Source organism: Diadema antillarum, unplaced genomic scaffold (assembly GCF_040938485.1).
Source record: "Diadema antillarum isolate AM-2024a unplaced genomic scaffold, OU_Dant_1.0 scf00000146, whole genome shotgun sequence".
NCBI classification, from domain to species: Eukaryota; Metazoa; Echinodermata; class Echinoidea; order Diadematoida; family Diadematidae; genus Diadema; species Diadema antillarum.
Window position 1 is genome coordinate 2,510,805 of NW_027271035.1, and position 286,861 is coordinate 2,797,665.

General features: G+C 39.1%; 9 protein-coding genes and 1 long non-coding RNA gene across 10 annotated transcripts; 5 read left to right on the plus strand and 5 right to left on the minus strand.

Annotated features, from left to right (window-relative positions):
• Positions 1–3,780: 3,780 nt before the first annotated feature.
• Positions 3,781–19,913, plus strand: LOC139721645 (monocarboxylate transporter 9-like). Its single transcript, XM_071632974.1, has 4 exons — positions 3,781–3,964; positions 13,078–13,218; positions 16,854–18,140; positions 19,768–19,913. Exons 1-4 carry the CDS (start codon positions 3,781–3,783, stop codon positions 19,911–19,913), a joined length of 1,758 nt encoding a protein of 585 aa, XP_071489075.1.
• Positions 19,914–27,868: 7,955 nt separating this feature from the next.
• LOC139721646 (uncharacterized) lies at positions 27,869–36,945 on the plus strand. The gene is made up of 10 exons (XM_071632976.1): positions 27,869–28,695; positions 30,509–30,649; positions 31,013–31,183; positions 31,471–31,589; positions 32,325–32,678; positions 33,411–33,601; positions 34,474–34,611; positions 35,216–35,375; positions 35,827–35,893; positions 36,657–36,945. Exons 1-10 carry the CDS (start codon positions 27,869–27,871, stop codon positions 36,943–36,945), a joined length of 2,457 nt encoding a protein of 818 aa, XP_071489077.1.
• A 4,788-nt stretch (positions 36,946–41,733) lies between these two features.
• Positions 41,734–52,810, minus strand: LOC139721647 (monocarboxylate transporter 2-like). Its single transcript, XM_071632977.1, has 4 exons — positions 52,627–52,810; positions 51,004–51,144; positions 45,546–46,586; positions 41,734–41,876 (listed from the first exon to the last, which is right to left on the minus strand). Exons 1-4 carry the CDS (start codon positions 52,808–52,810, stop codon positions 41,734–41,736), a joined length of 1,509 nt encoding a protein of 502 aa, XP_071489078.1.
• Positions 52,811–62,806: 9,996 nt separating this feature from the next.
• LOC139721648 (uncharacterized) lies at positions 62,807–71,598 on the plus strand. The gene is made up of 7 exons (XM_071632978.1): positions 62,807–62,834; positions 63,703–63,904; positions 65,359–65,501; positions 66,642–66,758; positions 68,633–68,896; positions 70,453–70,664; positions 71,263–71,598. Exons 1-7 carry the CDS (start codon positions 62,807–62,809, stop codon positions 71,596–71,598), a joined length of 1,302 nt encoding a protein of 433 aa, XP_071489079.1.
• A 5,754-nt stretch (positions 71,599–77,352) lies between these two features.
• LOC139721649 (phosphatidylinositol transfer protein alpha isoform-like) lies at positions 77,353–103,858 on the minus strand. The gene is made up of 9 exons (XM_071632979.1): positions 103,829–103,858; positions 89,100–89,248; positions 87,307–87,406; positions 82,184–82,264; positions 80,743–80,916; positions 79,974–80,051; positions 79,283–79,378; positions 78,324–78,446; positions 77,353–77,676 (listed from the first exon to the last, which is right to left on the minus strand). Exons 1-9 carry the CDS (start codon positions 103,856–103,858, stop codon positions 77,635–77,637), a joined length of 873 nt encoding a protein of 290 aa, XP_071489080.1. The 3' UTR covers positions 77,353–77,634.
• Positions 102,339–110,406, plus strand: LOC139721607 (uncharacterized). The gene is made up of 2 exons (XM_071632939.1): positions 102,339–102,454; positions 109,213–110,406. Exon 2 carries the CDS (start codon positions 109,266–109,268, stop codon positions 110,301–110,303), a length of 1,038 nt encoding a protein of 345 aa, XP_071489040.1. The 5' UTR covers positions 102,339–102,454; positions 109,213–109,265; the 3' UTR covers positions 110,304–110,406.
• An 8,140-nt stretch (positions 110,407–118,546) lies between these two features.
• LOC139721668 (uncharacterized) lies at positions 118,547–236,809 on the minus strand. The gene is made up of 45 exons (XM_071632999.1): positions 236,684–236,809; positions 205,451–205,542; positions 204,192–204,259; positions 191,823–191,927; positions 188,447–188,523; positions 185,792–185,915; positions 184,546–184,703; positions 171,940–172,099; positions 170,880–170,945; positions 169,923–170,018; positions 158,101–158,142; positions 157,222–157,341; positions 156,349–156,441; positions 153,525–153,617; positions 152,778–152,894; positions 151,583–151,657; positions 150,742–150,837; positions 147,438–147,476; positions 143,192–143,266; positions 142,337–142,474; positions 141,686–141,769; positions 140,896–141,099; positions 140,196–140,291; positions 139,316–139,411; positions 136,658–136,753; positions 136,063–136,216; positions 135,421–135,520; positions 134,782–134,842; positions 134,151–134,258; positions 133,461–133,532; positions 132,632–132,956; positions 131,758–132,216; positions 129,763–131,268; positions 129,354–129,414; positions 128,519–128,653; positions 127,024–127,158; positions 126,438–126,559; positions 125,820–125,961; positions 124,904–125,031; positions 124,117–124,509; positions 123,591–123,650; positions 122,889–123,109; positions 121,669–121,854; positions 119,693–119,804; positions 118,547–118,831 (listed from the first exon to the last, which is right to left on the minus strand). The coding sequence occupies exons 1-45, from the start codon at positions 236,734–236,736 to the stop codon at positions 118,770–118,772; spliced, it is 7,005 nt and encodes a 2,334-aa protein (XP_071489100.1). The 5' UTR covers positions 236,737–236,809; the 3' UTR covers positions 118,547–118,769.
• Positions 236,810–253,878: 17,069 nt separating this feature from the next.
• Positions 253,879–262,328, minus strand: LOC139721608 (uncharacterized). The gene is made up of 3 exons (XR_011710238.1): positions 262,151–262,328; positions 255,754–255,861; positions 253,879–253,991 (listed from the first exon to the last, which is right to left on the minus strand). It is a non-coding gene; the product is annotated as an uncharacterized lncRNA (long non-coding RNA).
• Positions 262,329–262,738: 410 nt separating this feature from the next.
• Positions 262,739–265,116, plus strand: LOC139721650 (cilia- and flagella-associated protein 77-like). The gene is made up of 4 exons (XM_071632980.1): positions 262,739–262,783; positions 263,613–263,953; positions 264,351–264,456; positions 264,883–265,116. Exons 1-4 carry the CDS (start codon positions 262,739–262,741, stop codon positions 265,114–265,116), a joined length of 726 nt encoding a protein of 241 aa, XP_071489081.1.
• A 3,987-nt stretch (positions 265,117–269,103) lies between these two features.
• LOC139721609 (mediator of RNA polymerase II transcription subunit 27-like) lies at positions 269,104–279,684 on the minus strand. The gene is made up of 8 exons (XM_071632940.1): positions 279,491–279,684; positions 276,188–276,332; positions 275,517–275,644; positions 273,665–273,743; positions 272,697–272,804; positions 271,821–271,862; positions 270,065–270,142; positions 269,104–269,421 (listed from the first exon to the last, which is right to left on the minus strand). The coding sequence occupies exons 1-8, from the start codon at positions 279,682–279,684 to the stop codon at positions 269,287–269,289; spliced, it is 909 nt and encodes a 302-aa protein (XP_071489041.1). The 3' UTR covers positions 269,104–269,286.
• Positions 279,685–286,861: the final 7,177 nt, after the last annotated feature.

Consider the following 286,861-nt stretch of genomic DNA (forward strand, 5'->3'; position numbering starts at 1 on the left):
GCTAAGCCATCATAACTTTACACTAACCCTACGAGAATTAGGGATGCACTGTCCTTGTTTGATTCAGCGAAACTCCGAGTGGCAGGCTCAACAGAAAATTACAGGGCGATGCCACAATCACTTCATCTATAAGTATCTATAAGTGAAAACACTAGTTTAAGAGGACGACGATTTTTTTTTTCCTGCGTTGGGGTGGGGTAGGGGGATTTGTAGTTCTCGTAGTGCTGTGTCAGGGTTCAATGCCCGTCGAGATCCCCCCTAACCTTTGGAAAGTCATGTGGTTTCTTGTGACCGTTTATTTGTTTATTTATCTATTTATTTGTTTATTTATTTATTTATTTATTTATTTATTTATTTATTTATTTATTTATTTATTTATTTATTTTATTTATTTATTTATTTATTCATGTATTCATTTATTTATTTATTTATTTATTTATTTATTTGATGACTGTTGCTTTTTTATAATTTGAGAGTCAAATATGTGGGTTAGGGGCTGAAGCCAGCCCACCCCGGCCCCTCCCTTGTTCCGTTACCCCTTCTTTTTTGAAAGCATGTGGATCCTTGTAATAACACAGCTTAAAGGGATGGTATAGCTTTGGTTGAGATGGGGCTTCAGGTTTCCAACTTTTTTTAATACATAATTAGAAACCTCTTATAAGATATGAAAGAGCATACAATTCTAAAAGGAATTCAAAGTTTATTCAATGAAAATTGTGAATCCAAAAACAAAGAGGTCCTAACAATAGGTGAGACCCATCTTTCACTGAGACCAATTTGTTGTACTTGGTTTTTGGATATCTCAGTCATTTCAAAACCAATTTTAATCAAATAGTAAACTTTGAATATTCCCCTTAGAATTGTATCAAATTGCGATTCCTGCCTACGTTCAAGTTGACCTTTACAGAATAGAGTAAAATCATGCGAAGATAAGAAAGTCATAGGATTTTCAATGTGTGCACAGTTTATTTTTTAACCGCTCACTCACTTTTGGAGAAATGGTGATGTCATCTCCTCATAGACCTCTCACCAACCTTTGCAGTGATCTTCGCACATTGAGATCCTATTTAGATGTGAAATCGAAAAGAACAAATCACGTCCTTCACTTTGAATTATTGTCATCCGGTGTTAACCTGCTACGATGGCATTTATTTCCATTGGGACTGTGTAGTTATAATTGATAAAAAACACTATTTCAGTGATATTTGTGTCCATGCGCGCGCACAAAACCAAACGAAGAGTTTTCAGGTGATGTAATATCACTTCTTCATTAATGTCAGTTTTGGCTAGCACATACAAAATTCTTACATGGCATAACTCTTTGATTTTATTTCCGTTGTTTGACAGCTCCTTCCTTCCTTAATGTACTCTATTTTTAAAGTAAATTTGCCCATGATGGAGTGGAGTATCTATGTTTTCTTGTTTTTTAGCTTAGCTATTGTTGCTGTTGCAAACCACAAGACAGTCTTAAAGGCGTCAGTGATAGACCCTAAAAGTCCGATAGTCGATCACATGCTCCTTGTTCCATCCTAATGAAATAGCTGCGGTCATACATAACTGGATGATGTTCTGATATGGCGGAGGATGTGGCCTAAGTAAAGTTAAAGTACATCACAGTGGTTACACAAAGGGGAAAGGGGGGGGGGCTGCAGCTCAAGCCACACCCCTCCCCCTCCTGCGCATTAAAAATATCTATGTTGGTTATTGCGAAAAAAAATAAAGATACAAGAGAAAAATATACTGCAAACCACTAAAAACACAGGGTTCAACAGAAGGTTCCATCACCAACTCGCCCGAGCCAGCCTGTATGCCACCTTTCCTTCACATACACAAACATTAAAAAATACATTCCGTGGCCCATGTATGAAATGCTCGCCTGCAGGCTGATGGCTCTTGTACGCCACTTGCGTACGACGTAAGGATACGATCGAGCATCGTGCATTAACCGCTGATCGGCTGAAAGGATTTCATCTTGGCCAATTCCCTCTCATCAAGGAAAATCAGAGGAGAATCCCGCCGGAATACAGGAACCAACCACACGGGGCTCGGCGAGAGAATAAATCAAGTCAAAAGACTGCATACCTTATACATGCAGATCTATTCTGGCATAGATGAGGCAGTAAAAATGACTATCGAGAGATCGTTTTGGCTCGAAATATCACAAAATATGAAATTAATCTCTTTGAAATCCCTCTGTGTTTCGTAATTCGAAGAAAGAAACGATGAGTTGCTTGGATTGTTTTTTTTTTTTCTTTCCATCAGTGAATGAACTTAATCGTATGTGATATAATGACATCAGGAGCAAAAGTACACTACGCCATCAATGCCGATTTTTTTTTTCAACGTATTCAGGTCCATTATGTGTGGGCGGAAGGGGGGGGGGTAGCATGCCTGATCTCTCTATGTCTATAAAGAGATCAGAGAGGGGCTGGGGATATAGACAGAAGCTCTTTCTGTATGTTGTCATTTGCAGGGGTTAATGACACTGGAAATCATGAACGTTGCTCGAGGATCAATGTTTCACATGAAGTGTAGGTGAAAGACCCTCCTCATGTATCATTTTGCTTCCATTCCCTGCCATATAAGTGTAGATCATATTATTCAACTTGCGTATATTGAATAAAAGTATAGCATACACAAGACTAAAAAGCATAAGGGGCCTGTTCATATGCCAGAAATCATGTATTTCTTGAATGTGCCACCGTAATATTACAATATCGGAATATCTCTCAAGTGTATACAGCCATCAAAAGATAGTTAAAAACGACTACCTGCAAAAATGATCTCCATACATCGAGATACATTACGAAAAAAACATCAGAATCGGAAAATGATGATTATGAAATATATCCCAACATCAAGCACGCACAGACACAAACATGCGCACACATTCGCACACAGACTCACACGCGTACACACACACACGTATACACGCTACTGGAATGTGTAAGCAGTGAAGCAATTTTGGCCCCTTGAAATCGGTGGCGCTCTCGACGATTTCCTTTGGTCTTTGTTTTTGTCGTTTGCATGTTTTTCATCATATCATTTTGCTCACATCCCTGATAGCCCTCCAAAAGAGCAGTGCTCAGTACACCATGGTCAAAGTGTCTGTTCGCACACTCAGCTTGCGATGTCATACGACTTTTCAACTGACTTTAAACGTCTTAAACGAAACGGTGTGTTAAATCCTACGTCATTCGATCTTTATCTCTCGGGTAGGTGGTAGGAATAACTGCAACAAATATCATATTGAAATCGTCTGTTACAGGTTGACTACTGGATTGATTTTTGACTTCGGATCTTTTCCGGCAGCCTTAAAGGCAAGATGACAGCTCAGATCGGCTAAAGAGGTTGAGTATACACCGTATCTTATTCATGATGTGAATGGAATGCTTGCTTGACATTTTTGAACTATCACTGCAGTTAAAGTGATTATGCCAATCTTTGGAAGATTCAACTTATGGGGAAGCGGTAGACGTCACGTTGCGTATTTTTGAAAAAAACAAACAAACACACACACACACTAATCCGAGCTATACTTGTAGACGGGTAGCCTTTAACACTTCAACGAACAGACCTCCTGTGAGCGCCGGGTTTAGGACGTGCGAGGCGCCGGAATGAGCCATCCGCATTGGCAGCGGATCAATGTATTCTCGCCTTTGTTATCACTTGGATGAACAAGAAGGAAGGTGCCTTGAACCAACAGTCTAGGAACTGACCAACAATATCTAATTGCAGTCACAGACTGTCACTGGACGTGTGTCGTGCGGGCTATGTAGGATGGCGTGCGGAGGTGCCAGGCGCTGGCTCGTCGTGGCCGGTGCGATGTTCGTGCTCTTCCTCGAAGCTGGAACGGCCAAGTCGTTCGGCGTGCTCCTCGTCGACGTGACCCGAAACCTCAACGTGTCGACAGGATTCGCTGGGCTCGTCTTTGGTTCTTCGCAGGGGCTCGTGTATCTCCTCTGTAAGTTCAGCATCACTATGTAGGCCTATATATACGTCTTTCATGACGTTAAAGCTATGCTGCTACCACACAGTATTATGTATTTGTTGTGCTATAAGACTCTCCTAGCATGGGACTAGCTCAGGGTTACTTTTTTTTTCGGGGGGGGGGGGGTGGAAGGTGGAGACGGGGCGAGGGTTTAAGTCATACCGTTAAAATCATGCCCCACCACGCTTACTTTCTTTCGAATATTATGATTCGATGACCATAGTGAACTATATAATTGGTTCAAACTGTTTGACATGTGAATTATCTTTGTAACCTCATTCAATAACGTCATAACCCTAACTGTGTCAAGGACATTGGAATGTGTGTTTAATGATATGGGTTTTTTACATTTGGTTTTTATATTTGGTTTTGGTTTTATTTCTGCACTTTTCATCATTCGATTAAAAATAACATCATGAATGATATTTTCTTAACATTTTCAAAACAAACTAACATAATCAATAATATGTTTCAACATTGCGGACGAAAGTAAATACAGTGCAAACATAACTTACAAATCTCCTATCAACGATCATAAACGACGCCAGCTAAAAGGGAATGCTTATAAGGTGAAAAATGCATCAGACCACATATCGTAAGCGTGTGCTTGAAATGATAGTGGCCCGAGGAAGTGGTAGTGGAAAGAAGAATCGAAAAAGAGAGGGAGTGTTAAGTCTGATATTGTGAAAGGTGCATCGTGATAAGTGCGGAAGTGAATGGACCTCAAAATAATGGATAACTACGAATAAAAAAGGATTCAAAAATAATTGCATCAAAACCATAATGCAAATGAGATATTTTCTGCGCCAATTACAATATAATATAATATAATATAATATAATATGATATAATATAATATAATGTAATATAATATAATATAATATTATATTATATTATATTACATAATATAATATAATATAATATAATATAATATAATATAATATAAAATAACATGATATTATAATATAATGTGTTCTGTGCCAATTGGCACTCCAAGCAGACAAAGGGTTAAGAATAACGCGTAAAGGTCATCCATAAGGTCACACCAGGAGAGGGGTAAAGGTGACAGTATGAAGTTATCAGAGTATGTATTAGTTCGATACCGTAATGCCGTGCACTTGTTTAAAACTGATAATGCGTATTTGAACAAGATATTTCAAACAGACAAAAGACATGAAATTGAGATAGTCTATACGGTATACCATAGAGCGGGACATGAGGGGGTACTAATAGAACCCATGCCCCCTGATACAGAAGTCTTCTGAGTGTGGCCTTGTATCCCTTCATTCATACCAGACTAAAGTAAAGTTGTGACAGGTGAACAAGAGGCGTGTTATCATGCATGGCATTAGGTCTGGCATCCTTGAAAATTGGTTGATCATTCTCCGAGAAGTCAACTATCAACTGATGTTTTATAAAGGTGTGGGTTTGTTACTGAGATATGTTAAGTATATATGGGCATTTCCGTATCAAGTCTACAATATTAATCGCATAATGCAATAATTACAATTATTATGACAACAGTATTAAACAAGGACCGAACAGCTGTGAACATAATGCGTCTTTTCCTATGGTGACCGCATTTATCGCGACTCGAGATTAGGTGTTGAAATAGCATTGTTGTGTTGAGCTAAGATCACAGATTTCACGTTATCAAGGATGGTACAATAATAACTAGAGAGGGGCCGTCAAAGGCGGCAGACCCACGCCTAAGTACAAAGTCGGGGTAAACATAATGTGCATTCGGTCATCTACCAGAATTCGGCCACTTAATTGCCAGTGTGCTTTATCACCAGCCAGTGAGTTCTACCAAAGATCGTACACTGAAGTGTACGATCTTTGGTTCTACAGTCACATCACACGCAAATCACATAATTACACATACGGTATTAACACTCATTCACGTACAGGAAAGTCCTTAAGTCTCCTCCAAAAATCCAACGAAAATCCCAAATTCCACCGTCAAAAGTGCAGAATCGGAACTTTTCCAAGCGCGCGCGAATTAAGTCCAGTTTTAAGAGTATTGTCTACGCGACGGGTCGCGGAAAAAGCGCTAAAAATCGAGAAATACGCCGTTTTCTTGCGGGATATTTTGATTATAGCAAGCCGAGAGTGTGATGATATCAAAGGTCGTATGAGTGTACGATCTTTGATGGTATCCACAAAAGCAAAAAAGAAAAACAAAATTTACGTACCCCCTAGGCAATTACCCCTATGATTAGTGTCTACGGGAATTATTCAATGCAAGGGTTGAATGCAAATGTCTACTGCACCAGTATTCGGCCACCAACGAGCGCCGCAACGTCCCCGGTGCAATTTTGCACCAACAGTGTAGAGCGCGATGCATTTTCAGCGGCCTTGCACACGCATTGACATTGAGCACGCATATCGTGCAGTGTGACTGCGACCGAGCAAAATGCTCCTCCAACGAAAAAAACAATCAATGTTAATTTGAAAAATCATCAAATATCAAAGGTCGTATGAGTGTACGATCTTTGATGGTATCCACAAAAGCAAAAAAGAAAAACAAAATTTACGTACCCCCTAGGCAATTACCCCTATGATTAGTGTCTACGGGAATTATTCAATGCAAGGGTTGAATGCAAATGTCTACTGCACCAGTATTCGGCCACCAACGAGCGCCGCAACGTCGCCGGTGCAATTTTGCACCAACAGTGTAGAGCGCGATGCATTTTCAGCGGCCTTGCACACGCATTGACATTGAGCACGCATATCGTGCAGTGTGACTGCGACCGAGCAAAATGCTCCTCCAACGAAAAAACAATCAATGTTAATTTGAAAAATCATCAAAATACGGGCCAGTTTGTGATGACGGAGAACGAACTTTCATAAATCTAGAAGGACATAGTCCCTCAAATAGGCCTAAACGTAAATTTCGGAATTCTTACGAACATTTGAGCAGCGAAGTCGGATCGTTGGGGAGTTTATGTCTTCGTATGGTAGCGGAAAATCGCAAAGTGAGAAACGGGAAATTTTCGGAATGGTCACTATACCATGGGGTCAAAACTTCAAGGTCACACAGAATTTGCAAGGGTCAACCGATTATCACCAAAATCTAATCGATTCTTTCCTGTCATTATCCAAACATTCCCTGAACATTTCGTGCAAATCCGTTTACCCGTTCTCTTGTTATCTTGTACACAAACAAACAAACAAACAAACAAACAAACAAACAAACAAACAAACAAACAAACAAACATACGGAACCCTTTACATAACCCCCTGCCGATTTTCATCGGCGTGGGTAAAAATGAGCAACAGAGAATCGCTCAAGCTCACAGATTATTTCATAGTACGTTAAGGACAATGGCAATGACAGATCGCTCTCCAGACCGACACAACATAATTTCTGAGCATTTCTTATTCAGTTTATAGCTATATGACAATACCTAAAGATGGTATCTCACTGAGCGGCGAACGTTTGCGAACACAGCGAATTTGAGATTCGCCAACTTTTCTGACGAATGTTTGCGAAAAATCAAGGTTCGCTTCTGCCATTAGCGACAGTTAGCGACTTTTAGCGATATTTAGCGACAATTAGCAACACTTCAGCGAATGTTTGCGAAAGTGTTTGCGAAACACAGGTGGCGACTATTAGCGACTGTTAGCAAATGTTAGCAACAGTTTTGCAAATGTTAGCGACAGTTTTGCAAATATTAGCAACTGTTTGCAAATCCCTTGCGACAATTTGCGAATGTTTTGGGACCTGGAAAAGTACCAGGCGATCATAGTGAGACCCTTAAAACGAACGTACAACCTTCCACTGCATTCAGATCTCCTCTGACTACCGTTCAAGATGGATTTCCAGAATAATGGAAATGAATTTCTGCCAAGAAGAGGCTCAACGTGCTGCTATCCTTGAAGAGCTGCTTTGCCTGGCTGCTGCTACAGCCATCGTGCAGCTTAAGAGAAAGAAGATGAAGAAAAACAAGAAAGGAAGAAGAAAAGAAAAACAAGAAAGGAAGAAGAAAAGAAAGACTGTTTGGGTCAGAGAGTGGTTGTTGCAGAGGACAGACTTTGGTCAATATGAAAAGCTTTTGCAGAAATTACATGATGGAGATGTCAAGAGCTTCAAGAACTTTCTTGGAGTGGAACCTTGCCTGTTTCAGGAGCTTTTATATATATATAGGAACCATATGGTTACTTGTTCGCTAGCAGTGGCGAATCAAATAAAAATGTTAGCGACACCGTATTACGACCGTTTGCGAATTCTTACGAGTGTTTTGCGAATGTTTGCAACTGTTAGCGAAAATACAAATTTGCAAAGAAATTTTGAACATGTTCAAAATTTCTTTGCGACAAGAAAAACTGCTTTGCGACAATAAAAACCGTTTGCGAACTTTCTTGCAACTGTTAACGAACCTTTTGCAACCCTTTACGAACCCTGGCGAAATCCCAAATTCGCTATTACGTTCGCAAACGTTCGCCGCTCAGTGAGATACCCCCTTTACCATTTCAGACCTCAGCTGGTAGACCTCAGCTGAAATCACCAACGCTTTGATAATTCAACTTGCAGCATTAGGAATTAAATATAACAGTGTAAAATAGTGTTCTATCTCGTTATCCCCCCCCATAAAAAGTATACATATTGAATACCTTTTCCTGGAATTCAGCATATTGCGAACTCACATTTAATTTTATTTTGTGACAGATGATTTGCCTGTGACAGGGCGAATCGATAAAATCGTTTGAATATTTTTCCCCTTTATCTGTGTGTTTTAAAATATTTGCAATGATGTTCACATCTGAATGTTTGGTTGCTTATATTTCAGTTCAATGTCTTCCAGAGTGAAAATGATACCATGAATTCTCTGCCTTGCAATGATTTGTGTGTGTGTGTGTGTGTGTGTGTGTGTGTGTGTGTGCGTGTGTGTGTGTGTGTGTGTGTGTATGTGTGTGTGTGAGATAATCCACTGAGAAGTTCATTTGTCACTTCTGTAAACGTGTAAACACTTGTCACTATGTCTATTTGCTGTTGTGTCCACTCGTATAGTCCTACAACACTCTAAAATATTGAAGGGGGTCTCTTGAACGACCTATAGACTTGATTGATTCTATCAATATTCTTCATGAATTTTGAATGCTGCTGCTCGTTTCGTGGAAAGAACGCGCGGTGACGAATCGGTTTGATTGAATTTAGAATTCATTGTGTACAAATTGAAATGGCATAGTTCTTTCTCAGAACTCGTGTTAAAGCTCAAACGGATTATGAATTGAGAAACAAAAGTCACCATAATGTTTCAGGACATGATGGTACGAAGCAATCCAATGTTTTTTGGACGATATATAGGATTATTAGAGCAGATAATTCTCCATAGAGAAAGTGGACGTTGTATGCTATCAGAAAGGTAAAATAACCACATTAAATTTCTTTATTTTCACCCCTTCTTTACTATTGTTTGGCAGGAGCGGGAAAACATATCCGTGGCAAAGCGAAATATAGATGATAGGCATCACAAATTAAGAGACATTATCAGAGGTAGTTGAGGTATATGACGTCACGATAGATCTGTAGTAATGGTTCAAACTATTGGAGAGAAAACGCGGTCTGATTAATATCGATTGCAATCATTTCCACCATATTAGCAACCCAGGCGATTTGGGTTGCTATCCGATTTCCTCTCCCGAAAGAAAGAAATGCAAGACACAAAAACACACACGCACACACACATGCACACACACACACACACACACACACACACACACACACACACATACACAAAATCCCTGTCCCTATTTTCCTCTCTTTGTCTTTTTCTACTTTAAATATATATACAATTTATTGTATAGATTTGTATTTTAATATGTAAACCAACAAGGAGTAAATTGTGTAATTTTGTCTGCATTTATCTTTTCAAAACACTATCAATTGTAATATAATATTTCAAAGGAGCCCTGATTCATAAGGAATACAATTCAACAAAATTTCCAAGTTGGCTTGAATAAAACGAGTAACCTCAGATGAACAAAATGATAAGGTTCATCGAAATGAGACCTAAAGTAAATATTATGTTACAGAAGTGTGACGTTTCGTATATTATGTCTCTATCGAATATAATAGTAATATTCGTTGCAAGCACGCACACGAACTTGAATAGGCGATGCTGTAATTTCCTCACAGCTCTCCCATTGTGCATTAAAAAAATATTACAAAATAATGCCCTGGTCAATAGCGTGGAAACTTCCACTCTTTTGAGTCTAAGTTCATCGTTTCAAGAATATTACAAGATCGTTTTACCTCAATGCGAAGAAACGTATTTTGTTCCATTTCATGTCAACAAAGAGGGTATTTATTGCAGATTTATGTACGATTTGATGGGAGACTATTGAAGCAATGACACTATCACAAACACAGAACAACAATAACATCAACAATATCGTACTTATATAGCGCTCTTACAACGAGTGAGGATGTATCACAGCACTTACAAAAGAATATCAAACTTACATCATGTACATTAAGGTGTATAAGGGGAAAGCAACAAATGGAAAATAATTATGAAATATACATAATTAATCAATCAATTTCACTGTTGAAAAGGAAAGTCTTAAAGGATTTTTGAAAAACTGCTAGAGATGGTGATTCCGAATACTCTGGAGGATCTGATTTCATATTAGGCGTGGGGAAGGATTTTGTCTCCTGTCCGAGTAAGAGTCCTGGGTTATATAACAAGGTTGTTTCATGAAAACATGTACAAGTTGTGAACTTGCGTAACTTTAGCTTTGAAGAAACGAGAACATGTAAAGTTGTAAATTTGCATAACTTTGAAGAAACAATTACTGTCATTCTTGAACACTAAGTGGAAATGCACAGTAAACACAAAAGGGCGAACGACACCCCTGCCTCGCATAAAATGGAGGCACGTGGAGAAATGGACGCGTTGATCGTATAATATAAACTAGCAGTAGAATCAAGATTGATGATGGAACGTTCACTGATCACCACCTCCGAGGCGAGTAGGTTGGCAAAGAAGCGATTAGATTTCTGTCGGCAGCCGGAATATCCGGGTTTGAGAATATAGTATATTGATATACTCCATACCTAGGAAGCATATGCCCCGGTATTGCCGCATAATAAACGCTTTATGGTTGTGATGTCAAGGGAGAGTGTCCCGAGTTATATTTCTTATTGCGTCTGCTCTTATAAATGTACCTCCTCGCAGAACATGATATTGTTGTGTTCAAATTGCCGAATTTGACCTTGTAAGTATGTGTATTCAAATTATTATTCTTTTTTAAGGAAAATGGTTCACCTTATGCAAATAATTGATATCCTGTATGATTATAAAACATGTTCGTGTAACAATATCTCTGATTGTCAATATGATCAAAATTCTTCTTTCCTTTTATCATCTGTTCGGTGCTTCTTTCTGTGTTAAGTATCTGTAATCAAGTATGATATATCTCACAGAATAAATTCCTTGAGTGGTTCACAATATACAAGAGTGCTTTTTAGTGGACCTCTCAGTTCTTCCCCCCTCTAAACATAACTTCGTACTTTGCCGGTATGCATGCATTATATCTATTTGTTAACTATCATTTATTTTTCAGACGGCCGAATGTATGCAAATAATACAATTCCTGATTTATTCTATGTAATTTTAATGTTTTGTTGGAAAAAAGGAACGAAAAATTAAATGAGTTGAATTGAATTCTGCGTGTCGCATCCGGTATCCAGGTTTTAAAAATCATGACTACATGTATTCGTAGGTAGTTTGTCAATACATAGACATGTGAAGAAATTGCATATAGTTGCAAACATTGGGCAAACTTGTCTATTACATTTAGATCAACCATATACAACTTCGCCTCTTAACTTCGCAGTGCCTAACGTGTAAAAGGTGTCAACAAAGACTGAATAATGCTACAAAAATTAAATGCCCGACTTCAAACACAAATAACGAAAAGAACACTCAAAGAGAAGTTTGATCTGGAGCTCGAATAGTCATTTATATATTCATATTTATAACGGCTTTATTATTGTTTAAACCAAGATACAGGTTTAGTCACGGCTATTCTCTCCCATTTTACTTACGAATCTTGAGTGTAAAAAGTATACGTGCTGCTACTGAGCACAGTCCATATACGAATCAAACTAGTCCAGTAGACGGTCCCATGCATAGACCATTAATAGTACACGACCCGGAAAATGTGTTACATATAATTTTTGTTGTTGTTGTTGTTGTCGTTGTTTTTGTAGTTGTTGATGATGATGATTCGTATGCCAGAAGGGTTTTGAAGTACATTTAGCTCTGTTGCCATCTTGGCAACCTTGGCCAACTTTTTATTAGCCAAATTAGCAAAACCATATAGCATGTGTATTATAATATGTAATATACCGCTGGTTTTAGTTAAGAAAGCCAGAAAATACGGACATAAGACGACTTTTCAAAGGGTTTCTATCACTAGGAACCAATTTGAAATAACAATTTCTATATTGAACTATATTTTAAGAGTTGTTGGTGTTTTAGATAGCATAATTAGCATAATTACTTAATTTGCATAGGTACAATAGTCTTGCAGATGATAGTATATACCATGTACATGACGTGGAAAAGTTGTTTAGTAAAAAGGTGTTTGTTTTTGGGTTTTTTTTTATTCGTGTTGTAGATGGGTTTGAAGTACATTAACGTTATTTACCTCCTTGACAGCCTTGGGCACTTATCTTTATTAGTCTAATCAGCACATCCAGCTAATAAGCAAAATATGTAATATGCTGTTACTTTCAATGCAGGTAACCTGAAAACACGGATGGGCCTAGTACAACTTTTTTAGGGTTTTCCATGTCAAAGGAAAATCCTTGATAAGTTTTATCGTCTATGTATTCAGTCTATCCAGGTAGGCTAATAAAATAGTTGATCAAGTTTGCCAAGCAGGCAGCCCATTTAAACTTAATTGATATCCGTATATAGAACACAAACCACAAAAGAAAACCTTGTAGGGCCTATTTAACTTTTCCGGTCCGACAAATTTCTACTCCACTAAATGAGTTTATGTCATTGTGCGGCAAGTGACCTCTAGGAACAAAACAAACCAAAAGATAATAATTATTGTGTTTTTTCCAGCTCTTTTCAGCACGCCCCTGCTAAAGCGGTTTTCCATGAGACAGCTCGCCATGGCTGGAGGCCTGATTGGCTCCGTGGGCCTCATGTTTTCCTCTCTGGCGGAGAATGGCTCCCAGTTCGCGGCGGCCATTTTGATTTACGGTGAGTAGCCCTGTACCGCCACCAACCCGTTTCATAGGTTACTACAAAACTCACGTTAGCAAATCCATACAGGTTAAAAACACAGAAACACTCTCAAACACACGCACACACGTCATGAGGAAGGGAATTTGCATCAAACCTTGATAGCGTTCATATACAACAGTCAGTTGTTTCCGTTGATTGCTTTCTCATTATGATTTCGTATGAAGTAATAAACCCCATCACTATCGCGGTTAACGTTGTCATGTACATGTAATATAGCAATGGAATATTTAGAATATTATCCCGACATGGTTAAACGAATTCAAATCATTTAGTTATAACGATAAAATGGTTGTTCCCTTTCTCTCCTCAACCCCTTGCAATCGGCAGATATTACGACTGTCATTAATCACACCGGATGATTGTATCCAAAGTAACCATTACAATATATCCTGGTGAGTGCGCACATATTTCTTGTGACATACTCCCCAACATTCCTGCTAGAATTACTTACGACATACACCATGTTCTGAACATTAGGAACCCTCCAGTGCCGTACGGAGGTTCAGGATTGATGGATGGCTCAAAATAGTCCTCCGTCTGAGCCTTTGTGGTACTCTTGCCACCAATATAACCTTGCTTTTGGCTATACGTATTGACATTGCAATATCACGGAATGATAGACTACCTTGGCAATAAAGGCTGGCAGGGCTTCTCCATATTATTATTGTTTTGGAGAAGAAGACGTTGCACAAGGAGCTGTTATTTCCTACAGCATTCCGAAGATGCCTTCATTGCTCGATCTAAGTGGTTTTCTATTCCGACGATTCTTTGAATTTCTTTGAATGACCATTAGGCAATGTTAGGAGGCTGAGTACGGGGACATGTTTTATTGAGAAGCTTATAAGAAATGTCATATCTAAAGATTGTTTGTGTTTTTTGTTTGTTCGTTCGTTTGTTTGTTTGTTTGCTCGTTTACTTGTTCGGTGGTCCAATTTCTTTGTTCATAAAAGATATAATTATGTCATTGTATGTAAGGGGATTTCACAATGTCTCTTTTGAGGCGGTTGTAGAAACGGGTACCATGCAACGGCGAAATGATATGTCTAAACTTATTGGATTGTATCATTAATCTTAAATACAATTAATGACAAGCAATTTTAACCGCCTCATCACATTGTTTACAGTCGATTACGATACTTTTTTGATGAAGTATCTATCTATCTGATAAATTTTCAAATGCGAGTGGAATTTGACCAATCCATGATGATTGGGTGACAGTCATCTTGACATCTTTAAAGGGGCATTCCGGACGATTTTCATAATTTCACATCATGTAGTACATAAATTAACAGCTCCATGTATAGATTCGTGGAATTTATTGCGGTCCTTGAGCAGAGAAACTAATAAATTGAAAATCTTGAACAAATTACACTGAACAGTGTTGATGACACCAGAGCCTCATTTATTTCAGAAATGTAGCAGTGTAATTCCATTACAATACCGCTTGCTCAACAAGTTCACCTGTGAAAAATCTATGCATGCTTTCTTCTTTTGTTCTGCTTCCTTGAGCCCCAACTCATACATTCTTATGGTGAGGCTGCCATGTCATTATCCTTGTTCATTGCAATTTGTTATAGATTTTGAAAACATTCTCATTCCTCATCCCAATCACTATAAATTCTGAAACTCTGTACTCAGTTTAACTAATTTATAGTTGTTCAAATGTAAAAATCTGAAAATCATCCGGAGGTCCCCTTTAAGATACAGGAACACGTGATCTTTTGACAAATTGTGGACAATCTTCTTGCAATCATACCTGAGGGCACATCATCATTTATTTTGTTTTCTTCTATCAAAGTCGTCTGATGTGAAATTCAGAGAGAATATTGGGTTTCATTTGAGAAGGTAAATGAGCTAGTGGTCGTTATCTGCACGGCCCTAGTTGAGTGAGACAATACATTTCTGAAAGACAAATAATGTTTATCTTCTGGTTTGTCTTATAATGCTTGGTTGCCGTCATAGTCATTCATCTATAAGGGCAATATAATCTCACTCCATGTTCAACTTGACCTCAATCAATAGAGTGAAATCAATTCTCAGAATAGTAGGCGTTTCGTGAAAAGGTGTCAATATTGAACGCAGCCGCAATCGCAGATTAGATGAAGTGATGATGTAGTCACATCACCATTCATCCATCGCTTTTTTCATTAAAAAACAAAAACAAAACAAAACAGGTATTACAAAAATCATGTGTTTGGTCGATGTTTCAGCAGCTACTAGATTCTTCTTATGAATGTCTGAATCACATGAGCTTGATTTGGGTTCATGGGTTCGAGGCCCACGAAGCCTGACACTTTGTCCACATTGCTGCTCTCCACCCACGAGTATAAATGAGTACCTAGTAGGATGAAGCTCCCCAGGGAGTACAGAGTGAGCAATGTCAGTGCTAGTTGGAATAGGCCTATCCAGTGACCGGGGTGATTATTATACAAATGATGCACAGGATAGAGTGCGTTAGTGGAGGCGTATAGCGCACTCGAGGGTATTTACAATTGTGAAACATGCACGAGGCGAAGCCGAGTGCATGTTTCACTACATTGTAAATACCCGAGAATGAGCTATACGCCTCCACTAACGCCACGAAATAATCCTGTGCATCATTTGTTTTATAAAATGGGTCGAAAATTCGAAAACTAACAGCATTTTCAGCGTTTTTCACGTACCTTTGTGGGTCAAGACGTCCGAAGATGTTCGTCCCAAACATTTACGCACGTCGCACTCGGAAATCCCGCACATATAAGTATGATGGGGGAGGGGGGGGGGGGTGGGTTTCCGGACACTTAAGTTCCCGCATGAAAACTTACTTATTTTACGTAGAATATGCACCCTTTACCTTAAATACTTGATATAGACTCCTCATATAGGCCTACTAGACAACATACTTTGAAAACGGCGTGAGAATTAACCTGCTAAATCGTTGGATTTGCCCTTCAAAGTGACTCCATGTACGCGTCCGGTCCCACAACGCTTGGTCTACTGTACTGTACGTAAGAGTATACGTACGCCACACATATTATGCATGTATGCACAAGGGAAGAAAGGCCGGCCGGCCGGCAGCCCGAACTAGAAGATGTTTACAGGATTGACAGCGCGTATGTATGCAATTCAAAGGAGCCGCCGCGCGCACAGACGATCGGCAATAGGATTTAACACGCAGTGCAATGGGACTAGAATAACCAAAGCACACGTGACTCATTTCAGCGCTTCCTATTGGCTACATTCTTGAACCCATTTTATAATATATAGTACGCATGGTCATGATGGTATATATGCGCCTACAGGCACTCAAGTATTATTATCATTATCAACATGATTTTTATCATTAATTATTAATCTTATTATCATCATCGTCATAATTGTTATTATTGTCTTCATCATCATCATCATCATCATTCTTACCTTTCGTGTAGTCACAGCTCGGTAATTATGGCACAGCAATAGTGTGATGCAGAAAGTAGAGGGTTTTTCTTCTAAGTTTCAATGCGAACAAAGAAAACTTAGTGAAAATCTGTGTGTTCATTCAAGTCGGTAGGAGACTTGGAAGACGAAGACACGTTTGAACGAATCTCATTTCTCCTTGTCGTCCACAGGGGTCGGCTACAGCGCTCTTGTGATTCTGGCGAACGCATGTCCTGCAGACTACTTCCCTGATTCCTTCCAAGTAGCCTCCAGCGTCCTCATTGCAGGAGGTGGCATAGGTAACATGATCCTACCGGTCGTCACCCAGTTAATCACTGACGCTTATGGCTGGAAGTCGGCTCTCTTGATGCTAGGGGCTCTGAATCTCCACTCCGTCGTGTACGGCGCCCTCATCAAGCCCTCGAAACCTCAAGGGCGAGTCGCTGGTAACAATCCCGAACACGCTTACAAGCCGGTGTTCCTCGAGGAAGCCAAGTGGAACGAGTCTTCTTTCGTGAGCGCGAACATAACATACTCCAGTACGATAGCAACCTCTCTGGAGGTCGAGGACTGCCTGTGTGACGAGGACAAAGAACAAACGCCCTCGATGGAAGCAAACGTATCTGCTTCGTCTTTGGAGTCGTCAGTGAATGAAGCCGATTGTACTTACTCGTCGAACTCGAAAGGGGATCGCGTAAACTTCACCATTGCTCCTGTTTCACCGAGAGATGACGAAAGTGAAGAGAGCTGTGCATCTGAAAGTCAAAGCTCACCAAAACGCGAAGACATGGCCTCAAGAGTTATATTCTTGGCGATGGATAGTTCAGAGCGAGGTAGGCCAATAATGTCTAAGTCGTCACTTGTAGAATTATCTACGCAAAATTCGACGGGGCATTCCCCTCGCACGAGGACGGTCGTATTACAATACGAAGGTCAGTGCAAACGACAATCGCAGACGTGTTGTTCACCGGTAGCAAGACGCGGCTTTACAACCTTCCTCAAGTCATTCGACTTTTATCTCTACAGAGATTTCCCTCTCGTATTCACCGTGCTCTCTATCAACGTCGTGCTCTATGCCGTCACCTACATCGCCTGGGTTGTTTTCCTCATCCCCAATGCCGAGGCCAAGGGCATCCCGTCGGATGAGGCTGTCTTCTTGGCGACGATCGGTGGCGTTGCCGACATCGCCGGCCGATTCGTCGCCGGATTCATTGCGGAGAAGGTCTGGATGGATAACGATGCTTTCTACGTCGTGATGAGCGTCGTGGCGGGAGTGGCATTCCTCATCAACTACCTCGCCTCGTCGTTCTGGTTCCTGGGAATCCTTGCTGCCCTCAACGGCTTCACTCTCGGAGTGAAGACGACCCTGATCAACATCCTAGTGAAAATCAAGATTCCCGACGACCGCTTCAAGGCGGCCCTGTCCATCATTTTCTTCGTCAGTGGTGTCGGTGCTCCTGTCAGTGGAATCGTTATGGGTGAGAAAGCAATTAATTGTTTGTCTAGACTTCAATTTACTCATCAGGTGCTGGGGGAATTTTGGTACAAAACTATCATCTTGCCATCTTTTAATCGGCACATTTGAATTTCACTGCAGATCTCTTAGACAAAGATTAACCTACTAAGATCAAATGATTAAATTCATATAATCTACACAAAATCAGAAATAAAAAAAAATGTTCCAATTTGAGAGAGAAACAGAAACATTAGTCCTCTTCAAGAATCTTGCTAACTTAAGAGACAGTTATAGATATAGCTTTTAAAAGTTTCTCTTAAAAATTCTGCAACTGACAAGAACAACCACTATCAAATTATAAAAGGTTTCATTGAATGAGGGTTCTTTCTAAACTTTATGAGCCACTAACTAGTGAAAACTTCAAATCATAGTAAAAAGAGACAACGCCAAACCACGGAAAAACGATTTCTGTGATATGATCGGTTACATGCAAAGAAGAAAGAAACAGAATGTTTTGCATTTTTAAATAAATTAATGTATGGAAGTGTTATTGAAGACAAATAAAGAATTTTGGCAAAACTTGATGAGAAATATGTGAAATTCAAATGGTTTTGTGATACTACAAAAGCATTTTTCTAATTTGAGACGTACCTGGGTCTTACTGATGAATGTATGGAAAGATCCAAGTTTAAATAGTTGATTCAGGCTTTTTAAAAAACATTTTCTACTATTTTGACATTAACTTTTATATTCAACTGAAAACAGTTAGACCACTTTATCTGAAATCAACCTATCAACTACTGCTCTATTTCTGTTTAGCTTCATCTTTGTGATTGATTTTTAAAATGACATTTCCTATCAATTTGTCGACGGTATGGAGTGCGTCCGACAAAAGGTCATAGTTTGATTGCCTAATTACGTTCGGCTCTGACTTATTGTGCATGCAGTGAAAGCAGGATTTTTTTTCTGTCAAACATTGGAAAAATAATCTGGAGTAATGGAGACCCAGACGTTTGATGGGTTGCTCTCTCCTTCTACTTTTTCTTCGAATTGCCTCCTTTCTCCATCCTTTCCTCGTCAGCTGTTTGGTCTTTCTTTTGTCTGCACAGACAGCTTGATGTAGTCTACGATAAGCAATTAAAACAATTTGGAGCGGATGGAATAAACGATCGACAGGTGGATTTCAAAATCAATTGACGGGCACATTTGACTTCCATGAGCATTCCTAGCCTTCCTATGTGAACATGTTGTACACACGTCAAGTATTTTTAATTAAAGGTTAATATCTATACCATGTCTAGTGCTTGTAGTTGAGTTGCGGCATAATCACAGATCTAGTAATTGTACGCCGAGGACAAAAGCCAGTCTGTTTCCAAACTTGGCTTTATTCCTGATATAAAACAACGTCCTCAATGTCATAAAAAAGGATGCATGTACCATTATATAAAAGCGGTAAGGTACTAGTATCATAATAGATTTTGGGCTTCATTAATTTCCTTGCACGAACAAAGAAACATACAAGAGAAACATACAAAGATACAACAATTGGGCAATGAGAGTGTGGTATGCGAAGGAAGAGTATGATGAAACGGATGGAAATGCTTTGTCACACCAAGGTACGCAATGTATCATTCTTCCCTCTCCTTCAGGCGCCATTTTCGACGTGACGGGGTCGTACAACATCTCATTCTGCATCGCTGGGGTGGTGGATTTCGCAGCTGCGGCCGTGATTCTTCTACCCCACGTGAGGTGCTGCCGCAGGGAAACCTTTGGACACCGCACTTTGCCCGACTGACGAATGAACACCTTTTGTTTTTGAATATCGAAAACTTTCAATCTTAGTTCCTGTTAGTGTATCACATGTACACATAACACACATGCACGCGCACACACAAACTGCATTTATCCTGTTCATTATATGCACCTATACTTGCCTGTACTCTCATATACAAAATCATGTGTTTGTGTGTGTGCGCGTGTGTGTTTATATAAGTCTATCATTAATATCTGCATTTGCATTATCCCATGTATTCAAATCGTTACTGTGCGTAGTCTGACCCTGATTAATTCTGAAACATAGTTGCTGTATTTCTCTTCGAGCCACATAGCTGCCACTGTGTTTTGTTTATCATGGCTGTCATGAAAGAGATTTCTTTTTTTTTTTTGGTGCATGTGTCAGCATGTCATCAAACTCTATGAACACGCATGGTGTTTATAACCTTGTCCTATGTGAAGAACTTGTTGGGGGAACGCAAAATATACCACTAGATTTTGATTTATAGGTGACGTAAAATGACTATTTCGATGGATGTCGACAATGGAAAGAGATACATGTAAATATGAATCGTATACCCGTGTACTAGGCGGAATGACATCAAACTGCATTGTTGCGTATACTTAGTCGCCGAAATGTACGGAGAAACCAGTGATAATTAATTGATACACAGATCATGCTCATACTAGCTCTCATTTGTCATTATCCACCATGTTGGGATGAGACCGATAGAGACAGGTGTAAGAACCATCAGTCTGAGTGGCCGATTACTTGTAATTACGAGCCGACGATTATATCAACATTTTCGTCTGTTGACTGGATACATGGTATATATAGGGGTGATTACCTTCCTAGCGAATCCTAGAATCATAGTTAACAGCACATATCCTCTCTCTCTCTTATGCGCTCGTCGATTACTGGCATTAAAAAAAAAACAGTGCAACAGAGGAACGACTGAAACACTTACTGTCCATTAAAATATTCTGCAACATGAGATAAATCATTTTCTGCATTAAGCTACTGTATAACTGTCCCCATCTCCTGAAAGTATAATACAGAGAGCAATACCATAGTAAACTTTGCAGGCAAGTGAGCAAGATGTCTTATGCTAATGATATTTTATGGCAACTATTATAACCACTGATGTCTCCATTTAAATTGGTGTGCAAAACTGTATATATATATATATATATATATATATATATATATATATATTACATATATACACATGTTGCCGGCGAAAAGAGAAAAATTGCACTATTTTCTCCACGAGTTGTATAAGTAACATTCAGCGAATATTTTTCCATTATATGTTTCGCAAACAAATATATCGAATACAAAAATACCATCCAACTGATGCTGAGTTTATGGTTATAAGGTTTGCGATACTAGTATATCACTTTGTACGTGTATACGTTTTAAGTTTCATATTCAGTAATCATTATTGTTGCAAAATCACATTTATTATCAGTTGTTTCTTTTGACATTTTCTCTGTGCTTGAAACCGAATGTCAGTACAATATATCAATGTGCAATATCATTACTTTATTTGCCAATTTATTCTGCTGTGATTGTCATAAGTTACATAAGTGGACCTATTCATCAATGCGCAAGTACATGTATGTTATTATATGTATCTGATTTATATAGGATGTTACCACGCAAGATGCAATCTCTTGAGTCACTAAAATCAGTTGCATTTCAAACTTCCTTGCGTTTATTTGGAAGGAGGCACCTAAAATATTGCGAATTTAGATGATTTTTTTTTTGATATTGTGTGCCTAGAATGTGTAATATCGAATTCGCATTAATTGTTTGTTTTCCCCTCAAATATTCTTGTCAGAACATAAAAATACAAATCAAATCTTACGGATGTCGCCCATTCATATTATTGAGGGCAGAAATAATGACGAGTAAGACTTCATGTGTTTGGTGTTTATACGTGGAGGGTGCTAAGATAGGCCTACATGGATGATGGTGTGTCGTGTGTGTGTGTGTGTGTGTGTGTGTGTGTGTGTGTGTGTGTGTGTGTGTATGCGTGTGTGTTTTCAGTTTGTGTTAGAGATTTTGTGCAAGAAATTCATTCATCCGGGTACGTTAAATGAATAAATAAAGCCACTTATTACTGATGTACCTTCACGGCAACATGCAAGACCTTAACCTGTTAAGGGTTACGTAAATTCCATTTATCTGGATAAACGTCTATGTTTATGCACATGATTGTGAACGCAGTTCAGAAGTGCTCCGTTAGAGTATCCTGATCAGTAATAGGCTCTGTTGACTTACCACAGCCGTATTCGAGTCGCTTCCGACATATTAATAGATGGCACAGGCTGCAGCTTTACTTGTGTGATGTTCGTTATTTTGAAGGTTCGTTAATCCAAAAGTAAAATAAAATAAGGTTTGCTATTTCAAAGGTTAGTTATTAAAAAAACATGCTCAAATTCCAAACAACTAGATGTTTGCTAATCCGAAAAAAAAAAATCGTTTAGCTAATCAATAATTTGTAGCGTTATTCCGAATGTTCGTTATTCCGTAGGTTCGTAATTAAAAAAAGAAGAAAATGAAATAAGGTTCGTTATTTCAAAGGTTCGTTAATCCTGAAATGACAAGAAGTTGCGTACAATTGAACCTTAGGAAGTACAAACCTTATTACGCGCCCGCATGATTTTGATTCACACAGTTACTATAACTTATACGTCATCGATTACCGTAACGGAGATAGCGGAAATCATCAGGCTAGAGTACCAATCCAACAGCGCCCTCTGAATCCGAAGTGCGTGGAACAAAAAATCATAACTCTGCTCCGTGGGCCTGCCCCTTGCACCGCAGATGACAAACGGAGGTAAGTGAACAATGCAAACCTTTGCGTTTATGATATCCCCTTTGTAAAGATACAAAAGAAGTCCCGTCTCATACGGGGATATTTCCTTGTCATCAGATATGACATTAGTAGAGTCGCCTCCATTACATCTCCAGTGCCCTACGGTCAGGCATTTGCAGGCTCCGATGTTACAGGTAAAGGATGAAATACCCCGAACCATTCTTAAGACTGAAAATGTCTTTGAACAGTACAATGGTGATGATAACAACGATGAACATTATGATGATAACCCAACGCCGCGTGAGGTAGCCGGGGGGAAAAAGAGAAGATAGTCTGGTATTTAGGCGTAAACTTGGCAATACTCGCCGTCTATTGCTATCAATTTAATATGGATATTGCTTCAAAGTACAAGTATTGTAGATTACATACATCCTAGTATTCGCCAAGTTAAAAAAGGGGGAGGGGGAAGGTGCATAGTCCTTTTGGATAGGAGGGAGGTCAATTTAATGCTGTCACACAAAGCTGGTCTGAAACTAAGACTTTTGAACCCCCTGCAAAACGAGAAGGAGCTGAAGTCGTGCTTTCAAAATACATGATGTATCTCATGGCGTGGTGCATGACATACATTTGTAAGTCATGGGTCACGGGGGAAGGGGTAAAGTATACACACCGCAGTAGATACGAATAGGGGAAGAGTATATTAGTCAAAAACACTGCTGTGAATTGTGTATAAACATAAATGACATGAGCTCGCTTAAAATAGTGTTCTGCTCATGGGAAATAACCGTATCTACGGATTACGTCATTGTCTGTTTACCGGCGCCCGTCCCTGAAAAAGGAGGAGCGACTAAAGGCTTATCGCAGTCTTTAATGTTGATGATATTGTCTGTTGTGCTGACGGCAATCAATGCAGATGGGACTATTCGGAATTAACCCTCTGTCTCCGGCACATGAAGATGGCTATAGGGACCGAGGTGTGTTGCTTGCGATGTCCAAAAGCAGACGGGTTAGCGCTATTGTGTTTGCCTGAATAGAGCACGACTTCTTGGCTGGTTTCTTCTCTTTCATCGATTCCGTGCAGATCGATAGCCCTTTCACTCACCTGGCCAATCTAAAGGGAGAAGCCGTAGAAGTTCTCTACACAAAACCGCATGGAGATCACGCCGTTAATGTTTGTTTATAGCGGTTAAACCGCTATGTTTTCAAACGAATGGTTGTCTCGTGAATATCCCTGCTGGTGAGGATAAATATGTATGACATTTCGACGCCCTGCTGATCATGCGCTGCTTTTTAGTTCCATGAGCGTGACCATCGTAAGTATCCCCATCGTCACTCTTTAGCGGTGAGCTGTCACATTTGTCACTTTCGTTTCACTTCAGAGAGTAGCACTGAAATAGAAAGCCATTAGTCTTAGCGCTATCTGTATACATTTCAAGTGCCTTAATCTGTCTTTCCCGTGTTTGCCTATACTTATTGAATCATGGTTTCATAACTGCTTTAGGATATGGAAGCTGAAATCATAACTCTTCGGAACGGAAAATACGAACTAATCATGCAGCTGAAACAATCTTAATAAATGCATGGGTTGGTTACTTGGCAGGATTTTTTAGCTTTGTGTAGTCATTATGAATGTGTGTCACATATCACGTACGGCAATAAATGGAATTGTAAATCATTTCTCCTCTGTGATGAAAGTCTAATAGTTTATATTGACAGATACATTAACAGTTCAATTTGCACAACAGTTATATGTTTTTCTTTGAGACGGGACACTTATGAAGGAGCGATTTACAATCGTGTTATGTTTGTTTAGCATGTAGGCCTAATCAAAGGCAAGTAAAGTAGCTTGATGATACGGCTATTGATGGATAGATTTAGTCGCCATTAGTATTTTGTTGCGGGCCTATTAATGCAGTAAATCAACATTTGCCTACATGATACATGTACCTTCTAAGCAATCGTTGGCGAAAATATTGTTCATCGATTCAATCAGGTCCAGGTAATTTCCACAATCTTCAATAAAGTACGTACAATGCTGTCTGGTTGTGCTGAACATTTAACTCACTAGCTGTTTTCAAGTCTGATAATAACTTTATCACATTAGTCTGTGGGGCCACGCAAATTTCTTGTTAGACATGGATTATCAATTAACATCGTAAGGAAGAAGGTATAGATAAGTTTATTTGATATGTGTAAATTCTTTTTTAGAATCAATGGATAATATTCTGCATGTTATTAATGCTGAAAATAAATCTGTGTATTTGTTAGGTGATTTTAATTTGAATTTATTGGAGATATCTGTTTGTCATCATGTAAATAATTTTTTAGATTTATGCATGTCAAATAGTTTATACCCTTTGATTCATATTCCAACACGTGTTACACCCCAGTCAGCAACATTACTTGACAACATCTTTACCAACGTTCTTGATCAAGAAGTTGCAGGTGTACTCTTAGCAGATGTAAGTGATCATTTTCCTGTTTTTTCTGTGAGCAACATCTTATTGAAAAATAATAGTGATTCAGATATTTTTTTTACACGTGATATTAATTCTATGAATTGTGAGAAATTTGTTCAAGTGGTTAGCAACACGTGTTGGAATATTACACATGATAACTCAAATGATGCTTATAATGATTTTATTGAAAAGTTGACCAAAATATATTATGATTGCTTTCCTGTCAAGCGTGTTACAAATAAGAAAAAGTATATGCATAAGCCGTGGTTTAACACATCATTACGTAAACTTTGTAACAAAAAATGTATATTGTACAGGAAGTATGTTAAAAATCCAACTGAGTACAGATGTTTTAGGTACAAGCAATACAGAAATATGGTATCAAAAGAAATAAAGAAGGCTAAGATTTTGTATTTTAGAAACAAATTTGAATCAGCTACAGGTAGTATGAAAAAAATGTGGAATATAGTTAGTGATATGCTTGGTACAAGAAAGAAGTCAAATGCCCTCCCTAATGTATTAAAGTGCAATAGTAAAACTGTAACTGGGCAAGATGATATATGTTTTGCTTTTAATCAGTTTTTTATTGATATTGGGCCCAAACTTGCCTCATCTTGTAAACGAGTTGGTAATTATATGAGTAATATTAAAAGAAATGCAAGTAGTATTTTCTTTGAGCCATGTTCTCCTGATGAAATAATCCGGATTGTTAGTAATATTCAAAATGGTAAAAGTCCTGGGCATGATGAAATTGGTGTTCTGCCTATTAAAAAAGTTATTCATATTCTTTGTATTCCTTTATGTGAAATTTGTAATTTATCTATGTCAACTGGTGAAGTTCCTAATAATTTAAAAATTGCAAAAGTTATACCCATTCATAAAAATGAATCTAAGGACGATATATCAAATTATCGCCCTATATCTATTCTTCCTTTATTTTCAAAAGTTCTCGAAAGATGTGTTTTTAATCGAGTAATAGATTTTTTAGAAAAGTGTAATATTATAACTGACAATCAATTTGGGTTTAGGCCAAAGTATTGTGTATCTTATGCATTAGTTGACTTTCTTTACAAAATATTGAATGCATTGGAAAAAAAAGAAATAACTATTGGATTATTTTTAGATCTTAGTAAGGCTTTTGATTCCCTTGATCATCATATTCTTTTAGATAAACTTTATTGTTATGGTATGAGAGGTATTGTATACAAATGGTTTCAAAGTTATTTGGATAATCGTAAACAATATGTATCAATTAATGGTTATACCTCTAATCAAAAGACAATTAAGTGTGGTGTTCCACAGGGGTCTATATTAGGCCCTTTGTTATTCATTCTGTATATTAATGATATATGTAATGTGTCTGATCGTTTAAAGTTTATTTTATATGCAGATGACACCAGTGTGTTCATGTCCAATTCTGATATACAAATATTACAGGAACAATTTGCAAGTGAATTAAAAAAGCTAGTTTATTGGTTAGATATAAATAAGCTTGTTCTTAATATAAATAAAACAAATTTTATGTTATTTTTAAACAAAAAAGTACATAATGATTTTGTTTATATTAAAATCAATGATGTTTTTATTAAACGTGTTCCATATGTTAAGTTTTTGGGTGTAATAATTGATGAAAAATTGTCTTGGAACCAGCACACTGATGTTGTCTGCAACAAACTTGCAAAAAATATTGGTTTATTGTATAGATTTTATTCATATCCAAAAGAAGTTTTATTATTATTGTATAATTCTCTAATTCTGCCTTATTTGAATTATTGTATACAAATCTGGGCAAACTGTAGTGAACAAAATATGTTGAGGCTTTTTAAATTACAAAAGAAAGCAATCAGAATTGTATCTCATAGCGATTACCGTGCTCATACAATGCCAATATTTGATCGTCTGAAAATTCTTAATATTTATAATATGTATATATATCAAAGTGCAATATTTATGTTTTCATGTTCTCATAATATGCTACCTGGAGTATTAACTAATTACTTTAAGCTCAATAGCCAGGTGCATACATGTATAACAAGAAACTTTTTTAATTATCACTTGCCATTTGTAAGATTAAGCTCGTATCAAAAGTCAATATTTTATAATGGACCGAAAATATGGAATGCGTTACCAGAGGAAATAAAGTCAAGTCAGACTTTTACGATTTTTAAAACCCATCTTAAGCAGTATTTAAGTGACAGACAATCTTTAGAATAAATGTATCATAAAAAATATTTTTGATAAGATTATACATATACTTTTTGTTTAATGTGTTTGTGTGTCTATGTTTTGTTTTGTTTTTGTTTTTGTTTTTGTTTTTGTTTTTGTTTTTTTTGTGCTGCTGTTTGTAACTTTGTAATATATATGATATTCGTTTGGTACATGTTAAAGGACTTGGCTTCATATAAGGCACCGCCTTCCTGTCAAGTTCCTAATGCTTCATGATTTCTTATGTTGACGTTTATATTTTGTATCCGTTGCAGTCATATCAGTTATTTTATACAAATTTGACGACATGAATTTAAATGTTATGTATTTGTACTTATATGTAGTGTATTTTCTCTGTTTGTTTGTATGGTTTTTATGGAGTATTGAATAAATACAGAATCTCAATCCACAAGTTCTTATTCTTATTCCTTCTTGTACAGGACGTTCCGTTTTGTGACGGCATGTTAGCTTGAGGCAAGATTGAGGAAATGGCCAAAAGTCCAGAGCTGTGGCTGAAGAAGGTTGAAGAAGTCTCGGACAAGGGTGACATCCTGTGTAGTTTGAATAAAAACACGGTGCTGACCCACAGTAGCAAAGATGATAGACATTTCTACAGCAGGCTTAATGTGGCCAAGGGTACGGACACCGACATCGCCGGCTTCTCCGGGGATACGGTGATCGACAACTGCACGCGGTTCGGGCCCGACAGAGTCATCAATGTCGAGTCGGGGAACCGATTGATTATGTACAACGTGAACGGCCACTTCGTCAGCAACTTCACGATCAACAAGAATGGCAAACCTGCCAACGTTGATCAGATCACCGCCGTTGCTGTCGCTGATGACGTCGTGTTCGTCGCCGAGTTCAAACGCTACAACGGAAACATCCTCGTGGTGAAATACGCCACCGGGGAAGCTGCCATGTCCCTGCCCGTCGACGAGAAGGTGAAAGCGATCATCCCTGTGAGTACGGGCTTGATCCTCGTGCGGTTCAAGGAACGTATTGTCGCGATGGATTTCTACAACTACCCTCGCGTCGACACCACTCCCGTAATGACAGTCGGGCGGACGCTCGTCAACACTTGCGTCAAAGGACCTCACGACGAAGTGTACGTACTTTTCGTCAAGGGCATCACGCCAAAGGTGCTCGAAGTCGTCGTGCTTGACGACAGCTACGAAGAGATCCGGCGAACAAAAATCACACACACCATGTCAATCCTAAGTCTGAGGGCGTTGTTCACGTCTTCAGCTGGTTATCTCATCATACAGATGGGCAACATCATACACATCTACAAATCCATGATGGAAGGACTCAAGTGAGTCATTTATTTCCACTTTGATGTGTTGCACTGCGAAGTCTGTGGTATTCTCCTTGAAATATGTATGTAATGATTATCCACACCTCAACACATCGTCTCTCTTGAAAATCAGATCAGATCATGGACAGCTCTTTGATGGTCTTTGAATACAAAGACTTTCATGGAGATATAATTTGTCAATCATAACCTCAGAAAGTGCCTGTTTGTTCCCACAGATGATGATTGATCTGGTTCCATGACATTTGCTCCTGCGACAATTACTCCCATGATATATCTGCATGCTAAGCCAAACGTAAATTCAACCCATAAACATAACCCTAACCCTAATCCTAATTCTCACATCAAACTAAACCTAAAACCCTATCACAACCCTAACCCTAACCCTAAGTCCTTAGAGAAAATAAGACCGGAGCAATTGTCGCAGGAGCAAATGTCGTGTCACCATTGATCTATATCTATGTGTCTTGTCAGACAGGATATGAACAAAGGCTCTTGTCACAGTAAACAGCTAGCATGTAAAGCGTTGCTTGGAAAATTGCCTTAATCCTGATTATTGGAGTGACTTTCAGAAATTGATTAAACTAACAATCTTAGGAAGGACGCCAGTTACCTGTTGCGTGAAGACGGTTTAACACACACGTATCAATTCTAATTTGGTGTCGTTGAAATGCACACAGTCAAGTCTAATGCACTCTACTGACTGGAAATGTAATAAGGATAACCATGAAATATACACGCCAGAAGGATTTACACGCCATAATGATAATCATGAAATATGTGTTTTGAGAGAATAATCCTCCCATTCTCATAAAGACTGCTTTCCTGTCCAGAAATTAATGTTGTCTATTCTTAAACAAAGTAATGATGTAACATTTTCAGGAAAAGCAAAACGCCCGGAAGAGAGGCAAGTGGTAAACGTCCGAGGAGGAAGTTGTTCGCCGATAACACCGTCCGCTCCGACCCTAAGAATCCTCAACGAGATACCAGTCAAGAACAAGTGTAAGTCGTTTGACTCACTGCGAATGAGAACAGACAGTGCATAGCAAAGGATGAATCTATATAGAAATGACCTTACAGGAGAGGCAGATGGTTAAACCGTTATTGTAGTGCTTATTTGCCATGGAGCTATGACATTTGGCTCATATGATTTGTAACAGTAAATGCGGAGACGTAGAGGATGCAACTCTGTGATTCCTATGAATGAATTTTCGATTAGATCTCAACTAAAAAAAAAAAAAAGCGTTTTCTACCCCCACCAAGGGAAAAATGCATAATGACTATCTTTATAATTCCCATTGTTGCAATCGTACACGTCACAATGATCATTCCGATGAAATTATGCGGTCAATCATGCTGTTTGGTCTTAAGACTGTCATGGTTAGGCATAATCTTTACACAGCAGAGTTAAAAGAATATACAAAAAAAATATGAAACATAACAATTTGTGTTATCATTGCAACTGATCGACAACCAGTTACAATGAAAACACCTCAACGGAAGAATTTCATGCATTTGAAAAATTTGTATTATGTTTCATTTGGCCGGCAATAAATTGCCGGCCTTGTATACTATATTACGGAGTTTCATGGCAAGTTTTCTTTTTTTTTCCCTGTACACGTGAATCTACCATGTTTGAGATAGACCACTTTGGTAAATAATGAAATTTGATCCAGGTAAATGATTGTGATAATCCTTTCCGAAATAACAAAACGATATGGGTGATTCTCCTTTACTGCAAACAAAAATGATAAACGAACAAAATTCTGCAACACTGAAAGGAGTTGTACATAATGCTTATCCCTCCACACAGTGAGAAGAAAACGCCAATTGAGTCAAAAGAAGACAAGGACCCTCCAGCTGAGACCTTGACAGCACAGAACATTGGACCTGTTCTTGTGGAGACCAACCATGAAGCAAAAGAACCCGACAGAACACAAACTTCCAGTGACATGTAAGTCTTCACACTATAAACTATAATGTCATCAAATTTAAAGAAAAATGGCTTTCCGTTCTGAGTATGTTCTGTATGTTTCATTTAATTGATGTCGCTTCACATCAGTCGCAGGAAATAAGGTAATGTGGGTATACTATTCTTTCTTTATTCTACAAGCTTCCTTTAACAAACATTCTACAGGCTTCATTTTTTTATGGTGCTCTATCTTTCCATTCTGATTTTACCAATACATAATTATTAGTGTTTCATAAGAAAGTGTAAGATATTTTGTGCTGTCTAGCCGACAATGTAGGTAGGTTGTCGAAGATAATGAAGTGGAAAACATCATGTTGTCTTTGTTTCGTTGTTTTTATTTACAAGAAATGGAAAAGAACAGGAGAAAAGGGAGAATGAGGGAGAAAAACAAAAGAAGGACAGTTCTAATAGGAGTGCTTCAAAACATTTTGGCCCCGGCCCCGGCCCCAGCACCGGCACCAGCAGTGACACAGGACCTGTGCTACTTGAGACGAAAGAAAAACCAGAAAAACGACGGTAATATAAATATGATATAATTTTATGTATATGTATATGAATGCACACACACACACACACACACACACACACACACACATATATATATATATATATATATATATATATATATATATAATATATTTCCAAACATCGATAAAGGTATAATGCAGATTGCCCAGGCTGCATTAGCACTTACGTTTGTCAGTAACCAATAGATTATTTTAAAGAAGAGAAAAATCTGGATTGGATAACACATTGTGGAGTTTTTGTAAGCATTACATTCAGCTTATCTCTCTGTTTTGTAGTCCTCAAGGAACTCCAGGGAGGGAAAAGGAGGATACCTTGTCGCAAGAAATGGGAGAGAAATTGACCATCGCAACCAAACAAACGATCCCACCTCTGGAGTTGGATAGGAATGAAGCAGGTAACCTTAAGTGAAGTCAAACATGTTAGGGGTTATCATGCACTCTGTCTTTGCGTGTGTTCATGTGCTTGCGGAAATGTCTGTGTGTGTGTGTGTTTGTATGTGCGTACATGTGTTTAACAGAGAGAGAGAGAGAGAGAGAAAGAAAGAGAGCAAAAGGAGGAGGAGGGAGAGAGAGAGAGGAAGAGAGAGAGAGGGAGAGAGAAAAAACCCAATATGATAATGCTGGAGACGAAAGCCGGTGGTCCCACTCCTATTCATGGGTTTCAGAATCATCAAACTCGATTGTGGAACAATTAGTGTAATAAGGAGCAATTGTGTTTGGAGTCCTGCTCCTATGACGTCAAACAACAACTTAAGTGTATTTTGCAACATGCATTATACATGGTCAAGATGTCATGGTGGAAGAAACAGCCATGTGTCGATGAGAAATGGTTTATGTGGCTTTTGCTGTCGGGGTTAAGGGCTTTTTGGACGCTACCAACCGTGCCTATGGCTTTAGGAATCCTTTTCTTCTCCATTTATATTGTGCACACTATTTAGTCTCAGACTTTTCACTACATTTTTGGACGAAAAGGTTAGTTTAAGTTTGAAGGTTAAAAACCTTTAGATCTTGAGCTACTTGCCATGATGTCACTTTCTGTCGTTGTGATAACCCTTGAAAACAAGTTGCAAACACTCAGTGTATTTGCTTCATATCTGATCTATGCCAAAAATATCTTAATTACAACACAGGGAGGGCTAGCCCCGTCTTCGTATCCAAGTACATAGGCACGGAAGGTGGAGAGATCTCGAGCAAGACGTACGGGTTCTCTCTCAAGGTACCACCAGGCGCCATCCCGCGAGGTCAGAGGAAGAAGATCGGCGTCGAGCTGTCGAGAGAATCTGGCGGCTCGGCGGCGGCGGGCAGCGGCTTCTGCATTTCGCCCGACGTCCACTTCACTCCAGCGGGAATGATGCTGGAGAAGCCCGCCACGCTGACCCTACCCCACAGCCTCAGCTCGTGGTCGCAGGACATGGAGGTCTTCGTCCACCATGAGGATGACGCCGTCAGGACCGGCGGAAATGGAGCACAGAGGCTTTCCCGGCGTAAGTTCGCGTCACATTATTTATAAGGGTTTCACCAATTTAACCTTTCGTGTCTGAATCCTACCCTCTTGCACTAGGAGTCATGAACCAAACGTTCTTCTCTTTTTCAAAAAAATTTTGAAAGAAAGTTCCTTTTTGTGTGAGTGTGCATTTGAAGAATCGTTTACATCTCCAGAGGGAAAGGTTTGCAGTGGAACCATGGTGTTCTAACTTGGTCATGTTTACAGACAGTTGGTGGCATGTGACCAAATTGTTCTCTTTGACGTCATAAAGTTCACTTGTATATCTCGGCGGGTAAATACCAAGTCAGAATGCTAGTGGGAACTTCGAGCAATTTAAAACACCTGGATTTGAAGAGACAGAGACTTCTATTACTTGGAAGCGAGCATTTGTTGTGGGTTCCAGTGGAAATTCGCTACAGTGTTTTCAAAGCATGAAACACAAGCAGTGTTTCTACAGAGAATAGTCATTTTGACTCCAGAGGTATCTTCTTCGGGGAAGAATGAACTATTGTATTCTTTAGTTGCAGTGCTGGTCGTTGTGCATACCTGTTGCTTGAGAGATAGAGAGAGAACTCGTGGGATGTTCTTGCATGAAACATTACTGAAAATGCAGCATAGTGTAGGCCAGTAAATGAAGCCACAGTGGTGATAATGGGAGTTCTCGGCATTCATAATAACTACCTGCATGTCTTCCCTCTTTCGTCCTCCCACCTCGATTCCATCCACCCAGCGAGATGTTCAATAGATGAAAACAAGCTAGAACTGGAGATGGAACGCTCGGGGAAGTACTCCGTGTCGGTCATGGGCAGCGAGGTGTACAAGAAGTTGTCTCTGCGTCCATTCATCCCAAAATGGATGCCGGCGACAAGGAAACCAATCATCAATGTCATGATATACGATCACACGGAAGGCATGGACAAGGTTATTTCATGAACAGTCTGTTTAATTTATTTGCACTGATAACTAAGTCTTTTGACTCATCAGGGCTTCTTCCTGAAAGAATGGCGCTGAGCACAGCGTGCATGTCGACATTGTTACGCATTATATCTTCTCATTATTGAAATTTTGTCCGTTTCCGTAATTTTATTGCAAAAAGAAAGTAAAGTTTGTTTCACTTGTGGCAACAGTGTGGCACATTTTGAAACACGCTGTGGAAATGTTTCTGCCCTTTCTAAGCTATACTGTGAAACACTTTATTCTACGTTTCCATGTAAGTAATATATCAACAAAAGACCTTGTCTGGAAACATGCAAGTTAAGCTGAGTTTACCGGAAGGTGCATACCAGTGTTTTTTGTTAATCGTAGTAATTTAGCAGCGACTGATAGTTGATGTCATTGACAGAATCATGGAATACTTTTTCGTGGGCGTATATCAGTGATCTGAAGAAAAATAGCCGAAAATCGTCATGAAATATATGTGACAGTTTTTTAGATATTCCTTTAATTTGGTCACATAATTGATGATCACGGTATTATAAATCAGCACAAGTGAACACGCGTTTGCATCACATTATTATGTCTTCTAAATCCGATAGGGATGAGGTGTCTAGGTGTGCCGATAAATTATATCACGTAAGCCTCAAAGAACTATCACGTCAAAATGCTAATTCAATACTTTAAGACATCCTGCCGTTAGTGATGACAACGGTTAAAAGGAATTACGTTTTCATTGTTATCATCATTCTTAATCAGTCTTTCTTCCAGTTAGTCTGGATCCAGTCCGTAATGATAAGGAACACAAAGCACGATTTTAATTCTTTGTTATATTTACTCGACTGTTCGATGTGGCATAGATGATGTTGGAGGACATGGCTGCCACCTCCCCTTATGCCGTGAAACCAGCGCACATCGGCAAGAACTTCGTCCTAAAGCTTCGCATGGATGACACTAATGACATCGTCGTGAAATGCCAAGATGGCGAAAGCGTGGAGGTAAGACGCGTCCAATGACAACCCGGCCTCGATGGCTATTTTATTTAAGTCATGCAGGCCTAACAATTTCCCGAAACATTGAGCAAAGATGGAAATACATGATAAAGGAAAATGCAAAATGTTGGCTCTGATTGTATATAAACATCGGGTCATTCGTGAGGCTACTTAAGTCATTGTATGACCGGAGATGGAACTTCCCAGGCTGTGGCAGAAACTTCTCGAGCCGTTGCAAAATCTTCGGCAAGCCCCAACCCCCACCCCACCCCCCCCCCAAAAAAAAAAAAACCCGAAGATCTTGCAAAGCTTCATATTCGTATTAGCATCCTGTGTCAAACTCAAGACAGTGTGACGCCAGCCTTACGATCTGATGGAACCTTTTTCTGTTCATTTGGTAGTCTTGTCATCATATAACACTCCTTTCTCCAACTGTTCATGCCATTCGTAATATTGTCGTCAAATAAGTTTCCTTTACAACTATCATTACCATTAGTATTGATATCAAACGATTTTGGCTATAACTTCAAGAAATGTTATGCGACCTCGACAAAGACGTTTTCTTACTCCATTGATCATAATCTAATATGCAACGATCTTCTGTACGTAGGAGAAGACTCTGTCAACGTGTGACGTCATTGAGTTCCACCGCAATTCCGTGGACTTTCAGGTGAACTGCACCAGACACCAGTCTAAGGACGTGAAAATCTTCGTGACCTTTGGCACCAAGACAGTCGACATGATCTGCCACGTGAACATTCCTTCTCACGGTAAGAAGCACCATTTTCGATCTATGACTGCTAGTTCCATGTTTTAGTAGAGCTGTTGCTGTTATGAATGAACTTCAAAGAGGGAGGGCGCCCTATGCATTACTTCCGAGATTCGGATAACCTTTAAGCGATGTTTCCCCCGTCATTAGACACCCCTTTCTGCAATCAGTTTTGCAATCATAAGAACAAGTGAAACATGCACATGGTATGTGCAAGGAACTCTGTGTTGGAATTAATGATGTCTGTAACTTATATGACAGTGGGTTTAATGCTATACATGAACATGATTCGCTATGGGGAACGAAGGATTGTCGGATCGTACCATTCTATTCACGATATCCTATTGTTTTTATTACGATATATCTCATAAAGTGGCATTACATAACATCATTACATAGCACAACGTCACATGATATTCAAGATGAAATGTCTTTTCATTATTTTGCTCCAGGTCGGAGGACATCTAGTCAAAGTAGTTTTTCTTTTCTGAGCCCAACGGTAGAGGGCGAAGGAGCACTGTGAGTACTGTAAACTCCGGTATCTTGTCATAATCTCTCGAGCGTGGCATATTATGAATGCATTCCTATCCTTTGCTATAACTTCCTTTTTCCCCACTTATTCTTTTCATAACGGGTATAGATGTATACTAATCTTAATCTATGCTCATATCAATTGTCATGCTGTGTGTTCGTACTAGGTACTGTTTATGACATTATGATTCTTGTGTATGTCAAAGATTAAACGCACGCTCGAGAAACCGACGAAAACGATTTGAAGTAAGCACATGGTAGCTTCTCCATGAATGCAAATGTCTCATATACATAACGGTTTACAAACAAAATGCATATGTTTTCGTGTGCGTATACTCATGACTCTTATACTGACCTTAACCACTCAGCGGTGGTCATTTATCAAGCAGCATTATGATAATGGTCTTCTTTTCCCTGGGCTGCCTTTGAGTCCAGGCACTGTTTGTCCACAGGGTCAGCTATCATAGCCCTGTGGTTGCCAGATCGTTGTCTATAATATTTGAGTCAAGATTTATATACCACCTACCAGCGAACAAACAAACAAACAAACAAACAAACAAACAAACAAACAAAGAAGCATTGTCCAAAGATGTACGCGCCTGCCTGAATTCGAACACAAGATCTTCCATTGATATGGATACGCCTACGTATCTGGCTAGTAGTCATCAGCCCTAGAAATGTTTATTCCCATATCTCATCTGCGCGTCATGTCCGGAGATGTATTTTTCCGCTTCTGTTGTTTTCACTGCAGCCCGTCTGGACAGGATGACGACCGACCGAACGACGTTCCCGCCCAGACTCTTCGGGAAATGGCGTGTGAGGTGCCGCACAATTACTACATCCCGCTGGGCTTGAAACTGGGACTCGAGAAGGCCAAGCTGGACTCGTTCCTGATGAGCTGCGCCAACGACTCCGAGGAGGCCACGTACCGGGCACTGGAGGCCTGGAAGAATCGCCAAGGACTCGACAACAGGGAGAAACTGAAGAAGATCTTAATCGAAGCAGATCTCAGAAGGATCGCAGAGAAATATCTCTCCTAAGTAGATATGACTTAAGGTTACCTTTTGAAATGTTCCCGGTAAGGCAAGGACTAGTGTGGCAGCTGAGGTGAGACCCCATAAATTGGGAAGCTACACATATCAAGAAAGAAATAGAAATGAAAAATAAAATGGATGACTAATGGATCTGAATGGGTGAATCGGGAAGGCCTCCAAAAGTGTCGCTAGAAGAAGAACTTGATTAATTCGTAATCAACATGGCGTCATCGATGTATTGGTTCAAGTTCGACAATCTCCGTGTGTGCAGCGTCTTCGTTGCAGTGAAGGACGGCGCTGCTTGTGATATTGGATCACCTATCATGCTTTTTTTATTTTTGGTCAGGGGCGGAATTTAAATTGAAGGGAGAGCCATAGGGCCTACTTTACTGAAACTCGGGACGCATGGTAAGCTCTAGAAAAAACAAGCCTAAACAATCGATGAACTTAAATGACAAAAGGAATCGAAACATGGTGAAGAATTGCAACGATAACATAAAACGTCACTACGGTGCAATACAGAGATCAGGGGCCCGTTGCATAAAACTTACCATTGAATTTCAATGGTAATTACCGTCAAAATTAGGCATCACAGCCAATCAGCATCAAGGATTATAAAATTTACCGCTAATTTGAAGACAGTACCGCTAGAAAGGAGCGGTAAGTCCAGCGGCAGGGGCGGCGCAGCCGTGGGGGCCGTGGGGGCCGTGGGGGCTCGGGCCCCCACACTTTTTGTGCACCATACAAAGGAATACATAAGGTGTCATCACTTTGGGCCCCCACACTTTTTTCAACCCGGAAGTACGTAAGAGGCACTACAATGGGAGGGGAGAGAATGAGCTGAGGACCTTTTTTTTTTTTTTTTTTTTTGCTTGTTAGCTCATGAAACCCGGAAGTGGGCCCCCACACTTTTGAAAACAGTGCGCCGGCCCTGAGCGGTAAGGGTTTTATGCAACAGGGCCCAGAATATGCATCTGCCCTTTTCCAACAAAGTTTCGACAGAATGTTTCAATGTAACTGCGGTCAGTACGACTGGCGTACGATATCATATCATATACAATACAATATTGTTTAGAAACAATACTGTGAATTGCTACTCAAGTGAGAATGCTGCTATAATTACTCAGTTTTGGAGACAGCTTTTGTTGTTGTTTGATTGGTCATCGTTATAGAGGCTCTTTTTAAAGTTTTAAATCTTCTTCCATTGCTCCTATAAACTTTCTTACTACCAATTGATCACACCCTGCAGTACATAATATTTCATATCAATCATTGTTACATACAATGTAGTGATCCCTTGATGACCTTACTTTAGATAGAAAGGACCAGAAAATACAAACAAACTGGTGTATATGAGATTTTCACAAATACCCAATAAATTATTTGGAAATTCCTTTCATCTTCCATACCCCTCTCACTGATTAAACACAACTTCAACTTTCAGGAGAGCAATAAAGATTGGTCATGTGGTGTCAGACCAGACAGGGAGATGTTGTACCGTTGGAGCTGTATGTTGACTACGCATTTCTGTTATTCGTTCCGTACAACACGTCGTACAATGAGTGTATTGTGAATAGAATAAGTTGAATCATCATGGCTTCCCGCCCGATATTGCCAAGGGGTTCCGTGCCGCTATGCTGCCGGTAATGATGGTAGATTTTTATGAAAATCACGCGATTCGGAACGCCTCGTCGTGTAAAGAAAGACGGTCTTGACAACAGTATATAAGATTAGATTATGTGGTGTTTTTTTTCTCTTACGAAGTGTGCTTCTTGTGATATGTGTCCAAGAAAAAAAGTCAAACGATAAAACAGGAACAAAAGTACACACTTCTTACAACCTTGTTTGTTTGTTGTTGCTTTTTGTAACAGTGCCTCAACCCAGTTCGGCATTAAAATACTTAACAATCATGACGAGTGTTTGCTGCCTCCTTTCCTACACACTTGTTACTGTGAAAAGAATGTTGGATACAGTGAATGAGAGAGGGGTACTGCTGGAACATTTGAATACGAGTTTTTGTGAAATGTCGTTCAAGCGTAATGATGAATACGTTGAATTCTTGCTCAAGTTCATTTCGATTTAAATGTCCTTGTTGTGCCTGACTGCAAAAATGGAACCATTGTGAACTAAGAAGAAGTATCTGAATACATTGTGTGCAGGTCTTTTTTTTTCTTTCACGTCAACAGATTCAGCAAAATTGCATCTGACGAAGCATGTTTACTTTTGGGAAGATCATTTGAAATGAAAAAAAATGAAGGCACCAGGTCATTTGGCAAGTGAACAAAAAATCAGTCGGTTGTATAGAGAATGAATAACAAGCTGTGATCGTTCCAGTGCGAGTCATCTGATGCAGTATAATCGCAAAATGTAATCAGAGCATCTTCTAATACTAAGTGGAGGAGGGATGTGGCGGATATTCAATTCTTCTGTCCCAACAAATTACAGCACATTTAGCCCTACACGCACGTTCGGACGCGCGCACACACACACACACACACACACACACACACACACTCACTCACACACACACACACACATTCAACTGTACCACTATGCACAAGCATTGTGAAACTACAGAGCTCACGCTGTATATTACTGCAATTTACTACCACATCGTGTTACCTTGTAGTCAAAGATAGACAGTTATTGAAGCTCCAGTTTCGACACGCAGTCGTGTTTCAGTGGCGTCATTTGGGTAGTAGGTATTGGAAAGAGAAGTATGAATTTGCCCTTTTTCAGTAGGACTACTGAGGTACCCACAATGTACACACACACACACACACACACACACACACACACACACTCACATATATATATATATATATATATATATATATATATATACATTGTAGTTGTTCCGCGTATTGGCAGTACTAGAAATAGCAATAATAAAGTCACAACAGAGGAATGCAGGGAATGCATTGATAGCCAATCTTGATTTAATGAATAATCCGAATTTTCGAGGAACCTTCCTCTTCTTCAGGGATGACAGTGCGAATATTCACAATGATTATTAATAATCATTGTGAATATTCATCTCTTAATAATCATCTCTTAATAATCATTGTGAATATTCGCACTGTCATCCCTGAAGAAGAGGAAGGTTCCTCGAAAATTCGGATTATTCATTAAATCAAGATTGGCTATCAATGCATTCCCTGCATTCCTCTGTTGTGACTTTATTATTGCTATATATATATATATATATATATATATATATATATACACACGCGTGCGCGCACATCTGTGTGTGTATATCTTTGGTGTATATACATATATATATATATATATATATATATATATATATATATATATATATATATATACATGTATATATATACAAGACAGCCACAAGACACCCAAGTAACTAACACGTCTGCTTAGCAGATAATAAAGCTGAGGAAGACCAAGGTCGAAAGCTTCGTAACAGCCGGCTTCATGCGACATCTTTTGTCATCTGCATTGTTTCGACTATAATGTATATATAGTTGTGACGGAGGAATAGCTGCTGGCAGACGTTGCAATATGTTCACTTTGCCTTTGATTCTCCCAAGCTTTCGACCTACTAATACAGGTCTTTTTCAAGGGCTTGTTTAAGGCGTTGGGAGGTGTACCTGATGCGTGAGGTGTCAATGGAGTGAGTGTGTGTATATAATAATACTAGTATATCATATATGTGTGTATGTGTGTCTGTACTAATGTTATTTGGCATTCCATGAATATAATTCATTTCCCTGTTTGTGATACGTTTTCATTTCGCATACACAGACATGACAGATGCACAGAATGTCATTGTATCATACAAATAGAGCCTTTACTATTGCTTTTTATGATGATAAACACGTTTTCAATTCTATTTTATTTTCAATGAAGAATATATCTAAGTATTAATGCCCAATGTCCATGTTAATGTTAAGACGGAAAATCCGGATTCGATAAATGCTCCCTTGAATGCAGTAATTGCTTGAAAACAAACTATCTTGCTATAGATTGTCATGAAATTCACAATTATACATTCAACCATGCACATGGATAGTTCGACATGCCTTAACGTATCCGTAGATCTCCTAATCCTATATCTGTTAAAATGATACGATTAGGAATGTGTGATAACTGTGGCAACACAAACCTGAACATTATTTGTATGAGTTGTTACATTTAAAAACAAATCCAGTTTCTTTGCAATGACGGGAGAGCAAGAGATACTCGGGTAAAATGCGGTGAGAAAGTGGGTTTCCATCAGATTTTCATGGAAATTGCTGGAACCCTCATATGCCTCACTTGAGCTCTATTCGTGTAATGAGCGATTCTAAGAGAAGGCTACACAGGAATTAAAATCGATCGATGGATTAAATGCCCGTATGTACATGCTTTATGAAAAATATTGTGGTATTCATTTGGAACCAACAAAAATAATGTAATCATACTATCTCTGGAATCTTGGTCTTTTCCAAATTTCAGATTTTATTGATGAAGGACTATCAATGTCTCTCATACTCAGCAAGTTAATGATCCGCAAGAGCATTCTCTCTTTCCTGACTTCATTTTCAGTAGATATTCATACAGTTGTTGATTTCTACAGAATGCAGCATAACTCATAATGTGATATCAGTTGTAAGATATTCTGATATAGACCTACAATAATTACAAGATGCATTCAAAACTTGAGGATTTCAAATTACATTCTCCATTTAGCACGAGCTGTGAGGATGGCGTGGCGACTCCTGAACTGATGAGCGATGCATCTGAAAGTGCAGGAGCGTCATTCAGAATGCGTGAGCGGTGGGGGCGCATTTACTCACTTGCCCCCATTGCTTGCCTGCAGCATCTCTTTCCAATTGCCAATGGAAGCAGAATGAACAGCCCCGACAGAACCTCAGCTGCCCCGAGAATACAGAAGGTGACATTATAAGACTCCGTAGCATCGTAGATGGCGCCTAGATAATTGTAAGAGAAGCAGGAGAGAGAGAGAGAGAGAGAGAGAGAGAGAGAGAGAGAGAGAGAGAGATAAAACCCAGCTTGTAACTTTTTAACACATTAACATATAGTAGAGGCTACTATGTAATCCCGTGAGATTTTTGTGCCAAAATTGATTTTTTTGGCTAACTTTGTCAATTTGGAGGTGCTGAATCCAAAAAAGTTTGGTTCCATTTTTTTCCACCACGTCTTCAGCCGCCATTTTGAATTCCAAAATGGCCGCCATAGTAAACTGTAATTTTATCCATATCTCATTAAGTGAGTATTATAGAAGCTTCAAATTTGGTGCAAAGTGCATGGTTGTGATGTCAGACACTCTGGTATATCTTTTTCTGATATTGCGGATTGTTTTGATACAATTTGTAGGCTGCCATCTTGAATTTCAAAATGGCCGCCATAGCAAACAGTATTTTGAACCATATCTCATGCAGTGAGCATTGTAGAAGCTTCAAATTTGGTGCAAAATGCATGGTTGTGATGTCAGCCACTCTGATATATCATTTTCTGTTATTGTGGCTTGTTTTGATACAATTTATAGGCTGCCATCTTGAAATTGAAAATGGCCGCCATAGCGTTTTTACCCATATCTCATGTTGCAATTATTGTAGGAGCATCAAATTCTCAGTAATAGACATGCTAGTGGTGTCCAACGTTCCAATACAGCTGTTTCCTATTGTCGATCATTAGATAGGCCACCATCTTGAAATTCAAGATGGTGGCCATAGAAAAACATATGATACTGTGGTAAGCGCCCTACATATTTGCCAAAATTGTCTTAGTTAGACCGAATTCACTTTCAGGTCACGCAGAACGACAGCCATCTCTTAATTCAAAATGGCCGCCATAAATTCAGACTGTAAGGACGAGGTTCTAATGACGTCATCAAGCCATCCTGAGGGGCAAAAACTGTGTGGGGGGGGGGGGGGGGAGAGGGGAGGGGTCCCATACCATTTCCCATAAGTGTGGGCAAGCGTGTAAGCGTTACATCCCACGTCCCATAATAGCACCAAGCGGGTATGTGATTCGCTTACACGTGATTTGTTTTTGCCTCTCAGGCCAAACATTATCTGGTTACGTGGAACCTCGTCAATAGTTACATTCAATCCCAGTTATTAAATATTTGTACAAAAGTAAGCATTGATACGATTAAAGGTGATCTTCAAAAACTTGATGCTGCCTTGAGAGAATGAAGACAAACACGGAAAAGTCTCGCAATGTCAAGAAATGCCATGGTCACCCTACCAGGCATCCCATTCACAAACTTGTTTGTTGACCACAAAATAAAACAACTCATCAGGGAGCTCATAATTGCTGGATGTATTTCTGGAATAACACAGAATGAATAAGGAATGCGAATGAGTAGGTTTTTCCAGAGCCTAGAAGACATTAACTAAAGTAAATTTCCAATAAATTTTCTAGTACACGGCTAATATTGTTTATTTAAACTCTACAACCAAATCGTCTAAATGGGGGCATTTAGTCACCCAGACACAGTTATTGAGGAACTTTTGAAAGTCATTTGCTTTGACACCAGAATCACATGATTTCCCATTCACAAGTTTTACCCAAATGCAATGCTCTTAAAGGAATGTTTCCCATGGCAGCCATTTTGAATTTCAACATGGCAGTGTACCTACAGGAAGCAGTCCCTCCTATGCAATGATAACACTATTTATTGAAGTGATTTACTTACACATAGGTCCTACATGAAAGTGCTCCAGCATGCTTGAGTTTGCAGGGTACAGATCTTACAGTACCAGATATGGGTCGAAATCATCTTGAATTTCATGAGTGGCAGCCAATGCGAATAATCCATTATTACAGAATGTATATGATTATGTGTGTGTGTCTGTGTTTATAAAATGATGTACAATGTACACCACCATAAACATTGATATGCCTAAAAGTTGCTTGTCGACCACAGATATTAGCTGAAAAGCAGCCATTTTGAATGATAAAATGGCAGCCTCAAAAATGATCTGCAATTTTAGAGAGGGGATCAAAGTACATCTGAATGTTCAACATCATGAGCCCGGTTTATGCCCGAAATGTGAACTTTCTGTATTGTTTACTGCATGAAATACGGGTCAAAATATACATTCTGGTATGGCGGCCATTTTGAATTTCAAGATGGCCACCTATGATATCAAAATGGACCATCATTTCAGATAAAGATGTTTCAGAAAGTATGATAGCAAACACATGCTCTTTGCCCCAAGTTAGAACCTTACACAATGCATACAATATGAGATATAGGCCCAATTACATTTGCTATGGTGGCCATTTTGAATTTCAAGATGGCCGCCAATCGAAATTATCCATCATTTAAAACAAATTTGTATATATTAGCATATCTGACATCATAAGCATGCTTTTTGGCCCAAATTTATACTTTCCATAATGCTTACAACCTGAGATACAGGTAAAAATGCATTTAGCTATGGCGGCCATTTTGAATTTCAAGATGGCAGCCCTCAAATTGTATCAAAACAATCTACAATATCAGGAAATGGTGTATCACAATGTCTGACGTTATAAACATGCTTTTTGCATCAAATTTGAACCTTCCATGACGCGCACATTATGAGATCTGGGTCAAAATACAGTTTGCTATGGCGGCCATTTTGAAATTCAAAATGGCGGCTGAAGACGTGGTCGAAAAAAATGGAACCAAAGTTTTTTGGATTCAACACCCCAAAATTGACCAAGTTAGCTAAAAAAATCAATTTTGGCACGAAAATCTCACGGGATCCAATATTTCGACAAAGCAGACCGTACTAATATCAACGATCAAGGTGACAAATGGTTTACTTTGAATGTTCTGCAACGTTGCAGCGTATAGATGGACGGAAACTATCACAGTATGACTGAGAATTGTAAAAAAAAATGCTGTAAAAACAAACTAATGAATCTTGAATTCATGTCTAACGGATTGATATTAAGAATACGGCTCTGATAGATATAGCGACTGACAGCATGAATGAACCCATTAAGATATGTTATTGGAATATCAGGACAAAATTTGATTTGTGATGCACTAATGATACACAGATTTTATGCGTGTTTGCGCGCATACACATAATTGATCTTCACACATAATTAATCTTCGTCATATCTGAATAAGGAGACCAACTACAATTTACAAAATAAAATCAGGTTAGTTTGTCTTTATTCCTCTAAACGAAATGAGTAATTGAGTAATACAAACTTTAACCAATTTCTTGAAGCTGTGAAATCAGCTACAATATTACACTTACAAATTTACTGAGTCAGCGATGTGATTGTCTCGTAAGTCTTAGACCGTCTTTGGGAAATGCAATACAAAATTGACAACCACTCTCTCGGATTCAAATTATCTAGCAATAATTGTTTTTTATTTACAAAGACAATATTTGTAGTAGTCAGAGTATCAACGAAACCGACACTTGCATCATTTATATGATTTCTATGAAAAAAAACCTACAGTGATATCAGTGTTTGCGAAAACATCAAAAAATCCATAATCCTTTTTTTCGGCTGTAGTGAATTTTCTGCTTTTATATTCTATCTTGTTAGACTTCTTTGATGACATATCATGAAAATGAGGTGGAAATGCCCAATAAAGACTGCAAATATTTCAAATTTCCTACCGCCAAGATAACCACTGATAGGCGAAGCACACCCGCCCACGAAGAATATGATGGACATGGCGGTCTGGAAACGATCTTTTGGTATCATGCCCTGCACTATGATGTTTATCATTGCCGTTTTCATGCCATCGGCGAGACCGTTGACACCAGCCAGTACTGCAAGAACCTCGTATTTAATTGTGACGTAGTTAAGGCCAAAAGCAAGACCTGATATGACGCACACGAGAAAAAAGAACACGTGATCTTTCATCCATTGTCTAGAAGAGATGATGCCAGATAAGAAGCGACCGACTGTGTTACATGCACCACCAATTGTTGCCAAGTACACTGCCGTGGCCGAGTCGAATCCTTTCGTCTCCGCGTTCGGAATGAGAAACAGTGCCCACGTGACATGGATGAAGCAATACAGCATTACCGTCATGGAGAAACATCCGAATTCGACCGGATAGTCGCGGTACAGATACAAATCGATGATGCCGAGGATACCACCGCAGCTGGAGGACCTCGTCGGACTACGGTGGGATGTTTCTTCTCGTTCTCCTAGCGGAGAGTTTGACAAATTAGAGACACTGGAGTTGGACTCTGCCCTGTGAGGATTTTCCGCATCACTCTCGGAACGACCTGACTCCGTAGATCCTTCGTTTATTACCTCGCCACCATTGTCATGGGCTGCGTTTATTACTCCTCCCAGCTGAGTTAACACTACGTTTTCGTGTTGAACAGAATCGCTGTCACACTCTTCTGTACTGTCATCAGCACGCCGAGCTCTGTCTTGACTCGCATTCAAGGATGTCGTTGCGCGCAATTTTCGTGGCTTCACCAGAGCGCCATACACCATAGAATGAAGATTCAAGCCTCCGAGAAGCAGAAAGGACGCCCGCCATCCGTACGCTCCACGGACTTCTTCCGTTATGATGGGTAGGACCATGGTGCCTACTCCAGACCCGGTAATCAGAATGCCAGAAGCGACCTTAAAGGAATCTGGGAAATACTCGGCGGGGCAGGTGTTAGCCGTCAGGATCACTGTAGTGTAGCCTATCCCTATATGACAAGGAAATAAAGAAAGGGACTCACTTAAACATGTTGATTAAGAATATAACACTATAATTATGTCAGACAAGATTCATAATATCATAAACGGTAAAAATCAGTTCAACCCTATAGGCAGTTTTAGGGACAAGCTGATTTTGCTGTAACACGCTTTTTCCATAGACATCCGCCACAGAATGATAGCCCCCTCCCTCCCTATCCAAGGGGATTACACTATGTTCAATGATATTCGGAGGGGGTGGGGATGTCCCCCCTCACACAAAGGAACTTCTTCTTCTTCTTCTTCTTCTTCTTCTTCTTCTTCTTCTTCTTCTTCTTTTTCTTCTTTCTAGAATTAAATTTCCACAAGCCGGTGGAGACTTGGTGGTACAGTACTGGTAAATTTTTCAGTCGAAAAGTAAGGGAACTAAATATTGATGGTAACAATGAGTACGTCATCTCTACATTGTGGAGTACTAAGTCAGTGGAAGACAGTACGAGCGGGGGAGGGGGGGGGGGTGTTGACGGGAAATCCTGCTCCCACCCACATGAAGGAACTTTTGCATGTTTCATAATACCTGAAATTAAATTCACTGCGATCTGATGCACACTTTTGCTGAAATATGAAAAAAAAGTTCAATCCAAAAAGCAAGACAAAGTAATATCCAGGAATGTTATAAACGACTAAGATCTCGTGCGGTATCTGTCACCTCTCGATCCACGTGTGTGTCTTCAGTAAGGGGAGATGGATAGCGCTCACCGGTAAATGACACAAGAAATGACCGTGGAAAGAATGGTTACAGATATTACTATAATGCCATGTGTATTGTCACACTTGGTAATAAACGAGAAAATCAAAATATCACAAGAAAAAGAAATAAAGAAATTAAATTGTGCGCGTGTTTTCTAATCTCATTCTCTGAGGGGATGGGCAATTCCCCCCCCCCCCAACACACGCACACACACACACACACACACACACACGCACACACACACACACAGGTGAAACGTTGAGGGTTCTTAAACACCCCGAACTTTTGTGTGCTCGTGTAGTATACTGTAGTTGACTAAATTTGATGTGTTTCTTTATCATGTAATATCCATTATAGTCTGGTAAAATATGTCCCTTCAGACACGCTCAGAGAAATTTGGCCTAGAGAATATATATATATATATATATATATATATATATATATATATATTTTAAAGGAGATGTACGAAAGGAGCTTCTATGTGCCTGTTATTGTTGTGAATACAGTACTGATACTGATACTGTTTAAAGTCTATCAACCTAACGGATTGCTTAAGGGTTCGACATCCCCGTGAAATAAAACAACAACAACAACAATGTTCCCACAGGGGCCTGTTTTGTGATGCAGCAATCAGCAAAATTGGCTAGTTTTACTTGAATTAGGTAATCGAGTAAGAAATGGAATAAGCAAATTGAAAAAAAGAGAGAAATGTTTCTACTTAATCCTACATTGTGATGCCTACATTGAAATATGCCAAATTTTGACTATTTTCTCACTGTGCCTTACACCTTTTGTATTGTATATATCTTTAATCAAGTTTCAAATTTCAAGTTTATTTAACCAATTCATTAAACATTTGACATTTTACAAAGGGATACAGCATTAAGAATAATGAATAGTTTGGGACCCCAAAAGAAGCAGTAAAAACAATATGTTGCATTTAAATCTAGTCACTCATTATACTCTAACGTGTCATGTGGTGTCCCGCAGGGATCTATCCTCGGGCCCCTACTTTTTTTGATTTACATTAATGACATCACCAATTGCTCCCCTCGTTTGAACTTCATCTTATTTGCAGACGACACTAACGTTTTTTACTCTCATGAGGATATTGCAACACTGATTGATACACTTAATATGGAATTAGATAATATTTCGAAATGGTTTAGAAGTAACAAGCTTTCATTGAATATTGATAAAACATGTTTTATACAATTCCATACTCTTCAATCCCAACCCACCCTTCCTAAAAGTATTTATATTGATGGTATACACATTGCTGAGAAACATTCAACCAAGTTTCTAGGAGTGACCCTAGATAGCAATTTAACTTGGAATACTCATGTGCAGAATATTACTACAGCAATATCTAAAACAACTGGTGTTTTAAGGAGAATAAAGTATTTGATTAATGATCAAACTTTAATGTTATATAACACTTTATTTTTACCATATGTAATGTATTGCAATATTGTATGGGGCAACTGTAGCAAAACTAAATTAAATACAACTTTTATTCTTCAGAAAAAGGCTCTTCGTATATGCACACACTCAAATTTCTTGGCTCACACCGATCCTATATTTCATCGCCTAAAAACTTTAAAAGCCCATGACATACATATATATCTAACTGTTATATTCATGTATAAACACACTCGAAATTTATTTCCATTTTTTATAATGCCTTAGTAACCAATAACCATAATCATTCATACCCAACCCGTCGTTCCCATGATTTTCATTAAGTAATCCAAAGCTTTTACTTCCTCAAAAATCGATTAGACATCACGGTCCGGATACATGGAACACTCTTCCTGAGGAGTTGAAACAGTGTGGCTCCTTGTTTTCATTTAAAGCAAACTTAAAGAAGCACATTTTATTACAGTATACTTCAAATACAGATTAAAAACAAATAATTCATATGATTAATGTTGGTCCCCCAAATAGCAGCATCGCATACTGTTCCCTCTTCCAGCAAACCAATTCGATTATTCTACATTCCAGCATATCTGCCCTTCTGCACTTTCTAGCACTTGCACGCACATCCACCACCATCACGTTTATTTTCCCCTGCTATCTTCGCAGCAGAACTTGTATTGTATTGTATTATTACGAAACTAGTATACGTCCCCACTTTTTCCTCTGGCCGGCCATCTTTTCAAGCTATGCTTACAATGGCGGCCCTCTGCATTATCGCTCCATAATTATAATTGTTGTAATCCCCGCTGCATAGACATGCATACTGTATATTCAGGGGCGGATCCAGGAATTCTGTAAAGGGGGGGGGGCGTGACTATTATTTTTGGTGCCACTTCCGGGTTTCATTTCATTTTTTTTCTTTTTATTTCTTTTGTTTTTAACGATAAATAAAGGGGGCGTGCGCCTCTTGCGCCCCCCTCTGGATCCGCCACTGATATTGTATCATTAATTACCTTTTATATCTTTGTTTACGCAAGTCAAACGACTCTGTTTTGAATTTATTTTGTATATTTCCCACATGTTCATGATCATGTGCCTTATGTATATTGATTTGCTGATTGATTTGTTGATTTGCAGAAAATAAAGTATCTATTAAACAAATAAATTAAACAAAGGGGTCCTGGATAAATATATAAAACAAAACATACTAAAGTTTTAAACATATTAACAAGAAGTATAATAGTAACATATTTACATAGGGCAGATGCAACACAAGCACACACACACACACACACACACACACGCACACACAGGGATACCAAGTTCAATTTTTTTTTTATGAGTGAGACTTTCATGACTCGGCATCTCGGCGCGCGAATGTGCGTGCGAGCGAGGGAGTGGGAGGGGTTTTTCCTCCCTGTGGCCTCCCACGGTAGGGAGCTTTTTCAATTTTTAGCTCTTAATGGTGCGACCAGGTGCATATTTGCGTGACTATTTTTTTCTTAGTTTGAAAGACAAAAGGGAAATATACCTTCAATTGCAACTATTACTTTAATCCTTTGAGCTATGCTCCTTATTATAGGCCAAAGTTGCAGACTTCGCCCGACGCGTGAGAAAAATGGGTGCCATACGTGAGATCGTGAGACGGCCCCTAAATGCTTGAGTCTCACTCAGAATGCGTGAGACTTAGTAGCTCTGTACACACACACATTCAATCACACAAACACGTGTCACAAAAACGCTCATGCACATACATGTAGTTCACATGAAATTGCAGAAAGATACTTTATATTTTACTATACTTTTAAATTCAGCTTCCCTGATCAATTCTTGTTGTACAAATTTCCCTCAAGATAAATGCGACATTTACGTTTAAAGTTGGATAGTGTTGAGGCTGACCTAATTCTCAATGGCAAATTATTCCATTCTCTAATACAAACATATACAAATGAATTTTGGGCAGTTTGAGTTCTTACAAAGGGTTGATGAATGAGATTACTTTTACGCGTATTATTTTATGTCGAAATAGACGAATGAAATATAATTTGGTGATGAGTCTTTCATTATATATTCTTAATATATAAATATTGCAATGTCTTCTGTGTGGCACTGGCGTAGCTGGACTTTGTAATATTGAGAATAGATAAATTTGGAAGAAAATGACCCTATTTACAAACAATGATATCAACTGTGTGACCCAAAATTCTCTGGCTAAATACGTTTTTATACATGCACGCACTTCTTCGAATGTCACATACCGAACGTAAGTAAGCCCCCGGCGAACTGAGAGACGTTGCTTGCGAAGGAAGCAAGGATGACCCCTGTACTCCCGAGAAGCGCCCCCGTCATGGCAAGCTGCCGTACTGAAAACAACCGCGACAGCGGCGAGTTGACCGGAGCTTGAATGCAAAAAGAATAACAAGGAATTAAGCCACAGCCGTAATGGGTGAATTTTCGTGATCAAACGTATACAAGTTTCATGTAGCAAAACAGACACAAAAGATCATTCTAATTAAGTCCGTTAATTTCGTTAATTTGAGTCGAACAACTCAAATGTAGTGTATCATAGCCAATCGTGACAAGCTTTTCATCGCAACTTACTCGCGATACTCTCGCGCTAACAATTATCAATGGTTATACGTACGTATGCATATATCATATCATGTATGGTGAGGATTTCGTCCACGTTGGTTATATTACACATAAGATGAAAAGAAGAGACCAGAAATGTACAGCTTACCGTTGACGTGATAAATCAAACCTCAATTATGACAGACCTACTGCGATTCGCCACACTATCATGCATAATCATTTACCCCCCCCCCCCAAAAAAAAAAAAAAAAAAACACCTTCAGCGAAAATATCTAAAAACTTTTTTTTTTTCAATCCTCAGCCCACGCTCCAACATTATGATATACTTTGTGACAAGGATTTCCTCTTCAAATATTACGTACTTTATTCATTTCAATTGATCAATTCACTCCAAATTTTAACAAAAACAAAACAACAGACTAAAAAAAAAGAGTTTTGATTATTTTGACAGATGAGTACTCTAGGCAATCTTTGCCAGGCGAAATAAGCCACCTCTATCTCACTCAATGCTCCATTGAGAAATGTTTTACCCTTGATGGTTATTTCCCTGAAAGTATTTCTGTGTTTTGTTCAAACCTTTCAATGGCATCGCTTGGCGTAGTCATTGTGCATTGTTTTGTTTTAGACGATATAGCATGGAATTTTGTAGGTAGGACTTCTTTCTGGTCAGTTGATATCAAAGCAAGCCAACAATTCTGTCGACAAATTGTTGATGATCAACGAACTTTTCGAAGATAGTCTCAAGAATAAAACGGAACGCCCGAAACCTACGACTGTCGTTTGTTATTAATTATTGTTTGATGGAAAGCGGACTGAGGTGTGGGCGCGGCTCTCATTCAAAATGGTTACAGTTCATTATTCCGAAGATTTGTTAATCCGAAAGTGAAAAAAAGGTACGTTATTCCGAGGGTTCGCTCATCAGAGAACGAAATGAGGTTCGTAATTCCGAAGGTTCTTAGTGTGCACCTTCTATTCATTTTCGAACGAACATTCGGAATAACGAACCTTTATATGCTATATTTTGGATTAACGAACTGTCAGAAACACGAACCCCTTTTCATTTATGAATAACGAACATCTAGGTATAGAAAATTTAAATTGTGTTTTAGAATAACGAATTAACGAACCTTCGGAATAACGAACATCACCGATTTGTGCACGGGACCTAAAATAACGGGATCTAAAAGACGCTGCTACAAGATACTGTTAGGTTTAGATTTTTGGGAATCATCATCGTGTGCTGCACGCGGAGGACTTCAGAAGCACTTTGATGATGACGTCACACTCACATAAGATGTAAGCTAGACCCTGAGACATTCCGAAGACAAACCCCACGAAGCTCGTGGACGCCTGGAAATTGCGGGTAACATCCTCCAGAAGGAGTCCGTATGATTTGTTGGTTCCTTCGTCTAGAAAAAGCACAAAGAAAGCCGCCACCACGATCAACCAACGCCTGGGAGACCGAATCAACATATCTTCTCCACAATGGCTTGATCAAGTAGGAACGCGATGTCCACGATGACATGAGGGGGAACAGCGCCGTTATCCTTAAAACGCAACTCGCGCGAAATTAAACAATGTCCGGTGGCAAATGAGGTTAGATGTCTCTTTGACGTGTCTTACTTTAACTATCCTACTAAATAATTCTGCCCTTAAATGTTGCTTATCATATAGCACAGAAAATTTAAGTCGAACCAACAACAACATAACGACAGCTACAACTCAGAGCGCACGTGCAGTTTGAATTGCCCGTAAAATGTGATTTATTGACTGCATCATTAATACTATTTGAACATACACAGCTTTAAGGACACGCCACTGGAGTCATAAAGATAACAAGTACACTTGCCTAGTCAACAACGTCCGCATGGTTTTGAGTCAACTGTGTACTGGAAAATATTTCAGATGACATCCTCTTTAACTTCCATAATTCCACGTGAAGCAAAGTGGCAACGTTAACCCTCTGACCGTCTCTGACTTAAGATGCCAATGACTTAATGTACAAACAGAATACCGATGGAACAAGAAAATCAACTTGTTAAAACTAATTAGTGGTTCAGTTGGTCCTTACAATTCACCAACCAACGACGTAATGTCTTAATGATCAAGGCTGAGAAATACAGTGCACTCACATTTTCAACGAACTCACGGTTACATCATAAGCTCTAAAATTATCAGCTCTATATCTATTATAGTTTTTTTCGGTTACAACGAAATTTTGATATAACGAAAGAAAACTGCTGGTCTCAAGGACTTCATTATAAAGGGAGTCGACTGTATCAACATGCCTGTGGTTGTACCTGGGGCCAGACAAGAGGGGAATAGAGGGAAGTTGAAAGTCGAAAGGTAACAAGACCTTGCGATAGAATTGTAAAAGCTTTGAGGATGTGGGGGTGCTGTGGCATAGTGGATAAGACTGTCGACTCCCAATCGGAAGACCCGAGTTCGATTTCCGTCCAGTGCTTAGGCCCTTGGACAAGATGTTTCTACCCACCATGTCCCTCTCGACCCAGGTGTATAAATGGGTTCCTGGCAACGCTAGGATTATAATAATAGCAGGGCCCTGTGGTAGAGCAGTGGCAACACTGAAAAGGCTACCCTGGGTAAATAAGACATTATTATCATTATTTCGACGGATACATTCGGCACTGTCTTGGAGGCAATTCGATGATGATTTTATTGACAAGAACTAGAGGAAAGGGCCGAAATACACACACACACACACACACACACACACACATACACACACACACACACACACACACACACACTCACACACACACACACACACACACACACACACACACACACACACACACAAATTGGGCACGATGAGCCGGTAGAATACTGACAACTGCGTAGAAATCTGAGATCAACTTAACGTGATAACTTTAATACAGATAGATGTGAGATGGAAAAAAGGTGATTAATGACTTTTTGTCGTCATCGAAGTTATTCAAATTAGCGTAAATGGTATACAAGCGTTATCCTTAACCCTTACTATGCTAATGAGCCAAACGTGCATAAATTTCATACACAAACCTATGGACAGGTAATCAGTGTGGCAGATCAAGGGTTAATGGAGCCCTGTCATTAACCTATCAAAGTATGGCTCATAATTAGAGGAAAGGCCTGAGGTTCAGGAGACAAGAGCGGTGGTACGTTTATTTTAGCAAAATATTCAGGACGAGGTTAATGAGAAATTATCTGTGTCATGTATGCCGTTTCTGGATGGCAAAATTTAACGACGATTTCTTTTAGTTTTCTAAGGTATATTTGACTCGTAAAGTTGGCTATGAAAAAACAGATTTCGCTCCCATTTATTACAGATTTAATGGCACGGCATGACTGCTTATAGATTGTTCATTCTATGACTGACAAAAGTGGCAAGGTGAACATCAATTACCAGAGCCATGAATCTTTCGAAATTGATGTCATTTATCACATGTATACTGGACTTTGGTTTCATAACTTTTAATTGTTGTCATAAAATCATGATGGTCATAGAGTGTCGTTTAATATGTATAATGCAAGACCATAATGTTATATATAGCGCAACCAAACATGGACCTTACCTTGGACACTACAATGATGCGCTCAGGTTGCAGGTATTAGGATGATGGTAGCGGGTCTGCACGGTGACAGCGCTGTGACTGTTCTACGGAAAGGCCATCCCTTTTTCAACGTCTGCTCTTCAACTTTCGTTTGAGCAAGGAGGTACTAGCTTTGCCTAGTACCTCCTTGGTTTGAGCGGCCTCTCTGTTGTTATCAGGTTATACAAATTTGATAGAACTCTGGAGGAACAGGGGAAAAAATACTTATAAGGGTAGGGTTAATACTGAGCTATACCAGAGGAGACAAGGAATGTGATGCGGCATTCATAACATGAAACATTCTTAAACACCCTCGGGACCTATATCTAAAAAACCGCTCAGAATGTATGCAAATCGATCGCCGTTGGTGCTGACTGGCTTAATGTAAAGGGGCGGGGCTGAAAACCCAATACAGGTGTATGATGCTTCCTACTCCTCCTCTTAGTGCACGGGGAGAGGGACAACGGCTTAACAACGGGTCCAAATAAATCCTTCTTGCTTTCAGTTCACGGAGTTCGGATATAGGCAAGGAATGAGATCATAACTAACATAATGTAGTAGGTCCCCCACATTTCATGTCTGTAAAATTGTCTTCTCTTGTATTCTTTGTAATCGTAATTACGACGCTATGTCCAGTCTTATGTTCAAATCGATTGTATCATGTTATTTGTGTTTGAGATGTGGAACAATCAAATCAAATCAAATCAAATCAAATCAAATCAAATCAAATCAAATGATAATAATTTAAAAAAGAATCCCGACTATAAGGTACCGATCACAGTCACTTTCGGCATAAAATGATAGCGAAGGACAATAACAATACCATCACCCCCACCACCACCACCACAAACAATACCAACAACAACAACAACAACAACAACAATTCGATATATGACATACCCCAAGAAATACAGCAGAGCACAAGAAATCACGACAAACCGGACCACGAGCTACACCTGCTGAGAAAGGAGCTGCTACATTTATGATACTATAATATGTACAATTTAAGTTATACTCAGACAAGCGTACATGCGCACTTGCATAGTTAATAATGACAATCCAGCCCCTCAGTGTCATTAAAGAACAGGTAAGGAAGGAGGAGCTAACACTTTTTTAGAGAGAACATCTCATCAGTATGTATACATTAGCATAAATATATTGACCGATATATATAACAGCAAAACAGATTTTTTTTTTTCAAGGTTGTATGAGGAATCGACCATGATGCAGAGAGATTAGACGAACATCCTTCACAAAGTTCTAGTTCTTGAAATGAGCCACCCTCTCAAATGGCACTAGGTCAGAATGGTAGAACGATGTTTAGAAATGAATCAATTATAAAGACTAAAGAACCCACGATTATAACTATTCTAATCTTTCAGGTTGTGTGACAAAAGTGCTTCATCTGTGGATAGTGTTTAAGAAGGGGCGAAATGAAATGCTTGGTACCCTTCGAGAAAAACAAAAGTGCGTTTCAAATCCAATGTGACGAATAAGGCAAAGAGGGCAGTGTAATGTGAGAAGGAGAATTTTGATCAAACTTATAAAGGAAGCGTGTGTGTGCGTGGGGGGGGGGGCAAATGAATTAGCTGTCATGGTCAAAAAGTTCAAGAACAAAACATTAACAAAACTCGTTTAATGGACTACTTTGAATTTCTGTTCAAGACTGACTGTCTCTTGCTGTGCTGATCCGTTATGTTGTTTTTTTAATCTGACTTTATTGAAATAAAATTCATTCGATATGGTTCGTGGGAACGTGCAAATATGTGGAAATCGGAGAATTGGTAAGCTATCAAACAAGGGGGGGGGGGACTTTAGGGATTTTTTGTTCGTTATTTGCACTCTTGTATTCTTCCATCCTTGTACTTCCATTCAGTATCATTCGGCATTGTTATTGTTCAGTTCTTCGATGGTACACATGGGCAGCCGTTTAGAAAACGTATTTGAGACTGATTCGAGCGAACCGAGGAGGTGGGTTGGCCTAGCATTTACTGCATATTTCCCGGCATTGGATCAACGGGTGAGTGCCTACTCGATTGAGAAATAACGTTTTTAAATTGTTGTCTTCTATAGCACTGCCCTAGACCGACACGTCTGAAGGCATTACATGTGAAAGCTGCAACTGTGGCACCTCTGAATCTTCGGAGAATCTAAACCGAATATATTTCCCAGGAGTCGACCAGTTCCTAATCTGTGTAGGGTCGTATATCGGGAAACAAGAGAATCTCGTGGAGGAGACGAAATAATGAGCTTAGTCTAACCTCGAAAATCTGCCAGTCTGTAGCTATTCAAGGACGGCTTATATTTTTTATTCATCTATTGATTTTTTATTTTATTTTGACGTGCTGAAACGCAACTCGAGGATTACATCAATAGTCAAATCATGCACATTATGAGCAATTACAAAGTCTGGTAAATTTTCGTCTTCTTCTTTTTGTAAAACGTGAAAGGATTGTAATCCTCTCAACAAAGTGACATGGCCATAGTGTAGGTGAAGAAGTGAATGGAATAGGAGGCAAAATTGGTCATCATCAAGGAGTTTGTCTGGAACAGACTGGATTGGTCTGATCACCGAATCGCGGGAGTAGAAATTGGATGAAGCAGTGGAATTATAGCTACGAAAGGTAAGATCTTCTTTTTGGACCTGATTCTTTTTCATTTTCATTACACCTATAATAGGCCTCTCCAGCTGCAGGAATCATGCGTATTATGCTGGAGTCCGAATTTAACACAAGATGGCCATGCGAATATGAAATTTTCACTTTGGCCAGAACGTGTTCAACAGCTAATCGACAGCCAAAGCATGTACCATGCCTTTGTAGGCCACACGAAGATGTGGATTTTTTAAAAAGATGTTTACCTGAAGGACATACAAAAGCCATACGATGACTACACGACGTCGTATTGAGTGAACGATGGCCTTTCGAATGGCGAAATGGACACACGAATTCAAAACGAAGATTTAATGAACCTTCGTAATGTCCTCGGGATTTTTTTGGTTTTTCATGCCGAATAGAATTTGGCACCGATCACGAAGTTGCTGCCGGAGCCTGAGAACTTCAACCGCTCATTCAACGGTGGCATGGTCATTCAATGGTTTAAGATGCTCTCACGAATGGCCTGATGTTTTTACGATCAGAGCCTAATTTGAACATCTCCTTCAGCGTGTGTCCATCTTTGATCATTTTCAGGAGAGCGTGACTCCTGTCCCGAATAAGATGGCATACGAATATGGGATTTTCAATTTCGCACCAAGTTAACCCCGAACTTGGTCAAAAGCCAATCAAGAGCCGAAGCAAATACGATGCCTGGAGAAGGTCACACGATGCCATCCGAGCTACACTAGAAGATTACACGAAAACGTGAATGTTTATTATTGAAATGAACCTTCGTTAGATCTTAGGGATATTTTGGGACTTGCCAAGATTTTGTCTCATGAAGTCGATGCCGGAATCCGAGAAGCTCCACCGGCGCTCATACAATGGCTTAAGGTTCCCTCACGAATGACCCGAAATTCATTCAATATCAGAACCGAATGTGAAGACTTTCTATAGTTCGTGTGTCCATCATTCTTTACTCAACTTCGGAACAGTGTGGCGCCTGCATGTACACTCTTAAAACATCCGAGTCAGAACTGACCCGGAACTGGGTCCGTTGGGGTCACACACCGTTCCTGGTCAGAAATGACAAGGAATGGGGTCAGATATGACCCATTCAGAGTCATGAATTGGGTCAGGGTGAACCCATTCGGGGTCTTCATGACCAAATTCCAAGTCATTTTTGACCCGGAACGGTGTGTGACCCCAACGGACCCAGTTCCGGGTCAGTTCTGACTCGGATGTTTTAAGAGTGTAGGGAAGCAAAAAGGTTGTACAGTACGTGTCGAAGGCTGATTCTTCGGGTATATCACTAACTTTTCTAATAGATCCAGTCGGGCCCTGTCAGGAGGCTTAGAAAAACAAAGCAAAACACCTGCAAATAATGATGATAAAAAAGGTCTTTAAAAAGAAGACAACAAAGATGAAGAATACCGATTTTTCAAGTGTTAGATGACGGTGAATTACATAACACGAATTTCATAGAGACCGTTCTTGTTTTACGATGCAGTTGTGCAACTACATCATGAGGTATACATACCAGTTTCTTATTGACTGTATTGCAAGCGCTTAGCATTAATTAAAATACCCCCAAAATTTAGGTTTTACAAAGTTTTTGTCGGTTTTGTTATAATATTAAAGTAATAGTTATTTTGACTGCTTTAGTTTCCAGTTTGCTTTGTCATCTGTCTCTTGTCTGTGGTGCGATCTGACCAAATAAGAAATATATTCAAATTCATGAAATTCTTCCGTCGAGGTGCTTTCATTGCAACTGATTGACAAATTGCCCAGCATCGACGTAAATAAGCACTGAATTGATCATGATATAAGGATTAGAACCAACACTTGCCGTCGGGCGAAAGCTCGGTGGTCTAGTGAAGATGACGCCTGTCCGGTGATCAGGAGGTCGTGGGTCCGTATCCCGCTCGAGTCTGTACGCCCATGATTTTTTATCATGGCTACTACTTAAACACTGATCAATTCATTGCTTATTTACGTCGATGCAGGGCAATTTGTCAATCAGTTGCAAAGAAATATATTGTTTTGTTTCCAGATAAAAATCCAGTCGTAAAGTCCTGCAACACACTGTAACACTCAAAGACCTTACAGTGGTTCTAGGACTACGCGGCAAATTTTCATATAAATCCAACCATGAAGTGAAATTTATCTATAGAGAATGAACAAATCTCGCGAAAATTGTCTTCAAACCTATGGGAGAAGAGTGTTCGACGATGACATCTTCACCACTTTATATTTGTTCGTATTTTGACCAAAATCATTTTCTACAGACATGATGGAACAGGACTCTCTCTCTCTCTCTCCTTCTCTCTCTCTCTCTCTCTCTCTGTTTGTCTCTCTTTGTTGATCTAAATGTAAATGCTTATTATTGTTGTTGTTTTTTGCCTTTAATCGTTTATTCTGCACGATACAGTTAACTTGAGTGTTGAGTAGATATTCCATTGAAATGGTGTTCAAATTATCGGGCATTCAATACCATTCCCCCTGGAGTCTCCAAGGTTCATTTTTGTCTTGCTTGTGCATGTTTGTGTGTGTGTATGTGTGTGTATGTGTGTGTGTGTGTGTGTGTGTGTGTGTGTGTGTGTGTGTGTACGTATGTGCGTTGTGTTTTGCGTTAGTTGCCATACTAATTACACAATACAATACAATACAATACAATACAATACAATACAATACAATACAATATAGGTACTGATATAGCGCTCTTACATCGAGTTATAGAAGACATATTAGAAATCAATCATCCATAAACCATTGAGGCTGAAATTAAACGAAAACATAACAGAAGACAGCCAGGTTGCCATAAACACATTCACACCATATCAATCCACATAGCCTTTCTACCCCGGATAGTGCTTCTATTACATACTTTTGCAGAAGACGCAAATGGACGCGGCCGGCGTTCATGTGCAGTCATTTTCTTTGCATGCACGTTCACCAGTTCACGGTCTACTAGGATCATATAAAAGTCTTTTCTGTTGACTTCAGATGGCAGCGTTTCAAAGTTGACAAACACGTCATGTTCTTATGAGCGTATATATTCTCAAATCAATCGCCCATGCATGTGACTGTATGCACCAGTGCGTTAGATTTTGTAAGCCATAGAAGTAAGAAAAAAAAAATCATAAAAACCACAAAACCCACACAAAAAAAAAGAAGAAGAAGAAGATAAAATCCCCAAACCTAAAAGCAGGGCTCTGGAAAACAATACGATGCGCTTATATTGAAGTATAGATTTTCTTGTCTCTGTCTATCACAGCATCGAGAGATGGCATAGAATACATTGACTTGTAAAAACAACAACAAATACCCCAGCAAAGTTGATTTCAGCAATGATTTTTTTTCTTTCTTTTTCTTTTTTTAGTCATGGATGATAGTTTCTGGCCACGCATTACCATATATGGAGAAAACATAAAAAAATAATGAAATGTTCAAAAACAAGTCATGGCTGTTTGGAAGCTATATTATAGACAAAAGGGATACCATATTATAATTATTGTTGTTATCATTTTATCCTACAGGGAATCCTGTCAAACCCGTGTAGAAACCCCATAGAATGTATAAGATCAAAAAACAATAAATGCACCACGTGGGGGGGGGGGGGGGTAATGGATTGTGGAGGGACATAATGACTTTGAATGATCAACAAACAAAAAAAAAACCCTAAGAGATCTTTTGCAAATCCCCAGGCTCTTTGTAGAGTTATTCACGCTCTATACCAAAGTGAACAAGTTGTAATCTTTGCATCATAATTTCGTATCGAGTTTTACCTTTACAGTGCTATCAGTACGGTCTATATCTAATTATGGCATGCTGGCACAGTATCTGCGGCAAGTTCAGTGTAATATCTAAACAAAAAGAACAAAATGGTACGTGACACCTGTCGATCCCGCTGTCCGTTTCCCTAGGAGCTGGTTAACAATCTGAGGACCACTGTCTCAGAATGACATAGAGGCAATACGCACTCATACTTTCGATGGTAGTGATGGAGTTAATGGAATCTAACTGACCTGTCAACATTAGACACAGTCGTGCGTGCAATTGGTTTCACGGTCTCTTTTCGATTCCAATTTTTCTCATGCTCTCTGCCTGTAAATTTCGCATTTTCTTATCTCTTTGTAATGATTAATCTTGGAGTGCTTGAAGTACCGCTGCTTTATATTGGGGAGGGGAGCGTTTTATTGGCAACCGATTGGTGTGATGTGATGATGGCATTGGAGTCTGTCATAACTTTCTATACCTGACCTTCTATATTGGAGTGTCGTGTTTCAGAACACTGAACATGACCTTCAACGTCATTCTAACGTCCTGAAGCTACCACTATAAGATGTCCTTTCCGTGATTTTTTTTTTCATATTTAATTATCTTGACTCCAACTGCCAACACGTAAATTGCACTGTCACAGACGTTCCAGAACACTAGTCATGGGCTTGTCGAAGAAGAAGATCGCGCTCAAGGCTGTATACTCGTTCCTTTGCTACGCAGTACGAAGGGGGATTCAATATGAAAAAAAAACCAAAATCATATATAGATTCTACTCATGCAAACACACACTTTTCCTTCACTCAACCGAAAATTGCAAGGTTCAGTAAATATTTCATACCCACTCCTGAAAGTGCGCGCACACGGAACGCCAGGCCACTCTTGCGTCTCGTTAAGGTGTATTAGCTTTCATCCTATTACTGTCAGCATTATCTGAACCCAGCGGTGGTATGTTATTCTCAAAAGCACAATAAAAGCGTCGGGTATTCCAGAATGTTCTCACTTGAATCTCTTTCCACGAGCATTCATTTATCTTTTCTTTTTTCCGTGCAGTCATAGATAAAGAAAATGAGTTTCATCCCTCGTGATTCCAGTCATGCATTGTAGGCCTATAAACCTTCAAGGTATCTCCGAGTCGCTCCATCAAACGTGATGTTACAGATCTGCATGGAGCTACGCTGGACCAGCTGGGGGAATCCATGAAATCACATGAACATTCCTCTTGAAAACAAGCTAAACTAATCAACCGATTCTAATTAGGAGTCAATCCGATGAGTCGCTGAGGGATGAGGAGGAAGCGATCAATGCGAACATCACGTGGACCGATCGTAGTCCATTGTTGAAAGAGAGAGAGAGAGAGAGAGAGAGAGAGAGAGAGAGAGAGAGAGAGAGAGAAAGTTGCTGCAGAATCTTGTGAGAGACAAGTGTACAAAAATAAATGCCATTATTTCGTTCGGTCATATTTCAGCCTCCTGAAACCGCGGTGGTGAATTTCGATCATGCCTCCAAGCAGCCTTACTGTGACCGGTGAGTATTAAAGTGATAACCTCTCTTATTCGGCAGTGTTCTCTATAATGTTCGGATTGTACGACGGTAAGAAATGATTTAAGTCTATGGTCGCTACTCACCTAAAAAAGCCCCAAATCCCCCTCAACAAAAAACAAAATAACCCCCTAAAAATCAACCAGTTACGCGGAAACCAATTCAGAAGTCGATGCCTAAATTTATATTAGGTTAGGTTATACAGAAACAACGACGACAAACCAAAAACGTAAGCGCGTATTGATGTATTTTTTATACCTATATCTCTCTTTCTTTCGGCCCTCCAGTATTTATCATATTTGTCTTGGTGGTCGCCTGTTTTAGCGGCCATTTTAGCAGCTGATTAGCGCACCTGATTTGCCTTCCGAGTGTAATATTTTAGTCCGCAAGGCTACCAAAGAATTTACCGCTCTCTCTGTCAGAATGTGTGTGTATCCTAAAACGGCTTTTTGTTCTGTATAGCAAAGAAAAAAAGGCAATCGAAGTTGAAAGAAGTTGCACGAAACACTTTTGTTTTTCTTCCCTTTTTTGCGATAATGTATTTCTGTAAGTGTCTGAGATGAGCAAAATGAGCAGACCCTTAATGCCATATAAAGTACAGATTGCAAGTATTGGTCAGACATTAACCATATAAAACGACCACATATCCATAAGTTATGAAACGCACTGCTCAGATACAGCCATATCCAATACAAATGTGTTTATTAATCCATGCTTAATCGGAAAAAGACGTGGAAAATGGTAACAATCCAAAATCATGGGCGAATTAATTCTTAACACTCTCGGCTATTCACTCGTCTCTATATATCATTAGCCCGAACCCTTAAGCGGTTCTTACCGCTGTGCCGTGCAGTGACACCGGCCCTCCATGGAGGACAAGCCGTACCTGTTGCCAGGAGCATGTCCGCACACTCGCTCACCAAGCCCCGTGAACCTCTGCCAGAATTCGGGAGAAGTCTTCGCGAGCGAGAGTTCTTTATCCCGCTCGACCTGGCCTATACGAACCACGGGTCTTATGGCAGTGTGCCGAAGAGTTTGATAAAAATTCAGCAGAGGTTAGTTTATTTTGCTTCCCTTCTTCCTTTTGTCTTTATCACCATCCTGCGAAATAGTAAGTCGTCAAATGAGTTTTAAAAAACGTGTAACTTTAAATAGTGTTTCTGATATACTTCTTCCGTTCAACATTTGTGTTTGCTTTGGTTTTAGACATTATATTGTACAACTATAATCTGACCAGAAATGCACATGTATGTCAATAGTGTGTACACATAGCTCAGATCGAATAATGTTAATGTTAAAAGACAAGTTCACCTTCATATACATGTGGATTGAGTAAATGCAACAATATTAGTAGAATACATCAGTGAAACTTTGTGGAAAATCTGACAATCCGTTCAAAAGTTATGAATGTTTACAGTATCTGCACAATCACAGTTGGATTAGAAGACTACTACAGTGCATGATGTCACATGCGTACAACGATATAAGGAAAATAAAAAGAGAAATTTACATAAATTTATTTATTTAATAAAGTGCATATTTTCTTCGGCTTGTTACTGATGTATATCAAGGTTAATATTCTTCCCCTTGCCTTCTGAAAGAGAGAAGTCGAGTTTTCTTTTGTTATGCGAGAAAAGTGAAAATATGTTGAATCTTCTTTATACTTTCTTTATTGCGTTGTACACATGTGACATCACAAGCTATAAGTAGTCTTCTCATCCAGCCGTGACTGAGCAGAAACTTCAAAAATTCATAAGTTTTTAACGGATTGTCCGATTTTCCTCAAAACTCTCACTGATATACGTTCTACTAATATTGCTGCATTCACTCAACCCACATGTCTATGAAGGTGAACTTGTCATTTAACTATTAGTGTTATGATCAAACTATGGATCCGTCGACAAGAGCCAAACTTGAATAAAGCGACTTCTGCCTACAGCACATATTCATTAGTTATATGATCATACAACATTGCAGCTGGCAAGGAGTTACAAACTTACAATGTACTTCTCTGTTGTATTTTATTGTAAATATTATACATTATGTAAAATTGTGAAAGCTTGATTATTCTGGAAGAAAATGAGTCGTAATTAATGATGCTGAAAGGATGAAAAGGAAAATATGTATTTCAGCTTAAATCTTGTGAATTAGTGCTATCAATTTAGAATAATTTATGAACAAAATCATTTATGTACAAAATAATAACCGTGCTGATATATCGAACTAGCTGTGAAATAGTTCAATCAGACGCTGCTGTCTATATGAGAAAATGAATATGGAAAATCAGGTCACTCGAGACATTAACTCCCTCAGACTCTATTTAGTGTTTTAGGTTTTTTCACATCTTGATTTTTACATAACAGCAGAAGCAACATAAGCATAGTGAACCATGCAGTTCTTTTTTAATGTACTTCTTGACCGCACTGAGTGGCTTCCAATATTGCTTTACGTTGTAGAACGTCGCTGGATAAATAAAATAAATTTCGCGCCCGTTATTCCCTGTCCACAGGATGCTTGAAGAAATGGAATCCAATCCAGAGCTGTGGTACAGATACAAAGTGCTGGATTTGTATAAGAACGCTGCAAAGCAAGTAGCCGACTATGCGGTGGCAAAGCCTGAAAACTTGCTGCTCATCGAAAACGCGACCACTGGTGGGTAACAGCGTGTCACGTGCTGCATGGTAATATGCACTCTAACTATAGTTCAGACACACCTTAGAGCAATAACAGATTTCACAAAAGATGATATATTATGCAGCAAAGCAGATATCTCTTTCTCCCCCCCCTCTCTCTCTCTCTTTTTACTAAGATGGGTATTGTCAAAGTAGAGATCTCTACCATTAAGAAGTTATCTGCAGTATTATAATTTTATAGAAGTGAGTTTGCAAAGCGGTGAACAAATTCTCACGCGCAGAGCATGATGCATGCATCAATGCCATTCACCGAACCCACTCACGCTGATTGTCCAGGAAAGTGTATCACAATGAGCCTGCCCAGGTGACATTGCTATCACGAGCGCTGCCCAGAACACTCCAAATTTTGCAAGACTACCCTTTCAATTTCCGCATCATTTCACGGAGGGGTGAGTTATAATGACCATCAAATGACGATCATGGGCAATGCCGAGCGCAAACTTGCTTGTCTTAAAAGAAGAAAAAAAAAACACGACCCCCAAACAACAACAAAACCTATTAATAAAACTATAGTACATAATAAACGTATAGTTTTGTTGTTTTGTTTTGTTTTTTCTTGTAGTTGTTTTTTTTTCGGGGGGGGGGGCACCTCTATGGTCTCGTGGTCATCGGGAGGGGGATATGAGGGCTAAACCTGATGTGGGGCATATTGGATTTTGCAAGGTTTCGTGGGAGTTTTACCTCATTCAACTTTTTACCAACTAGGCACCTACTTTCCTTCTTTTTTTTTAAGAAGAATTGAGTTGAAATTAAAAAAAAGCTATTCGCTTGTCACAGGATTTTTAAGAATTTGATCATAATCCTGACTGTATGAATTATGCAATATATTTCTCTCTTGAACTGGTTATATGACGGGTGTAGGTGGGTGTGTCTGCATGTCTGGGTGTGTGTATGTGTGTGTGTGTGTGTGTGTGTGTGTATGTGTGTGTGCGTGTGTGTATGTGTCTGTGTCTGTGTTTCTGTGGGCTATCTTATGCTTCCTCTCTCACACCCTGTCGCAGCTAACGTTTCAATTTCCCTTGGCAAATGTAGCATATCGTGGTTATTTCCACATTTCCTCATAGCATCACATCTTCACATTCTGTGTCTCAACCTGCAGCAACCAACAGTATCCTGAAATCTTTCCGTTTCAAGCCTGGCGATCAGATCTTGATGTCTAACCACACGTACAAATCGGTCAAGCAGACGGTACAGGTTCTCACGAGTCAGAGACCGGGTAAGACGATTCGTAAAGAACCAAATTAAATGAGTAGAAAAGGATTCCACAGATTTTGCCATGCATGGGATTAAATGAGCCGATCCGACGCACACCGCGGGAGTGCGCGCACAAATCAGGCACACACTGATATATTTCTCTCCCTGCCCGCCCTATCCATCGCAGAGCAGAAAACTAGTAATTGGAAATGGCAGATTGTGCATTGGGCGTTCGCTTGAAGTCATAGAATGACAACACTTGTTCTAGGTAGCCAGGTCTGCGCTCTTTCATCTCCAAAACTTAGCTCTTTTATCTTTTTTATTTAACTTTCCGCTGAGAAAGATTTTCTGTATTAGATCAATACGGCGCCGTTTCACAAAGACTTGATATTACATCAGGTCATGCGTAACATCTTTGTGAAACACCCCACCTCCGGTCACCTTGGACCCGGTAAGCCCTGCATGGGGTGTTGCCTGTTAACAGTATCACTCAAAATTTGAGAACGAATTTTGAAGAAAATGTCAGAATACGAACGAAGAGATGGTGGTGAATCAAATCATATGGATCCAGCATTTTTTTTTTTCAGAGGAGTATTTGTTTGTTCCTGCGGGATAGGACTATTATCTAAGATTTTTGCATATCAATGGACTAAAATGGGATAGCCGGTAAATGTGGAAACTAAAATTACTAAAACAGCATCTCTTCGATGTCTGTCAAAATCAAAATATCTCAATCTAATTTAGATGAAGGCATTCAAGGAACTGTCTAGCCAAAAGTATATAAGAAGGCATGTACAATATTCATTTGAGTGCAGTACGTCTGTATTAATAACCAGAGCCATTCCCCCAAGTTCCTCTCTAGTTCTCATTGTTGTTGGCCTTTCGTTTTTGTTCAAAAGCCTGCACCATGCTTCGCGTCGCATCGTGACGACGATAAGCATGGTGCTGCTACTGAGCATGTCATTTCCAAAGAATTTACGCCGTGGGATAATATTGTGTATAGATCAAGAATTGATGCGTGTGCAGTGTAATAGGAGAAACCTGGAGCAAATCCGAATAAAATCAAGACTAAAGCGTTATGAACTTTCGAGCATGTTTTTGTAAAAGTAATGAAGCGTGACGTTTCAGAGCACACCTCAAATATCCATCAATTGTCATTAATCACGTGATTTAGGCGCCTTTTGTGTGTCTTTCATCGCTCTTTGACACAAAGCAAACAAACAAGCAACCAAACAAAATTGATGTGCCTTTTTTTTTTGGTCAAAGTTCAACTGTTGAATGGATTTTATCTGTTTTGGGGATAAAAGAAAAGGAACAACACCATCAACAAGGTTGCATATCTTTAGCAGAATGATTGAGAATTCAATGTTAGTTTGGAGATGGCGTGGCAATTTGAATGATAAGTTATGCGATAGGTTTGGTTTAACCTCTTCCGTGCCAGAAACTTTGCACAGTGTGTACAACGCTATGGCGTGATATGTGCCAATCCGCACTCGAAACATACAACTGGTAAAAAGCATTCTACACATACGAGTTAAGTTACCGCCACTTTACCAGGACAATATCTTTCTCTGTGTGTGTCTTTCCTTTTTCATTAGACGTGCTGCATACAATAGATAGTTCATAAAGAAACTGGTATCCAAAATATGAAATGTCAGTAACTTTTTTTAAACATATTTGTTTGGTTTCTCCAAGGATTTCAGTCCTGGTCTCTTGCTACTCATAAATTCAATGTTAATTGCCCTTGGTGAGGGATCCATACGGGAGAATACAAAGAAATCTCAGAGGTAAAGATTAGAAATAAAGATAAAAGAGCTTTCATTGTGCTAAATTTTCATGAGTATGCCTGGGATTATTGTCCCAACTCCAATAATGTTTCATTTTATCTTCCACAAGATATCGACGTGGTCCAAATTCACATACCTTTCCAGACGACGGCGGAGGAAATACTCGAGCGTCACAGGACAGCTCTGAACGAAAACCCGCGAATCCGGCTTGCCCTGATTGACCACATTCCCTGCACATCCGCCATCTTGTTTCCGATCAGAGAGCTCGTGAGTATGTGCCGCGAACGGGGAGTCATCAGTCTGGTAGACGGGGCGCACGGGCCGGGCCAGCTGCAGCTCAGACTGGAGGAACTTGGCGCTGACTTTTATTACGGTATGCAAGAGCGCGATGTTTATAAGGCCTAAAGTATTGTAAGTGGTCGGAAAAATCTCGATATAATGAAAGACTCCACTGTCTTGTACACCGAACAAACAGATATGGCGCGCCATTTGCCCAATAATTCTGATAAACTGAGTTTTGATCGCCGATATTTGAACTTAGTTTATCAGACGATAAACTCAGTTTTTCGAGAGAACTGTGCTTATCGAGTGAAAAACAAAGTTTTTCGCGATAAACTAAGTTTTTCACTTGAGAAGCAGAGTTTCTCGATAAACGTAGATTTTCGCTTTATAAACTAATTTTCTCTCGAAAAACTATACATTGTATATATATAAGAGAAATGTGAAAAGACACTGACTAGGTAATAAGATAACAGAACTTCTAGAGCGACAAAAGAAAGTGGGTGGATTTGCAACTTAAAGAGCACCCATGGTACCGTCTATTCAAGCTAAAATCAAAATAGACTAAACTTTATTGTTATGACATCATGGGAGCATTCAAAAGTGATGAATAATGGTCTTACTTGTAACAGAGAAATGTTCCTCAAGATTCACAAACGTTGTTTGAGTCTAGTCCATGATATAAATCTAATCCACGAATCCAAACAAGAGAGTGTTAGATACTTTGTAAGCGTAACTTGCATATATGCGCGTATGCATTCATAATTGGACTACTTTGGCGTACACAATGCGTAACTATGCGTCACGTGCATATTACGTGGTCGAAGTAATGTGTTCATTTACCAGATTTGAACTATATTTTTGTGAATTCCTGCCAGTGTGCCCAATCGTGCCTGGTGCGTGCTTCTTTGCTCGAAATGTATATTCATTCTGTTCTTTCGAACACAGGTGTATACAAATGGGCATCAGGCAGTGGTGGAGCAATGGTAATGAAAGGTTCTGTTGGGGGAAAAATGGTGTTGATACTGTAGCTGTTAAAAAAAAATACTCTGAGTTAAAGGGATGGTACAGTATTGGTGGAGATGAGAATTGGCCTTTTAACTCTTTGCGAGATACCAAGAAAACACTTATGATATAGTACAAAGCATACCATTTTAAGAGGAATTCAAAGTTTATTTGATGAAAATCGGGTTTGGAATGACTGAAACATCAAAAAACAAACTAAAACAAAGCGATCGTAATAAAGTGTGGGTCCCACTCTTTATTAGAATCGGTCTTTTTCGGATATCTCAGCCATTTCAAATCCAATTTTCATCAAATAAACGTTGAAATCCTCATAGACTTACATGCTCTTTTATATTTCATAAGAGGTTTCTCATTATCTCACCAAAAAAAAATATGTTAGAAACCTGAAATTAGGTCTCAACCAGTACTCTACGATCCCTTTAATAAGAACATGTCATTGCACGCTGTTTGAATGACAACAAAGAACAACACACAAACAAACAATAGAATCGTTCAAGATCGTTCAAGATGTCAAACAGAAAAAGGTGTGACAGAAAGTATATCCTTTAAAACGACACTTTGTTTTGTCTTTGTTTGTCTGTGTGCCATGGCGTGTGTGTCTTCGAATCGATGTGGCTATACTAGGTAATCTTCACAAGTGGCTGTTCTGCCCCCGAGGTTGCTCGCTCTTCTACGCTCGTCCGGAGCACCACCACTGGCTGCGCGCCGCCGTGTCATCCCGATACACCTTCTCCGAGGACCTCCACGAGCGTTTCCACTACACGGGCACGAAAGACTACATCCCTTATTACATGGCCGGACATGCGATAGATTACCTCCACTACTTGGGCGGCTTGGTGAGTAATATTCGATCTTTATAACCACCACTATTTGTATAGTGTGTCTATTTACCATTTCATTCAGCGGCGGAGGGGGAGAAAGGAGGGTGCAGCATATTGCGAAAATCATCTGTGTTCATTTTGATTTTATAAATCTAACAAGCTGATTAGTTTCACACCCCGTTCGGTTCAGCCAAATCTTCAGTATTTTCTACTTTTGTCTCACCCACTGACATTTAAGGTGGGTCTAAGGATTTTGATTGCCGTACTTCCAGGCCTTGTGAATATCATTGTGACGACCATGATACGACGTAGGCCTTTTGTCTGTGACACTGATGTACACATTTACTCGGAATACTCTCGGAACAAATTGTCTGCAGCTAGGGATCGCTCTTGTCTCAAGATTATTTCAGGTCATATTATTATGTCGAGATGAGTTTGTCACGAATATATGTACCGCGTTGCCAAAAACTGGTGAGACACAAACTGACAATCCCATTCTTTGTTATAAATTTGATGTATCTGTTACATCTACATCAGCTATCCTATAGTTATAGTAAGTGGACAATAGTGACTTTTACTAACATGAGGGCATTGTTGGGTCTGGTCGACACAGGAACGAATCACGGCGTACAACTCGGAGCTGACGTTCTGGGCCGCCGAGATGCTTGCCGACGCCTGGCAGACGAAGTGTATCAAACTGGAGGAGAGGGTGAGGGCGCCCTTTATGTGCCTCGTCACTCTGCCGAAGACTCGGCGTCTTGCGCAGTTCTGGCATCCCGACGGACACAAGGACCTCTGCGAAGAGATAGCCAAAGAGGGCGTGGTCGTGGCCGTCACGGGCGACGAGAAGGAGAAATATTTGCGCGTCAACGCGCAAGTCTACAACTACAAAGAGGAATTTTACGCTCTTCGCGACGCGGTCATCAAGGTGCTCGGAGTAAAAGTATAGATTATCTGATGTCAATGTTCAGGTCACAGAGTGTTACAAAACAAAGACAAACAGGTCAGCATATCATTTGAGAAAAATTATTTTTATCAACAGACTGTAATTATCACAGAATATAAACGATCAGCAGACCTTGTATAGAATGGTTAATGAGTATGTAAATATAGATATAGAAAGAAAGATAGCTGGATCGCCACCAACTCCATCCCCCCCCCCCTCAAAAAAAGAGAGATGTATATCTGCAAAGGGATTTGGTGTGAAAGATATAGTTGTGTAGCTAAAAAGATGGATAAGCAGCAGAGTAGTACCTATACAGAGATTGGTGGATAGATAGTAAACTGAACGCTAGATGGCCCACAGCTATGATTTTTTTTTTAAACGAAGAGGAGCAAATGCTGTTTCTAAATAGATAAACAGATAGCTCTTCCAATACGGACAAACAACTTCCTTTGTTTAGCATATATTTGAAAGTTTTATCAAGGAGATATGTCTCCTTGTTTCTATTCGAGTATTTTTGTCATCGCGGCTGAAATCCTACTAAATATTGCATAGGCTGTATGATGGGTCTTTTTATTATCATTATTTTGACTGGCAGCAACCATACAATATAAAAATCAAGTACAAAGATGAAAATCATTGTACTAACGCAAAAATACTTTGACACCGGAAACACTTGGAAAGCCTGGGCTGTCAGGTATTTTGTCAAAGTTAATTGAATAACTATAGTCTTGGGCGAAGTGCATACTAGTACGTTGCAAAGACATTTACCATGGTCTCTGACCTCCTCGTAAAAAGAAAACTCTACTGGTTTAACCACGGAGATGGAGTAGCTCCAAGGTTTAGCCGATGTTCGTGCAATGACACTTTCATTTTTGAATTTTCTTACCAAGAGTAGGGATGACTGCGGCAGTATCAGACTATTTAAATAGATGGAGAGAGAAAAAAAACACACACACACACAAGATAAAAGAATATCTGGATATCATTTGCCGATGTATTTTGAGAACAATGTTTATGTTTAACTACCTCATCGTTCACCAACTCATGCTGAATTGCTGAATATTATAGACAACTGAACAGTTTCTTTAGTGCTTTTTCAAACTACACTGTACATGTATATTTGGATGTTTTCTACAGATTTTCTGTTGTTATTTTATTCTTTTTTAGTGTAGATCCTTTGAAATGAGTGAGAGGTACTAGGATCCTTGCTTATAGCAGGTGCATTTCACTTACTTTTATAATCTATGCTCAATGCTTTTTCTCGTATTAAGAATGAATTTGTTTTAAACTGTGTTTGAGTAGAATTATTGATCATGCTGATATCGGTACTCGTATCGGTACTCGTATCGACATCAATACAATTGTATCAGTACTCGTTTATTTACCGAGTCACCCGCATGCATTCCTTTTTCGCATTTAGACTTTATTTTCAACTGTGTTTGTTTGAATGACCTGTAGCAATACCGCAAAAGTGTTTTTTGTTTTAATGTGGTACAGTCTTGTGATTCTTTGTTATTACGTAATTTAATGTAGCATTTCTTCTTTGGCTCTCCTATAGCTACGCTATCTTGCCAACGCTTAATATTAATACGACGAAATGTAACTAATAGAAACCGAGATGTGATGTGAAAAAGCGTGCGTGTGCCTTCTACATCACGTTAACTCTTTCAGGACAGCCAGCCTAATATTCTCTTGACCAAGTAAGTATAATTAGACATGTCACCCATGGGACTTCTAGAATAAAACAGGTACAATTAAAACATGTCATTCTACATCATGCATGATACAAGAATACACGAGATGACTGACAGCAACAACCAGTCTATAGACATGAATTTGAATCCAGCTGGTATGGGATAGAAAACCTTTGTTTGTTTGTTTGTTTTTGGACAAGTTTTCATTTTTTCCCTTTTTTGTTTGCTGTACTAATTGACAACATTGGGAAAAATGTAATAATTTTTCCCTTACTGGCAGAAAATAGTAAATGGTTTGCATATTATACAGAAAAACAACAACATTGTAACATTTCATATTTTTCTTTAGAGCCGATGAATGAACATTATTTGAATCTTATATATTCTGCAACATTATTTCTTGTAACAGCTGTTTTGCGGGTCGCGACGCGCTATCAGAGGACACGTGTCTTAGCATCTACAACATTTCGACGCTGTTATGATAATATAAGGATTTAAACTATATTTAACGAGACCGTTTTGACTTTTTTTTACTAGTGCTTGACACTATATATCAGCAACTTATGTTCTGAGAATTTCCCAATCTAAATTCATATTTCACTTGGTGCAACGAACACCTGTACAAACAAGAAAAAAACAGCAATAAATGTTCAGTCAGAATTTGATTATTGCTATAGGAAAGCCATAATCTCATCGACTGCTCAAATGTCGTTACACAGGCCTCTGACGAGCTCAGCAAAATTTGATTTAGATCACTTTCGTACATAAAAGTATTTTTTTTAATTCTATATTCGAATTTCGTTCAATTTCATAAAACAAATTTTCTTTCACAGAAACGAAAACAAAACATTATGCAAAGACAAACTGCATCATACACATCATTGTACAAAATAATGTCAATCTTACACTATATAAAGACAAAATGCAGTGACACAAACATTGTGCAAAATAATGTCAAACTTACATTGTGACTCTTTTAACCAAAGAAACGAAAGGATGTTAAAATGTATATATCATTATGCACACACACACACACACACACACACTCACACACACAAACATATATCTATCTAAATATATATGTTTTTATATATACATATATATATATATATATATATATATATATATATATATATATATATACTATGTATTACGTTATAATGCATATATGTTGTGAGTGTGTGTGTATTTAATATTTTGAATGCATAGATGAACACATTTCCGTAAGAAACTAACATATCCATACCATGTATCTTTGCAAATTTCAATAGCATGATTCATGCGTGATTGAATGGCATCATGACGTAACTCGAGTCGAAGATCGTACATTATGTTATATATAGCAGAGCGAGTTCGAGGACTATATACAAATGTACTTTTATGTGTATGCACACAAACACACACACGTATACACACACACACACACACACACACACACTATATATATATATATATATATATATATATATATATATATATATATATATATATATATATATATATAATATTCAAAGAGAAGGAGAGAGGGGGAAGAGAAGAAGAGAGAGACAAAGGAAAGGATTTTACGATGTACTAACTGACTGTCATGCCTTCTTTCACCGTCAGGTTGCTCGATGTAGGGTCCCTACTGTTGGACGACTATTGTCTTGATCTACATGTACTTCTTTTTCTAACTCAACCACATGTCATATCTCACCATACGAACAATCATGCAGTCATAAGACAAAATATGCGTGCAGCTGTGCGAGTTAAGGTTTTATTTGAGACCTTTGTCTCACTTACATGAGTAATATAAATACATGAATGCATTTAAGGCATACAGATAAATAATAAAGGTGGCGATGAATCTAGATTCGTGTATCAGCTTAATGCAGCATACTCAGTACTTGACTTCGCCAGCGCATTCGTTCCTCTCTCATTACTTTTTCCTCACTCTTCGTTTATCATAATTACAGCCTCTTCGACATAATTATTCATAAGCATGATTTTAGAAAGACTTCTGACTTTCTGATGCTGTCTTACGGACGACTGCGTACGTCAAACAACAGCGCATAATCAGGTAGAGCTAAGGCAGCCGTATAGCTAGAACTCAAGCCACAAAGCAGGCAATCATAGTTCTATTAATACGCACTCAAGTCAGACAAGGAGGGCGCTAACCATAGAGGTTCTATAACAGTATGTGGCGCTAACCAATATAGGAAGCACTATACATTTGTACTAGCATCTTCCGACGTGATTGTTCTATATCATTGCACATTAATTTTGCACTCGGCATTACGTCGTCCGGCGCGTGTAGCAAATCTATCTATAGCATTAATGCATACACCACTGCCTTGACAACAATCATGTTTTGTCAAAAAAAAAAAAAAAAAATCAGAACATGACAAGATTCTCGGAGAGCAAGTGGCTGAACAACGAATTACACGCAAATGTCAAAATGCATAAAAAAGAGGAAAATACATCCTTCAAAAATACATCGATTCAATAACAATGCATGTCATCAGATTGTGTTATAGCTGCTTGGTTACAGGCGTAGGCCTCCTTTTGAGAGGCCCCGGTACACATATGAGAAACATTGCTTAAAACAACAGGATTAAAATTATGCGGAGAATAAATCTCATTCACATAGTCAAGATAACTATTGATCTCATACTCAATGGCTAAAAAGCTTCTTTTTTTTCAGTGCGGCAAGTACAAATGCGGCGAAAGTGAAATTCAATCCGATATTCTATAATTCATCAGAAAATCATTTTCCACTGATACATATGAAATGCAAGATATATAGTACCCATCCAATCACTGTGCGTATTCGACGTTTCTCCTCACACCGAACAATATCTACATTGTTGAATGTGAACATCACACACACTCATTGTCACCTCATAATGGAACAATAATACGATATCAGCGCAGAGGAAAATGGACGGTACAACTACCAATACTAGTAGCACAAAGATGCTACGGTCTAGTTGGGCGTACTAAGTTCGAGTAAAATGTAATATCTCCTTTACACAACGTGTAAGCCCGATGCTATCATCGGAGAATGCAGTGATAAAAATTGCTTTAACTCGTATATTTTTAGATCAAAAAACGTTTAAAAAGGAAAAACACCCATTATGGGAGCGCTACCACTCACGCAAAGTGATTTCAAGTGTCTTCCGTTTTCAATGGGAAAAGTTTATACTTGAAGTCACGTGCAATATCATGGCACTTGGACGCACATAGACGTTTGTGTGACCGGGTGTAAAAACATGCAGAATCTTCCATTTTCACAGAGCCATTATCAAATCAATTTGCTACACAGGTCTAAAAGAAATGCATCAAACAGACTTCGCAAGGGAGCGATGCAATATGCGTGAGCCGCAAACCCACTCACGATATGTTAGGATTAAAAAATGCGGAACCTGATCATTTAATTAATAATAATTAAACTTACTCATTATACAATAATCTCATTCTTCTATAATAGTTCAAATAGGTGTGTGCATCCATATTTGAGTGTATGTGACTCTGTGTGTGTGTGTCTTGTGAGCGGATTATAGAGCGTATCAATGAGATGAACCCCCCTGGTTCCACTCAAACCATAGAGCGAATACATCTCTTAAGTGACTGCCATGCGCTCTATTCATGTTAGCAGCCAAACTGCTGCAGTATATTGTCTACACACTTATTGGCACTTCGAATGAATGGCACAGCGTATCTTCCGTAATGTGTCATGTGCTACGTGATTTACAATATTATCACGGCTGCCAACATTCTCAAATCAAAATCAAGGAAAGTACTAAAGGTAAACAGAGAGATACTTGTGTGTTACATGCATTTGAGTAAGTGAAGACAAAAATGAATCCAACATTAGGGAGACTTTCATATTCTTTTGCCAGGATTTGAAGAAATAGTACAACTGTCATGGAGTCTATACAGCAGGACCACGTAAACTTGGCAGCTCTGGTTAAATACATGCTATTCTACACAGTACTCATCTCTGATACAGAGATACACGATATAAATATCTTAATATCTCTAAAATCATATCGTAACACTATATTATAATATAAACTTAAATTCGCATGTACAGTTATAACAACCGAGCGTCCCTTAAATACCTCTAATCCTTGGGGTTACATGGTTTGAATACTGACTTCATTTACGACTGAAAGCGTATCAATTCACCGACAACCATTTTTTTAATGATTATAATCAATAAACAAATTTATTCAATTCTACCCCGTCATATTGTAATCTAGCTGCAGACTGAGAGTTTGGGAAGGGGGAACGTCATTCGGTCAAGGCCATCAGATCCCCTGTCCCCTCCTCCTCTCTCCTCCAGGCCCTCAAAACATGTGATTTAATGTGCTTGCTGTGACGTCATCCCGTTACGTTCCCTCATCTGTAAGACAAAAACACAAGGAAAAGTGGTAAGAGACCATAAATGAAATTAAGGTGTTCTGTGGTATCAAAAAATGTTGTCCAAAACTTATATTTCAAATAGAGACTATCCAATCAAATGATCTAGAATTTCAATTCGTTCGTTAGCTAACTCTTGAATGGGCGTTTGATAGTTAGTTCTGCCTTAAGAGGACATCGATAACCTAAAAGATGAGGAGAGCAGGACATACTATCATGATGAATAAAAGTACTGTACTTCAAATATTTTAGGGTCACCTCTACACTGTAACACCGGACAGCATAGAATGTGATTACAAACACTATGACCCCTCCTCAGTTTCATTTTGGAATCTGTTATGTAGCATTAAAATTAAAATATAAACATTACAAGTACCAAAGCAAAGCAAAACAAACCAAAAAACAAAAACAAAATGAAACAAAAACAGAATCACTGAGAATAATTCCATTGAAAGTCTGAAGCAACATGACACTTAAATCAGACTTGGGTTTGGCCGTAACAGACGCAAGTAACGAAGAGACGATATGATTAGTGCAATATTAGCTCAACCTTTCGGGCAGTTATCGACGTTAAAATCACATTAAAAGCTACCCCTTTCAATCAGAAGATGTATTAAATAGTTCATTCACCTCGTCCAGCCGCTGTTGCGTCTCCGTCTCTAGCTGGCGTATGTCAGTAATGGTCATGCCATGACACTGGTCGAGGTAGCTGTAGAGCAGACGATGAAATCTCAAGTACCGCCTTCGCATGGACTGCAATGAAAGAGAAAGAGTGTGTGAGAGAGAGAGAGAGGATAAAAACGGAGCGGACGAAGAGAGTGGACGGACAGTCGGCCATTGACAAATTTAGATTTTTTTTTTTTGTTTCTGTTTTCTTTGAATGGTTCGGTTTCGCTTTCAACAAGAAATTATTTTATGATCTATTTCGAAGTCAATGATGTGAATTAACTGTTGACGCAGTTGTATTGTCCGGCTACTACGGATTTAGAATATTGTATATGCTTGTGACATGACAGACACTCATACCCTGTATCAATTAAATGACGACAAAACTTCACGTGTTGGTTTTGAATGCGTTGTGTGCCAAATGAATCTTACACACTATACACGTAACAATAAAGGCTGTTAAAAATAAACGATTGGAAACTAATTCTTGTTAAATTTTCAGTTGCGCTTGCTCTGAAAAGGGTAATCCCGGTAGACTCGAATTAATTTTCACTTCCGTATTTCAACATTCTTTTTATAGTTAAAAATTTTCGGCATAAATAGAAAATCCGTACATGCTACACAAACTATACTATTTACCAAACACACACACACAAACAGATACTGTAAATAAATTATATATACCCTATGTATGTATCTGTGTGTCTATTCATGTCGGTTTCATAGATATTAAGTACATAAGTCATAAATGTGAATTATTATTATTATTATTATCATCATAATTATGATTATTAATTACACACAGAACACAAAAGTTGATATGACAACTGATACTCTGATTACATACGGCAGCTTGTTATCATCGTTGTAAAAAATGTATTTTTTTTTCTCATACAATACACGTATCTATGGGCACTGGTTACCTTTTTGATTTGTGCTTGGATTTTCTCTTGGAGGCCGAACCATTTGAACTCAGTCTTGACGAGTTTGTAGCAGCACAAAACGGGCGTACACGTGTCCTGCAAGGTGGCACAAAGAGAATTTTTGTCAGCCGTGACTGGCAGTAATTAGAATAATTATAAATTTCTACCATATATATAAGTTCCAAGACAATGATAATAACAATAGTAAACAAACGAACAGTTCAAAAACGTCTGCAATAATAATAATAATGGAAATGATAATGATAACAAAAATAATACTTCTACTACTACTACTAATAATAATAATACTAACAATCAGAATTATTGTTATTATTATTATCATCATTATTATTATAATAATCATCATTATTATCATAATTATTATTATTATCATTATTATTATTATTATTATTATTATTATTATTATTATTATTATTATCGTTATCATTATCATCATCATCATTATCGCACCGTTAATATGAGGCTTCAAGGTAATCAAAGTGGATTGCTACCAACACGAACACGCGCATCGAAGGTTATCTAGTTGGTGTTTCGCTTGTTCTTTACAAAGTTGTGCTTTGATAGAAAACACTGTGGATGGTCGATGAGGGTTTTGAATGCTTTGCCAAAAGAGCAAGCTGGATTACACTGTATCTTCAGGAGGTAATACTGATGATAACGGACTATTTACCTGCCAGTGTGGTCCAAAGGGTCCCCGTTTCACCTTTTGGAACGTCACCTTGGACGGGTCGGTGTTAAACTGAGATTCCTACGTGGTACAAATAATAAGATATATCCACATCTCAATCAAGAATACTCAGCTTCGACATCACATCTATCGGCAGTATCACCTCGGGTACTAACATTCTCCTCCTCCTCCTCCTCGCCATCATCATCACCATCACCAAATGACCATCGTTAATTCAACCAAGTGCTTCATACATTAATGAATCTGCTTAAGATCTCTTTAGGAACTGTTTAAAGATCACCGCCATTTCGAAATTTATCTTTGTGTAGTCAGCGCGGACTGGAGGTGGAGTTCGGTAAATAGGTATCATTCAACTTGTGCATGTACTGTTCCCATGGGAACGAAATCATTTAGTGGCTAGACTGATGAAGAAAGGAGTTGATAGTTAAAGAAATATTAAGACGACATACAAAACAGATTTCAGTCTACTCTCAGTGAAGGAATCATTACAATTATTCATGTTCGCACTTACGAAAGTTATAACATCGCAATCGATTCTACACAGAGTCGCAACTTTTGACACATTGAATTACATTACCAAAGAACTACTTTACAGAGTAAAAGTGTCGTATGATAAAAAAGGTAATCAATAAATTAGATCTGTTTCGTGACGTAGACTGCAAAGATATACAGTAAATATTATTCAAGTACAGATGCTATAGACGCTAAACAAACAAACTTCGAGACATTTCTTAAACTGCGTGAAAACTACCATGAAGTCACCGGAATCTGAAATTCGAACTCTATAATAATTATATAGGTTCCTCGTTTTTAGCCCCCTTGTAGGGAGTGTTTGTTTATTTACCGAGTTCGGTATCCTGTCATTGATGATATCGATGTTGACTACCTCTCTTCTGGATAGCTCTTCTGGTCCGAGATCGAATACCTTGATGAGGAAAGAAGAAGTAGGGCAGAGGACAAGAAAGAGAAGATAGAAATAGAAAGAAGCGAGAAAGAGAGAGTGAGAGATTGAGAGGAAGAGATGTAAGCGCCAAAACGATCTTAATTTCCATTGTGCGATGACTAAGTCAATGAACTGAAACAATGTCAAACCAGACGATGATAATTGTGATAACAGTAAAAAATAAAAATGTAGGCCTATAATCAGTTCATTTTGGTGATAATACTACTAGTACTAAAAGTACTCTTTAAATATACAGTTATTGAGGGTGGCTATAATAAAGGAATTAATTTCAACAAGGGTTTCGACGGTAAGAACACTATAGCATCAGCACTGATACACACATATACAATTTGACTCTACACACGATCGAAATCCAAGTTATCCTGCATGCAGTAAACCGTAAATACGTTTGATGCGAATACATGCCCAAAAGACCGCTTAACTTCAAGACTCGACTCCATGTTGCCTTCAATAAACTGAGTGAAATTATGTCATCCTCTCCTTGCTCGTTAAACTTTTAAATCCAGTCACTTTTTATTTCTATTTTTTTTTCTGTCTAATCTTTAATAAAACATTTCATTTCTTGTTCTACCGCTTCCCATTACTCTTTGCTAAAGTCATTTTGAACATAAGGTGGAGTTTTCGTTATTGATATGTCTGCGTTGTTATGATGCACTGATGTAATGGGTATAGCACTCTTCATTAATAATGATAGGAAAAAATCATTAAAACATGCTATTCACAAAGACATAGCGCACAGCATAACACATTCTTTGAGCTACAAATTTCCCACACGATCTCACCGGATACAACCGTCCAGTATCATCGATTGAGGAAATGTGTAGTGAAATAACCGTGCATATCTCTAGAGGGGATATCCCGTTTCTCTTTCTCATTTGGCAATTTACTCTCACGCTGTGTTTGTTGTCTACAATCTAGAACTTCAATGCAAGTTTGAAAAATATACTGCTTCTTTTGGCAGTTATTCATAATTATGGATATCCGAAAATGGCTAACAAATAGAGAGGAATTAAAGTTACGACGATAATAATAATAATTATCATCATCATCATCATCGTTAAATCATGTTTATTATGATGGTTATTATTATCGTCAGTATTATTGTTAATCATCATAATTATTATCATCATCATCACTAACATTTTCATTACCACTTTATCATCGACATTTTATTCGGCAACGCAAAATGGCGGGAACACGGAAGGAAAATGACGTCTGAGTTGCTTACATTGTCTATCTCCCCTCTGTCGTCTGCTATGCTGATGGTCTCCACCACTGTAGAGTAGTTGTCCTTCATGTAACCTGGGTTCTGCGAATGGAATGTTATGATTATAATAATTTGTGTGAAGTGTTCTTTTTTCAGAAGTGAAAACAAGAGTGCATGTCCGGACAAGCGTCAGTACATGGTGGACAGTGTGTGCTTGAAAACAAACAAACAAACAAACAAACAAACAAACAAACAAACAAACAAGCATACATACATACATACATACATATATAAACATACAAACAAACAAAACCAAACATACACAAAACACGAAGAAATCAATAAAAGAAAAGAAAAACTTCCCTACACAGAAATATCGAAGCCTGTATTGTACAGGATGCATTACATATCAAGGTCATACAAGATTGCTCACATCTTTTATCGTATCGACATTATAGCCTTCTTTAATTCTATACAATAAACCGTTGGTAAGAAAACTACTAAGGCACTGGAATTACTTTCAATCGTTTTTGAATTTGTCTCCCCCTCTCTCTCCTCCTCCCTCTCCTCTTCTTTCCTTCTGCCTCACCTCCTTATTTTCCTTCTGATTTAAATTCTTCACTGCAGAAGGTATCACATCTTGACGACGACATACGCGAACTTATTCTGCACAACTCCAACCCTCCATAATTATACACACATTATATGAAGAGCTTGCTTCCAAAGGCGCTAAATCCATTGAAAAATGATGGATTTAGCGCTTTTTGGAAGCCTGCTCCTCATATAGATTCTGGTGTCAACTAAATCAGTCTGCATCAATGCTTAAAACAAAAGGCAGAGACATGTCCATTACTTTTTAGAATATTCGTACGTTTTTAAAATGTCAACAGGACAGTAAACTGCTACAGCGTCGACGTATTAGCATCTGTTATTCGCGATGTTACTCTTGAGTAACCCATAGCTCACTTTCAGGGTATCAACTTCATTTGAAAGCAGCCATAAAAATGCGGTTTCATCGTGCCTGGTGACAGCAGATGACCCACACTGCCTTCATTCACCCAAGTCAGCGAGCCGGAAAATATCTAGCATTCTCAAGGGCTTTTTACACTTGTGTTTCTTAACCCCGGACTTTCTCTGACCCAGGACTATCGTCAGTCCCGTACCAATTTTTTCAGCTTTTTACACTCGCCAATTAGTCCCGTACTATCTCTTGTCCGGGGCTAAGGAGAAAACTGACCTTTTTACACTCGTATTTCTTAGCCCCGGACTTTCCAAACCACATGAATATTCATAATTACGCTGTGTACTGTACACGTACACGCACGCACCGGCAGCACTTGATTACCTCGTTTCTGATTGGTCAGTGAGGGTCGGACTTCGTCTCCGTCGCTTAGCCCAGGATTATTTTTTCGTTCTGTTTACACTCACTTGCTTGGCACCGCAATTGCGGTGCTAACCCCTGCTATTTTGCAGGGCCAGATAGTACCGTACTATCGGTGGGGCTAGCCCACTTTGGCAAAAACGAGTGTAAACAGAAGGGCTTTTTACACTTGTGTTTCTTAACCCCGGACTTTCTCTGACCCAGGACTATCGTTAGTCCCGTACCAATTTTTTCAGCTTTTTACACTCGCCAATTAGTCCCGTACTATCTCTTGTCCGGGGCTAAGGAGAAAACTGACCTTTTTACACTCGTATTTCTTAGCCCCGGACTTTCCAAACCACATGAATATTCATAATTACGCTGTGTACTGTACACGTACACGCACGCACCGGCAGCACTTCATTGCCTCGTTTCTGATTGGTCAGTGAGGGTCGGACTTCGTCTCCGTCGCTTAGCCCAGGATTATTTTTTCGTTCTGTTTACACTCACTTGCTTGGCACCGCAATTGCGGTGCTAACCCCTGCTATTTTGCAGGGCCAGATAGTACCGTACTATCGGTGGGGCTAGCCCACTTTGGCAAAAACGAGTGTAAACAGAAGGGCTTTTTACACTTGTGTTTCTTAACCCCGGACTTTCTCTGACCCAGGACTATCGTTAGTCCCGTACCAATTTTTTCAGCTTTTTACACTCGCCAATTAGTCCCGTACTATCTCTTGTCCGGGGCTAAGGAGAAAACTGACCTTTTTACACTCGTATTTCTTAGCCCCGGACTTTCCAAACCACATGAATATTCATAATTACGCTGTGTACTGTACACGTACACGCACGCACCGGCAGCACTTCATTGCCTCGTTTCTGATTGGTCAGTGAGGGTCGGACTTCGTCTCCGTCGCTTAGCCCAGGATTATTTTTTCGTTCTGTTTACACTCACTTGCTTGGCACCGCAATTGCGGTGCTAACCCCTGCTATTTTGCAGGGCCAGATAGTACCGTACTATCGGTGGGGCTAGCCCACTTTGGCAAAAACGAGTGTAAACAGAAAGTGGGCTAAGGATAGTCCCGTATCAACGGTGGGGCTAAGGCCCCCCCCCCCCCCCCCCCCCCCCCTAGCCCCACCGTTGGTCCGGGGCTAAGCAAAATTTTACAAGTGTAAAAAGCCCTTCAGCCACTTTCTCTTCCAGTTTCGCCATTTTGTTTCTTTCTGTCATTTCATCTTTTTTTTTTTATTTCTGCTTTTCCTGCGTGAGGACACCACACGGTACAAGTTAAGAGCTTTTCAGTATAGGTTCCTCAACCTCTATCAACCTCAACAAACAAATAAACAAACAAAAAATCCAAGCATGAATTCCATTCAACAGCGGAAGCATCCCGCTAGTACTAATACTGCTTGACACAGGTTGACAGACATGTCGAATTGCATTCACAGTTTATGTCAGAACTTGTACATTCTCCCTCTACTTTGTTTCTCCGATTTAAACTATACATTCAACGCATTACTGCATTTGTAAACTAATTGCACGTCCTTCAGTTTATGTCATATACGATCTTATGTAAAACGTGTACATACATGTGACACAAAAGAGCACCCACGGGTGCAATTTTGAATGTGAAATGCTTGAAGGGACTCCATCAAAGGACCAAATAAGTCTGTGAGAATACTGCACGAGGCTTATCACACGCTTCCACTTTGCTCTAGTGGTCAGGCTATCCCCCTATCAAAGGGCTGAGACTGTCACGTGGCGTCGTAGTTAGTCAAAGTTACGCAACACTTTTGCCTTCAACTTTTCGGTATGACACTATAGTACCCGCATGATCTGTATTTATCTCACGGGTTGTTGACATCGTTGTATTATGTAATAAAACCTCTCAAAGACCTTCATACGCATGAAGCTTAAAAGAGTACATCGTTTCTAGCGGGACGCTATTATAGTCCTAACATTCACGTCATGAACAAAAGTGCACTGATGTACGATCATGGGTTACATGAATTACAATTGAAAAGAACTAACGAGGAAGTGTTAAAGTTTGTCTCGATCATAAGGGTGAACCAATCGATCAGGAAACGAGGAAACGTCTGCCCACTGTGCTTTATACAGCTACTGTGGGATTGCATTCAGGTACACCAAGCATTCACGGTTGGAAAGAAGGGGGGGGGGGGGGGGCAGAACAGATAAGAGTGGGAAAAAACTCTCGTCTGAAACTAAATGCACGTAACAGAATGAACACCAGAAAGCGCAAAAAACGCAAGGTCACATAGGCCTATCACTTTCCTTCTTACACACACAAACGACAGACAAACACAAACGCACTTAAATGTCTTTAAAACGAAAAATAGAAGAGTCCTTATAGTATACAAATCAGCTACATCAGCCCTGTTTCCCATACAAGATTTGTTTGAGGTAAATTGAGTGTATAATAATCGCTCCACCACCACGTACTTCCCTCCAAACCACCCCCCCCCCCACAACCACCACGTTCTGCGACCCCTTTTCAGCATCGACTGAGACACCGTAATACTAGTATGCTCAAGTGACAAGCGATACGCGCTAAAAATCCAAACACCAAATGTTTCATTTTAGTTGAAATAAATGTATTCCGACCAAGCATATTGCTGACGCCACTGCTAAAGTACAGACTCAGAAAGACGGTTACTGCCATCCCTTGCTGTTGGGTGAGCCCACTGTAAACATGACGGCGCAACACCATTTATTTTGATAACTATTATTGATTTCCCTCCATATTTGTTTGATTCTTCATTCCTCCCACAGCCACAGTAAATGCTCGCATTGTCCTCTTATTTTGCTTTCTGCATGCTTCATGAGTCCTGAACACTAGGGTCTCGATGCACGACGGCCTGCCACTGATCTTAACAATAGCGGCAATACTAGTTACCATAGCAACAAGCAGAAATCTGGAAAAGGGACTGCTGCTGTGACGGTGGCTTATAGCATTGTGGTGACGTCTATAGGGATGTGCAGGTATGTATTTCTAAACCATAATATGGTAACAAGGTCTGACTCTTGCAGACTACGAAATGAGGTCAGTTTCCTATGCTTGCCGAATCATATAAAGGGAGTTAAGAGGTTAGGTTTTGACACAGCTTACATTGTATAGAGTTATACAGGTTTTTTTTATAGCATTCGACATCGGGTTACTCAATAGGAAATAAAACACTGCTTCGTTTGTACATGAGATGAGCCCTTTCAACTCGATGTTCCTACGTAGCAAGTTTGCTGTTATTTTTTTTCTCAATTTTTGCAAGTCTGTATTTAAAAACGGTTCATTCCGTTCCCTTTCATTCCTAATGTGTAAGCGTAGATTTACCGTCCTGTGCCATATAATTCTGTGTTTGTAGCACTTTGGAACACATTGTACCATGCAATAGAAAAGAAACTAATTTTGATACTGCCCTCCGATTTCAGTCGAACTTCAAGGAAGGTAAACTCTGGAGAGAAATGGACTTTCGCTTACGATCTCCCCGATGTCTCTTTGTAATTTTCATTTCCTACATGGGCTATTTCACGTGTCGGAAGAGTATCGATTACCTGTGTTTCTTGGACTTACGCTTGATGATGTTCATTTAAAAACAAACCAAACAATAGAAAAACAAAACAAAACAAAAGGAGGAAGGTGAGAGCACCACCAACTTTCGAATGCTGGTCACTTTTGATTCATGTCCTTCCATCTTATGAGATTAATCTACTTGATGTCGTGACTTAGCTGCACAAGTGTCAGTTTTCCTGAATAAAGGGAAGTAGACTTACCGAGTACTCTGTTCTACAGCGGGGAAAACAGTTCGTCGTTTTCTCGTGTATCGTGAATGCCCCGCTGGGGAGGAGCATGCGTATAAAGCCAGGGACTTTCCTGTGGTGGGAAGGGGGGGGGGGGGGGAGGGGGTAGAAAGGAAGAAAGGGTGATGATGAAGTTATTATGCAATCATAACAATAATAATGGCTGTTACTTAATCTACACGGCCTCCCTTTTAGTGAGCAGTGGATATACGACTCCACGACTGATACGATTGATACGGAGAATGCAGGTGCCATTAACTTACATCATGTGCAGAGGTTAAGTCGTGACGTGCAAATTTTTTCCACCATAAAGTGCACGTTTTGTCTCTTCTATGGCCACAAAACTGTTAGGAAATGTCAACATTTTGTTGGTGTTGTTGTTGTTGTTGTTGTTGATGGTCAGTGAGCCTCGACGGTGAAGTTCTTAAATTTGACTGAATATACGTCGGGTATCTTTGGGCGGTGCATTGATCATTTTGCATTCAAACGGCATGACCGTCAATAAACAATGTATGATATATACCCTCACAATGTAAGAGCAGTAAAGGCCCGTTACTCCACGAGTCATGCAGTACAATGACAAATATCTATAGATAAAAAAGAAAGATATAGTTATTGTTTGCAACGAATCGACTAGGCTATATATTTCTGCGGGTATTCAGCGATGGATGTTCGTAACAGGAAATGTGTATCTAAGAATATAAATACTTATTATATAAACGTCCGCGCTACGTACCTTATATAAGGAACAAGACCACTAAGATGGATGTGGGACAGTAGAGCGGGAACCGAAAGAAATCTTGAGACCCCCAATACCTCCCCCTCTCCCATCGCCCCGCCCAATTACCAATCTTTCTTATATGCAGACCCGCTACAATCGACTCTATATAAGCAGGATTACAATCAAGCTTCCATCACGTCCATTATTCTATGCGTACTTTTGTACCGGCCTACGCAACGACATTTTGATATGCATGAAATATGGATTTCAAGCATCGAAATGTGTTGAATAGCTCTGTTACGACACCCGTGGAGGTCATCAATTATCATACCATTAGTGCAACGGCCTGTTTTGTTGTAGTATCATGCAGAACCCGAAAATACAAACGGGAAATACTGTACCTGGGAAAATAATGAGTGTGTGAAGCGTGAAGGTAGATTTGTGGCCGAGTTCAAGAGTTTATGCTACCTCCTCTTTTTTCATCCAAAACCCAAACAAACAGCCCGAAATGCATTCCAGTTAATCACGCATATCATCATAACTACCCATGGGTTTCGAGCCTTATTATTATGACGAATAGTTTATACTTTGAGGAAACATTAACTCTCTGCCCTCAACATCCAAGCAGCCCATGCATGGAACTGTGGAAGAGGGTAAAAATAAACCCAGCGGGATATATTCGATCAATACGAGTCTGGAATTATATCAACATTCAAGATTTGAATGAAGGTTAATAACAGGTCATATTTCATTCTTGACGAAAGTCATCTCCACACGCTAACCACCTAGTCCCCCCCCCAAAAAAAAAAGAAAAAAAAAGAAAAAGAAAAGATGAATACATGAATCTTTGTATAAATCTTGTGATGACATAAAGCTGAACCTCACACCTTCAGCTGCGCGTGAAATCAAATAGGTCTACCATTAGATTTGTTCCGTCAAGGCCTTATTCTTACGTATATAGTACTCATGGATAGAGCACGTCTGAATGACTTTTAGTCGGCCATAATTTTGATGGAGAATGCCGGAGTTCCTTTCTGACACTTACTTTTCCATGTGGATGATTTTATGCGTGTACAGGCAAGGCTCCCCATCGTCGGTCTCGGTTTCTCGTCTCACCACCCACTCGATTCCTTCTCCCCCGCCAGTCTCCGCCTTCGACACGGCGCACACCGTATACAGGCTGGCGATATTCAGCTGCAAAACAAAGATGCAAGCATGCATGCACACTCATCACAAATCACGAAATGTTGGATGCAAAATACACAAATACATTCCATAAATCGCAAGAAGAGTCGTGTCAACAGTCATACTTTCTTACTTAGGGTGCACAGGCATCACCATCAAAGACGAATTTCAAGCTTTATGTCTCATTTACTTGTTGCGTATCGTCCATTGTTTGTAAATTTATAACAATTATATGACTGAAAAAATGTTTAATAAATCAATTGACAAAACATGGTTTCGTATATATACTTCGATATCTAGCGACCATTTGGAGTGTAGACATTGTGATTAACAACACTGTTCAAATCTGTTTACATCCTACAATTCCACTTTTGACCTAAAATGAATTGTATTTGTAACTACTTTTCATCATCCACCTTTTAATCTGAATCAGACTATCCCAATTCTATTCTCTCTGGTTTTATGCTACCCGCAGGGTGTAGTTCAGCCAACCCTAGACATAAGACTCGGGACTCAAAATATACGTCCACACATCACCACGTCCATGCTAATCGGAAGTTAGATCTCGCTCAGTCATGAACTTCCGGGGTCACTTAACTACGGTAGTTTTGTTGTGTTACTAGGCGGGAAGGAAACTGGCTGTGATAAACACGGTGACCAGTGATACCTGAAACTGAACGGCGTAGAAGTTATCAGAAGAAGGGTGTAGTGATGGCCAAGCCTAAATGGCCAGGATGAAAAAGTGATTTCGCTTTACACGTCATAGAATATAATCAAGAAAGGCATTTTTCCTACCGATATAATAAGAGACTACATTTGGACAATATTGTTCTCTATATACGCGAGAGTTACAACTCATAAGTCAATTATAATAAGCATTAATACATGTCATGTGGGATAACCAAGAAACAACCACGAAAACAGTAACAACGTCAAACCACACTACCTGCTGAAACAATATTTATTTATGATTATTGAGCACTTTTACCAAAGTACGGTGATAATTGGACACACATTCATTACTTACCTCGTCAAGTGTCAACGGCAGAACAATCCGGCTGTGCAGGAGGGGAGAGAGAGAGAGAGAGAGAGGGAGGGAGTGGGAGATGAAATAAGTGTTGATTAAAATATGGTATAGCAAAGAAGGTATAGTGGCATTATTACGCCGTCATAAGAATTATACGATTCAGTATAGTCACAAACCATGCATTACAGTACGTTATTGGTGAGGTATTAACAGTATACTTTTCGTGCTCGGGCCTGTAAGCGTCTTCTCTATAGACAATGGGGTTGATCATTCTGTATTGATGCGGAAGTGTAGACACGGTTAACTCACACTAAAAGAATAATGTAAAGGAAAAGTAATTTCTTGTTCATGAGAAAGTCCACTCTTTGTATATGAATACCTATTCGTCGCAGCGTAAAATAGTTAACTAATGACGAATAATAAAATACAGAGAATGTGGTATATAGGATGAAAGGAATTTACAGAGTAAATATCTGTAAAGAAAACTCTGCAAAAAAAAAAATACTGCAACATCGGTGCAAGCAAATTACATTACGAATATCCTTTGGAATCATTATGACGTCATATCCAGTCCTCCGATTCATTTTGCATAATGAAGCCTGCATGTTTCTCGTGACTTTACACAGTATAAACTGTGGTGTCAATATTATGTTCTTACCGCAAGCCTTTCATGAAATAAACGCGCAAAGTCCTTCGTGCAAATCGCAGAAGATCAAATTCTTTGAGCACGCATACTATTCGGGAGTACTATGAGATGAAGGCGAAGAGGGCAATTGGTCTCGACTTTGTATCATTACTTTCGTCTCTGATTTTTCAAATATATTTCCTTACGATGCAAACGCAATCGACAGGGCCCGTTTACACCGAGCACGGTACGGGCGGCGGGCCGGGTTTTGCTATGGTGCGCCAAAAGGAACTATGTCTGGTTCTGTTAGTACAATATTTGTTACAAAATTAATCTTCTACTGTTGATTCTGTTGCTCTTGATTTTGACATAAGAATATCATTTTGGGTGATTTTGTACCGAATTACTGATTCATTTTTAACAGAACCAGACATGGTTCCTTTTGGCGCACCATAGCAAAAACCCGGACCGTTTCCCGTACCGTGCTCGGTGTAAACGCGCCCTAAACCTGACGAACGGTGCTTCTACGCACGGAAATCCACAAACCAGAAACTGCAGACTTATGACAACTAAAAGAAGAAAAGAGAAAAGATAACCCCATAATGTGGTTAATGACTCACTGCTTCGTATAGTCGGAAAAGGAAGCCATTGTAACGTTTACACAGCAATAATAGATGGCTTGGGTAAACACTCACCTGAATCCGCCTTGAAATATACAGAGGCGAACATTGCACGTGAGGCAATCGACATAAATTACTCACACACACACACACACACACACACACAAGATTGGACATGCTGGACAAAATGTTTGCACGACTACAATCATGGCAAACATACATCTAGGAATATCTAACAATTGGCAGCCTTGGGATCAATACACATCTTTGACCCAATCTGACCCTACTTTGTGGCATTCGCCATTATTGAGCACCTGTACAGTAGACCAGTTGACAAAGTCACGTGTGTTTCACTAGTTGCCTCATGATTCTGCCTTTCATGTCGTACACAAGCTTCTTTCGGTTTCAATACACTCTTGATTGATTGATTGACTGATTCCTTTGCCCCTTGATATTTATTCACCTTAAGTTGAAACGGTATACACACACCAGCCACTGGTGGTGTACAGCGCAGCTAGATGGTTGGAAGAAATCAGGAAGTTGCATGTTTAATGTCTTATACTGGTCTGGTAATGGGTCTTGGATCACATCCCAGCTCGTTGGCTTAAAGATCTCCACTGTCTTTTCAGGCTTATTACCATTCGCGATGTATTAAACAATGCCCTTGATATCTCAAATATGTTAAAATCTGCATTATAACAGCGATCACTCACAGTAATCATGTATTTCAGATGATTCCCTGAAATCATTTTGCTCAAGCTTTTTGTGATGCGAGGTCGGGCAATAGGACAAGTTTCTCGGCCATGTCACGAACTACTTTTTCGACTAAGTCACGAACTACTTTTTCGACTGACATGATGGCTGTATGTGAGCAGAATTACTGACCGGATAGATACACACAAAGAAAGAATAAAACACAAGGACACAGACAAGACAGACATGTATCAGACACACACACACACACAAATAATGAAATGTCCTTATAGAAGAGAACATACGAGCTTGGTAAATTGATATTAGCACGACTACCAGCATGACCAAAGAGCAAAGTAAACAGCTCTGAGATTCGTGGAACATTACGCCATCCGAACGTCCCTTAATAAGAGTTACCCTTCTTCTGAACTGTCCTGCAAATATTTTGTATATTGAAGGTATTGGCAAAGGAAAGCAAGTATAGTTCAATTATACGTCGCGTGTAGCAAACAAAGTGTAATGCTGTATAGATAAGAAGAATAAGCGACTGAGTGCGTTTGTGAAAGAAAGAGAGACAGATAGACAGAGAGACAGATAGACAGAAAGACAGACAGACGGACAGACAGAAGAAGCAGATGTACTCTTTTCACCAAAAATATGAGAACGTTTATTGTTGACTGGCCAATTCCCTCTCACGCTGTGGAATCAAGCTTACGCGCAAATAATGTACCGGTAAACTATTAAATTAATGTTCTCAAGTGCTGTGTAACGCAAGTCATACAAACCATGCATGCATCACAATGACCTTGTAATAAAAAAAAAAAAAATCCCAGCAACCCTTGATGAAAAAAAAACACTGACGAGAATGCCCAACGTAAGTGACTGACGTCAATGGAAAATGCTTAGAAGGCGCCGTATGTGAGTTATTGTTCTGATATGGAATTACTAATTTTCATAGTTTAGAGTGGTAGGAGTTAGGAATGCGAGGACCCTATCGATCGTCAGGCATCGCACTCTATACGCACCACACTCCATGAATATCCCTCTACCAACGCGCATTATGGCCTATGCAGACACTATGGAGATGATCCATATCACACCATACGTATATATACAATACGTACACAAACGATGTGGCAATTCAAACTGTCATCAAAACAAGAGTAAAAAGCAAAAACAACGCAAAAACAAAAGGTTTTGGGCTGCTGAGGGCATATCGCAATAACCCAGTATCAATAGGACACAGGATCAGCTGAGCTTGGCGCAATGATCATGAAATACCGGACTGCGTAAGGAGTTTCAAAGCCCCTGATAGTTATGTGAGACGGAGCTCAACGCTTGTCTTCTTGCGACAAACGAGGCAGCAATTACTGTCTTCTCACCTACCACCAGTATGATAATTATTATCTTGTATATGGACGTTTCAGATCGGTCCAGTCGATCAGTACGACCGCTTTTTCACCCTTCTCTATTCGTTTCTCACAAGTTAATGTTTACACGGAATCAAAACAGTATTAGCTTATGACGTTTGCCGGGTAGACGGCGAAAAAAAGAGAAAACACGACAAGTATAACAATACTATTGTATAGCAGCTTAGTATTGTATTTATTTGAATGACGTGAGCCGTATTCGCTTTTTTCCCCGTCCTCTATTGTGTTTTCAGTTTGTCTTATTCGGTTGCGAATTTGAACTTATAGCCATTTTTCAAGATTGCTGTTCCGTAAACGCACGCTATCAAGCGTCGTTTTTAATTACAGTTCTACTTGAACAAAACTTGAGTGCTTCGAAGCTAGTCCTATTACAAACAATGTGGTCAAATTCCTGGATATTTCTTTTTGAACTCTTACTGGCCCCCATGTAATAGACGATTCAAGCGTGCGTGCTGTAGACCTACAAGCCACTAAGTCAGTAATCAAATAATTGGATACATGCCTTCGTTGTCGCTATGTCGGGCAACATAAAAAATGAAGGTCGCGTTTGTACGGAACAAATAAAACCACAGTGTGTTTGTACACCGGTCTATGCACGAACCAAACAAAGCATCTTGTCTCGAAGGGTTTGCTGACGATGACTCATTCAACAAACATTCAACGACATTCCATTCATGGACATCATGTCGCATTATGTGAAATAAACATTGGATACGCCTCTTAACTAGATCCCCATTTGGAGAGACAGCTAGAAAAAATAATAATGAAAGGATAAAGCCTCAACGAAAAAAAAAAACATATATAGCGAATACACATTGTAAGATACCGACTTGGAATACACCTGCTTGTTCAAATTTATCAGAATACGCGGAAGCTAACAACATAGGGCCTAAAGGTACTTCCAACATTTCTGCCTAGTTGAGCCATCCCAGAACAGGGGGAAAAAAAGAAATATAATCCACAGAGTATAGAATATACAATGTATCTTGCTTTTCCAAAACTAGGCTATTGTGAGACGTTCTTAAGTGTTTCAGCCAAAAAACACTTGTCAGGCCTACTAGTTTTTAACAAAATTACACCATTAATATACCGTTGAGGAGGAACATTTCGATTTTGTTATCACGAGACAGTGTGTTTGCAGAGACCCAACATCATCAGATAACATCACCAGATGCAACCTTTCCTTGGGTTTTTACAAGAGAGTTCAAGGTATTATTGACAAAACACTTAAAACAGCGATAATGGGCGAGATTGCACGTCTCTCCTTTATCAGTCGCATGCAGATATAAAGATGTTATCGAGAGTCAATACACACACTCTCATTCTACAGTGATGCCTTTAATATTGTGTGAACATAATAACCTGGTTTACTCCGGTAAGAAGCAGCTGTCGCTGATAGTCCGTCATTACGGCTGATTATGATATTCATTATTTAAAAGAAAAGATCATTAGTTCTCTTTTTATGGGCGTATATACGAGACCTGCGAGCAAGAACTCTGGGAATCCCATCATTCTTCCATCATCAGCTCATGTACTGACATGGGGTGGTACAGAATGCGAAACAAGCTATTTACAATGACTATAATAAAATTCCATTATTCAAATGCTTTACTTTTTGCTGGTGTTGCTGGTGGGCGTTGTTTTCTTTGTTCGTGTATATTGCCTCTATCTATAGCAAATTTTCTTTGGTAAACAACACAACAGTTATAGTTTTGCACAATTGATTATACAACGATACATTTCGGTCGCATAAAGACAGATTACCGCTTGATTTTCCTCTATATAACTTTATATTCATTTTCTTTATATGTTAAATTAGCTTCCATCGAAGATTGAAAAGAGAATTAACAAAACACGATGTATGGCAACTTTTATTGAAATTACCGTTTATGGATCTGGCAGTTGTAACTTCATTGCTATAAACCTATTTAAGTCAAATGAGTATTAGATAACGATTTCCGCTACTCTCGTCACGGATTTTGCTTTATCGAGTGAATTTCTAGATAAGGATGTAACACAACTGCCATCATTTCAGGGGTTAATTACAGGTAAAGTGAAAGTAATCCAAATACACACTATACAGAACTTTATGCACACGAAGGTATTACGAAAGACCTTGTCTATATTATGCATAAACTTCTTGTGCATTTGTACGTGGTAAAGGATATCTCTCGAATTGCTCTTGCCGCCAATAATGAGCTGTTGCCAAGATGTTATCATGTCCTGTCTCTTTCACCTTCCCGGAAACTATAGTCTATACTTGTATGTGTGTGTGTCTTCTAATATGTTTTTGCATGTTTGTTTCGATTTGTTTGTCTGTTGTTGTTATTATTAATATTGTTTTCTTTTTTTTCTCCACATTGTCTCACGGCTGATTCTGTTTCAGAAAAGTGATTTGTGAGCTAAACTTACCTGTGTTAAGTACTCATTTGAATGTCCAGTATAATGCACTTTACGTGATACCATAATTCCAAAGGGTTCAAAACATGCCATAGGTCATGTCCATAATAATTATGTATGACTACTATATGCATTTGTAATCGCTTAGCCTACGGAATAGGCCTGTGTATTCATCAATAATGTATGAGTGACTCACCCCCTCTTCGCACGTATAATGTAACGGGCCTCACACAGTCATTATCGACATGTGCGTGTGTATAGCTATCACACAACAATTGGCAGCAAATGGTATATCATGGAGTTCCTCCATGATGGGTAGGCCTATATGATACGAACAGAAACGGGTGAAGAACATGCGACGAAGAAGAATTCAGAAGAGGAGTGAAGATTGATAGAAGAAGAAGAAGAAGAAGAAGAAGAAGAATGGGAGGAAATGAAGAAGGAGGGAGAGGAGTATTTTAGCGAAAGAAGGGCATGAGCAGAAAAGGAGGATATAAAGAGAAACAGCAGTTCGAAAAACAGAGGGGAAACCGAACGAGTAGAAACATACAAAAAGTTAATATTAATAATTATACAGTATTGTGTCTTAATAATATTCTTAACAGGGGGCAGAAATCAATCACACAGACATATGGGCCTCATCTCATGAATAAAAAGTTGATATGATAATATAGCAACTCTTGCTGGAATAGCCATTGTCATGGTAACGGCAAGAATCCAGCTTCTTGATTGGCTGTTGCTATGCGAAGTTGTCATTCCAGCAAGAGTTGATATCCTAGCATCTTTTATGAAATGGGGCCCAGGGCACCGTTTCACGAAAGTTGTCAGCGCTGACAAGTTGTCAGTCACTGACAATTACCATAGTAACAGTCAGAGACTAGAGCTTCTCAGCCAATCAAAACCAAGGATTTTACTAAATTTGTCAGCGCTGACTAAATTGATGAAACACCCCCCTGATCATTTCGACTCCTAGGAAGCAAGACCCAGACTGCATGCCTTCTCCAAAGAGTCTCTCTTGGTCTTATTCAAGCACTAATCTCAACAACAATTACACAGTGATGGCTGTCCCCCATAAATAGGATAGGCTACAGTGCAATGTTATAATATGGGATTACACACGGAAAAGGCTTGTCTATATCAATGGGGCAAAGAGAAAATAAACATAGGATTATTTCAAGAGGTGATAACAGCTTCCTGTAAACTACCGGGACAAAAGACACCATAAGGGTGACAATCACTGAAATGCATTTCAGTGACCATGTATACATTCTATGCCTGAAAAGTGTGTCTTTGATCTTTAACAGGTCGGGGCCGACTTATACGCTTCCCAAGTTTATGTTGGACTGTGTGGCAGATTAGGTGATTAAAGGACAATGAACTTGACTGCGAGCTTGTAACTTGTTACAGTAATCCCAATCGTAGCTCCAAGCAACATAGCCAGAGAAGGACCCGGGGAGAAGAACAAAACGTTGACTTTAACAATATCTATCATTAAATGGGAAGAGGTGATTACTGAATAGAGTGTCAGAATTCAGTGTCTGAAGAACAATATAGGGCCCATCACGCAATGGTAATCTCGTAATACAGTGTAGGTATCAGGGCAGGGGTATGTTGCTAATGGATAGTAAAGGTGGTATAGTAGTATAAGAATGTAGGGATTGCGCGTAGTGGTGTATTATGCGGAATTGTGGTGTTATAGTGTGGCCGTTTAATGGCAGTCACACTTAGGTGTGACTACCTGATGTGACAGATCAGGAACGGAATCAACAACGGTTGTGGCAGTAGTAGCGGTTGTTCGATGGTCTTACTCTAAATGGTGAAAGAAGGTTGTTTTACTATCGGCATAAACGGTACGACGTCAGTTTTTCTATGAAGAGATTGAAATATTAAGTGACGAATTCAGAGCAATAAAAGGCAAAACGAGAATACGAAGACTGAAAGTCAATCGTCCATCACGATAAACGCACAAAATCATGGGTGCACTATACATGTATAGGCCCTAAATTGCTCTCATGAATGCGAGCAATGTCCATTAACGGTACAAATATGTTAATAATATCGTATTTGAACACCGCGACATAGTCAGTCTGATCGTATTCACATAAATAATATAAAAGCTGCGAAGGGATCAAAACATGGTCATGTAATTCCAAATGCAGATTCACAAGCGAGTGACGGCCTCATACCCACATTGGATGCAGACAAACTATGTCCTACTGTTCGCTCAAGTTATTTATACTGAACAATGTTAGTAAAATGTAGATATCATCTGAACCAGATAATAAATAGCATTTTAAATCTCTTCAGGGCTGGAGTGAGAGACTAAGGGCTTGTGACGGAATACTACGAAGCAATGGAGAGTGGGCGGTGACTGAGAAAGCGCCGAGCGTGGAGTGAAATTGACTTGAGCATGTAGTGTGAAGACGCCGCTATTTCAATGGAGTATGCCTGAATATCAGTCAACATTCATCGTCAAATCCAACTCATTTATAACGTAGTATGATTAGTCAAATGTATACTTACTATTCTGTGATGTCCATGGTTGTGGTTTGGAATTTCGTTGTGGTACGGCGATGACAGCGTTCACACACAGACAGCGTAAATTATAGGGAGAGGTCGAGTGTGTTCGTCCGTCGATGAATTCTTCTCCGCGACAACTGAACGAGTTACGCTCGCACAGTGCTGCGTATACCCACGGGTGTGTGCGTAGACGGTGATATCCCATGGATGACTCACTTGGCACGCACCGTGTTCAGTCACCAATCGATTCTCCTGTTTACGCTTGTGAATGAATATTGATGCTGATCCGTTATGTTTCTCGTCCGCTGTATCTATGGCCTCCGCAACCTTAGTTACGTAATGTCCTTCGCCTATGTCACTTGACCTTTAAGTGAGCTGAGACCCCGGCTGAAACAAAATTAATGTTTGATCATGTATGTAGGTTACTTACTGTTCTTGAAAAGGAAATGTATATTACTCTTGATATTAGATTTTTCTGTTTTTCTGTTGTTGTTTTTTTCTACGAGATAAGTTGCGTGTAGATGAAGAGACGGGGTAGAAAACAGGAATAGCAAGGGGCGTCTAGTTGTGTGTCGTGTGTGGCTGGAGCTAGCTGGGGTTACTGTACATAGTTGGGGCGGTGATTGACAGTGATGCGATCTTGAATCACCATGGAGATGACTCCACAGTAAAGCGCGCGCACTTTTGTCAACTAAAAATGCGCGATATTGACAATGACGATTAATACACGTCATAATAAAGCATTAGAGAAAGATAGGAAGCGTAGAGAGAGAAGTGATAGAGAAGAGGAGGTAGCTGCAAAAGGAGGGGGAGAGGCAGAGAGAGGGAGGGGGAGGGCGGGGGGGGGGGGGGGGAATGAGGGAAAGGGGGTGGAGAGGAGAGATGAGTATGCTTGGCGTTGTCACGCGTGGAAAAAAATAAGTATCCGGTCTCGTCAACCTCTGTGAAACATCGCATAAGTAACGGCTTTAGGTCATGGCTGATACATTGTACAAAACCGCCGGATCAACCCGGCCATTTTACATCTCTTGAATCATAATAATTAAGACGCACTTGTAATACAAGTATACAGTCACGTGTATTACGAGCTGCAAGGATAATGATATACATGTCGCCTAGCTACAATAATTATACGATCATGTATGATTATGTGGTTGTATGTATGTAGACTATGCACGTACAGTATAAGTGTACCGTATATCTGTGTATATGTTTGTTATCAGGAATATCATGCTTTGCGCATGTAGTTTGCCTGAAAACATGAGGTCTGAACTCTTTGGCTATACCTTGCAAACATATAGTGCTAACAATAATTTGTAGAAAGAAAGATAGTTGGCTGATCCCCCCCCCCCCCCCCCTCGGTGATATCCCTTTTCTCTCTCCAGTCCCTCTGCTGTCTTGGCTTCGTCGTCTCAGGAAATTCACCCTCGATGACGCCACATAGTAGTCGCTGAGTTCACTGATGATAGTAATAGATGTACCAATTAAGTAGGCCTACTATAGTAGCGCACAAATATGGGATTACTATACTGCGTCCCCGAGAGGGCTCCCGAGCTTCGCGAAGTCAAGTATTAGGATTTAAAGGAGAATACAACAACGATTTAACAGCCTGCAAGTTCTATAGGATAATCACCTGTTGTCTACCTTTTAATTTTACAAAGTCTCCTTGATTAGGCCCCTACTGATCAACGTTATTGTTTCTTACTTGCGATGAGTATAGGTCTAACTGAATCATTAAGTCTATATAACAGAATTATACTCCGAAATAAGGAAGTTGCGAAAGGGTAGGAAATTTGTATTACGTGAGTTTAATTGGAGAGATTTCGGCTAATTGTAGTGCATTGTACAGCGTTCACTCACTTTGCTGTTGTGTCCGTCTGTTCAAACCCTGCAGGGTATCCGCGGACTTCAGGGAAAACGAACACGTGTAGCAAATAAAATAACTGGGTCAACTGCTTATCGGAAGTTCGTGAATATATTATGTCACGTATAGGAGTATATCACCCGTATTTTTTCGATGAACAACAAAAGAAGGATTCCTGGCGATGGAGTCAAATTGAGTCAGATGATGTGCATGCTCAGTCATCTTTCAATAGCGCGGGTCTACACTACACTATGAAGTAACAAACATTGCGGTAATTCGACTTCAGTTTGCAAATCTTTACAGTAATGAAAAGTTTCTTCTTCTTCCAGTCAGGTACAGTCCGCCTCTGGCGTATTATCGTACCTTGTGCTTGTCAAGTGCTGGGTGTACAGTATGCAGGTAAAAATCTTCTACAGTTTTCTATGTGCAGCTAAAAACAAGACGAAAGCTCATCGGAGCTTTACAATTTGCACCTCCTTCGTTGAAGATCTCCAAGTAGGTGCAGCTAATGGTGGAAGGTGGTAGGGAATTCCACAGACGAATAGCATCTGGGTAGAACGTGGATTGAAACAAGTGAGTTCTGGCAAATGGAACCTGAATCTTTAGTGGGTTTCCGCGTGTTGACGGTCCTGCAACTGGTATGAAGTAGGTGACTGGAAAATTAAGTGACTGGAAGATTAGGTTTGAATGCAAAAATAGATGAATGTCATTTCCAAAGGCAGATCATCTATGTATAACGGTGACAGTAAGAGCAAATGTTTTATTTTGTTTTGTTCGGTGCAAGTTTTTTTTTTTAAATATAAATGTTAGACTAGATTCTGTCACTATATTTGTGAAAAATAATGAAGAAATTCATAATGATAGTCCTATAGTATAAACGATATGTGCATGCTGTGACACCGCGCGAGGGATTAATTTCCTTTACTCAGCAGTTCAGTTTCCTCATAGGTAGCCTACTAAAACAATCTGGGAGATTTCAAATGGTGTGTCCGAGACTTTATTTCAGCACAGGTTTGCACTCACCATCATATTTATCAAACACTGAATAGATATCTCCAGAATTAGAGCTAGTGTAGGCCCTACCTATCCCATGTATGCACTTCAAATTTAACCTCTTATATTTCAGACACCAGGCCTCTTCCTCAAAGAAAGCTCACCAGTCCACAGCTAGAAAATAAATATATTCTACAGATAAGTTCATTCCCAGGGAAATTATTTTATTTTCATCATTGTTTCAAATTCAACAAATCACTTAAGAAAACATACATTAGTTTGATTCATCATCTAATCATGGCTATATCAAATTTCGTGCAGAGCTGATTACATAATTATTCAGTTGGCCATTCTCTGGATCAAAACAATAGGCCTACGATCCCCAGCCTGCGAAACTAAAATGCAAAAGATCGAGCAACGAATGCACTCAGCTGAGAGTACAAGCCATCTGTGAATATTCCTTTTTTTTTGGGGGGGGGGGGGGGTGGGGGTGGGGATCAGAGGAATGATGTGCTTGTACTGTACTGTACTGTATAACCATGGAGCTACTGACAGAGAGTAGCTCCATGGTATCTCTGTTAGTAATAGTAGCTCCATGGTATAACCAGTAGTGATAGATTTCAGTGATGCCAACATCTGACTGGGGACCGTTTCATGAAAGTTGTCAGCCCTGACAAGTTGTCAGTCACTGACAATTAGTACAATGGTAACAGTCAGTGACAAGAGCTTCTCAGCCAATCAAAACCGAGGATTTCGCTGAAATTGTCAGCGCTGACTAAATTGATGAAACATCCCCTGTGACCCTCACAGAACGAGTTCTGTGGTGACCCTGTGGGTTTAGTCAGCTCGCTTCCGGTATTTCCAGCATCATCTTGCGTGCATAACATGTGTGCAGTATTAGTAGTAGTACGCGTGATGGACCGAACTTCGTAATGATATGTATGCTCCCAATTGCCCAATGAATTATGAAGGGCGTACCTTTCTCATTATTGTAGTGATGTAGTGTTTATACACCGTAAATCAGGCCTTGAAATAGAGCTAAGGTGAGTAGTGTTAATGTACTTTTGTAGGATTACCCGTCTTCTCTGTACAATCATTGTAACTCGAGTTGCTAAGTCTTCGTCAGTGAACCTCTTGCTTGTAGTTGTACGTAGTCCCACATACTTATTACTTTGTAAGTTCAGTACTAGTGTTGTCGGATTGGTATTGCCTCTAGGCTCTAGCCTGACCAGACCGCTGTGCGAACTCGCTTCACGACAGCGGCTGCGTGTAATTAGTAGTGCCTCATGACTCATTAATGCCATTGGCTTGGGAGTATGGGATAGTGGATATAATGTTACTGATTCATAACATAACGTAAAAAAGTGTTTGAATAAAAAAGACTGGACTGAAATGGATGGATTTCCAGAAAGTGTGTGATTGCAAAGATACACGCCTGCCTGTAAACTAATGCCATATACAGTAGGGGTGCTGGTCCGAGAATGCGGATCGTCCGCACAGACGAGGGTATCTTCGTAAACGCGGACAAATCGCGTCCGCGAAAATCGGGATCGGTAGCTTTTTCGCGGACGATCTTTTTCCTCGGGGCTTTGCGGGCTTAGGGGTACCGAACCGCACGTTCTAGATGCGATAAACGGATTCCTCGTGTACAAATACCCCTAGTTCACCGTCTACTTTCGTGGGTTGTCCGTCTTCCCGTGGATTTACCGCGCGAAATGTGAAAGTCGCTGTGCTGTCAATGGCAATACATGTACACGCATCATGGAGCAACTTAACACACCTACGAAGTCACCAATGCACTTTGCAGTGGAATTACGGCAAATTTGAACGGTATGAATATTTCTTATGAATAAAATATTAATTCTAATTATTGTTAATTAATATTCCGATTTCCGATTGTCTGGTTTGGCGACTGTATGCCGGTACCTACAAATCCCGTTGTGAACACATCGTTGTGTTGAAAACTACTTGCTAGTAATGTGTTGTATGTCCGACTGCACGTGCGCAGCTACCGACGCTAGTTTCCCCATGTATAATGTATGCATGCACATGGGCATTTAAATGATCAAAAACAAAACGGCAAGTGCTTTAATATTCAAGGAACGGTTGAATAAAACTAACAACAAAACTCTATAAACAAAACAAAACAAAAACAAACGAAAAAAAATAATTGTGAAACAGTGGAAACGAAATTATCAAAGATACTTCTTTCGATCGCATCTAAATGATATTCCCATTTTTAAAATCCTTATGATCGAATGATTTATAAAATAAACTTGAAAATGGCTCCCGTAAGCGAGTACTGCAGCAATTTTAAAGACTAGTCGCACTACAGTTATAGAGTATGCAGTGCTGATAGTTTAACCAAACAGTGTTTGATTTTATGAATCATTGTATCTGTGAGGGTGAGCTCTCACCTGTAGGTCCGGCGGTAGCACGCCCGTCATCGTGGAGTCAAGTGAGGGGAGAGGCCAGTGCTATGGTAAGAAAAGTTACCAGAACTTCTCACATGATGGCCCACACGCATGCTTCATTAATTGGTCGGTGAATGATGATATCACATTTGTTTTATTGGTTATTGCATCATAAGCGCATCATAAGCAGAAACAAATTACATGCGTACTTCTTTAGAAGTGTTACACGTGTGCACATCAATTCTGTTTGAATCTAGATGCAAGTATACTAACCAAACTACATCTGTTAATTTCATAAAGATGACCTCCAAGAACTGATGGATATTCACATTCACGAAATGAAGGAGTTGCGTAATGAAGGCCAAAACGAACAAGGTAAGCAACGTTACACATAAAAGTAACATTGATATATTGCTACCAATCTGATTCAGTATTAATATCACACTGCATATTTGTATTCTCTCTGTGAAACTGGAACATTTCTTAACAGTTTTTGATATATTTTCTTTCCTTGTCTTATGGCACAGATCCCAACAGCACAATCGAAGTTGAGCAAGGTAAGATCGTACGATGTGTAGGATAATGGCAGCCCTGAAATAGGCTCTCCACTCTTCCCTGAATCATTATTAATGCTCAACAATGATTCTGCATGTTGCGTTGGCAAGAGGAGCTGATATGGTGCACTTGCGTTACCACGAACGACATGTTGTTACAACGTCGAAGCACATGCAAAAATTAAGATCTAAAAATAAACGTCATTGAGTCGCTCAAAAGTAAAACGTTTATAGCTAAATTTTCGATTGAACGAAGTAATTTCCGGGCGACATTGAAAAAGAAAAATGAACGAAATTTATTCTATAAGGCCCTATAACGAAATGCGGGACGCTTACGATATACAGTATGACTTCAGCATAAGAAAAATTTAGCGAGCGTCTCTTTGTTGAAGAACGCATCACATTTTTGTGGGTTTAAATAGAAATCGCTCTGCGTTTCAGGGAACTTGCACTAGGCCATATTATAAGATAATCCGAAATGAAATAACGATCGTTTTTTCCGAAGGTTCGTAATTCCAAAACACACAAATTCTGTTTGCAGTGTACCTAGATGTTCGTTGCAAATCCGAAATAAACTACTGTCCGTCATTGCGACATAGTTTGTATGGCATATGACGTTACTGCGAAGATTCATTTTTCCTTGCGTTCAGTAATCCGAAAATGAAATAAGGTTCGCTATTACGAATGTTCCTTAACCTAAAAATGTTTGGAATCTTTGTGTTTCAAGGTTCGTTAATCGGAAATGAAAATCGTTTGTTAATCCGAAAATGAAGAGGTGATTATAGGACTGCTAACAAAAACATACATAATTGTTTTTAGATCAACAAGTCTTCAGATAATGAACCGTTTTCATTTAAGGATGAACGATCTTTTTTATGAACAATGAACCTTATTTCCATTTTATGATAAACGAAATGAAATAACTAACATTTTCTCATTGACGGATGAACAAACCTTCGGAAAAAACGAATGATACCGGTATTTCATTTCGGATTAAATTTAATGGACTTTCAGCATAGCAAACCTTAAAATTTCCTTTTCATATAAAAAGAACCTTTCATTGAAGATGAACAAACCTTCGGAAAAATCGAATGATACTTCATTTCGGATTAATGGACTTTCAGAATAACAAACCATAAATTTCCTTTTCATTTAAAAAAGAACCTTTTGAACAACTGTTACGAACCTTGGGAATAGCGAGCCGTAAAACCGACGACCCGTCGAAACGGCAAACCTTTTATAGTACAACGGACATTAGGAACAACGAACCTTTAGAATAGTACTCGAATCCTCAACTACTTTGATGTGATTTCAAACTATAAGCATGAAGTACAAACAACTTTCTCTATTAAATGTACAATATCGATGAAATTAAAGTGATAGCATTGCATTTAATATTGCTTTTTAGCGTATTATGAGTAGTCGATAATCACATATTTGAGTGTTGTTTTTTTTTTTTTGTGTTGTACACAAAATTTTGATACAACGAAACAAAACTGCCGATCCCAAAGACTTTGTTCTAACGTCAGTACACTGTACTTCGGCAAGATACCTTTTAGTGTGCAGATGTGTTTATTTCATGTATAATTCTGCCCACTACACTCTAAACTGCCGAGTTACTTTTGTTGTACACATTAATTATAGTATTAATTTGTTCTTCTCTTTGATTTAGGGAATGATCTTGGTGGACAGAACACGACAGCAGTTCTAGAAATTGATGTTGAAGGGCACATGTTCATGCAAGTTGGGCTACTCTCAATTCATGTTCGCATGTTCGGCTTGCTCCTCACGAATGTCGGCTTTCCCGGCGGCTCTCAGTACCAGTGTCACGGCGTCATGAAGCATAGCTTGCACTTGTTGTCATGCAATTAACATCCAGAATTACTGCTCAATGACTTTCCTTCAGCTTGTTCTTGATGGGAATGATGCTGTAACCTTAACTTCTCATGAATTAATTCTGTAGAAAAAGAAAATATTTTTATTTCGAAACGGGGAAAACTTGTGTGATATCAAAGTAAGATCATAAAGTGTACGCATAATGTTAAAATATTGTGTACTTGACCAACGGTGTTGTTTATAATGTTAAGGGATTCCTTCCTGATATGTTGCTGTGTATGAACAGCTATGTGCTTAGCATCTGCCCATTCTGTTTGTAACTGAAAAAAAAAAGTCACCAAACTATCTTTTTCCGAGGACAAAAGATAAAAAGTCTTGACATCAGCTCCTATAATAAAGTCATACTTTTGTTTGTGCCCTCCTCGGCAACTCCAAGGCCAAGCTCTGTCTAAGCCAAACCGTTTGGTAACTGTTTAATAACAATTAAAGTGCAATTTCACGTTCAATACTCTAAAATCTTTTACAATTTACTAAGTTTATTATTATGTATGTTATACTTAAATTGTCACTGATCTATTTGTTTCTCTCTTTTTTTTTTTTTTTTGCTTTCCAGTACGTTATCTTACTGCTGAATGTTTCATTATTCTAGGCGTACAATGTAATTAGGCTTTTAGTCTTTTTTTGGTATTATAATTCTAGTCTATAGCATTATTGTCAGCACAGAAAGGATACATGCATGTATAGTGTACTGTGATACCTGTGCCTATTTTTGTTTAAAAGCTGATTTTTTTTTTTTTTTTTGTCTATAGAATTGGCAATAAAATGTGAAGATTTGTGTGTGTGTGCGTTTGTGATTAATTGGTACCGGTACCTGATTTCTTGGCGCTTGTTTTGTTTGTTTGTTTGTTCTTGATGTATGATAACAATTTCCTGGCATTTGGGTATCTCAAACACCCCCAGTGACACATGCATACCCACACAAGACTTCTAATACATGCAGGTTTCATCAGCGCTATAACATTGAATGGAAAATACTAAATGTGTGTCGTTTTCAATTAATAATTGTAGTAATTAAATGATAGACGTAAACTGACGTGAAACTCATCTGCCTTTCACATACAAGTCAACATGCTACAATAGGCCGCTTGCAAGAATTATTCACAATTTACAGTATATCTTGAATTCGAAACGTCCATGAATCCAAGCTCATCTAGATCTAGAGATCTTCTAAATTTTACATAGATCTACAATTGTAGGTACAATGTTATGCTTGTAGCTGTATAAACATCACAATGATAGTAGGACATCGATACTCACATTAGGTTGAAGAGCATTTCACTAATAACACTCGATCCATATTGGTCCTAGAAACGCAAAATTTGCTCGACTTGTTGATGTCGCAATGCGCAGCATGCAGCGGTACAACGAAGGTACGTTTGTACAGTGTATTATTGAGATAGCCCTATATCATACATGTATAGTGTATTACATGTATGTCAGCTTCAACTTACAACAAAACATATGCATGGGCACACAGAAAACAGTGAAAGCAGTGATCTCTGTTTATTGCACATCGTCCTTATTTACGAGGGTCAAAGCAAGAAGCAGTCAACAGTCGCGCTTTTGCGTCCTTACTTTTGGGGACAATCATAGCTTTCTAAGCTTATATCGGTTTTTAAGGACGCGTCCTCATTTATCCGGACGCCGTTCGCCGAGAAGTCGGCAGCTTGCGACGTCGTCACCGTATACGAAGACGACCCTCATATACAAATACGATCCTCATTCTCGGACCAGCACCCCTACTGATATATGGCATATCCAGTGTATAGATCATTTGATGGTATATGCACTGAGTCACTGACACCGTGTTACAAAAGGAAAGCCAAGGGTATAAAGGCAAAAGCAAAGCTAAGCCCATGCTTACCCCAGCCAGGGCACTCCTTCACACAGTCACAGTTGTACTTCGCGTTCGGGCTGGTCGCAGTAAGCCTATGCTTTGCGCCCTGTCGCTGTACACAACACGAGAGCACTTCGCATGGCGTCTCGTTGGGCTAAGAAACCCATGCGTGAACATCCATATTCACGAGGCATGGCTTCCACTCGAGGGAGATGTTCACAAAGAATTGAAGTCGATCTTAAATTGTAAGATCGACTTCAAATTATGATAGGCTGCCGTGTGTGACTACAATAACATAAGAATATAAATTTTGGAGACTTTCATACAGGCTTTAATTAGTAAGGGATGCAGGATTTTTTCTGTAAATTTTAACAATTTGAAGTGGATTCTGAAAACAGATAAAACTGAAAAAAGAAACCAGTGGAATATATACCATAATTTTAAGTTGATCATAACTTTTAAGTTCTAACTTAAATTCTTTTTGAAACAACCCCCCCCCCCCCCATCTTTGTTTCATTGAAATTGAAGTTGCTATGATCATTGCACCTATGGATGATGCCAATAATGGGCAGTAGTTCTCATAGTACATGGTAGTAATTATGTTTTGTCTTGTTGGATTTCTTTTTTTTTTTTAACTCTTCTAAAGTAGTAAAAGCCCAAAATGCTATCATCATTTAATATACTGTACTGATTACTTCCTTGAATTTCAAACTTGAATCATTTCTAATTCTAACAACGTCTTTACAAAAATTGAATGTTTATTTTTATTCCTTTGTTGTAGGCTTGAATCCAAAGACAGCCGTTATGTATGTTTTTTTTTTTTTTTCAATGACTTTATTCGCACTGGCAGAGCTCTCTTGGGAAGTCTGCATTTCTGCTTTACCTGGAAAATTGCATATGAGTATGAAGCTGAATATCAATCACCAGGGGCAGTAACTGAACAATTTTTGTTGTGATGCAGTGAGTGTAGTTTGGTAAAATGTGCAAGGAAGATTTGATTTGTGTCTCTAAACATGAGATCTTTTTCTCTTTATCCCCTTTTCGATAATGTATTATTGCACAAACTCATTATAATTTCTATTTCTAATTTCACCTGCTAGGTGGGCTGGGCACCCCAAACAAGCATTGTCTGAGGCTTGAGAGTCGATCGGAAATGGCTGAAACAGAGTTCAGGGGTGAAGACATGCCATCGGCTGTGAACTTGTCATCCACTTCTCCAGAGACGAGGGGGGATGTATCTTCAGGTGATGCTGTCCTGGAGGACAGCTCATTGCATGACATAAAGCTCATGGACTCTGGTGATTCCTACAGTTCCTGGATGTCACCTGATGGTGTTTTTGCCAAGGACATCATGGAGAAAGGGTCTGGGTTCACTTCGCCCAACGATGGAGCGAGGTGTCATGTAACAATAGAGTTCCTGAATTCCCCTGTTTTTGTCCAAGAGGAAATCAAGCTGGGGTATCCCCTGGGAGAAAGCGATGTCATTCTTGGGAACGGCTGTGAGGAGTTCTCAGAGGTGGTAGATGCTTGTCTCGAGACCATGCACAAGGGAGAGAGATGCAAGCTCTCCATCTTAAGAAAACAAAGTGAAGACAGAAATATGGAAGACTCTCGTCTAGCATGTGACAAAGATGTCTTATGTTCCATCAGCTTGACGCTCCATGATTTCAGCAGAGAGAAGGAAGTGTTTCAGATGAGCACCAGGGAGATTTTGGAGCGAGTGTCTCAGCTGAAGTCCTTTGGAACCCAGTGTTTCAAGGAGGGAAAGCAGCAGCTGGCCGAAAAATTCTACATCCGGGCCCTCCGATGCATCATCAGCATCTGCCACCCGGACGGAGTGAAGAGGTTGGAGGAGGAGGAGAGAGAGGAGTACTGTCGACTGAGGAGGACTTGCTCGCTGAACCTGGCAGCATGCCAGCTGAAGCACAAACGCTACTCCGATGTCATCACTCACTGCACCTACGCCCTCGAGGGTGACCCAGAGAACACTAAGGCCCTGTACCGTCGATGTCAGGCGTACTTGGCCCTGGACGAGTTTGAGTGCGCCAGGGCAGACATCCAAACCGCCCTGGCCAACGATCCGAAAAGTAAATTATTCCTCGAACAGCACAGACTGCTGGTGAAGAGAGAAAAACAAGTTTACAGCAAATTGTCTGCAGCTATGACCAAGATATTTGGAGGATCTACATGATACTGATTTAAACAAACAGAAATATATAGTGCACTGAGTGTGCTCCACATGAGAAAGAACAGAAAAGTTTAAAGAGCTAAAATTCAAAATTGTAAGTTTTGAAGCTGAGGGTCATAATGCTGTAGACCATGTACAGTGTTTAAGAAGTTGTGGTTTGCTTTACATGTTCTCTGCTAATGCAGTGACTCATCTAAGATGTCACTGAGTCGTTCATTCATCAAAGCAGCTGCAGGTGAAGACTGTCTCGGTGAAGCGATTGGTGATTGGACGCCTTTGAATGTTCCACAGATAAATGACGCAATATATGCTGTTCATCATCATCAGGGAATTACTCTGTCATGTCATGTACATTGTAGTTCCACTTTGTACAATAAGCACGACAACACGCTGCAAATCTATGCTTGTGGGACTATACAGTTTATTTACTGTGACTGCGGTATCTGCTTTAAAAATGCACAAAGAGTTATGTCACAAGTGAATGAAAAGGGACAAATGGCTAGGTACGAATTGATGACAGTTGAGGAACAAATGGTGAATTTATAGTGTACTGCGTCAATGCCCTTGTAGCTTGTGGTTAGGGATGTTCAGATAAAGTTCTATGTCCTGCCTTTTGAAAATGGCTATTTAAGGCACTTTACTGTTTACCATGCTGCAAATCAAAAATGTATCACAATATTGCATTTCAAGTGTCACTTGTCATTCTATGCAGTGAAAAAAAAAGTCATGATTAGGAAATACATGAAGAGTAAGATACATGTATGTCTATAATATTTGGATCGCTGTTCAAAGATTTTGTTTCTTTGATATACATGTATCTCTGTATAGTTAAGGAGATTGATAAAGTTGAACGATTGGTTTGACATTGAACTTACATTACAGATTTAGTTAGCTACACGTATCTGTCACTGTGTGGGCATGATTACTCTTTGAGGAGGCCAAAAGCTGAGTTCTGTGCCTGCTTTCTTGTCTGCAACAAGGTGTTTGAAAACATTCACATGTATGCAATAAATTAACAAATATTTCCAGTGATAGATCAGTCATGCTTGTATTTAAGCCACATGTAGTGTAAGTAGTGAGAATTTATATGAATTCTCGGGTGGTTCTCAGAATCTGTATTGTGAGTAGTTACGCCCACAACAAAACTTGCCCTTCTCTGTCGAGAGCACATTTGCGAAGACATTGTTCTGCAAATGATTAATGTACCTTGTTTATGTTTTACGTAGAGGCTTGATGCTATCCATAATGTGCCTAATGTGAATGAGCTACAGTGAACTGACAGAACAAGAAAAAATATCCTGGTAGTTGTGTTTGTTCAGAAAGAGGCTTGCGTACCCACAGACATTTTCGACATATTATATTCCTCACTCCCTAGAATTTGTTATAGGTAATAAGTGAAAGGCTGAAAATGTTTATCAATCGTATTCCTCCTTGTCATTTTGAAACTTGTCTGTGGTTTGACAAAAAATCTTGTGCCATGCCAGTTCTACTTGTAAAATCAGATGCACTTCCCTTTGCAACATTTGGGGAAAATTGAAATGAAAAGCTTTAAATTTGCTCACACTCAACAGTAGTGATTGCCGTCATGCCCCTTGTATCAAAGGTACCGGGAAAGGGCAGATAAAACATGTGGTTGGCGCATGACACTTCACTACCAAGCACCGCATCTCATGCTTAGCTGTCAGTGATATGTTTTCCGCTGCTGAAATAGAAATATATCTGGCTGCTAGATGCAATGCTGACATTAAAGTTTGTTGATCTGAAGAGGTGCTTAAATGTTGATGGTATATCGAGGCCATCAGGACCCATATACTGCAATGTTCATTTCTAGGAAATCACCAGAATAATGTACAATTTATATTATTGATACAGATTTAGTGTGATGACATCATAGCAAAGTTAAGACGCTCTTTTGACAGCCTTTCCACACATCTCCAGGAATTCAAACAGGGTTGGTGACTGTAGGCCTATTTTTGACTTGAATGAATAATTGCATTATGCATTTGAGGAATGTTTGTCCTTCTATAGGACATGATGTACAAAAATAAATGAATGCAATATGCACAAATGAGTGGTGTGCCATCTCTACACAAGGGAGCTTATCTACTTTACACAATTTAGGACTTGCACAGTATGTACAGTACAATGTATTTGTTTACACAAGTACAGAATGCTTACAGTGCAATTGCACACCATGAACAAATTGACTTTGCTGAATGGAGCAAAATCAGACAAGCAGATTGAGATTAGGGCTTCAACAAAATAAGACATGGATGAAAAAGTCGACGGACTGTTAAAGTTTGGCATGTCTTTACAAAGAAGTGATTGTAGAGTTGCAACCTTGTATGCAAATTAGATGAGATGATAATGTGATCACCTTACAAGTCCCCCACTCACCTGCGCTCATGCCTTTACTTCTTTCATTTGACATTTACTGATGCCAAACGAAAAGCTTGTTATCCTTCATGGGGGGTTTAGTTGCCAAATTATTGACTTAAAGAAAAGTTTTGTTTGTATTACAAGTGTAGACAAGCAAGAGGTACATTGTGGGGGTTCCATCTTATGTTTTGCTTTATTTAGTCAGGCACTGTGGGGGTAAAAATTAACATTGTGGGAGTATTTGTCTATGTAGAAAACAATGGGGCACTCCCACAAGTACATATTACTAGTTTGTGTGTGTGTGTGTGTGTGTGTGTGTGTGTGTGTGTGTGTGTGTGTGTGTGTCTGTCTGTGTCTGTGTGTCTGTGTTGTGTGTGTGTGTGTGTGCAAACAAAGTAGAGGATTGTGAGCTGATAACTTTATCACCATCTGATTGCATAGTTATATAGTATGTCCCAAAAAAAGTTACAACCAGATTTTCGCATTGAAAACTCCCAATATGATTAAACTGTAAATGCTACTTCAGGATCTTAAAATATAACATCTTAGTTCTATTTTGCAGAAACCCCATTCAATTTGGTTACGCGGTCACAAAGAAATGTGGCTTGTTGTAAAGCATGTCACGAGTCTGATTCTTCCAAGTTTAGCACTTGGATGCTCTTGGACTGTGAACACAATGGACAGAACTTGGAGGGAAGAGATTCCTGACATGCTCTACCAAATTCCTCATTTCCATTAAATCACTGAATCAAATCGAATGGGGTTTTCTACAAGATGTGGGCAATGAGTTATAGTTTCATACCCTGAAATTGTATTTGGATTGATTCACTATTTGTAAAGTTATCATTGCGGAAGGTCCTGTTGTATTTTTTTTTGGGACATACGGTATAGCGGTTGCAATCAGTACTACTGTTCCCAAAAACACAATAGAAAGGTTTCTGGAATTTCAGAACCTTGCTAATTGATGTCCAATGTTTATTAAACTTCTACAAGTTGTACTGCCACCTTGATTTTATAGTATACTTATCAAAATCAACTTTGGATCAACATAGATTGACATTGCAGATATTCTAAATATTCAGCATTCCAGTTCATAGTCGAGGGTGAGTTGGAATTTGTGTCTGCCAGATTTTAATGCCGGTAAAGATGATTTCAAGATGCATGACCAAACATTTAATTGATTCTTATCTACTTTGTTGTCCCTCCCCCCCCCCCCCCCCCCCCCGACACACACACACACACTTGTACATCCAGTCCGCTGAATCAGAAGAAAATTTGCAATAAACTTACTTTCATCAGTAGTTTTCCTGTTTTTGTCATATTTATATGTAAATGTTGCATTTGTAATACAAACTTTGCTTGCACTTAGCATCTACAAGGCCTAGGGCATTGAAGTTTTTGGTTGTCCATATGTCCCCGTTGATGCTGGACAGTTTTGTTTTGTTTTTTTTTTTCTTTTTCCCTGAAAGGCATGGGGTCAAAATGCATTTATAAAATTTTGTCAAACATGGTTTAAGTGTGACCATGTCATGGTGGGACAATCTGGATCTCGGTCTTGCTTATTCCATGGACCGACTAAAGAATGGACTTTCCATGAGCCTACTCAAGAATGGACTTTCCATGAATCCAATCACTTCGACTTCCGAGAACCGTTGTCACCTGATTATTATGCGCATCTTAATGAGAACAAGCAGATGTCTCGAAAATGATGATTGCATAACCATGCATAGTCGTCACTGACAAAAGATTTGTTTCCCTAATTCCGGTTATATTTGGCTGATGCATCTTTTCAGACCGAAATGTCTTTAAATAAATGCCACTGGTGAGAAGCAGCAAACCTCAGAACATGACTAATTTTGTGTCATTCGATTGGAAATAACCGAATCGCTTGCTATTGCACACACGTTTGACCATAGTAAGACAGTAAATCCTCTTCCCTCGTGTATCTGTTTTTACTCTTTAAAAATGTGCGGAAAAGGTGGAAAATTGATTACATGCATTTTTCTAATGAAAATGTCTGAGTGGTGATGTACCAATACATACCACAACTGGACATGCATTTTCCATGATTTAAGACACTAATTGTATTCTGCGCATTTCTATTATCAAAGCTGTGTTGTATTTTGCTCTGGCTTGCCGGCGGCATAGATAATAAGGTCAAAGCAAGGAAGAATGTTTTAAATGTTTTTGTGACACTTTTGGCATAGACAGAGGCATGTATTAAAGGGATGGAATACACATGTAGTTTTGGTTGAGATGGAGGATTTATATTTCAACTTTTTGCAAGATACACTTGTACCTATAAACCATTTATGAAATGATAAAGAACATACGATTCTAAAAGCAATTCAGAGTTTATTTGATGAAAGTTGGTTTTGAAATGTCTGAGACATCCAAAAACAAAGTAAAACAAATTGGTTGTAACAAAAGGTGGGTCCCATCTTTTATTCGGACATGCTGTTTTTGGATACCTCAACCATATCAAAACCAATTTTCATCAAATAAACTTTAACTTTCTCTTAGAATTACATGCTCTTTCAAGAGGTTCTCATTACCTCCCCCCCCCCCCCCCCAAAAAAAAAAAATCATCAACAAAAAACGTTGGAAACCTGAAGTCATCAATCCAACTGGAATTATACTATGCCTTTAATCAACTAAATAATGACTGTCCACGTGTAGTAGGTCCATGCTTATGCCCCGTTTACACTGAGCATGGTACAGGCAAGGCCGCAACGGGTCAGGTTTTTGCTATGGTACGGCAAAAAGAACCATGTCTGGTTCTGTTAAAAAAAAGAATCAGTAATTCGGTACAAAATCACCCAAAATGTTATTATGTCAAAATCAAGAGCAACAAAATCAACAGTAAAAGATTAATTTTGTAACAAAATCATTAGCGGGGAAGTGATATTGTAACAGAACCAGACATGGTTCCTTTTGGCGTACTATAGCAAAAACCCTATTTCGTGACCCGTGCCGGATTTGGTGTAAACGCAGCTTTACTCTGCCTCACTCTGCCACAGTTTGGGACTGATTGCTGACGTAGGCTCCGAGATGAGTCTGAACATCAGAGATCAGTGCAATTACCTACATGCAATGCTGTTTGAGGGGAAAATAGAGTGGAAACAAGACTGGAACTCACTGTCAAATATCTGGGCGAGATGCAATGTAGTTTTGTGGATGCATGTAAGGCGACTTGGTAATGGTACATTGTAAATGTGACACCTATCTTTTGGTTCCAGTGCTTTGATATGTATGGTACAGGCTAGGCAGAGTATCAAGGTGATAAAGATTATCTGAAGTTTATGAATATACACCTGTTATGAGGGTGTTTTTAAAGGGGGTATTGGAGCCAATTTTAAATAAGGAATTTAAAAAAAAAAAATTGAAAATGAGGAATTTGTTGACATACATGTACATTCTCTTGTGATTGACTAGAGTCCACACAACCCACATCCTACAAATGCACACTCAATCTAGTACTCTTACTCTCTCATTTCCATGCTTTCTCTATGCATTTTTGCATTATTATATTCATCTCTTTTCTCTAACTCTCTGTGTGCTTTTCTCTCCCTTCCCTGCCTTAACTCCACATCTCCATGACAAAAAAAAAAGACAAAAAGAAGAAGTTTACTGTAAGCCAACAAAATGACATCACATACAATTCATTTCTGTGTATGTTTTTGCAATTTTATATGCCGCAATGGACTGATTGTGTGCAGACTCAATATCTGCCCAGATCAAAGATACAAAGTACATGTATACAGAGTTCACCTCAACGATACAAAATTCACCAGATGACATCCTAAAAATACCAGATATATATACAACGGTAATAGCTAAAAACCTATTTCAGGTTCACGTTACTTTGGCACTACAGTTGAACATTTACTACTAAGACTATATTACAATACAATGAAGGGTATAGAGGGTGCAGGTATTTTGGCCAGGGACAGTTCGGGTGACGACTGTACATTTACATCATTACTCACAAAAGACGCAGGTTTTAGAAAGCGAGAATTTACACAAGTTTGGCATTTCAAATAGTGAAGCAGAGACTGATCCTGGAATGATTACATGCACAGCTAACGCAGAAACTAAGCACAATCACAACACTCATTTTTGCATCTTGGTGTCTTCGTGGCTTTAAAAAAAAGAAGAAATTTGTTCAAACTTTGTTCAAAAACAGAGAGTGTAAAAAAAAAAATTGCACCACTGAAATAGAGATCTGAAAGCACTTCTTTGTTTTCCTCATGGCACAGCACCTGACCAAATGACCCCTGACACAGAGTTTCATCAACAAGAAGAAAAAAAAAGGAAGAAGGAAAAACCTGAAAAAGACCTTCAAATACTTTCCATTCCACCATTCTACACTCTATGTCACAATTTAAAACCTGTACAAAAATATACACCTTATTGCATCTTTTCTACATTACAATACTAAGATCCTTAAAAGGAGAAATCATTGCTAATACTGTATGCCGTGTATTCCTATTGGTGAACCCGATTGCAATTTGCACTACCTTACTACCTTTATCATTTTCTCCATCTTGAGTAATGTCGTTCTGAACATATGTAACATGAGAAAGAGATAGAGTGAATGTACAAGTGTCTGTGCTTGGCCACTGAGCTTCACCAATGCTGTTAGCAAGCCATGAAGTGTAGCAGAAAGATTGATGTCAATGAATTGCATTTTTTGTTATTCCTTTCATTTTACATTGCAATAATCCTACAGCACACTATAATGGCAAATGCAAAGTGGCAAATCTCTCTCTAAAGAAACAAACAAAAAACCTTTAATGACGGGATAATAGATACAAAAGCTATGCAAAATTGTGAACACACAGGCAAGAATGCAGACACTATTAGAAAAAAAAAGAGATATGAAATATTCACCAGCAATTGGTGAGCACAGCTACGATGGGGAAAACTCGAAAGTCTTTTCAATGCACTACAACACAGATACGATAAACGCTATGACGAAGAATCCGTGAGTATACAAAAGGGTAACTCGATGGATGTGAGACATTTGATCAGACATTCATCTCAGTGTTTCTTCTTGGCCTGCAAGAACACTGCATCGGGGCTAAAAAGAGATTAAGTGAGAGTGCGCCCTCTCTGTTGGGATCAAGTACCGAATAAACCCAGCAGCATGCAACATGAATACTTTGACACACTAGCACTATTCACAAAGCAAACATACACTCGTAACATTTACTACCTTGAAGGTCTATAGGTCATAAACCACTTTAAAGCTAAAAGAAAAAAAAAAAATCCTACGTTCAAACCAGTAAACTTTTGTTCTCATGTGGCAACACAAACTGGATTCACACATAAAGAAGACCGCATCAAATTGTTCTGTAGATAATCATTATTCAAAGATTGCATTTTTGTTTCTTTCATATTTTGGTTGACCTACAGATTGGCTTTCCAACTAGTGGAATGCCCATTGTCTTTTAAAGTTATATGTCAAATCAATGTAAGTCTGAGCGTTCAGAGATTAAAAAAGAAAATATATAAAATCAGGCACATCAGCAACTAATGCAAACACAGATGGATCATTGAACTGTGAAACATAAACCAACAACTGAACAACAACATAAACTATGAACTGCAATACCTCCCACCATCTCAGCAATAAACATGATAATCACACCTAATTGGTCTAATAAAATGAACCATGATCACAGTCCACTGCCAAACAAACTATACCATTTATGCTATGGAGTTCCTTTTCACAGAGAGTAAGCGTAATCAACCTCACATGGAAAGATATAAACTTTATTGCACTTTGATCAACAAAGGCAACATCATCATTGTTCTGAGAACTGCGCATATTGCCTCTAGGCCGCTACTCACTCAATCTCGCATCAAAATTCAGTTTTATCATACAACTGATTTACTGTTCATCCTTCAGTCAGTCAAATTCTGCCATAAAGTCACAAATTCCTCCAACACAGCATGTGAACCACTCCAAAGATTGCACAGAATAGCTTTGTTCCATGAGACATCAGTGTTCAGGGTTAACGTTTTTCTCCACATGTGGGACTAAGGCTTCCAAATCAGGCGATGGTCATCTCTGAACCACAATGCTCATCCGTCCACTGTTTGTAAGTTTCCTTTTGCTTTGGAGATGACATCATGAGTCTTGCACACTGTTAAAAAGACAAATCAGAACCGAGGCAAAACTATGGTAACTAAACCTGGAACATTGAAAATACTTGCACATTGTCCCAGGTACACATTACATCAAACATTTGCTCATACCATGCTCTGCAAATGGTAGCATGATAGTAAAAAAGACAGCATTTCTGCTTACATCATAATCTCTACATTGTGTCATAGCCACAAGATTGATGGTGTCTGGTAGACTACAAAGTGGATGATGCATTGTAACCTTTATGCTAAACAGTTATGAAGCCTTCCGCTTTAAGCGTATTATATTCTGCACCCATCCAAACCCTGGCAAGTAGCCATGCACCTTCCATGAGGCATCTTCAGGGTACACTTTCTCCACACAATGAGGCCAATGCTTTATATTGGTTTGGTGGAAATTTTGCTTCTGTCTGTCTGTGTTTGATTTATTTGTTTTTTGTTTTTATGAATCCTATGGGTATGGAACACAAATAGTCAGTTCTGACCATCAAAGTTTGTTGACTCCATATTTACGTCATCACCTTAAATGGCATCATTGATGAGGCTTTTATCACCATAATATACCAACATGAAACCCAAAATCTACTAAACAATAAAAAGAACATGATCCTACATCTTACATTATCATACATGCACTGCATAATCTTTATATCACAGCGAGGTATGAAACACTAAAAAATGGGACACAGAATCCTCTGGTATCTGATTGTGATTACAAGAGGGTCATTGGCAGTTGAGTTATATCATCAAATGTTACATGTCACAGATGGACACTGCATCACATATTGTGTTTTTCAAGCTAAAAGACACCTCAATCATGAATCCTACTGCTATCAAATGTCAATAGAGGGCTCACTCACACTGCCTGATAATTGCCTCCTCCATGTTGGCCTTGTCCCTGTTGGTAGCAGCCAGTCGATCCCTGGCTTCCTTCATCAGCCTCTCCTGGGCACCCAATCGTTTCCTCAGCTCCTGTAGGGATCCAGCACCACAACGGATGACAAATTACACAGGGACAATCGGCAAGTGAACAGTATCTCATGCTTTCCCCCATCTGTGACTGTGAGTATTGCATCAGGGCAATTCCCCCCCCCCCCCCCCCCCCCCCCCCCCCCCCGGACAATTAGCTCATCCTCCCGACTAAATAATGGTCAGTGACAAGGTTAGAGTGAAGATTAGGATTACGGTCAGGCTTAGGGTTAGAGTTTGGGTAAGGGTTAGGATGAGGTCCAGAATTAGGATTAGGGCAAGGGTCTGGGGTAATTGTCCAGGGGGTAAATGCCCTAGAACCGTGAGTACATCACTGTAAATGCTCATTCATCTTAAAAACAGATAATTTAAAGAATGGATATGGGATTTGTTGAGTCACCCAAGGGAAAGAGTCTTGGTTAACCCTACTTTACAGAAAAACTACAAGTTACATAAAACACAGTCACATGGTTTATGCATTTATGTATAGCTTGGTTTTGATGGCAGTAGTTTCCCAAGACGTAGTACAGCCATGTCTTGCTCTCCTCAGGAAGGTCATCATGAGGTGACATGACATTTGACCCTGTGACAATTGCTCCATCTTATTTTCTCCAAGTACTTCATGATGTAGGGTTGTAATGGGGTTTTAGGTTTAGTTTAATGTGAGAACTAGGGTTAGGGTTAGGGTTATGTTTGTGGGTAGAATTTATGTTTGAATCAGAATGCAGATATTTCATGGGAGCAATTGTCGCAGGAGCAACTAGAAATGTCGCTACAGCGACTGGTTATACCCCCGCCAAACAACATTTCATAAGCTTTGGTCAAAACAACATTTCATAAGCTCTGGTCAAAAAACGGAGGAAGTAGTTAAATCCGCAAGATCTTTCCTTGATCTTCTGCCATTAATATGCCGTTACCATGGCAACGTACTTTCGGGTACTGTCGGAAAATGCAAATGCGTCTTGCACATCTACAACCAAAGGCACACATCTGTACCAAGTTTCATGGAAATTGGGCAAAAACTGAGGAAGTAGTTTGCAACACAAAATTTTCCATCATTTTGGCTCATAATATGTGAGCTGTTACCATGGCAACATACTTTTTGTCACTGTCAAGAAATGTGTCATGCTGACCTATATCCTAAGACAAACATTCAATATGAATTCCATGAGAATTGGAAGAACACTGATGAAGCAGTTTTGCCATGAAGCATTTTGCCCTATATTTTACCAATAACATGCTGTTACCATGGCAACGCACTTTTTGCCACTGCGGAAATATGTGTCTTGCACATTAACATATTCAGATGAACATCTGTACCTAATTTCATAAAAATTGACCAAAAACTGTGGGAGGAGTTCGCGACGCAAGATTTGTACCCATTTTTGCCCATAATATGCCGTTACCATGGCAACGTACTTTTGGGTACTGTCAAAAAATACGTCTTGCACATCTACAACCCAAGGCACACATCTGTGCCAAGTTTTATGGGAATCGGTTGAAAACTGAGGAAGTAGTTCGCGACGCAAGATTTGCAACGGACCGACCGCCCGACCGACCGCCCGACCGACCGCCCGACCGTCCGCTGATTCCTATATACCCCCTTCAAACTTCGTTTGGCGGGGGTATAAATATCATGGAACCTATCATGAAGATCAATTCAAACGGCTACGAGGAGTAGTTTTGGAGGATTATCTAGTAAGTACCAAGTATGACTGGAGCGATGCCAACAGACACAAAATAAGGGAGCTACTTGTGCGTTAAATGCATCATAATAGGCAAAAACTATTCTAGAATCAGGAAGAGTTGGCAGCTCTGTGACAGACTTTCAGGATGGTCTGGCTAGGATTCCAAAACATTATCGTACCTTGACTTCGTCGCTCTGCGAGTGCTGCTGCACCAGACGGTCAGTCGTCCAGAAGTTGACCAGGTGGCGACGGCTGGCGTCCAGGAGCTTCACGAGGTGGTGGATGTCGCGGGAGAGGTTGGACAGGGCATTGTTGTTGACGTCGTCCACATCCCCCCTTGAGTGGGGACTGCTCTCTTCAGCAAACTAGGGGAACGGGGAGGAAAGAGTTTGCTCAGTAATACAAAATCAGAATTTAAGTAGGCACATTTATACAATGTGATATGATATTCACTTAATCGGCCTAAAATCCAGTGCAGTGGTGGATAACAGATAGCAGCGGTGGCCTCCTCACTAAAGCCCTAATATTTCATGGGCAATTTAAGATCTTTTGACAATCAATACGAGAGTAGTGCAGGCAGAGCATTCCAAACTTCACTCAAATTGTATTGGTTTTCACTTGTTACCTTTTTCACTGTCAGGAAATTGCCACCCATGTCAAGATTAAGGAAATTAACAAATCATTTGAAAATCATTCCTTAATTGGGGTGACTCTTTCTACTACAAGAATTGTCACTGCACATTGCAAGTTTACATATCTGTATGAAGAAGCCTGAATACGAGCCTCAGTGAAAGCCTACAGCCTAAACATTCCAATCAAATAGTCAGAGGCTTAACTCCATCCTTCTCAAATCTTTATTTCCTCCACATCACACAACTTAGCTTGAGCTACATATGTAATACCAGAAAGAGTTTAAAGGAGACCTCCAGGTGATTCTTTTCTTTCTTTTTTTAGACTTTTGCATTTGAACATCTTTAGGTTGGTTATTGTGGGTACAGAGCTTCAGAATTTATGGTGACTGGGATGCGGAATAAGAATGTTTTCAAAATTCATAACAACTCACAATGACATAGCAGTTTCACACAATGCATGGTTGGGTGCTCAAGAAAGCAGAACAAAAGAAGAAAGCATGAGTAAATTCTACACAGGTGAACTTACTAAGCAAGTGGTATTGTAATGGAATGGCATAGCTATATTACTGGAATATGTGAGCCTTCCATGTCGTCATCCATTTTCAGTGTAGTATATTTTGGGGCTTTCTGAGCATTGGTTTATCTGTGAAGGACCAATATAAATTCTAGATATGTTGTATCTATACAAGGCACTATTGATTTATGCATTACATGATGTGAAATTATATAAATTGTCTGGAATGCCTGTCCTATCATGATAGCCCTACCTGAGCCAGCAGTGAGAGTTTCTGTCTGAGCTGCATCTCAATGGCTCCTCCAACCAGGGCCGCTTCCTTCACACCAGACTTGATGGCTTCATAGGTGGACAGCATAGACACAGCATAGGTCTCCTTCTTTGACCCTCCGTCCGGGGCGTCCCCGCGGGGTGAGGACTTCCTCTTTGACCGGCCATTGTTCTGACCGGACAGCGGCTCGAATCCTTGGATGTCTGACCAAAGGATGAAGCAAGAGAGAGCAATTTAATTTAGCACTCGGCCTAAGCTTTGGTTTTGCATTGTCCTAAACGTGTTTTTTTAGTCTTTTTGTATGAATAGCACCAGTGCGCTTAGAAACACCAGTATAAAGCGCCATATAAAATGCAATTACTATCATCATCATCATCATCATCATTATTATTATAATTAAACTGTCCACAAGCCATTTTCCTTTATACCATTTCAGAGAGCAAGAGACATAAAATTCATGTTAACTTGTGTGATCATTAACGAAAGAATATATTAGGCTTCATTTGCACATATGGGTTCTACAAGAGTATTTATACTCTTGTTTTTTGATTATGAGACTCTCAAAGATACATTAAGAGCAGGTGTGACTTCATTATTGCTGTTGTTATAATCAGTATGATGTCATGCACGGAATTTGATATTCCTTTCTCATTTTTATTTTCCTTCGTTAGTCACTTCCCTTACCATCAGCAGCAAATTCTGACACACATCCGTTCTCTGTTGTCTCCTTTTCAGTCCTCGCATCTGAAACACAAACATGGAGTCAGGTCAAGATGTAATTTGTGGTATAGCAAAGTCAAGTGGGATTTTGCAAGAGAAGTTATCAAGACAAGATGTATAGTGCACAGCATTCTGCTACTTTTAGCTTAGAATGAGGTAGAAGCTGAAATAATATGGTAGTAAAATTTTATTATGTATCTAACAAAGGAATTAGAAGGGAATTTATCTGTGCAACATCTTAAGGCACCCAACTTCAACAATATGTCACACATTATTCACAAAATTGCCAGAAAAAGAAAGGTCTTTAGTTCAGATTTGAAGGTATTAATATCATTACAATTCCGAAGTGGGATTGGTAAAGAGTTCCACTGACATGGAGCAACCGAAGCTCTATCCCCAGAAGCGTCTAGGAGAGCACATGAAGAATCAGTCCTGCACAACGTTACAGTAACATAAGAGAGTTAACGGCTAGAATAACATTCCGACTCACCAGTGAATAACTTTCTGCTACTGCTGCTCCGTTGATGCTCATTGCTGGACCGATGCTTGGAGCTGGTGGTGGTGGTGGTGTGGATTCGGATCTCCTCTGACCGTGTGGTCTGCGGCTGGGGCTGGGGCGGTGAGGGGGAGGGTGAAGTCGCCCCCTTTGATGACGGGGAGAAGCTCCGGTCCCGCAGGGCCTCTTCCAGTCGGATCCTGAGGGCGTTGTTGGTCTGGATGCTGTGCTCAAGCTGGATCCGCAGGTGGCGCAGCTCTTGGAGGAGCTCAGACAGGTCCATGCCTGTCGTCCTGTCGATGACGTGGAGGTGGGTGGTGGAGGGGGATGTCCTGCTGGAATGCCTTCCCGTTCTCCCCTGGGAACCTGTGGATGTCCTTCCAGCATCTGTGGGGGTGGAATCAAAGACATTTCAGAGTATCATGTTTGATACTGTAAAACCGGAACAATACACGACATGAGACTTCGTGAACTGGAGCCAATGGCTTGGCAGAATGAAATTTGTAAATTGCCACTGTCACTCAACGCATTGTATAGACAAAACCTTTTGTGTGTATCTTATTTTTGCGAATCCTGGCTCCTTACAAAATTTGCGAAAGTTTCAGGCACAATGTAAAACTAACTCTGCCCAGAATGACTCTCCCAATGTACCCTCATTTACTCACTTGTGTTTGCTTGGCCCAGAAAATCAAAATGAAACTGTCATGTACTACCACAAGTATTCTGACTGTGCACTGGACAGAATGATTCTACAGAACCAGTATCAGACAGAAAGGCTTACCTCTGCCATGCAGCTGCTCGTATACACCAAGCTCAAAGCGAAGAGAATTTGACAGCTGCTCACTCTCTGTGATCTGCTCACGTAGGCGCTGCTTCTCATCAGCCATGCGGTGCTTCTCAGAGAGTAACCTTATGACAGCAACCAAGGAAGAGGTGAGTTTAGTTAGAATGGGTCCCTCTGTAATAACATCTAGAGTTTCCTAGCTCGTATTACGCCTTTCCAGCAGTTAGGAGACCGAATGCAGCCATACTCTTTACAAGTCATAATCATATTTATCTTCACCATCATTTGACTCCTTGACATAAACAATTTGTCTCAGTTGGTGACACATAAGATACATGACACACAAACCCACACCCACATCCACACATACACACAAACACTAATATGATAATTGCTGATGACCAGAATGAAACAAAGCAATGCCTCCGGCGCCACAAACTGAGGCTTACAAAAGTGCACCACAGTTGGGTCTTACAAGTTTGTGCATGTTACTCTTGGTTTTAAAGAAGAAGTGCTGTGGTTGAGGAGAATGACATTTACTCTGTATGTCAGCATTGCTGCTACCAAACATCTTCCAAAGAGAGTTCTTACAAAATAGATAACGGCACACAAAATGTCATGGCCACTCCACAAAGACTTTCATAGTGAATGGCCTATTAGACACCATGGTTGACGAATGTATACTGGTAGCATAACAGTCAACAGCCTTATTTTGTATGCTTTGTTTAGCTTTTCACAAATACGCAGCATTTGTAGGACATATATCTTGCTCTTTAACAAAAAAAACAACAACAACAAACAAACACCTTTGCTCCTTGCCAAAAATTGTTAACACACATCAACATATAGTGGACAGGAGTGCATATGCTTCAGATAGATTTCTTGTCGGATAGGAATCATTTAATTTATTCACCTCTTGATGTCTGCATTAGCCTGGTCAAGCTCTGCCTTCATCCGCAGTGCTCTGTCCTCCTGCTCTACCAGACGTCGCTGAAGGGAGCGATTCTCTGTGGTCAGCTTCAAGTTGGTCTCATACAAATACTGGCTGCCCTGGCCTGAACGTACGAACAAGGAAGGGATGTGACACAACGATACATGAATAAGACTGTAGACAGGTTGTTGATGGGCTCTTGGACTAAGAGTTGCACATGTTGAACACCTGCATTTACTTGATATACCTCTGCAAAAATTTGTATATCACTTTCTAATATCTGTGAGTAGAACTCTGTCAACTGATTTGATTATGCATAGATGTTCAGACATTTATTTACTTTGATATTTCTTGCTCGCTGTGCAATTATCACATGTACAGGAAAAAATACTATCTGCTACTTTAGATACAGAGTAGTTGAAAACAAAAGGATTGTAAAGACTTTAAAGAACGACACAAATGTTTTAAGAGTATCCAGTCATGGGTATGCATAATTTGAAAAGTCTGCGCTGCCAATATTGGGTTTTGTGGGTATTAATATTCAGGTACAATTCTAGGCACCAATACAAGCAAGGCTATCAGCCAGAGAACACTCCTCACCATCTGAGATGTCGGAGCTGGAGCCAGTGGGAGATGCCTTCTTACGGTCCCTGTGCTTGGGGCTTGTCCTCCTTGACTCCTCCAACCGCTCCCGCAGGTTCACTACCTCTTTCTCGTACTCTCTGCAAATTGGCAACGGCAGAAGCAGACGGCAATAAGAAAGACAATGAATTCACGTGCATTGCATGATTGCAGCATTTACAGTTGGCTAAACAACAAACACTAAACATTAAATATAAGTGGTAATAAATTGATATACACATTTGCTCTTATTCTATCTTTGATGGTCTCAACACAGGCATGACACCTTACATTTTAATAGCTGGTGTTCTTTATTTTCCCTTTTTCTTTTTCTCATCACTTTGATTTACTCCATCCACTGGATAACACATTTTTATAGCATTCCCTTACCCAGCACGGCATTGGATGATCAATTCTCACACCTCCAACCAAAAGCTTTCTGTATGATAATGGAATCTTCAAATGAAGAGAAATGGTATGTGTCTGTCTACAGACACAACAGCTTTGGCACTGGGTTTGTGTGCATCTTATTTCCCCTTCCTGACTCTTGCAAGAATTATCTCACCTCTCTAGGTCCTTCTTGGCTGCCTCGGCTCTCTCCTCCTGCCTCCTGAGGGCGCTCTGCAGATCCTGGTTCTGCCTCTTCTGACTGTCGAGGTCCTCCTGGATCTTGAGTACTTCTCTGTGCTCTGCTTTCAGCCTGTAGTTTGTGGCAGGACAGAAATTCAAAAAGCTTCATGCTATGATCCACAGATATGTGTGTCTGCCGCAAGCACCAAAGCTATCGATAATCATTTAACTCTTAATGTACCACGTTCGCACATCCTACTCAGTCGACGGCGTGCCAACTTCGCATATTCTGCTCAAACGCATAAAGCCGCTTAAACCGATCGATAAATCGCCAAATGTCGCAGTACAATGAAAGTGTTTCTTGCACTTCCGTTCCTTTATACTAGTAGCTTGCATTTTATGTTGTGATTGACTATCAAGCGTCGTTCCCTACTGGATTTGCATGTAAATTCTAAGCTTTTGTAACTGTTTTGTGCACAAAAGTCATGCCTTAACAGTAATAATTAGCTACTAGTCATTTAAAAGGAAAACAGTCATAGATTTGTCATACAATTAACATCAAAGCAAAGCTTGGCATTTTTTTTACAACATTACTCACTATACGTCCATCTTTAAGAAGTAACATAAATTTGAAAACAGAATGTTTCCTCAAAGCACGACAATATTGGAGTCTCAGAATAATGTGGCACTCAAGGGGTTTCCACCATGGCACATATAGAGTTAAAGGGGTGGTACAGTTTTGGTTAAAATGGGGTTTGAGGTTTCCCATGTTTTTTATCACAATTTTTTGAGATAATGACAAACCTCTAGCCTTGTGAAATATGAAAAAGCATATAATTCTGCAGGGAATTCAAGTTTATTTGATGAGAATTAGTTTTGAAATGGCCGAGATATCCCAAACAAAGCAATCCTAATAAAAGGTGAGTCCTACCTTTTGTTAGGATCACTTTGTTTTACTCTGTTTTTTGATATCTCAGTCATTTCAAAACCGATTTTTGTCAAATAAAAACTTTCGATTCCTCTTAGAATTGTATGCTTTTTAACCCACTGAAGACAAGTCCCAAGAATACTCAGGCAGTCGTCTATGGGAAATGCATGTTATAGCAAAATCAGTCTGTCCTCAACAGGTTAACATTTCATAAAGTGGTTTCTAAGTATCTCGCAAAAAGTTTTAAAAAATGAATTCTCACCTCAACCAATACTATACCATCCCTTTAACATCTCCATGTCTTTATACGGATGGACTGCTAATGCTGAGTAGCATGAAGATTTGAAGTGTTTCATTTGTAGTAACATCACTATTATATATACATATATATATATATATATATATATATATATATATATATATATATATGTTTTTTCTTTTTTGCATGACAATGGCGGCAAATAGAGCAGATATTCATATTGTCACCGAAGAAATGACAACTGATGTGTATGAAAGCAGCTAAAGAGAGAGAGGGAGGGACTGGTGCAGAGGAAGTACTCACCTCCTGAGTTCATCTCTGAGAGCATCGGCCTTGACCTCATTGTTGTGAAGGATCTCCTGCAGCTCTCGGTTCAGCTTCTGCTGTCCCCGGATCTCACCCCTCAGCTGCTGGATCTGTTCATCCTTGGCTTGAAGTCTGACAACAAACACATGAGATTGAAATTTGAAGGTGGCTCTTCTTCCTTTCATTTTTAATTTCTCTCTTTTTCTTTTCCTTTTTCTTCCATCCTTTCTCCCTCTCTTGGTTTTTATTCCTTCCTTTCTCGGTCCAATTTTCAATCATTCATTTTCTTCTTGTCTTAGTTTTACTAATCAAAGACCTAGGCCATCTTACAAACATTTGTCAAGGAAATTGTCTTAGACATTCCATCTTTGACAAATTTTATCCCAGACAGTTTACAAGCTGTTTTAGGTGCCTCTTTAAAGGGTTTGCCCGTTATGGTCCATATGAATATAGAATGGTCAATCTTTTACGGTTTGTGCGTACTCCACATATTTCTGCCAGTGCCACTATTATACAGATTCATTCTCGGAATCAAGGATAACGGGAAATGACAAGGTGTTCCATTTTTATCAATCATTTGCAGTGAGCTGTATGTATGATTTCCAGAAATGTCCATCAATTCACAAGATTCTGCATCAAATTTACTTGAATTTCCACATATGAGGTTTCTAATTTTCTTTACTACACAGTTATATTACAAAATATATCAGTTTATAATTGTTTCTGATATATATGTACAGGCCACTTCCACATGTGATTACTCATGATAAAGAAAATATTTACATTTTTCTCTCTGTTGCCAATGGTGACAATATTTTTAGGATGCACATACCTTTCAGAAAACAACTCCTGAACATCGTCATCAGTCTGTCTCCTTCCAAACTGATTTTCTCCTAGAAATAGGAAAGAAAACAAGCAAAAGAAAACAAAATTCAAAAGTGCAACTTGTCTGGTCAAATGGTAATTGTTTAATAGTGTTTGTATGTTTTTGTGACACATATATTTTCACCTAATCTGGTGGTTTCCAATCCAAATTCAAAATTACTAAAATGTGCAAGGTCAAATTTGAATGACAGCTTTACGACACAAGTATTGGGCAAACCTCTGCAATACTTTGACTAATTTCTAACACTGAGAACTGCAACACGTAGTGCTATTAAATGAATTCATGTATGCAAATGTAATCTTCACAGCAAAATACTGACAATGCATCACTGGTGATCATTAAATGAAAGTCTCACCTCCCAGTAGTCTCGTGATTGTATCCACGACCTCGTTGCCATCCCGTATTCTCTCCTCAATGGCTGTGACCCTCTCAGAGTAGACTCCCTCCATGGCCGACTTGTTGTCCTTCTCCAGCCCCTTCAGGATGCTCAGGGCCTCTGACAGCATGTTGGTCAGCACCCCCATCAAGCTGCGGAGCTCTGCTAGCTGTTCGTGCAGCCGCCCAATCTCCATCTCCTGCGACCTGATGACCTCCTCGCTGAAGGAGTTCTGCTTCTGCGTCTGCAGCTCCACCAACTCGGAGAGTAATTCTGCATTGCGTTCCTGGAGGGAGGCGTTGGCGTCCATGACCTTCTCCAGCTGGGTGGTGACGTTCTCCAGGTCCTGCTGGAGTCGCTCGAAGGCGTTGCGGTTGGCGACAAGCTCAAACCACGCGCTGGAATCGGCAGGATCGCGGGACGGACTGGCCGGTCGGCTCAAGCCGGCACTCTGGATGCGGGTCTGGAGCTTGCGAATCACGTGGCGGCATCGCTTGAGTTGCTTCTTCAGGACTGTGACTTGCTCCTTGAGTTCTTCCGTATCATCAGTCAGACCAAACCCAGAAAATGTTACATCGACAACACCAAAGCTCCTCTCTGACAGACTGAGACTGGCAGATGATGTGCTGTCCCTGTCATCGTCAGAGCTGGGCACCTGCGACAGAGATGCCCCTGACATGCGGCGGTTGGCTAATCCAAACACAGAGGTTCGCACAAGGTTGGAGTCGCTGCTGACACGTTTGGGAGTGCCAGGCGCAGCAACCCCAGCATTGTGGAGTTGTCGTCTGTAACGCTTGATGCGTTCAGCCTGCTGGTGGACGGTGCCTTCAGTGGCATGGAGTTTGAGAGTAAGAGCCCTGAATCTTCTCTTTGTTGCATTCAACTCACTCTGAGCTTTCTCCAGTTGCTTGTGCAGTGATGGCGGAAGAGTCCTCTGCTCAGCTCTTGGCGACGGCTTGGTGGGTTTACTGCGATCATCCATGTCCACCTCGTCACCATTTCGTCCCTTCTCTCTATCCTCAGAACTCTTCAGTTCTCCCTTCAGTCTCTCAATCTCGCGGGCCATGTCCACGATCAGTTCTGGATTGAACTCACTCCCCTGTCCCTCGGCCCCTGAGTTGTTGAGTCGGATGTGTCGTTTCAGGAGTTCTATCAGGTTCCTGGCCTTGTCCAACTTCTTCTGGAGCAGAGCCTCTCGTGCCCTGTCGGCTGCAGCCCCTTGGTCCAGGTGCCTATCCCTCTCTTCCAGCCTCCTGCGTTCCCTCTGCACAGCGTCCTGGAGCTGGGATGAGAGCTGCTCGTTCTCCAGCTTGAGGTTGTCCACCAGGTCCCTACCCGAGTCCGGCGGAGACTCCGGACCGATGCCCAGGTGATGGCGCAGGGCGGCATTCTGCTGCTCACTGGCAAGCAGCTTCTGGTCCTTCTCCTCCAGCAGGGCTTTGGCCTGATCAAGTTGCTGCTTCAATATGGGGACGACATGGTCTCCTGGTTTACAAACATAACACATCCATTGTCATGAAACACATCTTGACTGAGATTTGCATTTACAATGACATTCCATATTCAATTTGATGATCTGAACATGGCATGCATTGTCAATCTATATGAAAGATTTCAGCTTAGTTTTCTGTTTGCACACGTGCTCATCATCCAGATTGTAGTATAACTTCTCAAGACAAAGAATTTCATGTTTGTCCACTTTTCAAGAAAGTGAATTAACATCAAGTCTACAAACATTTCTTATCTTGAGAGGGGGAAAAACAGAACAGAATAAGTCCCTGTGGATATGCTGGTAAAGAAATTACAAAACAAATGCAAGCTACATACAATGTATTGCATTTCTAAATTTACATGCATATCATTCATAGAGATACTGCATATAAAATGTAAAAAAACTTCCTACTGCACTTCATGACATTCTCTCATTCTTTTTGAATGAGTACTGACTAAAAAGAGCAAGCAGGGAAGGTTTACCTGAACTATCACTTCTTGCTTGATTGAGTAGTGCGGCATCCAGCTGCTGTTTCAGGGTGGTGTTCTGCTTCTCGCTCTCCCGCAGCTTCTTCCCCAGAGCAGCCAGATCCTTCTGGAGCCCGGCCACCAGCTGCGGGTCCCCATCCTGCTCCTGTCCAGGGATGCTGCGTAGGCTGTCCAGCTCCTCCCGCTCCAGCCGCTTCTCCAGAGACTGCTGCCGCCACCGGGCCTCTTTCAGCTTGGAGCGCAGGTCGTCCACCTCCTTCCGGAGTTCCTCCTTGGACGCGGCATTGGAGTCGCGGATGTCATCCAGGGTGATGGGGGACTGAGGGACGGGAATGTAGAGACCGTTGTCTTGGTGGGAGAAGCGGGATGGCTGTGGCATCATGTCGGGGTCGTGACCAACACCAAAGCTCCTGCGCTGGGCCTCACTGGCAGTGGTGACGGTTGGCGAAACGTCTGAAAGCGAGATGGTAGAGAGGTATCCAATTATATCGAACATTATCGCAAATTGCACTACCAGCACATCAACCTTCAGAAATCACATGCACTGTTGATTGCTCAAATCCATCCATCTTGCCAGTATTTTATATCCAATCATGCTAAAATCAAGACTTAACATGCTCAAAATCATTAATAATAATTTGAAATGTAAAGTTTCACAAACCCAAATCTAACCTCCTGCTTAAAGATCGGTTACACTCATGCTACGAATAGTCCAATCAAAGATGTAAAAAAAAAAAAATGAATATCATGCCATGTCATATGATGGAAGGTTAATATCAAGTTCCCTGGAAGGTAAATATCAAGGACCCTTGTTTAGGAGTGGTTAGTGCTGTTAGATCACCATTGCCCATAGACATGCTACACTAACCAGTACTGTCACTGCCGATTCCGCTACCCACACCACTGGTGGTGGCCGACTGCACCACACCTTGTCTGTCGATCACCACGTGGAGGTGGTTGCCCTCATTTGTCCGCCCCATCCCTTCTTCCATCTGGCGCCGGAGGGACTGCATGGCTGCCAGCTCCGCCCCGAGCACGTCTCTGATGGATCCCGGGTTAGTGTCGTTCATCCCGCCCCGGTTACTCCCAGCCTCACTCTGGTGCGTGATGTTGACGTTGAGAGGAAGGGCGGAGTGCAGGGCGTCGGTCAGCCGACTCAATTCCCGGATCTGATCCTGCAGAAGCTGCTGAAGCTGTTTTATTTGTTTTTTTTTCCCAAAACATCACAAGATTAAAAACAAAACAAAACAAAACATAAAATTAGCTAACAGATTTCAGAGAGGCATATGAATGCATTCACATGACAGACTGGACAAGTGCTATGTGAGTAGGGTGACATGGCCAATAATTAAACTCAGTCCTGTGACAAATTAATGTGATAAGGACTTTATTTACAGGTAAAATGCTTATAATACTTAGAATGTGGTAAAATTGCCAGATAACTTTGCTATCAAAACCATTGTTGTAACAGCATAGATTTCCAAGATCAAGTGACGTCAGGTGATAACTCAAACTCATAAAACTGTGGGGAATGATACTAAAACATCATTCAACACTGAAAGGTATAACCTACAGCTTATTGAAGTCTTCAATGAAATACCACTGTTAACCAGGCACACTATTCATTTAAGACAACAAAGAATTTAAGGACCTACTATGCCGTATGAGAAAAGAAATCGAGGAATGGTGTCACAAACCTGATCTGAAGAATCACTGCCACGGGGACTCTTCTCATTATCGACAAACTTTGAATTTTCCATTTTCAGTTCCTACAGAATGATAAGAGAGAGAGAGAGAAAAAAAGAGATGACACAATGTCTTTTCACAAACATCCATGTAGAGATTTTGTGTTTGTTTTTCCACCTTCAATCTTTTGTTATTAACTTCTGATTTATATATGAAGCAATCAATATGGCTGAATACAATTGTACCTTCACCCAGCATGTTTTGAAAAAGGAGTATGTTTGTGCATGCAAATTTTTGGCATTCAATGAGGACAATACACTTTACTTTTAGCCTACTGACGAACATCAGTGCCAATAGACACCTATGCATTCAAACTGTTCCCATTCAATATTTGAAGTAATCATACAGGAAGTCAACTTGAGAGTACATAAAAAATATTGACACACAGCCATTCTCACACAGCAGTCCTCATATAGCTGTCCTCACATAGCAATCCTCACAGAGCTGCCCTCAAATGGCCATTCTCAAACAGCCATCCTCACAAGGCCATCTTCACACGGCTGTCCTCAAGCAGACCTCACGTAGAAGTCCTCAAAAGTCGTCCTCATATAGCTGTACTCACACAGCAGTCCTCAGATACACGTAGTAGTACTCACACAGCAATCCTCACAATGCACAAGACCATCCTCAGTCAGCCTTACCTGGTATAAATTATCCTTGATCCTGGCAGCCTTGTTGAGGGCATCAATGCGATCCTGCTTCTCCTGAAGCTCATCTTCCAAATCTGCTATCCTCCGTCGCAACTTTGCCTATACAGAGAGGGTGAGAGGGTGAGCAATATGAATTGCCAGGACAAGAGAGATGGACAGGAAGAAAGCCTATCACACTGTTAGACAGACTTCTGACACCATCACGGATGACAGCATGATAGTTTTCAAATCATAGCTCATCGACTGTTAAGACATGATTCATACAACTTCATATTCCACGATTCCTCAATTATCTTTGTTTTTTGTTCCTCTAAAGAGCAAATCAACTCATGAACAAACAAGCATTTCTGTCTTAGTGTACAATAATTTGCTTTGAATAGCTGATTGTAACAACCACACAAATATGTTCATTTCCCTAAACTCAAAAGCACAGGCTGAAAAGAAAAAAGCACATTGATAAAACAATTTCTTCCTTTTCCCTTCGTATATTTATTCCATTCCTTCAGGCTTCTTTTTTTTTTTTTTGGCTTTTTATTGTTTTTCTGAAGTGAAGGGATACTGTTTTGATCCTGGACAGTTCTACAGTTGACACACTTATCGAGTGACAGCCCCTCTCACTCACCATAGATTGCTTGTTCTGTCGATCAGCCTCCTGCTCATCTTGTAAACTCTCCAATGATTCCCTGTGAGGAGAGGAAAATATCTTTAATCACCAGTCAATGATGCTCACGCCAATGATTTTCCTCTGCACAGAGCAGGAGATTTTTTTTTTCCCCAGCAATTGCATTTCAATATCATGACAAGTCGTAATTTCCTACAGCTTGTATCACAGTTACTTTCATAACAAACCACAAATGTCTGCAGCACTGTGATACCCTAGTGCTTAGAAATATGATATCAAGCACTTTGTAAATGTTACATATTATTCATATCAAGTTGAATTTCAGACACTTGTCACTCTTCTCTGGCATGTCACTCTTCAAATTTGCCTCCTTGAATCAAGGATGCCAGTTAGAATGAAAGAGAGAGAGCCTGAAAATCATCTAAAAGAAGCCGGTTTGTCCATGAAAGAGTCTGAAATTTGATTTTGCCAGGGCCTGGATTCAGGCTTTCACCTGAAAACGGGTATCCCTGTTAGATTCATCAATTCTGCATGTCCCTTTACCAACATCAACAGATGCCATCACAAAGTCATTAAAACTCACCAGATAAAGAGTAAAATTTGGGAATACTCAATCTGCTCTGAAAGGATTATGCTCACTTGGCTTTGGCGAGAAGTTTATTCTTGTTATCCAGGTCCTCCTTCAGGGTTGCTACGTAATCTTCATCAGGGAGGTCGGATTTCAGCTTTGAAATCAGGGCTGAAAAGAAATGCATCATTTCTTTAGTAACTTACTGATGCTGGCTTAACAAAAGACCATTAAATACTGATAAAAACAAGATTGATAAAAATGATACAGAGAGGCTAGCAAAGTCAAATCACATTCTCTACTGTCAACTTGCAGAAATTTTAAAGGGGAAATCTTTGACAGATAAGACCAGAATCCAACAGCAAACAATAAAGATTAGTCAACATCCAATTGAGGGTTGCTACATAGTCTTCATCGGGAAGGTCGGACTTCAACTTTGAAATCTGGGCTGAAAAGAAATATACCATTCCTTCGGTAACTTACAGATGCTAGCTTCAACCTCTGAAAAAAAAAATGTGCTGGCTTTACCAAACATGCATAAAATGCTGATAAAAGACTGCTGACAATAACAATAAAGAGAGGCTAGCAAAGTTAATCACATTCTCTATTGTCAACTTGCACAACTTTAACAGGGGGAGCCTTTGACAGGTAAGACTTGCATCCAATAAACGTCCAATTGTATGGTGCTATACTTTTATTTTCAAAATGCTCACCATTTTTCTTGTCCAGCTCTCTGGTCAGCCGGTCAACATCATCCCTGAGTCGAGCAACCTCAGCCTGGTGTCCAGGGCTGGGCGAGGCTCGGACCGCAGACTGCTGCATGTCCAGGAAGAGACGGTCCTTCTCCCTACCGCTCTCTAGGAGTTTCTGGAGATTAAAGGCAGGTTTAAAAACTTTGTCAAATAAAACTTTTTCTTGTTTTTCCTCGAATTTCACACACAGCATTCACTATTGAGAATATGTATCATGTAACATACAACTGGCTTAATTCATCTTCTTGTATTGGTGCAATCTTCAGGGGTTGGTGAAAGAAAGGTTTTCTGAACATGGTATTTTATTATTACTCATATTCATCTTCCTTTTTGCCCATGCACTCTAAAATTTTCTTGTTTGCATCTACATTTGTTTATTTCTATATCATGTTGTACAATGTATTTTCCATTTTTTTGTAATGATGAGTGTTGAATAAATCTGAATTTGAATAAGAGATAAAGAGATAAAGAGAAAAAGAGAGAAAGAGAAGAGTTATGCCATGATGTCTCCTTGTGCCTTCTGGAGACATGCAGAGAAAAAAAAAGAATTAAATACCTCAATGGTCTTGTCTTTCTCTGCCAAGGCATTTCTCAGTTTCCCCAGCACTGCTGCCTGCTGCTGGTCAGCCCTGGCTAGTGTGTCTTCAGCACTCTGAGAAGCACATGAAATATAACATATTCATTACTACATATGAATGTATGAACAATTTGTAGGTACAATGTATGTATACTAAGTATGATATACCTTAACTACCAGCACATTACTTAACTTTCTGAGGTTCAAAAGAAATTTCTCTAACAAACACTTTCAAAAGCATCTCCCAATTGATAAACATCTCCCAGTACCCTTTTTTTTCCCCCCAGCAAATTTCTCTACGTCTTTAACTAAAAAGAGGAGTTATATCTTCTAAGGTAAACTTATGTTTGGTTGTTAAGGGGAGTCAGGAAAAGTCTCTTGGAGATTACAGCACAGAGTATTGTAAGGACAGGGGCCATCATAAATGCTGCAACAAAGCTTTATTACCCACGCCGATGAAAATCGGCAGGGGGTTATGTAAAGGGTTCCGTATGTTTGTTTGTTTGTTTGTTTGTTTGTTTGTTTGTTTGTTTGTTTGTTTGTTTGTTTGTTTGTATGTTTGTTTGTTTGTTTGTTTGTTTGTGTACAAGATAACAAGAGAACGGGTAAACGGATTTGCACGAAATGTTCAGGGAATGTTTGGATAATGACAGGAAAGAATCGATTAGATTTTGGTGATAATCGGTTGACCCTTGCAAATTCTGTGTGACCTTGAAGTTTTGACCCCATGGTATAGTGACCATTCCGAAAATTTCCCGTTTCTCACTTTGCGATTTTCCGCTACCATACGAACACATAAACTCCCCAACGATCCGACTTCGCTGCTCAAATGTTCGTAAGAATTCCGAAATTTACGTTTAGGCCTATTTGAGGGACTATGTCCTTCTAGATTTATGAAAGTTCGTTCTCCGTCATCACAAACTGGCCCGTATTTTGATGATTTTTCAAATTAACATTGATTGTTTTTTTCGTTGGAGGAGCATTTTGCTCGGTCGCAGTCACACTGCACGATATGCGTGCTCAATATCAATGCGTGTGCAAGGCCGCTGAAAATGCATCGCGCTCTACACTGTTGGTGCAAAATTGCACCGGGGACGTTGCGGCGCTCGTTGGTGGCCGAATACTGGTGCAGTAGACATTTGCATTCAACCCTTGCATTGAATAATTCCCGTAGACACTAATCATAGGGGTAATTGCCTAGGGGGTACGTAAATTTTGTTTTTCTTTTTTGCTTTTGTGGATACCATCAAAGATCGTACACTCATACGACCTTTGATATTTGATGATTTTTCAAATTAACATTGATTGTTTTTTTCGCTGGAGGAGCATTTTGCTCGGTCGCAGTCACACTGCACGATATGCGTGCTCAATGTCAATGCGTGTGCAAGGCCGCTGAAAATGCATCGCGCTCTACACTGTTGGTGCAAAATTGCACCGGGGACGTTGCGGCGCTCGTTGGTGGCCGAATACTGGTGCAGTAGACATTTGCATTCAACCCTTGCATTGAATAATTCCCGTAGACACTAATCATAGGGGTAATTGCCTAGGGGGTACGTAAATTTTGTTTTTCTTTTTTGCTTTTGTGGATACCATCAAAGATCGTACACTCATACGACCTTTGATATTTGATGATTTTTCAAATTAACATTGATTGTTTTTTTCGTTGGAGGAGCATTTTGCTCGGTCGCAGTCACACTGCACGATATGCGTGCTCAATGTCAATGCGTGTGCAAGGCCGCTGAAAATGCATCGCGCTCTACACTGTTGGTGCAAAATTGCACCGGGGACGTTGCGGCGCTCGTTGGTGGCCGAATACTGGTGCAGTAGACATTTGCATTCAACCCTTGCATTGAATAATTCCCGTAGACACTAATCATAGGGGTAATTGCCTAGGGGGTACGTAAATTTTGTTTTTCTTTTTTGCTTTTGTGGATACCATCAAAGATCGTACACTCATACGACCTTTGATATCATCACACTCTCGGCTTGCTATAATCAAAATATCCCGCAAGAAAACGGCGTATTTCTCGATTTTTAGCGCTTTTTCCGCGACCCGTCGCGTAGACAATACTCTTAAAACTGGACTTAATTCGCGCGCGCTTGGAAAAGTTCCGATTCTGCACTTTTGACGGTGGAATTTGGGATTTTCGATGGATTTTTGGAGGAGACTTAAGGACTTTCCTGTACGTGAATGAGTGTTAATACCGTATGTGTAATGATGTGATTTGCGTGTGATGTGACTGTAGAACCAAAGATCGTACACTTCAGTGTACGATCTTTGGTAGAACTCACTGGCTGGTGATAAAGCACACTGGCAATTAAGTGGCCGAATTCTGGTAGATGACCGAATGCACATTATGTTTACCCCGACTTTGTACTTAGGCGTGGGTCTGCCGCCTTTGACGGCCCCTCTCTAGTTTGATAACATGATTTTTTTTTTAGAACACTTTTATGAAATCAAGGCTATCAAAGTAAAGTAAGATAACTGGACAATTAAAAGTAGTAGAGGTCTCTGCAAATCGACTGCATCTCATTTTGAACTCCACCATCTGGAGTAAGATGAGAAACTACTGACTCAGCTTTGATATATCCCTTCAAAGCACAAAAATAATGTGATGAGAGAGGTCCATAACATACCTGCAACTCAAATTCTTTCTCAGCAATCTGCCTCTGGAGCTCTCGGACAGTGTTGCCACTGTCAACCAGGGCCCTGTTGTACTTGTCGTTCAGATCCTGTACGGTGTAGGGAGGGCCAGAAGGGACATATAAATTGTAGTTAGAAGAAGGGAGAGGATAGATATGGTGGCACACGCAGAGACAGCACAGATAACATACTGTGAACCTACAGATCGGCAGGCCACTATATTACTAGGGTATTGAAGACATAATCACTCTCTATGCATCATAAGAAAATGATGTGGAAAACAAGAGAGTCCCTTGAATTGATAGTCATTGCTGTCACAGATATGTGAGACAACATAACATGACTTAATATGTGCAGTATCATATTTTCCCTGAAGGTCTGTTTACCTGGTATATCATAACCTCAGTCAGAGAGTCTACGATTGTGAGTGCATGTGTGTGGGTATGTTATATAAATTTCTGCACTGGAGTACAGTAGCCACATATCATTATGTCATGTGTCATTACAACACCCATAATGTGGGAAAAATCTTCATTTTCTTTTTTTTTTTGGGGGGGGGAGGGGGGAGATGCCTTTTGACTTCTAAATTTTGACAGGTGGTAGTTAAAGAATCATTTACTAAATTGCAACATACTCAATTTCAGCAAGAGTCAAATTAAAAAAAAAAAGAAGAAAAAAAGGTCAAAATCAGCTTTCCCAACACTTTCTGCCCTTCAATGATAACTGACTTTATATGGGTAACGTGATGATGCACCATGTATACAGTTGTAAGAGTAGTACATATGAATAGCCATCCCTCACACAAGACAATCAACTGAAGTACTTGTACAGATGGATGGCAGAGCTGGTATTTAATCTACTTGCTTTTCTCACCTTTATCTGGCTGTCCTTGTCTCTGATAGTGTGCAGCAGGTCTTGGGTGGCCTTCTCATTTGCTGCAGCAACATCGGCTCGCTCCTGGACGATCTCCTGGATGACGACAGACAGAAATAAGAAGCATTTCAACATAATGCTCTACAGCAGAAAATGAAAGCTGTTGCGAACTTACTTTGGTGACCTGTCAATAACATACACGTGTATGGAATACTGGCCCAAAATAGGAGTGGTATTTAGCATGAAGGAAATGATCACTAGAATTAGAACTTGTCCTCAACCTGTCATGTCACACACACACTACGATGTTGCATCTTTTCATTATAAATGTGTTACTGTTCATCATTATTGCTTCAAAAGGTAAGGTAAATAATCCTCCCAACTTCAACCTTTTTTTTTGGTGAATATATGGCTTCTTTTGGTTGTAGAATTGTCAAAAACCACTGCATTGCTAAATTCAGGACTAAATCTTAAATTGGCAACATATGTTAGAAGATTAAATATCCTGTTTCTATCTCAAACTGGCAACTATATGTATATTTATCTCTGATTTTGCAGAGATTTGGCAAATGCAACCAGTTCCATCTCATTGTTCCCATATCAGATATGCAGTGAAATTCACAGTTGCCAATTTGATGATAAGACAATGACTTCTGCAGCCCAATTCCCCAAGGGCTAGATGGATAAAGGTAATGCTCACCTCCAGCTGCTTGTCCTTGGCCCTGAGCCGATCGTTAAGCTGTCTGATGGCCTCATCCCGTGCCGCCCCACTCTGCTCCCTCTGCTTCTGCTGAGCTCCACGCTCCTCCTCCAGCTCCCGCTCCTTCCCTGCAATGGCTGCCTGGAGGCGACCAATGATGGCGTCCTTCTCCCCCAGGGAGCGCTGGTGGTTGTCCTCTGCGTCCTGTGGATGGTTAGAGAAGCAGGTGTGGAGAGTCATTTTGAAAACTAGCATTACTACATCTCAAACTGACTGTTCTGCCATTATTGTGGTTGGACTGAGTCTCATGTACAGTGGAAGGAGTCAAAAGAAGCTATGTCAAAGCAATCTAAAGGGCATCAGGCATCTCCAAACCACGTCATATGCCGTTGTAGACATGGTCTTATAACACGTCTTATAACACAGCATTTAGATCATATTTCCTTGTCACTTGCTCTTCACTTTGGATCTTCCTTACATCTCTTCACACATGGGCAGTGTTTCTTTTTCAACCATGTGCCTCTCTCAAAGAACATGCAAATTCATGATACATCATGCATTCACAATTCCTTAACATGAAAATACACAGCATTGCAGTGTGACATGGTTAAATGACCACACTGCACCAGAGTCAGCCCTGGAAGATTGCATTTTTACACAGTTATATTCGCATCTCAGTCTATTGAGTGACAGAAGAGTGTTAATGCAGCAGGTATTTGTATAGTGTCAATGTCTTTTTGGCTCTCAAACAATGATGATGAAATAAAGGAATAGGGCCTATCTAACTCACATCATTTGCCTTGTTGAGCGCCCTCACGTTGTCTGACAGCTGCTTGTTCTTGTTGTCAAGGTCCTTTAACTTTGCCTCTAGTTCCTGTAGAGTGCAAAATCATGATTTTGTTTAAGGTTAATTCCATATTTACAAGTGATCTATATGGTGAAAACTATCAAGGCAGATTTGCCTACAGCATTGACTAAGCTTTGTTAATAGTCTAAGAGCACCTATTTTCACAGTAATGGATAACTTAATAAAATACAATTTGTCATTTATAAAGATGTACTGTGTAACTTCTAAATATCTCACAATCTAAGCAAATTTCACCACATTCGTATCTAATACATGTACATTGGGACTCAATACAAACTAAAAACAAAACCCCTGTTCCAACTCAGAAGTCTATAGTAATGAGCAAACTTTTGCTTACTATTTTATGTTTTTCAAGCTCCTTAGATGCTTTCCTTAAAACAAATTAGCTGCTTTACTACAGTCTCTTCTCCAGATATGAGCAAGTGTTAACACACTCAGCCCCGACTACAATCAATAACTGGTTTATAGGGAATGTGCATTATAACATGATTGAGCACATCGTCTCCGACAAGGGAAGGTTCAATGCAGTTGGACATACACACGTACTCCCAGGGAATGCTTTTCTACACGAACCCCTAATCTGTTGGCGTCCTCCATGATCTCGCCGTGAGCCTTCTCCAGGTCCTTCTGGTGATCCCTCAGCGACTGCTTCAGCTTTCTAAGCTCCGCCTCCTTTGCCTCCAGTGCCTTGGTCTTATCCTCATTGGCCTCCTGCACAACCAATAGGACAGTTGTGGTAATGAATATTAATTATGTTCACCACAACCCTACCATATAACTCTTCCATCCTGGGATTACATGCATAATATGCTTTGCATTGATTAAAAATGTATGAATTGTTTGCACAAGTATCCATCTACTGCTTGCACAATTTGTAAATGTCATCTACCTGCAACTTTCAAATAAGCAAATACAATTTTAAATCCTAAAGATTGTATATCAGCTATCTATCATTTTCTACAGGTGATCAGCCATTTCCATAATTGCTGCACTACTTTGGGTGATTTTTAAGTACAAGACAAGTGTAGTTGTGTTAATTTCAGGCTTGATGCCTAATGTCTAACAACTTTATCACATTCATTCATGTGTAAATTTACCAGTATATATATCTTTTTCTTCTTTATGAAAGAAAATTTATTTGATTTGTTCAATGCATTCTGCCGCAAGAATACCTTTAAACTACACTGCCTTGGAAATTGAGATGCATAAATTCAGCCCACTAAGGTTAGCATGAAAATGCTGAGGTATGGGAAATTCATGTCACAACATTATTTGAGCAATTATCCCTGATCACAAAAAGAGTGAATTTAGAAGAGAACAGAATCATTACAATGAGGCATTAAAACAACACCTCACAGTTCATTTTTGGTAATTACAAACAAGGTATCAATTTAGCAGATCACATGACTGAGAGAAATAAACACTCACCTGGATAGCCTTGTCCCTGTCAGCTAGCTTGTCTCTCAGATCCTGAATGACACCATCAGTCGAGGCATATTGAGCCTAAGGAAAGAAGAAAAGCAAAATTCTTTCTGGTTGACATGTGAAATTTTGACAGAGTCTCAAATTTCTGTCCCTACAACATACAGGCTTTCTATCTTTTTCCATCTTACAATGATTGTGACGGCAAAAAATTATCATACTGGAAGTTGAAAGTTCAAAACAAGAAACATATAATTGTACATGTGATTACAAATTATATAAAACTGGCGGTAACCTTATCAGTCACATACCCTGTGTATGGAAGCCCTGGACGATTTCTTTTTACCATACAAAACTTTTTGAAATGGTATCATCTAATATACCAATAAATTCATCAATTATTCAAAACTTACACCAGGAGAGGTTCTGACGTAGAAATAACTTGACAATCATCAATTAACCCCAAGCATGGTACACTATCATGATGTTCAAGTCACATGTTACTTGCTACGAATGGCAAAAAATGTATATGTCTCTCCAATGAAGTGTGACCAGACTAAATCCTATCGTCTGTGTTTATGACATGCAAACTAACCAGCTACGATCAGATCCAACTACTATCGTTAAAGTGATACGATACAGAAATCTCTATTAGTATTGATTCACAGGAGTAACAAACTCGATTGACTGGAAAATATCAGTCCAAAAAGATGACTTCAGAACACACTTTCAACACAAATATAATGCACACGACAGACAGGAAAACACTTTGAAGACTGGATAATCGCAATGTGATGTCAAAGAAATGTGGCTATGCAGTGATGTAAAAAACAGGATACTCCATGGAGAACCATCAATAGAAAGAGGTCCTATGCAGTGAAACATGAGTTACTTCTGAGATAGTGCACTAGGTACATTTGTTTACTTAATTGCTCAACAAGTTGACATTTGACAAACAGGAACACACCTAACAGATTAAACATGTGTGCAAAGCACCATTTAGAGGCACAATTTAACATTATCGATGCTGCAAGTTAAAATTTGTCTTAAAGTTTTGTTGCTTGAGCTGCATAATCTCCAACTGGATGAAAAACACATATGAATGCACACAACAGTTTTGAAAATGTAATATGTTGTTGCAACTGAAATACATGTATTTTATATGTGAACTAATATCACCATATAGGATGTTAGTCAAATGTTTCAAATGTGGTTTATCATGACACTTAGGTTGATGGGGAAAAACAAAGATCTGAATATCTTTAATCCAGTCAATCTCGGATATTCAAATATTCTGAAGCAATCAACCATCACTTTAACCTGCATGGATTTTTCTTTTCTTTCCTTTTTTTTTTTTTGCTTCATTGTCAGCATGTAGGGCTGTGCAACTCAGATTTAAAGTCTTTAAAGTCGTTAAACAATGCCTTAAATTTCTGTCACATGTTTATTTATAACCTACAACATGTATATTCAGTGATACCAAGAACAGTGGTTAAATTAGTAAGTAACTGAAATGGATTTTGTATTACAAAGTGCAAGAGGAGAGTAAAACAATCAGTTGAAGGTGCCATCTGTAATGCTAAAACAGCCATTGTGGTAATAACATGCAGTGAGAGTTAATGCATCAAATTCTCATCAAACCAAATGAATGCATGCCTTGCGCTTTCAAATACACATGTATCAGCTAGATAGCAAACTGGCCAGAGGTAATAATAAAAAAGGATAAACTACATTTCTTCAACATAAAGTCTCGATATACATGTATAGTATATACAATTGTGACTTCCAGAAAGTTTGTACAAGATGTAGTATAGTATATACAATTGTGACTTCCACAAAGTTTGTACAAGATGTAGCAAATACCCATCAGAGCATGTTCCCAGGCTGATAAAATATTACAGGTGTGCTATACAGAGTGCTGATACAGTTTGCATGATGGTATTGATGGTAAATGTGCAGAGAGAATTCAAACCCATCCATGGAACAATATACTTCCATCTATGCAGAGACATCACTCGATTGGTGCACATTTATCAATAGTTTGGTGCATGAATATTCATATACGTACAAAACAAATGAGGCAGAGAATTGTCAAGATATGGGTGCAGCTGACAGAGTATGAAATGTACTAGCTTGGTTGGATTCCATAGAGATTTTTTTTTTTTTTTAATATTAATGATGCATGATAGCCTTGAGTTTTGCAAGTGCTCTGACAGGCAAGAATGAATTTTGAATTGTTTAATATGTTACATTTATCCATTTCATTAATTCATAAAAAGGATGTCAGGTTATATCATTTCACTATTACTTCAATATCCCCCCCCCCCAAAAAAAAAAAATCAAAAGGAAACAAATTTGTAGTTAGAGTAGAAGTTCATCTGTACTGGAAATTCAACTGGAATTGGTGTTAAACTTTTGATCTCCATGCAATACAATTCACAGTTGACTGAACCGTCCATAAGTTTAATAAGTAGGTTTTAAAGGAGAAGTCCGGACGATTTTGAGTAAATTTCACCAAAATCTACATAAATCAAGGACCACAATGACTAAGTTTCATGGAAAAATACCCTCCCAACTCGCCACAATCGATTTTTTAGCATCACTAATTTTGAATCGTAGCTGTTCGATTTCTGTACGCCGGCGAGAAAGATCACGTGACAGCGTGACGTATCAGCCCCACTTTGCTTTTTGTTTGGAGCGTCAGCTGGCTCGGGGAGCCCTGCTTGAGCAACGGCGATAAGGGCCGAGCAAGCGGTAGCGTATCGCGTGGTTCCGGCCAAGCAACGGATGCACGCGGCATGATCTATTGCCTCACTTAAAAAATGCCGATTATTGTGTCAAGTGTTTGGGTGTTGTCAATACTTCAACTTTACTAGTAAGTCTTCAAACTGAAGAAATATTTAGATTTTAAGTTGATATTTATCCACGATACAACCTTATCATGATCCTGAATGCTACAGCACGCAGTCCCATTACGCTGTGTGTATTGGGCGGCTGGCGGTACTATATAGTAGGATGAAGCTGGCGCTGGCGTTTCTTCCACAGTTCATATGTATACTGTCGTAATTTACCACCGTCAGACACACTCAACAGTCTCGGACAACAAGAGAGGCAATAATTCTGAAATTGACAGACTGATTTCAGATTGTTCACACTCAGAAGTCAAAAAAACGATTGTGGATTGTGATAGCATTTGGCAGCAGCAGACGTAAATGTATGCTTGATCAGCCTGTGTATTATCACTCTGATGGCAACAATAGCCAATGCATTGTAAGTGATGGGGTGGACACTAATACGTACGGCAGTATTACAATACATAAATATTTCAATTAAAGAAAAATGTTATAGCATTGCGACTATTTCACATTAATCTTTGACGGATTTTATATAGATATATACCGAATATTATTTGAATAAAGGAATACAGCATTTGGCAACAGCACTCCTAAATCGGTGTACGGTCTCCTGCAGTAGCGCCAACAAGGCACACCTAGGCAGGCATGCAGACACCGCTCCGCAGTCAGCAGTGCAATGGGAGATCGATGCGTAGCTGGGCTTCGCTCGCAGTGCTCTCAGCTGAGGAAACTGAGCCTGATACGTCACGCGCAATGCATCCTGGGACAGACAGTACGAAGGGCTGCTCGCGACGGATATGAACATGAAGAATTACCTTATTTAAAAAAAAAATCACAGTAAATGTATCTGATGGTCTTTTCTCATCGGGAAAAGGGTAATAGGTTCATGAAATATTGTTCTTTACACAAGAAACGGCTGATAATCGTCCGGACTTCCCCTTTAAGGTGTCAAGGTTTGGATCCCACAAATATCACTTGTGTCTTGACTATTAAAATCCTAGCTTCAACAACAACAATGAAATTATAGAATTGAGAAAAGATATTAACAAATGTAATCTCAATAAAGGTTTGTCCTTTTTTTTCCTCCAGAAGAACTAACACTGTTCTCTAAAGCTGCTACAAATCATTAACTGGCAATTGTTTAGATTATAAACAAAAAGTGAGTGCTGTCTATTACACTATGAAGATGCCATGAAGTTGTCCTATAAATGCATATCATATCACACATCTTTTATCAAATGAAAATGAAAATGTGTTAACATGCTGTCATGACATGGTTACTCAGTAAAGTTTATTAGAGAAATGTGATAAACAAGCAAAAGTAGTATTGGTACACAAGTTAAAAAGTATTCACAGATAACAAGGCATGCTCTGTGCGACAACATGTGAAAACTTACATCCGGCAAGCTGGCATTCTTTGCGAGTTCCATGTAATCCTATGCAGATTAGTATTTTTGTGTGGTTTGATGGAAGAAATGGACATGCACATTACAGTGATACGGCTCAACTTGGCTAAACTAGGTAAATACTTACTCATCATCTCACATCAAATATTGCATTATAAATGTAAATAGTGCCATCTAAACAGGCATAAAGTTTGCTACCAAAACTAACCCATCCCTACCTAACAAAACAAGAGACCCGCGGGTCTAGCGCTCACCTGAGTATCGCAAGTTCACCTTTCACGCAGTCACTAATCTAAATTATTCACAGCTCTACCAAAATTTGACGAGGCATTCTCAAGTGGAAGATGAAAATGTACAATAAGGGCCCAATTTTTTCAAGATTCCTTAATTTGGGGGAATTGGGGCCCCCTGGGGCCCTCTGGGTGGGGCATGGTGCCCAGTTTGATAAATTGAGATCCTGACCACCTAGGGATGCTACCTGCCAAGTTTGACAAAAATCCATCATGAGGTTTTCAGGAAGAAGATGAAAATGTACAATTCAGGCCCCCATTTGGACCCTTCCAACCACCCCCCTCCCCCCTACCCCCAAGAGGGGCACCCCTGGATCTCCTATGAACAAACTTGAAACTACAGTCATTAATGTACTCACTCATAGTATTATCTCAGCTCTATAACTTCTGATTCTAGAGAAGATTTTTAAAGATTCCTTCATTTGGGGGGTTTGGGCCCCCTGGGGGCCCCCTGGGCGGGGCATGGTGCCCATTTTAACAAATTGAGATCCTAACCCCCTAGGAATGCTACCTGCCAAGTTTGGTGAAAATGGGTCATGGGGTTCTCAAGAAGAAGATAAAAATGTACAATTTAGGCCCCATTAGGATCCCTCCTCACCCCCACCCCCCCCCCCCCCCCCCCCCCCCCCCCCCCCCCGGGTCCCAAGGGGGGCACCCCTGATTCTGCCATGAACAAACTTGAAACTACAGTCATCAATGTGCTAACTCATAGTATTAACCTAGCTCTATCACTTCTGGTTCTAGAGAAGAAGATTTTTGCGGATTCCTTAATTTTGGGGGGTTTGGGCCCCCTGGGGGCCCCCTGGGTGGGTCATGGTGCCCATTTTAACAAATTGAGTTCCTAACCCCCTAGGGATGCTACCTGCCAAGTTTGGTGAAAATGGGTCATGGAGTTCTCAAGAAGAAGATGAAAATGTACAATTTAGGCCCCATTAGAACCCTTCCCCACCCCCCTCCCCTGGGTCCCAAGGGGGGCACCCCTGATTCTGCCATGAACAAACTTGAAACTACAGTCATCAATGTACTAACTCATAGTATTAACTTTGCTCTATCACTTCTGGTTCTAGAGAAGAAGATTTTTACAGATTCCTTAATTTTGGGGGGTTTGGGCCCCCCTGGGGGCCCCCTGGGTGGGGCATGGTGCCCATTTTAACAAATTGAGTTCCTAACCCCCTAGGGATGCTACCTGCCAAGTTTCATGAAAATCGGTCATGGGGTTTTCAAGAAGAAGATGAAAATGTAAAAAGTTTACGCACGACGCACGACGGACGACGGACGACGGACGACGGACGACGGACGACGCACGACGCACGACGGACGCCGGACGAAGGGCGATCGCAATAGCTCACTTGAGCCTTTGGCTCAGGTGAGCTAAAAATGAGTAAAAAAAAAAAGAAAAAAAAGGAGATACAAACAGCAAATAAAAGGTGTACTTTATTGAAGCAAACAACTGTCAAACAAGATCATAGGTTTTATTGTAACCACTCAAACATGGCTGCAAGAAAGTCAAAGTACAGAATCATTACCTTCTGAATGTATGCTACATGTACTATTATATTTACACAGACAAATATATAAAACAGGACTTGGAACAAATATAAAGCATGGGAACATATTTAGGGTACCGTACATGAAATGTGCTTTTTCCATTGCTGAATCTAACAAAATAAAACATATCCATTGACCTTTTCGGACAATTCCACTTTAATTGAGGAATGAAAAAAGAAACCAAGTGATTGCACATTTTGCATTCAGTAAGAACCTTTTTGTGAGCAGACCACAGTGTATAATGGTTTAGGTTAGAAAATCACAGCGTGCATGGTGTCAGAGTGACTGTGTTATGAACACATTCAGATTGTTATTCTTTGTTTCAATAGTTAACTCAGCTAAGGTGAATGAGACAAGCATGTAATGTACAAAGAAAAAATCTTCATAACAAAACAAGTGCATCATTGCATTGCATTCTTTCAATACAAGTAGGACTTGATGTAAAGACAATCAAATGAAACCCAGTGTCTTTAATACACTTACTGCAAATTCAACCATCTTTCATCATCAGTGTTCTTAAAATAAGTGATATTCTCATGCAAGCAGCAAAATAATACTCTGACACTACAAAGAATATGTAAATCCTCACCCCCCTCACCCACAAATACACTCTCATAAAATAACAGACACACATTATAATGCCCTAAGTCAAGTATTCAATCTAAGGAACTGCCATTATGTTCTTGAAGGATGACAAAAAAATAAACAAGAAAGTCTTGTCTATCAGGAACATGTTACATTGTATCCCACGCTTCAAGTTGTGGTATATTTGGCATATGAGTAATCACATCACATTTATAAACTATTCCTGTGAAAAATCAACCCCCTCACTCCCCTCCCGTCCCCATGCCATGTTTAACAAATGAAGGCCACAGTGTATTTATCTGACTTTCATTTCAGCAGTCACAATACAGGGACGTTCTACAATTCATTCTTTCCGCGTACTGTTCGGCAATTAGTCTTTGAGGTTGCAAGTTTTATTTGCTGGTTGGCACACACAGTTTTCTGAGAATTTATGAAGCAGGGCATAATTCCAGTAATTGCTCTTAAATGTTAAAAACCTTCATGGTGAACTATTATTCATTTGTTTACAAAAAAGTAGGTATGTCCTGACTAAAACTTATTCAATGCTTATGTCATCTAGGAAAAAAAAAAGGATTGCCTCTTCTTATCTGCATAGAATGTGCCAATGGAAGATGTCACAGTTTTGTGAAAACTTATACAAATTCAAGGTCCCAATGTAATGAAACCTTTGCTAATATTTTTGCCTTATTTCACACCATGCCATAAAATTTACTTGATAGTGAACGGGAGCTTCACTCTAAATGAGGCTGCCCCATGTGAAATGTGAGTATGTGTGTGTGTGTGTGTGTGTGTGTGTGTGCAGACATGGCTGCATACAATGTGCTCAGCTTTGTTTTGGTAGGTGGAGTAAAGCCTTGAGGTGCTAAGCTCACCTTGATGAGTCGGTCCTTCTCCTGCAGACCCTTTGTCAGCCTCTGTAGCGCCTTCTCCTTAAGCTCCAACTGTTGCTGGCTATCATCAAGGAGGTTCTATGCAAAATGGGAGAAAATTGGGGAGTTCAAGATTCAGACACCTTCAGACATTTGATTACTTATGTCTGAACACATCTCAAATGCTGTGTTCTACTCCCCACACAGTACTCTTTGCCATGCTGTGATTACATTGAATGCATTCTCAAAGTTGCCTTTCTCTTTTTAAAATTCAAGGCAACCCTATAACCTCTAATCAAAGGATTGTTTACAATATCTTCCTCAATAGAGAGCTTTATCATACAAGTCAGTATCTAAGTTTTTATTTCAAATTTACATTTTGACTTAGGGTTTGAAATTTATATGCGAACCGCTCTCCAATCATGGATTCAAACCTATTTGATATTGAAAAAATCCAACTGAAATAAAACAATATATATATATATATATTTCTTACAGCTGTGAAACTGCAAGACATACAAAATGCACAAAATATGGAAAATACGATATTCCTGTCCTCGTTGCACAGCTTCCTTCTACTTACGTGAAAAAAAAAATCATTCAAATTACTGCTTTTATAATCAGAATGAAGCTGACACAAATTTCAATAATCATCTAAGAGTTAATACTATCTAACATGACAAATGCTCATCATAGTACAAACAACACTGATACGCAAATTAATGAACTTCTTGCATCAAGTTTTTTTCTATTGCACCAGCCCGAGTATGTATGCCATGATTTGCTGCAGCTGCAACATTGATATGTTTCAACAAAGGAAGATATCAAAGCTGAAATGCTCTACCTGGTAATGTTGCTCAATAGCATCAGCATTTTCTTTGGCTTGTGCCTTAGCATCCTGTAGTTGGTCCTTCAAGAGCTAGAGAGAATAGATTGGGAATCAGGAAGAAACAAAGTACCATTACCAAGTACAACATATCTAGAAACACAACACCAAGAATTGTATCCCTTTCCATCCATTTTCACCTCCCCCCTCTCCCACCCCCCCCCCCCAAAAAAAAAGAAATCTACACCCACATCCATCATGTAAAAGAAACTCTATGCATGATTTCTCATGATAAAATTACCATAGAGTATACTAAAAGCAAAGCAAACAGAGAAGCTCGACAACTTTTGTCTGTTTGTTGTTCATACAATCAATAACAATATTTTTTAATGCAATAATCACTTTCTTGGGAAGAATAGAAGATATTCATGCTCAAGACAGATCCATTTTGAAAATCAGTGAGTAGATAAAAAGAAGACAATCACAAAATTTTTTCCTTCACAAAGGGGCTGAGATTGTAGGTTAGCTTTGGGGGGCTCATGCTGTACAGGAAGAGGGAACATATGGTCTTCGATTTTGGCTTGACTCTTGCATGTCGAGACATGAAACTTGATAAGATCTCTTCCCTTTCTGGTCCCTAGCAATGTTTTTACATGTTGTCTACATCCCCTTTTTCCTCTCATGTCTAAAAATACCAGCAATGTACTGGTAATGTACTGTAATTGTTTCATGTAACAAACTCAGAATTTGAGTGTTTGGAAAACAACCAGTTTGGCACTTTTCTCTTTGCAGGATCCTTCATATACCAAAATGTATGAGCAAGCTCACATTTTTGCATATCTGTAGAAATAACATAGAATTGATCTGGACTGAATTGAAATGAATGATACCCAAAATTACTTTCACAATGTCCAAGCATTTCAACATCACCTGGGCCAACATCATACATAACATCGCCACACAATCATTTTTACAAACTGCAAAATGCAACACGCACTGTCACTTCATCATTTCCATTGAAATTTAAATTCTTAAGGAGTAACAGAGGAAGGTTTAGGAGTGGGACTATAAAATGAGACACTGCTTCTAAATCTAAAAATGAAATCATATAAATCATAAAATTATGCCAGTCAAGTTGACATAGAAACATATCTCTAGAGGCTAATCACTGAATCACAGAAACTCAGAGACAAGATGGAGAAGCGATTCTTACCTTGAGTGCATCCTCCTTCTGTCTCATCAAGCCATCGGTTTGGTCCTCCGACTCTCTCCTCTCATCCTTCAGGCGATCCAGCTCCTGCTGCTTGCGAGTCAAGGACCGCTGTAACCTCTGTCAAGAGATTCACAAGGGTGACTGACAGTTTAACAAACCCTGGATGTGTCATACTTATCTAGTTGTTGCTTATCAAAATGACAAGTTACATTTTCTGTATAAGTGGAAACTACTCATGTACTAAAGTCCAATTAGAGAACTAGCAGGCTGGTCATGATATAGAGCCATTGGTATCAATTGGCATATCATTCTACATAAAAAACAACAACTTTCAATCCTAATATAATAACACGTAATGGTTTGAACACACTATTTTGCATACTGTATCCGTCAAACATTTTGCGAGGTTTGTATTTTCTGGAATTTCTCGAATTAAAAAAAACATGCGAAAATGTTAACTCTGATTCCAACATGAGTGTGAAATGCTCGCATACACTTCTCCATTCAGTTCTGTACTCCACAATCGTGAATTTAACCACTCACAAAATTATCAGGAAGTTCCTATTTGAGAAAAATTAGACTCGCTAAATATATGGCATATACAGTATTCTACTGCAACAGCACCTTCAGGAATACACTGACATACACAATATCAAATCTATGTACATATAACGTCCAAACGAGTCTTTAGTGGTCATGTGAACACCAGATGTCACTGCAGTGGATGTGAAAACTCTGGCCACATACCTCATTTTCAAGGTCCTTGCCATGGACATCAGCTCTCATCTCAGCAAGCTTGTCCTCCAGTTCAGACATGGTTGACTGCTGCTGCTCTATGCCCTGTGTTTTGACATAAAGATTAATAGCATTAGCATGTGATTGAATCAATGCATCGTCACTATTATGAAAGCTTACACTGGCAGTACCATCATCTGCACTGCTAGAGTTAGTTTGATATCACAATCATCACAATCATCCACGACCATGATAATTGCATTCTTCATCTGCATCATAACATTGCCACGGTCTGATTAATCACCATCATCTTCTGCAGCAACATTCTCAAATGAAAAACCTCCTCCTTAGTATAAATACAACTTGTAAGAAGGGAAGCATTCGGTCTTTCAGAAAAGTAGCACACACACAATTCTGCTGAACCAAAATATGAGAAGAGTGATTTTAATGATGCGCAGACCTGCAGTGTGTCTACAACAGAAAAATCATGTCATAATCATTACAAATCTTCCACCCTTGACTTTGAGGAATTATAATATGCTCTTTTCTCCAGAACTTGCTATACGAAACAACATTCTAGCAACCTGCCAAATCATTTAGTTGTCATCCTGCAAGAAAGTCAAGAAATCACGTACAGCACTGTATAAGAGGGAATATTGTCACTGTCATAATTACCAATTTTAAGAACCAGATATTAGTGCCAAGCAATGGCTTCCATGTCATCTTTATCCAATGATTAAACCCGGCAATGATTCCTGAGGGTAAATCCCATAGAGCATACAGCAGAACAAACATTTCAAACACTGCCTCCAACATCTCTGCACAACTTCACTGCCGTGTTTCTCCAGTTGTCTAATCCAAGGATCCAAATCCACAAAGAAATTAACAAAATGTATTCTTGTGGTGCTTCCTCGTTTCCTGTCTTCCAAAAGAATCTTTTTATTAGAAAGGTGAAGTTTTCCACACAGGGAGTACTGAAATTTGTGACATCCTTTCCAAATGGAATGCACACTTCAACTGCGGTATCTACAGGTGGCTGCAGAAACTCTTACTTTGATGACAAAAGGGTGTACAAACGACCTTCACTCACTGGACAGGGATCTCAGTGATCTCCGCACACATTTGTTTACAAACATGTCACGGCTTGTCCAGAGCAATTGACGGCAACTCTGTGGTTAATACCTGCATTTCCTCCATTCTAATTCCATCCCAATTAAAGGCGACGTGGCCTTTAGGACATGTCAATGCACGTTCACACTCACACACACACTACCTCTTACACAGGGGCGAAAGTTTACCCCCTGGTACATGGACATGGCATGGACGGGGTCTTCATATTGGCGTATAATTTTTTGGCTGTGGATGTGGAAGCACTATCAGATGGAGTCATCAATGGTTTTTTTCATTCCTCAAACCGTGAGTATGATGGAGTTGTTTGAAGACAAGCGCTATGCAGGATGAACCAACAACTGGCCACAGGAGAGTTGATATAGGACAACATCAACTTTGCATCTCCTACATGTACATGTTCTTTCATCGTACGGACAAGACATCCTCATGGCACTACAATGCTAAAAATAGTTCTTTGCCGTCAGGATAACACAGGCATGTCATCAAAACATCACCACTGCTTATGAGGACAGAAGGATCTTGTTCTAGAGTGAGCATAAAATCTACGATTAAATTGAAAACAATTGGGATGATACAAGATGACAGGTGGTCTCTAAAATCTCCAGGATGACTACAGTTATATCAGGACTAACATTGTAAGCTTAGAGCTGGGTGTAACTTCTGCAGCAGAGCAAGGTGAGTTAGTAATTTTTGCAAACTTTGTAACAATAAAGATCTAGTAGGCTAGGATTTCAGCATTTACCAGAGGTCACTGAATACAAAGGTGACATACGTTTACTTTGCACTCTTTTCTTTGCGAGTTTACACATTTACTTTGCACTCTTTTCTTTGCGAGTTTACAGTTAGTAGACTAAAAAAAAGCCAGAATGAGAATGGATGCTAGGCCTTTATGTTAATTTTTTTCTTATTTTGAGAGAAATTCTTGAAAGAAGCCAGATCATTCTAACAGTTCTCAGGTCAGATAGCTTTTGAAACTGTTCTTTAGAATTACTTTCACCCACACGGATAATTGTTCCACTCATATCAACTACAACTAAGTAAATTTGAAAGGAAGTGGATAAATCTGCATGCCTCCTTGACATGACATTCTGGCCGTTACTTTACTGTGGTACATGTATGTGATATTGATAGCATAATTCAATATGTTATCTATGTGAAATTTAAAAAAGCACAAATTTGTGTGCACCTGCTAATTTTCCCTCTTTTTTGTCTGTTTTTGGTTTTTGGTATGTATAATTATCTACAATGATTATTATTGTTTTTGTAAAAGGATGGAAATAAAAAAAATGAAAGACAAAAAAAAAACTGCAAGTACACCTGCATACAATCCTTTAGAAAATGCACACTCAAACATATACACAGACAGGCAGATAAAATATTACAACAATATGTTTAAAAAGAACATGTTTGACAAAACAATTAAATATAGGTCTAGGGAAGAGAAGGGATAAAAACTTACTCAAATTTACTCATTCAGACTGAGAAACAGTATTCAAGACGCTTTGTACAATCAATAAAGTTTGGTATCTTGTCCAGGATGGTGTAACTGACAATGGCTCTTGATTTACATTATGTTCATCGCTAGTTATTGCATCATTTCCCGTTGCACTCATCAGCACCTGCTTCACCTAGCACGGATAGTGTCTCTGTTCTCTACAAACTTTTAGTGAATATCTAAATCGAACATCAGGAGTTGGCAACTTGCCTCATATTTCTTCCTCTCGGCGTTGTGCAAGGCTTTGTTGGCTTTGGTCAAAGCATCCTCCAAATCTTCAATCTGTTCACAGAGCTGCTGGATCTGTAACAGAAGAACAAAGACATCACTCATCTTACTGCCCTGTCCCTCACATACTGTCAACTTGCCCATTATATTGCCTAGTGGAGTGGAGAGTAATTATTCAGAATCTAAATCTCTCACAAGTCTTGAAAACAGGGGACCAAGTGTCAAATTACTTGTTCTTTTTTTGCTGTTTTTAAGTGAGTTTTTGATTCCCTTATGAAGATTTTTCCCCTTTTCTTCTCTGAATTGAAGCAAATCGGAGTGAGTATTTTCAGTATCACACATGGGAAAGAAATGTGAATAACAGTCTATCATTTTCGCTTCTAAACAATCATTTTGTTCGTGCTTAACATAGCAATATCTGCCTTAGCAACTCTCAAGGCAGGGTTTGAATGATTAACAAATTGTATGACACTCATTTCCACTTTCATTCAGATTAGATAGCTCATCCATCAAATTAAATTGAAAGTTTGGGTCGATATTTACGACATAATCAGACACTTATGGCACATTTCAGTTTCTCTCAAAGCACCTCTCTGCAAACTATTACTGTAAAGAGCCACTGTAACAGATGAAGAAAGAGAGAGAAAAAAAATACCAAAAACAAGAGCATGCTGCTGACACAGGACACATTTCAGTTTCTCGAGAAAAACATTCTTATTCTTGCGAGCTATCAACATTGGAGCTCATGCAAAAGATGGTGGGAAGAAAAAACAAAACAAACAAAAGAGACATGTATACATTTATGGCTACCACTGATGTTTTCAATATGGCGGGGTGCTTTCATCTCCCCCTTACCTCTTTGTCTTTGGCCCGGACGGTGTCCGTCAAACCCTGGATGGCCCTGTCTCGCTTCCTGCCATTACCCTCCAGAGAATTCACTTCCTTCTCTCGGTCCTTGATCTTCCCATCCAGTTCCTACCAGGAATAAAGTTGGGGGAAAAGGAGAAGGTTGCCATGGTGACAGCATGAAAACTTTCCCCTACTTAACCAACATGGTTTGCTTCCTTGTCGGGCTCAATTTCAACATACATGTATGTGATGTTGAAACAATATAGTCAATGGAAGCATAATAATCGTATGTCATTACATCAGCATATTGAATAATTTACAAGCTCATGTTCTCCACTCAGTCATGAGATTAATTTTTTTTTTACTTTAAACTGAAGTTTTGGTCTTAGCAAGATTCTAAAGATTGAATGTATTGAAACAATGATGCATTGAGACTATGCAAAACATAATTTTATCAAATTGCATACAAATTACTCTGTAAATTATTCACATGTGAATACAAACAGTGCATTGGACTATGGTGATGACCCACCAAAAAAAGTCAAGGGGGATCATGTGTCGTCACACTCTCTTGAATGCACTTGAATAGATCCAATCCAAATTTTATGCTTATTCATTAAAAAAAATAAAGAGAGTCTGAAAATCGGATCAATACCGGTCTTTGCCGCACAGTATGGCTCAATGCTTGCATAGGTTCAATTCTTACCACTTGATAAAGGGACATGACCGGTCATGATACACTTATCTCTAAATCAGGTGACCTTAGTACTTCAGACAGATTTCCCTCCGTAACGTGGTCACCTGACCACAAGGAAATTTGGACTTCAAGGAAATCTGTCTCTCAGCATTGCAGTGAGTGTTAGAAGAAAGGAGAGGCATTTTTACCTTTATGACCTTCTGTGATACTTTCAAGGCATTCTCCAAATCCTGAACATAAGACAAGAACAAAGTAAGATTGATATCAATAAAAGAAAGAACAAGATGTACGCTAAGATACAGTAAACTTGACAGTCATCATCCCCATTCAAGCTGGCAACATATTCTGTGACATGGCTGCACAGAAAGAAATTTATACCTGAAGCAGTCATTACAAGTATGTTTGAATGTATAGACACTACCAGCACTAACCGTGGTACTTACGTGTTGAAAAAGCATACAGTTTTGCTGTAGGTTGGTACTGAAAAGGTTGTAAAAAAGTCGTAGTTTTGCCGTTGATTGATAGTAGACGATAATGAGCAAGACCTTTTGTTACTGTAATCCTTCCCCTTGTGCTCGCTCCATACAAATTCAAACAATAGGAACTATAGGCGATTTCCAGCAGAGGGGCAGACTCTGGTGTCCTAATTACCTTTTGTCTTGGTGCATCGACGTGTGCGTAAATTTCTAAAGATGATGGGAATAGGATTCACTATCGGTGTCACCAATTTTGTGGAGCCATGCTTCGCGGTCGCCGATCGGCGGGTTTGTTGAACAGCGCGAAAATCTCGTGTCTTTCGAATGCTGGTAGAACATAATTAATGTCTGTTAACGTCAAGAAAATAAAGTCGATAAGGCGTCGTATGTGATGACAGGTGGGCAGTTACAGCTTCCTTTCAAAACTTAGATATGTTTGCATCAGAAATAGGTTGAGGAATATCCCGATTTTGTAGTAAGATATATTTTCTTTGCGGGAAAATCGGCCACCAAAAAAAAGTCGGATGTTTGCCTTTACTTTTGGAAATGAACAGCGGTAACTATCGGCTCCGTAAGATGCTGAAATAAATGTCAGATGTTTGCTTTTAATTTTGGAAATGAACAACGGTAATATGCGACTCCGTATGATACTAAAATAGATGTCAGATGTTTGCTTATACCTTTGGAAATGAATAACGGTCAAGATTCATGCAGCTCCGTACGGTGCTAAAATTAATGTCAGACTTGATTTTGCGTTCGGAAATGAATAAGGATAACATTCGGTTCCAGACGATGCTGAAATAAACGTCGAATGTTTGCTTTGACGTTCGGAAAAGAATAGTAGTAATATTCAACTCCGTACGATGATAAAATAAATGCCGGATGTTTGCTTTTACGTTCGAAAGTAGATAGCAGTAACATACAGCTCCGGAAGATGATAAAAAAAAAATGTCGAATGATCCCTTTGACGTTCGGGAATGAATAAAATAATATTCAACTCCGTACGATGATTTAATAAAACATATCGGATGCGCTTTTACTTTCGAAAGTAAATAGCAATAACATTCGACTCCGGAAGATGCTAAAATAAATGTCAGATGATTGCTATACGTTCGGAAGTGAATAGCAGTAATATTCTGCTCCATACGAGGCTGAAATAACTGTCGGACGTTTGCTTTTACATTTTGAAATGAATAACAGTAACATTTACCTGCGTTCGATGGTAAAATTAATGTTTGATGTTTGCTTTGACGTTCGGAAATGAATAACAATAGTATTCAACTCCGTACGATGATGAAATAAATGCCAGATGTTTGTTTTTACGTTCGAAAGTAAATAGCAATAACATTCAGCTTCGGAAGATGCAAAAATTAATGTCGAATAATTCCTATGACGTTCGGAAATGAATGACCATAATATTCAACTCCGTACGATGATTAGATAAATATCGGATATTTTCTTTTGATATCCTTTCGAAAGTAAATAGCAATAATATTCGGCTCCGGAAGATGCCAAAATAAACGTCAGATGATTGATTTTACGTTTGGAAGTGAATAGCAGTAACAGTCTGCTCCATATTCATGATGCTAAAATGTCAGATATTTGCTCTTATAATATACATTTCGAAATGTAACATTCAGTAACATTCAGCTGCGTTTTATGGCCAAGTTAATGTCTGCCCTTACGTTCAAAATGAAGAACAGTAACATTCGGTTCTGTACGATAATAATTGTCAGATTATTCATTTCACTTTCGGAAGTGGACAGCAATAACATTCGGCTCCTTGAGATGATAAAATAAATGTCGGATATTTGCTTTTAAATTTGGAAATGAATAACGGTAATATTTTGCTCCGTACGATGCTAACATAAATAACTGATTGTTGTTTTTACATTTGGAAATTATTAATGGTATCAATCGGCTCAGTTAAATGCTAAAATGAATAGCGGATGTTTTCTTTCACGTTCGGAAATGAATAAGGATAGCATTCCGCTCCGTAAGATGCTAAAATGAATGTCGGTTAATACATTTGAAAATGAGTAACGGTAACATTCGGCTCCGTTAGGTGTTAAAATACAAATGTTGGATGGTTGCTTTTACAATCAGAAATGAATAACAGTAACTTTCGGCTCTTTACAATGCTAAATCAAATGTCTGATGTTTAAAAACGTCTGCAAATGCTCCCACTTTCTCATTTCAAACGTAAGTTTTGACCACCTAAATATAGGCACAATTTTTATAATGATCAATAAGCCTATACTTGCTAAATCTTACAACTCAGAATATCGGTAAGATGATTGAATTTTCTATTCATTTATTTTAGACATGGGTACCTGTATCACTTCAGTAATACTTAATATGCATTTGTCTGTGTTAAGTGGGACCGATTTCGTTTTTTTTTCTTTATTTTCTTTTTTCGTGCCACAAGAATTTTCTTTCGGGCCACCCGTAAGATAAAAATCAATGATTTTTGTGACGAAAGTTGGATAACGAAATTGTCACTGCATGCGTGTTTAGAATGAGATTAGAAAATGTCATCAATTACTAGACTTTGACCATAATCGTCTAAAATGGATATCAAAAGACAAAAGATGCCCTACATTTTCCCCCTCCGTTCGGCCTATTCAAAATATGAACATATACACTGACAAAAAGATGTGATGTTTAAGTTTTCTGCAAAAACGTGTGACTGAAACTATTGAATCGTTTTACTAGATTGAAAACAGTTTTATGAAATAAAAACAACGTTTTTATGTCTCTTTCCACCACTCTTACATATGTTTTTGATTCAAAAGTGACCAAAAAAAAAAAAGGTTCGCATGCCACCGATGTCCGTTTTTACCTTTACGATTTTACTTTACGATTTACAAGCTATCGCAGCCATCAGGCATTATGCCACATACGTTGCGTCTTGCATGAACTTCAAATGGTTGGATATCTGTTCCTGATGCCCTTCCTCCTAGCTATAGGTATAATATTGTTAAGTATACCATCATCAACTATTTTTGAACTTTCTAACAACGATTTCATTCACTCATTGTTTGTGGCACTTTTCTGACAATGGCCACCCTGGTTCGAATTGAGTGTTGTTGCGTCGGACAGACTCTGGAAAGCGGCCCATTGTCGTACGTGTTGTCTCTCCGTATAAAGGTCATCTTTCTTTCAGCGGTCAAACCTTTCATCCCATCGAACGGTCCTGACCTGGACCCTAATCTTGCCGGTGCTTATACGCACATAGAGGAGAAAAAATTATTTTGTCCTTAATTCGTGCCGATTTCTTTGGTGATGATGAGCCAAACACGAGCCAGGCCTGTAGGCCTAATAGGCCCTATTATAATAAAGACAGCAAGCAATTACGATGTCTGTAGCATACATCCGCTCTTTCTTGCCATTCTTAAGTTTGAATTCTTTTGTTTAGTTCAATTGCCCAAGCTAGTGACTCATGCTAAGGAGATTTAAACTTTGATGGTTACTCATCTTCTCCTTTATCTGCATGTTTTCAAACTCTTGAAATTATAAGCATATCATAATAAGGTACGTGAAACATGGCTGTACCATTCCTCTATATATCGTGACACTACACGTGGGGAAAGAAACTCAGCTTTTAATTTTTGTTCACAGAAAGCATTTTATTTATTTATTTTTTGGTTTGTTTCAGAGACGTTTTATCCTACGTACTGAAATCTGTCTGGGGAAATATAGGGCCTAGCCGTTATCGCGCTGTTGCGTATATGCGTGAAATGTTCGCAAACACGTGCTTCCACTTTTCACCGCGCCACGTGTTGGCTTCGTTGTCAACATTGCGACGGACGCTACTTCATTTTTCGTATGCGTTCGACAAAGAAGGAAATCAAGTCCTCTGCCGAAATCGTAAATAGCGATGGTCTACTTGAATAGTGTTGTGATTAATACTGCAAGGTTGCAAGTTTGAATTTCTTTCAGTTTTCAGAAGTAATATACATTTTGTTTTTGTTTTGTTGTTGTTTTTCTGAGCATAAGATTACAAGAGAGTTGCATTGCCACGATCATGCCGTGTAAAGTAGTTGGCAGAATTCACCTATCTGCCGCAGAGCCGCTGCCTACCATCCGAAACATTCAGCATGTTTCCACAGAGAATCCGATTTGGTTTGCTTGCGCGCCATGCCTTGTGTCAATTTAGCACAACAGCAGCGTCGCTAAGCTAAGCATACGGCCACGTGTATTTTCGTTGGTCATGTGGAATGTAATTACATGCTAGTCTTTTTGCAGGGGTAGATTGATATGATTATGTGTGATGAATTATTGACTACCGGTATTCGCTGGTTTATGTTACAAACGTAAAAGAAAGGAGAATAGAATAATTTCGTATTGCAATGCCCGAGGCCTTTGACTCGAGACTAGCTGGGAAGACTGTTCATTCCTCCGCTGTTTCCCAGGCTGTTTTGTCAAGGAATGATAATTATGCGCGCGTGTTCTTCTGTTTGAACGCCCCCCCCCCCCCCTCGTGCTCGTAAGAAATGTCCAGTACACCTGTATCTTTTTATTTCTCTGCTTGCCTAATGAATGTATTACATGTAATAGTACTTCACATCGAACCTCGGTGTTATTCTTGCGCGCTTCGTCCTCGTCTGTACCAGTATAAGGGCCTTTACAAAAAAAAAAAGAAAGAAAAAAAAGGGGGGTGGTAGTTGTGGAACCTTCAAAAATACGATTAACATTATCGACCTACAAATAGGGCATATAGAAATGAGTACAACTTTCTTGAAATTACTGCAGCAAAATGGAAAAAAATACAAATATGAACACAGAACACTCGTAATAACGATTTTACTTTGAAGTGGACAGGAAAAAGATTAAACGCAATAAAGAAAGAAATCAATGATGATGATGATGATGACGATGATGATGATCAACAGCATTTGTATGGCGCCATATATCTTTTATAGAAACATTCAAACGCGCAGACTCCTTAGCAATTGAATGCCTGGTTAAAAAAAAAGAAAACAAATCAGAGGCTTTGAGGTGATCCAGTTAGTCAATTTCACGTAGAAAAGATGGGAGGGAGTTCCATATCACACATAGGCGACGAGCACTAGAGGAAAATGCCCGGTCTCACCAAAAGACGTATATACTACGTTGTTTGTTCATACAGTTTTCTCAATATTTTAGATCAATTTCGTTATGTATAAGCATTTTGTTTTTTGTTGTATTTAATTTGTTCTGATAAGTTATCGTATTTGAGTATTTTATGGTTGTATTATACGGTATATACTGTTCATGCTGGTTATGTAACAGCGCCATGAGCATCATTCTTGATGGACTTCAGTGCATTGTAAGAGGCCACTATTATTATTATTTTTTTAATCATTAGTATTATTATCATTACTGTAAAAAAAACACTGTAAAACAAAAGTCGAGTGATTTGATTTTCATTCATTTTTCAACAATAGGTCAGTTTGGCCGATTTCTGTTCGCGCATTCCCATAGGCTTGTATTATGTAGGCCTACAGCTCATCTTTTTGAAGCAAGGGATGGCAAAAAAAAAATGTTTCATCGTACGGAGTAGGCTTATAGAGGCCTACTAGTATACAATGTACACTGTATCTCACTTGGCGGTGACTGTTTACAAACGTATAACTAATTTAGGGTTTAGTCAAGGTTCGTAAACAGTTGCAATTCGAAATTGTATATACGCAAACGATTTTCATCGTCTTAAACAGTGTTTTCTTTTCGTCTTGCTGCAGAGACGTTTGGTCATATAGGTCTACAAAATTTCTTGGCGACATGCACGGCAATGCAAGCCATATACAATGTATCTTAGAATTTGATTGCAACTGTTTTCGAATCCTGCAGACGAAAGTTTAAATTCACAATGTTCGCAAACGTTCGCAGCTCAGTGAGAGACTTTTGAGACTAGCCCAGCTTGGATAAGTGTATTCGATAATCCCCGTAAGGAAATGTGTGCAGCTTCAGTGGCGGATCCAGGCGGAGGCACACCGGGTGTCCCCTCCCCCTTATTTTGGTTTAAAAAAAGAAAAATGGAGTTGGCGCGTTCGTCCCCCGACACATTCTAATTTTGTAAAGGCGTCCCTCTTTGCGGAATTCCTGGATCCGCCCCTGAGCTTTATCACTCATCTCTGCATGAGGTGAGTATTAACTCATTAACCAATTCTCCGTTTAATGAGTTCACAACAGCAGAATATGTCGACGAATGATATACCACCGTGCATACGCTTCGATGCACATGCCGACAGGTGTAATCTTTGTTCATCTCTACATCTTCCCTGAGAACAAAAGGAGAACAGTTTCCTTTCATGGTAGAGCCGTGTGGCTTACACCGACAAGGGAAGGTGGCCCGAGAAGAAGAAACAACTCTCCTTTGAAGTCATGCGCGACACCGTAGAACGTTACGCGTTCAACACTTCGTGTAGCCATGTGCTTTGACAAGAGAGAGTGCATCATGCGGTAAGCAGGTCTTGAATTGGAGTAGAGAATCAAAATGCAGTGTAAAACTGTCGATTTTGACGCCAAAGAGTTAAAAAAAAACACGCTAGAACATACTTCGGCGGAGCACTTTGTTTGAAAAATCACAACATTACAGATATGATAAACAAAAATTACATGTAAGCAAAAAGTTTGCATCATGGATAAATATAAATGTCTAAAAATATCTAGTTTTAATGGCATTTCGAAGAAACTAGAAATACACGTTTATGAATTCCAAATCGAGCATTTCATTTAAGATTTTCCGGTAAAATATAGCTTGTAATTCAATGAAATTCGAAGCGCGTTTTTCGTCTCACAGAGTGGTGTCGGGCATGACTTCATGAACGTAGCCTATGAATGTTGGACATCTTATATGGTATAAAAATGCATTGAATATGCATTGTATTTGTCCGAATTACGAAGAGTTGTTACTCCGTCTACACCCCCAGCTGCACAGACCAAAGAGGACACACAGCTCCAAAATTTTCTCACAGAGATGATAGTGTTTTCCTATAAAATTTGAAAAAAAAAATCCATTATAACGAACCCCTCCTTTATGATAGTAATTTATGTAAGCTTTTCCGACTATGATCGATTCATCGACGACATTAATTGTTTATGAAAATATTTGACATTATACTTTGATGAATAATATTCTGAAAACTGACTTCATGACACAGGAGACAGCAAAATGTTCTCGAAATCCAGTTGGAACTAAACTTGAAGGGGATATAGAGATGAAATGACAATGTATGCAGGCAAACATGAATTAAAAACGCATTCATTCATTTTCCACTGGACCCTTATAGATTGTGCCCGACAAGATACACATTTTCGAACTGATGATTAAAATCGTAGACTGTTTGCCCCTCGCGCTATACGACTGGTAGAAATCATATCTTGCACGCGTGTCTCTTAAAATAGTCGACATATTCCAAACTCGTCCATTATAGTCATGGAGCTGTTTTTTAAAAAAAAGCTGAAGAAAAAATGATGTATATTAATCAGTTTACTCGCGTAGTTGACATTAGCCACTGATAAGGGGATAACCGCATCAGGTATAGAAGTCGCATATAAGATCTCGAGAAAAAAAAAGGGAGAAAGTAAGTGTCAAAGATGTCTGAGGGGAATCATTCTGCTAATCGTGGATTGTATAAGAAAACGTGGAAATAACCGCGGGACAATCGGTGGCTGCTTTTACATTTCGATTGAATCTATAATTAATGTAGTGTGTGTAAAAATTTTATGGTGTGCATGAATTACAATTCTCTGAAGAGCTCATGTTTAAGCGTGTGACGTTCACTCCTGTTGCAACGGAGAGGGTTATATAACGATATTTTGCGATAACTAAGTAATTCATAATTAAAGTTGCCAAATTTGTCGACATTAAAAACAATTGTGTGAAATTATTACGAACACTTTTGTAAGAACACGGTTACAGCAAAATTCTTGTTGAAACAAAGTCATTTCCGAGCGTCATTGGCAAAGAACAAAAGAAACATGCTCCGTTCCAATGAGATGCCACTCCTCGCTTTCCTACATTGTACAAGAAGAAATTCACGGAGACTGCATGAGCGAACGCTTGTTATCTATATTCGTTCACTTTTCCCCGTGGATAACTTGCATTGTATTAATCGAAAGTGAATATTAGGGATCGTTATCACGAACATTATCTTATGGCGTTTGTCCAAAGGTTCGTCGTTCGTATACGGTTCATCACTGCGAAAATGAAATCAGGTTTTTTAATCCGAAAATTATAAGAATCTTCGTTATTCCAAAGATTCGCCGATAGGAATATGAATTAAGATTCGTGAATCCAAACGTGAAAAAAAAAGAAGGGAGTACACAGACACAATTTTGGAATTACAAATCTAAATCATTGTCTTCGTTTCGCAAAGTTACGCCTTGCAGAACCTCATTTCATTTTCGGATTAACCAAGCTTTTGAATTACGAATCCTGGGAATATCGAATCTTCGGAACGGTCCTCCTAAATAAGTCGGGAATAATGAACAGTCGTAAACGTTCGTTATCGACGAACTTTGGAATAACGAATCAGGCCTATAAACACATTCCTAACCATCACTTCACCTTTTTATATTTTTTTTTTCAAACTAAGCATGAAAGTACGAACTATACTCTGTTTGAAATTTGTTTCAAATTGCCTTTTCATCCAGTGCAGCGTATTTGATATGACCAAATATTACTAAGCATTGAATTACGCATCATACGTATCGTTGCCGTCTTTTTTTTTCCTTCATAACATACTCAGAACTGTATTCGTTCGATAAGACGAAATGTCGTTATACTTTTTTTATGAAATTGCCGATCCCTAGGACTTCGATTATTTATAACTGGAATGCAGTGTATACAAAATAGGCACGGTCAGACTGGCAAAAGATCGAGAAGTTTAACATCGCGATCTTTATAAGATCTCGAAGTTTTGCCCGTCTGATGTTTCCCTGGGTGAGATTCGACCAACGCTGAATTCTCACGTGACTACTAGTACCCCCGTTTATGGATGCACAACGTGCGTTGTTGCCTTGACACACGAAGAGGAAAAATGGGCTGTCACACCAAGGAGGTACTAGGCAAGCTTGCCTAGTACCTCCTTGGTCACACGTGCGCACCGTGTGTATACGACGGACCATCGATTACGGTACATGTAATTTATCAGGTGCATCAGCGCTATGAATGTATGCAGTCTGTACTTCGATCGACTGTACAAACGGTTGCGGTATACTAATACAATTAACAGTTGTACCAGCTCGTTTAGCTGACCAGATGAGCTCGAACTGTAGGTATACGACCGCAAAAAGAAATCTATTCTTCTCCGTCAGATTTGCTCGAACTTGGCCCCATTTCGTACTCGTTTGAGGCGCGGCCACGATTAGTAAAAAGCTGAGAGCTATTTAATTCCCCTGTACTAGCTAGCCGCAATAACGAAGCCACATTGTGTGCGTGAATGGATTTTACCTGCCGATGCATTGATGGCTAGAACAATACTAGTAGTCCAGAGAATCATTTAAGCCGATAATTAAGTCATGAAATAGTAGTTGGCTGTTCGTAGAAAAGTCGTAGTTTTGAGGGAACTGCCCTTGAGGAAAATAGAAGTGGTATCAAAAGACGGATTATCGCCGTGAATAGCTAGTGGTCTATTGTCCGATTTTCACGCTGCATAACAAAAGACGGCGTTCTCGGTCGCGAGAGCGGAGATGCGGAAGTCGTCTTTTGTGATGTGGCAAAACTACGACTTTCGTACGACTAAATCCTCACTAATCCACCCCTGATCTACAACCACTTAACAATTTATCTACGCCTCTTTCACTTCTTAACAACGACGCATTCAACACTAAGGCACGAACACAAAGAACCACGGCAAAACTACGACTTTCTTACTACTTTTTCAGTAGCAATCTACAGCAAAACTGTGTGCCTTTTCAACACGTAAGTACCACGGTTAGTGCTGGTAGTGAGAATTGTAGCACTAAGCCAGAGCATGCCAATTATACCACCTGTTTATTAAGTTTAATGGTATATGCATACATCTATCATACACACAAAATACTTTTAAACAGAAAGATGGCAACACTCCAATCTATTCATATTGCATACATTTGTTGTAGCACATCCCATGTTCTGCTGTATGCTGAAATTGCAAAGGTTTGTTATGTACCAATGATTTTTACCACCGGTTTGAAACACTTTAAAAATCAGCATAGCTTTTGACCCTCTAAACTGTAAACAGGTACATGTAACTTATTACTGTCTGAGCAGCAACACTTGTAACTATGCCCTCTATTAAGCATGGCACTTGACACAACATTACCATATTCCTATCCTGCATATTACCAGCAGGACCAGCAGGAAAGAGAGCATTACTACAGAAAGCCAAAACAAACTGCCCATCACTACAGATGAAAGTTATCCCCACGTACAAAAACCAAAGTTACGTACAAAAATAATTTCTTCCATCAAAGCCCCACAAACAAAACAAAACAAACTAACAAAGCAGAGCAAAGCAAAGCAAAAGGAGACAAAGGAAAATGGAACAGAAAGAAAAGAAAACAGAGAGAAAGAGTTCCCCTGTGGGTACCTGGTATACCTCTATCACATGTTCATTGCTCATGGGAAAGTGGCTGCCCATGTCATTTTCACTTTCCAAACATACTGTGTTCAATGTGATTCACAACACTTGAGTTGCATACTGGAAGGAATTGGTACAATACTTTAAAATAAATTCTATAGAAGCATTACTTATGTCCTTCTTTCCCTTTCCCTACCACATTACTGCAGTTTGCATGCTGACTTTGAATATGGCTAAACTCAACAATTGTACTTTTGACTTTTGTGTCTATAGTCTTTGCATGATGGTCAAGAAAATACTCAAAGGCTTGTGATAAAAACAAATGAATTCAAAGTTATGTAAGACACATCATGCATCAAATAACAGTTCTTTGCCTTTGATAGATACATGTGAGTGTTCATTTTCCTACCACCAAGCCAAGTAAAATGCAGGTGCAGTCCAACCTCTCCTATCTGGCCTCTCTTTATCCGGATGCGATCTTGGCATGATTTTTTTTCTTTTCTTCTTTTTTTTCAATCTAATAATTACAGGGAAAAGGGGGATTTCCAACTCAAACAAAATTCCTACACAAACTCACATGATTTACACATCATTCCCAACACAATTAACATACATTCACATCTAATTTTTCATCTAAATATGATGCATTCAGACATTCACTACCCCCAAATCATCGCAAGAACATGGACCGAAAACTATTCATTAAATCAGGGCACGGTACAGACGATTGTTTATTGAGCAAATTATCAGATACTTCAGAATGCAGACCGGCTGACGAGGACATGACATGTTCATGCAAAATTGATACACGTACATGTATATAACAAGCATTGGGTAGGCACCTGCGTGCATTAAACACAGAGTCTCCCATATCCGGCCAAATGAAATCCCTTATGCCGATAAGCGCCGGTCCCGACATGTCCGGATAGGAGAGGTCGGATTGTACATTGTACAATGTTTGGAGGGAATCCCAGACGAGCTTACCTTGATAGCTTTGGTTTTATCTCTGACCTCATCTTGGAGTTGTTCTGTGGCTTCCTCAAGGTCGCGAACTCTCTTCTCTTGTTCCAGATACACATCCTGTCAGGAAGAGTGTTTAAAGCAGAGTTTCAACTACAGTCAAGGCTTTTTTTTTAATTCACAAAATACTACAGTTCTACTATTGTTTTGCTCATTCTACACTATTTTCATGACTACTTCCTATCAACACAGCCATATGAGATAAGAATAAGATCTGCAATATTCTACTATTAAATGCTGTGTATATGATTTGAATGTGTTCATGTTTGCTGACTGTGGTAGTCATAATTTGGTAAAACACAGCATATTCTTATTGTAATTCCACATGGCCACAGAGAAATTCAGCAACACATCATAAAGCAGTGACACATAATTTGATATAAGAATCAATTAAGTGTGCACTAAAGGGGGTGATAGAATTTTGATTTCATGTCCACGATGTTTCCAATAGACCGGATCTGTGCTGTATTCAAAGTCTAAGCATGCTTTGTTCACCAAAGATTGCTGGATTTTCCCTCCAATTACTCATTCCCTAGAGAACATGCTCGCCGAAACGTCGGGACTGCGTAGGCCCTTTTTAGGGCCAAACACATACACTAGAAAGAATACGCGGTGCACTGTTAAGCCTTCTACCACCCAACGTTCTACTGCCACGGAAACCTTCAAAGATTACAGAAAGGGTATTTTGAAAAAAAAAATGCCAGAGCACTCTGTCCCTTGCTGGCAGTACACACTCTAGCTCATGATATGCACAGGTCAGCGAATGACTGAAGTTCTCATAACAGCTGCTTGCAGCTGTGCCATAACACAGACATGTAATGATGACTTCTCAAAAATATCTCCTTGTATAGGAACGCATGACACTTTTGACACACTGCAGTCCCTGCTAGTTGGATGGGTGGGAGGGTGAGGGCAGCGTACCTCATACTGTTTGCGTATTCTCTCCTTATCCTTGTCCTTGTCCTTGTTGGCGTCCTGCTGAATATCCTGCAAACGAAACACAAAACATTCTCAGTGACAGCTCTCATCTTCTAACAACAGAAAGGGAAACAGACGGTATGACATAAGACAAATGCACCCCTATACAATAGTTGCAGCTGTCATGGTATACAAGAATGTAAAAGCTGTGTTTACGAAGACATGAATATTCACTGCCAATAAATGGTCTCCGTAGTATCCACATCATAGAACTTTTTGCATGGTTCCATGTCTGATGTTATACTGTAAAAGTGGATATCTTTGCGCGACTAATTTTTTGCGCTCGGCCGGACAAGAAGAGTTTCGCGTGTTTTTAATTCCACAGTATCAAGACATCAACCACTGGAACATATGGCAAGCAGAAATATTCGCCTGCTTTAATTTTCGCGCTAGTTTCTGATTGCGCGAAATGCGCGAAAATTTCAACACCACAAAAATTTCCACTTTTACAGTACCCCATTTCTCTCGGGGAGGCAATACTGGCAATACATGTGAAGATGAACCTACAGACTGCAAAGCTCTATTACGTGGTCTGTGTGCAGTACCCCCAAGGCCACCATGTAGCATCATATACCATAGTCAGACAACTAAGTCCTTCATAAGGGACACACATTATGGTCTATTGCATTTTCCTAATGCCAAAAATGAAGCAAATGACATCATAAATATTGCTTGCCCATAACAGAAAATCTCTAGATATCATTCAAAATGCAAGGAGAATTTCAAATCTTCAGATACATATAGTTTGCAGCCACTCTGGCTGTTAATCCCGTGTATGCTTTGGGTGCAAATTGGCACTAAAAAACCCCATAACATTGTATACACTCCAAAATCTCTGGCACATAAAAGGTTAAGGGAAAGGAAACAAGCACTGTCACAAAATAAGAATATTTTGCAGTATTCAATACATTATTAGGGATAAAAGTGGGGAGTAAGTAGCCAAGTAGCCACTTGCATCCTTTGACCAATGGCATGGCACTGCAGACCTGAGGAGGCAACTCACATCTAGTTCCCTGTATTTCTGCTGGAGTTCCTTCTTGAGTTCGTTGACCTGCTCCTGAAGGGGTTGGACCGTCTTCCTGGCTGTCAGCACCTTCTCATCATTCAGGTCCCCGATGATTTGGTCCTTGGCTCTCAGGGCTGCGTTCAGCTGCTCGATCACTCTGTGAAACAGTAAGAAGAGGATTGGGGAGAATAGGACTTTAGCTGCTTTACTCCATTTCAAGGACAACTCCTTACTTGGACACACTTGTACAACAGAAGAAAAATGTAGAAAAAAAATATCTTATACTGTCTTAGTGCTTAGCATGAGTCATCAAACAAGAATAAACATCTTATGAATTCACAGGCAAGGAAACAATGTCTTTTCTTTCCCCTTAATAAATCTATTACTACAACTACTGACTCACAAAGGCAACCACAATCATGACCACACACGTGCATACACATAGACAAAATCACAAGCATACACTGAAACAGACTAAACACACATACACACACACACACACACATACACACACACACACACACGCATGCACCCCCCCCCCCCCCCCTTCCACACACACACACACACAAACACTAAACACATGCCCTATTCATGTCCAGGGGAACTTTATGGCTAATATCCTATTCATTAAAACTTATTTTCAATAGAAGATACAGAAAAATCTGTGACTCATGCAGACTCTCCTAAGCCAGCCAATTAGCATCAAGGGCTTTCTAGAATCCTGTGGTTTTAAAAGTTACCAAAAATTAAATGAACATAAATCATTAGATTAGCGTGTCAGGGGCATTTAGTCCATAAAAATGACATGCTAAATTATGGTAAATCAAGTCCCCCATTATCCGCACCTGCACTTTTCACAGAACACAACTGATTCTATCAAGAATTCCACCTAGAGTTTCACTCAGTACTTAATTACGGGGATTGGGTTACTGTTCCACACAAAATGCAGTGAAATCTAATCAAATAGGGTTAACAGATGAGAAAAATGCAATGCATTCACACTGGCAAACTCAACTGCACTTTGAAAACAATACATGAAATACTGTCCTTTGTGAATGCGAAGGCCCTCTCTAACAGAACATTTATGTCTCTTGAAGAAAGTACCACAGCAAAAATGCGCAGACTTACTAGCATGCCTAACATCAAAGTAGTACTGTAAAACAATATCTTTGCGACATGACATTATCGAGAATTGGAGTCGACGGCCTTTTTCGCTGAATGAAATTTTTGCACATTGCCTCTAACATTCAATGCATATAGTGTACACAAGAACTTTTGCGTGCATTTTAATTGTGCGAATCTTGGTTCTCACGAAATTCGCGACATTAAAATGCATGCTAACATTCCTCGTTTCACAGTATATTTGCCATCACTGCAAAATGAAGGCAAAACCAATCTCACTTCCAGTCAAAAGAAATTAATAGAAAAGGATGGGTTTTGCTTTGTCTCTGTGAAATTCACATTTGAATGAGAATATGGGAGGAGTCTCTACTTATAGAAACATAATAATTCAAACTGATGATAATCTGTGCCTGTGATTTTCCAATCATATTTCTTGTAATAACTTCTCCAGGCACTACGCAGCAGTAAAAAGAAATACAGGGCACACTCCAAATAAGAGTTCACACAACTTGTCCGTCCCTTCAAAGATGACCGAGAGATGAAAGGGGGGGGGGGGGGGGGGGCAAGAGGGCTCATCTCTTATTCACTTCCACTACTTTGATGTGTCTTAACTGCCACACCCAGGGGGGATAAGCTAGCCTCACTCACACCCTAATGCACTCACTCACTCAGCCATTGACGAGTTCTGGCAATAACACAGACGCGCGTGCAGGGACGCTCTCTGATTCAGGCCAGGCTACACATCCTGCTGACATTTAACTGCTGTCACAGACAGACAGAACCCATTACAGCAGTTACAGCTCTCCTCTGACGCACAGGAAAAGGTGGAAAGTTGGCGGCCAAAACATCTCGAACAAATAATAAAAAGAACTACTACCCTCACAAGCAATGCTTCATTTTCAGACCGATAGGTGCTTGAAACTACATAGAATGTGTAAAAAATAGAAAAGTTACGAGCTGACAGATCTATTTTCAGCAAAGGACACTTGCACCTGTGGTATTACAAGGGGTAGATCTGCATTTGTATAAATCACACATCAGCTGATGGCCATGTGAATGAGAGTCTGGTCTGGAGAACTAGAACATCGCCTAGAAGTCTCTCATTTGAGCAGCCTCTAGCTCTGATTCAACCCTGACAAAACTGAAGCAATGAAATTTCAAGCAGATTAATAACAATGTCAAAAAAGTCTGAAAAACATGCACTTATTTTTTGTTCTTTCCATTATACTATATTTCATTCTATTTTGCTTATTTCAATGCATTCTTGATTGACTGATATGAAAATAAAATGAAATTATAATTTGAAATTATAATTAAAAGTGAATGAATTTATAAAGCAAAAAACAGTCAGTGTATGGTGCCTACAATCACTGACACAAAACTATTGTTGTACACACCACATATTTTGCTGCAGTTGACTGATACTCATAGAGTCAACAATTTGACAAAATATTGCCTACCATATGCAATTATCTTCTACAAGGAATACCATACTTGCACTTCCAATGAGACATGACTATCTGCTTTCTACTTGCATGGTAACAGACAATAATGCTGTTTGGCAATGTCATGCAATGGGCAAGGGGGGAGGGGAGACATCTGACAATGTTTGAAAAGTTACAAGATTAAATGAATTACCACATCAAATCCTCAGGGAGTGATTCCTGCTCATCAGCATCAGTTAAGGATAGCATTCCCTTTGTTTCTCTTCTCTCTCTTTTCTATCTACACATATCTATCTCTCACGTTTCCATCTCTCACTATATCTACCTCTGTCTATCTCTACCCTATCTAAGAGATGGAGATGTGAGAGATAATCTCTCACATCTCCATCTCTCACTATATATCTACCTCTGTCCTATCTCTAACCTATCTCTCACATCTCCAGCTCTCACTGTATATCTACCTTTGCCTATCTATGTCTACCCTATCTCTCACATCTCCATCTCTCACTGTATATGTACCTTTGTCTATTTCAACCCCATCTCTCACATCTCCATCTCTCACTATATTTCTATCTCTATCGTATCAAGGGCTTGCCGCAGCTCATGATGTTTATAATATACCTGATGCCATCTGAACATTCAGCGCATTACTTTTTTACGAGGCTGCACCATCCCTGAACCATGGTCTTAAGGTGAGTCATGTGGAAAGGCAGCATCGAGAGAGTGATAAAGTCTTCCACTCTAAGTACCCTTGTTTGTCTGTCTCATGAAACATGCTCATCTGGGACTGATCTGATAAGGGTAGCGAGTAAATGAGTCAAGAGTTGGGCATAGTCAGGTGGAGAGGGAAAGGTACTGAATGATATTATACACTATAAACCTTACATCTCATGCAACTACCCACGTTGGGTTCTAGTTTTGTGAATGATGTATGGAATTCCAGCTGTTAATAATTTCTTACATTGTCAAGAGATAAGCTTGACCTCTCTTGCTGTTTGATGTCACTATGGTGGATTTGTATCTTAAGTTACTTCTTTTTATATAATTATTTGATGAATCAGGGAGGCATTTCATGAAGCATTTTGTCAGACATTCTTTTTTTCTGACAAACTGTTACCAAGCTACTGAAATTCTTGCATCTGATTAGTTGAGAACAAATTTGTTCGAAAAATTTGTCGCACAAAATGCTTCATGAAATGCCCCCAAGAACTCAATATGACATACTATAACACAATCTAGACTGATATTTAGATGCAATTGGGCACATAATGACAATAAATATTCATCCATGGGTGAGTTTATGAAGTTGTAAACCTTGCACACTGAATCTAGTGGTATAGATGGATTTGTAAAATTGTACACCCTCAAAGGTTCCAAAAATCCCCCCCCCCCCCCCCCGCTTCTTCACAGTGGATGCTAATATGACTAAAAAAGCACCCTGAGTAATACACCCAAATACACAATGATGAAAAAAAAAGAAAAGAATGATTAAATCTAATAGGGCCAATACCTTTACAAGAAATGGAGAAACATTTATAAAGGTCTTCTCTAACATAAAGTCAAACATTTAAAAGACAACAGTCAACAAACATATATGCTTGAATTTTGTAAGCATAAAAAATAATCTTAGGCCACATCATTATCATTTTAATCTCATCATCTTTTGTACCTAGATGGTGAAAAGACAAAACCCCTTATCACCTACAGATGTCAAAGTCATACACATGCAGGGTGCAACATCACACTCCTTGGCACACAAGTCTGGTCTGGTTTTATTACATATCCTGTGTGCCACTCTCTTACTGCTTTTTCTCTGTATTTTTTTTTTCTGTCTCCTTTTAAATCTACTAGGGGGATCACACACATATACATCGATGCCAGCAGAATCTCGAACAATGATTCTGTTATGATCTGGGACAGGGCAAGCTAACAATGCCCAGCCGCGTGAGTCACTAGCTTGTGAAGAGACCTGGCAATGTGGTTATCATTCAAACTTAAAGGTATACTTTCTTAACCCCTGAACTAGGCTAGTTGAGGAGACCACTGGAGAGGGGTGCGGAGGGCAAGAAGGATTGGGCAATATACCGATAAATGCCTATGGGTGACTGCTCTTGTGTTATCCTTATGCTTGTTTTTATTCATAGAACTATATTCCAAGGCAATGCCTTGATGGAAAATTATTTTAAAGTGGATTGAAGTCTTGATAATATTAACTCTCATCATCATCATCATCATCATCATCGTCATCATCGTCATCATCGTCATCATCGTCATCATCGTCAACATCGTTGTAATACGGTAACAATCACACTGATGATGAAAATACACATGAAAATTAAACATTATAGGCTTGGTCAGAGTTTCGTTGTTCATGTCATTCACTACTCAAGAATACGCATTTAGCATCAATTGATACTACGATGCAAAGCTTTATTCTGAAAGTGAACATGATTAATCACCAGTCAATAGCAGCAAAACCACTCCTGTACGTCTTTGATTAACAACCTACATCGTGTAATGGCTCTGTTTCTATTCGTCTACAACAAAGGATGTCCCACACAAAGGTAGTGCACAGTCTAATAAGAGAGAGGAAGAGAGTACTTTATGTAGAGACATACTGACTAATGTTAAAAGTGCTTAGACTGAAGGATTGCGCCGACATTGAACATGGCTGCAGGAGCAAAGAATTCCCATTTCCTTTCATCTTTGCATGTTTTTCAAATGTCTCACAAATTCTGTTATTATAAAACCCTACGACACAGACAGTGATATGAATATCTGAATATAACGCATAAGACTGAGATTGGTCAAATGCCACAATATGCCTTAAATGCCAAACACAGCACTGGTTGCATTCAAATTGCTGTGGAAATAAGTAATTGATCCACATATTTTTAGCCACTGAACGTCATCCTATGTGTTAAAACTTTTACACTTGGCCTCACTCATACCAAGCTGGGAATAAATGCACTTTTCACAGGGAAAATAAAGTGATGAAGTAATGCTAGTCACAGATCAGAGCAAGACAAGGTTTGGCATTTCCATCTAACAACTGCAACATGCTAATATCATGAGCTGCGCGAAAAAGAATTAGTGGCCGCTTGCGAATAAAACCTCATCCTCAAAATAGGAAAGACTCATTACGAATGCATCCCGGCAGCTCGTAAATTTGATCAGAGCCAGCTTGTCAAGCTGCCAAAATCAGTAAGACATGGTCCCTTGCCTGCAGTATTCATCTTTCTGCTTGGGGGGTGGGGGAGGGGTTAGTTAGGGGCTGGGGACATAACCCCCTGGGACTGATTTCCACTAAACAGGTGCGCCTTTACACCCTGTCATGACTGGCAACTTTTCTGACTAGAGTGACCCAATCGCATTTCCAGGCACTCCTTAGCCAGACGATGAAAGGTGACGCACGGGTTGGCATGGCAACCAGGGGTGTAAAGGTCATTACAATTAAATAATAATTTGCCAATGCGAGCTTCGGACAATATTTCCAGGTGGCTGCACGGGGCACGCTTCTCTCTCATAGTCGCCACCCTTCCTCCAAACATGTTTGTTGTGTGAGAACATTCAGACTGGCCATAGAACAAAGCATGTTCCTGACTACGCTAAGAAAAGAGAGAAAATTTTGAAAGTTGCCATGTATGTATACATTCATGAATGTATGTATGGACGGTGTACATTCTTCAAATCTATGCACGATGTATTTAACTTTTTTACTGCCACAATTGTGTTTGCCAAGAGAAAAAAAACAAAAAAACAAGAACAACAAATCGAACAAGCAACAAAAGAAAGAACATAACCTCAGCAAAAACCCTTTTGTTTCTACAGTACTAACTGCCTGGCCATAGGGATTGGACATCTACTGAGCTGGGGAAGACTTCACAGCTGCCCAATACCTCCTTACTATAAACATGCCATCACACTTTATGGGCAAACTGATCAGATTTTTTTTTTTTTTTTTTTTTTTTATGGGAGGGGGGGGGGGGGGGGGGTTAGGAGGAACTAACAAAAAATAAACCATCACCCAGAAGGAAACTTGCAAGCAGTTGGAAAGGTTTGTTCATGTGATCTTTACTTTCCAATCCTCCAAATTTAACCTGTGCTAAAATTATGAAAGAAGGGGTGGGGGGGGGGGGGGGGGGGGGGGGGGAACAGAATGTATGGTAGTGTTTGGGGGCCTAAAAGGTACAAACTGTGCCAGGGGCCATATTTCTTCTCAAAATATATCAATGTTGCCATCTACCAATGCTGACAAGGACAGAGATACATGGACTTACAATTTCTCTGCCAAAGGGGGGGGGGGGGGGGGGGCACAGTTTTCAAAGGCAGGAGAATTTGAATGGCTAGCACCAATACACTACAGGTAAGCTTACCAGCTCATCCAAGCCCCTTACCCAACCTCTACAAAAATTGAAATATGAGGTAAAGGGAAATCTCCATAAGCTTGTGTGCAACTACATGCATCACAGATGACATATTAGTCACAATAATATCAAGTATCAATGTGCAGGTGTAAACTGTAAACAGCATCATTAGCTCAGTAAACGTAAGCACACTGCAATCAAATTCTAGGAATATTCTTGAACAAGCTTTGCTTTTTTCCCCCTGCAACACAGATCCACACTTATGTTGAACTCCCTACACAAACAGGATATGACTCCCCCGATGGATTATTTGATACAAATCTTGCTGAGACAAAAGAGGCAAAATCTAGCTGAGACAAAAGAGGCAAAATCTAGAAGTGAGATGTGCTATTTATAAGATTTCTTGAGGAAAATATATCTCTGTTTTTGAATACTGGTCAGGGTGGGAGGTACAAAAGAAGTCAATGAATATGAGGCTCTTATTAGAGCACACATAATTTGGCTAGAGTTTGCTCCTGTCACATTTTGTTACACTAAAGTGACTATATTTCAAGCGCACTACTACAAATAACAGATGCAATCTTGCAATCGGAGTTATCTTGACTAACCAATCCTTAAATATCAAAATCTGGATGACAACCAAGCATGACTCAAGACTCAAATTACCTGTATGTTGCCAGCAATATTGTGACTATGCACTATCAGCATTGTTATGATTGTTGTTGTTGTTGTTGATGTTGTTGTTGTTGCTGTTGTTGCAATTGTTGTTGGTCTAGGTAATAATTTGAAGCCCACCAAGTTCTTCAGAAGAACAGCCACTGCAACAGCAACTGTAATCACACACTAATATACAGCTACACATGTTAAAAGTGAGAAAACTATAGCAAGTACACAACTGAAAAACAAAGATGAGTTTGAGAAAGGAAAACATGGATGGAAAGCACACACACACACACAAAAAAAAACCCATACAAACTCAAAGCCTGATGTGAAGATAAACTGAAAGATGCCACTAAGCCTTCCAAAGGTTTGACTACCAATCTGTCAATGCTATTAATTTCTCTCTAATCTTTCTGTTGATTCATCCATGCCTGGGGAACACAGCAACAAACATGTTTTGAGAGTCTTTCAATTCAAGTGCTAAATGAGATCTAAACTAAATCCACAGTTCCTGATATTGGCAGATATCAAGTAGCATGATGAAGTACCTTTAGGACATCCCCTGACCTGGGTAACTTCATTAAGGAGTGTTAAAAGATAAAACATGGACACAGAATCTGAAGAGGAGGTGATATCAATACGGCACGGCTTTCCGTTAGGAGATGAGAGTGAGATCTGTGAAAAAGTATCAGTGACAGAGAGCTGGCACGCTAGGGTAGGGACATCTTGACTCTGCAACCAAACTTTTGCAGAAATGAGTCCATGAATTTGGCCAGTATGCGGAGATGGTACTGATTTGCATGCATGGAAGATGTCACGTAAGCGTGTTGTACAGTTGCAAATATGCGCAACAGAGGCTCTAGGTGTTCCTTTGAGATTTAATGACTCAGTGTCTCATGGGTTTGCCACACGTTCTGCCAAGTTGACATGGAATACATCATACATTGCATGTCACATCTTCGGGCAGGTAGCATGGCAGATGTCATGTCAAGCACATCGTACAGAATGTTGCACAACAAAGGCTCTAGATGTTCCCTTGAGGTTTAATGACTCAGTTTCACATGGGTTCACCACAGGTACAACTGCCATATTTATATCCCGTCCTAAATTTAAAATCCTATATCACATCTACGGGCAGGCATCATACCAGGCTTAAGTGTGCAATGCCTCAAAAAAGGAACACTACCCATCACCAAAACTTATGCTGCGTGACGTCGCCATCCCCTGATATTATCAACACTGTGGGCACGCTCCTGGGACATAATGCTAGTGTTTGCTATTCAGCCACGTCCATGACTGGGTGCATATTTTCGTCACAGCGGAACGTAAACAAAACACAATGGCGAGGGGGCGAGAGCTACATGGGCACAGGGGCGTTGCGGTGCGTGCCTGTGGCTGGCGTACCTGCAGGCACTGTGATGGGTGTACCTGTCAGGCATTTCGATGTTCCAACCACTGCGATGAAACATGCTCTGCCATTAGAGCTTTATAAACATGATGTGGTAGGATGGGATGATGATTAGAACAATGTTGTAAAACCACATTGTCACTACAAGCCTACGTTCAGACTAATGGGTGTCTGTACTCCCTTTAATCTTTACATTTATTCAAAGCCAAACCACAAAATAATGATCTTACTTCTGTCAGGATGAATTTGTTTTGCACTCCTTTTGTCTTAATCAGTGTGGACTACTGGCATGATTTATACTTTGTGTGTTTCTTATGAGTCATATCAATTTGTTCAGTACAAGGCATCCTTTCAAATCCATGTAAGTACTGATTCTAAGTTGAACACTTTCTTTTCTGGGTATATCTTGTAAACATTATTTTTTTAAATATGTTCTTGATCAGCAGGTCATTGATACATGAGGAAGGAAAAACTGCTGTGAGAAAGAGAGAGAGAGAAAAAAAAGAGCATATAGTACCTACAAACTGAAACACCACACATAGGGGATCTGTGCAGTAGCTAATATAAGGAAGTGCAAAATGATCTCTATCACTACAAAAAAAAAAAAAAAATAAAAAAAAAAAATACACAGCCATTTCATATTCCTAAAGTATATGACAGGAGGCCTCAATTTCGTGACCACCACAATTCCCTCCATTTGGAAATCAATACCCCAAACCTGACATGGTTTCACATTCAAAGGAAGGACATGCAATCCACGGCTGTATCGAATAAGTTCAATTGATAGAATGCATAACAGCACAAAAGACAAAAACCAGTAGTCTCAGCAACCACGACAACCACATCTGCGCACCATTAATGAGACACCAAGAGCTAAAGATTGGCTGGGACATCTCCCACAGTGTGAGCATAGGATTCTGTGTGGCAACAGGAAGCCCATACTCCCCCCCCCCCCCACCCCCATCTCCACTCACAGTTCAGAGACAAATTCAAGAGAATTGATCGGATAGTGAAACTGCGGTGCTAGTGGTTTCTGTATGATTTCTCTACTCAGAGGGCACTAGGGCTTACTCCAGAAACATCCTGAAATATGAACTGTATCCGACACGAACACCACAATGCTTACACACGGAACTAGGAACTTTCAATCAGCAATTCCGCGAAACATAACACCAGTAGTCTATGCTCCAGGAACTAACGGGCAGTGACTGCTCGGTTTTATGCATGTGGAAGACCTTCAGCTGGGCAAGATTAAACAGTGAGCATTCATAGTTCTCAGTAAACATAGGTTTGGTGAATGTTAACAGCACTTTTAAAACTTGTCCGTCATTACGGAAGAGAATGAGCAAAAACTAATTATTGGCAGTTCAAGATCATCCACGCTTTGAGGATAGAGCACAGTTTTGATTTTTCTAAAAGCCAGAATAATTTGGGAAAATAATTGTAACAACATCATCACTAATTTCAAGGTGATTTCTGTCTACAAAGTCTTTCAATGAGCTCCTCAATGCTATGAACTTACTCAATGTCAAGATAAATTTTCATAAACTTTTCTTGATTAAGGCATTATGACAGTGCAGCACATTCTAAACTGTTTAAGCATTCACATATTGTTTGATCTTTGGCTCGCTAAAACTATAAGAGAGAGAGAAGGCAAAAGAAAACAAAACATCAGAAAGAGAGAAAGAGAGAGAGAGAGAGAGAGAGAAAGAAAGAGAAAGAAATCTATTCATTTCATGTACGAGACATTATACAATACACAATGAGTCTTGTGTTAAACAACCCACAGAACATGCATTGGTAATATGTATTATGCATTTTTTTTTTTGTGGAAAGACCCCCCTCAGTTTGAAAACAACAACAACAAAAACAACAACAACAACAACAACAACAACAACAACAACAACAACAACAACAACAACAACAATAACAACAACAAAATCATAACCTGAATGGCAGCAAGTACTGGGTCATATTATGGGAAGAAATAAAAAAAACAGCATGAGCAGCCAATACAATCATTTACCCCTGTCAAAATGCAACACAGATTGTGAACATGGTTGCATAGCTATATTCAGAACCTCATCATGTCTTGTGACTAGTAAGTAGGAGCCCACTACCTTTCAACAACCGACTATTCCAGGAAGAAGGGGATAGTTGTTGAGAGCAGAATGCTGAAGGTGGATTCCCAAATTTCGTCACACCTGCACAAATGACAGTCATTTGGGGGGGGGGGGGGGGGGTCCCTTCTCCACAAACTGCCATAATCACAGTAAGCCGTGAATCAGAGTGTTTTGTGAGCCATCCTCCAGCTACCGGCATTAAGAGTCAAAATGAAATTACAAAATCCAATAATGCCCCGTCTTGCTACCGAGACTGAGGCTTAAGACGCTCTGCATCAGGTCAAGGCTGTAACTTTAATTCTTTCTCATTTCGCCAATCAGCCACAGCGGGGGCCCATATCATCTGACAGAACAGATTATGTCTCACTATTTTAAGTCCGGAGGTGATAGATACTGCACCCCAGCCTACCAAAACTATTTTTTTTTTTTTTAAAGCATATGTTTGCTGGCATGGCTGGTGATAGCATTACAAGATTAAGAAGTTCTTCATAATACCAACTTTCCTAATCAAATAACTAGTGAAAAATATCTTCTTTCTTTTTTTATCCTTTCCTCACTCCTCTTTCTACTTTTCCTTCCACAAGAAGAACAAAATAATTCAGTTGCCTATTCTCTGTATATAAGATTATCAATAAATTGCAAACAAAACCCTGTGTAAGAATCAGCTCAGGCATGCCACAAATGTTTATACCGATAATTGATTATTCCTGTCAAGATGTTGGGGACCTACCTTTTACAGCACGAAACAAAAACAAACAATTGTGGATCTGAATGGATGGCATATATTTCTGTAATTGTTTTAGAATTCTAGATACCTCTCCACATGTTCCTTTGGCCTTCACTGATATCAGCATCCATGCCACATAAATGTGGTCACGATGGCACCGCAAAGCGTGGTCCAAATTTCATAACAGGACTCTATCTTGGACGGGATGTGCGTATTTCCCGGTCACAGCGTGGTTAACGAATGACTCGCGCTCTCCACTTAGAACCTTGGCACATGTCCATCATACTACACGAACAAACATCATCTCCACCTCCACCCCACCCCATACTATACTATCACTGTAGATCTGACCATTCTTAACATTGTATGCAAGGTACAGCATGCTGACTTGGAGCACTGTCAAACTTTTGCAGGTGCAGACATAAATGTGACCTCACTGACCATCGATGCCACCTCAAAGGACAGGTTGACGCACATGTGACTTTTTGCTCGTTTCCACCCACATATCCTTTACAAGATGACTCTAACTTAAACTAGCGTTAAACTGTTACTGAGAATGACTCCTATCGTGTTCGGTTTTTCACCCCGATGATCTTTCAGGCAGGAATTCCCTCTTCTTTGCTTTGGGGCTAGCCTTTATTTCAATTCTGGTACATACACAGTACGGTAAAAGTTTATGAACTCAAAAGGGAATAGCCTTGCTGCAGAGCTGTGTGGAAAAAAAAAATCACAATATTTGAACTTAACCTACCTGTCCTTATCACCAAGCAGTTCCTTGTTGTTGGCGTGCTGCTTCTGCGTTTCAATTTTCTTGCTGTGAAGGGCGCCCTCTAGGTTTTCCTGCGTGGACTCCGCGTTGCTGAGTTGCTTCTCCAGGCCCTCCTTCACCCTCTGCATCTCATCCAGCTCCTGTTTGAACACAAAACGGTCACATTGCAATAGCAAACAAATAGTGCAAGGGTTAATGAAATTCACTCTCGGGCCTTAACTGAGGTTTTATCCGAGATAACAAACTTGTTACACGAGAAAAAAAAAAAGGGGGGGGGGGGGAGAATAACTTTGAACTGCCTTTTACCTGCCTGCTTGTAAAACTCAAAACAAAACAGATATTTTGTGCAAGACAGAATGGTTAAATTTGTCGCATTTAACTTCAAGATATTTTGTTTTATAACACTGATTGTGTTTGAATGATTTTATGTAATAAATTTTGCATCTTGGGAGTAAAGAAGACGCATTGTGGTATCAAATAATACAAATATTAGTTATCCAGTCAGCAGGCAAATCAGCTTCTTGAGTATTCGCTTGCTTGCAAGGCCACATACTATATTTACACATTTGTTTTTTTTTTTTTTTTTTCTGGTTGCTTTAGTTACTATTTCTGGAAAGTTTTCAAAGCAAGAAAGGGGCACAGGTTTGAGGGAAATCCTTGGTTGGCAAAATCCTTAAGTTGCAATACAGTCATCAACTGATGGCCTAGTTTGCCAAGGCAGCATGCAAAGTCTGGCAGAAAGAGCTCTGTCAAATCTCCACGTTGTTGGCAATCCGAGTAATCTGTGACCCATCTCACTAATATGGGAAAAAACTTGCGCTTTGTTCCATTCAGTTGCAACTGTAAACATTCTTTTTAGAAAACCTAAACAAATCAAGAAGACTAATCAAAATTTGGCTGAGTCTGATGTGCCTGTATTTGTGTTAATACGTATGTTATCTGTAAGCTGTGGTCAGTAGGAACCGGAGTTCTGTCCTATAAAAGTTATAAGATCAAACATACACATAAGTCAGAAAATCAAACATAAGTCTATGACTACTGATTTCTGATTGGCTGATACTTGACCTGTGTGTGGATGTATCTTTTGAATATGCAACAGGGTCCTGGTGTTCAGTATATGCACAAACAATTAACTGGAAACATGAGCAGATTATATTCCCCACCAGTGCTCTTCCCTGCAGATGGACTGAGCTGAGAACTCATGTATATTGGTGAAGTCCAAACTCACCTGTTGAATTCTGCGGCATTTTCCCTCCAGCTGCTCCCGCAGATGATTGAGGGCGTCCTCCTTGTCTTCAGTCTGCTTCTCTGCTAGTACCTCCTTCTCATGGGCAAGACTCTCCACAGCATTCCTACGAATGATGTGATTGGGGTGAGAAGAGGCATGAACTCTTTGTGACATTACAGGTAGTAGACGGCAAAAAAAGAAGGAATAAATTACAAAATCAAATAAAGACATCAAAAACCAATAAATCAGTGTATATGTTAGAGTATAATTCAAATACAGAAATAAAATGGTACCTGACAAGGATAAAAGCCAATAGTACTACTCTTCAGTTCTGCCAGTCACTGCTGGTAAATAATATCTAACAGATTGAAATTGGGAAGCCTACAAGTATTTCAAGTCTTAAGAGGGTACACTTAAAAGTCCTTTTAATAACAATCTAGGTATGAAATTGGTTGCTGTTTCTTTCTTTTTCCATATACAATGTCACTCTATCTCCACTCATCCTCTCTCTTTTTTCTTTTTTTTTTTGATCACATCATCAAAAAGGAGAAATCAAAGGAAGCATCAAAATAAAGGCATGTGATTTTAGACAAGTCCTGTATGCTTGCTGAAAAGATGAAAACAAAAGAAACATCATAAAAAACTTCCACGCCCTCTCTGTAACAATAGTTGCACACTTTGTCACTAAGGTGGCATTTAATACCTGGTTTTTGTTCTCAATATAGTTAAACTTCCTTTATCAATAAAGGCATGTCATCATTCCAGAAAGCCAAGCATAATTCAATAGTCCCAACTCACACTATGCATTCAAACAACTTGTCCGTGCCTTATTCATCGCTGTTAATTAGTGACTTTTAATTAAGGAAGTAACACCTTCATCGACGTAATTGACACAATTTACAGCTTTAATCTGAGACAGGCAGAACAGAGATGAAGTGAGTGTTGTACTTTAGATCCCCTAGATTAAATGAATTAACTGATGAGTGATGGCAATTATATGTTTGAAATATCAGGTGAAGAATGAGGGCAGCTCATCAGTACTTGTTAAACTGAATCACAGTAAATTCATCAGCTTTACTAAACATTTGTATATTTGATACAAATAGAAACAGAATCTGATGCTACTTCAAGCTACAATACCCTGTGTGAACTTCTTGTAGTTCCACCTAATCCATAATTATCTAAATATGGAACATATCATTGCTTATATCACAAACCCAACATGCAGGTAGGTATATGATTAATACAACTAAAGTCTACTAATCTATAAATGCACATATCTTTACAGAGGTACCAGCTAATTTTCAGGCATTGCAGTGATGAGAACTGAACGTAACTGTAGAGCACACACGCAAACAGCAATCCTGAAGAGAATATGCTGGATGGCTGCACAACACTTTGCATGGAGTGAGACTAAAATTTGTCAGTGACATCGACATACAATTCCTGACCGGGAATACCTTGTGAGGGTGAACGACCTGTACGTAAGCCACTCATGCTTATGGCATGGTACAAGGTTACATCTTACGTGTACAGTACACTTGTACACTTGTGTGAAGCATTGTGGACACTCCAGAATAAAACATGAAAAACAAAAACAAACCACGAACCAAATGGTCAAATATATATCACAACTTTGACTGAACCTGCGCAAATGCAGGTCACTTTGCCCTGACGCATTTGAGATTATCAATGGACAAGGGGTACTTCTGGTAATTGGGGAGTGAGGATGAGTAATATGTTCATGACTCACAATTGTGAGATAAGACAGCGAAAGGATATCAGTGAGGTTTTATGCTGCCAATTATCGAACTTTATCTTGTCACCACAAATGTACAATATATACTTTCATGGGCTTGTTTGTGTGTACGCATGTTTGTTATTCTTTAATGTCTTTTCAAACACGTCTAGGTTTTACACATGGACCAAAACATCATATGGAACGTACAGTACACCAATTCAAAACTGAAATTACTGTGTAAGTGATGCAATATTTGATATGATATTCCATGTTTCTGTGTTGGTATGCAGCAACCCAAGGTTGCACACAGGATGCGAACACACAAAAGAAGCTATTTTAGGAATACAATGTGTTCCATTCAAGCACTATTCATGCTCAGTATGGCTCCTGATATAGTTTACCTATCCCTGTTCTAGGAACAGAATGCATGAGAGCACTTAATACCCATCTACAACTTTAATAGTTCCGGGTGTTTATTCTTTGAAGCAAATCACCTAACACGCCTTGATTACCTCATTTTTTGAAGGAGTGTCTACAGTTTTATATAACTTCTTTAATGTACGTGAGATTCCAAATCTTTCCACAGTGAATGAAACAAAAATCTGATTTTTAATAACCCCCTGAAATAAAACATATCAAAAGTATTTGTCCTATTGTGTGACTAGCTAATACATGATTTATGACCAGGGAGAAAAGAAATAACAATTGGGTGGTCCTCAACAAGTGGAGTATAGTTCTAACTCTCATTAAGTCCACAATAAAATTTTCTCCTTTATAAACAAACATATTACTACTAACTGGCTGGGGTATGTACATGTACCTGTTATTTTTCATACCATCAATAGGCCTAATATTGTTAATGTTAGCTGCGTTTTCTGCGTCTAGATCATCATCTCTTCCATCACAAAACTTACGATGCTTTCACCAGCAACTGCTGCTTCTCAGTCAGCTCCTTCTTCAGGCTCTCGACCTCTACTTTGAGTTCGATGTTCTGGTAAATAAAGGGAGAAAGATAAAATGTTGAGGGTGGATGTGAATCTATCCATCCACTTTGCATGAATTGAGCTTCGCCCACGGACACAATAAACATAACCATGAAAAGTTTATGGTTCAACGAGTACAGTATTTTTCCCTGTAAGTGCATGTTTTTGTTCTTGTCTGGATAAAAAAAACATAATTGTAAACATCTCAAAAAATGATAATTGTAAACATCTCTTTTTGATAATTTTGTTTCGTCACTGTTTGTTCCTGCTCTGCAAAAACAGAGGAGATGATAAAGTGATATTGAACTTGTTTATCTCAAAGCGAAAGACGTGAACTGCCAAAACTTCCTTCCTTCCAAAATAGGCAATTATGTCTTTCATCATATCTACTCTGTAAAAGCCCTACACTTGTTTTTCTTTTGATGAAACCTGCACTAACAGTAGGCGAGATGTGCCTGTTTCTGCGAACAGCAATAGCGATAAAATATAACGATAATGACATACTATGGATCACTCCACCCAGGAAGCATGTGTTGACCTCAGACTCAAGCTATAGTTCTATATTAGGTTATGCCACCTACAGAAACAACAAACTACTAAAGTTACAGGCTATCAGAAAGAGAGAGAGATGGGGGGGGGGGGGGGGGACAGTTTGGAGCTGCCTCAAACAATGGAAGGAGAGATAGAGCGCTAAACAGGTGACTCGGTGACTAATGGGGGCAAACTAATGGCACCCACTCCGTTGTTGCACATGACCTTATTCTACTCACACTGCTTGGCTGATATGCATTTAACTCTTTGTATGCCAGTGTAAAACCTACTGTACATTATACTCTGGGACTACAATGATGCAATGCTTTTGGAAAATACTGTCTTTCAAAGCCATGTAAATTTAAAGAAGTTTGTAAAATATACCAGTAAGCTGAGACTTGTTCACAGTACTTGCTGATCTTTCTTTTCCCAAGCAATCTTGAATGGCAGGCACATTGAACGAAAATTTGGCTGTAGATAACATTGCAAAATAAACTATGTACATTCCACTTAAAGTGTTGTTGAGGACTTTACTAATTAATTCTAGAGGAGGCTTATAAGCCATTCAAATGAGGTAAATTATGATCGTTGACATTCATTGCCGTCACTTCCCGCCCTTGTTTTAAAGTACATAAGATTTGATTTGAATTGATGTGTGACCGCTAGGAAAGTACCGAATGTTTGTAAGCAAGCAACCACCGGATCAACATCTTTACAAATTCTTTAAATCCTGTTTGAAGGACTATGCAATGAGGATATTAAAAGTGTATCGCTAAGGGGCGCAAACATCGCAGCCAGGGGACTTGAACCAGTGACCTCACGAGTGATACTGTCTGTAGTCTGTGGTCTTAACCACTGAGCCACATCAGCTTCTCATTGAGCAAAAAAAAAAAAAAAAGATGATAAAATAATGATAATAATAAAACAAAATAAAAAATAAAAAAACATAATATATTTAACTCAGATCACAGTTGCACTTTTGGAACAACGGAAGGCTTTTGTTTTTGTCACTTTGCCATTTTCCTCAATATATCATTTATATGATTGATGGATGCTGTTGTTGTACTTTATCGTGCATCCATTGGTGACCATGGCAATAAATACCAGGTTTATTTGTGCCAGAAGTTGTGTCAGACACATGATCCATCTGTTTGTTTGGATTATGCTGGCAGCCCATTTTCCCCAAATCCTGCTTTTGAAAATCTCATCCTATCATCTTTCCTGTGGAAGCAAATTCCACTCGATGATAAACTTAGAAAAATGATCCATGACATGGGAGTAATATGGGTTGCATGCCACTGAGCAGAATTATAGATTTGGCTGGCTAGTTTCCTGGATTAACTTCCATTTTGGAATGCTTCTGTTTTCACTTTCTCTTGCTCACTGACTCAGTTAACCCCGTTGACAGTACTGGTCATTGTTTTGCATACATACAGATCAACTGTCTATGAATACTTAGTCTTCAAAATGTGTGCCTGACTTTGCTCAAGTTTCCCCAACCACAAAGTTGTATATTCTCAATTCACACAAGTTTTGAATCATTTCATTATGCTGTATACGCCAAATATTTCGCGAGGTTTTTATTTTCGCGAATTTCGCGAGTCAGGTGCTATTCGCGAAATTACAGACACGCGAAAATATTGACTCTGATCCCGATGTGAATGTGATGTACGCGTTTACACTTCTCCGTTCAGTACAGGACTCCACAATTGTGAATTTAACCACTCGCGAAATCATCGGGAATTCCCGATTCGCTAAAATTTAGACTCGCGAAATATATGGTGTAAACAGTAGTCCATTATCAGTCCTGCAAATGGCTCCCAGAGTCTTATGCACTAAATCTTATGAAATGACATTGAAATATATCACTCTTTACAAAGAAAGCAGTCAAATGCAATATCAATGTGCCCAAATCTAGTCGGAACTGTCTACCTCATGTTTAAATGCTCCTAACACAATATGCATGCATTACAGTGTAAAGTGTCCGAGAAACACTGGATTATTTGGAAGGGTTTTGGGCTGTCACTTGTCTGTTGACCATGTGTTTTGAACTTCCCTTTAATCTGTCATTACCACTGGTAATTCCAATGCATACAATGTCAATACATTGGTCAATGCCATGGGCCAGTGATTTCCCCCTTTTATAGAAATGATGGGTTCTGAGCCTTTTCTGGTCACACACATCACTTTGAGACGTCATAAGTCGGCACTTCCTCCTGTGCCTTCCCTGGACGCCTCGGGATTAATAAGACCGAGGAGGATCATTTGTACACTGTGGGAATGACAACATTATACTTGTGTGCATGAGAGAATGTTTAGAATGCACACTAGTATACACAGAGGGCAATGGTATGAAGACATTAGAAAGAGAATTCAACAAAATGTAACTTTTTTTTTCCATGAAAAGTACCCATTCCCGACTTGTTACTGACATTCATATTGAGGGTAATATCATTCCCCCTGCTTTCTTGAAGAGGTTAATAAAGTGTTCTTTCATTATGATAGCAAAATGGAAATATGAAGTATCCCCTTTGCATCCTCTTTAAATACCATTACCCTACTGTAACATCACATATTGTTGCAGTAATCTTGTCCAGAAATATGTACAGATCTGAGCATAACTTTGAAAACTCATAACTTTTGAACACACTGCTTGATTTTCCTCAAACTTCATGGATACACCATGCGTACAAATATTTCTGCATTTGTTGAATCCTCACACAAGTTGTTTACATGTACATATGGGGTAATTCCCCTTCAATACTCTGTGACTTACTGTGGTAATATCGTCGTTGTCTTCAAACTTCTGTTGCATTCTCTCCTCCATGAAGTAGATTCGCAGCTTGAGGCTGAAGTTTTCCTTCTTCAGCTCCGAGATTTGCTGTGTGATTAAAGGGAGGCAATCACTTTATCAAAAAATGTTTCAATTTTTTTCCCTTTTTTTTGGGGGGGGGGGATAAGTTTCAATGTCTTGCTGTGATTATGGCATATATTCAAGCATTATTTTGCAAACTTCTCATTCAATTTTCATGTAAACAGACATAATTTCAATGAATGACAATGCAATTTGTCTCATTTCATTTTGTTTTATTCTCTCTCTTTTTTTTGGAGGGGGCAGATATGTGTTTTATATTTGAAAAATAGTATAGGTGTCAACTATTTAACTGTTCAAAGATTTATTGTGTTTTTGCATGATTCTAAAAGTCTGAAACGTAGTATTAACTTTCTCCTAACTTCGCGCATATAAACTTCCCACATCAACAAACACCTGGAATTCTGTGCACAACTGAGATCATCACAATAATTATATGATATTGGATGGCCTTGAGATTAATACAAGGAAATATTGGACGAGCTATGCACAAATATTGGACGAGTCGAAGACGAGTCCAATATTTTGCTTAGCGAGTCCAATATTTCCTTGTATTAATCGAAAATAGGACATTCAATATCATCATTATTATCCTACAGAGGATTTTAGCAAAGAATGTTTTCACTTAGGGAAGGGATATTTATTCTCACTAGCGTTCTACCGCGGGATCCCGCAAATTTGCGGTAGGACGATTTGCCGAACGCGTATACGCGCTGAACGTTTTTTTCTATGCGCAGCAGCAGGGGAAAAAAAATCGTGCGGAGGAACGCGGTAGGACGCTGATCGTCCTGCCGCGGTAGGACGGGCATGATTCATTCTTCGTGTGCACGCAACTACGGGCAGATACTGAAGTGGTGCACGCACACCCTTTCCCCGTCGATCGGATCATCTCTGTGGCACAACCTTTCTAACGTTTGATGCATGCACGATACACTCGTTACATGTATCATGTTGTAGTGTATTTGAACGGCTCGTGTGTTTCACGCGGGGTTAGTAACGGTGCGTTTCAATTTTTGAGTTCTCACGATCGTATTAATAAACATTATACACTTTCTTTCGATCTCAACATAAGCAAAACTGCGTTTGACTTGTTTGCACTTTACGAATTCTTTGAGCTCTGTCACAGCACGATCATGACAAAGTTTTGTCAAATTCTTTCGAAATCATGCTCAGCAAAACTGCGTGTGATTTGTCTGACTACAAATATACAATCTAGCAAATTCTTTGGGCTCTCTCCAGCGCGATCATGACATTTTTTTATCTAATTTTATCTTTTTAAAGTTTTTGTTCGATCTCACTTTCAGGAAAATTGCGAGTAATTTTTTTTCTTTGAGTTTGTACAGTACGATCATGACATGTGAAGCAATCTATCACACACTTTCTCATACTAAACAAGCTAGTAGTAAAGTTGGGCAAGCGTTTTGGAACAAGGAAAAAAAAATGCTTGACCGAATCGGGCAAGCAAATTATTTTGAAGTCATCCTTTTCCCCCACATTTTCCCTGAGCTCCAATATCAATAAACCCATAAAAATCGAGCATACGGAAGCCCTAAACTAACGACTGTCTAGCGCTGCTACGCAGTTTCAACAACTTTCTAACACTTACTTTTCGATGAAACACGAACACTCGAGAGATCGCTATGATCGGAAGTACGAGTAGTTATACAATGTACTTGAATATTCCAATGCAATTTGTGTGTGAATAGTATTCCGTAGTGACAAAGCCCAATTTTTGGCAGTAAAAGTAACCACCAGCAGAGAACTGGCGTTTTCTGCTCGCCGTAAGCTGTTTGCAGCTGAGTATAGGTGACCCCCCTCGTAAACAGCCATACAGTAACTGTTTGTGCACCACGTGTCTGTAGAGCACGCAGCGAATTCGGAGAAACAAAACAGAACGCAGTCACGTAGACAAAGTTGTGAACACCAACTTGACCAAGAAGGAAAACATGAAAAATCCCACGATGGCAAGGTGCCAGACTTGGGGGAAGGGTGGGGCGGTAGAATAGAGAGCATTCAACAAAGGAAACCGCGCGCACTGGTGCATTCCTGGAGGTTATAAGCAGTCTGGGGCCTGGGGGACCCGGGATGGACAGGTAAGGAAAGCAAATCGAAGACCGAGGGCGAAGACCAAGGATGTCAAACATTTAATACGATTCGTTATCACAGGCTATTTTTTTCTTTTTCCTCTCATTTCTTATCTGTCTGATCTTTCATTTATCGGTAAAAAGAAAAAAAAAACATTAATTGATGTCAGGATTCAAATACTAGTAACTTGTTTTTTTGTGTGCCTTATTTTCTTTTCTACTGAATTATATCTTACCTCAATTATCACCACTGATCAGGGAAAAAACAACAGTAACTGTTCGTTTCTCACAGTTCACAATCCGAAGTTTTTTGTTTTTGTTTTTGTTTTGTTTTTTTAATAAAGAAAAAAAAATGAAAGAGAGAAAAAAAAGTTTCGGTTTTCCGAAGGTTCGCTTAACAAAATATGGAAAAAGAAGAAGAAAAGTTAAGTAATTTTGAAGGTTTGTTGATTCGAAAGCGAAACACAATGTGTAATTCTGAAGATTCCTCAATCCCGAAACTAATAGGCCATAAGTTTCGTACCACGCAGACCTATACATGAGAGTTCGTTCTAAGATTAACAAACTTTTTCTCAGATTTACAAACCCTGGGGATAATGCCACAGTAATATTCGTATTAACGAATCCTTATATTTTCTTTAACAAACATCTGGAGATTTTGCGTGTTTCAGATTCGAAATAACGGGGTCATCCTACGAGACCGACACCCACGACTCATACAGCCCACGAGTTCGACATTGAAAACAGGTCCATGAGTCATACAGGTCACGAGTCATAGAGCCCACGAGTTCGACGCTGGGCAAATGAAGTTCATGAGTTCGACACTCGGTAAAAACGGCTCACGAGTTCGACATAAATAAAAACAGTTCACGAGTTCGATGGATATACAACACGGGATTTAATGTGTCGGTCTCGTTAGGCCTTTTTTGCTCACGTTAAATGGGTTATTCAAATACCGGTTTTGATTGATTTGCTAAACACAGTCACGTGATGGAGGCACATTGGTTATGTTCGCCCATGGGCAGAACATTTTTGTAATGCTCTCCCATGGGAAAACATTTTCACGTAAGAAATGACAAACGATACCAAACGATTGTACGATCATATTTTTCACGCAATCGATAGGATATAAATTTGCCTATTCCGTACAATGTGAAAATTAAAGCAGATGACCGATAATTGTAATGCGTACGAAAGTGTGATAATTTGACTAACCCATAAAGGCCTAATCTAACAGATAATGACTTTCGTTGTCGGGAACATGTACCAAACATTCCACCATCAGGGTTTGAAACACTATTTCGGGAGGCTGTAAGTTCCTCGACTTCGTCTGGGGACTTATAACCTCCCTCAATAGCATTCCAAACCCTTCGGATGGAACATTCGGTATTTTCCCTCCCCGCCAGTGGACATCATCTATGTCGAACTCAGGGCTGTATGACTCGTGAGGTGTATGACTCCTGGACTGTATATTATGTAAATATGACTCGTGGGTGTCGGTATCGTGACGTACATGCACCCGAAATAACGAAACATCAGAATTTCCTTTCAACGGAATAATGTATACCGTGCCTGAAAAAAATCAACCATTCTAAACCAAAAGATACTATACTTATTTGTTACGATTATATCTCCACGTTTTCCATACCTCCTTGTAAGATATCACTCACTGCCATACCATACTCCTCGATAAAAAGTAAACTATGTCGAACCATGTATGTTAACTTATCTTGCCTCAAGGATTTTGTCTTTTCTTGATTATCCCTAATAACCAGAAGGTTCGATAATAAAAAAGAAATAAATATATAAAAAAAAAATGAGAGGAAGAAAGGATCGAAGGTTCGTTCATTTGATAACGAAAATTGATTCGGTATACTGCAAGTTCGTTTATCAGAAAAAGTTTCGTACGACGTGATTCATTCTCTGATCAACGAATCTTATTTCATTTCCAGAGAAACGAACCTTCGGAATAATGCCACAAGTGCAATGGGATAAACGAACCTTGTTGATTATTTTCGGATTGACAAACTTCTATGTAGTCGGCAGAGGGAATCTGCGTGTATCGGATTTGCAATAACGAACCATCGGCATAACGAACCTCCTTCTTTTTTCTTTTTTTTTTTTTGTCGGAAATTGAACACTACGCCTAGAAATCATCGATAGTGTCGAATAAGAATGAAACTGATTTCTTATACCTCAAAGATTATTCTTTTCTGAACTTTCTCCCAATGCCAGAATAAAAAGGGTGGTTTTAGAGCGTGTTGCTCTGAAAGTGCTTTATTCCAAAGGTTCGTGAATCCGAAAATGATGAATGATATGGCCTATTAAATTCTCCGAAGGTTTGCCAATCCAAAATGAAGGTTCGATTTTGTGATGGTTCGTTAGTTCATATATAAAAGGGTACTGTTCGTTATTCCGAAGGTTCGTTAATCCGAACATTTTGTGGCGTTATTTCGAAGGTTCGGTAATCCAAAAATGAAATAGGGTTCATTATTCAGAAGGTCCGTTGATCCGAAAATGAAATAGGGTCCGTAACGAACCTTCGGAATAACGAGCTTTTATTTCATTTTCGGATTAACGAACCTTCGGAATAACGAACCTTATTTCATTTTCGGATTAATGAACCTTCGGAAGAACGAACCTTCGGAATAACGAATTGTAACCATATGTATAGGCCTATGTTGAAAAAATGGTGTTATGTTGAGGTGCATGTAAACACATAATTACAAACACAAGAACACACGATTCACAAACTGGAATACAATCGTAATCTCTATTTGTGGAATTGATGAATTTTATATCTACTCCTGACATTATTGTGATGAAAGAAAAAATATCTGCTTCTTTGAATCTCTCTAAAAAAAATCGAGTGAAAATATTCACCCTTAAAGGAGTGAATACAAAAAAGAGTGAATTTCGAGTGAATTTCGAGTGAATTTTGAGTGAAAATGTTCATTTTCACTCGTTTTAGAGTGACCTCAGGGATCACTCCAAATTCTTCGAGTGATCCCTGAGGTCACTCCAAAATGAGTGAAAATGAACTTTGCATTCAAAATTCACTCCAATTTCACACTAAATTCACTCTTTTTGTATTCACTCCTTTAAGAGTGAATATTTTCACTCGATTTTTTTAGAGAGTACGTGTGTGCGTAGATGGGTTAAGATGATAGGTGAGTGGTCGAGTCGCGACTTGATAATGTTTTCATCAGCGTATACTCCATTACAAAAAGTTTTAAAAATGGAGATATCAAGGAATGAAAATTAAATGAAAACACACACCTATACAGAATCACGCACATACCCGTTTAAAGCTGACAGAAGGTTCGTTAATCCGAAACACACAAATTCCCTATAATACCTACAGAATCCGAAAATGAAAAAGGGTTCGTTATAATCCGAACATTTTGTGGCGGTATTACGAAGGTTCGTTATTCCGAAGGTTCGTTAATCCGAAAATGAAATAGGGTTCGTTGTTCTGAATGTTCGTTTATCCGAAAATGAAATTGGGTCCGTAGCGAACATTTGGGATAACGAGCTTTGTTTCCTTTTCTGATTAACGAACCTTACTTCATTTTCGGATTAATGAACCTTCGGAATAACAAACCTTATCACTTTTTCGGATTATCGAACCTTCGGAATAACGAACCTTCGGACTAAAGAACCTTCGGAATAACGGACCTTCGGAATAACGAACTACAATCGGTAGGCGTAAATTCACACACGAATACACGATATACACCAAGAGACGAACTGGAATATAATCGTAATCTGAATATGTGGAATTGCTTTTATCATTGTTATTTTCATTTTTTCCTCTTCCTCTCCCTTCTTACGAAACTGTGATGATGAAAAAAAAAAATTCTGCTTCTTATATATAGGTTACTTCATTATTCCACACTTGTGTGCGAAGGTAAGGTGAGGGGTACCGAGTGGTCAGGTGTCGGGGTCATCCAACGAGACAGTGGACATTGGAGTAGTGCATACAGATGAGGCTTATGAATATGTCTTACGGTATTTTTTGAAAAAGTGGACCTTCCAGACTTTTATTTTATATTTATTTATTTATTTACAGTATTTATTTTTTTGGGGTGGCGTATAATGTATACGCACCCTAACACCACCCCCGCTACGGGCCTGCTGATCCTGATCATCCTCTTTGAAATAATGGGCTGCGTGTTCCCCTTGTCATTTATCAGCCCCTTCTCATCATCATGTTATAACGATGACCCCCCCCCCCCCCCCCCCCCCCCCCCCCCCCCCCCCCCCCGTCTTTCGCCGCAGGTTATTCACTGCTGTATAAGTTTGTCTTAATTCGATTAAAGGAGTGGTATAATATATTGGGTGATTTTTTTTTCATAGCAAGATACTCACAAGCAACCTTTATGAAATGTTGAAGAACATACAATTCTAAGAGGAATTGAACATTCATTTGAGCAAAATCTGTTTTGAAATGGCTGATATAAAAACAGTGTAAAACAAACGATCGTCAAAGTGGGTCTATAACTTTTTCTTGAACTGCTTTATTCCACTTCCCTGATATCTCAGCCATTTAAAAACCAATTTCTCATCACTAAACTTTGAATTCTTCATAGAATTATGTGTTCTCTATTATTTCATTAGAGATTCTCATCTAAAAGAAAAAAAAACATCTAGTCCCATCTCAAACAAAATGTACCATCCCTTTATCGAACCTTTCCCTGTGGAATAATGAACTGTCGGAAAACTCCATCACAAAGAGTCCGGATAGAATTCCCCAAAATACTACGTGGTGGCCATATTTTACTCTTTCTTTACACACCGATCTGCAATTCCAAACGGTAAAAACAAATGCCAGTCCCTTCCAGTCAAAACGGGATGATGTTCGTTGTTCCGAAGGTTCGTAATTCAAAACAAATTTTCATCAAATACAACTTTGAATTCCTCACAGAATTATGTGCTCGTAAGCAGAAATTAGTAGGGACATACTCAGCAGCTCCAAAATTCGTATTTTGCCCTAAGAATAAAGATTCCTATGTTCGGCGTTCATTGATTGCTTTATGTTATATCAAGGACGCAATATCTGATGTTATACCAAGGACGCAATATCTGATCTCCAAATACTTCTGAAGGGGGGGGGGGGGGGTGCGGAAACTCCAACTGCCTTTCAGGAGAGGGGGATACTTTGATCTTCTCAAGCGAGCTTTTGTGAGAGCGAATGCAAAACTTTGTTGGGTATTTTTAATTATCGTTTACTATAAAACATAGACATGCATTGTTTTCAAGCTTTAACTTTAAACATCACCATTTCCGAAGTATATTATTCCAGTTTCTTTTCCCCTAACTATAATCTGAAAGTCTGCCACATGCATGATCGCTAAACGCCACGCTTTGCGTGGATGTGCCGAAGTACGAAACGATTACAGCTCGTTATTCCGAAGGTTCGTTATTCCGAAGGCTCTTTAGTCCGAAGATTCGTTATTCCGAAGGTTCGTTGCTCCGAATTTCATTTTTGGATTGACGAATCTTCGGAATAACGCCACAAATGTTTGGATTAACGAACCCTTTTTCATTTTCGGATTAACGAGCCTCTAAGTATAGGGAATTTGCGTGTTTCGGATTAACGAACCTTCGGAATAACGAACCTTCGGAATAACGAACAGCACCCGTACGAAACACATGGTTTCACTCAATTCAAAGGAATGAGGTTATTGCAAGTTCGATGGATCGAATGCCCCTCATGACTTAGTTGAAGAAATCAAGAAGTCTTTTACGAGCAAAGAAATAAAAATGAGAATGAAGAAAAGAAAAACCCCGAACGAAAGTTGCTAGCCAAAATATCTAAGTAAAATTTAGTGGAAATTTACAGTATATATATAATAATATATATATATATTTTTTTTTTTTTTCACAGGTAAAGTTCCTTCGAACTTTGAATAGGGATACGCAGTTTTGAGGGGCATGAAATTGTCATGATTTTGCTGTCTAATCGGGTACATGTAGCTCTCAATAAGCATGCGGCTGCATAACATTCTCGTAGTGAATTTGTCTCGGCATACGAGACCCTTCATACTAGTAATATTTCTGTAATTCCATTTTTGATTGAGTGATTAATCAATCCCTTTTATAGTTCAGTGAGCATTAAAATACTGGTATTCAAGCATATATAATCGACTGTTCGATGTTGTCTAGTATGGGCCAAAAGAAAAGCTATACACAATCATGATGTGTTGCTTAGAATCATGATCTTTGCCAATTACAAGCTGATCGTTGTTCGATCGATGTTTCCAGGCTATGTCATACGCTGTTTATTACCAGAAGTGCGCGCATTCTTTCGTCCAGCACCTGGAGTCTGGCAACTGTTTTTGTGGAAATGCCCACAAGTGTGTGTTGTGTGTGTGTGTGTGTGTGTGTGTGGGGGGGGGGGGGGGGGTCAAGTTTCTTCTATCCGAAGAGACTGCATACGCACAATCAGCTCTTCGCTTTTATTTTAGTGTCGTCAATGTTTTTTCCCCTTATTCTTTGCTGGTAATGGCATTCGTAATCTAACCGAAAATAAAAAAGGTCAAACGGTTGGTTATTCGGCAATTCCATCCAAGTTTAAGTTAGTTTATCATAAAGAGCAATACATGTACATGTAATAGTATTTGACAATTACAACAGAGGAAGAAATGATCAAATTTGATCCTGAAATTGATCCTAATGGCGATGTAGAAGAGAGGGAAACGTGGCAGATGGAAGGATTTTTTTTTATCATTGAATTTTAAGAAAATTACAGATCACCAGTATATTTCATGTCGTCAAAACTATATCGTGTTTTTGTGTTTATGTCAGTGCGTGTATGTGGGCATACGTTTACTTGCGTGTTTTAATTCAACTCTCATCGTGTAATATCCCATAATTATAATTACAGCAATCTGCGCATCCCGAGAAAAAACTGAAAGATGTAGCATCTCCTTGCTCAAAGTCTTGTACTACGCCTCCCCCTCCACCACCCCACCCCTCGAAAACCAACCTAACATAACATAGTGTGTTTGAAAACACCGCTGTGCTTCTCAAAAAAAAAAAAAAAAAATAGAGAAGAAAACAACTGTACATTTCGCGTCGTAACGTGTTGATTGCACGTCGGTCTCCCACCACTCAAAGAACATCTTACATGACACCGTGCGTGGGAGCTGAACATGAAAGTTGCGTTCTTCCCAGGCACGCACATGTTGAATGACAGCACGTGGTTATTGCGCACCTCTTCTTCTGCAATACTCAGTAGACTGTTCACAGATTCTCTTGCAGACTGACTTGATTACAGTAACTGTTGTTCTCAATCATTCAACTATAGTACTAGTGTACGCGTTTCTCTTCATATTGTTATTGTGCTGTTAATAGCCTGCAGCTGCAGGCCGGGAAAACAACAGCGTGTTTGAAATGGAATTGTTGGGAATATATCACAGGTTACTACTGATTTGAGAAGAATTTGCTTTCCTGTCTTTCAAAGTGGTATGTACAGGCAATCTCCCCTAAAAGCCCAACCAATATAACGTAAAATCCAGCGGTTTTCTTGGGATTGCAACGGTATTTTAGCAGCAGCCTATACTCCTGTAATGATAGGGAGATCAGGAACGAAATTGCACATCGTTTAATACAACCTTGGGCGTCCTTACACACGGAATGAGTTGCCCGTCGAGGCGTGGTAAAAATATTCTGTAGGTGTATGTACCATTATAAGAACTAATTTCCGTAAAACAGTATCCCGACAGTGAAAAGAACTGCCGTGTCGGTAAAATAATGTCAATGTGACGATCAAGCTGTAATAACAATGTACAAAATACAATCTACAAACTACAAGAAAGACATGATATTACATTCGCTCATCAGAAGTGAAATTCATCCACCAAAATTTACGTCTAAAAAGGCGAGTCTAAGCAAGGTGTGTGACCGTGGCACATGCCGTATTCTATGTAAATAATCATATTAGTTGTCAAAATGCAGCTTCACGATGTCCTTTTTGTGACTTGTGTTTTGTTTTGTCGGGTTTTTTTTTTCTTAACAAAGGAGCTTCGATATTTGAAGCTCATTTTTCCCATTGGCATTTTAACATGTTTAAACGTTGCACTCTCGCTATTCGATTGCCTGACAAAGAATATGAGTCACGTGTAGATATTTTTTTCAGTGATTTCGTTCATTTATATCAACACAAGACTCGCGAATTGTCATGTCACATTATATACAGTGCACTCCCGTTATAACGAACACGGTTATAACGAAATTCCGGTTATAACGAAGTAAAAATTTTGGCTGCAATGCCATCCACTCTATGTATTTCTATTGTTTATTTGTTCGGTTATAACGAAATTCCGATATAACGAAAGAAAACTGCTGGTCCCGAGGACTTCGTTATAACGGGAGTCCACTGTAGCTCATTTCACTGTCGTGAAATCAGGATTCAGGTACCGGTACTAACTAGCCTAGACCTACTTAATCATAATCACTTCATCCTTGGATGTAAATTAGGGCCTACACTTTATTTTTTGAGTGATCCCAATAGAATAGTGTCTCAGCTTGAAGGTTGCGCGACGATATTTTTCCACCTCATTTGTGATTAAACTGGCATCCATACGGCCACAAACGATTTCAAGCCGTGTAATTCTAGTCTTTAAAAATGGCCATACGCATCGTAGTACACCCAGCTTCTGGCTCTCGTTGGTTGCGTTGCTGCTCGAATTCTCACTTCTGTTGATTGGGATCACACGGCGTACGACCAAACCGGGCTCCCCCCCCCCCCCACACACACACACACGTACACACAAAGCATGAGACGTGACCAAAATGTGGCGGTAGAACGCGGAGGGACGCCAGTCGTCCTACCGCGGTAGGACGATCTCTCTCTTACAGAAAAAAATCACCAGCGCGCACATCATGTCAGATGCGCCTATATACGCGTAAAATCGTCCTCGAGCGTTCCATGCGTCCTCCTGCGGTAGAACGCTAGTGAGAATAAATATCCCTTCCCTTAGGCCTACCCTTTCTGTCTCCGACTCCGAGTGCTGTTCCTACTGTGTAGTGATCCTGACATGGGGTATGGTACATGTACCGGTACACTCTTCAGTGCAAGTTAATCCACTTCAGTCTCTGATAAAACAGTGATCTATTATCCAAGGTAGCCGTCATGTTACTGTTAGACCGATATCTAGCTAATTTAGACCAGAATTAGATGTATTTGTATCCGAGATCTGAGAAACAATTCACGTCACATCTACCGTAGATCGTGAAAGATCGAATTACTACTACCACAACTAGTCCTACTGTGCTGTATATAACGTACTTGTACACACGTACACGTACGTAAATGTACAGTACTGTAATATGCATATCGCGCATGCAAATGCAAGCGCAGCGGCGGCGGCCGGCCGGCTACATTATATCGCGCGCGGGCTATCTAGCAGTGCAGTAACGCTGAGCATGCAGAGCTGCAGATCAATCGTCGCCTTGCGCCTGCTGCATGCATAAAAAAAAAAATGCAACTTGTTTTCATCAAACCTAAATTTAATTTCCTGTTATGAAAGTGATATTTTGAAAAATTGTGTAAAAAACAATTTCAACTAATTGATATATGAAATTTGTTTGTATAAACACAGAATTTTAGAAGAAACGATATTCTAGTTAATTCATGATTGACCAATCACAGACGTTTTTACTTCATATTTCAGGTCATCTCGCATATACCTCAACCAATCACGGTGCAGTTTATAAAAAACTTTGGGGAATCCCCTCTTGCCCTCCAATATTTTAAACATTGGTCGCCTCGGCCAAAATTATTGGTCGAGTACAACAAACCTTCTATGTGGGTCGGAGGTTATGAGGTGCGTCAACAAAATAACACTTGTATTTGGGCTCTAAAAATCCTCTGTATGGATAATAATTCCCAATATGTGACTTACATTTATACTGAATGTATGTGTTTTTTTCCCCCTCAACTATCAACAATGAAAATAATTCTTTGTACTCATTCATTTATTCATTCCTTAATCTATTAGTTTTTCTTTTTTTTTTTTGGGGGGGGGGGTAAGGCAAAAAGAAATCAATAACTTAATAATAGACTACATATTACCATATGCATGTACCAAAAACAATACTGGAAAAGGGGGGGGGGGGGAGGGGCTACTGAAGAAGAGACAGACAGGACAATATGAACCATCAACAATAAAAAACCAGTTACCTGCTCATACTCCTTCATGGTGTGTGCTCTGACCGGCGACATCCTGCCACTTCCTACCTTCTGTATGGCTGCAATAACACAATACCACCACAACAAAAGAGTATTACCATGGCAACTCATCCCACAACATCCATACCACATCATTCATCATTTGTAACTGTCACGTTGTACTGTTGTTTTGTTTGTTTTCTGATTATCTTTAGCAATGAATGAAAGGCCTATATTACGAAATTTATTCTAAATCTTCAATAGGAAAAGAGGCTCATATCGTCTGTTGAAAATGAGAAGGGCGTTAAGTGGTCTTGAACACTATGGGTTTAGTGACAACTTAACGCCCTTATCATTCTCAACCGACGATATTGTCACGTGCCTTCTATTCCCTTTTTACAGATCAGCACTCCTAACGACCCTATTTCCTATTACTCCTCTCAGCAGGAAATAAAACAAAACACAGAGAAAAAAAAAGGCCAATAAATACAATGACGCAACATGGGAACGTGCAAATGTGCACATACAAACACTGAATTTGATATCAGACATTCATTGTACCAATGACTTAATATGTCCTGAATAAATATATTTCATGGTGAACAAATTAAAACTTTGAAACTATAAATTGCAAAGTAACATCAAAGTCAAAAGGGTCATTAATGAGGGTGACTTAATTCATTACTCTGGGTCTCAAATGCGCTAGATGTTATCAGAACAACATAATTATCATCGCAGTGTGCCTATTTAGAGTTTCCCGTGCACTGGTCTGCAAATCAAAACATGAGACATACATGTATATTGAAGCAACACATTGAACAGACTACATAAAACTGACTTCTTCAGACAAGATAAAATTGTGTGGCATTACAGTCACTGAAATTTTGCAATCAATTTATGTGAAAGAAACTTTATTTCTCTTTGTGGTAAGAATACAACATGATGCAGTTATAAAAGCCAACAGTCTTGACAATAATACTCTTTATAAAATATACATGTTTTAAATCTTATGTCACTACACTGTACATACATTATGTATTATTACTAGCATAATGCAAGTACAATTCAATAACAATAGATCCTAGTCGTAGATAAATGCACAGAGCAAAGGGAGAAAATATATACGAAAGAGACAAAGAAAACACAAAAACCTAAATCAAACAAAGATATTCAAGGCAGCGTTATTGTTGGTTTGAGGCCAAAGAAGAATAACAAGGAAGGAAGTACGAATGTTTAGAGCACACTCGAATAAATATCTGATTCTTTCCTACCTGGAACAGAAGTGTCCGGGAAGTGGTCACTGAAATTGGCTGCAGTGATTTCAGGCCCTGTGGTTACATTGGGCAGCTGGGAGAAGTTGATGCTGTGGAAATGAAATCAGAAAAACAAAGCATAATTGTTAAACTGGAGTCATGTCTTGAAAACTTCAATAATCATAGAGCAGATTTTTTTCCCCCTTTAAATCCACAAAAATATATACTGACAAGATCAAAGCACATTCCCAGCTCAACCTTCATAATAATAATTTATTCTGGGTTGTAATAGTCACTCCAGTATGCACTCTGTTCGCCCAGAGGGACCTTGCCATTATCATTATCCAAGAGTTACAAGGTACCTAGTTTTCACACCTTGGCCACGGGGGACAAAGTAGGTACCCTATTAGACATCTTGCCAAAGAAAGGATATGCTGTACAGACTTTGAACCAGGGATCTCCCATTTACAACTCAAGGGCCTTATCCATCTGAACACACTGCTCCTACTTTTAGGATGGTTTGATTTTGCTACAACACGCATTTCCCATAGACATCTGCCCGAGTATACTCGGGATTCGTCCTCTACGGGTTAAGATCCTCTTTTCGGGTTCTTCAAACTCCACATCCCATGCTCTTGATGCACAGACCACTCAAGCACGCCCTGAAACCATGGCAACTCCAGATTAGTTACTAACTTTTCATCAAGTTCTGACAATTGTATGTTAATGTGATGACCAAAACACATGACCTCAACAAACTCCCATAAACATGCAGCCAAATCTGCAGTACACGGACACAATGTTACTTTCCCAATCAAATTAGTAAATTGCATACAATCTAACAATACATGTAGATGAGGTAGTACACATACAATGTGTGTTGCATCATTAACCAAGTGTATTTTTTCTTTCTTTTTTCAGTGTGCCAGTGCACACACCAATGGGAGAGATGTACAACGTAAGGTGATGACACCAACACCTCATTCAATGAGCATTAAATCACTTGCAACCAATATTACATGTGAAAAAAAAACCAGAATAAAGCTTCAAAATTTTGAAACTTTCCCTGCAGACTTTCCAGTTTTGAAGAAACTTCCACCATTCCGTTTGCTTGATCATGCACCTTTTACTCCACCCAAACTAACCATGTATTGTACATTGTACATCCAAGGTAATTCATGCACACTTTTTACTGTAGGCCTACATCCCATGCCATCTGTGGCCAAGACACGTCTGGTTTCACTTTCCTATCCTCACATACATTTCTCTAAAAAGGACGCTTTAGCAGTGTATTACAACCACACATTCTTGTCCGCTTGATTTTCAGTGTGCAATATGAGAACGTATTCAATGAAACGCATAAGCACATACATAAATTCCCCATAGGCTACTGTTGTTAGTGGCAATGCAATACTACACCGTATTCAGTCTTGTCTGTTATGCGACTGCTTGCTGAGCACACGAGTGCTTGCTACTGTACTATCTAAAGTGTGAAAACTCTTGTTATAAAGCCACAAGCGCGCAAACATCTTGCTACACAGGTGCAAGTCACTAGACCCTCTATCAGTGTAGAGTCAACCTCAAGTCTTGTAGAAGTATGGTACATTTTACAGCTTATATCTTCTCTAAATTATGTTTATTAATATAATAATGATTATATTGGATGGCTTTTAATTCATGAAATACCACAGACTATTGCATTCATTTTGTCAAATATTGCCCTCACCTTCGATTTGTGCAATATTGGCCTGCACAAACTCATGCAATATTCCCTGGTATCCCATTCATTGCCATCCAATATAATACAAATGTATGACACTGTACCAGTAAATTCATCCTGTCTTCCCATTAATTGTCTGCAGTGAATTACCAGAATTGGAAAAAAAAAAACACTACCCCCCCCCCCCCCGATGTTTTTTTTTTTTTTTTTCACATTTACATTTTCAGAATTTAATACCACTAACTGCTAATGGCTCGTGGAATCTATCATAGAGGACAGCCCTTACTGTTGCAATTTAGTAATTATGTTGACAGATGACAAGGCACAAAATGGTTTTCAACAAAAAATTTTGTGCACCTTTGGGAATACTCTCTGTCACAATGAGGAATGATTCATTTCTTTTACACCATTAACAGTTACTGACAGCAGTACTGTGAATACTGAGCTTCACAAAAAAATAAATAATGAATGAATCCATACTAAAAAAGAAAAAAAAAAGAAAAAAAAACAACCCTTACATAGGCAAACACAGTTTGACTTCACCTGGCCTTTAAAAATGCAATTTACTACGATCACTTCATGCATTCAATGTTTGCACTGGAGTGGAAGACTGTGTACCTCATTGGGAGATCCCATATGAGGGTAATTTACCCATTATTGCACATCTATAACATTGGCACCTCTTTGTTGGGGTAGAGCAAGCCAATCGCTTCAATTGAACAGTGTAATATCAATGGCTTGGATATCCTGGACTCTATTTCATAAAAAGTCACTATGATATCAATTCTTGCTGCTTAGACAATGGTAACGGTACTGACAAGAATACTGCTTCCCGACTAGCTGTTGCTACCATTCATGTTTTAAGAGAACTACTATCTCGACATCTTTCATGAAATGAGAGTCAAGGTCTCCGCATAAATGTGAGCAGTACTTTCTTGGCATTGGCTTAAAACGTAATGACATTGACGGATTAGTAAAAACATAACCAGGTACATGTAGTTTGTACATGGGCATACCATTCAGTCATACATGTAGGTTGATGACAAAATTCTACTTTGGGTATAGACCTAAAATTTCCACTCTGTTCCTTTTCCTTCTTTCTTTTTTTTTTTTGTATGGACATGGCACCCTATTATCAGGTCAGTGACCAGTGTTGCACAGTTGTATCTTATCTCCTTTTCACGCAAAGTTTCCAAAAAATGGAATGCTTTGGCTCCAACTCAATACCACTGATTTCCAAGTACCAGGATAAACCTAATATATGTATGAGAAAGCCATTGGCCGTGTACAACACTGTTATCATTGTGGAGGATAGTCCGTGTCAACAAACAAGCAAGTCATGGACACTGGAGAATAGGCAGATAGAATTGGCTGGCAGATTCACACATACCAAGGAGCTTCAAACACACACATACACACACACACACACACACACACACACACACACACACATGCACGCACGATGAGACAAGGCCCACATTCATGGTCCACATGAGGGCAATCTTAAATTTCACTTTTAAAGACAAAACAAACAAACCAATGTGTACCTTCATCCTCTACAGGGACAGTAGTAATCCAAACCATATCTACCGGACTAAAAGTAGCCAGATGTTCACTGATGGTGCCATCCCTGCATCACTCGTCCAGTCCAGTGGCGGGACAAAGCCGCCAAATCCCAGCAATCATATTTTGCTCGCGCAAATCACCACACATTGCAGTCACTGCTCTGACTGGGACACCCAATATTGATTTCTGCTACCAATGCAGGCCGAAAAGTAAAAAGCTGACTGTGTGTCTACACTAGATGTAGTACCTAAGTTGCCCTCCACATATCAGAGCAGATAGATGGTGCACCAACAGCTGGCTTGACTTCAGAGATGTATTCAACTGAAGTGAGAGACTGTTTGGACCATGGTTGGAATCATTTTCATGACAGGGATGCATAGAACTTCATTGCCTTGTATGTTAAGGTTACTCATAGTCTTCTATCAGAGACACCATTTCCATAATGCATAGCAAAAGTAAGTAAGTTCAGACAGGAAATACCATGGTTTTTCTGCGTAATTACATGTGCAGTGTATACAAGCGTGTACGTGCCAGTGCTACAGACTAACCATGCCAATCTCTGTTTTTTATGTCACCCATAGACATGTGTGAAATATTACCAAAAGTCTGAAGGCAAATGATTTTATTATGCAGAAATACAGTACCGGTATTTATCAAGTGCACTTTCACTACATTGGTAAAGTGCCGGGCCTCCGCCTTCCAAGTCTTTTGCAAAGTGATGACCACAGACCCACTGCCTCATGACCTCTTTGGGTCTGTTTTTCAAGGCTAGGTCAAGTGCGATTACTTGCCCATCACTTGGGGCTGCTGCATGTGCATCTTGGTAAACAGCTGTCGACCATGAACTCACCATCTGTAGCTATACCTGCTACGTTCACACTTGTCCCCAAATCTGAAAACCCTTTTGGTTTTGGTGGTTTAAAGACCCATGGAGCATATAGGGATTAATGAATTGCCCAATTCATTCGCTGCTACCGTGGTGCCTTTGAAAACCACAAATTTATACAAGTTGTAGCACCAGTCAGTGAATATGTGACCCGCTACAACAAAATGGTCCTAAGTCGCGCACGGTCAAAGCCGTGAAAATCGAGTTTGAAGTCAGAGCATCAAAATTGGTCAAAACTTACGATTTTCTGAATTTGACATATTATTAGAGTCTGACATGTCTTCTATTGTCTGTCGAAATTTTGAAGCGAAATGATGAAAGGAAAGACCAAAAAATAGCGTTTTTCTGGGCCATGTTTTTTGGCGTTTCAACGAAGCAGAAACGGGTTCGAACATTTGGATTGAGCGCCACAGATAAGCTCCGCCCCTAACAACGACCAGAGTGATCTCATTGGTCAGTTTGCTGCTTGCCGCTAACTGAAGCGTGAAGCTCGCACACTGCCTAGTTGACTGGTGCGTGCTGGCAGGGTGCGCTATGCCCAGCCGCTTTTCCTGGCATCCTGGTCACTGATTGGTCGGTGAGGAGACCGCCGACGCTGTGTTTGAATGAGCATTTCGGGGGTTGCTAGGGCTTACCTTCTATTGTCCGGAGGTGAATACTGACTTGCGTGTCCCTTGATCGTGATTGCGTTGCAAGGAGATCTTTTAGGGCGCTTTTCTCAAAACAGTGATTTCCCAGACGTCTCGACATGCTCTCTTTTAAACATCGATATCTCCACAGCCGATTATTTTTATAAGATGTGTTATACATTAATTTCAAGCAGAAAGATTAGGGAATTGTGTCATGCAATTTTCAAATAATCGGCCTCACCCGACTTTAGGACCATTTTGTTGTAGCCGGTCACATATGTGCATCAAAGTTTACACTTCGGTAATGGCTGACTCCAATCAAGTCATAAGAAATAAGATTTTCCAGCTGTATGTTTACTTAATACACAGAGATCAGTGAAAAGGCTGTACAATTAGTTATGGGGATTTTATACATGTATCAAAGCTGGGCCAGCCTTCCCACTCCATAGTATCCCCAGGTCTTTAGAGTCAGACTGACTGCATCTAGACCAAAAAAGAAAGACCAAAGAGATCATGTTTGCGTGAAACCCTCAGCAATTATCTGTACTACTCCTATAAGCACCAATTTTTATTGTGAAGTTTTAAGCTACATTTTTCAAACACGTCCACTACACAGGTCTACTAAGTGGCTAAAGGTGTGGGATATCCACACACTTACAGTGTACTCACAAGGAAAAACACAGTGCTAGCAGCTTGTATGGGAGATAAAATGAGCTTTATAAATGTACTGTGTGCACAAATAATGAAATAATGGTAATGTATTCTGACCCCCCCCCCAAAAAAAAAAAAAAAAAAATCTTGCATACAATAATTTTTATGCTGCTATCATCCATAAGATATCACCACAATATTTTTAAGAATTCTCATCTTATCATGTTCATCTGCAGAATCAATCTTTTACAACTCATTCCGGTACTGAACATAGCACAAGTTTGTATTGTCCACATCCATGATTATGTGCAAAAGGTATTAGAGAAAGCTCACAAGATGATGGTTTTCTCCTCCAATGTGAACACTACAGGAGAATGCCTCATCTGCCTCTAGCCACAAATCAAGGTGGGTCAGAGACCAAACCAGATCTGCCTGATAACTGCTGACATCACATGTGTCCATGTGAAAGAAACAGAAGCACAAACAACTTGCCCTTTTAGCAAGATGTTACTTAGATTGCTCAATGAAAACTGACCAGGGAGAATCACTCTCTCTCTCTCTCTTTCTCCATTCTCCCTGCACTGACCACCCCAAGTCACAGCTTGCTCACTCCTGTTCACGAACACCTGAAATTACCACCTGGGTAAACTGTTTTTGAAAAATTATTTGTGAACACAACACAAAAAATGATAGAATTAGTACCTGAGTGTGAAGTTGGCTATTGAAATATGAACCAGTTATCAGTACCTACAATGTATCCACCCCCCCCCCCCCACACACACACACAAAAAAAAGGGGGGGGGGAACAATATCATGGAGGCAAGGACAAATTATCAGGTATCTCTGTAGCTTCTTCCTGGAAGTGAATGCCAAATTCTTGGTTTATCTCACAGATGCAGAAAGAGGAGTTGCTTGTTTGGCTTCCTGGTAACATGCTACACATAATATCCATTATTAGATTGAAGTGTACAAACTCGCAATTAATAGGTGGGGGGGGGGGGGGGGGGCCAAATCAGAACAGCATGGGAGAATTTCATCAAGATACAGTCGCTGTCCACCATTTAATGACAATAACTATTGATAACTTGATAAATATTCTTACCAAAATGTTGCCGCAACAAACCCTACAGACCAAGAGTCCTTGTGGCAGCCCAACATCCATTACAAAGCAGCATGTAACACTACACTCGTAGGCACGCTTTCACTGAAATTAAATGTGTGTGTTGTTTCGCCAAGTATTGCTTTGCTTCACTGGTTCAAAGTCCATGATTTACCAATAATGTTATCTCTAGATCAAGGCACCCTGCAGTTTCTTCATGAAAGAACTAATTCAACTGATACCTTACTTTCACTTTTCATTGGTATCAAAGGTTAAAGCCCGAGAACACATTTAGAAGCTCACACAAAATTACAAGCCTCCACATTTTTGTACCTATTATGTGTCCAAATAAAAAAAAACAGCACTTAAAATGTGCAATTAGAGTTTCATCAAAATCATATTTGACAATCATAACAGACTCAAAGTATTTTGGTCGATTAAAGAAAATTAAAACAATAGCCCCACATACAGTACTTACACACATCTGTGTTGAACATTTCAAGTTAAAATCATCTTAAGCAGGTATAATGTACTTATCATTTCATTTTGTTTGTCAAGTTCCATGATCTAATGTATCATTGTAAACAATAATGAAATGTTTGAAATGATTGATGTACAAACATGATCTATCATTGTAAACAATAATGAAATGTTTGAAATGTGCAATTAGAGTTTCATCAAAATCATATTTGACTATCATAACAGACTCAAATTATTTTGGTCGATTACAGAAAATTAGAATAATAGCCCGACATACAGTACACACATCTGTGTTGAACATCTTAAGTTAAAATCATCTTAAGCAGGTATAAGTACTTACTATTTCATTTTGTTTGTCAAGTTCAAAGATCTATCATATATACAATAATATTCTAAAGGAAAATGATGGATGAAAAATGAAGAAAGTTCCTCTAAATATCAAAGTTTGTAATTGTATAAAGCATACACAACAAAGTTACATGTGTACCGTAATCAAATGTTCTGATGTATACAGATTCTACAATCTTGTCTCCATGTTACCATCTAGCAGAGCATTCTTTGTTGAAATAAAAATAAATAAATGAATAGAAAATTAAAATTCTCACTTGTCCTCCTTTCAAAATTCCTCACTGTGAGTTTACATTGCATGTTCAAACTTTGCATACATTGTAAATCCTGAACACATTATGTAGAGTACAATGTCTTGGGTATAGTTCTATAACGCTTTAAAGTACTAAACACTCCCATGTTGTAACTTATAAAAAAAAAAAAAAATGCCTACATACCATGCAATACAATTGGCGCTCACATCCTTGCACACAGCTGTTGTACAAGTCTGCTCGCAAGTTTATGCCAACCTCTCTTGGGGGACAAAACAACAGCAGTATAATGTGTACAAATTTTGTGTTTGTGTGTTCAGTGGGCGTGTAGCAAGGGCGTTTTCTCTATGTTCAATCTCTGTTTAAAACTACTATGTAAGTCGTGTTTTCATACAGTGTACAAATTGTATGTGGTTGTGCCAAGTGCCATATCTGCCTCCCACAGCAAACTAAATGGCAAATTCCACCTGTGCACTCACGGTTGGTGTATTTTGCATGTACGACTCTTTGTCGTACATGGGCCATCTTTCATGAACTTTAAAAATTATCTTAAAAATTCCTTCGTTAACAATTTACCCTGAGACTGTGACACACACAGACTGTAGTTTCGAATGTCACCAATCACAAAATTATGCAGTGTTCACTATCATGTGTCAAAACAGAAAACAACAGACAAGCAAATTAATATGTCTTTACTTTCCAAGCAAACAATCAAAAGATGTCTCTTCAGATAGTTCTGAAGTGATTTTGTAAATGTTGCATTCTGACATGGCAAAGCAAATTAAACCTTCATAGTCACCATTAATCATTAGTTTGTAATTTCATAACATAATAAATCAAACACTTCCATGAAATTCACCTCAAAATTTTACATCTCATAGTTGAGGGGAAAATGTTGCAACGTTCAAGAAACAAACAAAGATAAATATCAGAAACAAACAAAAAGACCTCAAAAATAGCCATCCTGGTCTTATGACCACAATATTTGGGAGGAAATCCTAATTTGTGGTGTACACATTTGAATCTCATTCACTCTTCATTTCATGAAGAAACCTACCCCTTTCTCATTTTTGCATTGGCAAGACTGAAATGGTAATATCTGAAATATTATATTCTTTTGCAAATTTGTACATGACGCTTACGATGCATTGTACAAGGTTCTCTGGAAAGTGTATGTGTGTGTGTATGTGTGTGTATGTGTGTGTGTGTGTGTGTGTGTGTGTGTGTGTGTACAATGTACGTGTACAATGGAGGAGGAGGGACATGGGGACAACTTTGGGGAAAATTCCACACTACTTTACAGTTCTCATCTTGCAAAAAGTATGGAATTATGATTTACATGTACAACATACAAAGTTGTACATTACCATACGTTATGTATCCTCTTTCGCATACATCCATGTACCCATGGTATGTAGACTGCGATGTTGAAGCAATATTTTGTAATACTCTCCCGTATATTGTACTTTTAGAGAGGCAACATAAACATATTAACTGAGAATTTAAAGATTTCAAGGTACTGAAATAAAATATCATAGAAATACTGTGCATTTGAAATCAAACTTCTCACTCACAACAATCACAACATACAGTACACGGAAATCATTGTCTCTCCCAGTTACATCAGTAAATTAAAAACTTACCAAACAAACCAAGTCTTTATAACAAGTGTACTTTACTGGATAGGAAGGTCCATCACTGTAGTCCAGTCACTCTGAAATTTGTTGGCCACATCAACATCAAAATATAGAACCGGGATATTAACTGTAAGAGTAATCCAAATGTACGACACAGTAAATTCTGAACTTGAAAGTTACAATCAACAACACTGACTCCATATAAATGACTCCCACAGATCAATGTGACACACTCCAGGAAAACTATTAATTCACTTTATACTCAGTATTACATTGACCATGTACTGTGTCCAGCATGTTTGCGTTCTGGCTCCCATGTGAACAAGGCCTACACACCAGGACATACAGTACTAGTCAGTACTGTATCAGCTGGCCACTTCCGACAACTTCCACGTCACTAGGCTGGATACATTGCAGGTTAAATGGTAATACAAGTCATCAGCAGGTCATGTGATATTGTTGTTCCACTAGTCCAGAAAGGAGAGTGAGCATTGCATGCAACTTCATTTGGGGGACCAGAGAGTTGGGAATCCCACTTCCCCCTGGCCTAGGTAGACTGATCTCAGTAACCAACACCAGTTTCTCGGGTTGCTTGGACTCAAATCGGTATTTGTAAGACTTGACAGGACCAATTAACGGCATATAAAACACGGCTGAAGAAAAAAAAATGGTCAGTTTGAGGAGGTTCTGGAACAGCACAATGTAATAAATGGAAAAGATATAGTACAGCGTACCCCTTCAAATTATCAAAAACATGTTGGAATATTCCATGCCACCCCTTGATTAATCCTTATCTATTCAAGCAATAATCCTTGACAATTATGATGCTGTTACTTTCTAAATGAGTGTGTATAACACACAAGCAATGATATTCATTGGTTTTGCTGCACAAAAGGTTTAGCCTTGCCCTGTACACTTTCATTCATACCAATTGTAAATCCTTTGTGCTGGTCTAATACTCAAAATCCATTCCTTGATCAATTAAAGTTGGACGATCGTCACCCCTAATGGTACGTTATTGCGTAACTCTTCCGAACGAACGAAGTTTGTGCACGCAATTGCGCAATGCCAGACTGCAGTGCTATCCATTTAACGTGTGGGACAGTGCTGCCACCGACACGTGTACAATATGTATGTGCGGTGTGTGTGTACGCATCACACACAAACATTGTGGCCGCGAGCTGCGGTGATTGGAGGAGAGAGGCCAGAAGGGCCAAACGGGTGTACACATCACCCGTTTGGAGAAATGTCTAGGTAGACACTTTATGCCAATTTACCATAGGGGAAATACAACTGTACAACTGTATGTCTTGAAATAAACAGAGACAGAGTATTTCAAATTGAAGCAGAAGTGGTAAATTGGTGTCTAAAACATCCAAAAATGTTGTATGTCTGAACTGTGCAGTTTTATGCATCAGCACTTCAATGACTGCTCATAAAAAATGTTTGTTGCACTCTGAACATCATTCCACAGAGGTGAAACCACAAATGTGGCGTAGACATTGTCCCTATCACCTCCACCCCTTTCTGCTGAACAAACAGATACATGTAGTTGGAGAGAGTATCATTGAGTAAGTATAAAGTCTGCAAGTAAACAGTCTGCTGAGTTGCCACAAGTGATGGGGCCAGAATGTGCTACACGTGTAACTATCCAATGCCAAACATGTAATATCAAGTCTATGTAAAATGTTTTCGCGAATCAGGACTTGCCGATACTGTATACGCTATATATTTTGCGGGGGTTTTATTTTCGCGAATTTCGCGAGTCGGGAGCTATTCGCGAAATTAACAACACGCGAAAATATTACCTTCCAAAATGAATCCCTTGCCTTGATGATACGAACATTTCAGTACTAGTATACCATGTCACGGCGCTTACCGAACAGACCATACTGGCTAAGCTTGTTTACGCATGTCCACGTCTACTTACGAATACTGTAGAGAGCCAATCCATTATCGCAAGGGGACCACTAGTCAGAAATCTAGCGCGATGGACTTAACCACTTCAAAAATGTTGAATTCCAACTTACTAGTTCGCAGAGTTTGGTAAGTTTTTTTCATGCAGTGTATAACTAGTATCATTCTTATTTGCTAGTAAGTTGAAAATTCACACTTTCTTTGCCACTTCATATTTTCTCTGGTCCCCCAATCGTGAATTTAACCACTCGCGAAAATGTGTGACGGCGGCAATTCGCGAAAACTTATGTACGCGAAAATTATAGCGTATACAGTAATTTAGCGAGCAGATTTGAATTTGTGATCATGGAGTACAGTCAGAGAAATCTATGTGCGCACGTCACTTTCATGTCGGGATAACAGTTCATATGTTCATGTGTTGTTACATTCTCAAATAGCACCCAACTTGCAAAATTCAATGAAAATAAAACCTCAACAAAAAATACGACATACAGTGCATTCAGTATTTTGCTATCATCAAGCATTGATAATGAACAATGAAAGACAAAATCACACCAACATGGCCATACATCAGTCACTGCGTCAATGTCCAAAAGGGATGTAAACACACATTAGTATGGTCATTTGCAGTCAGTGACATGACAATAAATCGGGTCATTAATCAAAGTTATGACTAATGACAGAACTGAGGTCTACACATGTATCCAAACAGCTTAAAATTAACATTCAGGAGTGGCATGTGACAACCAAGTTTAACTGCCGCCAAAACAAATTTCACGATTTGTCAAAGGCCACGTGGCGGTTAGAAGGTCATTTCCGTCCGTTAACATGCACCAGTCACTTCCCCACTACACACAAATTCAAAATCCTGCAATACTTTCCTGTCCAAACAAGGAATCAAAATAACCATACATGTAGATCTGATAGAGGACGCTGAAGGAATTTCGATGCCCACTACTTCCCTAAAAACAGGAAATGTGCCTCTGATTGGCTGAATGGTAAAGTGAAAAGAGTTCGAACCCTCATTTACTTTTTGTATTAGGAGTGTACATTGTAGTACTCACAACGGCCTGCAAAATGCAAGTTCTACAGTATGCATACATGGCTACTCATGAAAAAAATGGAAACTAAAATATTTTGAGACTTGTACCAGATGTATCACTTGCACCGTATACCGTCAAGTTATACAATTTAAACATTAGCCGCATTTACACTTACTAACATCGCGATTTTTAAAATCGCGATATTTTGGTTCCACCGTTTACACTTGCGCAAAAGCATGCGAAGTTTGAGCTTCACGAAACATCGCGATTTTTTGGTCGGTAGTGCGCATGCGTAATTTACCTCCCTTCAACACGGTAGCTAGTTGGAAGCGCGCGCTATTATGTTCGTTTTCACTGCAGTGCAGTATATTTTGATCACAGCTAGGATAGCTGGTTGGAACGTTGAGCCAGGGCTTTTTATCAGTACAATGCACACATAAATTTGTGCTTCTGTCGAGACTGTTTACCTACGGTAAAACTATATAGCTTGCTCTATTAGATCACATACGTAGTATGTGTGTAAAACTTCATCTACAGCAGCATTCAGGAGGATCATGAAATTTCGCCGATATGACGAAAGTGAGAAATAGGACTTGGAAGTTAGGACTGGTATTTTATCAGGCGACAGCAAGAACTCACACTTGTTACGTACTCCTGTATTCCACAAACAACGTATATCGAGAGCAGTACGGGCACTCCCACAATCTGAATCAACGCATTTCTGGGAGAACATTATTTTGTTAAGTCGTCATGGGGTCATGATACGTGGTTGGAGAACTTCAGGTTTGCTACTAGTAGTAGTTTTCACGTACTACTAGTGAGTAGTTTCATCAGGGAGAGGGAGGTGAGAGACCACGAGCCGATCGAGGATTGGCCGTTTGGACCCTGTACACAGCTGTCTATGCCGTGTACTAGTACTCTGGCCAGTGACCGACGTACTCTCTACACGTTCCAAAGAGGGATCGGGAGCGCGCGTAAACTCCCGGTGCAATCCGATACCGAAAGTCACGTGATGAAAAATCGCGATATTTCTGCAGCTTGGGTTTACACTCGCTAACTTCGCCTGAAACTTCGCGATGTTTCAAAAAATCGCACTCCGGCAGGCGATTTTTCTGGCGATGTTTCGAGGGCGTTTGGGTGTAGTTGCTTAGCAACTTACACCCAAATGTCGCGATTTTTCCAAGCAAGTGTAAATGGGCCTATTTTCAAAAGTACCCTAAGGCCACCAGTAGGCCCTTGCAAAATGCAAGTTCTACATTTACAGTATGCATACATGGCTATTCATGAAAAAAATGGGAACGAAAATATTTTGAGACTTGTACAAGATGTATGACTTGCACCGTATACCATCAAGTTATACAATTTAAACATTTTCAAAAGTATCCTAAGGCCACCAGTAGGCCTATACATCATATGCAAAGTCCAAATGTCCTGTATAAAATTAGCTAATTGGGAACTTACATAAAGCTGCAGTCCTTCTGCCTTTGTAAACAGTCTAGTATCTCCTTGTAATTGTTGGTGAAACACAATGGAAACTCTGCAAGAATATGTTTTTCCTGGTTGTTCCTCAAAATCAATCAAGAACTTTATACTTTACATTACAAGAATGTTGTGGGCAGCACACCAACATTTGTATCAAACATTTCTGGCACAACTTGGTCAATGTAGACTACATGTATGTCAAAGTGAATAGTAACTTCAAGTAGCATATTACATGTAGAACAAATGCCTAGAGCTTTTCTCTGTCGTGGCACAAAAATGTAACGGTAGGCTGGTCACCTGTAAAGCACAGCCCACATGTTCGAGCTTTACCATTTTTTTTTATACCTTGGTCATTTAATACTCATTCAAGTATTGCATTTTAGGCGACAATATCATTGAGCAGCTTTACAGCTGTAGCATACACACAGAAAAAAAAAATCAGCCTTGTCATCAGATTGTCTAACATACAAAAGGTACTTAACGCCTGAGAGAAAGGGGGGTGGAGAAGTATTCTAAAAATGTGTACTTGGCACAAATAACAACCAGGAAACAATCACACCTTGTTAATTCTTGTTAAATCATATTTTTCTGTGATTAACACGTTGAGGACGGACTGATTTTGCTACAAGACAACACACATTTCCCATAGACACCTGCCAGAGTATACTCGGGACTCATCCTCAGCGGGTTTACTTCTACATCATGTACATGTACAGTTAAGAGCTATAATTTCTTTCCAGAAGCATTATGGTGCTCAAGCCCTTCATGGCACTTACAATGCATAGTATCTACAGGAGTAAGAAGAAGGAAAAAAAAAAAAAATGAATCGACAAATTTTTCTTCTGAATCTGCCATTCAGTGGAACTACAATGTATGAAACACGAATTCCATTCTTGCTATCACAAGAACTTCACTGTACCTAGTTGTAGACTTTCTAGACCTTCTCTTAAAAACTCAAACAGGTCTTCTTGCTTCTGAAATTGAAACTTTATGTCCACTTTTTAATAGTATTCCTTTAGAATCATGACATTTATATGAGATATTACTGGTTACCCCTTGCTTGTTCTTACAAAATACAGTCCAATCTTCATAACGTATGGTCTAGTGCCATATTCCATGTGGTCTCCTGCCTCGTAGAATATGGAACCAGATTGGATCATTTAGCCATGTAAATTATTTCATCTTCTAGTGTGAAGATTTTGAATAGATCTAGATGGAGTCTGTGTTTACAATCTCATGTGCATGCACACAATTCAATTGTGACAATGTCGTTACTGAGTATGTGAATGTTCAGGGTGGATTTAGCGCATGCACAAAAAAATGTAAGCAACAAGACAAAACATAGGTAACGACCTCATTCACAAAATACTGGAAACATTCAGTGGATGATCTACAATGTATATCTTGTGACCAAGGACACAACTGACCAATAAGGTTACTGTGAAAGCTGTTATTTTCATGGGGGTTTAATTTTCAAGAATTTCGCAAATTGCAGTTGGATCGCGAATTTAACAACACGCGAAAATGTTGCCAGACACTAGGTTTGTGCATTTATGATAGCAAGAATTATTGTGACCTTCTCGTTTGCGAAAATATCTGTACGCGAAAATAACAGCCTTATACAGGACAGAGTTCATACTCACTTCACCCTCTCCGTCTTAATTGTGTTTCCTGATTCTTCTGCCAGAGCTGTGCGTATTGAGACATCTACTGCAGTGTACACTCAAACAGCCGAAGTTGCATTAAATGTGCAACATCTGGTCATTTAATATCTTGCCCTCTATTCCTTGGGTATACACATACACGTACTTGAGGAAAACCAGTCTTGGACATCCTGACTGTGTTTGTGTTAGTGGGTTTTATCCCACTTCCTTCCTAGCAAACAGAGGAGTGTGTCTCTTCCTTCCCCAGTAGACCACTCTCCAGGATTGGCGGTATGAGAAGATGCCAAGATACTAATTATATGTCTCCCCTTACCACTGGTAAAATTGTAATGAGATATTATGGTTCTTGAAGGAGCTGGCACTGAGAGGCTTAATACACACTACTCTGCATGGACAACTGTTTACCACATCAGTCCTTTGAGCAGGACAGTGTGATAATCCTTTACTCACACAAATCAGATGTTGGCTGTGTAAAGAGGTTGAGGATTTGTTCAAATAGCTATTGGGGATGTACAATGTAGGATTTTAGTCTTCTAGTTTGTCCTGGCTGACTCTGAAGTGAAAGTCTCAGTTAAGTGTAAAGTGGTTACCAATTTCATGATAATTGGTACTGCTGATAAATGGCATAATGTGGTTGAAAAGTTGTATGAAAAATTTAGAAGTTATCTATTCATCTACTGTAAAATTCATGTATTATCTTTAAATCAATTTATTCATGATCGTTCATTACTCCATACAGCATGTTTTGTTTTTTGTTTTTTCCATAATGGGATACATTTAAAAAGGAGAGCGACAGCCAATACATAAAGGTTTACTACAAAAATGTAATCATACAAACCACTGCATAAGTGTAAGGCCCCATACAATGTCAATTAATTTCATCAATTACATTGCAAGTAGACATTACGTATTATGTGGAGTATGAACCGTAATTTGAAGAGACGTTTTCTTCTGATGGCGTGTACATCAGACTGTAATTCATACAGTCTGATCCTATCACAGCTGCACCATTCAGATAATCATTACACGGAAGAAAAAAAATAGACAGAAAAAATAGAGACCGTAGATGAGACTATTCACAACATTTTTTTTTTTTTTTTTTTTTTTTTTTGGCTGTTGTAATCAGAAGCTCATTCTACACTTTCTACCTTGATAAAAGAAGAATGTCTCTGGAAACAAATACTGTGCAGAATCTACAGGTAATCCTTAAGATGTACTTGTATGTACCCCTCTTGATAAACTGTCAAAGAGAAGAAATCTTGCTTTGATTACGTGAAGTACTAACATGGGGGGGGGAACAAATATTAAAAGGGACAACACACATGCCTTCAGAAAAGAATAGGGATAATTTCTCTACAAGCAACAAACATTTCCCTGGGCCCCGTTTTATCAAAAGATATAATCGATTATAAATTTACTAAACACACAGATTGCCATAGACTTATCATAGAAATCAACTATATAATCAATTGTAACTCTTCATAAAACAGGGCCCTGGACTTGAATGTGGAGAATGTACAACAGGCCTGCAAACATACATTCATCACGTTAATGATAAACTTTGCATTATTTATAACAAAAATTGGATGGGGTGGAGAGATGGGGAAGGACATGACTGTATTCTGTGAGATACACGTGTATATCATATTTTACATCACCAGAGTACAATGTACCTTGTAGAAAGTATGGAAGCAATACACTTAATAGCAGCAAAGGTCACCCCTGGATATGGGCAAGTCCAAGATAAGGTCCCCTCAGAAGGCAAAATTTCATCTTTGCTCAATATTGACATGTTTGGTATCATTTTGAAGCTTATGAGTTGAAGTTTTGATTTCCATGGAGGAAAAAATTATATTATGTAAATTTATGCAAATTTCAAGGGCTTCATTAGCATAAATGTGAAACACAGCGTTACGTATGGGACATTTATAAAAATTCATATTAATTCAACGGAAAGCAAATGACATTTGATTAATATGTGGACATAAGAAGTTCATCAAATAGTTTAACTTGGTATGAAAATTTAGGGATTATGCAAATTATTATGCAAATTAGCTCGTGTCCTATCATGAGATGTCCCATACGTAACAAATTGAGGTAATTTTTTTAGGTTTTTTCTGAAATTGCTAAGGTTATTTTAATGCCCTTTTGGAAAGTTCTAATTTATTGTTTAGAGAAATTAAATACCATAGAAAAAAGAAAAAACAGCAAAAGAAATATTTTTTATTAGGCATTGAAATAATGTTACGTATGGGACAAATGCGTTACGTATGGGACATCCTCATACATATTGCATGTGAATGCATGTAGCTAGCTGGGAAGGTCTCTCAGTACACAAATGGTCAATCATCCTGAAGAAAGCATCCCAACATTGTAGTCACTTTTTGAGTTATAGACACTTTAAACAATTATACATGTACTTGACTGAACAATTTTCAGAAAGGGGGAAGGGAAAATGGCAAAATACACAATGAAAAATCAGCATTAAAGGGATGGTATAGTTTTTTGTAGAAATGGGGATTCAGTTTTCAACATTTAATGAGATGATTGGAAACCTACATATGAATTACTAAAGAGCATACAATCCTAAGACTAGAGGAATTCAAAGTTTATGTGATGGAGATCCAATTTGAAATGGTTGTGATATATATTTAAAAAAATATAAAGTCAAATGATTTTTTTTTTTATTGCAAGTGATACACAAATTGTCCTTATTCAGTTTTCAATAGTAGCCACGACAAAATTCATGGGTATACATACTGAGGTGTGACTCGAATCAATGACCTGACTGCTAGACAGACATCATATATCTACTCAGTCACTGGGGTTCCATGCAGCAGGTATCGCTTATTTATAAAAATTAATATTTCTTGTGTCAAGCTGTTTTTTATTGAAACTAAATGGCAAACTTCCCTTCATCAATGGAAGTAAACACTTTAAACTATTCAATTTTTCAGTAGTAACTATTCTGATAAAAATAGGGCAAAAACACTCAGGTTGGTCATAAAAATATAGAATATGATTAAATATGATTATGATGGTAAATATTTGGGGAATATTGTTCCCTTGTCAATCTGGATCAGTATTTGAATAATTTCAACTGATTCCATTTCAATAATTATGCAAAAATTTGTTTATGGGTATTTTGCAAAATTATTTTGCAAAATACCCATAAACATGGTTCTCCACACACTAAATGAATGGGGGACAAAGGGCATGCATACTCAGATTGGTCATAAAAATATGAAAATATGATTGAATATGATTATGATGGTGAATATTTGGGGAATATTGTTTCCTTGACGATCTGGATCAGTATTTGAGTAGTTTCAACTGATTTTACTTCAATAATTCTGCAAAATACCCATAAACATGATTCTTCACACACTAAATGAATGGGGGACAAACTGTCCCATACATAACTGTCCCATACGTAACACGTCATGTCTGTCTTTAATTAGAACCTGTAATTAGAGCTTTTTGCCTAATGACATGAAACTTACCTGTGATAATCTTGAGTGTTGTGACTTTCATCACAGTGAGTTACAAGTTGTAGAATGAAATACTTCCAGAGAGTTTTGAGGTTGAAAAAAATGTTCAAAAAAACAAAATTTTTCTGGTCCCATACGTAACGGCACATATTTTCTCTTCTAGAATATAATTGTCAAGGTCATTTTTCTAAATTTTTTACATGATTATACTTCTCCTAGATATCAATCACCATGATGAAGTTCAATATGATCAAAGGCCATTAACACTATTTTTCAGGTCATAAAAGTCTCTGAATGTCCCATACGTAACGCGCGCATTATCTTGGACTTGCCCATATCTAAAGGGGACAGACAGGTAAAGAAGTAAAGGGTAACCCCTTCATAAGCTTACCAAACTGCACCAGTGCCATCATACATTGTACCATTTTTCTTTCACTTATATTGCAGACTAGGCACTACCTACAGACTCTCAGCCAATGAAATAACTTTTGAAAGAAAAAAAAAGCATGAAATCATTCAATGTCTAAAGACCCTCAAGACAGGCCAATGTGTGTGTATTCTATAAGTCTATGATTTTGTAAATAAAATGGATAAGGGTCAACTGTTACAGTATTTCCAGCAATTATATTTTGTAATAATGTCAAAAGCTTCTGCTGATAGTTGTTTTATGAAACCTTATGTCTTTCCAATTCAACAGTTCTGCAAAATGGGTGAAGCATCATCAAAAGTGAAAGTTCCTTGCATTATTTGCAACATCATCAATCATATGATTCAATTGGCATCCCCCCTTTCTTTTTTAGTTTTGGCACACTACATACAGTACTTTTTACAGATGCGCAATCTGCAACTGAGCTTGAAGTATAAAACAAAAACAAAATAATTGTCATTCAGCATTTCATCTGCACTGAGCAGAGAATTGAGAATTCTCCTGAAACTTCATCATCATCATATGTATCTTTACCATAAATAACAAAAAAAGCATTTATCACAAAAGAAACTCTTCAGTCAGAATCTTTGAAAAATAAAATCAATTCTGATGTTCATCATTTATACAAAAAACAAAAAGATTTTTCAATAAAAGACAACAGCTTTTACAGTCCTTACCTCTTGTAAGTGCAAATTCCACATAATAATCCAAGGTAAAATGTTCAAACTTGTTAAGAATGGACCAAAAATGCTCATCAATGACCCTTGAAGCTGCACAAAAATCCCCTCTGTTGCGTATACCACAGGACTGTGAAAAGTTTGCAGAATCAAACATTGGGCATTGAAAGCAACACTTTGACATTAGAGTCTGGTAGCTTTGCAAAGGTGACGGCATTCAAAAAGTTCCCAAGAGTTCAGTCACAACAAATGGATTGTCAGTGAAAGTTTTGACAACACAGGACAGCACCATAATACACAAGAGTCTGGCTCTGCAGGCCAATGAATAGGAGCGGGCAGCCCAAAATAGCCTGCATTACTTTATGATTGCGATCAATACACTTTCACACGCGTCCTAGTATTTCTGACACTTGCTGTACAATGGTGTGTTGCACAACTAGAATGTGATCAAGTGCAGCCATAAGCTGTGTGTGTACATTACTGTACACAGATCAATATCTGTCTTTCTCTACTGCACGGCCTTGCCAAGGCCAGGAAGTCGGCCTACGCTCAAATTCGAAACAGGAAGAGATTGAGTTGATTCACCAAGCGCTCTGCTCTGGCTCTAAGCAAAGCAGACCTGGGACCTTCCCCTAGCTTTGCACGCACTCCCCCCTTTACTACACCAAGTAGGACAACCATTCTTGCTGAAGACATGGAAAGTCAGAGACGCCTCCTAATGGCTTTTCCTGTTTACAGGAAGAACTCATTTGTGCCCCACTTGTTGCAAACTCTTCACGTTTTAACGGATGATGGCGTACTGCCACTTGAAACAAGATCATGAAATTGAGTGCCTGAAACATACCACTGTAGCACTTCGTACTGCAACAATTGTATTTCATATGACTCTATTCTTCAAGCATGAAATCGGGTGTGTCTTCTGCAGGAAGATGCAGGTAGTGAGGTAGTGGGAAAATATGGTACCATACCGCATACTCAAATGTAGGGCTACATTGCAGGGGTCGCACTTAACTTTTTTTTTAAACTAGCCAGGCGGACTACTTAGAATCAATTTTAACACTGAAGCAATATTTTGGCAAGCCAGACGGACCAGTAACTTCAGAATTTTATGATTTTTAGCTAGTCCAACGTGATTTTGGGTGGCCAATGGCCGGCGGACCATCGCCAATTTCGAACCCTGCATTGGTACAACATCCAGCACCAAGTACTATTTATGGTACACTGTACATTAAACATAATCACTTGAAGAACTTGTATCGGAGCCTCAATGGCATGGATCTCTCACTTCTTGTTTAAATCATGAAGTTTTGACACATTAAACAAACTTTATCTTTACTAAAAGTACATCTTTCTTCACTATAAAACTGATGAATACTTTGCTGCCAAATTTTATCATTGTGGTCATATGAAGGTTATTTTGGTCGAGCCAATAAGTGTGGCTTGCCAAATTTATCACGCCAGCCATAATCACTTCCCACTACATTTTCTTAATAACAAACTTAAGTACAATCCTGGAAATTGAGCATTATTGTGATTTGATACTACAACATATAAATGCATATAATCTATGTCATAAAATCAAGAAAGCCTTTTATATCATGCAACATTCATTCATCCACTACAATCATTACCGTGAAACAGGCCAGGCATACTGTTCCATGGGACATGCAGTCGGGTTTCCAATACTGCTTTTGCCATTGCCATGTGAAATCTGGGCATGCAACATTGATGAACAATTTTTCTCCATAGTGAGCACAAGTGTCCGTCACGAAGGATAGTAACATAACGTGTACATGTGGTTCAGTAAAAGAGAAGTCTGGTTAACGTTCTTAGTACCACTGTCTCACACAATTGATTTCCTTTGCTCTAGATAGCACAAAATAATCTAGCCATTGGGTATGACAAGCCATGAAAGAAAAAAGAAAACATACAAACAAATGTACGTCAAGTACTTGTACACTCCACATCCACAGAATTTTAGTCAGAAAAGTTCATGTTATTCCAGCTACACCTCCTAAGCACTGGGCATTAAATACATCTAGCAATGTGGCTATTCACGGTGTATCCTCTGGCACTCTCCCACAGGTTTCTTCCAACTCTACATCCAACATCAGGGCAGCACTATTTGAATAAAGACTATCCATGTACTTTAAATACAATGTGTGCATGGGTGCACAACTTCCACGTGTGTCTGTTTCAAGTCACCTCCTTAAATCTCTTAAAAGCTGCTGGAACTAGTGACATGCCAAACACACTATAAGCTGTCCTCCCACACAAATTAGTGACTCACAGCTATCAAGATTTAGGGGGATGGGGACACTCACTCTCCACTGACACGACTTAAGCACCATAAATGCTTTGTTGCTGTAAGTGGCAGGGCCTACATACTGTACGGTCCACAATGCACAATACAATGCAATATAGTTTTATATCAAAGTGGGGGTAGTGCCTTTTTCTTTTTAGAAATATGAAAGATTCAAAAGAGGGTACGGCTACCCTTACCCCCTATAAGTGACTGTAAAATCAGCACTCCAGGGATATCCATAATTGTGACCTCAGAAGAACATTAACATTTTTTTTTTTTAAGTACAAAATTGCATTCTTGCAATGCTAGAACAGCTATCCTACAATGTTGCTATGATCCCACAGGTGTTCTCTGATATTGAATAAATAATGAAATTACTACCATCACTCAGTGTACATGTAAATGCATTGCTGGATGCACACAGACATTACATTTCACTGTAAAAAATTGATATTTTGATGTGACTAATTTTTTTGCGCTTGGCCGGGCAAGAAGAGTTTTGCGTGTTTTTAATTCTGCAGAATTAATACATTAACTATTGGAACATATGGCAAGCAAAAATATATTCACGTGTTTCATTTTCGTGCTAGTTTCTGGTTGCGCGAAATGCACAAAAATTTCAACACAGCAAAAATTTCCACTTTCACAGTACACATCATCAATTCAACAATACTGTGATATTTTGCATGGTATTGTCAAGTTTCAACATTCAGATGACTCATTACACAGAAATCAAATCAAATGTGTATTGTATGCGTATTGCTACTGCCGAGAATGAGATTGAGATCATGGCTTGTTGAATACAGCCATTGTACGGTACCACTGTGTAAGTTGACTGCCAGTTGACTACAGTGCGGCATCAAAATACCGGTAATGCTTGTAAACTGCATCTCACAATTCCAACTGAACTTCAAACTGGGTGTGCAAATTTTGCAGATCTATCTTATTTGTTTGGAGTGTGATTGCCACTGAAATTGCATGAAAACATGAAGAAAATTGTAAACCAGCCCATGTCCAAATAGAGGACAGATTTGGAAAAGCGATGTCGGCATAACCAAGGTCAGACTGTGTGTAGAGTAATTTATGATCATAACTGTGCGTGTGCAGCCCCTAAACCCCTAGATTGCCTGACAAGTTACATGGTAGCTTTGCTAATATTGTCTCTAGACAAGTTCAAGACACCTCTACACTCTACACACAGAGTCTTGAAATTTGTAATTGTCTAATTTCTCAACTGATCAAGCTGCTAACTTGGCTACTGGGTTGCAGTCAAATTGTGAGTTACGTACTCTGATATTATATACATCAACTGCTTGTGTCAATGCAAGAGCTCCAATTCAACTTTCAAGCGAACAAGTTATTTCCAAAGTAAAGGATGAAAGGTCAGGAAAAAAAAAAAACAACAACAGAAGTTTCTTGACCCCGAGTGCACCTGATTTAGTGGCCCATCAATATCTTCTACTCATTTTTTTTTGAATATGCAGATAAGAAATATCACCAAATCATGTTTTTTGTTCCTGTCGGCATCTTTTTGAGTCGCCACATTGATTTTTCTGGATCCCATTTTTTTTTTTTTTTGGGGGGGGGGGGGGGGTGGGTGAAAAAACATCAGAAATGCACCTGCCGTTATAATGATATCATGCGTGCCCTTCGTTAGAATTTCCTCTGTTAATAATACAAGTATACTAAGCAGTGCTTAAATTCGCTGTCGCACTGCTGGGCAATGAATACTGTAATACGCCAAATATTTTGCAAGGATTTATTTTTGCAAATTTCGCAAAATTAACGACACGCGAAAATAATGACTCTCATCTCGATATAAATGTGATGTAAGCGTATCCATTTCTCTATTCAGTACAGCACTCCATGATTGTGAATTTAACCACTCGTGAAATCGTCGGGAAGTCTCGATTCACGAAAATTTAGACTCGCTAAAGATATGGCGTATACAGTAATCTACACAAACCGGTGGCTGTACTGTAAGCCTGGATGCAGTGCACTCTTGTGATAAAGCATCAGCACATGTACATCTCGAATGGGAAGTTGCCTTTGCACATTCTCAAGTATACACTAGAGGAATGGTCGCTTGGGAAACACTGCGCCGAGGATGGTTCAAAGGACACTAATCCAGTGTTCTTTCCTTTTCATCTCAATTCCCTGATATGAAAGTGCCGATCCCATAGTGAACGCAGTGAGTTTTTCTATGGTACTTGTGTATCTTCAAAAAGGCTACAAAAAATACTTCCTTTTTCCTTTCCCTTAGTTTCTATGTACCAAGTCTTGCGGTATTGGTTGTTTAAAGGGACTGTACAATACTGGTTGAGGTAGGGATTCTTGTTTTGAACATTCCTAAGTGAGATAATGAAAAGCCTCTTATGAAATATGAAAGAGCATGTAATTTTAAGAAGGATTCAACGTTTATTTGACGAAAATTGGTTTTCAAATGGCTGAGATATCCAAAAAAGTGCTAATAATAAAAGGCGACATGCCCCAACTTTATTAGTATCTCTTTGTTTCACCTTGTTTTTGGATATCTCAGCCATTTCAAAACGGATTTTCATCGAATAAACTTTTGATACCCCTTAGAACCGCATGCTCTTTGACATCTCATAGAGTGGTTTTTGAATATCTCACAAAACGTTAAAAGCTAAATCTTCACCTCGACCAGAACTGTACACACCCTTTAAGATGAAGTGGTTGATTGAGGTTTGTTGTTCTGTGTTGTGTGTGTGTGTGTGTGCGTGTGTATTCTAAATAATAAAATAAGAATGTAAAAAAAAATGTGATTATGTTGATCATGTAAAATATTGAATTATGGCCTTTGGTATTGTAGATTAGAAATCAAAAAGAAAGAGAGGAGGAAACAGGAGAGAGAAGAGAATTAAGAGAAGAGAAGAGAAGAGAGGGAGGAAACAGATAAAAAAGAAAGGACGGCAAAAGGAGGGGGGTAAAGAAATTAGAAACTAGACGATATGATAAATGAGGTTATTTTAATTGCTTTGTGCGGGGGTGGTGTGTGATATATGCCATTGGCACTGCATGCTGTTGTTGATGTGGCTATACCAGGGCTGCACATTAAAAAAACTCATTTTTTTTTACTGGTCTGACAGACAGGTCGGACCAGTACTTTGTAAACAGTTTTTCCATGTTTGACTGGTCCATTCCTGAAAAAGGTACTGGTCCGACAGTAATTTTTACTGGTCAGGGACCGTCGGGGCCAGTGTCAGTGTGCAGCGTTGGCTATACACACACAGTGGGCAATGATGGCGATATCCAGCTTCTCTGTGTGTATGGATTCTGTACAATAATCAGTGTACACATGGCGGTATCCAGCGACTTGGCTTAATGGGCCATGGCTATAACCACACGAGTGTGGCTGGATGGTAAAGACAATCATGTGTGGCTGTATACACTGCCTTTCACATACTGATTTGAGCTGAAAGACTGACTTTTAGGCCATAAAATTGGCATTTAAGCACCCTGTGTGAAACAGCACTAGCACCAAACATTGTTGATTGCATGCATACCCATAATTCTTGCAATGGCATTGCAGCAGGCCTATCAACTTTAATATACATTGTAATTTGTCACGTAATGTCACGTAATGTTTTGGAACTAGCGTATTTCTGCACCACCTTGTTAGTGCACTTTTGCATCACCTCATCAAATGATTTCTAAACATACATGAATTCACCCTATTAACCTAAAATAATTCCATCATTAGTCTTCAAAGTCTAGTATATGTTACATTTTTACACTTTTCAAGTGTCAGAATAACTCAATCACTTATAATGCAGCACTGGCGCTGTGCACAAGCAGTCAGTACCGTACAAATACACTGTACGTTCAGTGCATGCAGTAACAGTCAGTCGTTTAATCTAAAAGCAGCGATCACAGCAGCTTTTGGTATGGTGTCTTTGAAAAGTTAAACTTGTGTGTTTCCTTTCCTCAGCCAAGTCTAGCGATAGCAGTTTTCTACACAAACGATAGCATTTGATGGTTGGTTAATGGTGTGTGTGTTTACGTGCGTTGTGTGTGTTTACGTGCGTTGTGTGCACCCCTTTTTATCTTTCTCTTTTCTTTTTATTCTCTCCTTTTCCTTTCATTTTCAAGTAGATCTATTTCCTCTTCATTAGCAGGGTGTCTGGAGTAGTTTTCTAACTTTTGAAATCCTTCGAAAAGCCGACTATGAGCAATTTTATATGAAAGAGAATTATGTCATTAAGATATATGTCAAATTTCATGGCGAAATGATGTTTCTATCTCGAGAAATTAAAGAGACTGTACAGTGCTGGTTGAGGTGAGGATTTAGCTTTTAACGTTTTGCGAGATATTCAGTAACCACTGTATGAGATGTCAAGGAGCGTGCAATTCTAAGGGGTATCAAAAGTTTATATGATGAAAATCAGTTTTGAAATGGCTGAGATATTCCAAAACAAGGTGAAACAAAGAGATCCTAATAAAAGGCGTGGCCTGTCGCCTTTTATTATTAACACTTTTTTGGATATCTCAGCCATTTGAAAACCAATTTTCATCTAAAAAACTTTGAATCCTTCTTAAAGCCTTACAATCGTGGCGAGTGGTTTGTGCGGCACGGAGATGAACGCAACACGCTGCCTCCCCCCACTCTGTATCAAATGTCGTGACACCGAATGAGAATAGCGCTGGCTCAATGGGTCAGCGAACACACACTGGTCTAAAAATCACCTGACCCAAAATGGCTGTCCGAGCCATGCGAGCTTCCGAAGGGATCCGAATGGACGCACACTCACAGCGCGCATACGCATGAAGAGAGGCCAAAAGAGCCAAGCGTCTTCTGGCCTCTCTCCTCCAATCACCGCAGCTCGCAGTCACAATGTTTGTGTATGATGCGTACACACACTCACACACACACACATGTCTCAGTGGCAGCATTGTCCCACACGTTTATGGATAGCCCTGCAGTCTGGCATTGCGCAATTGGACGCATAAATTTCGTTCGGAGGAGTTATGCAATTTAACGTACCATTAGGGATGACGATCGTCCGACTTTAAAAGTACAATGTGCTCTTTCATAAGAGGTTTCTCATTTATATCTCACTTAGGAATGTTACAAACCTGAATCCCCACTTCAACCAGTACTGTACAGTCCCTTTAAGCTTTGAAATCAGGCCAATAATACAACTTTTTCTCGCCAAGAACGAGTGAAAAGCGGTCCAAATCATGTTCGCAAATTGCACTGAGAAGCTGCATGAGCATACAGATTTCCAGCGACAGGTAAATGAGCGCACAGCGGTTAGTTAAAATGCGTAGCCAGCGCAGAAGCCACTCCCCTTTTGTCATCATACCCTGTGCGCTGTGAGCGTACGTAGCTCGCTACTAGTATTCAGTCTACATTCAATTTGCAGCATTCGCAGCAGTCAATGAGCACCCTACGTAGCTGCCCACTTTAGTAACCCAGTATTGCAAGCGTAGCCCCGGTAAACTGTGGGGAGTGGAGAGTATGCATTGCGATTGTCAACCAGCAGGGCAGCCAGCATGAGCATGGTTTGAAGAAAATGCAGACTTTGATTGTCGAGAGCAGGTGCTCGCAGCTTCCCTGAAAAGTACAGGCTACAACCTCTACATGCTTGGGATTGATGCCACATTACCACTATTCGTACATTATATAAAATGCATAAATGGCCAAACAAGAATCTTCCGAAATCTTCTGTGCACACGATCTTTTTGTCGATCGGATATTCGCAATAGCTAATACGTAATACAAAATTGTCCAAGTACTGCTACGTAGTACCAATCAGTAGGCCTAAGCACTGTATTCACAATCGACTTCTCAGTGCCAGTGGTGTTATGCTATGCACTGACTCGAGCATTGCGAGTGCACTTTTGAAATAATGAACAAAAGATCAATTCCAATCCACATGCAAATCAATTCTATAGACCTTTAGTAGAGTCAAGAAAATTCTCCATTTTCAAACTGATTAGCTAAGAAGTGCATGATTTGTGAGCGTGACTATTCACAGAGTGCTAGCATGCTATGTGATGTGTTGCAGAGCTATCGCAAGCGACAGCTCAGTTTCCCTGTTCATCACGATCGAAGAACCTCATGAGTGCAGTGACATGCTTTCACACGTACACATATTGTACACAACACACACTCACACAAATTGTAACACACAGAGGTAGCTCGAGGCTGCATCGGGCACTGCATGCAAAGTGTATGCGATCCACAAGCCACAGAGGCCACGTGGTAGACAGCGATGCGTGATAAATTTACATATATGCCTGAGCCCCTTCACGCCGACGTTACTATGGATTCTTGCATACACGTTCGCTGAGACCAAAAAATTAATGCAAGGGGTAACTTCAAGGCAATATCCCCACACCAAAATGTGAAGCTAGCAAAAAACTATCCACATCATCATATTCAGCGTATCCTCTACTAGCATGTCTCACGGCGATACAAGTAGCATAGCAGACGGTGAGATATGGGGATAGATGGGATTTTTATCGATGTTTACATCAATTTATCGTCGGATTCATGTACCGCTGTTCTGATAAGATTTGGAGAAAAACTTCCTCTTTCATATGATACCAAATTTGTCAAGATTCGTGAACGACATGGTCTGGTGATTTTGCAATAAAGGCGATATTTGGCACAAAAATGCGGGGTCATCACAGCGTAGGTGCGCAACTCCATTGTGTTCTACCGGACTTGCGTGTTATTAGATAGGGGCGCATTTTCGTCGGAAGATTGGCAGTGCGGGATCAGACACCCTATCTTAAGTTTTAATCTTAAAATTCTGTTTTCCATCTAAAACTTTTAAGTTTCCTGTTCAATCTTTTTCTACTGCTCCGTTGTTCTTGGTTTTTTTATTAATCTTTCCCTCCCTCTACATTTCTTGTTTTTATTCTTCATTTTCCTTCTTACAAATAATTTTCTTTATTTCCTTTTCAATCTGTATCTTTCCTTCTTTTTCATCTTTCGTTTCAGTTTTGATTAATCTATCTTCCATTCCATTGTAAATATTCAACTAGAATTGTTTCTAGACATTCTTTCTTCCTTTTCTCTTATTTTTTTCTTTTTCCTCAAACCTATCATTGCAATCTCTCCCTTTTGATACTTACTTGGCATTGCCTTTAATGTATGTTTCCTTTTTTTTCATTTAAAATTTTGTATTCATCTTCACTCTGTCCACTCAGTTTTGCCATCTGTCTTTTTCTCAATTTAATTTGAAGTCTAACTTAGGCCTACTGGCACTGCGCTTGAGTCTTGGAATCGACATTGAAATCCCAATTTTGACTCTCCTGTCTATTTTACAATATTTCATTCAAACACACCCTCTCCCTACGTACCCTAGTCCCTCTCCCTCACACACACACACACACATATATTTATTGTTTTTTCATTAAAATTTACTAACGAGTAACGTTCACAGTCGTTAGTAGGGGCCTAACTTTTTCCAACAAAGTATAATTTCACACATGCAGGCCTCGAAATAGGATTTTGGAGGGGCAAGGCCATTTAGAAAAGGGCACTTTTTCCAAGAGGCCAGGGCACTTAAGTCAGTCAGAGGGGCACCAAGGCCACATTGGAAAGGGCATGTTTGGTGTTTATGAAAAAAGAAAGAAGAAAAACAAACCGAGAAAAACAAACACACACACACACACACACACACACAAAGTGCAACACACAACAAAAACCTCTTCCCTACAGCTGTAACACATTCCCGATCTCCGCGTTTCTATCAGGTGAAACGACATTTTTTAAAACAGGAATAAAACAACAGTAGGTATTGATTGAAACTCGACACCCTTTCAGGCCAGCCAGGCCAGGCTGCCATGAAACTTCAAAGCACATTCCGACAGCTGGCTGGCAAAACCACAAGGCAAAGGAATTTGCGTGCGCGTGTAGATTGCTATGATTAGTCTGTGACAGACAGTTCATGACCTCCAAGAATGCGCCAGTACGCGCGGTTTCTTCTGTTGATTGGTCTCTCTCTCTCTCTCCACCCCTCCCCATTCCCCAGTCTGGCACACCTTGGCATCGTGGGATTTTTCTTTTTTCTTGGTGAACTTGGTGTTCACTCTTTACTACTCTATCTGAATATGCGCTGCCTAGCTAGTATGTACTCGCGGCCGCTGCGCTGCGGAGGCAGTCGGGACGGTAAAAGCCGGTCGGGCGTACACATGTATGTACACGTCGTCTCGTACCTCGGAAAGATACTTTGAGTTTGAATCAGATATATCGGGACGCGAGTGAACTGAAGGTATGATATTTGAGATCAGGAAAGTTGTTCAAGCTTATTAAAGAGACTTTGAGAAAGGGCATATCATACGTCATAAATAATAACTTTCATTCTAAAAGGGCACCACGGCCCCAAGAAAAAGGGCACATTTTTTTTGGCCGTAACTTTGATCAAAAAACAAAAGGCATTGCGGCCAACGAGAGGGGCACCGACGGCCATGGCCGTCGGTGGCCGTCGGTTAATTCGAGGCCTGCACATGTGTGGGATGTACACACACATCAGTAACAACGTCAACAACCCGGTTAACTCCAAACTTCAAGTGCAATCAAACAAACAAAATTTAAAGCTACGCTAGACATCTTTAACAACAACAGTAAATTACAACACTAAAGTGACTAAACAGGGGGGTGTTTCATAAAGCTGTTCGTACACTGAGCAAGTAAGATCTAATAACGTTTTCAGACTGTATTGTCGTGTATTCAGTCCCCAGTAGTAGCTCGTTGAACACTGTTATCTTTTTACGTCTCTGCTCTGTACACCGGCAATGTAATAACAACACGTTTGTTACGATTATACAAATCTAACCGTGTAACGTTAGAATCTACACCGTATGCATGATGCATGTAGTGATGTACGTACACCGCAAATACAGTAGACAACCTATTCGATATCGCATTACACGTCCGCAGCGCGCAGCGGTTAATAGACGCTAAATATTAATTCAAATCTATGCTAGGAGAAGCAAATTACCTTTCCCCAAAGTCCACGGGCAAGGTTGGGTCTTCCCCTGCCATAGAATCCATTTTGATCCGGCCACTAAGACGAAAAATGAATTATTCAATCCCCCGATGTCAAAATTGGTTCATTTGTTTACCGCCATGATGATTCAAGCTCCGAATATGTACGCTGAGTACAAGCCAGTTAGTCTTTCTGTGCGTATCAATATACGGTAAAGTGACGGGATGGAGGCGCAGCGAACAAATACGGTTGCAGGATCTTTGGACAAAGTCTGTCAGATTTTGGCGGCTGCTACAGTATGCTACTACGCTCGGTGTCGTGGTAACGTTTCCGCTTGTTATACAGGCCCTCTAAAGGAAACCCTCTATCAAAACATGGATGGAGGTTCCATGATAAAAACAAAATTACAAAAGGCACTCTTTGTATTTGGTTTACATTCTATTTTCGTAAACACGGGCCGCGGGGATGGGGGGGGGGGGCGGGGGGGGGGGGGGGGGCGCAGGGGGAAACATACATTACCGGGCCGTTTTCAATACCCCTCCCGCTTCGACAGAAGTTGTTTCGGACGTACGGAACCCTCTGAAAGCCATGGATTTTGTTGTGATATTGTTTTGTTTTGTTCTGCTTTTGGATTTCAAAGAGGTGGAAGAATAGATAGGTCTTCATTCTCACTTGAAACATGCAAGCGAGCGGAGCGGCCAGCACCGAGCGGGGGAGCTATTGGGATAGCATGATCACTGGTAGGGGGTGCTGCCAGTATCCGCCACAAGAGGGAGATGGTGAATATTATCAGACCTGATAATTCAGCGATCTGGTGCAGACTTTTTAAAAAATTTTAATTTTGTCCATGAAATAAGAAAAACGAATATTCAGGGAAATGTGAAGAAATCGCGGTATCTCGTACAGCTCTTAGCTGTTCCGCACCGACATGTCATAAAGTGTTAGGCAGGGAAGTGAGCCGCGAAACATTATTATTTCATTTCACCTCCCTGGGGGTGTTTTATCAACATTTGTCAGCGCTGACAACTTGAATCACCATAGAAACAGTCAGAGACCAGAGCATCTCAGCCAATCAAAACCAAGGATTTTGCTGAAATTGTCAGCCCTGACAGTTGTCAGCGCTGACAAACGTAGATGAAACACCCCCTGGTCTATGAGGGGTGTGGGAGGGGATATCCTCTCAGCACACGATGAAGTTTTTTTTTTTTTTTTTTTGCATTTATTTAGAATAGAAATAGAATGATCTGACTTACACACTTGGTGTAACTTTTAATATTCGAAATGATAGTGATGGAGGGTTCGGTATTCCCGTCTCCCATGCAGTCGATGAGTGAGCGTGTGTATTTTTAGTATTGCCATTCAACTTTATAATAACACTTTTCTTGGAATATATCTGGAAATGTATCACCGTGGAGAGCTGGAGACCAAGAGGGGGAAATTGCTGTGGGGGGGGGGGGGGCTTCACCCTCCCCTCAAGAGGGAGCTCTTGCATTTTTCGGATTGCAATGTCTGGTGTATACACTTTTGGTGGAATAACTTTGTATTTATATCGATAATTGTCAATCCCCCATGCAAAGTGTATTACAGCCATTATGGATCGAGGGAGACGAGCAGGGAGGGCGTGCGAGGGGTATTCCATAAACCCTCCCATCATGCGAGGAGAGACAGTCATGCATTTTTAGAACTGAAATGAAAATATCTCGCCGCACGCCACAGTGGCGGATCCGGGGGAGGGGGAAGCGCACCGGGCATGCGCCCCCCCCTTTATTTTTGTGTTAAAACAAAAGAAATAAAAAGAAAAATGGGGGGAGGGATGCGTGTGCCCCTTTTGATTTTGTAAAGGCGCCCTTCTATACGGAATTCCTGGATCCTCCCCTGTAGTCATATTTGAAAGAATATAATCTATGAAGGGGAACCGAGAAGGGGCATGCTGGAATTAAGTATCCCCTTATACCATTTTATGAGGAAAGTTTTGCATTCATGGTATTGTACGGTGACAGATTTTGGTGCACAGTTTTGATGAAATAGGCCCTAATCGATGATTTTTCAATCTCGGTGAAGTGTAAAGTCTCCATGGAAAGGGACCAAGCGGGGACAAAAACGTGTAGGGGGCTTATACTAAATCTATGGAGCTGGGGAACCGGGGTGGGAATGGATAACATTGGAAGGGGATGCCCCCTCCCCCTCCCCACCTCTTTCATGGTAATAGATATCATGAAGGCCTACTCACTCCATTGTTGCATTTTGTAATTGAAGTGACAGATTTGGTGCATTCGGAAAACTGTCAACAGCAAGTGTGTATAGGACCCATAGTCTATGGGAAAGGGACCACCACGCAAGCAGGAGACAAAAAATGGAGAAAAAAAATGTAGGCCTGTATAAATCTATGGAGGGGAACCTCGCGGGGTATATTAATGAAAGCGGTTATTCCTCTCCAACCGGGAACCTTTGTATTTTTTTTTTAATTGAAGTGCCCACAGATATACAGTGCATACTTTTGATCATGATAGGCCAAATTCCGAAATTTGTCGATCTCAAAAGACAGTATACTATAATAAAAAGGGACCAAGTGGGGAGGAGGGTGGGGAGAGAGAGTATAGTAGTTTACGATCCCCCATTGTATTATAAGAACTGAACTGAAAGTTAACGATAGTGCACGTTTGGGTGAAATATTTTGATATTTTTCTATCAATTTTTTTTCTCCATATCTAGGGAATTATGGGGGGGGGGGACTGCCTCCTGCCCCCCCCCCCTTCATCGATGTCCCTGAATGAAGTTAAGTTTCAAATTATGAGGGGATCAGACCACGGTATCAGTGAGATTACCAAAAAGTTGAAAAAAGGCTATTCTTGACATTACAGCAAAAAAGTTAAATGACATCACAAGACCAAGTGATAGCCTCCTTTTCTCAAAGACATTGAATAATGTCAGCTACAGGGAGGTAAAGGGCCTGTGATAGACATCTCTACGGTTTATCTCTGTAATTTTCATGTGATGCACATCTGGCTGTCAAACAGATGTTAAAGAAATGTATTTTTTTTTTTACAAATTATGTTGTCAATTATCTATCTCCAAACTTAATAAACAAGGACTTTTTTTTTTGCTGTTCTCCACCCCCCCCCAAAAAAAAAGCATGCCAAGTCTATACCTTTCTCCCTTTCTCTAGGCCTACTACTCTCTCTCTCTCTCGCCCTCTCTCTCTTGAAGGCTGACGTGTAAATGACTGAGCCACGAATCATTATTAATCAAGATTTTAAAAAAAAAAATGGTTGTGAAAACAAATTACAGACTTTTGGTAGATGTGCTACAAAAACATCCTCAGTCCTTATTCACAAAATGGACCAACATTTTAAACTCAAATTCCCATACTTTACAAATAGAATGGGTCGTCAATGACTTCATAGCGACGAATGTGCACTGCCACTTTTAATTTTCGTTTCATGTGAGTGGTCGTAAAAAAGTACACATGACCCATTTCCTGCGAGCATGAAACGATCACTATCGATTGCACCGTATCGTAGTGAGATTTTAGCTAACGGATATCTCTACGCATAAATGATGACGGTGAACTCAAAATGTGAATCCTCTTATTAATATTCGTGCTGTAGCTGTACGCATTCACGTTTGTCAAAAACATTTCCATTTCAGTGTGGACGTCGTTAATATCATCAAGAAGTGTAAGTGAGTAGTTTGGGACATCGGAAGTGATATTTTTACTATAATCTATATCAAGTTGGTTTATCTAGTTTCTAATTGATTTAAATTTTGATGCCATTTATTTTTCCATGGAGAGTCCTATTACTGTATTTTGTACGTTAATACTGCAGAACGGATACATTCTACGGCCTTCATCTAGTCTATACCACTGCAGCAGTTGGCAAAGACAAAGTCAGTGCACACCAAATATGAGCTCATTGACTGGGAAGAGAAAGAGAAGTTCACATCTTAGGGTGAAAGGCAAGTGAAATAGATCAGCTGGACCCAATGATCCCAGCATTACAACTAACATTAAAAGTCTAGAAACAAATTATTCTACTTCTACTTTCTAGTTCGAAAGTTGGATACGGGATAGGAACAAGCTAACCCCAGGGCGCTCCTTGTACACAGTTACGAAGTTGTAGAGTTTAGACTGTAGCGTTGTGGCTGGTCGCAGTTAGGGACAAGCCTGTGCGATGGAAAGAATGATCTTTGGCTTTGTAATCTCTCCTTGATTTTCAAATGTGATAAAATTGACTCGTGAATAGTGTCTGGTGACACATAAATAGTCTCAGAAAAGATATCTAGAGGTTCAAACCTTATAGAATCTAGACTCTGACTAGATCTGTGTTCTACAGATCTAATGGCAATGCTAGGGTAGATATAAACTAAGAGTACTGGTAAGAGACAAGTCTAGGTAACATTTTAAGCATTTTTCTTTTGCATAGCATTATGAACATTTTCTGAAGGGAAGCAATAGTTCAGGGAAGTGGGGAATATTATTATGATTTAATAACACAAGAAAAATGATTATCATTGAAAGTAAACAGACCTACTTAGCATCCTGTCTCTGTTTCTGTAGATTGAGATGTGTATGACTTCTGACATTCTGTTTGTCAGGTGGTTTACAGTGGAAATTGATTTAGATCTAAACAATAAGACAAGGCTGGTATCACTAATGGTTAATGCATACAGATTTACAGGCCACTACATTTTTGTTTATTGGCATTATGAATGTGTAGACTCTAGAATAAGTTTGTAATGCATGCTGTAATCATGAAGGCGCTTCAAATGGAAATACAGCACGACAAAACTTATTCTTATTATCAGTGAATGTTCTATTTCAGATGATGCCAGTGAAACACCTTGCACACGGAAACAACAGAAGCTGGGAAAGTGCAAGGGTTTGAGTCGCCGACACCAAGAGGGGACAGCAGCAAATGTGTCAATGTCTGAAAATGTGGCTTTTGAAGAGTCCAAAGACACCAGGTGGGCAAGATGTATCCTACATTTCATAAGCAAACATTACATAATTCCTTCCAAAATCAGCCAGGGTAAATTTATTGGCTTAGCACTATATCAGCATAGCAATGTTTGTAATGGGATAGGGCCTACTGCGGTGATGCTTCTTGCGTGTAAACAGTGTAGACGTTCTATAATTTTGAATGGTGTGGCTTGCCCTCAAGGATACAAAATTTACATTGCTTTTCTACAAAACGATTTGCTGAATCTCATCCCGATACGGAAAAGAGAATAAAATTGTGAAAGAAAAAAAATTGTTACCTACTTTTTTTCAACACACAGTGACCAAAAAAAAAAAAAAAATGTTTATCATAAGTTAAAAGTAATGACTGTTTGTATTACATGTCCACACAAGCCATGATGTTACAGAAAAAAAAAAAGAAATTTATCAGTAGTTCGAAACTATCTGTGTAGAACTTACCATTTGGCACTCAGTAAGATTGGGCTTTGTCTTCATTTGTTCATTAAAAAAAAAACCACCCTAATATGTCACTTTTGGTTGCGATACTTTGTACAAGTTCATTATTAAAAATAAAGTCATGAGATCTTATTGGTGTCAATTTCAAAAATAAAATGTTAGATTCAACTGATCAAGTGATAAAGCCAATGTAATCTATATGTTCCATAATTCCATTTCATTCTTTCTGCAACCTAGTTCAAAGAAAAACAAACCGAAGAAGAGAATGGCACAAAATTCAAATGTGACAGCTGCGGCTAAAATTATCCCAGTATTTGGAAAGAAACAGAAAGGCATGAATGCAGATGTTTGCTTCCCATCAGAAGCCTCATCAGCTGAGGATCTGAAACACAAAGAATGCTCAATGTCTGAACGTGATGGGGAAAATATGGCATCACAAACATGTTGCAAGTCCGTCGAGCATGCAAATGAAGACAGCAGTCCACATGTAGGAAACAAACAAGCTGAAACCACAGATTCTCTTGAGCTGTCATTCAAACTTTGCCCAGAGAGCTGTGATAAAGCGACAGCTGATACAGTTTCCATGGCACAGGGTGGAGATGCAGAGGATGATTGTCAGAGATCTCAGCAAGGGATCCAGGAGACTCCCCTTCATGAGGGGACTGATGACATCAAGGTGAATCTGGCCAAGACCAGTAACAAAGTTTCTGCTGCAGAGTCTACTTATGTAGCAGATCAGTCACGCATCTCTGACATTGATGTTGAGGACAAAAAACAAGGGCCTGTGTGTTCTGATTTGAAGAGGAATCAATCTCTTGACCTAGAGGGTGACCCAGATACAGAGGGAGCAGCAAAAGATGACAAGCAAGATGGAATGTCAGAGGGAGCTGTCCCATCTACAAAAATTTCAGGCATTGCTACTCGTGATAGAGATATTCTTGATATGCCAACAGCTATGACTGAAGTTGATCAGCAGGATAAACTCACGCAGGATGACAGTGGAGAAAAAGAATCTACTTTGCCAATACATAGTTTATCTGAAGGTAAGGGAGATGATGGCGCAACAAAGGAAGCAGGCTCACCTACAGAAAATCCAAAAGACATGCTGAACAAGATGTCAGATCACACTGACACCCCTGTAGTCAGAGATACATCTCCAACAAGAGAATCAGAAGCGTGCGCCACTGTTTCTTACAACCTCAAGAACATTGTGGATGAGAGTTCAAATGTTAAGAGTGTCGATGCTGTTCCTTATTTGGAAAATGATTCCGAGGCTTCTGATCCTAGGCTGACATCTTCTTACCATGAATTACCCAACAACTTCAAATCTACCACAGATGAGTGCGGGCCAAGCACTATTGAGACATCACTATCATCTCATAAACATCCTGCCTCACCTGGAGATGTAGCCAAAAAGCCTTATTTGGAAAAAGAGACCAAAGAAGATGTCATGGAAATCCAGTCACCCAATGAAAAAGTAGAAGTGATCCCAGCAAGTGACTTCAAAGTTAACACTGATACTCATGCGCTAGATGAAAGCAACAGCAACAAAGATGTCTGTATTGGCCGTGACTCACTCGATTCTGGTCCAGGACTGGATTCTAAAACATGCCTACCTTTGGTTGATGAACCAACTGAAACCTGTGGTAATGCGGAGATAAAGGACTTTGACTCTCGAGGGGACACTTCCAGTGGAATCATGTCGGCTGACAAGACAGTACATGAAGAAAAGGCACCTGTTTCTGAAGCAACATCCAGTGTGGACAGTACTGTATCCAGTCATTCATCCAAGGCCACCACAGTAAGTTCAGAGGCACAAAGCAGTGAGGCACCATGCACTGCAGCTGTTGAAGATGAGGCACAGACAGTGCCTCTACCAAAGGGTGATAAAAATGACCAATCAACACTGGATGGAATTGTCCCCGTGGTAGAGAATGTCTGTGGAGAGGCGACTGGCACTGAGGACTTCAGCATGGAGCCAGGAGGCGCAGTAAAAGGACAGGACCAGCTGGTAATAACTTCATCAGATGGAAGAGGGGATGAGGGAAAGCATGATGTGGAACATCCGTTTTCGGTGATGGAAGATGATGGTAAGTAATCACTATCCTGTATGCTGGAGTAGCATTAGCCCATGTATCCCCATGTGTAATTCAGGAGATCAAACACAAATACAATATGAAAACAAAAGATGTGCTTAAAGACAAAATATGCACTACATCTAGTTGGCATAATATCAATATCTTCACATATCATTGGCTACATGCAATGTTGGTTTTGCGTGTCTCTGGGTGTGTGTTTTCTCACAGAAAATCACCATTTCTTTTTTTTTTACTTTGGCTTAATAAAATGCTAACCATGGTTGATATTTCAAGCCAAGTTTAGACCTAATACTCTACCGTGATTTCAAATTGAACTGCTAGCCTGTATGTGACATGTATGTTCTCAGAGAGCAAATGCACAATGATCTAACCAGGTATTCCAAACTTGTGGTCTAGATTTAATCCATCTTGATTTTTAAAAAAATGACAACAAAAGCAAAACAGAAAACAAAAACAAAAAAAAATGTTTACTTAGTTTTGAAACACTTAACATAGAAGGGATGGATTGAGGATGAATGGATTTCAGTTTCTATTCTGTTTGCCTGTATGATGAGAAATCTAATGTGTATATTCTTGAAATGGTAATATTGCGACTTTGTGTTGTATCTTTACATAAATATATCATGCTTGTACACCAGAGGGTGACCCATTAGCAGGCGACATGATGGACTTCACAAATTCTCAAATGATGGAGTTGGATGAGCAGTGTAACTTCACCAGTGGCTCACAAACTTCCCCTCTCAAGCCAGCTGAAGTGACTGACAAGGTCAGTAAATTTTCATACTCTGTTTGAACCTAACCCTTTTCAATCGCACTTAATGTTCACTGAGAAGATTTGGGCATGGACTTTTCTGTATGTATTAGTGTATGCTTGTGAGTATGTATGTGTATGTGTGTGTGTGTGTGTAGAAGTGTTTGATTCTAATTTGAATAGCATATATATACACACACACAGAAAGTCAACATGTTGAGTGATTTTTTTTGTTTTGTTTATAGTAACTTGTATCATAATCATGTCATGATAATATTAATCAATACAGATGACTCACTGATGCATTGTCATTGTGACATTCAGTATACACTGTATTTCTCACTTTGAAAGATAACTGTGTATGATGTTCAATGTGACTACCTGGTACAACATCATAATCTGTTGAAAGGTGTTTAGGAATGGCTCTCTGAAAAAAAAAGTACTTTAAAAAAGGAGAAATATAGGGCTTATGGCATGCTATGTGACCTGTCCCAAAAACACAGACATTGGCCTTTCAACAAAAAATATCACTTAAAGATATACAGTAGTTCCTACAAAATGAGAAGGGCACTTATGTGTGTGAATTGATGCACCATTTACCTGGTTACCGGTTTAGAATGCATTGTATACTATCAAGCCTGGCTGTCTGCTTACGCACTTCTCTTCTGCCCACTCTCAGTCCCACCTTTTCCCCAAATTATCAACATCTTACCCAGCGTAAATGTTGGTGGTAATGCAGGGAGGAACTGAGGAAAAAATCATCACCCCTCACAACTTCTTTCATTGTAATTGATTGTTTGTTCTGAAGGGTGGCCATAGTTTTGCAGACACAGCCATTCAGACAGCCTGTCAAAGCAGCAAGATTGAGGATTCAACGCCCATGGTACAGTCTATGATACAAGATCTTCAACAACTCAAGTGAGTACTGGTGATTTGTAGACACAACATGCATTTAGACCAATACATCCTGAGGAGTACAGCAACTATCAAATTCATTTGTAGATATGGAGTATTTCAACAATTTCAGTGTACCTTAAGCATTACACAGAATGAGGTAAAGTTATCTATTATATCACTACTGGTATATATTTCTCCTTCATAGATTGTAGATATGTTTAATAATCAAGGTCATAATATCTTGACTCTTGACTGATTTTACAGTTTTTTTCCAGGATGACTGATCACAAAAAGGGAAAAAATGTAAATGTGATCATGATGACCGTCATTGTCAGTAACAAAAATTTCAAGTCTTGTCACTTTTTTTCCCTCCTGCCCAGTTCTAGTGTTTTGGAAGTACTGAAACAGATCAAGGATTTCAGACAACAGAGACATCGGGTTGGTGTGAGGCGTGTCCAGCAACAACAATCCAGTTGGACTGGTTATGGCAAAACGTGGAAGAGACCTTACCTCAATCAAAGGTGATCTCATCATAGTTCACATACAACAGAGTTGCATAACAATTGTAATACCTGTAAAATATGTTTTCTTCCTCTCGGGCATTCAGTATTTGTTATACAGTACAATATCTACCATGTTTGTGATGTGTTAAACTCAATTTTACTCTTTCCAGCAAACTTTGCTATGTTGAAAAGGAATAGAATTGATCAATTATTCCTGTTTTATTTTTTGTTTTTTAAATCCTGAGATGAACATCAAATGAAGATATGTATACAGATCAACATTTTGGTCTACTCTTTTGTATTTGCATCGAAAGATTTGAATTTAAACAGAATTTGAACATGGGTTATCCTAAAATTGTATGAATGATAAATCATATTGTAAATAAAGCATCAGTTTGGCTCTGTAGTACATTCTTGTAAAAAAAATCCATATCTATTATAAGCTTCCAAAATGCCTTGTTATTCGGAGTTATTGAGTGAAAGAAAATGGATAAAAGGGGGAGGACTGTTTTACAATGTATTTTGTCATACTTATGCAACTTCCTTTTGCTGATAGATGTGAGTTCCAATTTGCAAGTACAACTGTGTTCATAAAACTTCACAAGGCTTAAATGTTAACTCTTAATCAGTGGATGTCATTTGCAAGGTATCACACAGAAGATTGAAAGTCAGATGCATTCCAGTGTTGTATGCGAGTGATTAATTGGCCAATGAAGCTTGCAGTTGCATCTAATAACGTATGCTGAAGATGCTGGGAAGCTATTTAAGAAGTTGTGATGTGATTTTGATAAAGCATGAACGAAAGGGCCCTTTCAAAGTGACCAGCAATTCCATGTGATTAATATGACAACCATGAATAGTCTATTGCAATGGTGAGATGACCTGACAGTATGACAGTGCATTCAATCCATTTCAAAGTACATGGTACCCAAAATAATAGTGATTTGTAAAGGCTGCATTTAAAATACTCAAGTACATGATGTCAGCAGCAAGTAATACTGTATAAGCTGTTATTTTCATGAGGGTTTAATTTTTGTGAATTTTGTGAATCACAGTAGGACCGCGAATTTAACAACATGCAAAAACATCGCTATGCGCTGGGGTAACAGCGCATTAACAAAAGCCTCGGTGTCAATTCGTGAAAACATCTCGCAAAAATGTCTGTGACCTCCCCATTCACAAAAATATCTACTTATACAGTATGTAAATACTGAGGTATATAATGTGTCCTACATCTTGCATGAATTGCTGGCAGATATACTGTGCACAGATGAAAGTTGCAATTCAGAGATTGTCCCATCAGATTGCACAAATATGTGCTTTAAAGGAAACCAAAACCCAAAGAGAAATGTGGATTGCGTGAAAGCAGCAACATTGGTAGAACACATCAGTGAAAGTTTGAGGAAAATCGGACAATCGATGCAAAAGCTATGAATTTTTAAAGTTTTGGGTTGGAACCGCTGGATGAGGAGACTACTTGAGTTTATGACATATGTGTGGACAACAACTATTAAGAAAATATAAAGAAAATTCGACATGCTTTCACTTTTCTAGCAAAATGAAAGAGCACTTGACTAACCGCTTTCAGAAAGCATTGGGAATAATTACTACCCTTACATATGTCAGTATTAAATTGATGGAATGAGTCATTTTCATGAAAAATGAATTTTTGTGGAATTCCCTTTATATTTTCTTTATATTGTTGTCCACACATGACGTCATAACCTCTAGTAGTCTCCTCATCCAGCGGTTCCAACACCAAAACTTTAAAAATTCATAACTTTTGCATCGATTGTCTGATTTTCCTCAAACTTTCACTGATGTCTTCTACTAATATTGCTGCTTTCACTCAATCCACATTTTTCTTGGTTTTGGTTTCCTTTAATGAAATCATTCAATGACAGGCCCTAAACCTTAATGTAAATGTGAATGAATATGGGTCCTGTTTCCTTTTATTATATGCTCTCACACATCCTTCCAAAGGAACAAATGCTAGTAGAGTGAAACAGAATTACATGTACTATCATATTCTGACTTTAATTGCCAGTCAATTGAAGATGTACCATATACCGGTATTGGATATCGTTGGCACAATGGATTGAAGGTAATGCCTCAGGCATCCTTTGCATAAAGGCAGAGGAATCTGTTGAATTTCTCAGTGAGAAACCCATGATATGGCATATCGTGCACTCCCATTATAACAAAGTCCTAGGGACTGATGGTTTTCTTTTGTTCATAATGAAATTTCGTTATAGCCGACAGTATATAAAGAAATAAAGATGGTAATTTTGGGACCTGAATCTTTATTTCATTGCAATGAGAATTCTATTAATACAGTGTTCAGTATAACAGGAGTGCACTGTATTTTCATAATGGTTAAATTGTTGCATTTGTCAAGTACTTTATGTGTGACTGTCCTCTGCATACCATTGAAAAGGGTCTAAGGACATCAGATTAATGCAAACTTGGCACATCTCAAGTAAAACCTGTTTTGTGAAATGCATTTTACTCGATCGTATTTGAATACTTGTTTAACACTTGTAAATCAATAAAGACATATCCTGATTTACCCTTATTCTATGCATGATTATATGCTTTAATAGACTGCATCGATATGACAGTTTACATCATGCCTCTCTGAAATGGGGGGGGGGGGGGGGGGGGGGAGCAACCAGTCACCAAACAAAGCTGCTGACATAGCTTTCAGCAAAGTCTTATTACATTGAAAACCACTTTCTCATACTTCACGAATGTCTCCACCCCCTTCCCTACCATGTGATACAAAGAAAACCATTTTAAAGACCATGTACATTTGTTTAAACCTTTTACTCATGTAATGGTCAACTTGCTCATGGCTATCATTCACTTTTGGATAGGATATTTTGTACACAGTAGTCAACTGCAGACTCTTGTTAAATAGATACTAGTACAAAGAACTCCTTGGGAGAAAAAAAAATGGACTCCCAATATAATGAAATCCTTGAGACTGGGAGCTTTCATTCATTATATCGAAATACCGTTATAACTGAACAAATATAGAGAAGATAATATAGGGGCCTGAATTTTTACTTCGTTGTAACCTGAATTTTGATATAACCGTGTTCGTTATAACGGGAGTGCACTGTATCGAGATATTGTTACAGTGTATATCGTAAAGAGGGGGGGGGGGGGAGGGAGAGGGGAACTAAAAACAAAATTTAGACAAGGGGATCAATAAAGATTTTGTTGAAACAGGGCACAATAGTGTACTGTTAAAAGGAAACTAATGGCTATATATTATCAGAAGCCTGGAACCAAGTAGGCCTAATCTTCCACGGTATTTCCAATACCTAACGATATTATAACGAATGAACAGACAAATATCTGTTTGTAGAGCCACATGAATGTTGTACTATGAGCGCTACAGGGACAAGTTTTAAATTCATTGTCAACTTACATTTCAGCTTACATCTCGCTATGAAACATCAACTCACTGAAGAAGGAATGTTACTCATTAACATGTTCTCCGAGGGTGCATAAAGTCACAAAGACCATAACTTTGACTCAATCTGTTTGGTGAACATGAAGAAATTTACATCATTACTGTTTGGTGTACGTTTACCTAAAGACAAGAATTAACATTCTGTTTTTTCGTGTCTCTGTGTGTTTTGTATGCACAGAGCTGACCCCAAGTGTATATATATACCATATTCATTATGTTTAATTCTTTTTTTTTTCATTACTTTTCATTCTAATTGAAAATATAAGAAAATGTCTTTTTTTTTTCCCTGAAAATTATTTCTGCCATAAAAATGTTTTGTTTACAGTGCATCAGAATGTTATTCGTCTGCAGAGTTTTGCAGCCCTTTATAAACGTACAATGTGTGCTTTTATGATGTGCATGAGTCGGAGGTGTGTTTTTTCAGATTTCAAACAACTGGGACTACAATTATATATCCTGTAACCAGTGAACAAGACATGAGTCCTGCCCTATTAAAATGAGATGATATGCAGTATACACGATGTAAATTTCAAGGCACTCCCTTGGAATCTGATAAGAATGATACAAGGGCACTAGTACATAATAGAAAGGTTGTCTGTGAATCTTGTATCATCATCTTCCAAGAACTACTTGATACAAATTATGTTACACATAGCGTCCACACACAAGACTTGAAAAGCCTTTTGTTTGACAACATGTGCAGTTCACATTCCTTGCAATACATATTCCTCCTAATCTTTGCACTTTACCCTAGCAACAGATAACAACACTGCTGTTTCCCTTCACTAATCAAATACTGTTGCTAACGCTTGCAAGGTGCTCATCTGTGGGAGACATTCCAAAAACATGCAGTACAAAAACAATGATCAGTATAGGATGAATTCAGATATTTCCTCCGAGTGGGTCCACTTAAGATTCTCACAGATGTAGATGAGGGGCAGCAACAAGTGGCAGCAAATTGCTGTCACAGCAGCAATGACATGCTGCAGAAGAGAGAGAGAGCATGTAAAAGTAAATCATCAATCACTGGACAGAATAGGATGAGTGAATGTCACACAAGTGTCCTGTGCTGAAAGTCTCAAGAAAGCACCCAAGGCTTTAATTTGAGGACTCTTCACATCTGTCGCTTGTTCTGGGTCCTGATGCTCCAAGCTGAATGCCTCACACCAAGTTTGTAAGGCACCGACAATTCATGCCATTTGGCAAATGCTGTCCTGCAGTGATGTGCTCCATCAGTCTCAACAAACTGACCCACTCTTTCTGGATGCCATCATCACATCAAGTCAAAGTCATCTCTCTGCAAAAGGATGAAAGTTACATAATGGAAATAAATTTTGACGTCTTTTTTCACAATCTCTTGATTCATTAAAACTTGAGTCTTTTATGACTGTAACCCTATAACTCTTACTTCTCACATGGTATGCTATTTTCAGTGATTTTGTTTTTGTTTTGGTGTTTTTTTCATTTACATTGTCACAAGCAGGTATAAATTAGTGTTTTGAGTATTAACCTTGGGATAATTTGGAAAATTATCCTGAAATTGTAAAACTGCACTAATCTTCCATATGAAAGAAAACATTTCAAAATTTTGCAAGTAGGGTTTTTATAAAAACCTTGCACAAAGACCCAAATATGGATTAAACAATATCTAATCTTACTAAATCATTGAATCACAAAATCAAAAAAGAGGTGTGAAGCACAACGTACTACAATATTCCCTTACCCTGACTTATCTTTTGCTAAGTTGTGATGGTACAGCTGTGACAAGCCTTGGTATTGTTATTCTGCAGTTACCATTGTTCATTGACAAGGGAAAGAGTGTTTCCTAAAATGACATACAGACACTGAAAATAAACCTAACTGCATACCATGTCACCTTTTCAGCAAATTTTGAGAGGTGCAATTTCAATAGGAACATTAAATCCTTGACCCTGTGACATTCCTCTCTCCATTACGTGTTACACTCTAAATTGGTTAACGTACTATCAGATTTTTTTTTTTCCATGCCATGAAGGAAGCATTTAAATGCACTAATAAAGCAAGCTATCACTGGGCCAATGGCTTCAAGTCCCATCCAGTTTCAGTGCTACAGACACACTGTATATCTAAAATTGTGAAATACTTCATGGTCATGTGGAGTTAATCCATTGTACGCAAAAATGTGATTGTGACTAGTAGTAGAAGATCCCTAAATTCCATTAATCTGTTGAGGACGGACTGATTTTGCTACAACACGCATTTCTCTAGACCCTGCCCGAGTATATTCGGGACTTGTCCTCAACAGGTTAACTACACAAAGTGAATAAAGATCAAAGTCTTATCTTTGATCTTTCAAGGATTCAATTCACTTATTTTCCTTGTACATAAGAGCATGTCCAACACTTACTGCATCATTATATTCCATGATGTGTTTCCTGATCTTAGAGGTGTCTACCCAAGTCACAAAGTCTTCCATGCTTCTGTTCACAGATAGACAAAACAAGATCCACAACAAGAGACTGATGAAACAAAGTAACAAATAATACTGAACACAAGGTCGTGACATGGGATCTTTCATAATTACAACCTACAAACTATAAGTAAATACAAAATCACATTCACTGGGCAACATTACTGGACTCACGTATAATTATTAGCATGGTACATACTTTTACAAGGTGCAGCCTCATGGAAATTTGAATTTCATGTCTTAAAAGTTCTCATCTTGATGGCATGTGCAGCTCTACTTTATACACACCACATATTAAATGACTCCCAAGAGAGTATGGCACTTCTAAGCCAGTAGTTTAATTTTGATCATTTATTCTGAAATACAGGCAACTCCATTATAGCAATGTCATCAGGAATGACAGTCTTCTTTTGTTATATCAACATCTTTTTCAGCTAAACGAATAATGCATACAGGTACAATGTAGATAAAGATAATCTATACAAATAATTTTCGGGCTTGAATTCTTAATCTGTTTTAATGAAATTTTGTTACTTACAAATACAATGTAATGGGACCTCACTGCACTTGGTAACTTACCTGGTTACAATGAATGCAGGATCAAGGACAAGCTCGGGTCCAACTCTGACATCTGATATTACCAAATAAAGGAAAATTGACCTAAAAATATAACTTGGAAAAAGGAAAATTAAATAAAAAAAATCATGCTGCAGCACCACAAACAGGAAGACAATTGTAATCTTTTGCCAATTTGATATATTCATTCCTTATGCTTGAAAGCAATGTAATAAAATAACACATGCCCATGTCTCACTGTAAAGCTGACATATAACACCCAATGTAAACTGCCTTGCATAGAGTGTCAAGTATGAAGAAAAGACTGCAAATGTGTTAAACTGATAAAAGCTGCCATTACTTCATTTGTTATGGAGATTTCTGTACATTTCCTGGGGGGTGTTTCATAAAGCTGTTCGTAAAGTTATGAACAACTTGTGAACGACTGGTGATCAGTTCTTGTGCTGAATTATTGAAATTCTGATAAGTATAGCACATCAGAACCGATCACCCGTCCTTCATAAGTCGTTCGTAACTTTACGAACAGCTTTACGAAACAGGGGCCTGGTCTGATATCATATTTTCCTATTGTTTCAGTTAATGTACATACAGCTCTTCTCTTCAAAAATATGTCTAAACTCAATCACTCCGGGTTATATGTCATACTGCATTTTTGTCCCATACTGACCCACTATTTTATGAGCATAAAATATTGAAAATTAATGATTTGTATTTGTTTAATCTAGGACAATTTATGTATAATTATAATAAAAATAATCTCCCAAAAATAAAGTATTCAAATCAGTTGAGAAGATTTCATAATAATTCTTGTTACTATTCTGTGGATTGTACATTGCACCTTGCCAGTTCTTGTGAAGGTACAGCCAGAGCACATGTCAATTTCAAAGAACTTGTTTCATCAGTACATTACAAGAACATCTTGTAATGACAGTGATGCTGGCAAGCAAAGGGATAAACATCTTGTATAATCATTCATCTTGTAATCAAGGATACGACCCTGCTCAACGAGTTTTACGGCAGACTTCACATCCTCTGCCATCTTTAATCGCACCATGACAACTGGAAGTCTTCTCCTACAGAAGGATGAAGCAGATACAGCATTGCAGAGGGCAAGATTCTGCTTGGTTGGTACAAGGCCAATGTTGTATCTGTAAGAAAAATAAGAAAGAAAAAACCAAACAAACAATGACTACAATCTGAAACAGAGGACAAATGGAAATGAAATTAAGAATTTGAATACCACTACTCTCCATACAACATTCCAGTATTGTGCACTTCTACTACTTGAGCAAGTATTACTCTATCAATGAAGCCATATAGATGATAACAAACAAACATTTTCAGCAACACAATGGAACATTAACGCAGGCAGACAACATTCACTTTCCTTCTAGCATCCTGGACACCATGATACTTCATAAAAAACCAAGCCCAGGTATATATGGATTGAGTGAAAGTAGCAATATTAGTAGAGCACAGTGAAAGTTTGAGGAAAATTGGACAATCGGTTCAAAAGTCTCAGTGCCTTCAACGTTGGATAATAAGGCTAACAGTCCAAGATGTCATGCATGGACAACATGGAATTCCACAAAGTCTATTTTTCATGAAAAGTCGATATTCCACTATTTGTTTCTGATACTGTTTATTGAAGGGTAATATTTCCCCCCTGCTTTCTGAACGAGGAACGTCAATTGTGCTCTTTCATTATGCTGGAAAAGGGACAAAAGTAGACATTTTCTTCATATTTTCTTTAAATGATGTCCATGCATGACATTATGAACTACAGTAGTGTTCTCATCCAGTGCCAATGGCACCGCAACTTACAAATCGTCTAATTTTTCTCATACTTTCATTCCTGAATGTGTTCTACCGATACTGCTGCTTTCACTCAATCTATATCTACACATTGTCAAGTTTTGATTTCTTAATTAATATACAGTTATCCATATGTGCTGTTGATTACTATCTCTACAATGGTTTTGACAAAGAAAAAAGAATTTGCTGAAATTGGTGAGTTACATGTATATCTGTCTTTGTATGCAACAGAGTCAATTACTGTGTTTATATAGCCATGGACCTACAACACATGGACATTCATCATTTCCTTAATTGATGCATGCCTCTGTCCATGTCAAAAGTGTCACAAAAGCATTTTACAAGTAAACATTCTTCTCTGCTTTGATCGTATGATCTCCGCCGCCGACAAGCCAGGGCAATACACAATGAACCTTTGAAAAATCTCTAAACTAAATGCATAGAAGATAACAACTGTCTTAAATCAAGGAATATGCATAACGTGCAGTTGTGGTATGTACTGGTATATCACTGTTCAGACATTTTCACTAGCAAAATGCAGACCATACTTTTGAAGTGATAGCTAAGTTTTTAGCTAATTGATCATGATTTGTTACCTCATTTTCCACCTTTTCCACATTTTTTTCGAGAGTACAAACAGATAGCAAGGGAAGAGGATATGTCTGTCTTACTATCAGGCAAAGTCATATGTGTGAGCGCTAGCGAGCCAATCAGTATATTTCCAATCAAATGAAACGAGATTAGTCATGTTCAGAGGTTTGCTGCTTCTCATCATTGGCGTTTATTCAAAGACGTTTCAGTCTGAAAAGGCGCATCAGTCAAATAAGACCAGAATTAGGGAAACAATTCTTTTGTCAGTGACGATGCATGATTATGCAATCATCAATTTTGAGACACCTGTATTCACTCACTGAGATGCGCATTGTCAGGTGGCGGCGGATCTTGTACTTCAAAATGGTAGGTTTCGTTGAAAGTCCATTCATTAGTAGGTCCATAATATAGCTTACAGCCAAACTGAGGACAAGTTTATAACACAAGAGGAAAATGAGAATTAAAGAATCCCTAAGGATCTACGTATAAATCAAATGTACTTACAATTTGTTCAGCAGCTCAGTTGTGCATTTCGTTCTGAATGGATCTTTGCTGTCCAGCTGTTTGATTTTGTTTACAAGATCTCGTACACGTCGACTCAACTTGTTGTACCTACATCATATGACAGGTGATTCCAAACATTCATTTAACACTTTATAGATGATCAAACGTGAAATGAAAATAAAATATTGAGGTTCACAGCCTGATTAAAACAGAAAAATCCAGCTGTCCAAAGGAGATTTCTATCACAATATATTTTTTAAATATTTTTTTTTTACTTAATGGCTCTCCTCCATAGGAGGGGATTCTGTGAAGCCAGCCAGAGTCTCCGCAGAACATATCCCGATGACAAAATACAGACCAATCTTTCGGTCAAGGTCCCATTAAGATTTAGCAAGGGATGTGAATACTTAAGTGTGTGTACAGTTCAGGTCAAGGTGAGGATTTAGCTAATAATGTTTTGTTAGATATTCAGAAACCACTCTATGAGATGTCAAAGAGCATGCAATTCTAAGGGGTATCAAAATTTTATTTGATGAAAATCGGTTTTGAAATGGCTGAGATAGCCAAAAACAAGGTGAAACAAAGAGATCCTAATAAAAGGCTTAGCCTGTCGCCTTTTATTATTATCACTTTTTTGGATATAAACCAATTTTCATCAAATAAACGTTGAATCCCTCTTAAAATTACATGCTCTTTCATATAAAATTTCATAAGAGGTTTCTCATTATCTCACTTAGGAATGTTCAAAACATGAATCCTCACCTCAGCCAGTACTGTACAGTCCCTTTAAGCTCAAAACCAGTCATACTGAAATTCAATTACAACTCAATTCTGAGAGTAAATAATTATACAATTGTTATAAAAGTCTAATATCCCAAGGAGCATAATTAAAAAAAAGAGAGAAAGAAAACGAAAAGACTGTAAATGACAAAAATGCTCAGGAAATTTTCTCAAAAAGGGTTCGTTTCCATACAGTATTTGGATAGGAAGTACTTCACAATTCAAGCCAGTATCTTGAAAATGTTGTTTACTAACAAAATCTGACAAGCAAAACTAACTTAACCGCACTCAATTTGACATGCAAGAAAAATCTGGCAGCATGATGACTTGTACAAAAAAAAAATTTAAAAGTCAGCAAGTACTGACTACTAGTACTATAATTGAATCCAAACTCGACAGTGAAAATGAAATAGATACCAGATTCCTTTTTTTTTTGCAACTATTGAAAGTAAACCATCTTCACAAACAAAAACAAACATGCATTTCTAGAGTAGAAATACCCATTTTGATTTAATATTCAGAATTTTTTTTTTCTCAATGAAAATGTAAAAACCTGTAAACAAAAGAATTGGTGGTACTGGCCGTACTGCGCTGACGTACTGCGCTGGTAAACGGGGTTAGGTAGACTTTGTGCTAGAGACAAGTCCATGGAAAAAGAAAATAGCATCAAGCCATCACTTCTAGTTCTATGTAACTTTGATTCCGTAGGCGTAAGTAGGCCCATGGCACATGTATCGAGGACAATTCTCGCCACTGACAATAGGCGATATCGTACGATACCTCCGATATCAAACCTCTCAGGCCGGGGCAGTAACCTCCGGTTTCATGCGTGCCAGCTAGCTCGATGCACAGCCTGCTCATGTGGTGCACCTCTACTGCTCGGCGCATGGATATTTGTCCAGTTTTTTCCTTTAGCATCATCAGAAGTACACTCTGCTGCCTCACAGAAAACCCCCATGGTGTAATGGATAGTTTATTCGGGAAATAAACAAACTACAGTCTAAACAAATATATTTCTTTGGATCCAAAACAAAGCTGGCAAGTTCGCCAATAGAAAAGTACACACGCAAATTCATAACCGGAAGTTTAGTGCCCCGGCCCTGGAGGTTTGATATCAGAGGTATCGTACGATATCACTTGATATCGCCTTGATATCGCCTATCTCTATTGATATTGTCGGTGGCGAGAATTCGACAAGGTGGTTAAAACAGAGCAAAGGCATAAAAAGTCACCCATTAGGCCAAGTAAAAAAAGAAAGCAGTTTCTCGTCCGGGTTTTTTGAGCAAGGCGATGAGGGAGGTCCTTACTATTTGATATCTTACTATTTTTTCGAGGATTGTCAAAATGAAAGTAATATGTGTTTCTCGTCCGGTAATTCTGAGAAAGGTAACGAGAGAGGGGTTTACTATTTTCTATATCCAATTTATGAGATGAAATATCACTCTGGTAGCTGTGTTATGAGAGACCAGGTCCCAAGTGTATGTCTTGCCTGCACTCTGTGCATTTTCAAACAAATAGATATATTATGTACCATACTTGAAACGAAACTTCATGCATGCAGAAATACATTTGCTTTTTCTTTCCACTACAGATGTCAAGGGAAAATGACCATCTTAATACTGGTATTTCTGATACCAGTGTACTTGCAATTCTGATGTATTGTGCTATTAATTGAAACAGGTATAAAACATGTCTTTCAACAAATGTACGACTGAAATTAATTCCATGATATTCAAAACACTGCTTTATTTATCATTTGTGTTTATGACTTTTTGAGTCCACACAGCTGGTATGTATAGTTCTTCACAGTACAATTGTAGCACATTCAACTGGAAACTAGCTTGTACAATTGCAGATGGATGTCAAAATGATACTGATGTGGCATTATAGCATTAAACATTTAAAGATGTTTCTTCATGTTCTAAAAAGACATTTGATAATCACTCATCATTTGGATGATGAATTATTGTATACCAAAACTACATAAATGTAGTAAAACATGTACCTGTGCAGGTAAGTCACATTCTCCCTTCATTTCTTCCATGGCCATCATTACAGTGATACCAAGAAGCAGCAGTGATATAAACAGCAAAATACAACGTGTAATGACAATTTCAGTTCACGCTCATCAAAACTGCTTATTACTTTTCAAAGTTTTGGCTATTAACATTCGTTTGTGGGTGTATTTTATTTGTTTGTTTTGTGTGTTTTTCCCTCGTGAAAGACGTAATGATTTCTTCGTATCGAACGTAAACTGCATGTTTACCGTAAATAAGCCATTCAGCTCAGCTCAGCTACGGCGCATTCGATTCATCGAACTTGCAGTAACCTCTTATAGGCAGGAGCACATGGCGCATTCCTTTAAACTTGAAAGTGAAGCCACGTGTTTGTACATCGGCGCTTCCACACACAGCGCGGCATTTTGCGATCATCGTTATAGCAGACTTTCCGATTCCAGTCAGGGGAAAAGGAATTGGAATACTTCGGAAAAGACTGATGTTTAAAATCTAATGAAATGAAAAAAGCCTGAAAACAAACGTGATTATGTTTTCATAGTAAACGATAATTGGAAACACGGAACAGAGTACCGGTATCGCATCCGCTCACAAAGAAGCTCTCTTGAGAAGATGAAAGCATTCCACGTCCCCTGCTAGATAGTGGAAGCTTCCATAATCATCCCAGCAAGTTTTTGGAGGTACATACTTGCACTTGTACACATTCACTGCGAGAAAGCAATCAATCAACGCTGAACATTGCGTAGTTTGGCATCTTTATCGTGCTGGTGACCAGCTCGATGCTTCGGCATGTGTCATAACGTTATGTTTAGAGCCTGTAGGCCTCATAAGTCGACGAGTTTAATTCAAAATAGCAAAAAGAGGGAGATTGAAAAAATACGAATTCTGGTGGAAAAATATGAATTTTGGAGCTGCTGAGTACTAATTTGTGCTTCCAAAGGTTGGCAGCTCTGGGCCCCGTTTTATGAAGAGTTAGAATTGATTATGAAGTCGATTTCAACTGTAAGTCTATGGCAGACTGTGTAGTAAGGAAAATTAAAATTGATTTATATCTTTTGATAAAACGGGGCCCTGGTATTAAAGCCGTTCGCTGTGCACACGTGCGCTTGAGATCGGTTCTCTTCATCACTGCACTCCACGATTTTTTTTCCAGCTCCAGAACGCGCGCATGCTATGCTGGCTGGCTGGTCTCCTTCATGACTAGTATGTGGTTACATCGCGCAATCAATCTAGCAGCACATGAAGCGGGCAACAGCACGAGAAAAATGTACAGAAGGTGCTCAACGTCCTGTCTACACCACGACGTACCGAGTGCGCTGTACATCACAGCCCAGGCCGCGCCCGCCCGCGCCCATCCAATTACAGTTCAACTGCTTTGTGGGTCATTCCTTCTTGCCGAGCTCGCAGTGTGAAATGCATGCGTTATTACATACGCACTACAGAAGCTACAGCTGTACTACAGCTATAAAGTAGAGGACGCAAGGCGTAATTAGAAATGAGACATCACGATTGGTAGGTGAATTGTCGATTTTTTTTTCGGCGGCCGAAAAAATAGTAAAATATCAAAAAAGTCAATGCGGCAATTGAAAATCGATGCGAGCGGGGAGCGGGCTGGGACGAGAATTATGAATTTCTTGGTATTTTCAGCGCCATTTTGAAAATAGTAAATAGTAAAAAAACTTGACGCGGCGGCCAAAATCGATGCGCGCGAGGACGAGAAACTGGTTTCTTTTTTTACTTGGCCTTATATAAATTTACTCTGTCCTTAATATTCAATTACATACCTTGGATAACATACCTTGGATGTGGGCGTAAAGTTATACTGAACTTATTTGCCCCTCGGTGTCGTCATTACATGACATTAATAACTTTTGGTTAGGCGCTGTGCAGTGTAACATGGACAAAAAAAATATCCCATCGGGGTTGTATTTGTTCTTGTCTTGACTCCAAAACCTCTCTAGGTTAGACTTGAAACTATTCACGGATGGGCTGTCGATTACAAATGATGGCAACTTATTCCACTCACTAATAACTCTTTGAGAAAAAGAGCACTGTCTCACTTTGGACTTTACATGTTTCTTCATCATCTTAAACTTATGACCACGCGTCCTTCCTCCAACTGAGAACTCAAAAAAATCTGAGGACTTCATATCATCAATCCCATTCACAATCTTAAAAATCTGTATCATATCGGCTCTATGCCGTCTGTATGCCAATGAAGGCAATTTCAAATGTTCAAGTCTTGCTTCATAACTCAAAGGTCTAAGTGGACGTATCATTCTGGTAGCTCGACGCTGTACATTCTCTACTTTTACAACATTCTTCTTCCAATGAGGATGCCACACTGATGAACAATATTCTAATGTCGGTCTAACAATAGACTTGTACAGTTGAATAAATCCTTTCTCATTAAAAGTAGAAAATGTACGATTGATAATTCCAATCCTACGATTCGCTGCAGTACAAATTGTGTCCACATGATGAGTAAAATCTAACTTCTTGTCATAATTCACTCCAAGATCCTTTACATATGTAACTACTGGAATGGGCGCGTTTGTTTCATCCATTGTATAATTGACACATGGGTTATTCCTTCCATAATGGATAACTTTACACTTTTCCTGGTTAAAAGGAAGCTGCCACTTTTTTGACCATTCCATCACTCTAATTAGTTCAGCTTGCAGATTCAGTACATCATCATTATCATATATCTGCGAATACAACTTGGTGTCATCAGCAAAAAGCTTAACTTCACATCTGCCACTTATCAACACATCAGGAAGTACAACAATTGTACGCCCCCCAGCCAGGCTACTACTAACTGTTATAATATATAACAGTACGACTCGTGTAAATTACTAGGTTAAATATACGAACTATCTGACATGACAGAGCAGAGTCAGCAGAGATGAAGAAGGAAGAAGAAGAAAAAAAGAGATTTTTAGCTTATATAATATATTTATACAGGGTGGTCCACAAGGGGTTTTAGCATGTCGCTGCAACATGCTAAAATTCTTGTGCAACATCCTAAAAAGCCAGCAACATGCTATGCAACATCCTCAAGAATTTGCAACAAGCTCAAAGTAAAAGTATTCAATAATGTGCAAAACATGTGCATAACATAAGAAACATCAAACTACCAGGTACTTTAGATATTTGTGTGCAAAACATGAGAGAACATTGAATGTAACTGTAAGCAGCACAAAGAGAGATAAGCAGCAAAACATTGCGTACTACGTACTCATTGTGTGCGCTCCGCGCATATTCAATTTCTGCAATATTCTCAGATTCTGAGCTTGCAACATGCTAAAATTTCAAGTTGTGGACCACCCTGTTTATAGCAACATTTCGACAAACACAAAACACAACATAAACAGATATGGCAGTATCACAGAGAATTCCTAAGCCAACAACAAAATTCGAACAGCTCAGACTGAAAACAGCACAGACCGAATTGCAGACTGAGGCTGTATAATCAAGTAATATTTACTAGTAAATTACTAGAGTTTCTACAGTTTCTACAGTGGTTAGCAGACTTAAAAAACATAACACGGAAATAAGTTACTGGGATCACGCAATTGCGGACTGGTTCAGAGACTTGCCTGGTGTAATCTTCTCTCCTGGGAAGATGATATCGCCTCATAACTTTAACCTCATTTAGATTATTATCAACTTCCCACGATATAAAGTCAACTTTTTTGAGCAATTTCTGCTCGTGGTACTTGAGCTTCCTCATCCTGTTTAAATTTAGTTTAGCAAGGTCGGTCACGTCTATGCCCACGTACAATGTACGTACAATATACAAGTAATACGTACACGGTGCCGGTGTGTTGTGCACGTGCACGTGCATAGATCCGGAGATCCGCGATTAACGATCACGATCACTGCGATAGAGCACAAACGATGATCATGTCAATTGTATGACCGCCCTCTACGTTTCATCGCCATGGAGATTCGTCACAATAGACGCCTTCGGAACGGGTTGTTTACATCGCTACACGTACAAACCAAACACATGGTATCAACTGGTGGTGGTGTGTGTGGATGTACGGCCTTGCCCCCGCCTTTTACATTGCAAGCTAGCTAGCTACACAGATAGTGTAGATCCTCTAACTAGGCGTTTTCCGGGTAATATTGAAGCAAAGAAACACCGAGTTCTCTCTTTAAGATCACTTCAAGACGACAAAATCATGAGCGCCGGAGCAGTTGAGTTTGACAACCCACTTTTGAAAAAGGTAAGAAGATTCTAGATTCTAAGTCTAAAAAAGTTAGTGACATTACTGGTGTTACTGTTAGAAAATGTTTTCCCCGACGGGCCCGAGTCAGATTATTCTACTTAATAATAATAAGAAGATAACAAGTTAGAGTTTAGACGGTCTAACGTTAGGCTAGGGTTCTAACGTTTTTTAGAGATCTAACGTTAGTAGACTCTAACAGTACTGTCACTGGTTAGTTTATACAGTCTGTACTGAGTCACGAGTGTTCTACTTCTATCAATCTAACAGTTAGTTATGTCTTTCTGTTATACTCAAAACGGGTTTGCCAACTAATTCATTCTTTATAACGTGCCGTGGTATCTAGACCTCCATGCTAATCGAAACAAAACAAAAACAAAACAAAAAAAAAACAAAAAACAAAAAAGAAAAAGAAAAAAGGGGGGGTTTGACCACTCTTGGCGACACACCTCCAGTTAAAACTCTATAATCAGAACAGAAGTAGATTGTCTAACAGATATTAGAATCCTAACGCACTTAGGAATCTATTGAGTAGGTTGTCTATTGGGGAAGCTGCCAAATGATTAGCGTACCTCCCTAACACAGTTACAAATCGCTTTACCAATACCATGCTTACCTGGTACTTGTGTTGAAGCTTGACCTTTGTTCACACTGATGTTACACCTACATTACAGTTCCTGTGTGTGTTTCTGTACATCATGTTTCAAATTTAAACTCTACAGAATCCTCTCTAGTCTAGTCTACGAGATGTAAAAACTGAAATACCTGCAATAGACACAGTCTCTAAATCACTCAGTACTGTTCACATTACGTTTCTCATAAACTTTAGTCTCAGCTGGGGAAGTCTCTGGAGCGAGGTTATAACCTCCCACCTGCAGACTTCATGTATGGACGTCCCAACATCACCAAGGATGGAGGAGCCTCAGACGCCCTGTCTGGCTGGAGCCCAAAGACCCCTCTAGGGCCCATTGGACACAGCGAAAGGAAGCCCACGGAGAGAGACTTTATTGCTCTGAACAAGGCCTGCGTAGGGGCAGGGCTAGTGCGTGCCAGCGACCAGTCCCAATACCGAGCAACCCATGATGTGAGGCGAAGAATATCTGAAGAGGAAAAGAGCAAGTCCAAAGTGAAGAGGATACCAGCGTCCATGACTTTTGGTATCTCTACCAGGTATGTTGCTTGCCAGATCATTGTCATAACTTTTGCAAAGTAGTCATTTTAAAAAAAATTTTGTTTTTCATACATTACGTTGCTGTTAGAAAATCCTCCCAAAGATTTTGCAAAACAACAACAACAACAGAAAGAATCAAAATGAGTACAAGCATTTTGTTAAGTATTTACTTAAGACATGTGCATTGATGAAATGTTTTGTCGGATTAATACATTATTACTTCCAAATTTGTTCACAGTAGCTTGGGTCTAATGCTTGCTTCTGTCATATCATATTCAGATAGAATCAAGTATTACTGTAATGATTTTATTTTCTGTAAAAATTAATGCATATATACTTTTCAAGCTGATATAACCAATATGTTATGAAATCTATCCCATATCTCTTTTTGTACAGACCTTCAACACCAGTGTTTGATCTCTTGGAGCATAAGTACCAAGACAGATGGCTTCAAGAAAGGAGAAAAACGGAATTAGCAAAGAGGGAGAGACATCAAGAAAAGGTAAGTTTGTTTGCATCATGCAGATTTATCATTTTGGGACTGTAAATGAAGTTCATCATAGCCTAGCTGAATATGTGATGAAACGGCTTTAGAGAAAAAAAAAATATATATATGGTTTCCTGTTTAAAAAAAAAAGTCTTGTTGATCTGATCAACATTGTACAACTGTGTTTCATATTGAACTACCAGTAATGGTTAGCTTACTGGATATTTTTGTAACCAGAAGAATTTAGTTCTCTAGTTCTTTTTTTTTAAATGTTGATTCAACCCTAAAAAAAAAAAAAATTAATACATTGCTTTGCTAAATTGCTTCTTATCACATGAGTTTTGAATTCATTTAACTTTGTGTTTATATCTTAAAAGGAAGGAGAAAAATATTTTAAAGGTAGATAAGCACAACTTCTTGCTTGTATTCCATTCATTGCAGCAAAACATGAACCGAGGCATCTACGAAACCCGGGCTTCCCTGCTGAGAAAGTTCTGCCCACCGGTGGAGGACCCACCCCTCTGGCAGATGACGCGCTTCAGCAACAAGCTGCCCCACCTGGAAACTTTCCGATCTTTTGATGCTCGTGACCGTGCATTTGCCCACCATGCCTCTGACTGTACAGCTCGGACAGGAACGTTTGGCCACGGAATTTATGAAAGTGCAAAGAGTTAGATGAAATTCAAAGACAATGAAAATTGGACTGTACCATGAAGCACATGCATGAAGCTACTGGTAATATGCTGTGTTTGTCATACTCATATCTACATATCAAGTTTGCATGATTTTCATTGGATTAATCGATATCAAGCCATGTTCTGGAGAACAGGAAAATCATGTTTATGATTGTGGAATCCTTAAGGAAATGTATTCTATGCATTGGTCTAGGAAAATTATATGCAAATTTAAGAAATATTCATAAAAAAAAGAGAATAACTCTCTGATTTCTTTTGCTGTCCACTGTGAACGCAAAGTTGCACACGTATATCAGCAGTTCTGCAGTTATTTAGCAGAGTGCATCAAGAAATTGGATTTTTATATAAACTACTGCAAAAGAAAATATATATCATATCATAAAGCAGTTAATTAACACAATTTTGTCAATTGAAATAAAGAAATTGTATATTTTGAGAAGGAAGCTGTGCTTGCAGTCTAATGTGAATATGCGACTCTAGTACAAAGACTGTAATATGAGGAGTATCTCGGACAGCTTTGCTCAGTCCCTCTAAAAGAGTCCAGCAAGGTTTTAAGTGTTTTATTTTTTACCTTGTGCCTTGAGAAGTATTAATTGCCTAATGTTGGTCAGCTGTTTCAACTTTGCCACATAGAGGCCTGTGCTTGGACTAAAACAACAAGCCAAGATTAAGTTTGCCCAATGATATGCTCCCATCCAGAGCTGGCAACACCAGAAATCACTGGTATGTGCAGCTGTCGTTCACACAATAAAGCAGGATATCTATTTGTGATTAGCAGATAACAGGAACAGAAACTGTTATTGATGCTGGAGCTCACTTTTGGTGAAATCACCCATTGCTACTTTATTTTTCACATGCAACAAAGTAGTGTAGGTGCGAAAAAGATATCTTCCAGTCCTTGACCCTCTTCAATCCCCCCTCACCCCCGCATTTCCATGTAGGGACTTTCAGTCAAGTTGTTTTAATGGTTGTATAGATAGGACAACCTTTTTATACTCTTCATGGTAATTCAAGACTCTGAATACCATGTCATGGAAGCTACATGAAATTAAGTTCTGTACATATTTTTGTCATACTGTGTGTAAAAAGTCGTCTGTATTTAATGAAGTCATTTGTGCCACTTCTAATGATTGTTGGGATATGCAATCATTGAAAATATGAAAACTTGTGAAAGGTGGACTTCTTCCTGTATTCTAATTTCTCTTCTATTGCTCTCCTATTTTTCCTGGAATACTGTAAGTCAAGAACTCTATATTCAATAATAATAATAAAAAAAAAAATCATGTTTTACTATGGCACATACTGATTGAAATACTTCCATGTAATTCTTCTGTTATGGTGATATGTCAGCCACTTGGTAGAATGTGATGGAAAGATGAATAGAGAGAATGTTAATGAGGGCATGTTGGTTCGTACTTCATTTGATTCTATGGCATCCTTTCAAAACACTCTTCATACACATATCTTGGCATGGTGACAGATCTGTCATTCACAGAAACACTCAAACCTGGACTCAAATCAAGTGTTCAAGGCGCTAGATCAGTTTTCATGTGTCGTTAAAGTGTTGGCAAAGGCGGATGGAATCTGCAGGATGTGCAAATGTGCTTGCTAGCATGTGTGTGTGCCTGTTCGTTCATGAGTGTGCTTGTGAACACAGTATTGTCATGTATATCATGTAATATAGTACAGCTGACAAGATCTCAATCCAAGAGCATGCCTGGGATCAGTATTAAAGGGGTGGATAAACACACACACACACACACACACACACACTTGGGTCACATCATAAGTCAGTCTTACACAGCATGACATAATACATGACAGAGAACTCATACCTTCACACACAGTTTAGACACACATCAGTTCATACTGGTATGACTGATTATACCATTTACATGTGCACCATAATGGACTTACTGAACTACAACACTTAACATACTATCAAACTCTACAGTATCAACAAATGGCGCAACCATATTGCCCACCTGATATTCCACAATGTACATTCTCAAATCTCACGTGGAACTACACTGTATGTCTTAGACCAGAGTAAAAAAAAAAGAAAAAAAATGTGTGTCATGAGAAATATCCTTTTGGAAATGAACCTATGATAACTTCTTAAAACAAAGAAGAGCTCTCATTTCTAAATAATGAACACTTTTACATTCTTTATTTACAGAAACATGTATTTACAAACATCTTTAACAGATGAGACACAACAATGACTGACATGATTATCTGCATGGATGAAAGGTAATTTGCACCATGGCTGGAACAAAAAACAAACAAACAAACAAAACAATATCCCTGCACGTTCAAGGCAAGCAGGTGACTTGAAGCCCTTGCCACCTTCATAATATTCAGAGTGTAGAAGTACATGTTAAACACAGTTGCTATTGTCATATCAAACACACATTTACATAGAACTAATTTCTGTGTTGTTACGGACAAGTTTGACAGTCTTGCATTAAAAACCGCCGCCTTTAAAACATACAGGCAATATGACAAAATTACCAGGAGCATGTGGTGCGACCATATACCATGAATTTAAGAGTATAACCACAGAGAGGGTCTTTAATAACAAATGTATCAGTCACTGTGTGAGGTAGGCCATTTTAAGATAATGACAAGCACATCTGCTCAGCCTGCTAGAACAGAAGCTGAGGTAACAAGCCTACTGAAGTTCAGCTGAACTGTGTGTCAACTCATCAGGTCACACCATTCAAATCATCTCTCATTCTCAGGTGCTCTCTTTACTGATTGGCTTACACACTGAAGTGATTTTTTTTTTTTTTTTTTTTTGCACAGGCAGAAATGTCTGGAAACTAATTGTCAAGGAATAGAGATTAACTTAATCCCCCTCATCTCTATTGAGTCACCATGGTGTTCCTGTTGCACTGTGGCACATTGCTACGCCTGAGTGGGATTGCTATAATAAATCTACACAGAGGTCAAGTTTGGATGGGTAATTGAATACCGATGAAAAAGCTCGGCAAGTTAAGCCAAATGCCTGGTTGCATAAAGGCAGCTACCGGTATGTCTGTAACTCTGTGAGTGCATATTACATCATACAGCATCAATGTCTTATCAGCATTTGTGTCAAGAACCTCTTCACTCTTATTCCAACCCCATTTACTTGTAAAACACAATATTTTCGGGGCATGAAATTTTTTACGAATTGGAGCCGACGGCCTTTTTCGCAGCATGAAATTTTCCCGAGTTGCCTCTAACATTCAATGTGTATAGTGTAGACAAGAACTTTCATGTGCATTTTAATTTCGCGAATCTTGGCTCTCGCGAAATTCGCAAAATTAAAATGCACATGAACATTCCTCGTTTTACAGTATAGGATATGTCACAGCACCCTTCTCACAACAGCTGTCTTTGTAATTTCAGCACCTTCTTAAATGGCTTGTGGAGTGGAAGAGATTTCTGAAACCTCCCATACAGTAATGCGCCAGTAATACAGTCGCATTAAAAAAGCAAACAAAACAAAACAAAACAAAAACACCAACATGACAGATATAGTGATGCCAACAATTCCACTTCGGAAGGTGCATATTCCAAAATTTTTTCCATTTTCATTAACATTTAGAATGCATTCTTTACATATACCCAACATGATAAAGTTTTGTACTGGGAAATTTACAGCAGTCCCTCTGATGATGGAGAGTACACTGTACCTCCACAGCGCAGTTGGCTGTGCAAACCCATTTCTCCTGATGAGGGAAAGGGTATATCATGAATAAATTAATTATCAGCAGACTGAAACAAGACTAAACAAGCTAGTTACAGATAAGATGAGTGAAATGCCCACCCACATGGAAACTTTTGTTTTTCTATGTGAATGGAGACATTACAGGGCATGTGTTGAGCACCAACTTCTGGACAAAAGCAAACCATTCTTTGTCTATAAAATACTAAATAAGAACCCTCGTCTGAAATGATCTCAAACTTTCTGGTGTTTTTCTGCATACCACTGCAAGGCTAACAGCAACTCTTTATGATTTCATTGTAATTTTGCACATAAATTTGATCACAGAAATTTGTGGAATGAATCACTAAAACATGGATCTTTGTTTTCTTTAGAATAAATATCAACTACCACAACTACATCAAGACTTGACATGCACATTTCAGTGTGATGACCTCAGGGTCGGCAACATTCATGGTAGGTTTCTAATGTCCGAAAGCATCGCCAGGTTGGTGGCAGGTTGTCTTTAAGGTATTTACCACACAGTCGGCAAGGCGTGAAGAAAAGCTTGGAGTAGCTGCTCAGCCAGTGCTGTTGAGATAAAAGCAAATATAATATAGGGGAAAAAACAATGGATTTAACACAATAATTACATGAGTAATCAATAATATACCAATAAAACAAACAAAAAGGATAGGGAAAACAATACAGTAACTACGTATTCCATGATGTCCAATCCACACTATCTTTTCATACAATAAAAACAAAGTAACAGCACTCAATTTGTGACCTTTTTGTTGTTGTTCAAAACTGTTATATAATACATTTATGGATAGCTTGAACCATGTACTGGTATGAGTGTTTCCTTCTCTACGAATGGACACATATAAACTAAAAGTTCCACAATGATCGGGGGGGAGAACCTATCCTGCTCCCCCCCCCCCCCCCCCCCCCACTTTTTACACCCGGAAGTGCGGAAGTGGCACTACAAAGAAATAGATAGAAACCTTGAACTGTGAGTGCGGTAAGGCTTTGTTTTTGTGGTGAAGACCTTTGTATTTTTTGCTTGTTTGCTCACGAAACCCGAAAGTGGGCCCCCCTCCCACTTTTGAAAATGTAGCCCCGGCGGTGATGATAACTTACATTTGAAAATTACTGCTCCTTATAGGTCTCTGATCTGTTGAACAGTAACATTTATGTAATGTGGTCACTTGCAAACAAATCTTTATCTTACCATAAAAGATCGGAAGGAGAGTTCTTGGAGTGTAGGGAGGTAGTACCGGAGCATCGCTGCTGTGGCATGTTCTGTGATCTGGAAGGCAACAGTCATGATGGTACGAACAGCACAGAGGTTAGGAGTATGCAGCATTATTACACAGCATACGTACAGGTTGCATGGACATGCACATAATCTATGGTAATCATAAGTATATCTTCATTAGGCCAAAGTAAATAATATGTTGGTTTCCAGTAACATGACCTCAAGAACAGTGGGTCGGAAGATAGGGGAAAAATTTTATTCTTCGAAAAATTTTTACCCTTTCTATAGAAAAATTTGGTTTCTCTTTCAATGTGAACGTGTACGTGTGTAATGTGTGTGTACCATAGAAAAATTACGGAGCGTACCATGTATGTTTATGTATGTCTGTGTGGTACGTATCATATCTTTCATACATGTACCGTATCGTATAAGTAGACCTAGCTCTGCAGCATACGTTACAGGAATGTATGCAAGTCGCACAATATTGCAATGCACACACAGTCATCTAAATGCATTTTATACCGTACACACATGCATTGCATTGTGTAAAAAATGTATCGGGTACGCTATACGGTACTTCACAGTAAATTGCTTGCAGTAACGCAAGTGGCCCTTGATTCGACAGGGTTCCATAAATCAACCACTCCTACAAATAAAAATTCACTGAAATTCATGAATAAAAAATGGCGCATATCAAGTGCGAAATTCAAACTATGCAACTATCTCCACACGTGTTCCGAAGAGCACAACAGTGGGCCACGTCACCGGACCCCTGAAATCATTGTCGAACCCTCCTGGGTCAACTCGCACAAGCAGTTCAACGGGTAAGTAACAGGTAAGTAAAGTTGCATAGCAACACATATAGACTCGTTTCATTCCAAGTTTTGAAGTTACTAGTCCGTTTATCTGCATTGAATCTATACAGCAAGTACACATACAACCATGATTGCAGCCGTTTCTGAGATAACTTGAGCGTTTACGCGATATTTATATTTTGCATGCCACCCGTGCCAGAATTTGCTGTATCACCAGTGTTCGATTGCAACGTGCTGTGAATGCGTTGAATCTCTTGCACAGCGTGTGAGTACATGGATAGTACCGCGCTCTCGTAGTGTGATGTACTACAGTACACTACGCACGCTAATACATTCACATAGGCAGGGCGAGTGCACGGCGCGGTACGTCGCGCATGTTGATGCACAGACATGTGGGGCCGAACAATGAGTACAGGGGGCCGAACGATGGTTGCAGCGCATCTATGAGGATAAAATTTTCCGGGTCGGCACCTTTTGGTCGGGTCGGTCGGGTTACCGGAAACCAAAATATTTTTTTCCTTGGCCTTACTAGGCCCCATTAGCATGAATAATTTGGCAAATAGTTGTTATTTTGTTCCAGCAACTTTTTGACACAATTTTGCATTAAATTGGGGTTCAAGCACATGATTCTCACTACTAAAATCACAAACCCAAAATGTTTAGAAAGGTTTTTAAGCATTTTATTATGTTGTGATGCTATGTTCTAACGCTAATTAAGACTCACTATTAGTTCAAATGACAGACAAAGGCATAAAATCATATTTCATCAACGACCAAATATGAATTGCAGGAAGAGAAAGGAATCTACCTCATTCACTAAAAGAAATTAACAAACATTTGAGAAACATTGCCTCATCAGATGATTTTGAACATTTGGTGTTGTAAGTCTTGCAAGAGCAACCAACATTTCTTACCTTTCGAAAAACCTCATACTTTGACGGGGTCCACAGATCCACCTGCAAGAAATATAAAGAAACAGAAACAAGTACATCCAAATGCAATCAAATGTTAGTGCCAATCACAATGAGACATCGTGTTTATGAATACTTGGATCCTACATTTATTCAGACTGCATGATAGTAGAAATATAAGTGTCAAAGAGGAGATCAATATAAATAAAATTGCATAATCATCAGTTCTTAATATCATTCACACAGAGCCCCTCATGTAGAACAAAGACTGAACTTATGATAGCAAGTAACAAACACTGACAAGATGGAACATAAGTGCTCACTACTTTCACAACTTCAAGTGGACCTTGTGACTGAAGCCATATTTTAGTTTCTTCATGATACGCATTACATACTAATACAACACATATCAGTGGAAAATTTTCTAACTCGAATTTGACTGCAATTTCAGTGAATGAAGAGTATTTCAAATGGTATCCTGTACACTTCAATGGAAGAAACTCCTACACACACACACACACACACAAGAAAAACAAACAAACAAACAAACAACGTAGTTTGTGTAGGAGTGGTATAAAGCATGCATAGCAAATTTCAATGCGATACCAGGAAAATTATTCCCTGCATATGTCATTCTCTCTTACCTACCTACAAGATTACACACCAACAATTTCAAGATACCCAAATTCAAGTCTATTAAGTTAAAGTTATCAGATACACATAAGCCTTTCATGATTTAGCACAATCACATGCCCATGACAAACCTATGATCCCATTTGCTTAATTCTATACTAACAATGTCCTAGAATGTAATAACAGTGTGAGGAAACAACAGATACAGAACTTAACAGATACAGAACTTGGTGCAGGTCTCCTTACCGTTCCATCATCATTAAGAATATTCTCATGGTGAGCACGAACTAGGACTCTCTCGATTAGCAGGCTCCTGAGAACTACGATGGCTTGGAGGGTTCTACTAACTGAAACCTACAGAAAGACGAAATTAGTGAACAGATATGGATATATGCTATGAATGAGAGAGTGAAGAAACAAGGAATAATACCTTGATAAGCTTTGACTACACATATAACAACTAAGAGTATTGACAAAATGTACAGTAATCTATGAAGGCAAATGTCTGATGATGAAACATCATTACATAGTGCCATTTATCTGTAGAAACATTCAAAAGCACCAGGCTCCAAAAATGTGTCACATATCATTCACAAACTTAAAGTTGCTGGAGAAATTGGTCTTTAGTTCAGATTTGAAGGTTGTTACGATGTCAAAGTGGGATTGGTAACAAGTTCACATGCATTTATTTACCAATGTGTGCATATTGCTAGGAGATTTTCGCTTTTTTTTTTTTTCAATAGGCAACAAACTTGATAAAGAAAGAAATGGAAGAGAGTACTGAAAAAATTGGATATTTTCGCATAAGTAATTTTCGCACTCAGCCGAGTAAGATGAATTTCGCATATTTTTCATTCTGCGGATTCAGAACATCAATTACTGGAACACATTGCATGAAAAAATATTAATGTGCTTTTATTTTCGTCCAGCGTAAGGCACAAAAATTTCCACACCGCCAAAATTTCCACTTTTTACATTAGTATACTTACAATACAATTTTGAAAAAGCAAAGTATGAATGTGCTTAAAAACTTGTGCCGCTGCAAACAATGTGGTTGGCTTACAGTACAGAATGAAATTAATTTTGAGCTGCATACAATATTAAGTAGAAAGTGTAACAGTATGCATTAAAACTGTGGCTCTCTCCTTACAGTTTCATAGAATTGATCCTATTAAACTGAAAGTTATTTCTCCTGGATTAGAAAGGTACGGTACCTTGAGAACTGTTGGATTCATCTGTATCTTGGTGATTTTATGTTGACGGCTCAAGTTCAATATTAGGTTGTCGACCACTCTGAAATTTGAAGGGTTTAGCAGACAAAAAAAAAATCAAAAAAAATAGTCATTAGCACAAAAAAAAAATCAAAAAAAAAATCACATGAACATTTTACTAAACAAGAGACCCGAGGGTCTAGCGCTCACCTGAGTATCGCAAGTTCACCTTTCATGCAGTCACTAATCTTAATTATTCACTGCTCTACAAAAATTTGACCAGGCATTCTCAAGTAGAAGATGAAAATGTACAATAAGGGCATACATTTTTAAAGATTCTTAAATTTGGGGGGATTGAAGGAAACCCTGGGGCCCCCGGGGTGGGGTATGGTGCCCATTTTAATAAAATGAGATCCTAACCCCCTAGGGATGCTACCTGCCAAGTTTTGTGAAAATCCATCATTAGGTTTTCAAGAAGAAGATGAAAATGTACAATTTAGGCCCCCATTTGGCCCTCCCCACCCCTCCCCCTAACCCCAAGAGGGGCACCCCTGGATCTGCTATGAACAAACTTGAAACTACGGTAATTAATGTACTAACTCTGGCTCTATCCATTCTGATTCTAGAGAAGATTCCTTAATTTTGGGAGGTTTGGGGCCCTTGGGGCCCTCCAGGTGGGACTCGGTGCCCATTTGAACAAATTGAGATCCTATGCCCCTAGAGATACTACCTGCCAAGTTTGGTGAAAATCGGTCACTGGATTCTCAAGAAGAAGATGAAAATGTACAATTTAGGCCCCATTAGGACCCCTCCCCACTACCCTCGCTGGGTCCCAAGGGTGCACCCCTTATTCCGCCATGAACAAACTTGAAACTACAGTCATCAATGTAATAACTCATAGTATTATCTTAGCTCTATCACTTCTGGTTCTAGAGAAGATGATTTTTTAAAGATTCTTTAATTATGGGGGTTTGGGCCCTATGGGGGCCCCCTGGGTGGGGCATGGTGCCCATTCTAACAAATAGAGATCCTAACCCCCTAGGCATACTACCTGCCAAGTTTGGTGACAATCAGTTATGGGGTTCTCAAGAAGAAGATGAAAATGTACAATTTAGGCCCCATTCGGACCCCTCCTCATCCCCCTCCCCTGGGTCCCAAGGGGGGCACCCCTGATTCCGCCATGAACAAACTTGAAACTACAGTCATCAATGTACTAACTCATAGTATTAACTTAGCTCCATCACTTCTGGTTCAAGAGAAGAAGATTTTTAAAGATTCCTTAATTTTGGGGGGTTGGGGCCCCCTGGGTGGGGCATGGTGCCCATTTAAAAATGCTGAGATCGTAACCCCCTAGGGATGCTACCTGCCAAGTTTGGTGAAAATCGGTCTTGCGGTTTTCAAGAAGACGATGAAAATATAAAAAGTTTACACACGACGGACGACACACGACGGACGCTGGACGAATAACGATCGCAATAGCTCACTTGAGCCTTCGGCTCAGGTGAGCTAAAAAGCCACATCATTCATCACTAAATGATTACATACTACTTTATATTACTACATCATATAACAGTGCTTTGTAATAGTATGCTAAGATGAAGATATAATACAAATTCATAAAGTGATCACGACAAAGATCAGAATATAATGATAACTTGATAATGATGATAACATTCTTGTCAGGAACACACTCATCCACGATCCAAGAAATAATTTACATGGTACACACTCAACATGTATTTGTGCTAGCTATGGGACTAGCTTCATGCTACATAGGTATACCCATATAAATCAGCTGCATTGACACGTAGGAAGGACAACTCAATTTTATCTAGACTTTTGTCTTTTTACTCACTGTGGTGATACATTCAGATGGGTGAGAGGAAGCTTTCTCCTCTTGGCTGAGGTACCCCCACTACCGTAAGAACGCTTGGTGGAGTTATTAGACAGGATGCTCTGCACATGGGCCGAGTGCTCCTTCAGCTGTGGAAAGGAATATAATCATAATTCTTTATACTACTGTGTTGAAACCACAAGTCCAATCAAATGTGTACTAATTCAAATACATGTATTCATTACAGCTTGAAAAATTTCATCATACTGAGGTACTAGTATTATGAATAAACCAATTCGTAGTGCAGATCACGCTGTAATTTTGTTTAATCTTTTTAAGCGATTACAATATTAACTTTCTTTCCCATCAGTTATTACCAAACTGGAAACAAAAAAGGTCTTGATGATCAATATGGCAGTTAGGCTGTGAGGCAATTCTTATGGAAGAATGTCATTCAATGAGAGTCATTGTTTCAGTTGACATCCTTCAGTCCATAACATTTTTCTTTTTCCATGCAATGCATAATTTTCACACTAGTGTGCATACAATTTGCTGTCACATTTCTGTAAATACTGTACATCTTGCATCACAGTTTCAGCAGAGAGCAATTAGGCGATGCAATTTATAGAATATCATGCTATCAATTGTGTGGAGCTGTAGACCTGCATCAAGGGCAGACAAAGCAGCCTTACCCTCGTAGCCCATTTGTATGTCTCCAGAGCTTTAGGGTAGAGTGGTGTCTTGTCTGTGACTGGATCCATGCTAAGGGCCCCTGTGTTGCCGATGGCTTCCACCTCCTTCTGCCTTCTCACAGTCATTGTCAATCTCTCCAGCTCCCTGTGGAAAAAGTGAAACAGCTGTAAGTAACTCAAGCACATTTTTTTTTTTTTTTTTTTTCTGGAGAAAGAAGCTTCAGTATGCCTAATAAAGTAGTTGTTTTATGACATAGCAATGAACCTGACTCATTGTATAACCCAGTAAATCATCTTTTCTTCTCATTTTGGAAGCTATAGTGCTTCAAAACCAAACACATGTAGGTCTATAGTATGAGATCTTGCACATGTAGGTATTTTGATGTTTAGGGCTATATAAAAAACCTACTCGTTTCACATTATAATGCAAGTGCATTGAAACCACTACACAGATATTCTGTTCATTACAGCTAATTGATACCATCTTGAAGGAATTAAACGATTATTACTGAAAATGCACGCACATGTCACACAACATTGTGTTTGTGTTTTAATCAAAGGTGTCAAACTCAAATGTTTCACTTTAAGCAAGTCGTTGAGCGAGTAGTAGCACTGACACTAATTTTCACACAATGAGCAGTCAGGTATTTAGCCTAAGATACAGAATTAGACAGTTTAAAACAAAGGATGCTTCAAAAATTTATTGGAGAGACATCGGAGAGGGGAGAAATTCAAAACCTCTGCTCCTTAACGCATGTATAGCAATGAAGTTACAGTTAATTCTGTTATGTTGAGACCAGATTACTACAACTTCCATATATATCAGATGTGATGTCAATCAAAATAGGCAAAACATTACAGCAGCTGTCTCAGAAGTCAAGTGATCGGGTGCCCAGGCTGTGTCTGTTGACAAGCCACATGAGAGAATTTAATTGTAACAGATTATTAATGCTGTCTGGCTTTTGTCTCATATCACAAAGGATCTGTCATAATATTGTGGATACATACTCTGGCAAGCAGAGGCTCACAAACAATAGAGGGTTTGTTGACATATTAAGAAAATATACAAATGATGCACAGGACAGAGGGGATCACTGAAAATTGCACGAGTGTTAAAGGGATCGTATAGTTTTGGCTGAGACGTAATTTCAGGTTTCTAACATTTTTTGGTGAGATAATGAGAAACCTCCTATGAAATATGAAAGAGCATGTAATTCCATGAGGGATTCAACATTTACTTGATGAAAATTTGGTTTTGAAATGGCTGAGATATCCAAAACAGAGCGACTCTAATAAGTGTGGGACCCACACTTTAATACGATCGCTTTGTTTTACTTTGTTTTTGGATGTTTCAGTCATTCCAAATCCGATTTTCATCAAATAAACTTTGAATTCCTCTTAAAATGGACTTGTGATGCAGGAGTTTAACTTTGAAACTGTTTAAACCCACCCACTGGCACAACAGTGAGAATATCCAATTCTCACTCATCCACGAAATAGGCCTGTGTATCTAATCTATCATCAATTCTATAAAATGGGCCTGTAAATTCATGAAATTCAACCTTTTTCCCTACCATGCGTCCAGTATGTACACCTACAAATACAATACTAGAAATGCTATTACAAGGTCAAGACTTGAGCCATCCATGCATTCAGATTTCACCCAGAGCTACCAAGTCTCACCTATTCTGCGTGAGACTCAAGCATTTAGGGGCCATCTTATGATCTCACGCATGGCACCCATTTTTCTCACGCATCGGGCGAAGTCTGCAACTTGGGCCTATAGTATAATAATGAGCATAGCTCAAAGGATTATTAAAGTGATAGTTGCAATTGAAGGTATACTGTAAAAGTGGAAATTTTCACGGTATTGTAATTTTCGCGCATTTCGCACAATCAAAAACTAGCGCGAAAATAAAAGTACGCAAATATTTTTGTGCGTGATGTCTTGATTCCGCGGAATTAAAAACATGTGAAACTCTTCTTACCAGGCCAAGCGCGAAAAATTAGTCGCGCGAAAATATCCACTTTTACAGTATTTCCCTTTTGTCTGTCAAAATCAGTAAAAAATAGTCACTTAAGTATACATACGTATAAGTATACATACGTACATTGTAAGTATACATGTATACTGTAAAAGTGGAAATTTTTGCGGTGTTCAAATTTTCGCGCATTTCGCGCAACCAGAAACTAGCGCAGAAATAAAAGCACGCGAATATTTTTGCTTGCCATATGTGCCTGTGCGTGATGTCTTGATTCCGCGGAATTAAAACCACGCGAAACTCTTACGACCCGGCCAAGCGCGAAAAATTAGTCACACGAAAATATCCACTTTTACAGTACTTAAGTATAAGGCCAGCACATGCGCACACAGACATCTTATCCAGTCAATGGATTTGGGTTTGTGCGCATGTGATATGTGCGCATGCGCTGGCAGTCAATTCAGTGTAGCTCTCCCAGGTTCCTCTGGATCGAGTCATATTAAGTCATCAATTCGAACAGAAAGGGACTACAGGTATTTGCAGAACTAAACGTTGCATGAACCCTGTTGTCAATACTTCAACTTCACTGGTAAAGTCTTCAAGAAGAAATTTTTCGATTTTAAATTGATATTTGTCCGCTACACTACTCCGTCATGATCCTGAATGTTACAGTGCGCAGCCCCATTACGCTATGCGTATGGGGCTGCTGGTCGTAGTTAGCTGTGAGCATGTGCAAGTGATTGTGAGTTTTAGTGAGCATCGGTGAGCTGAAGATATTTGCCTTATAATATATGTTAAATATAAGACATTTTCTGCATCATAAGCACTGAAATGCATCAAACAGTCGCCGACTGGAATCATTTAGGTATAATCGACCCATGTAAGTATTCTAGTAGTTTTTGTTGAAAAATTAAGGAAATATAGCGCCGGAACGGCACCCGTTTTGTACAACATTATAAGATCTGAATGCGAAAACTTCGTGTGGCGGCTGCCGGCTGTCGCAGTTAATTAGGCTGCGCTGCGCGCTGCTAACCAAATTTACACTAATATCATCTTCGTGATAAGCTGTCGTCTATTAACTTGAAAATTAAAAGATGAAGAAGAATTCGAATACCCATATCCCAGAATCGAATAACAAAGCGAAGGTGCCCGTAACACTTAACAGACTTCAATATTGTTACTGCCGCTGGTCATCATCGTGTGAATGGCGTGGCGTACCACGTAGAGGTCAACACACAAGAACTATCGTAATTAACAGTCCCATATACTTATATCTATGATGTGTCTGTAAAACGGAACACTAGACGAGGACCAAACTTACACAAAGCTTTCGTGAATGATGAAGAGATCTTCCTGCAGCTGGGATAGAAAAGCTTTGTAGGCACCACCTTCCTCTTTTGACACTTTGATTCCATCTTTGAGGTGATTGAAGGTTTTTGTCACACCAATGCGCAACTTCTGGGTCGTCGTAAGTGCTCTGTTGAGCAGATTCGCATTCTCCAAAGCTGCCGCCATGTTGTTAATTGCCTTTCATCAATGCGCATGCATGGTATATGGATGGATCTATATAATCGCATTCGAAATTTCATATGAATTTAAGATCTAAAATGATGTTCAATGAGCGTGAAGCATGGCGAGCTGCAAGGCTCAAATCGCGGGGGATTGTCTTGAGTAATGAGGGCTACAGAGAGAATTTCTCTAATTTCAGGACTCTGGGAGTCAGATTTGATCTTATTTATTTATCTATTCATTTATTTTTTTCATTTATTTATTATTATCATTGATTTTTTTTTTTTTTTTTTGGGGGGGGGGGGGAGGGGGGGGGGGGCAGAGGGGCATGGCGCCCATTGAAACAAACTGAGATCCTATTCCTGTAGGCCCTGCACGTATACCTGCCAAAATTGATGGATATCTGTCACAGGTTTTTTGAGGAGAAGCTGAAAATGTGAAAAGATTGACGAGGAATATATAACTTCATCTTTGGCTTGTGAGCTCAAAAGAAATGAAGGGCAAAACTGTACTTACTTTTGTCTTTTGTTTTTTTCGCTGTGATCATTTCACATCTTACTTAGTAAAGTAACTGGTAGGCCTATAATTAATTGGCTTTGTATGGAAGGAAGCAAACAAACATAATTATCTTTTCTTTTGATAGATGTGACATCATTTTGGGCATAGACAGAAAACATTGAATTCTCACTGTAACTTATGCAGAACTAGGAACTAGGAGAAAATGCTTACTTCAGTGGCTCATATGTTTTACCCACTCAATTTTCACGCAACACTAGGCAAGTGACAAACACCCTCATCTAAAGCACAATTTACATCCTGTTGGATGTGAAATTGGTTTTAACAAATACATGTAGATATCATAAATCAGACCTAAACTTCCGTCAAGAATACATGTATCTTAAGTTTTCTGTACAGCCGACTCTTGTCATAAAGAGCATGGATACTAGAAAGTCTCATCATATTAATTTCACTGGCTTCTCTGGTTCCAAGCTTATTAGGAGAGTCCAATGAGTGCATTATGACATTATCTGTATTACTCTTTATTCAAAAATGCTTTGCCACACTGCAAGTATTACTCAAATTATCCAACTTGTCACGTTCAAAATTGTACAACTTGGTGAATCAATCATCAATATCGTCTTTGTGTATTATACTGTCATTATTTCTGTTGCTTTGATTGTGCTCGTCATTCTTATCACTTTTATCATTATTATATCATCATCACCATCACCACCACCACCATCACCATCATCATCATCGTCATCACCATCATCATCATCATCATCATCATCATCATCAACAACATCACTATATTCATCATTTTGCTTCGCAAATGACTGCCCATTTCTTGGAAAACAAGCCCTGGTAATACAACTAAGAATATTCACTGCAATTGATAGGCATTATCACTGCATATGTCTTCAGTACACTGTGCAGTATCACCACATTTGATCATCACACTTAACACCAAAAAAACTGAATTCCACAAAAGATCTTGATATAACCGACAGAGAAAACTGCTATTCATCGCACGCACATCGTGTCTCACACATGCATGCAATAGCTTGGAAACATAACAAAAACACACAAGGTTGCAATTTTCAATGTTTTTATTGAATCCACATTCAACAATGCTGCTTAATGATAAATTCCTAATTTCTCAATTGGCATTATGTATCTTATGTGTCTTCTCAGAATTCACCACATCTAATATTCTTTCCTTTGCTGTTTCTGCTTCATTTTTTTTTGAACAGCAACAACTCAAAACATACCAAAGTGAACTGAGAGTACAAGTACGCCACTGAATCTTAGACCTACTTGATAATTTACCCAGCAGGCAATGCATTGCAAGCACACACACAAATATATATATATGTATTTATTTACAAAACTCACCAGAATTAATTATCACAGAAAGAAAGAATCTGCTTCAAAGACACGGCTTCAGACAATGTTGCTTTGAAAGAAAGCGAGAGGGGAAATTAAAAAAAAAGAAGAAAATGAGGAAACAAAGAGCTTATTTCAACATACTACATTCCCTTCCATTTAGGGTTACAACACTGGAATAACTTCAACCCTCTTTGCATTGAAAAAAAAATAATTCTGCCACAAAATGTTGACCGCATTATTACCTTCTTGCACACATGATCAGAAAACAGTCTCATCATAAGATATCAAAATTACATGCAAGGATGGAGAAAATTTGGAATACCACACAAGGCATTTCTATTTGATTCTTTAAATTTTCTGTTCATTTCATTTTTGTTTCGTGATATTATAGCCGCATCTGCCTAAGTCACTGAAAAATGAATGTTGTCAAGCGATGTCCACAAATTTTCACCAGACTTTGGCTGATATTAGTCCTCACCACACACTTCAGCAGAATGCGCCGATTCATGGTAAGCATTAATCTGATGTAATGCCTTTACAAAACAGTGAAACTGAAATCTACGACAGCAACTTGATAGCTCCAACAATGAATGTTCGGCATACAATGCACAATGACTGTCAGACACTTTGCTCAATGAGGAATAAAGTGTTGGTAGAAAGAGGAATGCACACATATTGTTAATATCTTCCCTGCCACACAACTTCTAATACAAAATATGCATTTTAATTTTCTTCTGTTTTACACCTCCTTACTCAGTACTTTTTTTTTCCTTTTTTCTTTCTTTTTGCAGATCATCTACATCGAGGAAATAACAAACAGTACACATATTATGGTTAATGATGTCATGCTAATGTCACTAATGCATTTTCCAGCCCTCAGCTTCCAGGCCTGTTAAGGAAATCCACACTGTGGTGTTTTCTTTGTGCAGAGATGACATATTTAAACCAGTGACTCAAGTACCATGAAATTTTGCTAAATTAGTAAGTTACAAACATACACGCATAGTTTTCATTCTTAATCAAACACCCCCCTCTTTCATGAAAGGTCCCATTCTCTCTCAAGAAATGCAGGTTTAGAGAGTGTTAATATCGGCCACAACTCTCTAATTTGCATAAATGGATTCATACACACACACACACACTTTCTTGTCACAGCATACTCTTGTAGGACACCCACATTAAGTTGTCCCACAAACGTATACTAAATAAAGCCAAAATCTATTGTTTGCATTTGTGGGACCATTATGCTCAGGGATTTCTTTTGTTGGTTGTCCTACAACAGTATGTCATGCCTACCCACACCCACACACACACAAACACACATACATGTACTTGTGAAACTGATGTAATGACATACTTTATGGGCTTGCTTCTTTTCCCAAAGATGCTCCGTACAACAACACATATGCTAGACATGTGTTCACATGATAAATACTAGAACTTTCAAATACCAATGACCTGGAGATTTTTCAGAATGCATGATTACGCATATCCACAGCACACTCGCCTTGCTATTGCGAGCCATTTGATATGGAAACTCAGATCAAACACAATCTCACACATTTTCCTGACTAGGACATGCAACGACAAAAATATACATAACATGGCACAAACTATCAATGTTCGGCAATTTTCAGAGTGCACAAAATTTATACAAAAATAGTCACAAATTCATGCTTTCTTTCATCTCCCAAACTGTGGTAACTTGGGGACAAAATCGAAGTCAAGATGTTTAGATTCTCTCCAATATCAAAATAAAATTTCTCACAATGATATTGACTGCTCCAGAGCAATACATCTAATTTACGGATTTCAGACTTATTGTCTCAATTCTTTGACATCAGATATCAAGTAATACTCCATAAAAAACAGGAAAAATACACATTTCCCTCTATCATATCAATAGCTTGCATTTGTTTCTGCATTTCATATGATCATTAGACATTGACGGCTTTTAATTTCACAACCAGCTGCAAAAGCAAGAGAAACACACAAAAAACACCCTCTAACATACATTTTCTACAAGATGAACAAAAATTTGTAAGCACACCTAGTGTTGTTTCAACACCATTTGACAACTTTACAGATCTCAAGTGAATGATGGAAGATTCTGTCTCAAGTATTACAAACATCATAAATCATTCTCTCCTTTCATAACAGTGAACACAAACCTCAACAACAACAAAAACAGTCATAGCTATGCATTCCATGCATTCTCTTACAGTCAAACATTTACCGTATCTCCCACACAAACCTAAATACTGGATTCAATACCTGATTAATGGGTGCTCGTGAACCGAGATGAAATAAGCAGAGAAGAAAAATGCTATGTCAACTTCATTAATATCGTGCACACTCATGGGATACACTACTGCAAATGCACGTAGGTATCATGTCTTTAATCTCAATACAATACATATTTTCAGCCTCTCTTTTTGCTCATTTTCCAATAAAGCTTGATAAATCATTGTCTTAGGCCATCATCAATTGGCACAGTATTCCTGTGTAAGCTGCATCATCCCCCTCCCTCCCCCCCCAAAAAAGGTAACAACCAAGCTAAAACAAAAATAAAGTGCTTAGGAAAACATTTTGGACATACAAGTATTATGACATTTATGTAAACATACAATGCCACATACATTTCAAAACTCATTGAAAAATTCCAGTTTCATTTAATTCCGGATTACCGAACAATGCAGCACTTCAAACAAAACTAAACCTTCCAACGGTTTGTGACAGCGTGCAGAAGGAACATTTGCAACCGACAAAAGGGGGAATCATTAAAAATATGTCATTTTACAGACATTGAAACACTGGAGAAGAGTGGACGGGTAAAAGTACATTGAGAAACACAATGAAAGACAACTACAAACACAGAAACAACAAAACCAAACAAAAATAGATCAGTCTTTTCATACAATAACTCAGTCACGTCTACAACATATGCACCCCAAATGTACAATGATGGCAAAGTGGACAATTTGTAGGTTTGCATTTTTAGTGCATGATACTTGCATTCAACCAAGATGCACGCCAACCACTTCATCAGAGGGCTTACAGTTCCCTCATTACAGTTACATATAGCTTAAAGAAATGAATATTCAAAAAACAACAAACCTCTTTCCGCATAAGATCATTCATATTTTTCGTAAGAGGGCTTTTTTTTTTTGAATAAGTGATATCATGAATTGAAAATGCATGATTTTGTATGTAAATATCTATATTATGTGACATCACATAATTCATAAGAGGACTCTGATTTACATTTCATATTAAAGACCATCAGTTTCTCTTTTAATTGGTATACCGTTTTCCATAGTTTCCTTCTAATTTATGTCCGTGACATCGATTTGGAGTTGAGCAAACACAGTAGAGTGAACGTGTGTGAAATAGGCTCTGGCAGCTTACAGACTGCATTACGTGACCCACAGATACAGGTTAATTCACTGCTGGACAGGCTATGACCTTAAGTTTGACTTTCAATTAGGCCTGAAACACCTTTAATAGAGAGCCTGCATATCACATTACCTACCCAAAGGAGATTGGGGGGGGGGGGGTCGGTGGGTGGAGGTTCTCATTATTGTAAGGTTATGTGGTGAAATAAAGTGGTTTTCCCTCTTGCATCCATGGTTTATGTGTGTTTAAAATAAAATAGGGGGTGTAGTTTTTGGAGCTGCTGAAATGGATATTCATTAAAACTGTTGTACAGAAATGAACATGCCAAAACAAGTCCCTTCCATTCCATCAATTTGAAAAATTGACTCCCGAGATAACAGATTAATGATTGTTTGACTAGATATTGTAGGAATTCTGCATGTTTTCCCTTTATGGCCGTACAAAGCTTGACTAGACTTTGAGAGATAGTTACCATGATGGTTCCCTGAATATGGCAAATTTTAAATTCTATTGAATGGCACAAAACTGGCTTTAATAGCTAAGATTTACTTCCTCACATTTAAGAAGGGAAAAAAAAAGGAAATGCGAATCAGACAGAGACCCAACACGAAGCACAGCAGATAAACAACATGGCAAAAAGCTTTAGACACAGAACGCAAAGCAGCAGGAAAAAAAAAAAGCAAAAAAGACAGAAAGACAGAAAAAAGCTAATGCAAAAAGAAATAACTAACATTAATCCCCCCTTTGTGAAGCCAACATGTTTGACCCTAGTAAACAATGTTCTGTAATGATGGTCAGAAACAAACATAAATATACTGTTAAATAGGACACATTTCAGAATCTATGTGAAACTATTAAAAAAAAAATATGAACACCAGTGCACATTATAAAACTAATGCATAAGTATCAAGCTCAAATATGTTAGGCACAGAAATATAACCTAAATATCCTGTGAAGCACAACATTGAAAACTGTTATGGAATAATATGCACATACACACAAAGCTTCAGAAATTTAACAGATTCATTTGTGTGGCCTAATCTTATGAGAATTTCATCTCGTCTCGTAGTTCCCTGGGCACACATGACTCTGCATGAATGTGAGCCAGAGGAGGTAGTGTTAAGTTGCATGACCGTTGGATTGATTACACTTTTTAGTGCAGATATCCTCATATCATCATTGCTGAGAACAGGGTTGCCATTTGGGAGCAGGAAAATGCTATCTTTTCATGCGGAAAATTCTTCTCCACACTATATTATACAAATTATACACAGGTGAGAGTGCGTTAGTGGAGATGCAGCGCACTCGAAGGTATTTACAATCGTGAAACATGCATGAGGCGAAGCCGAGTGCATATTGCACGACATTGTAATACCCGAGAGTTAGCTGCATCTCCACTAACGTCACGAACTTAAACCTGTGTATTATTTGATTTATAAAATGGGTCGAAAACTAACAGCATTTTTCATGTACCTTTGTGGGTCAATGCCAGTCAGCTACATGTAGCTCTCGCTCAAAAGTCAGGATGTTCGAAGATGTTCGTCCCAAACATTTATGCACGTCGCACTCGGAAATCCCGCACAAAAGTACGTATAAGAGTATTACGTAAGCCACATGTTATCACGAAAGGCCGGCTGGCAGCTCGAACTAGATGTTGTTTACAGGATTGACAAGTGCGTATAGTAGCGCGCGACGCGCTTGTAACAACTGATTGAGTGCGCATTGCTAGTGTAAACATTGTGACGCCAGTGACCGAGCAGTTTTCTCTGCAATGTCCCGTAGGATAACACGCCGTGCTGTTATGACTTTTCGTTGCACACTTTTTTCACGGCCGTGCATGTTAGTAAAAAAATCATGAGCGCACACGTGACTCATTTCAGCGCTTCCAATTGGCTGC

Coding starts and splice junctions, on each gene's coding strand:
- LOC139721645 (XM_071632974.1), top strand. CDS start 3,781: ATGGCGTGCGGAGGTGCCAGGCGCTGGCTCGTCGTGGCCGGTGCGATG. Junction 13,219..16,853: donor GGCGGCCATTTTGATTTACG/GTGAGTAGCCCT, acceptor TGTCGTCCACAG/GGGTCGGCTACAGCGCTCTT. Junction 18,141..19,767: donor TGTCAGTGGAATCGTTATGG/GTGAGAAAGCAA, acceptor CCTCTCCTTCAG/GCGCCATTTTCGACGTGACG.
- LOC139721646 (XM_071632976.1), top strand. CDS start 27,869: ATGGCCAAAAGTCCAGAGCTGTGGCTGAAGAAGGTTGAAGAAGTCTCG. Junction 32,679..33,410: donor AGCACAGAGGCTTTCCCGGC/GTAAGTTCGCGT, acceptor CCATCCACCCAG/CGAGATGTTCAATAGATGAA. Junction 35,894..36,656: donor GTAGAGGGCGAAGGAGCACT/GTGAGTACTGTA, acceptor TTTTCACTGCAG/CCCGTCTGGACAGGATGACG.
- LOC139721647 (XM_071632977.1), bottom strand. CDS start 52,810: ATGTTGATTCGGTCTCCCAGGCGTTGGTTGATCGTGGTGGCGGCTTTC. Junction 51,145..52,626: donor GGGTCTAGCTTACATCTTAT/GTGAGTGTGACG, acceptor TTTGCATTCAAG/CTCCGGTCAACTCGCCGCTG. Junction 46,587..51,003: donor CGGGGGCTTACTTACGTTCG/GTATGTGACATT, acceptor CTTGTCATATAG/GGATAGGCTACACTACAGTG.
- LOC139721648 (XM_071632978.1), top strand. CDS start 62,807: ATGCCTCCAAGCAGCCTTACTGTGACCG. Junction 65,502..66,641: donor CATCGAAAACGCGACCACTG/GTGGGTAACAGC, acceptor CTCAACCTGCAG/CAACCAACAGTATCCTGAAA. Junction 68,897..70,452: donor TGGCGCTGACTTTTATTACG/GTATGCAAGAGC, acceptor TGGCTATACTAG/GTAATCTTCACAAGTGGCTG.
- LOC139721649 (XM_071632979.1), bottom strand. CDS start 103,858: ATGACGGGCGTGCTACCGCCGGACCTACAG. Junction 87,407..89,099: donor AAAATCATCCACATGGAAAA/GTAAGTGTCAGA, acceptor TTCCCACCACAG/GAAAGTCCCTGGCTTTATAC. Junction 80,052..80,742: donor CAGATTCCGGTGACTTCATG/GTAGTTTTCACG, acceptor TGTACCACGTAG/GAATCTCAGTTTAACACCGA.
- LOC139721607 (XM_071632939.1), top strand. CDS start 109,266: ATGGCTGAAACAGAGTTCAGGGGTGAAGACATGCCATCGGCTGTGAAC.
- LOC139721668 (XM_071632999.1), bottom strand. CDS start 236,736: ATGGATTCTATGGCAGGGGAAGACCCAACCTTGCCCGTGGACTTTGGG. Junction 151,658..152,777: donor AGAAGGAGGATGCACTCAAG/GTAAGAATCGCT, acceptor TATTCTCTCTAG/CTCTTGAAGGACCAACTACA. Junction 134,843..135,420: donor AAACTTCTCGCCAAAGCCAA/GTGAGCATAATC, acceptor CTCTCCTCACAG/GGAATCATTGGAGAGTTTAC.
- LOC139721650 (XM_071632980.1), top strand. CDS start 262,739: ATGAGCGCCGGAGCAGTTGAGTTTGACAACCCACTTTTGAAAAAG. Junction 262,784..263,612: donor ACAACCCACTTTTGAAAAAG/GTAAGAAGATTC, acceptor CATAAACTTTAG/TCTCAGCTGGGGAAGTCTCT. Junction 264,457..264,882: donor GGGAGAGACATCAAGAAAAG/GTAAGTTTGTTT, acceptor CATTCATTGCAG/CAAAACATGAACCGAGGCAT.
- LOC139721609 (XM_071632940.1), bottom strand. CDS start 279,684: ATGGCGGCAGCTTTGGAGAATGCGAATCTGCTCAACAGAGCACTTACG. Junction 272,805..273,664: donor TGAATCCAACAGTTCTCAAG/GTACCGTACCTT, acceptor GTCTTTCTGTAG/GTTTCAGTTAGTAGAACCCT. Junction 270,143..271,820: donor AGTATGAGGTTTTTCGAAAG/GTAAGAAATGTT, acceptor GTTGCCTTCCAG/ATCACAGAACATGCCACAGC.